At 44.0% G+C, this 288,358-nt stretch overlaps 1 protein-coding gene and 1 long non-coding RNA gene across 10 annotated transcripts; both read left to right on the top strand.

The window, feature by feature from the left end:
* The first annotated feature begins 79,890 nt into the window (after positions 1-79,890).
* Positions 79,891-258,667, top strand: ELAVL2 (ELAV like RNA binding protein 2). 9 transcript variants are annotated; one of them, XM_040417192.1, is made up of 7 exons: positions 79,891-79,962; positions 104,292-104,529; positions 161,158-161,261; positions 214,014-214,167; positions 228,961-229,186; positions 255,704-255,745; positions 258,340-258,667. In XM_040417192.1, the coding sequence occupies exons 1-7, from the start codon at positions 79,891-79,893 to the stop codon at positions 258,665-258,667; spliced, it is 1,164 nt and encodes a 387-aa protein (XP_040273126.1). The 9 variants fall into 9 exon arrangements, with proteins under 9 accessions (XP_040273126.1, XP_040273125.1, XP_040273124.1 ...); XM_040417191.1 differs by having other exon boundaries at positions 258,337-258,667; XM_040417190.1 differs by having other exon boundaries at positions 104,289-104,529.
* Positions 121,737-142,555, top strand: LOC120989229. The gene is made up of 3 exons (XR_005776243.1): positions 121,737-121,747; positions 125,301-125,308; positions 142,372-142,555. It is a non-coding gene; the product is annotated as an uncharacterized LOC120989229 (long non-coding RNA).
* Positions 258,668-288,358: the final 29,691 nt, after the last annotated feature.

The following is a 288,358-nucleotide window of genomic DNA, read 5'->3' as shown; positions in this document are numbered from 1 at the left end:
ATATTTGGTGGGGCCCAATGCCGTTCTAAGGATGGTAAGGCCTGAGCAGGTACAGGCATTAGTCAATTGGGTGGCCGACAGTGCATCCAGCACGTTCACATTATCTCCCACCCAGTCTTCTGCAGAAAGCGCACAGATGGCGCATGAAAACCAAGCCCATCAGTCTGTCACATCACCCCCATGCATATCAGGGAAACTGTCTGAGCCTCAAGTTATGCAGCAGGCTCTTATGCTGTTTGAAGACCCTGCTGCCAGGGTTTCCCAAGGGCATCCACCTAGCCCTTCCCCAGGGGTGGAAGAGATAGAATGCACTAACGCACAACCACTTATGTTTCCTGATGATGAGGACATGGGAATACCACCTCAGCACGTCTCTGATGATGACGAAACACAGGTGCCAACTGCTGCGTCTTTCTGCAGTGTGCAGACTGAACAGGAGGTCAGGGGTCAAGACTGGGTGGAAGACGATGCAGGGGACGATGAGGTCCTAGACCCCACATGGAATGAAGGTCGTGCCACTGACTTTCAGAGTTCGGAGGAAGAGGCAGTGGTGAGACCGAGCCAACAGCGTAGCAAAAGAGGGAGCAGTGGGCAAAATGAGAACACCCGCCGCCAAGAGACTCTGCCTTCTACTGACCGCCACCATCTGGGACCGAGCACCCCAAAGGCAGCTTCAAGGAGTTCCCTGGCATGGCACTTCTTCAAACAATGTGCTGACGACAAGACCCGAGTGGTTTGCACGCTGTGCCATCAGAGCCTGAAGCGAGGCATTAACGTTCTGAACCTTAGCACAACCTGCATGACCAGGCACCTGCATGCAAAGCATGAACTGCAGTGGAGTAAACACCTTAAAAACAAGGAAGTCACTCAGGCTCCCCCTGCTGCCTCTTCTGCTGCTGCCGCCGCCTCGGCCTCTTCTGCTGCTGCTGCCGCCGCCTCGGCCTCTTCCTCTGGAGGAACGTTGGCACCTGCCGCCCAGCAAACATGGGATGTACCACCAACACCACCACCTGCGTCACCAAGCATCTCAACCATGTCACACGGCAGCGTTCAGCTCTCCATCTCACAAACATTTGAGAGAAAGCGTAAATTCCCACCTAGCCACCCTCGATCCCTGGCCCTCAATGCCAGCATTTCTAAACTACTGGCCTATGAAATGCTGTCATTTAGGCTGGTGGACACACACAGCTTCAAACAGCTCATGTCACTTGCTGTCCCACAGTATGTTGTTCCCAGCCGCCACTACTTCTCCAAGAGAGCCGTGCCTTCCCTGCACAAACAAGTGTCCGATAAAATCAAGTGTGCACTGCGCAACGCCATCTGTGGCAAGGTCCACCTAACCACAGATACGTGGACCAGTAAGCACGGCCAGGCACGCTATATCTCCCTAACTGCACACTGGGTAAATGTAGTGGCGGCTGGGCCCCAGGCGGAGAGCTGTTTGGCGCACGTCCTTCCGCCGCCAAGGATCGCAGGGCAACATTCTTTGCCTCCTGTCTCCTCCTCCTCCTACTCAGCTTCCTCCTCCTCTTCTTCCACCTGCTCATCCAGTCAGCCACACACCTTCACCACCAACTTCAGCACAGCACGGGGTAAACGTCAGCAGGCCATTCTGAAACTCATATGTTTGGGGGACAGGCCCCACACCGCACAGGAGTTGTGGCGGGGTATAGAACAACAGACCGACGAGTGGTTGCTGCCGGTGAGCCTCAAGCCCGGCCTGGTGGTGTGCGATAATGGGCGAAATCTCGTTGCAGCTCTGGGACTAGCCGGTTTGACGCACATCCCTTGCCTGGCGCATGTGCTGAATTTGGTGGTGCAGAAGTTCATTCGCAACTACCTCGACATGTCAGAGCTGCTGCATAAAGTGCGGGCCGTCTGTTAGCGCTTCCGGCGTTCACACCCTGCCGCTGCTCGCCTGTCTGCGCTACAGCATAACTTCGGCCTTCCCGCTCACCGCCTCATATGCGACGTACCCACCAGGTGGAACTCCACCTTGCATATGCTGGACAGACTGTGCGAGCAGCAGCAGGCCATAGTGGAGTTTCAGCTGCAGCAAGCACGGGTCAGTCGCACTGTGGATCAGACACACTTCACCACCAATGACTGGGCCTCCATGCGAGACCTGTGTGCCCTGTTGCGCTGTTTCAAGTACGCCACCAACATGGCCAGTGGCCATGATGCCGTTATCAGCGTTACAATACCACTTCTATGTCTCCTTGAGAAAACACTTAGGGCGATGATGGAAGAGGAGGTGGCCCAGGAGGAAGAGGGGTCATTTTTAGCACTTTCAGGCCAGTCTCTTCGAAGTGACTCAGAGGGAGGTTTTTTGCAACACCAGAGGCCAGGTACAAATGTGGCCAGACAGGGCCCACTACTGGAGGACGAGGATGAGGAGGAGGTGGAGGAGGATGAGGATGAAGCATGTTCACAGCGGGGTGGCACCCAAAGCAGCTCGGGCTCATCACTGGTGCGTGGCTGGGGGGAAACACAGGACGATGACGATAGGCCTCCCACAGAGGACAGCTTGTCCTTACCTCTGGGCAGCCTGGCACACATGAGCGACTACATGCTGCAGTGCCTGCGCAACGACAGCAGAGTTGCCCACATTTTAACGTGTGCGGACTACTGGGTTGCCACCCTGCTGGATCCCCGGTACAAAGACAATGTGCCCACCTTACTTCCTACACTGGCGCGTGATAGGAAGATGCGCGAGTACAAGCGCACGTTGGTAGACGCGCTACTGAGAGCATTCCCAAATGTCACAGGGGAACCAGTGGAAGCCCAAGGCGAAGGCAGAGGCGGAGCAAGAGGTCGCCAACGCAGCTGTGTCACGCCCAGCTCCTCTGAGGGCAGGGTTAGCATGGCAGAGATGTGGAAAAGTTTTGTCAACACGCCAACGCTAAGTGCACCACCACCTGATACGGAACGTGTTAGCAGGAGGCAACATTTCACTAACATGGTGGAACAGTACCTGTGCACACCCCTCCACGTACTGACTGATGGTTCGGCCCCATTCAACTTCTGGGTCTCCAAATTGTCGACGTGGCCAGAGCTAGCCTTTTATGCCTTGGAGGTGCTGGCCTGCCCGGCGGCCAGCGTTTTGTCTGAACGTGTATTCAGCACGGCAGGGGGCGTCATTATAGACAAACGCAGCCGCCTGTCTACAGCCAATGTGGACAAGCTGACGTTCATAAAAATGAACCAGGCATGGATCCCACAGGACCTGTCCATCCCTTGTGCAGATTAGATATTAACTACCTCCCCTTAACAATATATTATTCTACTCCAGGGCACTTCCTCATTCAATACTATTTTTTATTTCATTTTACCATTATATTGCGGGGCAACCCAAAGTTGAATAAACCTCTCCTCTGCCTGGGTGCCTGGGCCTAAATATGTGACAGTGGCCTGTTCCAGTGGTGGGTGACGTGATGCCTGATTCTCTGCTATGACATGAAGACAGATTCTGTGCTGACATAAGGCCAGATTCTCTGTTACAGGACCTCTCTCCTCTGTCTGGGTGCCGGGGCCTAAATGTGTGACAGTGGCCTGTTCCAGTGGTGGGTGACTTGAAGCCTGATTCTCTGCTATGACATGAAGACTGATTCTGCGCTGACATAAGGCCAGATTCTCTGTTACGGGACCTCTCTCCTCTGCCAGGGCCCAAATGTGTGACAGTGGCCTGTTCCAGTGGTGGGTGACGTGATGCCTGATTCTCTGCTATGACATGAAGACAGATTCTGTGCTGACATAAGGCCAGATTCTCTGTTACGGGACCTCTCTCCTCTGCCTGGGTGCCTGGGCCTAAATGTGTGACAGTGGCCTGTTCCAGTGGTGGGTGACGTGAAGCCTGATTCTCTGCTATGACATGAATACAGATTCTGCGCTGACATAAGGCCAGATTCTCTGTTACGGGACCTCTCTCCTCTGCCTGGGCCTAAATATGTGACAGTGGCCTGTTCCAGTGGTGGGTGACGTGAAGCCTGATTCTCTGCTATGACATGAAGACTGATTCTGTGCTGACATGAAGCCAGATTCTCTGCTATGGCATGAAGAGACTGATTCTGTGCTGACATGAAGCCAGATTCTTTGCTGTGGCATGACGAGACTGATTCTCTGCTGACGTGAAGCCAGATTCTCTGCTATGGGACCTCTGTCCAATTGATATTGGGTCATTTTTTTTTTTTTAATTCATTTCCCTATCCACATGTTTGCAGGGGATTTACCTACATGTTGCTGCCTTTTGCAGCCCTCTAGCTCTTTCCTGGGCTGTTTTACAGCTTTTTTAGTGCCCAAAAGTTCGGGTCCCCATTGACTTCAATGGGGTTCGGGTTCGGGACGAAGTTCGGTTCGGGTTCGGATCCCGAACATTTCCGAGAAGTTCGGCCGAACTTCTCGAACCCGAACATCCAGGTGTTCGATCAACTCTATTGAGAAGATCCTCATAATGTAGGATTTAAAATAGCCATAACTAAAGGGAAAACTCAAGGAAAACAGTGGTAAGTGAAGAAACTAAAGATTGCTTCATGCATAATACTGCTGCAGCAGTAACATATGCTAAAATAGATTTTTTGATGAAAATATGACAGTTATCCTTGTGAGATGTGTAGACATACAGTCATGAAAAAAACAAAGAACACCTTCATTGAATTCTATAGTTTCAAGTAACAGGATGTAAGACACTCTCCTGTTCCGCGATCCACTGGGACCCCCAGGGGTCCCCGTGGGGCTCGGCCTGCGGGGAACCCCGTTAGAATAGCGGGACAGGTCACGCATGTGCCTGGGGAATCTTCGGTTCCGACTCCTTTGTGGGCAGATGCGGTAGTGAATCCGCATGGCCGCCGGAGGGGAAGACCGCCGGGGTCTCGGAGGCAGATTGACCGGACTGGTGGCGGCACGCAGCGGCCGGTCCTGTCTCCAGAATCACCTGCGGGTTCCGTTCCGGCATCCGTGCCGACGCGATCGTGTATTCATGCTGGGCCGCTCGAGCGTCCACGTGCACGCTCGAGAGGAGGTTTGCAAAAGGATACGGGGCTGAACGTACGCACATCTTATTCGCTACGCTGGCCGCTGACGGGGAAAATACCTGTACAAAAATTCTAGTAGATTAGAGGGCAGGCATGGGTTAAAGGGAACCCGTCACCGGGATTTTGTGTATAGAGCTGAGGACATGGGTTGCTAGATGGCCGCTAGAACATCCGCAATACCCAGTCCCCTTAGCTCTATGTGGTTTAATTGTGTAAAATCCATATGATCCATATGCAAATTAACCTGAGATGAGTCCTGTCCCTGATTCATCTCACCTACAGGACTCATCTCAGGTTAATTTGGATATGTATCAGATCGGGTTTTTTACACAATAAAAGCCCAGAGAGCTATGGGGACTGGGTATTGCGGATGTGCTAGCGGCCATCTTGCAACCCATGTCCTCAGCTCTATACACAAAATCCCGGTGACAGGTTCCCTTTAAGTGACTAAGGACCATTATATGACCTATGAGGAATAGACACATGGCACTTTGTGATTGGCTAGTAGGTACGTAAAAGGTGATCTCCCTGGCTGGTCAGTGCCCACTGTTGTTTTGACAACCCGGGTGTATGTTGTGGTTCATATTCTCCCAGACTTAACAGTGCATGACCTCTGCCTTGCTCAATTTATCTCTAGAGACTGCCTCTGGATACCTAATCTTTGCTGAACAGTTTGTCTCGTGTATGACCTTGGATCGGACCCTGGAAATCCTGACGTCTCATCCCTAGGTATCACGTTACACGGATTAACCACCTCCGGACCGCCTAACGCAGGATCGCGTTCTGGAGGTGGCAGCCCTGCGCACAGTCACGCATATATGCGTCATCTCGCGAGACGCGAGATTTCCTGTGAACGCGCGCGCACACAGGCGCGCGCGCTTACAGGAACGGAAGGTAAGAGAGTGGATCTCCAGCCTGCCAGCGGCGATCGTTCGCTGGCAGGCTGGAGATGTGTTTTTTTAAACCCCTAACAGGTATATTAGACGCTGTTTTGATAACAGCGTCTAATATACCTGCTACCTGGTCCTCTGGTGGTCCCCTTTGTTTGGATCGACCACCAGAGGACACAGGTAGCTCAGTAAAGTCCCACCAAGCACCACTACACTACACTACACCCCCCCCCGTCACTTATTAACCCCTTATTAGCCCCTGATCACCCCATATAGACTCCCTGATCACCCCCTGTCATTGATTACCCCCCTGTCATTGATCAACCCCCTGTAAAGCTCCATTCAGACGTCCGCATGATTTTTACGGATCCACTGATAGATGGATCGGATCTGCAAAACGCATCCGGACGTCTGAATGAAGCCTTACAGGGGCATGATCAATGACTGTGGTTATCACCCCATATAGACTCCCTGATCACCCCCCTGTCATTGATCAACCCCCTGTAAAGCTCCATTCAGATGTCCGCATGATTTTTACGGATGCACTGATAGATGGATCGGATCCGCAAAACGCATCCGGACGTCTGAATGAAGCCTTACAGGGGCATGATCAATGACTGTGGTGATCACCCCATATAGACTCCCTGATCACCCCCCTGTCATTGATTACCCCCCTGTAAAGCTCCATTCAGATGTCCGCATGATTTTTACGGATGCACTGATAGATGGATCGGATCCGCAAAACGCATCCGGACGTCTGAATGAAACCTTACAGGGGCATGATCAATGACTGTGGTTATCACCCCATATAGACTCCCTGATCACCCCCCTGTCATTGATTACACCCCTGTCATTGATTACCCCCCTGTAAAGCTCCATTCAGACGTCCGCATGATTTTTACGGATCCACTGATAGATGGATCGGATCCGCAAAACGCATCCGGACGTCTGAATGAAGCCTTACAGGGGCATGATCAATGACTGTGGTTATCACCCCATATAGACTCCCTGATCACCCCCCTGTCATTGATTACCCCCCTGTAAAGCTCCATTCAGATGTCCGCATGATTTTTACGGATGCACTGATAGATGGATCGGATCCGCAAAACGCATCCGGACATCTGAATGAAGCCTTACAGGGGCATGATCAATGACTGTGGTTATCACCCCATATAGACTCCCTGATCACCCCCCTGTCATTGATTACACCCCTGTCATTGATCAACCCCCTGTAAAGCTCCATTCAGATGTCCGCATGATTTTTACGGATCCACTGATAGATGGATCGGATCCGCAAAACGCATCCGGACGTCTGAATGAAGCCTTACAGGGGCATGATCAATGACTGTGGTTATCACCCCATATAAACTCCCTGATCACCCCCCTGTCATTGATTACCCCCCTGTAAAGCTCCATTCAGATGTCCGCATGATTTTTACGGATGCACTGATAGATGGATCGGATCCGCAAAACGCATCCGGACGTCTGAATGAAGCCTTACAGGGGCATGATCAATGACTGTGGTTATCACCCCATATAGACTCCCTGATCACCCCCCTGTCATTGATTACCCCCCTGTAAAGCTCCATTCAGATGTCCGCATGATTTTTACGGATGCACTGATAGATGGATCGGATCCGCAAAACGCATACGGACGTCTGAATGAAGCCTTACAGGGGCGTGATCAATGACTGTGGTTATCACCCCATATAGACTCCCTGATCACCCCCCTGTCATTGATTACACCCCTGTCATTGATCAACCCCCTGTAAAGCTCCATTCAGATGTCCGCATGATTTTTACGGATCCACTGATAGATGGATCGGATCTGCAAAACACATACAGGCGTCTCCCTGGAGCCTTCCAGGGGGGGTGATCAATGACTGTGGTGATCACCCCATATAGACTCCCTGATCACCCCCCTGTCATTGATCACCCCCCCTGTCATTGATCACCCCCCCTGTCATTGATCACCCCCCCTGTCATTGATCACCCCTCTGTAAGGCTCCATACAGACATTTTTTTGGCCCAAGTTAGCGGAATTATATATTTTTTTCTTACAAAGTCTCATATTCCACTAACTTGTGTCAAAAAATTAAATCTCACATGAACTCACCATACCCCTCACGGAATCCAAATGCGTAAAATTTTTTAGACATTTATATTCCAGACTTCTTCTCACGCTTTAGGGCCCCTAGAATGCCAGGGTGAGTATAAATACCCCACATGTGACCCCATTTCGGAAAGAAGACACCCCCAGGTATTCCGTGAGGGGCATATTGAGTCCATGAAAGATTGAAATTTTTGTCCCAAGTTAGCGGAACGGGAGACTTTGTGAGAAAAAAATAAAAAATATCAATTTACGCTAACTTGTGCCAAAAAAAAAATATTTCTATGAACTCGCCATGCCCCTCATTGAATACCTTGGGGTGTCTTCTTTCCAAAATGGGGTCACATGTGGGGTATTTATACTGCCCTGGCATTCTAGGGGCCCCAAAGCGTGAGAAGAAGTCTGGTATCCAAATGTCTAAAAATGCCCTCCTAAAAGGACTTTGGGCACCTTTGCGCATCTAGGCTGCAAAAAAGTGTCACACATCTGGTATCGCCGTACTCAGGAGAAGTTGGGGAATGTGTTTTGGGGTGTCATTTTACATATACCCATGCTGGGTGAGAGAAATATCTTGGTCAAATGCCAACTTTGTATAAAAAAATGGGAAAAGTTGTCTTTTGCCAAGATATTTCTCTCACCCAGCAAGGGTATATGTAAAATGACACCCCAAAACACATTCCCCAACTTCTCCTGAATACGGCGATACCACATGTGTGACACTTTTTTGCAGCCTAGGTGGGCAAAGGGGCCCATATTCCAAAGAGCACCTTTAGGATTTCACAGGTCATTTACCTACTTACCACACATTAGGGCCCCTGGAAAATGCCAGGGCAGTATAACTACCCCACAAGTGACCCCATTTTGGAAAGAAGACACCCCAAGGTATTCCGTGAGGGGCATGGCGAGTTCCTAGAAATTTTTATTTTTTGTCACAAGTTAGTGGAAAATGCTGATTTTTTTTTTTTTTTTTTCATACAAAGTCTCATATTCCACTAACTTGTGACAAAAAATAAAAACTTCCATGAACTCACTATGCCCATCAGCGAATACCTTGGGGTCTCTTCTTTCCAAAATGGGGTCACTTGTGGGGTAGTTATACTGCCCTGGCATTCTAGGGGCCCAAATGTGTGGTAAGGAGTTTGAAATCAAATTCTGTAAAAAATGACCAGTGAAATCCGAAAGGTGCTCTTTGGAATATGGGCCCCTTTGCCCACCTAGGCTGCAAAAAAGTGTCACACATCTGGTATCTCCGTACTCAGGAGAAGTTGGGGAATGTGTTTTGGGGTGTCATTTTACATATACCCATGCTGGGTGAGAGAAATATCTTGGCAAAAGACAACTTTTCCCATTTTTTTATACAAAGTTGGCATTTGACCAAGATATTTATCTCACCCAGCATGGGTATATGTAAAAAGACACCCCAAAACACATTCCTCAACTTCTCCTGAATACAGAGATACCAGATGTGTGACACTTTTTTGCAGCCTAGGTGGGCAAAGGGGCCCATATTCCAAAGAGCACCTTTCGGATTTCACTGGTCATTTTATACAGAATTTGATTTCAAACTCCTTACCACACATTTGGGCCCCTAGAATGCCAGGGCAGTATAACTACCCCACAAGTGACCCCATTTTGGAAAGAAGAGACCCCAAGGTATTTCGTGATGGGCATAGTGAGTTCATAGAAGTTTTTATTTTTTGTCACAAGTTAGTGGAATATGAGACTTTGTAAGAAAAAAAAAAAAAGAAAAAAAAATCATCATTTTCCGCTAACTTGTGACAAAAAATAAAAAGTTCTATGAACTCACTATGCCCATCAGCGAATACCTTAGGGTGTGTACTTTCCGAAATGGGGTCATTTGTGGGGTGTTTGTACTGTCTGGGCATTGTAGAACCTCAGGAAACATGACAGGTGCTCAGAAAGTCAGAGCTGCTTCAAAAAGCGGAAATTCACATTTTTGTACCATAGTTTGTAAACGCTATAACTTTTACCCAAACCATTTTTTTTTTTTACCCAAACATTTTTTTTTTATCAAAGACATGTAGAACAATAAATTTAGAGCAAAATTTATATATGGATCTCGTTTTTTTTGCAAAATTTTACAACTGAAAGTGAAAAATGTCATTTTTTTGCAAAAAAATCGTTAAATTTCAATTAATAACAAAAAAAGTAAAAATGTCAGCAGCAATGAAATACCACCAAATGAAAGCTCTATTAGTGAGAAGAAAAGGAGGTAAAATTCATTTGGGTGGTAAGTTGCATGACCGAGCAATAAACGGTGAAAGTAGTGTAGGTCAGAAGTGTAAAAAGTGGCCTGGTCTTTCAGGGTGTTTAAGCACTGGGGGCTGAGGTGGTTAATACTGCGCATATGAACTTTGGCCTGGTCACTGGCTGTCCCCTTGGTGTTTCCCTGCACAGGTTATTATTCGGGTTGGTTACCTGTATATGCTTACTGGTTTGAACTGTACTGACGTTTATTTAATAAATCCACTTTTGTTTAACCTATGTCTGGTTGCTTGGGGTTCTGCACCATTACACAGGACATGAAAAAAAAAAATACAATTACAAATTACACAAGTGCTGCTAATCAAATACTATTGATTAACTGATCATCAGCAACTGTAACTACCTCTGTAAAAGCAAACATTTTGGCAGTGTGCTGATCTGAAGCATTCAGGCCTGTGTTAACACAATGCCAAGGAGTAAAGAAATCAGCAATGTTCTTAAAAAGCAATTGTTGCTGCCCATCATTCTACAGAGAGACAGATTATTCACAAGTGGAAAACATTGAAGACCGTTAATCTACCTAGGAGTGGACATCCCCACAAATTGACCCCAATGTCAGACTGCACAGTGCTAAAAGAAATTGCGAAAAACTCAAGAGCTAAATTTAAAGTGTAACTATCATATTTTTTTATTTGCTAGTTTATTAGAGCTAGGCATGTATACATGTAGGCCTTCGTGAACACAACCGTTGTTTTGGTCTGCATCCGAGCCGCAGTTTTTGCAGCTTGGATGCGGACCATTTACTTCAATGGGGCTGCAAAAGATGCGGACAGCACTCCGTGTGCTGTCTGCATCCGTTGCTCCGTTCTGTGGTCCGCAAAAAATATATAATCTGTCCTATTCTTGTCCGTTTTGCGGACAAGAATAGGCAGTTATATCAATAGCTGTCCGTGCCGTTCCGCAAATTGCGGAATGCACACGGACGCCATCCGTGTTTTGCGGATCCGCAATTTGCAGACCACAAAGTACACAACGGTCGTGTGCACGACTGCGAAAACATCTGTAATTACCTTATAATAACAGCTTTCATTAATCTTCCCTGTCTCTTTCCACTGGTTCCTTAACCACTTCCCGACCGCCCATTGACTATAAACGTCCTGGGCAGTCAGGTTTATCTCTGAATGGACGTTCTGTAATGTCCTTTCAGAGATGGCAGCTGCACACTAATCGTGCAGCTGCCGAGCGGGGGGTCCACTCTCGGTGACAGCAGGGCACCCCAGAGAGAAGGCAGGGACCGTTCTTGTGTGTCCCTGCTTTCTAGATCGCTGTATACAAGGCGCTCAACGAAATATTTAGTATAGTTGCATCCAGAATGACCGGATCTATAAAAATATCACATGAGCTACGGTACTCCAGTTTTTTGTGTGATTTCACCTCCCAAAAATTTGATAAAAAGCCAAATGTAAATAGAAAGAGATAGAAAGCCCAATGTACCCCAAAATGGTGCCAATAAAAACTACAGCTTGTCTTGCACAAAATAAGCCCTCACGCAGCTCATTAAACAAAAAATAAAAAAGTTATCGCTCTTAAAAATTATGACAGAAAATTCCATGTTAGAAAATACAGATGCCGCTCCTTCCCTTCTAAGCCCTGGCGTATCCCCAAATAACAGTTTACAATCACAATTGGGGTGTTACTGTATTCAGGAGAAAGTGCGTAGCAAATTGTGGGGGGGATATTCTCCTGTTATCTTTTGTGAAAAAAAAAGTTTGGGTCATTTACGGGTTGGTTCTATAATGTAAGCCCCACAAAGTGACTTCAGAACTGAACTGGTCCTTAAGGCTACTTTCACACTAGCGGTAGTCTGTTCCATACTGCCGCTAGGCCACCATGCAGCCGGCAAACATGCCAAGAGGCGGCCAGACAAAAACTACAACATGCTGCGGTTTTTGTCCGGCTGCCTCTCAAAAGTTGACTTTGTAAATTTTCTTAAAGATTTAAAAAATTGCTTCTAAAATTCTAAACATTCTAATGTCCTAAAAAAAAAAATTTGCATTACTAAAATGATGTTAACATAAAGTAGACATATGGTGAATGTTAATATTTTATGAGCATCACTATCTGTCTTATGATTTGTGGGCACCTGCGCACTGAGGGGTAGGGAGATCTGATGAAACATTTTGCGCTGCAAAATCTCTATACCCCTACGTGTGCACGCGCGCTGTACGAAGTACTTCTATCGCGGCGCTGCAATAATTCTTTGCTAAGCCGGTGGATGTGCGCTTGCGCAGCGCACACCCTCCTCCAGCTGATTCCTTGGCGATCTCGTCACTTCTGGTGCGGCCGCGTCACTTCCGGTATAGACTTTTGGCAAGGTATAGAGATTTGGCAGAACACCTGCATTAGGCTTCAAAGTGAGGAGGCGTGTCTCTTACTAATCTAATCTGATTGGCTGTCAGGAAGCTTCTGGCTAAAGCAAGTGTGTATGTCAAGTCAGGGAAGACAGTTTTGGCCTCATAAAATTGGCAGAGAAGCCATCTTGAGAAGGTCTCCATATTGTAGGGTTTAAAACAGCCGTAACTAAGGGAAAAGGTCAAAGAAATCAATAGTATGTTAAGAAACTAAAGACTGCACTTATGTATAATGCAGCAGCAGCAGCAGTAACATATGCTAAAATTGATTTTTTGATGAAAACATGACAATTACACTTTAAAACTCTACAGTCCCAAGTTAGTATGTTAAATGTTCAAGTTCATGACAGTACAATTAGAAAAAGACTGACGAATTATAGCTCGAATGGAAGGGCACAGAACAACAACAATATCAAACATCCCAGCAAATCTACAACCTAATGGCTGGGAAAAAAGAAGAATCAAGGTGTTGCAATGGCCCAGTCAAAGTCCAAAACTCAACCCAACTGAAATGCTATAGCAGGACCTTGAGGAAGCTGCAATGGATAGACGAATACCCACAAACCTCAATGTTTTCCAACATTCCACAAGAATGATGTGAGAGACTGATAAAGTCATGCAGAAAATAATTACTTCAAATTATTGCTTCTAAAGCTGGTTCTACAAGCTATTGATTCATGGGGTATACTTAGTTTTTTGCATATGGCTTTTCCATTTTTACTTGGTTACTTAATTTTTATATATTGCACTGTTTTAATATTCTGATCCTCTAAAATTGATAATTGACCTGAAGTTTGTTGCATTATGTAGGAATAGGAGAGGTATATTGGCACTATGCTGCTGGAGGTAGAACAGCGCTGACGTAGGCTGCAGACAGAGCACAGTGGAGTACTTAGCGCTCCAGCTAAGAGGTGAAGGACGATAGTGTCTTGTGCTACGGACAAGCCAAAGGCCTGGTTCTTTTCTCTGTAACAGCTATAACTGTGATACTGCTAGCTACGAGCGCTTAGTTTGTACAGCCAGATACCACGGACATCTATCATAACCAATGAAAACTCACAAGTTTCCACTCAGAAATCATATGTAAGTCAGTACCTACAGGAGAGGATCACTATTTATTTTCCTTACTCCTTGGCTTCTTTTTAGATTGCCTCCAATAAATACAGAAATAACACCATACACCAAATAGGAAATAAATAAAGACATCTTTATTAACCCCTTAGTGACAACAAATATGCCTTTTTATGGCAGTCACTAAGGGAGCTTCGGCTGGGCGGCTGCTGTTTTACAATAGCCCGGTCTAGGTGCTGCGCGAATCTCCTGTGCAGCCGAGTGTGGTGAATTGGCCCACGTAACCGCTTACATGCCGTGGGAATAGTACCTGCAGCATATAAGCCTTTACAGAGGTAATATGATTCACAAAGGCTCAGGACGGGCCGAAATGCATCCCTGTTATGACAATAAAAAAGAGAAGTAAGCGATGTTCTGCAAAAACAAGCCCTCATACGACTACACTGACAGAAAAATAAAGTTATAGCTGTTGGAAGCAACAACGAAAAGATGAAAAAAAAAATCACTTGGTCATTAAGGTCCAAAATAGGCTGGTCACTAAGGGGTTAATTAACAATTAAAATACAGAGTCATTTAAAATGTAGATAAATTCCACCCACTAGTGTTGAGCGAAGCAAGCTTTGGATCATAGCTTCATTCAAAACTTTGTTTGAATCTGTACAGAGATCCATCTCCTTACAGCAATTAAATGTATGGGCTCCGCGGAGGTGACATTCGTTATCGCTGAAGTCTCGCGACTTTGGTGAATCACTTCGGACTTCGATTTTTCAACTTAAAAACAATTTTAAAACTGGGATCCGAAGTCGTCTTCGGTACCTACTGGTACCTGGGTACTGAAGCTGACATCCGATCCCAATTTTAAAATTGCTATAAGTAGTACTAATAAGAAACTGCTGGAGGAGCAATTTGCTACTAAGTCACATGACTGGGTATAAGAAGGCATGTTAGAAGGGCAGAGTCTCTCGCAAGCAAAGATGAGCAGAGGTTCACCAATCTGTAAAAAAAATTTGTTTAAAAATTTTGGAACAATTTCTGAAAAATGTTCTTCAACATCAAATTACGAAGAATATCCCAATATCTACAGTAGATAATCCACAAAAGGTTCAGACAATCTGGAGAAATCCATGTGCACAAGAGACAAGGCCAACAGTCAATATTGGATACTCATGATGGGCCCTCAGGCTCCACTGCATTAAAACAGGTATGATTCTGTAGTGGAAATCACTGCATGGGCTGCAGAACACTTCCAGATATCGGTTCACCATGCAATCCATAAATGAAAGCTAAAGCTTTATCATGCAAAGAACAAGCTACATGTCAACACGATCCAGAAAAGCCACAGTCTTCTCTAGGAAAAAGATTATTTAAAATGGACTGGGGCAAAATAGAAACATGTTCTTCGGTCAGAGGAATCAAAATTTGAAATTCTTTTTGAAAACCACAGACACCGTGTCCTACGGACTCAACAGGAGAGGGACCATCCAAATTATTATCAGCACACAGTTCAAAACTGTGCATCTCTCATTGTATGAGGCAGCATTAGTGCCTATGTTATGGGCAGTTTACACATCTGGAAAGCCACTATCAATGCTGAACAGTATGTAGAGATTTTGGAACAACACATGCTTCCATCCAGATAATGTCTCTTTTAAGGAATGCTTTGCATGTTTCAGCAAGACAATACTAAACCACACACTGCACCTACTACAACCACATGGCTTCACCAAAGAAGAGTGCAGGCTCTGAACTGGCCTGCCTACAGTCCAGACCTTTCACAAACAGAAAACATTTGGCATCATGAAACAAAAAATGTGGCAAAGAAGACCCAGGACTGTTGGGCAGCTAGAAGTTTCCCAGAGGTTTACAGACTGTTGTTAAGAGAGGATGCTACAGAATGCTAGACATAGCCATATCCGAATTTATATATATTTTTTAGATGTGCTGCTGCCAAAGTTCTTAATTAGTTAATTCTCGTCATGAGATAGCAACATGTCTGTTTAAAAATCTGATATTTGTTCTATTGTAAATAAAATACACACATTGCAGTGTTTTTATATTTACATTTTACACAATGTCCCAAATTTTTTTTTGAATTGGGGTTGTACTTATAACTGTGTTCGAAGGGTATTTTACAAAATTAAGTACTGATTGATTCTGTCCCCTTGGATTATTATATCACCTTATATATACTTTGTAATTATATTCCTTGTAATGTAGTGAGTAAGGGACAGTTAAAATAGCATATACAACCCCCCTCCATTGTGCTGTGAAGGCCACATTCAGAGTGGGTAACTCATAGGACATGCATATTAACTTTTCACATCATTAGGAGGAGGGACTGAGAAGTATAAATGTTTGTGCACATAAATAAGGGAGCTCCGCTGAGAACATCATCCAGGTAGGATGTTGTAGGTCACTATCTTCCTCTCTCGTATCATCATGGAGTGTTGCCATTTGGTACGTGGGTGGCGTAGCAACAGGAGCCTCCCCTTCCCCCCTATTGTATTGTGCAGGCCAGGTGATTGATTATAATTTATTCTGTATGCGAATTGTCTGTTTTACCTTACGTTTAATCAAACTTAGTAAATGTTTTTTTATCACTTAGCCTATTAAAACCTATTTATTCTCAAATCGTCAAATTCACCTTAAAACAACAACAATAGCAAATGTACTGGTAAACTATATATTATTTAATACAGAGCCCCAAACTTAGGAATAACCCACTAAACCAAAGTATCAGAAATGAATATTGCAGAATAAAATATACCAAATACCGACCACATAGGCTCCCCTCTGTCCCAGTGCTGTTTCACAGTTGCTTCTTCTGGGGGTCCTTTTGGCTCAGCTCCAATAGGGCAGAGCTGTAATCTGACAACAGCTTAACTGTAGTGGCTGCAGGGAGTCTGAGGTGGTCTTTGATATATGCTCTGCCTTATCCTTACTTTAGGATGCTGCTCCCTCCCTCATCTGCAACCCTGCCTGTTTAGACTGGCTGCTGTGTGTCAGTACAAGCTTATCACAGTCAGTGTGCGGAGAGATGAAAACATTGTGATAATTAAGTAATTGCTGAGGGGAATGTGCCTTAGTAAGGGGAAGCCTGGAGGGTCGGTTTAATCATGTTATGATGGCAGCCCATGCCTGCCACTGCTCCGCTCTCCCTGGTGGGCATGGCAGTCACTCTGCTGGTCTGCTCCTGTGCTCTGGTGGCAAGGACCTGCTGGCCTTCATCTACTCCTAACGGAATAGCCTGACTGGTCCGTCAGGTAATGGCCTGCTTCTTGCCAAAAGTGCCTCTCACTGCCTGTAGGGTATGCGCGCATAAAAGGCCTTTGCACACGCACTCTAATTTTCCCCAGCCTATGGCCAGACACCCAGGGTTATGTAAAGCACCTTACCCTGTGGTGGACAGCCTGAGCAATAGATTCTAGTTTGCTAGTTCCTGCAAAAGTGTGATGATTATGTTTGTTTACCTGTAAATTGACTTCTCTCGGTTTCCTGGATTTTGACCTTTTGCTGCCTGATCTCCATACTGACCCTGCGCTGCCTGCCCTGTCCTCAGACTGTTTACTGGATTTCACCAACTCTGCCTCTCCAGACCTCGGACTGTCTATGATCGTGATTTTGCATTATGTCTTGGCGTTCCTCACCGGTGTCTCTTAATCCTCATTGGTTAGCAGGCATTTGAACAGAGACTGCTCCTAGAGGTAGCAGCCTGATGGTTCTCTGCAGCGAAGTACAGATTATTGTTTTCGGGTTCAAGAGTCAAAGTGTCCTTTGGAGAAGCCCCAAGACAAATCTGTTCTAGTTGGTCCACCCCCTCTGTGTCGGCAACCCCATTACAGACCTGGCCAATTCACATTTTTGCATTTTCATTTTTTCGTTTCCACCTTCCATGAGCCATAACTTTTGAATTTTCCATTCACATAGCTGCATGAGGGCTTGTTTTTTTGCAGGACAAATTGCATTGTTTAATGGCATCATTTAACTTACCATAGCTTCTATTGGAAAATGGAAAAAAAAATGTTTGTGGTGTGAAACAAAAACCCACAATTCCATCATGGTTTTTTATTTAACAATGTTTACTATGTTCTAAAAATGACATGACAACATTATTCTGTGGGTCGATACAATTACGGTGATACCAAATTTTTGTAGTTACTACTATTATGTTTTACTACTTTGCATCATCATATTCTCATACCCATAAACTTTTTATATTTTTGCCTACAGAGCTGTGTGAGGGCCAATTTTTTGCAGGGCAAGCTGTAGCTTGCATTGGTACCATTTCGGGGTACATATGTTTTTTTTATCACTTTGTAGTCCATTTTTGTGGAGGGGGGGGGGGGGGAAATGACCAAAAAAACAGCAAATTGGTCATTTTGATTTTTTCAGTTAAAGCACTCCACAAATATATATCTCTGTTACATCTGTCTATTCCCTTCCCCCTTCCCCATTAGTACTGTGGCTGAACAGCAGCTTATTCAGCTCTGCTACATCTGATTCTCTCTTCCACCAGCATTGATGCTGACCCTCCACAAATATATATCTCTGTTACATCTGTCTATTCCCTTCCCCATTAGTACTGTGGCTGAACAGCAGCTTATTCAGCTCTGCTACATCTGATTCTCTCTTCCACCAGCATTGATGCTGACCCTCCACAAATATATATCTCTGTTACATCTGTCTATTCCCTTCCCCATTAGAACTGTGGCTGAACAGCAGCATATTCAGCTCTGCTACATCTGATTCTCTCTTCCACCAGCATTGATTCTAAACCGCCACATATACATCTGTTACATCTGTCTATTCCTTTCCCCATTAGTACTGTGGCTGAACAGCAGCTTATTCAGCTCTGCTACATCTGATTCTCTCTTCCATTCGCATTGATTCTAAACTGCCACATATACATCTCTGTTACATCTGTCTATTCCCTTCCCCATTAGTACTGTGGCTGAACAGCAGCTTATTCAGCTCTGCTACATCTGATTCTCCCTTCCACCAGCATTGATGCTGACCCTCCACAAATATATATCTCTGTTACATCTGTCTATTCCCTTCCCCATTAGAACTGTGGCTGAACAGCAGCATATTCAGCTCTGCTACATCTGATTCTCTCTTCCACCAGCATTGATTCTAAACCGCCATATATACATCTCTGTTACATCTGTCTATTCCCTTCCCCATTAGTACTGTGGCTGAACAGCAGCTTATTCAGCTCTACTACATCTGATTCTCTCTTCCACCAGCATTGATGCTGACCCTCCACAAATATATATCTCTGTTACATCTGTCTATTCCCTTCCCCATTAGAACTGTGGTTGAACAGCAGCATATTCAGCTCTGCTACAACTGATTCTCTCTTCCACCAGCATTGATTCTAAACCGCCACATATACATCTCTGTTACATATGTCTATTCCCTTCCCCACTAGCACTCTGGTTCAGATACAGCTTCTTCACTGCTTATCAGTAAGTATTGGCGTCATGTATTTGACCCTGTTCACACATTCACCTGTTCACTCAGTCTTAGTGCATTTAGTGGTGTGCTGCTACTTTATTTGTTTGCTGTATTATTGCCGGGTAGCTTGCACCTGCGATTTGTCTCTGGAGGTGCTGTTCCGTTTTTTGGTTATATGTATATTATAGAGGACTAGGCATCCTCTTTGGAACTTAGCACTCCCCGCCCATCCCCCACCCCTTGGTGTTTTTAATCAGAGTAACAATGGAGCTGGACCCTCCGTGTTAGAGTAGGTCCCACCTGATAAGAAGCTACCTTGTCGTCTGGTAGGTGGGCCCGAGCTTCTTCACTGCTTATCAGTAAGTATAGGCGTCATGTATTTGACCCTGTTAACACATTCGCCTTTTCACTCAGTCTTAGTGCATTTAGTGGTGTGCTGCTACTTTATTTGTTTGAGATATATATATACACTCACCTAAAGAATTATTAGGAACACCATACTAATACGGTGTTGGACCCCCTTTTGCCTTCAGAACTGCCTTAATTCTACGTGGCATTGATTCAACAAGGTGCTGATAGCATTCTTTAGAAATGTTGGCCCATATTGATAGGATAGCATCTTGCAGTTGGAGATTTGAGGGATGCACATCCAGGGCACGAAGCTCCCGTTCCACCACATCCCAAAGATGCTCTATTGGGTTGAGATCTGGTGACTGTGGGGGCCATTTTAGTACAGTGAACTCATTGTCATGTTCAAGAAACCAATTTGAAATGATTCGAGCTTTGTGACATGGTGCATTATCCTGCTGGAAGTAGCCATCAGAGGATGGATACATGTTCTCATTCTGTTTACGCCAAATTCGGACTCTACCATTTGAATGTCTCAACAGAAATCGAGACTCATCAGACCAGGCAACATTTTTCCAGTCTTCAACAGTCCAATTTTGGTGAGCTCGTGCAAATTGTAGCCTCTTTTTCCTATTTGTAGTGGAGATGAGTGGTACCCAGTGGGGTCTTCTGCTGTTGTAGCCCATCCGCCTGAAGGTTGTGCGTGTTGTGGCTTCACAAATGATTTGCTGCATACCTCGGTTGTAACGAGTGGATATTTCAGTCAACGTTGCTCTTCTATCAGCTTGAATCAGTCGGCCCATTCTCCTCTGACCTCTAGCATCCACAAGGCATTTTCGCCCACAGGACTGCAGCATACTGGATGTTTTTCCCTTTTCACACCATTCTTTGTAAACCCTAGAAATGGTTGTGAGTGAAAATCCCAGTAACTGAGCAGATTGTGAAATACTCAGACCGGCCCGTCTGGCACCAACAACCATGCCACGCTCAAAATTGCTTAAATCACGTTTCTTTCCCATTCTGACATTCAGTTTGGAGTTCAGGAGATTGTCTTGACCAGGACCACCCCCCTAAATGCATTGAAGCAACTGCCATGTGATTGGTTGACTAGATAATTGCATTATTGAGAAATAGAACAGGTGTTCCTAATAATTCTTTAGGTGAGTGTATATATATATATATATATATATATATATATATATATATATATAGTATAGTTCCAGACAAAAAATACTTTCTTGTGCATGAGCCCTAAAGGTAGGTTCACAGAGGTTTTTTGAAGCAGGTTTTGAGGCAGATTTCCATTCAGATTTTTCAGCCAAAGCCAGCAGTGAATCCAGAAGGAAGGCGACGTTGATTCCTTCTTTTACATTTCCGATTCCTTTCGAACCCACTTCTGGTTTTGAATGAAAAAACTGCAGGAAAATTTGCCTCAAAACCTCCTCCAAAAATCTCTGTGTGAACCTACCCTTATTCATGTCCTTTTACGCAAATAACTGAAAAATAACGGTGCATATCTGTCAATTTTCTGGACAAAATGTTGTATTTATGAAGCGCTGCTCTGTACCATGCACCAGTGTTGATAAACCTGCGTTCACACTGCAGTCAGTGGACGCAGTTGGCGTATGTAGCTATAGGCCTGTATTCACCTGATGGAGGCCAAAAAAGCTTCCTCTTCGCTTCTATGGCAATTTACTCCCTTATAAAAGAGCGCGTCGGGCTGCCTATTCCTATACAGCAGGTCATAGCTTTTTTTAGTATTATTTAGTAGCCATAGCTTTTTTATTTTTTAACCGATTGTCTTAGGTAGGGGCTCATTTTTTGCAGGATGAGATGACGGTTTAATTGGTACTATTTTGGGGGCATACACCCTTTTGATCACTTGGTGTTGCACTTTTTGTGACAGCAGGTGACCCAAAAATGTATTTTTTGGCCGTGTTTTATTATTTTTTTTACGTTGTTCCCCTGAGAGGTTAGGTCATGTGATATTTTTATAGAGCTGGCGATGTGGCAATTGCAAACATGTTTAGGGTATTTTATTTTCTTTGTTTTTACTGAATTATAAAATTGCGTATATGGGAAAATGTTAGATTTTTTTTTTACTTTTTTTTACACTTTTTTGACTCAGACCCACTTGGTTCTTGAAGATCCATTGGGTCTGATGCCTCTATAATACACTGCAGTACACTGTATTGTGTACTGCAGTGTATTTTCTATTACACTTAGATATACCATGGCAAGCCGGATGCCTGTGAAGGCATCCGGTTGCCAAGGTAACCATCAGGGCTGACACAGCAGCGCCTGATGGGGGAGGGAGCTCCCCCTTCCATACAGCGGTCCCTACGGACCGCGGGATGGAAGGGGTTACTGGCCGACATCAGTGCAGGCATGGAGGCATGGGGTTCCGCTCGGCCATCCTGAAATTGAAGGAGGGGGGGGCCGGCACAGTTATACACAGCAGCGCAGCCCCGATCTCCTCACCATTCACTGAGGAGATCCGGGCTGCTGAACGCTGAAAGCCCGGACAGCTCCCCTCCTCCGCCGCTGATAGGACACCATTTTCCAGGGGTCAAGTCCTGGGAAAAAAGTGTGGGAACTCATCCAAGATCCACAGAAAATTCAGTGCAACATAAAACATAAACAAAAACTGGACTTTGAGCTATATGTCTGTCTTTCATATTATAAGCTCCCCTTAATTTACTTACAGTTCTGAAGACTCAGGGGTACTGACAGGCTTGGCCTCAGGGGTGCTGGCTGGCTTGGTCTCAGGGGTGCTGACAGGCTTGGTCTCAGGGGTGCTGGCTCGCTTGCCCTCAGGGGTGCTGGCTCGCTTGCCCTCAGGGGTGCTGGCTCGCTTGCCCTCAGGGGTGCTGGCTCGCTTGCCCTCAGGGGTGCTGGCTCGCTTGCCCTCAGGGGTGCTGGCTCGCTTGGCCTCAGGGGTGCTGGCTCGCTTGGCCTCAGGGGTGCTGGCTCGCTTGGCCTCAGGGGTGCTGGCTCGCTTGGCCTGGCAGAAGGAGTGTGGGAGACTGTGAGTAATTATTTCTCAAAGCTGCGGAAAAAAAAAAAAAATGTATTGCACCTCAGGTCAGACCACCAATCAGACCCCCAATGTTAATCAGACCTCAGCTAACAGCCGCAATAAGATCACCAATGTTAATAAGACCCCAATAAGACCTCAGATAACACCTCAGCTCAGACCCCAATATGAATGACCCCCCAATCAGACCTCAGATAAGAGTCCCATGCCTCATAGCAGCCCCCAGTAGCCTTATAGCAGCCCCCAGTGCCTTTCCATCAGCCCCCAGTGCGCCCTCCCCAGTATTAAAATGATTGGTGGGCAGTGCGCCCTGACCCTCCCCGGTATTAAAATCATTGGTGGGCAGTGGGCCCCCCCCCTCCCCGGTATTAAAATTATTGGTGGGCAGTGCGCTCTCCCCCCCCTCCCCGGTATTAAAATCATTGATGGGCAGTGCGCCCTCCCCGGTATTAAAATCATTGGTGGGCAGTGCGCCCTCCCCCCGCCCTTCCCAGTATTAAAAATCATTGGTGGGCAGTGTGCCCCTCGCCCCCCAACCCCCCGCCCTTCCCAGCATTAAAAATCATTGGTGGGCAGTGCGCCCCCCGCCCTTCCCAGTATTAAAAATCATTGGTGGGCAATGCACCCCTCGCCCCCCAACCCCCCCACCCTTCTTAGTATTAAAAATCATTGGTGGGCAGTGCACCCCTCGCCCCCCAACCCCCTGCCCTTCCCAGTATCAAAAATCATTGGTGGGCAGTGCGCCCCTCGCCCCCCAACCCCCCCCGCCCTTCCCAGTATTAAAAATCATTGGTGGGCAGTGTTCCCCTCGCCCCCCAATCCCCCCGCCCTTCCCAGTATTAAAAATCATTGGTGGGTAGTGTGCCCCTCGCCCCCCAACCCCCCCGCCCTTCCCAGTATTAAAAATCATTTGTGGGCAGTGCGCCCCCCGCCCTTCCCTGTATTAAAAATCATTGGTGGGTAGTGTGCCCCTCGCCCCTCAACCCCCCCGCCCTTCCCATTATTAAAAATCATTGGTGGGCAGTGCGCCCCTCGCCCCCCAACACCCCCGCCCTTCCCACCTTCCCAGTATTAAAAATCATTGGTGGGCAGTGCGCCCCCTCCGATCGGTTACCATGGCAGCCAGGACGCTACTGAAGTCCTGGCTGCCATGGTTAGTTAGTCAGCACTATACTTAAATGCTGGGTGGCCGGCCGGCGCTCCTTCTTGTAACTTACAGGTCTGTACGGCGCATTGCTATAAGCATAAGCAATGCGCCGCACAGACCTGTAAGTTACAAGAAGAAGGAGCGCCGGCCGGCCACCCAGCATGTAAGTATAATGCTGACTAACTAACCATGGCAGCCAGGACTTCAGTAGCGTCCTGGCTGCCATGGTAACCGATCGGAGCCCCAGCATTACACTGCCACCAATGATTGATGGGGGGGCAGGGGGTGCACTGCCCAGCAATGATTTTTAATACTGGGAAGGGCGGGGGGAGGGCGCACTGCCCACCAATGATTTCGCCACAAAAATTATTTTATTTATAAATCCGCGGCCATTGAAGGGGAGGGGGGGGCGGCACAGTTATGCACAGCAGCGCAGCCCCGATCTCCTCACCATTCACTGAGGAGATCTGGGCTGCGCTGCTGAACGCTGAAAGCACGGACAGCTCCCCTCCTCCGCTGATAGGAAACCATTCTCCCCCCATACGGCCTTCTCCTTCTGTTCGCGCGGCCGCCTGGCGACGTGCGCACTCACAGTGTGAGTGAGTGAGAGGCCGGCCACTAGATCGCCAGGGAAACCACTGCGCAAGCGTGGCCCATGGATGCGGCAGGCGAGCAGTGGCTGCATCCATGGGCAGCGCAGATAAACAATGGATTTCAATAATGCGATTTTACAGAGAATAGTAGTTTTTTTAATGCTTTATATTTGGAAAAACATTCACAGGGGGGCATATAAATTAATGAAATATCATCAAGAAGATGGGAATACCCCTTTAAGCAGGGACTAGCAAGCTAGATCAACCTATTTCTCAGGCAGACAATGAGACAAACAGCACGGCATATATAGCAGAAGTTGATTTAACACAATAGAAAAAGCCTAGCTGCAAACAGAGTCAAAGGAGGGTTTAAAGAGGACCTTTCACCTGGATATCCTTAATCTAATTATTATCCTATCTTATAGTGCGGCCCCCACTGATGTCTTGGCACTTTTTTTTCTTCTAAAGAACCCCCCGTTCGTCCGCTGTGGTCCCCGTATCCTTTGGTGCCCCATATGCTAATGAGGCAACTCGGTTATACTGGGCATGGACTAGTATTTCTCCTAGGCACGGTTATCTTCTCCCTGGCTGTGAGCGCATCCAATCAAAGCGCCCCGCTCTTAGCCAGGGAGAAGGAGCTCAAGTTCTCGCGAGATCCTTCTCCCTGACTAAGAGTGGGGCGCTCTGATTGGATGCGCTCACAGCCAGGGAGAAGATAACCGCACTCAGGAGAAATACAAGTCCACGCCTAGTATAACCGAGTTGCCTCATTAGCATATGAGGCGCCAAAAGATATGGGGACCACAGAAAAAAATAAAGTGCCAAGACATCAGTGGGGGCCACACTATAAGGTGGGATAATAATTAGATTAAAAGGATAACTGTCACATTTTTTGTTTTTTTCAATATTGGATTTTGGTGATTAATATCACCTTGTTTGCCATGTTTTAACTTTTGGCTCTTTAGTAAATAACTCCTAAAAACCACATTTATGTCCCCAGTATATACTATTCTTACCTAAGATTAAAATCAGGTTGCTATGACTCATCCATCTTCGAATTGTGCTCAGATGGAAGACGAAGGATGCACAAGGAGGCCGTCTTCCTGCGTGCGTGCATGTTGCTGGCCGGAACTGACAGCGATGCACAGCGAGTCTCCCCGAGTCCTGCCGAGTCTCACCGAGTCCCGCCCGAGATCCGATGGTATATTCTAACCCCCAGGCGTTCCCATGGTGACGGGGATGCTTTCCTGGGGGTTAGAATATACAGGGCCACGCCGCTCACAGGAGTACATTTATAAACTGTAATCCGTAACTTTAACTGTAATCATCGCTCATCTCTTTACGTGGATACCTTACTCTTAGCTCCGGTAACAGCAGGCAGTGCGGCCGGCGCTCACTCGCTGATGTCACGTGCCTGCTCCTCCTACTAGGCGGCGCAGGCGCGTGACGTCAGTGAGTGAGCGCCGCACGCACTGCCTGCTGTTACCGGAGCTAAGAGTAAGGTAATCAAGTAAAGAGATGAGCGATGATTACAGTTAAAGTTACGGATTACAGTTTATAAATGTACTTCTGTGAGCGTCGGGGAGGGGGATCTGTGGATGGCACTTTTTAGGGGACGGGGATCTGTGGATGGCACTGTATAGGGGAGGGGGATCTGTGGATGGCACTGTTTAGGGGAGGGGGATCTGTGAATGGCACTGTTTAGGGGGGGGGATCTGTGGATGGCACTTTTTAGGGGAGGAGAATCTGTGGATGGCACTGTTTAGGGGGGGGGATCTGTGGATGGCACTGTTTAGGGGAGGGGGATCTGTGGATGGCACTTTTTAGGGGACGGGGATCTGTGGATGGCACTGTTTAGGGGGGGGATCTGTGGATGGCACTGTTTAGGGGAGGGGGATCTGTGAATGGCACTGTTTAGGGGGGGGGTCTGTGGATGGCACTTTTTAGGGGAGGAGAATCTGTGGATGGCACTGTTTAGGGGAGGGGGATCTGTGGATGGCACTTTTTAGGGGGTAATCTGTGGGTGGCACTGTTTAGGGGGGGGGATCTGTGGATGGCACTGTTTAGGGGGGGGTCTGTGAATGGCACTGTTTAGGGGGGGTCTGTGGATGGCACTGTTTAGGGGGGGTCTGTGGATGGCACTGTTTAGGGGGGGTCTGTGGATGGCACTGTTTAGGGGGGGTCTGTGGATGGCACTGTTTAGGGGGGGTCTGTGGATGGCACTGTTTAGGGGGGGATTGGTGTATGACACTGTTTAAGGGGGGGATCTGTGAATGGCACTGTTTAGGGGAGGGGGGTCTGTGGATGGCACTGTTTAGGGGGATCTGTGGATGGCACTGTTTAGGGGGATCTGTGGATGGCACTGTTTAGGGGGATCTGTGGATGGCACTGTTTAGGGGGATCTGTGGATGGCACTGTTTAGGGGGATCTGTGGATGGCACTGTTTAGGGGGATCTGTGGATGGCACTGTTTAGGGGGGGATCTGTGGATGGCACTGTTTAGGGGGGATCTGTGGATGGCACTGTTTAGGGGGGATCTGTGGATGGCACTGTTTAGGGGGATCTGTGGATGGCACTGTTTAGGGGAGGGGGATCTGTGGATGGCACTTTTTAGGGGGGGGATCTGTGGATGGCACTGTTTAGGGGGGGATCTGTGGATGGCACTTTTTAGGGGAGGGGGATCTGTGAATGGCACTGTTTAGGGGGGGGATCTGTGGATGGCACTTTTTAGGGGAGGAGAATCTGTGGATGGCACTGTTTAGGGGAGGGGGATCTGTGGATGGCACTTTTTAGGGGGTAATCTGTGGGTGGCACTGTTTAGGGGGGGGATCTGTGGATGGCACTGTTTAGGGGGGGTCTGTGAATGGCACTGTTTAGGGGGGGTCTGTGGATGGCACTGTTTAGGGGGGGGTCTGTGGATGGCACTGTTTAGGGGGGGATCTGTGTATGGCACTGTTTAGGGGGGGATTGGTGTATGACACTGTTTAAGGGGGGGATCTGTGGATGGCACTGTTTAGGGGAGGGGGGTCTGTGGATGGCACTGTTTAGGGGGGATCTGTGGATGGCACTGTTTGGGGGGGATCTGTGGATGGCACTGTTTGGGGGGGATCTGTGGATGGCACTGTTTAGGGGAGGGAGATATGTGGATGACACTGTTTAGGGGGGGGAATCTGTGGATGGCACTATTTAGGGGTGGATGCCACTGTATGGGGGCTCATTTTTTGCGGCACAATCTGATATTTTCATTGGTACCATTCAGGGTTTTGTATGACTTTTTGATCACCTTTTATTTAATTTTTTATGAAGAAATGAAGTGTCCAGAAATGGCGAATGTCGTTTTTATGTTTACCGTATGGGGAATATTTTTTTATATTTTTATAGTACGGGTGTTTTCGCACATTGAGACACCCATGATGTTTTTTTTTCTTTCTAGCTTTGGAATATATAAGAAAATCGCATATTTCCTATGGAGCCTATTACAGTCTATGGCTCCATAAGAAATACTATGCAGCAGCCTGGGTTTCATTAATAGAGACCATTACCATTAGTTTTCTGTGTCCAAGCTAAATTGAGGCTCCACAATCCAGCCACTTCCTAAAGTGTATGTAATAGAAGGAGGAGGAGGGCGTGTTTAAGTGTGGAGCGCAATCATTGGTTGAGGTGCAGGAGCTAGTGCACGAGGAGCTCAATGCGTTGTGGGTAGTGAGGGCAGGCGGGATTAGCCTCAGGGCTGTGGGCGTTGGCAGCCATCTTAACAGAATAGTGAAATTGCAGTTTTATGCAGACTGGTTGCTAAGAGCTGAAGCTTCTGAAATATGGGGTAAGTAAGTCTAATAGTTAGTGATTCTGGAATATCATGGTAATAGTAACTACATATATGAAAATTGAAATTAGGGTCCAAATGTGACAGTTATCCTTTAAGGATATCCAGGTGAAAGCAGTGGTCATGAGTCGCCAACATAACATTTTTATTTGATTACTTTGGACACTTTCAGATGTCCATATTAATCATGTTGGTTTTGATTTTTTTCATATCTAGTTTTTGCTGTCGTTTTTAGTCCCTTTTAACGGACTTGATTATGTGATCTTCCAAACTGCTGACTAATCACAAGGCCCCATGCTGCCTTAGTAAATGATTAGCGTCCTATGAATTTGACATGGGGGCTCTGATTAGTGTACAGAGGTAGACCCATGCCATCTTCTAGGTGCTGTGGTTGCTACTGACTGCGGCATGAGGGGTTAAATGACCGGAATTGGAGCCGTCTCCTTTGTTTACCATGTGGACTATTTTCCAATGGTGTCATCCCTTACAGGGTGATGCCCTGGGCCTACCACCCCGGGTTCAGACTCATTACAGCGAGACCTGGTTAGAGACCTTTAGAAGAGTTCTATCTTGGAGATGTCAAACACTCATAAATTTAGCTGGAGTTGTTGCTGAAGGTATAGTATAGTGATTTTTCTTTTGTCCATAGGGACATATGTGGCTACTGTTGGAGGACATGGCCAAATGACTGTATCACAAATTGTACTAGTGTGAATTACAGTACCAACAATGGAAATCAACAAAACACTATATGACAGGCTTGGAACAACACAAGAGAAAATTCTATCAGTCAACTGAATCCATAGAATGAAGAAAATCACAGCAATTCAGAATCACATCTGTTTACTTGAACAAGTGCTATTAAATTCAGACTAAAACAAGAAACAGACATATAAAAAGATCCACATCTGCATATATCCAAAACATGCATCAATTTATGCCATCAGAAAAAAAAATTGTATGACAAACCACAAACAAGTAAAATACACAGGACATTTAAAAACATTTAGAATACTGCAGAAACCTGTCAGTGACAATAGATGCTGACCAGTAGGGTCAAGAATCCCCACATGAACTTAATCCTAATGGAACCCAACCGGTAATCCATCTCACAGTATCGCCATATAAATACACAAATATGTTAAAAGTAATAATCCAATAACATGTCAAGGGTTGACAAGTGCATATAATATACAAAGATGCCCTAAGTATAAAACATGTGAAAAATAATGTAGTATCAAGAAAGGAATAACAAAGGTATAGGAAACCTGAATCATTACAAATATAGTGGTGGTAAGTGGTGGCCCATGTAGGAGAGCAAACCCCATGTGTATCGCCACAATTCGGCTTCCTCAGTAGTCAGTTAAGTAATAAAAACAACAAATACATGTTTCTAATATTATAACTAGATAATTACAGTGAAAATAAACCCACAAGGAACTACTTTTTAGATGTTAGATAGACTGCCAGCAAATACAGTTGCAAGAAAAAGTATGTGAACCCTTTGGAATTATATGGATTTCTGCACAAATTGGTCATAAAATGTGATCTGATCTTCATCTAAGTCACAACAATAGACAATCACAGTCTGCTTAAACTAATAACACACAAAGAATTAAATGTTACCATGTTTTTATTGAACACACCATGTAAACATTCACAGTGCAGATGGAAAAAGTATGTGAACCCCTAGACTAATGACATCTCCAAGAGCTAATTGGAGTGAGGTGTCAGCCAACTGGAGTCCAATCAATGAGATGAGATTGGAGGTGTTGGTTACAGCTGCCCTGCTCTAAAAAACACACACCAGTTCTGGGTTTGCATTTCACAAGAAGCATTGCCTGATGTGAATGATGCCTCGCACAAAAGAGCTCTCAGAAGACCTACGATTAAGAATTGCTTACTTGCATAAAGCTGGAAAGGGTTATAAAAGTATCTCCAAAAGCCTTGCTGTTCATCAGTCCACGGTAAGACAAATTGTCTATAAATGGAGAAAGTTCAGCACTGCTGCTACTCTCCCTAGGAGTGGCCGTCCTGTAAAGATGACTGCAAGAGCACAGCGCAGACTGCTCAATGAGGTGAAGAAGAATCCTAGAGTGTCAGCTAAAGACTTAAAAAAGTCTCTGGCATATGGTAACATCCCTGTTAGCGAATCTACGATATGTAAAACACTAAACAAGAATGGATTTCATGGGAGGATACCACAGAATAAGCCACTGCTGTCCAAAAAAAACATTGCTGCACATTTACAGTTTGCACAAAAGCATCTGGATGTTCCACAGCAGTACTGGCAAAATATTCTGTGGACAGATAAAACCAAAATTGAAACACACAACACTGTGTGGAGAAAAAGAGGCACAGCACACCAACATCAAAACCTCATCCCAACTGTGAAGTATGGTGGTGGGGGCATCATGGTTTGGGGCTGCGTTGCTGCATCAGGGCCTGGACGGATTGCTATCATCAAAGGAAAAATGAATTCCCAAGTTTATCAAGACATTTTGCAGGAGAACTTAAGGCCATCTGTCCACCAGCTGAAGCTCAACAGAAGATGGGTGTTGCAACAGGACAACGACCCAAAGCATAGAAATAAATCAACAACAGAATGGCTTAAACAGAAGAAAATACGCCTTCTGGAGTGGCCCAGTCAGAGTCCTGACCTCAACCCGATTGAGATGCTGTGGCATGACCTCAAGAAAGCGATTCACACCAGACATCCCAAGAATATTGCTGAACTGAAACAGTTCTGTAAAGAGGAATGGTCAAGAATTACTCCTGATCGTTGTGCATGTCTGATCTGCAACTACAGGAAATGTTTGGTTAAAGTTATTGCTGCCAAAGGAGGTTCAACCAGTTATTAAATACAAGGGTTCACATACTTTTTCCACCTGCACTGTGAATGTTTACATGGTGTGTTCAATAAAAACATGGTAGCATTTAATTATCTGTGTGTTATTAGTTTAAGCCGACTGTGATTGTCTATTGTTGCGACTTAGATGAAGATCAGATCACATTTTATGACCAATTTGTGCAGAAATCCAGATCATTCCAAAGGGTTCACATACTTTTTCTTGCAACTGTATTTTAAAGGGAGTCTGTCACCAACTTCAGTCATGTCAAGCTGGTAATACCATGTTGTAGGTCACACACAGATAACATATGGTACCTTTTTTTGCCACTTTTGTAGCTGCAATGTTTCCATAATGAAGTTTACACCATATGCAAATAGGGTTTGCAAGTGCCCAGGGCTGGTGTTTGCTGCTCAGTGACCAGGCCCCCCAGCGTTACTCGGCGAAAACCCCTCACCCTTATCGCAGTTCGCCTGCCCAGTATCCATGTGATGTGCCTATCAGGAACACTATCGCCGGCCCGTGAATGCGCTGCAGGATACCCACTGTCGGCAGCGTTATGGTCTCCTGTTTGTACAATGGAGGCCAGTAAGTGGCGCATTTGCATTAGATTGAAGTATGCCGCTGCCCACAGTGGGGTGTCGTGCGGCGCATGCACTGACTGGCACTGGTGTTCGCAGGCACATACTGAAGATAGGCACATCACATGTATACTGGACAGGTGAACTGCGATAAGGGGGAGTTTTTTTTTGCTGAGTAACGCTGGGGGGCCTAGGCACTTTGAGCAGAAAACACCAGCCCTGGGCACTTGCAAACCCCATTTACAAATGTTGTAAACTTCATTTTGGAACATTGCAGCTACAGAAGTGGCAAAAAAAGGTACCATGTGTTATCTGGGTGTGTTTCCTACAACGTGGTATTAACAGCTAGACATGACTGACGTTGAACAGACTCCCTTTAATTAACCACATAGTGCCCACTTACCTAGAAGCAGATTTACTATACATGTTGGGTATTCCTAGCTGCAGACAGCACAGGATATGTCCGTTCTCAGAAGCATATTATCCCTTACAGTTTCATGGTGGCCCAAGTCACATAGTCATTAACCAACCTTAATAAATCAACACACAGACACTTTCTAAGTGGAAATACATGGCCGCGATGTTTATGAAGGATAACCTTAAAAATAAATAAAGACATTAGCATAATAAATTACCATAATTAATAATAATTTGCATAGTTCATGAAAATTCCTTCCAAATCAACCATTGAACTCCAGAAAAACCAGAACTACCAGTCCACCCAGCGTTAGCTGGGCGACAAACTCCTACTAATAAACACCGCGACAGACAAAAATGTAGAGAATCCAGGTCTTCTTTCTTCTCTACAGGCACGGACCCCAGCGGAGCACTCCAATGTAAAGGAGAATTTTCCCGCCGTTTACCTCTTGGACCAATCAAAATCACAGAATCTTCCCGCCTCAGAACTGGACAGGACCAGAAATTACCACTCGTGCCAAGAACAGTTGACCTCAAGATAACCAGGCGGGAAAGTACCACTGAAACACAAGAGGGGGCGAAACACACAAAAAGGGGGGAGACACAACACCAGCCATATAGACCGAACCATTATAATCTTAATTAAAATGACAGTGACTAGGCCACCATGTCCCCCCCCCCCCCCCCAAATAATTTGCAATTAGTACAAGTAGCTGTTAACTATGTTGCTTCAGTTTGCTCACATACATCCTTACTTACCCACTGCACCAGGCAATCACTGATATTTGTCTGTAAAGCGGGATGGAAGTAGTACAAAGATCTAAAGATGGGAAGGATCTGCCCTGCTTGTTCTACAATGTGGAGTATATTACCACCACTGGGCTTCAGTGAGATTACTACATGAATCATGGCGGTGGCATGTCTTTATACATGTGCCATGTGTGTCAGGGGGATAGTCTTCACACGTGTCCTGCTGAGGGGAGTGGGGAGCTGACAGCTCCAAGCAGCTGAGACCCTCTCCATGGTGCTGAAACTGTGCTCCAGGTAATGCACATTATCACGGGCTATGGGCAACTTCAGCGCAAGACCTCATGCACACCACCAGATCCGTATTGAGGTCTGCAAATCACGGATCCCGGCCGTGTGCATGCCACCATTTTAGAAATGTCCTATCCTTGTCCACAAAACTGAAAAGATTAGAACATGTTCCATTTTTGTTGTGGGGTTGTGTACCGGACATACAGATGTGGACAGCACGTGGCCCCATTGAAATGAATGGGTCCGCATCCGATCTGCATAACCTTGGATATGTTAGGCCACTTTCACACAATTACTGCTCTTTCAGTGTTTGGTCAGTGATTTCCATCAGTGATTGTGAGCCAAAGCCAGGATTGGATCCTCCACAGACATAAGGTATAAGGGAAAGATCTGCACCTGTTCTATGTGAAGAGCCGCCCCTGGTTTTGGCTCAACATCACTGATGGAAATCACTGACCAAACACTGTCTGCATTAAAGAGGCCTCAGTGTTTGTTTTCCCTTATGTCTCTGTAGCCTCCACTCCCGCTTTTGGCTCACAATCACTGATGGAATTCACTGATCAAACACGGAGGGCATTTTAATGCAGACAGTGTTTGGTCAATGTTTGATCAGTGATTTTGAGTCAAAACCAGGTGCGGCTCTACACATAGAACAGGTGCAGATCTTTCCCTTATACCTTATCTCTGCGGAGGCTCCAATCCTGGTTTTGGCTCCCAATCACTGATGGAAATCACTGACTAAACACTGACAGAGCAGGGACTATGTGACAGCGGCCTAACATACTGTATCCCAGGTTATGAGATAAGAACCAGGCTTTAAAGGGACACTGACAGGCCAAATCAGCATATATAGTTAGATATATGACATTACAGGTCTTATAGAGTCTTTTAAAAGCATATAAGTATCCCCCCTGTCCACCTTATAAAGAGCGAAATATACAGTTTTATAACCTGCTTGTCCGGTCAGCAATCTGCCCAAGGGGCGGCGTTTCATGTGAAAATGCGCCCAGCCAGCCTTCCCAACTGCCGTTCTTAAGCCCCGCCCAGCTCATCATTATTCACTTCGCTGGGCGGCGGCTAGAACTCTCCCCAGTCCCGATCCTGCAAATGGCCAATTCAATCCTCTGGGCATCGTTCATGCCCAATCTTCTGCGCCTGCGCCCCGCCGTGGTTAGATCGCGCATGCGCACACACACAGCCTGCCTGCGTCTTGGAGGCAGCTGCAGCCTCAGCCTCAGCCATGCACTGTTCAGAGCAGCGCTTCAGAGCGCTGCTCACTCACATCGTCAAAGGGGTTATAGACAATTGAATTGCCCATGCGCAGGATCGGGACTGGGGAGAGTTCTAGCTGCCGCCCAGCGAAGTGAATAATGATGAGCTGGGCGGGGCTTAAGAACGGCAGTTGGGAGCGGCTAGCTGGGCGCATTTTCACATGAAACGCCGCCCCTTGAGCAGATTGCTGACCGGACAAGCAGGTTATAAAACTTTATATTTCGCTCTTTATAAGGTGGACAGGGGGGATACTTATATGCTTTTAAAAGACTCTATAAGACCTGTAATGTCATATATCTAACTATATATGCTGATTTGGCCTGTCAGTGTCCCTTTAACTTGTGGAATCCTCAGGAAGCTACAGATGTCTAAGGGTACTTTCACACTAGTGTTATTCTTTTCCGGCATAGAGTTCTGTCCTAGGAGCTCAATGCCGGAAAATAACTGATCAGTTTTATCCTAATGCATTCTGAATGGAGAGCAATCCGTTCAGGATGCATCAGTTCAGTCCCTCTTACGTTTTTCGGACGGAGATAATACCGCAGCATGCTGCAGTTTTCTCTCCGGCCAAAAATCCTGAACACTTGACGGAATGCCAGATCTGGCATTCATTTCCATTGAAATGCATTAATGCCGGATCCGGCCCCAAGTGTTCCGGCAAAACGGATACATTCTTTCCGTCCACGCATGCGCAGAAAAAAATAAATACCGGATCCGTTTTTCCGGATGACAATGGTTAAGACGGATCCGGTATTGCAATGCATTTGTGAGACGGATCCACATCCGGATCCATCTCACTAATGAATCCGTTTGCGTCCAGATTGCAGGATCCGGCAGGCAGTTGCCGGAATCCTCTGCCACAAGTGTGAAAGTACCCTGAGTCTGTCAATGGAACAGAGCTGAGTTTATCATTATCATGTGCCAATGCACAAAAGAATCAGTGAAATGACAAATTCAGCTCTGCAGCATCGCCAGCTTTCTGGATAAACCAAAAGAGCTCAAGCCTTCTGCCAGTAATAGAAAAGTGGGAATTGGCAGGAAGCTTCTGGGTACTAGGGGTGGACATGTGTGCCTCTGCCAGCCTTCCTGCTACATGTGGGCACTTCGGACGGACCAGTGATCTTGCCCAGATCACTCATCATCCCCTCGATGCCATAGAAGGGCACTACACTACCTAGGATGGCGCTATGGGCTTGAAGGAGGCGGCTGGCATGGTCTGGTCGCAGGCAGCGGCTCGTGCTGCGGGAGGACCGCGACCTTGTGAAGTCCTTGGCGGCTCCACTACATAACGCATAGGTAATTAGCGGCTCGCACATAGGATGCGCTGGCCCCGCCCCCGGGGTGGGCGTGCCCAGCAGAGCAGGCGGCTGAGCAGAGCGCCAGTGTCCCGGGCAGGTGTAGTAGAGGCGGCTGCACGGGCTCTTCATCCCCACCACACCGCTACCACCTCACTCCCCGTATTACTTTACATCTGCCACCTCGATTCTTTTTTTTTTTTTTGGTCTCCTTCCCCCGTCCCCATTTTTTCCGGGACCTGGAGGATGCAGCAGATCTCTCCAATTCATAGAGCAGGGAGATCGCAGGCATAAGAGAAAGTCCTGAGGAAAAGCGGGTGGCACGCCTTTCTTTGTCTGCCTCCTTACATCAGCTGCTTTCTCCCACTACTGAAGGGGCATTTTTTATTTTTTAGCAGATTTTTTTGTTATAGTCCTGCTTTGTAGGATCTTAGAGGGCACTGCATGGCTTTAATGTAGAGCAGCCTGTTCAGTGCATCCAGACAAGAGAGCTGCTGCATCCCACCCATCTGGGCACAGCATCCTTCCAGGCTGACAGCTAGAGGTAAGTTGTGTGGATGTGATAGCCAGCCTCTGGTAACACTGAAGTTATGTGATTGATGGAGCCTGTATGTAACCGGGGTAGTCTACTCACCGATCGGGCAGCGTTCACACCACGCTGTCCACAAACGCCGCCCGGGCCCTATTGTAATACTGCCTATTCTTCTCTGCACAAAGGTACAAGGATAGGACACGTTCTATAACGTGCGGACAGCACACGGGTGACGTTCATGGGCTCGCTGTGTTTTTTGCAGCCCAATAGAAATGACTGGGTCTGCGGATAGGGCATGGACCAAAACTACGGTCATGTAAAGGCTCCCCTTAGGGGGATGACACACGTTTAGGTTTTTTGATGCAAAATCAGGTGTGGATCAGAACAGGAGAGAAAGTATTAGGTCAAATGCGACTTCTCACCTCTTTTAATCCAATCCTAGTTTTGGCATCAAAAAACCTGAACGTGTGTCAACAACCTTAGGGGTAGGTTCACACTAAGGTTTTTTGGAAGAGGTTTTGAGGCAGTTACCTTCAGGTTTTTCAGACAAAACCAGATATGGATCCAGCAGGAAGAAGTACAAGTCCTTCCTTTATATTTCTGGTTACTTTCTAATCCATTTCTGACTAAAGACTGAAAAAAAAAAACTGCTCCAAAAAACTCCACCTAAAGCTCCCCCTACCCTTTTCTATTCTAGTATACTTTCAGGCAGTACTGAAATGCTGAGTTCACACACACTCGCGTTTGGTGCGGATCCATCATGGACAGATCCGTTCAGATAATACAACCGTCTGCCTCCGTTCAGAACGGATCTGTTTGTATTATCTTTAACATAGCCAAGACGGATCCATCTTGAACACCATTGAAAGTCAATGGAGGACGGATCCGTTTTCTATTGTGTCAGTGAAAACGGATCCGTTTTCTATTGTGTCAGTGAAAACGGATCCGTCCACATTGACTTACATTGTGTGCCAGGATTGATAGGTTTGTCTCAGTTTCATCAGACTGACACCAAAACGTTGTTGGGATTCCGTCAGGCAGTATGCAAACGGATACCATTTGTAGACGGATCCGGATCTGTCTCACAAATGCATTGCAATACCGGATCCGTCTCTTCGGTTGTCATCCGGAAAAATGGATCCAGTATTTATCTTTTTCACATTTTTAAAGGTCTTGGGGCCAGATACGGCATTAATGCATTTCAAAGGAAAATAATGCTGGATACAGCATTCCGGCAAGTGTTCCGGAATTTTAGACTGAGAAAATACCACAGCATGCTGCGGTATTTTCTCAGTCCAAAAACCATACAGTGACTGAACTGAAGACATCCTGATACATACTGAACGGATTGCTCTCCATTCAGAATGCATGGGGATAAAACTGATCAGTTCTTTTCCGGTATTGAGCCCTTAGGACGGAACTCAATACCGGAAAAGTTTAACGCAAGTGTGAAAGTACCCTTAGCCAAAACTAGGTGCGGGTCAAAAACACAGAAGAGGTGCAGATCTTTCTAACTAAAGTGTGAACTCCGCCTTAGGGCTCATGCACACAAACTTATTTTTTTTTCAGTTATGTTTTTTTTTTGCGGACCGTATGTGGGACCATTCATTTCAATGGGGCTGTAGGAAATACAGAAATTACTCAGTGTGCATTCTGTTTCAGTTTGTCCGCATGGCCGTTCCGCAAAAAAGTAGTGCACGTCCTATTGTCTGCAAATCACGGTCCGAGGCCCCATTCAATTCAATGGTTCCGTGAAAAATACAGGACGCACATGGAACACATCCGTATTTCATCCGTGTTTTGCGGATCCATACTGTAGAAATACTATGCCCAGCCCATATTGCTCATGCGTTTGGTGATTAATCAGTTACTGTTTCTGTATACGATCCGAAAAAAACGGATCAAATATGGAAGCTATACGGATATGTTTTGTGCAAAAACGGAACGGAAGAGGACTTAAATCAGAGAAAAAAAACTAAACTCAGATACGGAAAAACAGACCGCAAAACAACAACCGTCATGTGCATGAGCCCTGAATATCTCCAGCCAAGGTGCTAGCGTGCTGTGGGGCCAGTCAGTGTTTGTGAGCCAAAACCAGGTGCGGCTCAAATGTGCAGAAGAGGTGGAAATCTTTCCCTTATCTCTGTGTAGGGGCTGCTCCTGGATTTGGCTCCCAATCTCCTGTGGAAATGACTGGGGGAAAGCGGCCTAAATCCCATTTCCCTTTACAAAGAGCTGTAGTGGGGTCGCTCTGAGAAGTGACTATTCTGGAAGGGCAGACCTGTCACTGCAGATGGCAGGCACTTCTCCTCCATGGACCGGCTTGTGTATGGTAAAAAGTAATACTGCCTGTCCTGTTCACACTATAGTGCGGCAGTAGTGCCTGATACCACAGCAGCGGGTGGAATTGCTCTCTAGGCTATTCCATAGTGTGCACCTGTGAGGAGAAAACCCCTCATTAACCCCATGTTAACCGGAGGGCGGGCACGTGAGCTTACGAGAACCCGCATGTGGTGCGCTAGTCAGTGTCAGTCACAGCTGTGTCTGGAGAAAGCCATTCCACTCAGCTTTGTAGCTGGCGCGCAATCCGATCCACCTGCTTCCAGGGTTAGCGTTCCACTCGCCCCGCCTCCGTGACGTCACGGCTGGAAGCTATATCTTGCCCTCGCGGGCGGCGGCTGCTCTCTAGTAGCTTAGCGGTGCTGCGCGGGGTGCGCACGGAGCGGCTGTCCTCGGTCTCGCGGCTTCTGCACGAGGGAAGTAGTTTCTCGTCTGGTGTGCGCTTCCAAGACGCCCCCGGATGCTGAGGCGGTGCGGTCTTTCTGAACGACCTAGACATGTGAGTGTGGTGGGCTGGTGCGCCCCTTCTTTATAAGCTATGTCCGCGGGGTTAGCTTTTTCTTCAGGCGCTGCTATTTGCCGCCTTTTATTTGCATCTGTACGCGAAGGAGGCGCAGATGGGGGGGTGTCGTTACCTCAGACTTGGCGCCGACGTCTCCGCCCTAAATGTACCTGACCCCCTGTAATGGGAAGAAGTTAAGAGGGCTGTAGTTGGCGCCATGTGACATTAGGAATAGCGGGGGTCGTCTCTATCCCAGGAGAGGCCTGCAATACATGTGTATAATATATGCACTAGTGCAGGGTGTGCCGTCTTCTCCATGGCACATACCTGGTGGAGGGTATAGCGAATTACGCCATTGCTAGCTGTCCCGGCTATTGCTTGACCTGTGTAGTCAGTTTAGCACCTGAGGTATGTTCACATGACTTCTCTATTGAATGAAATGGGGAACCCCCAATACAGTGTGCTGTTTTTTCCCCTGCAGTAAATGTGCCTTCTACTTGACCAGCTGTGAGGGTTGAGGCAGATGAGGATGGATGCCTTCTGAAGCATGTTGGTCACCACGCAGTGTGGATGCCACTTGTTCAGATCCACTATGGACTCCACAGCAGGGTCTTTGAACGAGCTCCAGCCTTTCCATTGTGTGTGAGCGTAGTCTCTCATGTTGCCTTTTTGAAAAAAGCTTCATCCTCTAGAGTAGGTGTGTGTGTAGGGGGTCCTGATTGGTGTCCCCTCCCCCTATGATGTACATATGCTGTAATGGGGCACATGGATGGAGGTTGGTTGTATAGACGTATTTAGCCAGTTTGCACCACACTAATCCAGTGTTTCAGACACACTTGTAACCTTTTTACCCTTTCCCTGACAAGTAAGCATGGCTTATCAAAAGGAAGTAAAATGGGGGCAGCTTCTCAGAAAGGGAGCATTGGTTAGTGTTAAAGGACAATGCTTATGCAACCCCTTTAATCACCCCCCATGTCCGCGCCTCTCGTATAAATTATATTTACCTGCTCCACGGCACCCGCGTCACTCTGGATCCCTGCACGGCTGGTGCATCTCCCTGCTAGGGAGGCTCGTCCTTGTCGCGGCCTGATGTTGGCTGTGTCCCCCCCCCCCCCCCCCCCCCCCGTCGCTGGATGTTTTGATCCGAGCGACTGGGAGATGCAGCAGTGGCCATGCAGGGATCCAGAGCTTTGCCCGTGCTGTGAGCAGGAAAGTATAATGTATACAGGGGCCCAGGCATTGGGCACAGTTTTGCAGTAAAACTAAGGCAAATTATATGTAGTGTAACGTGACAGTCTAAAGATGGCACAGATTTATCCTCCTAGCGCATTTTAAAGAGGACCTTTCACCTATTCTTACTCTATGAACTAACTATACAGCCATGTGGAGCGGCGCCCGGGGATCTCACTGCACTTACTATTATCCCCGGGCGCCGCTCCGTTCTCCTGCTATGCCCTCCGGTATCTCCGTTCCCTAAGTTATGGTAGGCGGAGTCTGCCCTAGCGCTGGCCAATCGCATTGCAGAGCTCACAGCCTGGGAGAAAATAACCTCACAGGCTGTGAGCTCTGCGCTGCGATTGGCCAGCGCTAGGGCAGACTCCGCCTACCATAACTTAGGGACTGGTATCTCCGCCTACTATAACTTAGGGAACGGAGATACCGGAGGGCATAGCGGCAGAACGGAGCGGCGCCTGGGGATAATAGTAAGTGCAGTGAGATCCCCGGGCGCCGCTCCACATGGCTGTATACTTAGTTCATAGGGTAAGAATAGGTGAAAGGTCCTCTTTAAGACTGTCTTGTGTAAGTTTACACTTTTTTACAGTATTAAAGGGGTGATACGGGAATTTATATTGATGCGCCATAAATCATAGATATCAGATTGGCAGGGGGCCGACACAGACTCTGTGAGCACCGCGGCCTCTTCCTAGGCAATGTGACGTCACGGTACATTGGTCACATGGTCTAATCGCAGCTCATGCCCATTCAAGTCAATGGGGCTAAGCTGTAGTACCATGCACTGCCATGTAAGCTGACGGGAGCTAGCTACACTCACCAGAGTTTCTGTGAGCATGGCGGCTCCCTGAAACAGCTGATCGTCGGGGGGTGCTGGGACTCAGACCTCCGTAGATGTGGTAATGAGCTATCCAGAGGTCACCATTAGGGTTGAATGAACTTAGTTTTGAAGTTCGGGTATGCTTAGACCGAAAAAAATGTGAAAAAAATAAATGCTGGATCCATTTTTTCCAGGTGACACCGGAAAGATTGATCCGGCATTTCAATGCATTTGTAAGATGGATCAGGATCCTGATCAGTCTTACAAATGCCATCAGTTGGCATACGTTTTGAAGGATCCGGCAGGCAGTTCAGACGACGGAACTGCTTGCCAGATCACAATGCCGCACGTGTGAAAGTAGCCTAAGGTGAGTTCATACCACTGCTATTTCCATTGTTCTGTTCCAACAGAAATGCCGGATTTGGCACATAACTTACCTGAGACTACACTGGAGTGCGTTCAGACCTGGGAAGCCCCAGACCATTCTGTCGTCCAAATCATTTACAGTACCTGAAGCAGATTCATGTGGTTTAGAACCTCCACTTGATGGTACCATATGGCTTAAATTGTGGTGAAATATTTCACTGTCCATTACTGGTAGTGAACGCCTCAAATTTGGCAGATGCACATTTCCTGGCATGTTTACAGTGTGAGCCTTAGGCTACATGCACAGGAACGTTGTATGTTTCCGTGTCCGTTCCGTTCTTTTTGCGGATAGGATGCAAACCTATTAATTTCAATGGGTCCTACACCGTGTGCTGTCTGCATCGGTATGTCCGTTCCGTAGCCCCGCAAAAAAAATAGAACATGTCCTATTCTTGTCTGTTTTAGGCATTGTTACAATGGATCAACCAAAAAAAACGGATGGCATTCGGATGTCATCCGTGTTTTTTTTTTTTTTGCGGACCGCAAAACACATACGGTCGTGTGTATGTAGCCTTAGGCTGTAGATGCAACGCCATGCTGACTGCCCGCTGTCTCCTCAGTTAGTGGCAAAATACAGCAGGGGCAGACTCCTGGCCTGGGTTTGCCGTTAAGATCCGAGTCTAATATTTAGGCCTCATGCACGTGACAGTGTCTGCAAACAGTCTGCGGTCTCTGTGTCCTTCCCCCTTTTTTTTTTTTTTGGAACCATTGATTTTATTGGGTCCGTGGTCTGTATTTTGGGGACATATTCTATCTTTTTGCGGAATGGACTTAAGTATGCGGAAAACACACGGGTGAACTGCGTGCTCACCACATCCGTATATCCTTTCTGCAGAAAGAACGTGTTCTATACTTGGCTGCAAGTCAGTGGGTCTGCAAAAATGCAGATGCAACATGGATGGTATTTGTAGTTTGTGGATCTGCAATTTGTGGACTGTGAAACGCATATGGTCGTGTGCATAAGGCCTAAGACTGGGATTCATGTTCTTAGACCGTGCAAAGTCTGACGGTATTAGTAATCTTGCCCACTCTAACATAGTAAAGCAATGTATTTGCAAATCACCTAACCCTATGTAGACTTGAACTTCGCCATTAAAGGGATTATGTCACCTGGATTTTAGTGACAGCTTTTAACATAATCACATCACTCTGCTCGTTTTGTATTAAAATATACTAGTATTACTACCCTAAGTGTTGTCCTTTGTCCTAGAAAATCACTTTTATTAATATGGTAATTACCTGAGTAAGGTGCCTAAGGGGCTGTCCCCTCCGGCCGTTGGACCCCAGACGCGCCCCTTCTCCTGGAGCCCAGCACCGCTCCACTGCTAATTTATTCACTCCTCATTGCCGGCTGGCGCATGTGCAGTCCGTCCTGTGAGGCCGATTCCAGGTGCTGACATGTGTATCCACAGCGCATGCGCAAGCTTATGGCTCAGCGATTGCATTCCGTGGATACACATGTCAGCGCCTGGAATCGGCCTCACAGGACGGACTGCACATGCGCCAGCTGGCAATGAGGAGTGAATAAATTAGCAGTGGGGCGGTGCTGGGCCCCAGGAGAAGGGGCGCGTCTGGGGTCCAACGGCTGGAGGGACAGCCCCTTGGGCACCTTACTCACGTAATTACCATATTAATAAAGGCGATTTTCTAGACAAAGGACAACACTTAAAGTAGTAATACTAGTATATTTTAAAGGGTTTCTATCACTTTGTTTCACCTATTTAGCTTTCAGACACTAGCGATCCGCTAGTGTCTGCTTTATCTAACCATCCTAAAATAAGAGCTTATTGTCCTGCCGTTTAGCTAAAAAAATAACTTATATAGATATGCAAATGAGCCTCTAGGTGCTATGGGGGCGTGATTAGCACCTAGAGGCTCCGTCTACCTTAACAAACTGCCGCCGCCCAGCGCGTCCCTCCAGCCCGCCCATCTCCAGCTGAAGCGATCCTCTCCGTGCGCGTCTCTGTTCTGCGCATGCGCAGTGAATGTCTGATTGCTTCCCTGCTCAGACATCTCCACTGCGCCTGTTCCTCGGAGCACTATGACGTCATCGGCGCAGGCGCAGTGGAGATGTCTGAGCAGGGAAGCGATCAGACATTCACTGCGCATGCGCCGAATACGAGGAGCATGGCATTCCGGAGGAGATGGGCGGGCTGGAGGGACGCGCTGGGCGGCGGCAGTTTGTTAAGGTAGACGGAGCCTCTAGGTGCTAATCACGCCCCCATAGCACCTAGAGGCTCATTTGCATATCTATATAAGTTATTTTTTTAGCTAAACGGCAGGACAATAAGCTCTTATATTAGGATGGTTAGATAAAGCAGACACTAGCGGATCGCTAGTGTCTGAAAGCTAAATAGGTGAAACAAAGTGATAGAAACCCTTTAATACAAAACGAGCAGAGTGATGTGATGATGATGATAAAAGCTCTGTCACTAAAATACAGGTGACAGAATCCCTTTTATAGTGAAGTTATGTTTAAGGCTACTTTCACACTTGCGCTTGATCCGATCCGTTCTGAACGGATCCGATCATATTAATGCAGACGGAGGCTCCGTTCAGTACGGATCCGTCTGCATTAATAACTTAGAAAAATTTCTAAGTGCGAAAGTAGCCTGAGCGGATCCGTTCAGACTTTCAATGTAAAGTCAATGGGGGACGGATCCGCTTGAAGATTGAGCCATATGGTGTCATCTTCAAGCGGATCCGTTCCCATTGACTTACATTGTAAGTCTGGACGGATCCGCACGGCCAGGCGGACACCCGAACGCTGCAAGCAGCGTTCAGCTGTCCGCCTGGCCGTGCGGAGGCGAGCGGAGCGGAGGCTGAACGCCGCCAGACTGATGCAGTCTGAGCGGATCCGCATCCATTCAGACTGCATCAGGGCTGGACGGAAGCGTTCTGCTCCGCTCGTGAGCCCCTTCAAACGGAGCTCACGAGCGGACAGCAGAACGCTAGTGTGAAAGTAGCCTAACCACTTTACTTCTGGCCTGTCTGCACATATCTCGGCACAGATTTTTTAAAACATCCGCACAGAGACCGCAGTTTGCTAATCGGGCAGCTACAGGGATCCAGCTGTCAGTGAGAGCAGGACTCCCCATAGAAAAAGTAGAGGGTGGGTTTTCACCTCCCTTGCCTTCCCCATCGCTCTATAGACTGTGCTGAACGAGTCCTGATGGGCGGCAGTTTGCGTGAGCTGCAGAGTCTCAGTGGACCCCAATCAGCTCTGCAGTGAGGCTGTACAGGTCTGTTTAGCCTTTCTGGGCCCTGTATTACCTCTATAAAACCTCATGCACAAGACCGTATTTTTGGTCCATGTCCAATTACTTTTTTTTGCAGTTCATATGCAAACTCATTTCTATGGGGCCGCAAAAAAAAGCAGACTTCATACCAACATCCTTATGGGGGGGGGACAAAGTGTAAAATACACAAAAAATAAATACAAAGTAATAAAAAAATCAGCCGCATGCCACACCGCAGCATCTAGCCCCAGTGATATAACCCATACATCCCATGTATCAAAATGACCATTATGGAAAGGGGATATATAATAAAAAATGTTACACGTTGTGCTATTAACAATAATAAAAAAATGTAGAAAGCAGACTATTTTCTTCTTTAATTTTGTTACATTTTTCTTTTCTTTTTAAAAGTAATAAAAGCAAAAAAAAAAAAAACTTGCATAAAAGGTGCAAAAATGTATATAACCAAATAGGTGAAAGTTATTGCTTTTAAAGATGCATTTACTAAAAAAAAAAAAATTCACCTGGTAAAGTTAAAGGGCTGGTCAGAGTTGTAGTTTTTTAGGGGCAAACTGCAGGGAGGCAGTTAAAATACTAACCTCTGCCAGGCTGCAGCAGTGATGCAATGTTTTGGCTGTAAGTGACGTCCCATGGACTTTCCACACCAGCCAGCTTCCTGTTCCTCCTCTTTGCGCCTTCATATTTGTCTGTGCGCACTTTGTCCCACAGTTGAAAAAGTATGTTGGCAGCCTCTATTTGTGCCATGTAATTCTCTTCAGTCAGACAGTAGCTGCATCTACTCTTGTTCCTTCACACAACCCATCCTAGAGCTATCGGTAACAGATGGGCCCCTGCAGTAAACTCTGGCATTAGTGACCACTATGATGCTGGCGAATTAACCCCTTAGATGCCAAGGTCAGTGCTGACCGCCCCATCTAAGAGGTTTACAGTTGGAGGGATTTCCCTCTGTCGACCCATTGGCTCTTGTGATCGCAGGACACCAATGGCTGCAAAGTCAGCCTGAGACCTTACAGCTACGAGACCCAGGCGGAGTCTCATGGGTAACTGTCTGTAAGGCTACATTCACACGACCGTATGAATGAGTCTGCATCCGTTCCGCAATTTTGCGGAACGGGTGCGGACCCATTCATTTCTATTGGGTTACAAAAGATGCAGACAGCACACCGTGTGTACGCATCTGTTGCTCCGTGCCGCGGCCCCGCAAAGAAAATAGAACATTTTCTATTGTCCGGCATGTACGGTCTGCAAATTGCGGAACGCACATGGGCTGGTGTCTGTGTTTTGCAGATCTGCAAAGCACCACGTTCGTGTGAATGTAGCCTAACACTGACAGTTCCAATGCATTACAATGCAAAAAAAAACAGACCATCGAAATTTGAAGTCCCCTATTAGGACAAAAATAGAGTAAAAAAAAGTGTTTTTTTTAAAAATAAGTTTCAAGTAAAAAAAAAAAAACTTTTCCCCCCAGAAATTGTGGTGTAAAACTGAATTTTTTTTTTTAATGTTGCTACGACTGGCTCTATGAAACTAGCACATGACCGTATTTTTCGCCCTAGAAGACGCATTCCCCCAGCAAAAATGGGGGGAAAATGTCAGTGCATCTTATGGAGCGAATACTAATGAGCGCTTCCATAATGGATGTGCTCATTAGTAGAGGAGGACCAGGAAGCGGTGAATGTAGTGCTCCCTGTGCGGGATCTGTACTCGCGCTTATGGTTCTTCTTTGGCTGCTCGCTGTGCTGTGTCCTGCGCACAGCGTGAGGATGTCGGCGCACTCTGCGGCATCAGGTCACAGCACACTGCAGGAAGAGCGCTGGGTCTCAGGAGCGGTGGAGGCATCCAGAGCAGGAGAGGTAAGTTGACTTTTATTTTCCCTTTCATCCTCCATGATGGCATACCATGAGAGATGACCCGCCTCCAACCAGGTAGGGACAGGAAGTATAAATTAGACCCTCCTTCAGCTCTTCCTCAGTGTCTTCCTGTCCCTCCAGGTAGGAGAAGGATCATCCTCATGGCACATGCTATGAGCCCGTTCTGTTTCAGGCAGGCAGAGCGGTAAGAAGAAAGACATGCCTTATCTGCACATGAGGGAGCGACAGCACCCGTGCCCTAGTTGGGTATTGAGGTGCTGTGAAGATGGCCGAGATTGCTGCTCCTTACATCCCGCTGTGCGCGTCGGGCGCGGAAGTCCATGTGCGACCGGACACTCCGGTCTGTTGGAAAGCTCCTCATCGCGATCCGATAGTTTCGGCTCTCGCGATAACGCCATCGGAAGTCGTATGCGGCTCACGTGCGTTCCAAACGGAACTTCTGCTCTATGGAACGTACGCAGAGGGGGCGGAGCTACAAATCGGCTCGCTGATCTGAGGTCTGCAGGTGAGAGTATTTAAGAGGGGTTTGTAGAGGGGATGGTGCAAACATGTCTGAGCAAGCCGGTCAGATGGAAACCTCTCAGTGACCCTCTATGGTAAGTTAAGGTCCTGGGGAGGGGGGAATGCTGGTTACATTACCCTTTGCTAACCCCAGTATATATATATATATCTATATCTATATATATCTATCTCAGAAAAAAGCTAGTCCAAAAAAATGTGGGATGTGCTCAGCTAGATTGCCCGACACATATAACAAAAAGCATTGCAAGAAATGTACCTCTAATATGGTGAAGGACTTAGTCCCGTCAATTACAGAGGAGCTGCGAGATGTAATAAGGGAAGAAATGAGATCTACCATGGCAGAAAGTCCTGTAGTTACCCCTGGGACATCCAGCTCTAAACACAGAGATACTAAAATGAGCATCTCCGGGTTGTCATCCTCTGACTCAGAACTGGAGTCTGATTCGGAGGATGAGGATTCCGAGATCTCTTCCGGGTCTGACTCAGAATATAAAATCTTCCTTTTTTCCTCTGAGGACACAAAGGATTTAGTAAAAGCCATTAGGGCTACTATGGGGCTTTCAGATGAAAAAGTGCAAAGGTCCGTCCAGGTCCAAATGTATAGTGGTCTAGAACAAAGAAAAGAGGGTTTTTCCGGTCCATAAAAACATGATGGACTACATTCATAGGAAACACCCAGAGAAATTCCATAGGATATGGGGGGATTGGTGCTCGTCCTCTATGTCTTTGCAGCCCACTCACATGTATTCTGTGTCGGGAGAGCCCGGCTTTGTGGTCCCTGGACCTCTTTGAGATTCTGCCTTGCCAATAGAAGTGAATCTGTTTCATTATGATAAAATGTGATGCCTTGTGTGCTCCCTAACCCTTTACTGCATAATATGTCACATGTTGCCTCCCCTGCGAGGGATGGACTGATTCTGAATATGGAAGTGTCGTGCCTTTTTTGTTACTTTTCAATAAAACGAGTTTAAAAAAAAAAACATGATGGACCTAATTAAGAGTGGAAATCCCCAGATAAAAAACGGTTTATTCCAAAAACGATGAAACGTCGCCTCCCCTTCTGTGAAGAAGAGACCCTATTAACAACTTGCCCCAAAGTTGATGTATCTCTATCTAAACTACTTAAAGGGGCTAATGCTCTCCCATTTGAAGATATGGGGACTTTAAAAGACCCCATGGACAAAAAAGCTGATCAGGGTTCTTAAAAAGGTCTGGGATGCTAGCACAGCTTTATTTAAGCTAAATCTGGCGGCCACATCCGTATCGAGGTCTTTAAAAAGGTTGCTGTTACAGTTAGAGGTTCTCCTGAAAGAAGGAGCCTCTTATGATACTCTAAAAGACTCCTTTCCCCTACTAGTGAAAGCCGTCGATTTCCTGTCAGACTCCACGGCAGAGTCAGTCAGAATGGCTGCTAAGACCTCTGGCCTAGCAGTTGTAGCTAGGAGAGCTCTCTGGTTAAAATCCTGGTCTGGCAATACCAGTTCATAAAAAAGACTTTGTAGTTTACCCTTTCATGGGAACCTACTGTTTGGCCAAGACCTTGAATCCATTTTAGAGAAGGCCTCGGACTCAAAAAAGTCATTCCCTAAAGATACAAACAAAAGGAAATTTCCTTTTCGCAGGATTAAAGGGAGTTCATTCCAGGCCAAGAAAACATCTAGGGACACTCCATCGTCAAAAGGGAAAAATCAAAAAAGTGGTAACAGAGGTTTCCTATTTACCCCAAGAAATACAGACTCTACTAAACAATGACGCCAGGGAGGTAGGAGGTAGACTGAAGCTTTTCTTAAAAGAATGGAAAGATATCACAGTAAATCCCGGAGTGTTGAACATCATTTCAAAAGGTTACAATATTACCTTTTCGCCTTCCTCCTCCCCCAAATGTATTCAGAATAACCCCCATCCAAAGATCGGCTGTTCTACAGAAAAAATTGGAAGAGAGGATTCGGGATTTGTTGGCCCAAAAGGCCATTATACCGGTTCCTCTCTCTAAACAGAGGAAAGGTTATTATTCGACCATTTTTCTGGTTAAAAAAAGACGGAAAGTCTCGACTAATAATAAACTTAAAAAGATTTAACAAATTCATAAAATACGTCCGGTTCAAAATGGAAACAATAAGATCTATAATAAATCTGTTAAGGGGGAAATTTTTTAGCATCAATAGACCTAAAAGATGCTTATTTCCATATCCCGGTTTGCGAAGAATCTCAAGTTTCTCCGCATAGCGGTTTTCTTAGGAAAAGAACTGTCATTTCCAATTTCAGGTACTCCCATTTGGAATTACCTTAGCCCCAAGGGTATTTACCAAGGTAATGCTGGAGGTAGTGGCCCACTTAAGAAGACTAAACATCCTGATATTCCCCTACTTAGACGACCTGTTGATTGTAGGCAATTCAGAGACAGACCGCTCTCGAAAACAACCTGTTTCTGACTTGCCAAACACTGTACCAAACAGGGTGGCTGATAAATTGGAAAAAGTCAAATCCTTGCCCATCTCAGAATTTAACCTTCCTGGGGGTTCGTCTAGATAAGATTCACCAGGAGACAGTTCTTATAACCCAGAAGGTAATGGGGATAAGCGAAAAAGTAACAGATTTTCAAAATTAATCCGTATGTACGATCAGAGAAGCGATGAAACTACTGGGCTCCCTGACCTCATGCATCCCGGCTGTAAGATGGGCTCAGTTCCCCACCCAGATCCTGCAACAATGGATTTTAGAGTGTTGGAACAGAAGCCCAGATTCTCTAGAGATAATAATGCAAATCCTTGGACCAGTGTTTCAGTCCCTGCAGTGGTGGAAACAGTCAGAACATGTCAAAGGGAGTTCCTTGGAACCCCGAACACCTGGTTGTTATCACGACGGACGCAAGCCTTTAGGGATGGGGAGCACATTGTTCCCATCTCTATTCCCAAGGAGAGTGGTCCGTCACTCAAAAATCTGTTGTCAAATCGAAGAGAATTGACGGCAGTCTGGGAAGCATTAAAGGTGTTTTCTCATCTGATACAAAACAAATGTTCAGGTAAGAACTGACAATACAACAGTAGTTGCTTACCTAAACCATCAAGGTGGGACAAGAAGTTTAACTCTGAGCAAACTAACAGAAAAAATATTCTCCTGGGCGGAGGTTCACTTAAGATCCCTATCATCGATTCATCTAAAAGGATTCCTAAACATAGAAGCAGACTTTTTAAGCAGAACTTCCTTAAAAACAACAGAATGGAGCCTAGAAAGACACGTCTTTCTCCAAATCACGGAATTGTGGGGAACTCCAGAAGTAGATCTTTTCGCTTCAGCCACAAACACAAAACTAAAGTTTTTTTCTCTGAATCCGTTCGACGGAAACACAGGGGTAGACGCGCTGTCCCAAAAAATGGGATTTTCAACTAACCTATGCCTTTGCCTTTTTTTAATTCCCAGAGTCCTAAAAAGGATTCGGTTAGACAGGGCTCATGTGATACTAATAGCCCCTCTATGGCCCAAAAAAACATGGTTTCTGTTACTGAAGACTTTCAGTCCAGAGCCCATGAATCCTTCCTTGGCAACAGATTTACTGTCCCTGGGCCCGATCTACCATCCCCAAATAGAAAGGTTACACCTAACGGCCTGGAACCTGAAAGGATGATTTTGAGATCAAAGGGCCTATCAGAAGTCATTATTAACACTGTCAGCCAGCAGAAGATGTAACTTCAAAAATTTATCATAAGGTGTGGAGTAAATTTTGCTGTTAGTGTATCCAGGAAAAAACTTCTCAGAAGTTCTCAGTCCAAGCAGTTCTAGGTTTCCTGCAGTCTGGCTTCGAAAAAGGATTACGCCCAAACTCTTTAAGAGTGCACATATCAGCCTTAAGCGCGGTGTTTGGAGAAAAAATAGCGGAACATCCATGGGTTATCCGTTTTTTAAGAGGGGCAGATAGGTTAAGACCGTTCCTAAAGCCTACAGTTTCCCCTTGGGATCTCAATTTGTTGCTATTAGGTTTGACAAATGCCCCGTTTGAACCTTTGTCAGAAACCTTGTTGAGATATTTATCACTAAAGACTTTATTCCTGGTATCAATCACCTCAGCGCGTAGAGTGAGTGAAATCCAAGCTCTAAAAATAGTGGAACCCTTTTGCATCGTATTTCCGGACAGAATTGTATTCAGATTGGACAATTCTTTTCTTCCTAATGTGGTATCAAACTTCCTCAGAGAGGAGGTGATTATTGTCCCATCATTTTGCTCAAACCCAAAAACAGAAGGGGAAATTAATTTCCACAAGTTAGATGTACGTAGGGCTGTATTACTCTATTTAGAGGTTACAAAAACGTTCAGGAAAACAGACTATCTATTTGTCCAATTCAGTGGAATACATAAAGAGCAGAAAGCCACAAAAAACTCCTTTATTCAGATGGATAAAAATGGCAATTTCGGAGTCATATAAAGTGTCAGACATTCCTCCACCAAAGTCCTTTACAGCACATTCCACAAGATCTGTGGCTGCATCCTGGGCAGAGAGGGCAAGTGCCTCATTAGAACAGATATGCAAAGCAGCGACATGGTCAAGTCCTCATACATTTATTAAACATTATAGAGTGGATACTACAGCTAGTCAGGAGCTCGCTTTCGGCAGGAAGGTGCTTCAGGCCAGTCCCCCCCCCACCCCTTCCCCTAATAAGAGTATAATTCTGTTATCTCATGGTATGCTGTCATGGAGGATGAAAGGGAAAAACCAAATTACTTACCGGTAATTCCCTTTTCATGAATCCTCCATGACGGCACGGATTTCCCACCCTAAAGGACATGTATGAATAAATATATGTAAGAATATGTACATACAGGCCCACATATAGGCCAATAATTAGGTGAAGGAGTGTGTGGGTGTGAATGCAAAAAAATAAAAATATAATATTTGTAGATATATAATAATCCTTTATATGTGAGGATAAGACTCTCTAGGCTGTCGGTCCAGAAAGACACTGAGGAAGAGCTGAAGGAGGGTCTAATTTATACTTCCTGTCCCTACCTGGTTGGAGGCAGGTCATCTCTCATGGTATGCCGTCATGGAGGATTCATGAAAAGGGAATTACCGGTAAGTAATTTGGTTTTTCTGATCTGAGGTCTGCTTCACATGGGGGACTTAATAGCATGGAGGTCAGATTGGTGGGGGTCTTATAAAAATTGGGCATCTGGTCTAAGATCTGAATAGGTGCCTTATTAACATTGGGGGTCTGATGAAAAATGTTGTTTATTTTCTTCCTGTAAAACCGAGGTGCGTCTTATAGGGCGTAAAATATGGTAAGAAAACTATGCCTGAACAGCCATTTTCCCCGGCGCTTCCACAACGGCACTTACAGAAACAACGCAAAAGCACAAGATTTAAAAGGCCTCCTCCCCTTACCTATTCAGTCGTTTCCTGTCCTCGGGTATGCGCGGAAGCCTCTCCTGGAGTGCCAGGAACATCATCTTATTGCCCAGCCTTATTCCTCAGAGCCACTATGAATATAGCGGCGGTGCATTATTCCCCACTACGTGGGAGGGCTGGAGCAGTGAACGAGTACCCCGGGGACGCATGGCCTCCCTTACTTGTTCCTTGGAATAAGCCCTGCATGCAGGCCTCCCCAGGCGCGTGCTCGAAGATTCCCAGGTAAGGGAAACTCGCGCAGGATCTGACACTGTGACGTCACCAGGCGGGATTCTCCTTGGGCAAGAGAATCTTGCGATCATGCGATACTTCCGGTGGTGCGGTGTTCAAGTTAAATGTGAGTGAGGAGATTATCTGTCCTTGCTCTTTGCTTGTAGCCACGCTTGCCCCGGGAGACGCGGATGCCGTTAAGAAGCCTGGGGATCACACTGCCACGGCCCTCAGCCCGGTAAGCCTCTTCCCCAAAGGGGAGCCTGTCTCCTACTGATTATTTGTATTTAGATTTTATTGGTTTTAAGGTATGGCCTCTATTCCAGAGTCTATCACGTGGTGTTGGTAATACTTGCCATCTGAATCCACCCCTGGTGTAGGTGTCGGTCTTCTTTCTCTGCTCGGCCCTATAAAAGTTTTAACTTTGATTTTTCAAGGGCAGAGACACCTTGATGCCTAAGCCAGCAAGTGGAGACTCAGGGCGCAAAAAATGCGCTATATGCTGAAAGTCATTTTCATCAAAATCTGAAAAACCTTTGTGCCCTAAATGCACTGAAAAGGCAGTTAGAGTAATCGCCTTCCTTCATTGAGACCATAAGAGCCATGATTATGGAAGAAGTTAATGCTGCGGTGGACTAAGATTATGCCACAATCCCCCGGCCCATCCATGTCTCATAGATCTCTTGCTTCTGATATAGCATTTGATCTAGATGAAGGGGAAATGCTGTCTGATCCAGACTCCTTCCTCTGATGACTGTTCTGGAAAACCTTTGTTTCTTTCGGAAGAAACCGACGGACTTCTAAAAACCATAAGGATCACTATGAATATAGAAGAAGTTAAGGAAACCTATTCCATCCAGGACCAATTGTTTCAGGGGCTGGGTGAAAGAAAATATCCTTTCCCATCCATAACCATATTAAAACCATAATATCCAGGGAATGGAGAGATCCGGAAAAAAGGTCGGCCGTAACAAATACCTTTAAACGAAAATCCCTCTTTTTAGAGTCTGACTAATCCGTGGGATAAAACACCAAAAGTAGATGCTCCAGTTGCTTGGATTTCTAAATAAACCTCCCTCCCGTTTGAAGACATGGGTCTCCTGGGAGACCCCATGGACAAATTTTTTTAAAACTTACTAAAGAAATCATGGGAAACCAATACAGCCATGTTGCGTCCCAGCATTGCATCTACCTGCACTGCCAGAACGTTATCAGTCTGGCTAAATCAATTAGTAGAACACCTGGCAGCAGGTACCCCATGGAAGGTAATCTTAGCCTCCTTGCCTACTCTAAAGAAAGCATCCAACTTTCTAGCAGTTGCGTCTGCTGATTTAGTCAGATTCTCGACTAGGTCTGCCTCCTTGACTATTGCAACCAGAAGAGCTATCGGGCTTCGTAGATGGTCTGTGGATGCAAGTTCTAAAAACCGCCTATGCTCTATCCCATGTGAAGGAGACAGATTATTTGTCTCAACCTTGGATGATATTCTTGATAAAGCTTTCGATCAGAAAAAAGGTTTTCAGCTTGAAAACCGTTACTTTCAGAGACGTTCCTTTCAAAACCAGAAAAGATCGCGATCGGACCAGTAGAAAAAAGGGATCAAGGAAGTGGCAGCTGTCCAGAAAACCCTGAAAATTCCTCCCGTTCCAGACAATGATGCCATACACCAGGTGGGGGGCAGACTAAAACCTTTTGCTCCTATCTCCTATCTGGAAAAGCGTAGGAGCCTCCCCATGGGTTGTAATGACCTTTTTAAAAGAAGGCCTAATTATTCCATATTTGGACGACTTCCTGATTGCTTCTCCATCGGAAGAGATCCTACGGTCCCATCTTTCTCAAGTCCAAAGATGTTTCACCACCTTGGGATGGGTGATTTAAAAAAAATCAAACCTGGTTCCAGATCAGAGAAAGCTCTTCCTAGGAGTGCTTTTAGATTCTCATCTAATTTATTTTCTTCCTCTAGATAAACAGAATGGTCTTCAAAAAAAATGTCTCAGTTCTGCAGCCAGAAAGTCTCCTCCATAAGCAATATCATGACCATTCTAGGTCTCCTGACAGCCACAATCCCGTCGGTTAGATGGGTCCAGAGCCACACGAGGATCCTTCAGGCTTTCCTTCTATCCTCCTGGGACGGTACCAGCTCCATGCTAGAAAAGAGAGTTCTCATTCCCAGATCAGTAAAGAAGTCTTTGATGTGGTGGAGGATACAAAAAAAATCTGCAGACAGGGATCTATTGGCGCCAAGAAAGACAGATGATTGTGACCACAGAAGCCAGCAGTTCAGGTTGGGGTCACTCAGACAGGAGAATAATTCAGGGTACATGTGGAAAATATATGAAAGATTCCTCCAACCTAAAAGAACTTACTGCCATCTACAACGTCATTGTCTCCCTTCATACACCCTAATCTCCAAAAAATATAAAAGTATTCTCGGACAATACCACGGCAGTCGCCTACTTAAACAAGCAAGGGGGAACCAGAAGCTGATCCTTGGGAGCAGTGGCAAGAGACATTTTTCTTTGGGCAGAGAAAAATCTTACATCACTGACAGCAGTACATGTCAGGGGAGAAAACATTGCAATAGCCGACTTCCTCATTCGCCAAACAATACAGGAAGGAGAATGATCTCTGAATCTTCAGATATTTCATCAAATCTGCAAAAAATGGGGGGGGGGGTCCAGATTTAGACCTGTTTACCATGAAAAACAGGCAGACCATAAAGTTTTGCTCCCTCTCCCGACAGGATCAGCCATTATGGGTGGATGCACTTATCCCAACCATGGCCCAAATCTCTTCTTTATGCCTTTCCTCCCTTCAGTTTAATCTCAAAAGCGCTTATAAAGGTAGAGGAAGAAGGAGCCCAGGTAATATTAATTGCTCCCTTCTGGCCAAGAAGATCTTGATTCCCCCTCCTCATGCTGTCTGCAGGAATATTCTGGACTCTCCCGTCAACACCGGACCTCCTCCACCAGGGCCCAGTACATCATCCTAAGATAAGCTAACTCAATTTGACGGCCTGGAGCCTGAACGCCTCACCTTCAGAAGGGCTTATCAGATGCTATGATCTCTACATTAATGTCCCCATAACATCTAAGATCTACCTGAGAACCTGGAACGCTTTTTTAAAAAAAATCCTTTTCAGGTAATGCGTTTTCCCCAGATATTCCACAATTTTTTAAATTTTTGCAAACAGGGCTGGATAAAGGCCTTCGACCTGCACTTAACATAAAAGTATCAGCCTTAAGTGCATTTTTGGAAATTAAGCTAGCAGATTCTGCCCTAATTAAGTTTTCTGAAAGGGGCTATGAGAAGTATACCCACCGCCCATTCCATTGTTCCACTCTGGGATCTCAACCTGGTTCTTTCAGTCCTAATGGAACCTCAGTTTGAACCAATCGAAGAAATTTCTCTTAAACTTCTCACCTTCAAAACTGTTTTTCTCATAGCAATTACAACCGCTAGGAGAGTTGGTGAAATACAGGCTTTCTCCTGCAAACCTCCGTACCTTATAATTCTAGACGACCGCATAGTCCTAAGACATTGCCCTTCCTTTCTTCCAAAGGTGGTTTGCAGATTCCATTGCGAACAAGAGGTTTCATTACCTTCCTTCTGTTCATCTCCATCCTCGGAAAAGAAAAGGAAGTACCATAATCTGGATGTGAGGAGAAGTGTTTTTATCCTACCTTCACACTACCAGTAGCTTCAGGCGATCTGATCCACTATTCCTCCAATACCAGGGTCCTAACAAGGGACAAGCGGCCAGCAAATCCTCCATAGCAAGAAGGATAAGAAACATGATTAGCTTGGCCTATGTTCAGAAAAATCTTAATCCTCCAGCTGGTATAAGAGCTCACTCTACTAGAGCAATGTCTTCCTCCTGGGCGGAGTCTGCATCCGTCTCATTGGACCAAATTTGCAGAGCAGCTACATGGGCCAGCCCTATGGCCTTCTTCAATCACTACAAATTAGACATCCATAAAAACCAGGACTTGTCTTTTGGTCGCAGAATTCTTTCAGCTGCGGTCCCCCTCTAGAGTTGATTACTCTGTTAATCCTCCTTAAGTGCCGTTGTGGAGGCGCCGGGGAAAATAAAAATTACTCTTACCGGTAATTGGTTTATCCAATAAAAACTGCATGAAAACGGTCATGGGGAAAAGTGCAGAATTCTGAAGCAGATTCCACATCCATTTTCTTTTCATCCTACAAAAAACTGAACGTACCCAAAAGAACCAAGAAACCACTGCCAGAGAAAAGTATAATTTTTTTTTTTTTTTCCGCAACTCACTTGTGTTCTGCAAGTGAAATTCTCAAGATTTCTTCTGTGGAATTGCTGTGGAAAATTTCCAAAGCAATTCAGCAACATGTGCTGGTACCCTAAATGGGGGAGAGGTGCCAATCAGCGGCTGGAAGGTGGGCATAACCGCATATAATTAAGGGCTAATGCACACAGCTGTAGTTTCGGTCCTCTTCCGATCTGCAATTTTTGAGGATTGGATGCAGACCTATTCATTTCAATGGGACCGCAAAAGATGCGGACAGATTCAGGTCTCCTGAAGAGAAAAATTTGATGTAAAAGGCAAATTTATCGAATCCCTAGTTTCATCCCTTCATTCATTTCTGTGGTTTCTTTCATTACTGTTCAGCATGTGCAGAGAAGTGAATGCATCCAGAGAGCCCATAAATAAATCACATGACTGCTGCCATCTTGTATCTTATAGATGTGGAGGGGTAGGGTTGCATCGGGTATCGTACTTTCGATGCCTAGTCAATACTTTTTCACCTGAATCGATACGATACTGGGATTTGCTTTTTTCTGCGCAGTAGTGGTCTAGTATCGTTTCTCATTAGAGAACATGGTGCTCACTGCGTTTAGTGTGTGCCATGTTCTCAGCAGAACAGTGGAGAAGGAACGTGGCCTCCGCTGACACTAAAACATTAAGTGGAGGCTGCTCTGAAGCTGCCACTGCGCCGCCATTGAAAATACTGAGGAAGGGGGGCCCTGTAGCAACTGGCCACTGCGCCACAAATAAAAATACTGAGGGGGGGGGGGGGGGGTCCTGTAGCCACCAATGAAAATAATGAACCCCTTAATGCAAATGTATAGAGCTGGCTGTTGTGGTGACCTCGCTCCATACGCAGCGGGTGCTAGCTGTATCATACAGCCTGCACCCGGCTGCAGTGGCGGTGATCAGCGATCCTTTAGAACCCTGTCCCCACTGCTGTCATTTAACCCCTTAGGTGCCGCGATCAACGTGAGGGGTTAAACGGCGGTGTTCGGCGGGATCACCCGTTTCCTCATCATTGCAGACCGCAGCAGCCTGCTTCATGCATTTGCATTTAGGGGTTAATTATTTTCATTGGCTGCAGGCCCCCCCCCCCCAGTATTTCATTGGTCCAGTGGCAGCTTCCAATTGGAGCCCTTGCAGTAAGATCCCGGTGCTCAGATCGGTAACCATATGGCTCAATCTTCAAGCGCATCCGTCCCCCATTGACTTTCAATGTAAAGTCTGAACGGATCCGTTCAGGCTACTTTCACACTTAGAAATTTTTCAAAGTTATAATGCAGACGGATCCGTTCTGAACGGATGCAAACGTCTGCATTATAGGAGCGGATCAGTCTGATGAAACATCAGACGGATCCGCTCTGAACGCTAGTGTGAAAGTAGCCTAACATCACAAAGTCAAACTCACCCCAAAATAGTGCCAATAAAACAGTCATCTCCTCCCGCAAAAATCATACCCTACCCAAGGCCAGGCTAGTTCACGACCACATATGGGGTGTTTCTGTAAACTACAGAATCAGGGCCATAAATATTGAGTTTTGTTTGGCTCTTAATCCTTGCTTTGTTACTGGAAAAAATGGATTAAAATGGAAAATTTGCCCAAAAATTTAAATTCTGAAATTTCATCTCCATTTGCCAATAACTCTTGTGGAACACCTAAAGGGTTAACGATGTTTGTAAAATCAGTTTTGAATACCTTGAGGGGTGTAGTTTCTAGAATGGGGTTTCTAGCATAAAACACCTGTGACTGTTCCCCACTGGCCAGGATCGTGTGTAGAATCTCAGTGAATGATGGCAGCGAGGCAGTGTGCTTCTGATCAAATTACCTTTGATCTGCTAAAGGCAGAAGTCTAATCAGACTTTGTAAAGTGAAAATACAGTACACTACACTATAGTGTACTATACTGTATTATACAGACATCAGACCCACTGGATCTTCAAGAACCAAGTGGGTCTGGGTCAAAAAAATGAAAAACAAAATGAAAAACAAAGTGAAAAAAAAGTAAAAATCAAAAAACACTTATCACTGATTAAAAATGAAAAAAATAAAATTCCCTGCACATGTTTGATATCACCGCGTCCGTAACGACCTGATCTATAAAACGGTCATGTTACTTTACCCGCACGGTGAACGTCATAGAAAAATAAAATAAATGACTATGATGAAATTGAAATTTTGCCCACCTTACTTCCCCAAAAAAGTAATAAAAGTGATCAAAAGTCATATGTACGCCAAAATAGTACCAATCAAACCGTCGCCTCATCCCTCAAAAAAAGAGACCCTACCTAAGATAATCGCTCAAAAACGGAAAAAACTATGGCTCTCAGAATATGGAGACACTAAAACATGATTTTTTTTTTTTTGTTTCAAAAATGAAATAATTGTGTAAAACTTACATAAAAAAAAAGTATACATATTGGGTATCACTGCGTCCGTAATAACCTGCTCTATAAAAATATCACATGACCTAACCGCTCAGGTGAATACCGTAAACTAACTAAAAAAAGCAATTTTTTGTCACCTTACATCACAAAAAGTGTAATCGCAAGAGATCAAAAAGTCTACTTTCACGGTTTATTGCTCGGTCATACAACTTACCACCCAAATGAATTTTACCTCCTTTTCTTCTCACTAATAGAGCTTTCATTTGGTGGTATTTCATTGCTGCTGACATTTTTTCTTTTTTCATTATTAATCGAAATTTACAGAAATTTTTGCAAAAGAATGAAATTTTTCACTTTCAGTTGTAATTATATATATTTTTTAAATACATTTCTATATAAATTTTTCTCAAAATGTATTGTTCTACATGTCTTTGATTAAAAAAAATGCAATAAGTGTATATTTTTTGGTTTGGGTAAAAGTTATAGCGTTTACAAACATGTGAATTTCTGCATTTTGAAACAGCTCTGACTTTCTGAGCACCTGTCATGTTTCCTGAGGTTCTACAATGCCCAGACAGTAGAAACACCCCACAAATGACCCCATTTCGGAAAGTAGACACCCTAAGGTATTTGCTGATGGGCATAGTGAGTTCATAGAACTTTTTATTTTTTTGTCACAAGTTAGTGGAAAATTATTATTTATTTTTCTTACAAAGTCTCATATTCCACTAACTTGTGACAAAAAATAAAAACTTCCATGAACTCACTATGCCCATCACGAAATACCTTGGGGTGTCTTCTTTCCAAAATGGGGTCACTTGTGGGGTAGTTATACTGCCTTGGCATTTTAGGGGACCTAAAGCAGGCATCCTCAAACTGCGGCCCTCCAGCTGTTGTAAAACTACAACTCCCACAATGCCCTGCTGTAGACTGATACCTGTAGGCTGTTCGGGCATGCTGGGAGTTGTAGTTTTGCAACAGCTGGAGGGCCGCAGTTTGAGGATGCCTGCCCTAAAGCGTGAGAAGAAGTCTGGAATATAAATTTCTAAAAAATTTTACGCATTTGGATCCCGTGAGGCGTATGGTGAGTTCATGTGAGATTTTATTTTTTGTCACAAGTTAGTGGAATATGAGACATTTGTAAGAAAAAACAAAAAAAACATAAGTCAATTTCCGCTAACTTTTGACAAAAAAAATTAATAAATCTTCTATGAACTTGCCATGCCCCTCTAAAGTGAACTTTTTATAGCGCCACTGTGATTTTACGGTGTTTTTGTAGTGATCAGAAAAAAAAAAAATTCTGCCACTGCGGTGGGGCGGACTGAACGCAAGTGTGCGCACAAGATCGTGCGAACACTGCGTTTTTTGTAGAGCCTATAGAACATCTCCTATTCTTGTCCGCAATTGCGGACAAGAAAAGGCATTTTCTATATAGTTCTGGCAATGTGCGGATCCGCAAAAATGCGGAAAGTACATTGCCGGTGTCCGTGTTTTGCGGATCCGCGGTGTCCGTGTTTTGTGGATCCGCAAAACACATACGGACATCTGAATGGAGCCTTACAGGGGGGTGATCAGGGAGTCTATATGGGGTGATCACCCCCCTGTAAGGCTCCATTCAGACATCCGTATGTGTTTTGCGGATCCATGGATCCGCGGATCCGCAAAACAAATACGGACGTCTGAATGGAGCCTTACAGGGGGGTGATCAATGACAGGGGGTGATCAGGGAGTCTATATGGGGTGATCAGGGGTTAATAAGGGATTAATAAGTGACAAGGGGGGGGGGGGGTGTAGTGTGGTGGTGGTTGGTGCTACTTTACAGAGCTGCCTGTGTCCTTTGGTGGTCGATCCAAGCAAAAGGGACCACCAGGTAGCAGGTATATTAGACGCTGTTGTCAAAACAGCATCTAATATACCCTTCAGGGGTTAAAAAAATCGCATCTACAGCCTGACATGCGAATGATCGCCGCTGGCAGGCTTCAGATCCACTCGTTTACCTTCGGTTCCTGTGTGTGCGTGTTCACAGGAAATCTCGCCTCTCGCGAGAGGACGCGCTGGCGCGTCCAGGAGGAATAACAGGGCCTCCGCCAGGATGCAATCCTGTGTACGGCGGTCCTGTAGTGGTTAAGGAGTTAAGGACCTGGCCATTTTTTGCAAATCTGACATGTCACTTTATGTGGTGATAACTTTAAAACGCTTTTACTTATCCAAGCCATTCTGAGATTGTTTTCTCGTCACACATTGTACTTCATGACACTGGTAAATTTGAGTCAAAATATTTCATTTTTATTTATAAAAAAAAATACCAAATTTACCAAAAATTTGGAAAACTTTGTAATTTTCAAAATTTCTATATCTCTGCTTTTAAATCCGATAGTAATACCTCCTAAAATAGTTTACTTTACATTTCCCATATGTCTACTTCATGTTTGGATCATTTTGTAAATGACATTCACTGGTCACGCAGCTCCCCAAACATAGCACTAAGGAAGGGCTATGCATGTGTGAGGAGTACTGAAGGGGTTAATTCTGCAGCTGAGGAGGAAGGGCAGGCTAAGGCTACTTTCACACCTGCGTTCGGGTTTCCGCTTGTGCGCTCCGTTTGAAGGGGCTCACAAGCGGCCCCGAACGCAGCCGTCCAGCCCTAATGCATTCTCAGTGGACGCGGATCCGCTGAGAATGCATCAGTCTGCCAGCGTTCAGCCTCCGCTCAGCGAGCGGACACCTGAACGCTGCTTGCAGCGTTCGGGTGTCCGCCTGGCCGTGCGGAGGCAAGCGGATCCGTCCAGACTTACAATGTAAGTCAATGGGGACGGATCCGCTTGAAGATGGCAATATATGGCTCAATCTTCAAACGGATCCGTCCCCCATTGACTTTCAATGTAAAGTCTGGACGGATCCGTTCAGGCTACTTTCAGACTTAGTTTTTTTTTTTCAAACTATAATGCAGACGGATCCGTTCTGAACGGATACAAACGTCTGCATTATAGGAGCGGATCCGTCTGAGCAGACACCAGACGGATCCTCTCTGAACGCAAGTGTGAAAGTAGCCTAAGCCACAGCTTTGATCTCCTCAGCACTAGAAAAGGAAAATTACAAGTAGCTCAGTTCTTATTAACTGTGTGTTTACTCACAGTGACAGTTTAACTGCAGGACGAAATTGTTTGTCCTAGTGCGTTAAGTACCTGCAAGTTAGGACGAGCATTCTCGTCCAAGGTCCTGAACGTGTTAATAGGGTTGATCATGCTGACAGAGGCTCTTTAAAATGGTCATAAATCCAATACCTTAATTGTACTACTGGATTAACTTTCATTGATTAAACAGACTTATACATTTCTTAACTTTGGCTGAAGATAGTGCCTACTGGTTCTACGCACTCTACAATTAAGGCTACTTTCACACTAGCGTTCGGGTGTCCGCTCGTGCGCACCGTTTGAAGGGGCTCACGAGCGGCCCCGAACGCATCCGTCTGGCCCCAATGCATTCTCAGTGGAGGCGGATCCACTGAGAATGCATCCGCCTGCCAGCGTTCAGCCTCCGCTCCGCTCAGCGAGCGGACACCTGAACGCTGCTTGCAGCGTTCGGGTGTCCGCCTGGCCGTGTGGAGGCGAGCGGATCCGTCCAGACTTACAATGTAAGTCAATGGGGACGGATCCGCTTGAAGATGACACCATATGGCTCAATCTTCAAGCGGATCCGTTCCCCATTGACTTTCAATGTAAAGTCTGAACGGATCCGCTCAGGCTACTTTCAGACTTAGAAAATTTTCTAAGTTTTAATGCAGACGGATCCGTTCTGAACGGATGCGAACGTCTGCATTATCGGAGCGGATCCGTCTGATGAAACATCAGACGGATCCGCTCCGAACGCTAGTGTGAAAGTAGCCTAAGAGAGGCTCTTCCCAGTAATTTTCCTTATCCGACTTGGGAAGGTGAAATGACATTAGAAATGCTCTTTGATTTCAAATGGAATCATATGGCGTATCTGACCTCTCTTTGCCAGTCAGGGGTGCAGTACCTGCGGCCTATGCCATGCTTTGCAGTGCCCAATCTGTAGAACACAAAAATGTCTTTCTGGGTATGGCTGCTTGCATGTAGTTTCCATGTTAGAGAGGAGTAGGGACAAGCTAATAGTGCTAATGATGCGTTGTGTACCTAATCTGGAGAATGGAGTCTTTTGACCCGTTTTGCACTCCAGGAAGGATTATATGAGAAACAAGCGCCTAGGCATGTGGTTTTCCATTGTAGTTAATAGGAGTTGTAATTAGTGTTGAGCAAATTTGTCTTTTCAAGTTCGGCATACAAGGTTTGGGTTATCTAAGAATTCCGCTACCACAGACCATAACTTGTGGTCCGTGGTAGCGGAATCCATAACGGAATTCTTAGATAACCCAAACCTTGTATGCTGAACATGAAAACACAAGTTGGCTCATCCCTAGTTGTAGTAATTAGGCTTGAGCGAATCGAGCTTCGGATCATAGATCCGAAATTGATTGGTTCAAAACCTTTGTTTATAATTCTGTTTCTGTACAGCATTAAAATACATGGGCTCCGTGTAGGCAAAGTATACTGATGAGAAGTGTCTTCAGCAGGAGAGGGAGAGGACATTCAAGAGCAAAAGGTTAAGCTGGGGTTGGATATGAGAGAAGGACTTGGGCACTTTGAGTACTTTTTAGTGTTACTAATTGGGTGACTGGTTAGAAAAGCAAAAATCCATAGTGAAAAAATGAATTTGTGCTGTCAGTCAGTTAGTCATACAATATCTACCACGTAGGAAAACTACAACTAGTCTTGCAAAAAAAATCCTCACAAAGCTCCATGGATGGAAGATGAGTCATGACTCTTGGAATTTGCTATTTTTTTTTATTGAATGGAAGTGGTAGAGCATGATTTCATGGAAAACTAGTGGTGTTTTTGGCCCTAAAAAGCTGCATCCTAAGGTGTTAACCCCTTTACAGCCACACCATGTAAATTAATAGGCCTTACCCCTGTATCTCCAGCCTGTTAAATAACATGATGAGTTTCATGATGCAAATACAAAAAAAATACCACGGCACTCTCGTGTCTTCATCATTCCAACGTTTAATCACCAAATCACAGCGACGTTTCGACCGGTGTGGTCTTTTTCAAGCTTGAAAAGACCACACCGGTCGAAATGTCTCTGTGATTTGGTGATTAAACGTTGGAATGATGAAGACACGAGAGTGTCGTGGTATTTTTTTTGTATTTGCTGTGACAGGATGCTATGGACTGGCACCTGACACCGCGGGCACCACCACTGACAGATCCAACTGTGGTGCTGCTACATCTCCCTTTCGAGATTCATGATGCACCGCTGCCGTGCTCCATCACTGGAAGGTGCCTCCTTCTTCCAAATGACTACTTAGATGCTATAAACGCTATTGGCCACAGAAACTGAGTGGTCAATTGTCTGTGACTGGAGTTGTCCCTCATCACAAACTCGGCCAGCAAATGTCTGCTGTGTAAAACGGCAGGCAACTGCCAGCTACTGTGTCTGCTCATCTCCTAAGCAGGCTCCTTGTTTAAAACTAAAATCCTCTATTTTCTTTAAAAAAATTCATAGGATACTGCTGAGTTCACGCTTCAGTTATTTGGTCAGTTATTTCCATTAGTTATGGCCCATTCACATGTCCACAAATTGCAGATCTGCAAAAAACGGACACGGCCATGTGCGTTCCGCATTTTGCGGATCGCACATGGCCAGCACTATAATAGAAATGCCTATTCTTGTCCGTGGCTGCGGACAAGAATAGGACATGTTCTAATTTTTTGCGGAACGGAAGTGCGGATGCGGACAGCACACTGTGTGCTGTTTGCAGCCCCATTGAAAATGAATGGGTTCGCACATGTTCCGCTAATTTGTGGATCAGATGCGGGCCCATTTTGCAGACGTGTGAATGGACCCTTATTGTGAGCCAAAACCAAGGGCAGATCAAAAACACAGAAGATGTGCAGATCTTTCCATTATACCTCATCTCTGAGTTGACTTCACTAACCGTTTTGGCTCGCAATAACTGACGGAAATAACTGATCAAATAACTGAAGTGTGACTGCATCAGGCATCCCTCAGCAGTGTACTGCAGCAGGTATACAGGCCATCACCGATACAGGCACATTACTGCTGCTGTTTGTAGATAAACAGCGTCATCAGAACTGGAACAGTGCTGCTTTGAGTGACACTGGAGAAAGGGCAGAGTATAAAGTCATTTTAGGCCTTGTCTGAGTTTTTGAATCATATTGGACAACCCCTCTAAGGACGCACTCTAGTTTGGTAATCAAAATGGTCGCTGTAATTTTAGATAACGTTTCATAAATCAATAGTACAGGTGAATATAAGAACTTTTGTAATATCTTATCAGAGAAACATGTTTGCGTTATCAGCTGTTTCTTTTCCTCCCCACACTTTTCTAAACTTACCTTCTCTTGCAAATTTGAGAAGATGGGCTGCCTGCACATTAAAGGATCAGATCACATCATCCCATTGAAGTCTGTGGAATGGGCAGAGGGGAGGCGGGAGGTGTACAGAGACCAGGCAACACGATGATTCAGCAGCTAATGACTCTCTGACCCCAACTGCTGTAATTTATCTTTATTTTGCTCAGTATGTCTCTATAATGACTTTAATAGGGCTTCTGACTGAGTTGTGGAGCCACATCTGCTGTCTACATGTGTTTAGTCCCCTTAAAGGACTTGAACCAGTGACTTTTTTTTTTTTTATCACTTGTATTTGTCCTGGACAGGTACAGGAGGAAATAGTGGGTACATGTGAGGACTGAGGGTGCTCAGAAAGGCCCCTGGCTACACAACTACTACTCTGTAACCCACAATTGCGACCATTGTGTGCTGATGAGAGGAATCTCTGTTCCTCTGCCCTCTCAGATGCCAAGATATCTGAAGGTTTAAACTGCTGGGGTTGGAGTAATCGCCTGTCCCAGCAGTGAGAGCATGTGATGGCACAGGCTCATCTCCTGAGCCTGCACCATCACAGTGATGTACTGTTATGGCACTGAGCACCTCCGCTGATTAGCTGTTTCAGGGAACCACTGCGCTTACCGGAGCTCTGGTGAGTGATCCAGGCTCCCGGCAGCTTTCCAAGGACAGCGCTGTACATGGTATCGTGGCAGTGCTTGGGATTGCGGCTCAGCCCTGAGCTGCAGCTTGGCCATGTGACTGATGTACAGTGATGTCACACTGGCCTAGGAAGAGGCTGCAGCGCTCAAGGCCTCTACTAACATCTGATCGGCAGTCCTGGGTGTCGCACCCCTGCAGATTTGATAAGTCATAAATATCTTTTCCTGGATAACGCCTTTAACCATCTCCACTTTTCTTGACATTTGCAAAGGTGACAAATGGAGAAGAATATCAAACAATATGAAAAACATGTCTTAAATGGCGGGCAGATATGAAGTGTGCAATAATTTGTGCTTTATTTATGCCCCAAACTGGCACAAATGACTTAATAAATTCCACTCTTAATCTTAAGTGATGAGAGATGACCCCATGCTTCAGCTTTATCAGATCACATGCTGTAAATTGATTTGGCAGTGTCCTCACGCCTTTCTTGTGCTGCTTTTTCTTTTTACTGAATACTTTTTTTCCTAGGTGAAATAACCCAGAGGGCCCAGTGACCAGTAGAATAGTTTTAAAGTCCTGACTTTTTTTTTTTAATTTTACACTTGAAGGTTTATTTAAAGGCTACATTATTAAATAGGTCTTTGCTTGCAAATCGGTGAGTAACTTCTAGCCTTCTGTATATCCAAAAGATGCCTTTGCAGTAGAGGATTTTAAAATTGTTTAGATTTCCCATTCTGCTGCAAATGGGCCAGAGTTGGGAGGCGACTCCAACAGAATAGGGACAGATAAGCCATAAGTGACGATAAAAAATAATTAGAAGAAACAACAAGTGTGGTGAGGCTTCCTTCACACATATCTAGATACAGTATCCCACAAAAGTGAGTACAAACCTTAAATTTTTGTAAATTGTATTCCATCTTCTTATGGGACAACACTAAAGATATGCTATGTAGATATAATGTAAAGTAGTCAGTGTACAGCTTGTGTAAATTTGCAAATAAAAATTTTGGTGTTTGGTTTCTAAAATGGGATAATCTATGGATGGTTTCTATTATGTAAGCTCCACAAACTCTCCTTATAACTGAATTGGTCGATAAAAAGTCAGTTTTGGAATCAGCGCAGCGGAGGCGGCAGCATTGGGGGAGTGAGGTATTGTATAAAAGAGCTTCCCTCCACAGGTTAGCACCGTAGGCTGATAACTTATTTGTGAGGTATCACTTAAAAGCAGAGAAATTAAAATATAGAAAATTGCAGATTTTTTTTTCAAATTTTCTATAAATTTTGCATTTTTTTTTATAAATAAAGGTAAAACCTATCGACTCAAAATTACCACTAACATGAAAAAAGTCCCAGAATCTGTTGGATAAATAAAAACATTCCAAAGTGATTATTACACTTTGTCAGAAAGGTGAAAAATGGCCGTCTTGGAAGGGGTTAACATATACTATACCTTTTTATAACTTTACGGTGTAAATTGTGAAGAACATGGTGATACATTTTTTTTTTTTTTCTATTTCCCCCCACTTTTACAAAGTCATGGTACTTTTTCCTAATTGCCACTGCCCTGTCAATCAAATCAACACAACAGGGGCTGGTGACAATTGTGACTCCCTCATTGTACCAAGGGACTAGTTGGCATATTAAGAAAAAATATAACTTGGAAATGGAGCCTCAGATCAACAAAATAAAGTGTTTTAATTGGGTGAACCAAAGCTATGTACCTATGCAAACAGTCTGATTGGCGGTTGCAGAGATTAGCCATGGGCCTCTGCTGTTTGAAACAGCAGAGACACCGCCGGCTATGGTGCTCATGCATATTTAAAACATGTACTTCTGCCATACATGTACGATTTCAGTACTCAAGGGGTTAATTATACCACTGCATTATAGCCCATCACTGTAGCTGAGACATTCAGTCTATTATGCTGAGCCTGTGGCACAGTCTATTAGACATATAATCCTGGCAGCCTTTTGCAACACATCCGTACCCTGGGATTGTGTGATTATGGGGAGGGGGGCGGGGGCGATGGTGACATGGATACTATTGACCATGACATCTAGGGAGTTACACATCTCGAATCAGGGATAACTTCAATCTGGCTCTGTTACAGCGGAATATAACTGCACCAGAGAACACGGTCAGAAATGGTGTAAAAAAAAGTACCGTAATCTTTATTATTCACCACTGATTAAAACATCATATTAAAAAGAATATGCAAAAGATGGAAGTGGTATCAAAGGGGTGGACAAGACATGATCATACGATCCATAATTTATAGAAGACAAATTGCCAATATACGCACATGGACAAAATTGTTGGTACCCTTCTGTTAAAGAAAGAAAAATCCACAATGGTTTATATTGATTTATAATGCTGTGTGTCTCTGCCGGACTTTGTATCTACTGAATTATACTGACCACATTATATCAGTATAATTTTGTAGATGCACAGTCTGGCTGAGACACACAGCATTATAAATCAGTATAATGCTGCGCTTTCCTGTGGAACGTGCAGTGTACGTAACGGGAAATCACGCTCACACATGGAGTGTGATTTCTATGCAGGACATGCTCATCTGAAACATGTCTTAGAGAGTAAAAAGTAGTCACTGTGCTGTTTGGACACTGAACATGGAGCAAAGAAAGCTGAGAGAGTTGTCTCAGAAGATTAGAAGGAAAATTATAGCCAAATATGTTAAAGGGGTTCTGCACTTTGTTTTAACTGATGAGCTATCCTCTGGATAGATCATCAGCTTCTGATCGGCGGGGGTCCGTCACCCGGGACCCCCGCAGATCAGCTGTTTGAGAAGGCAGTGGCGCTCCAGCAGCGCCGCGGCCTTCTCACTGTTTACCGCTAGCCCAGTGACATCACGACTAGTATCACTGGCCTGGACGGGGCTAAGCTCCATTCAAGTGAACAGAGCTTAGCCCCGCCCGCGCTAGTTGATACTAGTTGTGACGTCAGTGGGCCGGCGGTAAATAGTGAGAAGGCTGCAGCTCTGCTGGAGCGCCGCTGCCTTCTCAAACAGCTGATCGGCAGGGGTCCCGGGTGTCGGACCCCCTGCTGATCAGAAGCTGATCTATCCAGAGGATAGATCCGTTAAAACAAAGTGCAGAACCCCTTGAAAGCGAACCTTTCACCTGGATTTCACTTAATAAACTATCAAAAGTACCTTATAGATCATCCTCCTTGTGTTAGCACACGGTCTTGTCCCGCTTTTCTGGCATGTATATGCATGGAAAAAATCGCTTTATAAAGTACTCTTCTCCAGCTCCACAAGTCACGGTAGAAGTCAAGGGGGTAGCCCTTCCCTCACTCCAGGCTGTAACTCCCCTGCCCTAACCCAGCCTCTATGCAGTCTAATTGACACCCGGCTCAGTCGCCGGGACCGCACTTGTACAGGCGGCGCATGCGCCGTCCCCGATGCCTGCCTGTCTTCTCTTTCTCACGCGCGATTCGGTTACAGGATCGCGCTCGAGTCCGACAGCGCATGCGCCACCTGTACAAGCACGGTTTTGGCGACTGAGCCTGGTGTCAATTAGACTGCATAGAGGCGGGGTTAGGGCAGGGGAGTTACAGCCTGGAGTGAGGGAAGGGCTACCCTCTTGACTTCTACCGTGACTTGTGGAGCTGGAGAAGAGTACTTTATAAAGCGATTTTTTTTCTATGCATATACATGCCAGAAAAGCGGGACAAGACCGTGTGCTAACACAATGAGGATGATCTATAAGGTACTTTTGATAGTTTATTAAGTGAAATCCAGGTGAAAGGTTCGCTTTAAAGTAAAGGCTATAAGACCCTCCCCAAACTGCTTGATGTTCTTGTTACTACAGTTGCACATATTCTTTTGTCTGTTTATTTTTGGTTTATTTGTATATGTAAAATTGGGAAAGGGGCTGATTTGCATTTTTATCTCTTGACCTTCATACTGCGGGGCAGGAGAGTGTTGTCTCCCTGCCACAATGATAGACTACAGGCACTAGGTCTGAAGCTTATCAGATGCCGGCGCAGGTGGCATAATGAAATCATTGCAACGCCTGCACTGGACTGCATACTGCTCAGGATGGAAGCCATAAGTGGTCTGTCCTGCTCCACATGGCTGACCGATAAGTATTTTTTAGTTTTCTACAGCTGCATGCTTTTAGGCCACCTTAGGGAGGAGCACTATGGGAACATTGGTTCTACTGGGGCACTATAAGGGGGCATTTTTTGTGCTGGCATGCATTATAAGGGGGTATCTTTCTACTGGCACACATAAAGGATCATTAGTACTACAGGGGGCATTTTCTACTGTCATACATTATAAGGGGGCATTATTACTATTGGGGACATTTTGGTGGGCTTTATTACTATTGGGGGGCCATGGGGAACATTACTACTTCTGGGGCACAATGGGGGACATTATTACTATTAGGTGGACTGAAGGGGAGCTATTACCACTAAGGGCACTCCCAGAGATCATTATTACTGTTGGCACTTTTAAGACCACTATTGATGGGCGCACTTTGGCACAATATCAGCTTAGCACAATAACTTTTGGGGGACACTGCAGCACTGTTACTGTCAGGGCACAATTTGTGCCCAGCACTTTTTGTTGGGCATGGTGTGTCAGTACTGTATGTGTGGTACTAACAGAGGGCACAGTATGGGGTGGCAGGGTGGGGTGTTGAGGAGGTGGGAAGGGTGATGGAAAAGCAGGAACCTAAGATGTCGGTGTGATAAGCTCTGCAGAGACTAAACATGATTGAAAGAAGTCCTTGTAACGGATCTCCTGGCACCCCGACCGGGTACCTCCGTTGATAAATGCTCCCAGTGCCTCCCGAGGACTCCAAGCACTCCGCTCGACACCGATACCACCACAGGAACCAGGAACAGCTCTTACAAGAGCTAGGAGTAATAGCCAGGGGAGTATACACGTATAGCAATCCCCACACACATGAGACGAGGCTCTATGTTGAGTGTAAAACAGGAACTCTTTATTGAGGGCTACCCGCCCGTATTTATGCAGGTCCCCATCTGGTGGACACTCCCCTAGGGGACCAGATGGAAGACTGACACAGGACAGATATGCAGCAATTCTGGATACACAGACACAATACATCCCCACAATGCATCATGGTTTCCTCCTCTCTGCCCTGGAGACACCCGAGGAGTAATTCAATTATCTCTCAGGACAAAGGGAAATCGCCAATACACGTGTGGGGACAACCGGACAGAAATCACCATTTAAACATGCAATGTCACAACCCTTACAGTAAACACAGACATTTAACATATCCCCAGATAGCTCAAGTCTGAGTGCATATTATTAGGTGAATGGCACTCAGACTACATGAATACAATAAAATTAGCTATCTGGGTACCCTCACATAACATACAATACAATTCCACAGACAGATGGTTCTGTCACACACCTCAAAACCCCACATATCCCCATAATGTATACATCCATGGATAGCTGTGATCTGGGTGAGCAACATATCCAAAAATCACCCAGATCCGAGCAGGGGTTCCCGAATTCCATGGAAGTCACATTTGGCCGACCGCAAGCATGACTTTCCTGCCCAAAACAGTTCCACAGATTTAAGTTGTGCGACCGGTCTGTCTTCTCCTTTTAAAGTTAGTATGGGCCATTATCCTGAGGCAGGAGGCTGGTAAGCAGGCCCCTCCAAAACCCAGTGGCGAGGTTATTTTCGCCACAGTCCTTATGGTGGTCTGGTCTAAATGGAGAAGACGAGGAAGGAGAACTTAAACATCAGAGGAGGCATCACTGGATGTAAAAGGTACAGTGGGGAAAAATAAGTATTTGATGCACTGGTTTCCTACCTACAAAGAATGGAGAGGTCTGTAATTTTTATCGTAGGTACCAGAGGTCTCAATAACGCCTGTACAAGCTTCAGGCCATTTTACTCCCTGAAAAAAGTCTAAGGCGTACCAATATGCCTTAGACTTTTCCCTGCTTTTCATCGGCATAGGACGCGCAGTGAATAGCACAGGTAGCACATCAATGCTGCCTGTGCCTGCAATAACCAATAGCAAAGCATTGGACAGCAAGGAGCTTTGCTATTGGTTAGTTTGGGCAGGCGCTGAAGTGATACAGCTCCCTCAAGCAGCGGAAGCTGGAAGGAGGAGGGGCCGGTTCCTGGGGGTGGCTGAATCAAGGAGTGCCGGGCGCGCCGCGCAAGGACCCCGAGAAGCATGGCGGCGGAGGTGCTGAAGCCTACACCCCAGACATCAAATCACACACTGCATTACATACATCACACACTGTACTACATACACACATGTATACATCACAAGCTGTGCCATATACATCACACCTATGTATGTGGCGCAGTGTGTGATGTATGTGGCTCAGTGTGTAGTGAGTGCAGGCAGGCTATTATAGCCAAGTGGTAAAGTTCAGGGAAGATCCACTATATTGGACTGGACTTTATCACTTGGCTATAATTGCCTGATGTTAGACCAGTAATGGTCCCCCTGCATACCCACCTCTTAGGCCCCGTTTACACCAGCGCTATTTATTTCTGTTCTGCTCATATAATGGACCAGAACAATGAAAATAACAGAAGTGGGTTTTTGTCATACGTTCAACACACAACAGACGCCATACTGTGGCATCCAGCACCATAGAGATCCATTGAAAAAACACTTTTTTTAATTTTTTTGCGCAATGTAACTATGGTGACGGATGCCACAGTATGGCGTCTGGTAACATATACGTTTTTTGTTTGTATATTAAATGTATGAGAAAAAAGTGATGTGAACCTTGCCTAGTTGACGGGGAAGAAGCTGAACAGACTCCACCGACTATGATGGAGTCCATTCAGTTTCTATTCATGAGCCTGTCTTTTTACCAGACAAAAAAAGTCCTTTATATAAGGCAACAGATGTTGGCGCAATTATTAGAAAATGGAAAAAACACAAAATGACACTCAGTCTTCCTCGGTCTGGGGCTCCATGCAAGATGTCGAATCGTGGGACTAGGATGATTCTGAGAAGAGAGCTGTGACTACAATCTTAAAGATTACTATTAGTAACGCTACGCCGTCATGGATTAAAATCCTGCATGGCATGCAAGGTCCCCCTGCTCACGCCAGCACATGTCCAGGCCCGTTTAAAGTTTGCCAAAGACCGTCTGGATGATCTAAAGGAGGTATGGGAGAAGGTAATGTGGTCAGATTGAGACCAAAATAGAACTTTTTGGTATCAACCAAACTTGCCATGTTTGGAGGAATGAAATACACAAAGGGGGGGGGGGGGGGGGAGAAGGTCAATTGAACGGAGTTCAAATGACCAAGGGGGGGTGGGGAAACGTACAAAAAGCGCCAAACCAAGCTATGAGTGGGTAAAGAATGTAGTAACCTGGTGGTATAGTACCAACATATTATAAAAACAAATAAAATAAAGGTACAAGGTATATTTAAAAAGTACAAAGTCGATTACAACTGATAGACAGATGAAGTTCAATTCCTGCTGGCGGTATCAGCAGGAGATTAAAAACAAAGGGTTAGAAACAAGGAATACAAGATAAAATGGATGGGAAACATCCAGTGAGGCACTTACTTCACTGGGGGGTCGTCAGCAGGATAAGCATAAAACACCTGTGACTTCCCCCCTGGCCAGGATCGTGTGTAGAATCTCAGTGAATAATGGCAGCGAGGCAGTGTGCTTCTGATCAAATCACCTTTGATCTGCTAAAGGCAGAAGTCTAATCAGACTTTGTAAAGTGAAAATACAGTACAGTACACTATATAGTGTACTGTATTATACAGACATCAGACCCACTGGATCTTCAAGAACCAAGTCGGTCTGGGTCAAAAAAAAGTGAAAAAAAAAAAAGTAAAAATCAAAAAACTTATCACTGATTAAAAATGAAGAAAAAAATAAAAATAAATTCCCTACACATGTTTGACATCACCGCGTTCGTAACGACCTGATCTATAAAACTGTCATGTTACTTTACCCGCACGGTGAACGCCATAAAAAAATAAAATAAAAAACTATGATGAAATTGAAATTTTGCCCACCTTACTTCCCCAAAAAGATAATAAGTGATCAAAAAAGTTGTATGTACGCCAAAATAGTACCAATCAAACCGTCGCCTCATCCCAAAAAAAATGAGACCCTACCTTAGATAATCGCCCAAAAACTGAAAATACTATGGCTCTCAGAATATGGAGACACTAAAACATGATTTTTTTTTTGTTTCAAAAATGAAATAATTGTGTAAAACTTACATAAATAAAAAAAAGTATACATATTAGGTATCGCCGCGTCCGTGACAACCTGATCTATAAAAATATTACATGATCTAACCTGTCAGATGAATGTTGTAAATAACAAAAAATAAAAACTGTGCCAAAACAGCTATTTCTTGTTACCTTGCCTCACAAAAAGTGTAATATAGAGCAACCAAAAATCATATGTACCCTAAACTAGTACCAACAATACTGCCCTCCTATCCCGTAGTTTCTAAAATGGGGTCATTTTTTTGGAGTTTCTACTCTAGGGGTGCATCAGGGGGGTTTCAAATCGGACATGGTGTCAAAAAACCGGTCCAGCAAAATCTGCCTTCCAAAACCGTATGGCATTTCTTTCCTTCTGCACCCTGCCTTGTGCCCGTACAGCGGTTTACGACCACATATGGAGTGTTTCTGTAAACTATAGAATCAGAGGCATAAATATTGAGTTTGGTTTGGCTGTTAACCCTTGCTTTGTAACTGGAAAAAAATTCTTAAGGGCTCTTTCACACTTGCGTTCTTTTCTTCCGGCATAGAGTTCCGTCGTCGGGGCTCTATGCCGGAAGAATCCTGATCAGTTTTATCCTAATGCATTCTGAATGGAGAGAAATCTGTTCAGGATGCATCAGGATGTCTTCAGTTCCAGACCGGAACGTTTTTTGGCCGGAGAAAATACCACAGCATGCTGCGCTTTTTGCTCCGGCCAAAAATCCTGAACACTTGCAGCAAGGCCGGATCCGGAATTAATGCCCATTGAAAGGCATTAATCCGGATCCGGCCTTAAGCTAAACGTCGTTTCGGCGCATTGCCGGATCCGACGTTTAGCTTTTTCTGAATGGTTACCATGGCTACCAGGACGCTAAAGTCCTGGCAGCCATGGTAAAGTGTAGTGGGGAGCAGTATACTTACCGTCCGTGCGGCTCCCCGGGGCGCTTCAGAGTGACGTCAGGGCGCCCCACGCTCATGGATGACGTGTCTCATGGATCACGTCATCCATGCGCATGGGTAGCTCTGACGTCATTCTGGAGCGCCCCGGGAGCCGCACGGACTGTAAGTATACTGCCCCCCACTACTACTATGGCAGCCAGGACTTTAATAGCGTCCTGGGTGCCATAGTAACACTGAACGCATTTTGAAGACGGATCCATCTTCAAATGCTTTCAGTTCACTTGCGTTTTTCCGGATCCGGCATGTAATTCCGGCAAATGGAGTACACGCCGGATCCGGACAACGCAAGTGTGAAAGAGCCCTAAAAAGGAAAATCTGCCTTGCTTTGTATCTCTATTTTCCATTAAATCTTGTGGAACACCAAAAGGGGTTAACGAAGTTTGTAAAATCAGTTTTGAATACCTTGAGGGGTGTAGTTTATAGAATGGGGTCATTTTTGGGTGGTTTCTATTATGTAAGCCTCGCAAAGTGACTTCAGACCTGAACTGGTCCCTAAAATTTGGGTTTTTGAGTATTTCTGAAAAATTTCAAGATTTGCTTTTAAACTTCTAAGGCTACTTTCACACTTGCGGCAGGACGGATCCGACATGCTGTTCACCATGTTGGATCCGTCCTGCGGCTATTTCACCGTGCCGCCGGACCGCTTCTCCTTCCCCATTGACTATAATGGGGACGGGGGCGGAGCTCCGGCGGTGCACGGCGAAAGCCGCCGGACTAAAAAGCCTGACATGCAGTAATTTTAGTCCTGCGGCCTTTCGCCGTGCTGCGAAGGTGCCGGATCTAGCAGAGGGACGGGAGGATTGCGGGGCTGAGGTGAGGAAGGCGGCGCTGGGCACCAGACGGCGAGGGGTATGGGTGGGCACCCTGGGTTAACGCAAAACCCCTTGGGCACCTTAGGTAGGTGAGTGACAGCTTATAGAAAACTGTTTTTTGGGCTAATAGAGCCACAAGCAGGTTTAATAAGGGCAGTTTAGGATTCATGTTATTAGTACGGACCTGGCCATATGTTTAGCTTATAGGGCTCAAATCTCATGACAGAATCCCTTTAAGGTGAAATAGGGCTGAGTCCTTGAAGGGGTTAAAAATGCGGAATGCACGTGGCTTTTTTGGTTTATTTTTTTCACGTGGTATCGAGTATCGCAATACTATTTTATGGTATCGAAATCGAATAAAAAAAATTTGGTATTGCAACAACTCTAATTAAATGACCAGGTTTGGAATCAGTCGATTCCAGTCACATTTTAGGGCTCTTTCACACCTGCGTTATTGTCTTCCGGCATAGAGTTCCGTCGTCGGGGCTCTATGCCGGAAGAATCCTGATCAGGATTATCCTAATGCATTCTGAATGGAGAGAAATCCGTTCAGGATGCATCAGGATGTCTTCAGTTCCGGTACGGAACGTTTGTTGGCCGGAGAAAATACCGCAGCATGCTGCGCTTTTTGCTCCGGCCAAAAATCCGGAACACTTGCCGCAAGGCCGGATCCGGAATTAATGCCCATTGGAAGGCATTGATCCGGATCCGGCCTTAAGCTAAACGTCGTTTCGGCGCATTGCCGGAGCCGACATTTAGCTTTTTCAGAGTGGTTACCATGGCTGCCGGGACGCTAAAGTCCTGACAGCCATGGTAAGTGTAGTGGGGAGCGGGGGAGCAGTGTACTCACCGTCCGTGCGGCTCCCCGGGCGCTCCAGAGTGACGTCAGGGCGCCCCAAGCGCATGGATCACGTGATCCATGTGATCACGTCATCCATGCGCATGGGGCGCTCTGACGTCATTCTGGAGCGCCCCGAGAGCCGCACGGACTGTAAGTATACCGCTCCCCCGATCCCCGCTCCTACTATGGCAACCAGGACTTTAATAGCGTCCTGGGTGCCATAGTAACACTGAAAGCATTTGGAAGACGGTTCAGTCTTCAAATGCTTTCAGTACACTTGCGTTTTTCCGGATCCGGCAGGCACCTCCGGCAACGGAAGTGCATGCCGGATCCCAACAACGCAAGTGTGAAAGAGGCCTTAGTGGAGCTGAATTTTTTTGTAACCTTCTCCAGATCTGTGCCTCCACAGAATCCTGTATCTGAGCTCTACAAGACAGTTATTTCCTCATCATGGCTTGGTTTTTGCTCTGATATGCATTGTCAGCTGTGATGCCTTTATATAGACGGGGATGTGTCTTTCCAAATCATGTCCAGTCAACTGAATTTACAACAGGTCGACCCCAATCAAGTGGTAAAACATCTCAAAGATGATGAAAAGACATGGGAAGCTCCCAGAGCTAAATTTCAAGTGTCATCATTGAAGAATTTTATTTTACTTTTTTGTAGTAGTTAGTGCAGAATGATATGGGTGGGGGGCGGATTTTTATTTTTTAGCACAAGGTAGAAATGTAATAAGCAAAAAAGTGAAAGGGTTTGAAGACTTTCCAAACTCATTGTACATATGTAGACCTAAATATATATAAAATCTCTTGTGTGAGAACTGCATGCTCCTTGATTAGACACTTGTTTTTTGTGATTTACTGCACATGGTGGTTTTACAGTTTTGCGATGTACGGTGCTCCGAATGAAATCTCAGCACCAAGCGCTGTACATGAATGGTGCTTGACTGTAAGGGTCCATTCACATGTCCGTTGTTTCTTTCCTGATCTGTTCCGTTTTTTGCTGAACAGATCTGGACCAGATCTGGACCCATTCATTTTCAATGGGTCCTGAAAAAAAATCAGACATTGAGCTGTCTGTTTTTTTTCAGGACCCATTGAAAATGAATGGGTCCAGATCTGTTCAGCAAAAAACGGAACAGATCAGGAAAGAAACAACGGACGTGTGAATAAGGCCTAATGCTTATCTGCAGGCTATCTCCATTGTTGCAGCGGTCATTCTTTGGACTGGGACGAACAGTTATGACACTGCTCGGCTACAATGTAGTTGGTGTGCAGGTAAACACCAGAGGGGATGCAGTATCAGGGCCAGACCACTGCTCATCTGACCTCTGAGACTGGTTCCTATCTTCGGAACGGAGCACCTAAAGTGAAGAGTGCCCACACATGCACCATGTCCTCTCCATTCACTTTTATGCGAGTTATGAAAATAGCTGAGGAAGCTCTTTTGGTTATTTTTGGAAGACCAATAGAAGTCAATGGACAGCGCACCTGGCATGCATGACCACCTCTCCATTCACCATTATGGGACTGCCAGAAATTGCTGAATCAGCAAAATTCCATAACACTTGCCGGAATGCCGGATTCAGCAAAACGAATGCAAACTGATGGCATTTGTCAGACGGATCAGGATCCTGATCCGTATGACAAATGCATTGAAATGCCGGATCAGTCTCTCTGGTGTCAAACGGAAAAAATGGATCCGGCAGACTGCAATGCCGGAACACTCGGGCCGGCATTAATGCATTTCAATGGGAAAAAATGCTGAATCCGGAATTTTTGACGGAGATAAAACCGTAGCATGCTGCGGTATTATTTTCGTCCTGAAAAGGCAAAAAGACTGAACTGAAGACATCCTGATGCATCCTGAATGGATTACTCTCCATTCAGAATGCATGGGGATGAAACTGATCGGTTATTTTCCGTAGTGAGTCCCTAGGATGAAACTTAATACCGTAAAAGAATAACTCTAGTGTGAAAGTACCCCTATACAAGCTGTACACTGACTACTTTGTATCAACATGTCATATCTTCAGTGTTGTCTCATGAAAAGATGGAATAAAATATTTACAAAATGTGAGGGGTGTACTCACTTTTGTGAGACACTGTATTTTCTTTGTTTTGCTGTTAGAGAATAGGGATCACTAATGTACCACACTTTTTAGAGAGTTTTTGTGTGATCACTTATTTTGTTTTCCTCTGAGTTTTCCTCAAATGTGAACATTCATTTACTAGTGCAGGAGAAAAGGTGGCATGTAGGCTGTTAAATGTGTGTATGACCTGACAATATTGCAAGCTTTAGCTTGGATTACATTAAGGGCTGTACACAGGACTGATCCTGTCTGGGGAAAGGAGAGGAAACCTTTCCTGTGCTTCCCCCAGACTGGGTCGCTCTCATTTGGATGCGACATGTACAGCTCTCATAGGAATCTGCTGCTCTGACAATACTCCTGTGTTGCTAATGTTGATTCTTCTAGGACAGGATGATTGTAATGCTGTATTTGCATTTTATTGCTTATCTAACATGCGGTACTTTTTGTGTCCATATTGCAGACGGCAACTCCAAACTAACATGGCAGTCAGACTGTGTGATGTGGCTTCTCTGCTTAGAAGTGGTTCGTGGGCAGCAGAGCCTTGGACTGGGGTCTGTGGGATTTTCCTTAAATTTCTGTAGGCTTTTAATAGTGAAATGAGGCCATACCAAAACTATACAATCTTTTTTTTTTCATCCATTTTTTTTTTTTTATTCAGCTTAACATTACTGCTAAATTTCTATTTGTTGTAGTTTATACAAATTAAATTTTTTGAACAGCATGTATTGACTTAGTTTGGAAAGTCTTCAGAATGAAGCGGATAAAGGTCCGAATTTAACTTGGATATGTTTTGGTATGGTCTCAGACCATTTTATGAGCAGTCACCGCTTTATACTTCCGTGTAAATTTCTCACAGATTAATTGATGCCTCATTCAGTTTAGAGATTTCATGTTGGCTATATAGTGAGAACAGTTTTGTTGATCCTATCAACACAATATTAATTACTTTGTGAAACTTTCAACACGAGTATCATTTTATTCAGAACAGATGGTCCTATAGCTGAGCAATGCTATTATTTCAGCACACCCGGCCTAGTGCAGCTGTTCACTTGAAAATAAATTTGCAATTCGGCAAAAATTATATTTTACCATTTGCAGAATACGGTCAAGACAGGGCAGTTTTCCCCATTCTAATAATTTTATACTCTAGACTAGACAGCTTAAAGATGCACCAGATTATTACAGCAGCTCATGCTCATGAATTTGGTGCATGTTTTTTTTATCTAACTTGATACCTACCGCCTCCTGGTTGGTTTACTTTGTGCCAACATTTTAGTACCATTTTGGTGCATGTTGGCACATCTTAAAGGGGTATTACAGGATAGGAGATAATTATCAGATCAGTGGGGGTCCTACCACCGGGACCCCCCCCCCCCCCCCCACGATCACTGAGAACGGGGGTCCCCTTACCCACTACAGCTCCCCTGAAAAGAACGGTGCGGCCAGTCGTACATGCACACAGCTGCTCCATTCATTTCTATCAGAGTTCTGGAAAAAGCCAAGTACAGTGATTGCCTAACTTCCATAGGAATGAATGGAGTGGCCACACCCATGGCCGACCGGCAGCTTTGTTGTTTTCAGGGGAACTGCGGTGGGTATGGATTCCCCTTTCTCCTGATCAGTGGTAGGACCTCCAACGATCTGATTCTTTGGATAGGGGATAACTTTAACCAATTGGAATATCCCTTTAAGCTATGTCCTCTTCTTTCTAAGACATGCCCCCTTGTTGAGCCAGGCACAAAAATTGTCTGAAACGCCTAATGAAGGCCATTTTTATGCTGCAAATGAAGATGCTCACAGCTTAGTAAATCTTCCCCGATATCTGAATCGGCCGCATTTTGTAAAATATATTTAGCCCCCTTCTGCATTACATGTACAACGAATGTTGAGATTTTTTTTTATTTTTTTTTTTTTTTTTTTTTTTTTTAGATGTCTCCCAAGCAAGAGCTGAGCGGGGGCCAGTTGGTTGCTCTTATACATAGGAGACATCCACTGGCAGTGTCTGAGATCAGAGAAAGACTCAGACTCAGATCATGGACATATAACCCCTTAAATGCAATGATGAATTTAAGCTGTGGCATCGGAGGGGTGATTTATGCGGAACAGGCTGCTCCTGGTGACTGAAGGCCCCCCCCCCCCCAAAATGTGTTTGCTGTGGCAGCAGGGGGCCTTATGAAGGCTCCAGGCCTGCCGCAGTAAAGTTCCTGTTAAGCGATTTTACCATAGACTGCAGCGGTAGACCGTTTATCCCATACAGTTATCATTGTTACAGGAAAAAGAATCAAAATGCCCTAATGTTTTTTTTACTTAGTTTCCAAAAGGCATACATACCATAAAATGTCATCAATAAGAACTACAGATCACCCTGCAAAATGGGAGCCTTTACATAGCTCTGTAAACAGAAATTAAAATAAAGTTGTGGGTGAAAACAAATTAATTTGCATCATCCTATTCTGACAAAAAAAAAATGACAACTCGGTTGTCAAAAGCCTCTGTGTGAACAGGCCTATGAATGAAAACCATAGAACTGTGCTAGTGCATTTTTCCAATTCCTTCCCATAATTTTTTCAGTTTCCCCCTATATTACACTGATGCCAGTACAACTTCTCCTGCAAGACAAACCCTCTTATGGCTACAAACAGAACGGCAAGGAGTTAAAAAAAAAAAAAAAAAAAAAAAAAAAGATTGAGAGCTATATATTTTATATGTATAGCATGTGAGATTACCAGTTTGGCTGTGTCCTTTTCCACTTGACTGGTACATTATTTTTCACTTGCAGTGGAGATGAGGAGTTGATTTCTGCTGCTGATATGCTGTACACAGTTTCATGGCATTGCAGCTCCTTACTGGGGTACTACCACACCAGCGGGTTTCTTGATGCAGTTTTGAAAGCCAAAACCAGGAGTGAATTCAGAAAATAATTGGTATCGGTCCTTAAAGAGGACCTTTCACCGATTATTACCCTATGAACTAACTATACAGACATGTGGAGCGGCGCCCGGGGATCTCACTGCACTTACTATTATCCCTGGGCGCTCCGTTCTCCTGCTATGCCCTCCGGTATCTCCGCTCACTAAGTTATAGTAGGCGGAGATTCCAGTCCCTAAGTTATGGTAGGCGGAGTCTGCCCTTGTTCTGCTCTAGCGCTGGCCAATCGCAGCGCAGAGCTCACAGCCTGGGAGGTTATTTTCTCCCAGGCTGTGAGCTCTGCATTGCGATTGGCCAGCGCTACAGAAGAACAAGGGCAGACTCCGCCTACCATAACTTAGGGAACGGAGATACCGGAGGGCATAGCAGGAGAACGGAGCGGCGCCCGGGGATAATGGTAAGTGCAGTGAGATCCCCGGGCGCCGCTCTCCATGGCTGTATAGTTAGTTCATAGGGTAATAATCGTTGAAAGGTCCTCTTTAACGTTCTTTCCTTTTACGATCCACTCCTGACTTAGGCTTCAAAAACTGCACCAAGAAACCTGAATGTGTAGCCGTACCTTTTAGGATTTGCTTTGTAAAATTGGGATTAAGCGGTGCATTATCAGTTCATCCAGATTATACAATTGGTCATTTGCTCTGTTGGGCATTTTCAGGGGAAGTCTGCTTAGGCCCCCTCTTTTATAGGGCATCCTTTGAAAGAAATAAATGCAGGAAAACAGTGCGACACCTAGCTTTACTTTGGAGAACCAGCTGCATGAAAAAGCCCTGTGCGAGCCCAACAGTTTTGTAAAACATGATAGTTTTTAATGGAAATATATGTCTAAATCTCTGAAGAAAAATCAGATCTTAATTAAAAAAAATTAATAAAAATCTTAAACAATTTGGTACAAAATCATGCTCTGTGAACATTATCGTTGATTGCTTCAGAATTTGCTATCACCAAGGAGGCTTTAGGGTATGTTCACACTGGCCAGATGTGCTTTGTGGATTTCCATGTCAGCATACTTAGTTTAGATTTTTTATTGTAATGAAAAGTCCTCTTTAAGGTGCACTAGCTCATAAATTTGGTGCAGACACACAAAGCAAAGCTAGAGGACCTTTCACCGATTCTTACCCTATGAACTAACTATACAGATATGTAGAGCGGCGCCCGGGGATCTCACTGCACTTACTATTATTCCCGGGCGCCGCTCCGTTCTCCTGCTATGCCCTCCGGTATCTCCGCTCACTAAGTTATAGTAGGCGGAGATACCAGTCCCTAAGTTATGGTAGGCGGAGTCTGCCCTAGCGCTGGCCAATCGCAGCGCAGAGCTCACAGCCTGGGAGGTTATTTTCTCCCAGGCTGTGAGCTCTGCAATGCGATTGGCCAGCGCTAGGGCAGACTCTGCCTACCATAACTTAGGGAACGGAGATACCGGAGGGCATAGCAGGAGAACGGAGCGGCGCCCGGGGATAATAGTAAGTGCAGAGAGATCCCCGGGCGCCGCTCTACATGTCTGTATAGTTAGTTCATAGGGTAAGAATCGGTGAAAGGTCCTCTTTAAGCCTGATGCAAAAAAAGATTGCATATGATGACCCACAAACAGTTTAAGATTGTACACTTATTATGTATTATGCCTTCTAATGAGTACTTGTTGGTTCTCCTGAAATGTGTTTAATACTTGCATTCCCTCTAAGTTCACAATTCTTAACCATTAGGATACCGGAGGTTTATTCGTTTGAGTTTTCATCTTTCTTCCACATCTTCCTTGAGCCATAACTTTTATTTTTCGTTCACATAGCTGTATGGGGGCCTATTTTTTGCGGGACACGTTGTACTTTCTAATGCCACCATTTAATATGGCATACAATAAAGTAGGGGGAAAAAATCCAAATGGGGTGGAATTTGAAAAAAAAAAACACTCATATCTTCCACTGGTTTATGGGTTTTGTTCCCACGGCGTTCCGTTTTCAGCAAAACTGACCTGTGGCCCTTCGTTTTCTGGGTCAGTACGATTACAACAATACCACATGTATAGGTTTTTTATGTCTAGTGTAAAAATACCATATCCTGACCCCCATAACTTTTTTTATAGTTGTCTACTGACCTGTGTGGGGGCTCATTTTTTGCGGGACAATGTGTAGTTTTTATTGATACCATTTTGGAGTGTGTCTGACTTTTTAATCGCATTTTATTATATTTTTTGGGGGGGTAAGAGAAGCAATGAAAAAAATGGCAAATTGGTAATTTTGACCTTTTTTCCATTACGCCATTTGCCGTATTGGAAACACTTTTATATATTAATAGTACGGGCATTCTCTGTCTCGGTGATACCCGTGATGTTTACATGGTTAATACGGTTGAAAAAAGACACAAGTCCATCAAGTTCAACCAAGGGATAGGTGGGGATGCGAATCCCAGAAGGAATTGAGACTCAGATTTCTACACGTTTTCATAAGCATTTATGTTGATTACTTTTAAGAATTCATCTAAACCCTTTTTAAAACTGTCCACTGTTCCTGCTGTGACCACGTCCTGAGGAAGTCTATTCCACAGATTTACAGTTCTTACAGTAAAGAAGCTTTGACACTTCTGGAGACTGAACTTCTTCCTCTCCAATCGGAGGCAGTGCCCCTTGTCTTTTGAGAACATTTTACATGTAACAGTTTTTCACTGTATTTTTTGTAGTGCCCATTTATATATTTGTATAGGTTAATAATGTCCCCCCTTAGACATCTCTTCTCAAGACTAAATAAATTCAATTCTTTTAATCTTTCTTCTTAACTAAGATCCTCCATGCCCCTTATCATTTTAGTTGCTCTCCTCTACCTTTTTCCAGCTGTAGTGCGTCCTTTCTATGTACTGGTGCCCAGAACTGAACTGCAAATTCCAGATGAGACTGCACCAATGCTTTGCCCATGCCTCGTTTAATGCATGACAATATCCTGGTGGCCTTAGAAGCAGCTGATTGACATTTGTATGCTGTAATTTAATCTACCATCCACAAGGACACCCAAATCCTTCTCTATAAGTGACTCTCCTAGTGTTACATCACCTAGGACAGTGATGGGCAAACTGCGGCTCTCCAGCTGTTGTAAAACTACAAATCCCATCATGCCCTGCTGTTGGCTGATAGCTGTAGGCAGACTGGGCATACTGGGAGTTGTAGTTTTACAACGGCTGGAGAGCCGTTTGCCCATCTCTGACGTAGGACATATGAAACACGCAGATTATTACTACCAAGATGCATAACTTTACATTTATCCACATTGAACCTCATTTGCCAAGTTGATGCCCAATCACTCAGTGTGTTCGTCAGCTTGTAGTTTATGGACATCTTCCATAGATTGTACGGTTCTACATAGTTTAGTATCATCTGCAAAAAATAGAAATGGTGCTATTAATCTCGTCCTTGATATCATTAATAAATAAATTACATAATAGAGGACCCAGCACTGAACCTTCGGGTTACACCATTTATAACCGGGGACCATTCTGACTAGGAATCATTGATCACAACTCTCTGGACACGGTCCTTCAGCCAGTTTTCAATCCAATTACAAACTATACTTTTCAAGCCTATAGACCTTACTTTACTTATTAAACGTCTGAGGGACAGTATCAAAAGCCTTTGCAAAATCCAGAAACGCTACATCCACAGCCGCCCCTCTGTCCAGGCTACTCCTCACCTCCTCATAAAAACAAATCGGGTTAGTCTGACAACTTCTGTCCTTGGTAAACCCATGCTGGTTATCACTTATGATATTATTTACAGTCACATACTCCTGTATATAGTCCCTTAAGTGTCCTTCAAACATTTTTCCCACAACAGAACTTGAACTAACTGGTTTATAATTACCTGTGAAGGACCTTGATCCTTTTTTGAATATGGGCACCACGCCATTCACTTGGCACTGTACCAGTATTTAGAGAATCTTTAAAAATTATAAACGCAGCAGTGACAGAACTGAGCTCTTGGGTGTAATCCATCTGGACCTGGAGTTTCGTTCACATTTACCCTATTTAACTTCTCTTGGACCATATCTACAGTTAGTACATCCAGTGATATACTCACTTGGCTAACAGCCCCGGCACCACAGATATCTGCTCCTTTCTGTTCTTTTGTATATACAGAGCTAAAAAACAGATTTAGTAACTGCCTTTTCCTCATCTTCAGTGATTACCCCCCTTTACCATTATTTCGGGCACCTACCTGCTTGGACCTTGGTTTTTTAGCATTTATATATTTAAAGAATTTTTGGGGATTTGTTTTGTTCTCTTTTGCTACCTGCTGTGTTTTTGTATTTTTGCTAATTTTATCTCTTTTTTTTTTACAGATTTTATTAAGCCCTTTGTAATCTTCAAACGCTACAGCTGAGCCCTCAGATTTGTTTTTAAATGCCCTTTTTTTTGTCTTTTATTGCCCTTTTTACAGTAGCTGTAAGCCATGGGGGGGGGGGGGGGGGGGTTTAATTTTAGCAGTCTATACTTGTTACCTAAGGGAATACATTTTTTAGTGCAATTACTTAATGTGATTTTAAAGCTCTCCCATTTATCCTCAGTATTATGTGACAGGAGCTGCACCCAGTCTATCCCCTGAAATGCTGCCCTCAACCCAGGGAAATTAGCCTTTTTGTAATTTAGTGTTTTTGCTCTGCCTGACAGAGTTTGCTTCTTATAGTTTAGGGGGAATATAATTATATTGTGGTCACTATTACCTAGTGAACAGTAACATTTCCAACAAGCTCTGCAGCATTAGAAATTACCAGATCCGACAGAGCATCGCCCCTAGTGGGAGCTTCTACAAACTGGCCCATAAAGTGGTCCTGCAGCAAGTTGAGGAATGTTCTCCCCTTTGTGGTTGAGGCAGAACCATGACCCCAGTCAATGTCTGGGAAGTTAAAATCTCTATTTGGTTATGCAGTTGCGTTTCTCTCTTCTGTGGTAGATTACACAAATAATTTTTTTCAGTTTTTTTTATCCCTTTGAACTTCCACCCATGAGGTTTCCACATCCTCACCATCCGCACCCACAATTTCCTCTTTCACACTTGTTTTCAGATCACTCCTCACGTACAGGCACACACCACCTCCTTTTCTATTGATCCTATCTTTCCTAAATAGTGTAAAACCCTTAATATTTACAGCCCAGTCATGCAAAGAATCCAACCATGTCTCAGCCACACCAACTATGTGTTCTTCTAGTACCACAGCCTTCAGCTCCCCCATTTTGCTAGCTAGACTTCTGGCATTTGTGAAAATACATTTTAAATTACTATTACCTGTAAAGTGAATATCTGGGATTTTTGGTTACCTTGGTTGATGTTTGTATGTAACAGGTTCTTGTTACCAGCAGTTCTATTTTTCATAAGTGTATTGTTATGCCCAGTCTTCTCCTTACTTTCCTCGCTAACCCCAGCCCCTACTAAATCCCCACTGTCCCCTTCTATATCCCACTCTCTATCTACACTATCTACCCCTTATTAGTTTGACTTGCCACCCTCCCCCCCAGATCCTAGTTTAAAAGGTTCTCCAGCCGTCTAACAAGTTTGTCCCCCAGGGCAGTTGCACCCTCCGCATTAAGGTGCAGCCCATCCCTACTATAGAGCCTGTAACCGACAGAAGTCAGCCCAGTTCTCCATGAACCCAAACTCTTCCTTCCTGAACCAGCTTCTGAGCCACTTATTTAGCTCCCATTGTCCCTCTGGTGATGCTCGTGGCACTGGTAGTATTTCTGAAAACACTACCTTGGAGGTCCTGGACTTGAGCTTTTCTTCTAGTTCCCTATAATCATTTGTAAGGACCTTACATCTCCCCCTGACTTAGTCATTGGTGCCAATGTGTATCATGACCGCCGGGTCTTCCCCAGCCCCACCCAGCAATCTGTCAATCCGATCCGCAATATGCCGAACCCAATCACCCAGCAGACAACACACTGTTCGGCATTCACGCTCTCGGCGACAGATGACTGTTTATGTATTTATTTTTTTATCATACGGTAAGGCTATTTTCACACTTGCGGCAATGTGATCCGGCGGGCAGTTCCGTCGTCAGAACTGCCCGCCGGATCCGCCGATCTGGATGTGACTGAAAGCATTTGTGAGACGCATCCGGATGCGGATCCGTCTCACCGCTTGTCATGTGGATAGACGGATCCGTCTTGTATCTTTTTTTCACATTTTTACCGGTCTGCATTCCGGTATTTTGTTTGCCGAATCTGGCACTAATACATTCCTATGGGGAGAAATGCCGCATCCGGCATTCAGGCAAGTCTTCAGGTTTTTTTTCGCCGGAGATAAAACCGTAGCATGCTGTGGTTTTATCTTTTGCCTGATCAGTCAAAATGACTGAACTGAAGACATCCTGTTGCATCCTGAACACATTACTCTCCATTCAGAATGCATGGGGATATGCCTGATCAGTTCTTTTCCGGTATAGAGCCCCTATGACTGAACTCTATGCCGGAAAAGGAAACCGCTGGTGTGAAAGTACCCTGAGTGGCAATTTAAACTTTTATATTTTTTACATTTTTGTACATTTTATTTTAAGTTTTTACTTTTTGTTATGATTTAAAGCTCGAATTTGAGAGTACAAAATCCAATTTTTTTAACTTTTTTTTTTTGAACAATCATGGATTTTTAAAATAAGAATTGCAGCTTTAAATGCCCTGAGTATCTTCAGCGAGACCCAGCATATTTATATCAATTATCGGCATCCTCACTGGCCACAGAGGATGCCGGTAAGAAGCGAGGTTTTTCATCCTTTTAGATGCCGTGATCTCACTTGATCACAGCATCTGAAGGCTTTAATTACTTTGATCGGCATTATTCCCGGTTGCTGTAATTAGCCGCAGGTCTCTGCTGTTTAAAACAGCGGAGATTCGCCGGCCATGGAGCCCGCTGCAGGTGTGAGCGGGTGCCATGTTTGCCCATTGCTCCAGCGCCATACATGTACGGCACTGGTAGCGAAAGGGTTAGTGGTTGTTAACCCTTGATGAGTTTCTCTTCAGACACCCGCAGCCTGGTTGGACCCATTGTGGTAATCATACTTGCCTGATCTCCACTGCTGGGTTTTTACATCTCTAAGTAGAGACTGGGGAGATCAGGACAAACATACCTTGTGTGGTGCTTTTATCAGCAGTGGTGTGAGCATGATTTTTTTTATATTCTGAAAGGCTTTGCCCTTGCTGAGGAGGCGGTGGTGATTGCACGTAGATGTTTCACAGCCACTCCTGTCTGTATGCTATATAGCTGTCACTCAGAGGGGAGGGTCTATCAAGCAGCTAAAATCACTAGATGAACAGGTCATTTTGGTGGTTGTTTTAGTGGAGTTTACAAGTGTTTTAGAGGAGTTTGAGATTTTACTGCTTTCACATTGACTTCTATGAAAATCCACAATCACTTCTTTATTTTTTAACCCCTGCTACCCCAGGGCAGTTTTCACCCTCCTGCCCAGGCCATTTTTTGCAAATCTGACATGTCCCTCTATGTGGTAATAACTCTTGAACACTTTTACTTATCCAAGCCATTCTGAGATTTTCTCGTGACACATTGTATTTCATGACCATGGTAAATTTGAGTCAATATATTTCACTTTTATTTATGAAAAAATCCAAATTTACCAAAAACTTGGAAAAATTCTCAATTTTCAAAATTTCAATTTCTTTGCTTTTAAAACAAAGTGATACCTCATAAAATATTTTTATTACTTAACATTCCCAATATGTCTACTTTATGTTGGCATAGTTTTGTAAATGTTATTTTATTTTTAGGACGTTAGAAGGCTTAGAATTTTAGAAGCAACACCCACTTTTTAAGGACCAGTTCAGTTATGAAGTCACTTTGTGGGAATTACATAGTAGAAACTACCCGTAAATGATGCCATTTGAGAAACTGCACACCTCAAGTTTTTGTTGGATGAGGTGACTGCTTGATTGGTACTATTTTGGGGGGCATACACCTTTTTTGATCGCTTGGTGTTGCCCTTTTTGTGATGTAAGGTGACAAAAAAAGCATTTATTTTTTTTGGCACCGTTATTAATTTATTTACAGTGTTCACCTGAGGGGTTAGGTCATGTGATATTTTTTTTTGAGCTGGCTGTTACGGACGTGGCAATACCGTATACTAGGGTTGCATCGGGTATCGAATTATCGATACCCAATGTATACTTTTGTACCGGTATCTCTTCAATACCAGAATTTGCCATTTACCGATACTAGGCTGCGCAGAACATGGAGTGCTCATCGCGTGCCATGTTCCCTCAGCAGCACAGGGGAGAAGGAGTCGCACTCTTCCTTCTCCCTGTGCTCCTGCTGCCGCTGCCACCAATAAGGAGAGGGGGGCAGAGGAGAGGAGGGGCTGTAGCCACTGTGCCACCAATGAAGATAAGTAACCTATTAATGCAAATACAGGAGGCGGGTGCCGGCGGCAGAAACACATAGCCGGCACCCGCCTCCTGTATTTGTACTAATGGTTTAAATACATTGGTGGCGCATTGCGCCTCCCAACCCCCTGGTATTAAATCATTGGTGGCAGTGGCCACAGGGTCCCCCCCCCCCCTCATTGGTGGTACAGTGGCAGTCTTGATCGGAGCCCCAGCAGTCTTGATCGGAGCCCCAGCAGTGTAATCCTGGGGCTCCGATCGGTTACCATGGCAGCCAGGACGCTACTGAAGCCCTGGCGGCCATGGTAATCTCCCTGCTGCTGTGTGCACAGGGCAGCAGGGAGAATGTGAAGTCCTATTCACCCTAATAAAGCTCTATTAGGGTGAATAGGGCAAGGGATCAAAATATCCCAGGTTCTAGCCCCTAAGGGGGCTAATAGTTATTAAATAAAGTGGAAAAAAAAAAAAACTCCAATATTAACTATAAATCACCCCCATTCCCAATTTTACATATAAAATATATAAACAATAAATAAACATTACATATCTCCACATCCGAAAAGTCCAATCTATTAAAATAATCAAAAATATCTCCTATGCGGTGAACGCCCTAACAGAAAAAATTAAAACTGCATTTCGCAATTTTTTTGTAATTTTGTCCCCCCAAAAAATAGGATAGGACTGTTCTATTATGGGCCGGACGTGCCATAAAATGCGTAATGCACACAGCTTTTTTGGTTTATTTTTTTCGCGTGGTATAGAGTAGGGATCGACCGATATTGATTTTTAGGGCCGATACCGATAATCTGAACTTTCAGGCCGATAGCCGATAATTTATACCAATATTCTGCTAATTTTCATTAATAAAAATCCTACACAAATCTGCTGAAAATGAATGGTTAACGTGTATTAATAATAATAAAAATATTTATTTTTTTTGTAAATCTTTTTTTCATTTAGAATTAATATTTTATTAACCATTAGCCCCCTTAGGGATTAGAACCCTTGTCCTATTTACCCTGATAGAGCTCTATCAGGGTGAATAGGACCTCACACTGTCCCTGCTGCTCTGTGCTTTGTGCACACAGCAGCAAGGGAGCTGACTATGGCAGCCAGGGCTTCAATAGCGTCCTGGCTGCCATGGTAACCGATCGGAGCCCCAGGATTACACTGCTGGGGCTCCGATCAGAAGCTGCCACTGAGGAGGGGAGAGGGGACCCTGTGGCCACTGCCACCAATGATTAATACTAGGGGGCTTGGGTGGGGGGGCGCACTGCGCCACCAATGAAAATAACTCTCTAATTCATATACAGGAGGCGGGAGCTGGCTGCAGAATCACATAGCCGGCTCCCGACCTCTATGAGCGGTAGCTGCGATCCACGGCACCTGAGGGGTTAACTACCGCAGATCGCAGCTACCGCTCATAGTCTGGAGCTGGCTATGTGATTCTGCAGCCAGCTCCCGCCTCCTGTATATGAAATAATGAGAGACTTATCTTCATTGGTGGCGCAGTGGCCACAGCCCTTCCCCTCCTCTCATTGGTGGCAGCGCAGCAGCAGCACAGGGGGGAGGGAGGGACTGCTTCCTTCTCACCTGTGCTGCTGAGGGAACACGGCGAGCGCTGTCAGCAGCTCGATCTGTGTTCCCCATACGTTATCGGCAAAATAGATGCCGATACGATAACATTCAAAATCCATAATATCGGTAAAACCGATAATAGGTCGATCCCTAGTATAGAGTATCGCAATACTTTTTTGTGGTAGCAAAATCGAATCAAAATTTGGGTATCGTGACAAACCTAATGTATACTTTTTAAAATTTATTTACAGTTTAACCCCTTAAGGACACAACCTTATTTCACCTTAAGGACCAGGCCATTTTTTGAAAATCTGACCAGTGTCACTTTAAGTGGTGATAACTTTAAAACGCTTTGACTTATCCAGGCCATTCTGAGATTTTTTTATCGTCACATATTGTACTTCATGACACTGGTAAAATGAAGTCCAAAAATATTTTTTTTTTGCATAAAAAAAATACCTAATTTACTAAAAATTTGCAAATTTCAAAGTTTCAGTTTCTCTACTTCTGTAATACATAGTAATACCTCCAAAAATTGTGATGACTTTACATTCCCCATATGTCTACTTCATGTTTGAATTATTTTGGTAATGATATTTTATTTTTTGGGGATGTTACAAGGCTTAGAAGTTTAGAAGCAAATCTTGAAATTTTTCTGAAATTTACAAAAACCCAATTTTTAGGGACCACTACAGCTCTGAAGTCACTTTGCGAGGCTTACATAATAGAAACCACCCAAAAATGACCCCATTCTATAAACTACACCCCTCAAGGTATTCAAAACTGATTTTACAAACTTCGTTAACCCTTTAGGTGTTGCACAAGAGTTATTGGCAAATGGGGATGAAATTTGAGAATTTCATTTTTTTGCCTAATTTTCCATTTTAACCCACTAACAAAGCAAGGGTTAACAGCCAAACAAGACTATCTTTATTGCCCCGACTCTTCCATTTACAGAAACACCCCATATGTGGCCGTAAACAACTGTACGGCCACACAGCGGGGCGTAGAGTGAAAGGTGCGCCGTTTGGTTTTTGGAAGGCAGATTTTGCTGGACTGGTTTATTTACACCATGTCCCATTTGAAGCCCCCCTGATGCACCCCTAGAGTAGAAACTCCATAAAAGTGACCCCATCTAAGAAACTACACCCCTCAAGGTATTCAAAACTGATTTTACAAACTTTGTTAACCCTTTAGGCGTAGCACAAGATTTAATGGAAAATAGAGATACAATTTCAGAATTTCACTTTTTTGGCAGATTTTCCATTTTAATATTTTTTTTCCAGTTACAAAGCAAGGGTTAACAGCCAAACAAGACTCATTATTTATGGCCCTGATTCTGTAGTTTACAGAAACACCCCATATGTGGTCGTAAACTGCTGTATTGGCAGACGGCATTGCGCAGAAGGAAAGGAATGCCATATGGTTTTTGTGGGCCAGATGTTGCTGGACTGTTTTTTTGACCCCATGTCCCATTTGAAGCACCCCTAGAGTAGAAACTCCAAAAAAGTGACCCCATTTTGGAAACTACGGGATTAGGTGGCAGTTTTGTTGGTACTAGTTTAGGGTACATATTATTTTTGGTTGCTCTATATTACACTTTTTGTGCGTCAAGGTAACAAGAAATAGCTTTTTTGGCACCGTTTTTTTATTTTATTTTATTTATTTGTTATTTACAACATTCATCTGACAGGTTAGATCATGTGGTAACTTTATAGAGCAGGTTGTCACGGACACGGCGATACCTAATATGTATCCAATTTTTTTTATTTATGTAGGTTTTACACAATGATTTCATTTTTAAAACAAAAAAAAAGTTTGTGTCTGCATAGTCTGAGAGCCATAGTTTTTTTCAGTTTTTGGGCGATTATCTTAACCGCCTCCGGACCGCCTAACGCAGGATCGCGTTCCAGAGGCGGCAGCCCTGCGCACAGTCACGCATATATGCGTCATCTCGCGAGATTTCCTGTGAACGCGCGTTTTGATAACAGCGTCTAATATACCTGGTCCTCTGGTGGTCCCTTTTGTTTGGATCGACCACCAGAGGACACAGGTAGCCCAGTAATATGTAGCATAAAACACCACTACACTACCCCCCCCGTCACTTATTAGCCCCTTATTAACCACCGCCGAGCGCAGCGAAGCGTCCTGGAGGTGATTGATTGATTCCTCCTGGACGCGCCGGCGTTTGGATCGACCACCAGAGGACACGGGTAGCTTATTAACCCCTTATTCACCCCAGATCACCCCATATAGACTCCCTGATCACCCCCCTGTCATTGATCACCCCCCTGTCATTGATCACCCCCCTGTCATTGATCACCCCCCTGTCATTGATCACCCCCCTGTCATTGATCACCCCCTGTAAGGCTCCATTCAGACATCCGTATGATTTTTACGGATCCACTGATAGATGGATCGGATCCGCAAAACACATACGGACGTCTGAATGGAGCCTTACAGGGGAGTGATCAATGACGGAGGTGATCACCCCATATAGACTCCCTGATCACCCCCCTGTCATTGATCACCCCCCTGTCATTGATCACCCCCCTGTAAGGCTCCATTCAGACATTGTTTTTGGCCCAAGTTAGCAGATTTTATTTTTTTCTTACAAAGTCTCATATTTCACTAACTTGTGTCAAAAAATAAAATCTCACATGAAGTCACCATACCCCTCACGGAATCCAAATGCGTAAAATTTTTTAGACATTTATATTCCAGACTTCTTCTCACACTTTAGGGCCCCTAGAATGCCAGGGCAGTATAAATACCCCACATGTGACCCCATTTCGGAAAGAAGACACCCCAAGGTATTCCGTGAGTGGCATATTGAGTCCATGAAAGATTGAAATTTTTGTCCCAAGTTAGCGGAAAGGGAGACTTTGTGAGAAAAAATAAAAAATTCTGCTAACTTGTGCCAAAAAAAACAGATTTTTATGAACTCGCAATGCCCCTCATTGAATACCTTGGGGTGTCTTCTTTCCAAAATGGGGTCACATGTGGGGTATTAATACTGCCCTGGCATTTTAGGGGCCCTAAAGCGTGAGTAGAAGTCTGGGATCCAAATGTCTAAAAATGCCCTCATAAAAGGAATGTGGGCCCCTTTGCGCATCTAGGCTGCAAAAAAGTGTCACACATCTGGTATCGCCGTACTCAGGAGAAGTTGGGCAATGTGTTTTGGGGTGTCATTTTACATATACCCATGCTGGGTGAGATAAATATCTTGGTCAAATGCCAACTTTGTATAAAAAATGGGAAAAGTTGTCTTTTGCCGAGATATTTCTCTCACCCAGCATGAGTATATGTAAAAAGACACCCTAAAACACATTGCCCAACTTCTCCTGAATACGGCGATACCACATGTGTGACACTTTTTTGCAGCCTAGGTGGGCAAAGGGGCCCATATTCCAAAAAGCACCTTTAGGATTTCACAGGTCATTTACCTACTTAGCACACCTTAGGGCCCCTAGAATGCCAGAACAGTATAACTACCCCACAAGTGACCCCATTTTGGAAAGAAGACACCCCAAGGTATTCCGTGAGGGGCATGGAGAGTTCCTAGAATTTTTTATTTTTTGTCAAAAGTTAGCGGAAAATTATGATTTTTATTTTATTTTTTTTCTTACAAAGTCTAATATTCCACTAACTTGTGACAAAAAATAAAAACTTCCATGAACTCACTATGCCCATCACGAAATACCTTAAGGTGTCTTCTTTCCAAAATGGGGTCACTTGTGGGGTAGTTATACTGCCCTGGCATTTTAGGGGCCCGAATGCGTGAGAAGTAGTTTGAAATCAAAATCTGTAAAAAATGACCGGTGAAATCCGAAAGTGGCTCTTTGGAATGTGGGCCCCTTTGCTCACCTAGGCTGCAAAAAAGTGTCACACATCTGGTATCACCGTACTCAGGAGAAGTTGGGCAATGTGTTTTGGGGTGTCATTTTACATATACCCATGCTGGGTGAGAGAAATATCTTGGCAAAAGACAACTTTTCCCATTTTTTTATACAAAGTTGGCATTTGACCGAGATATTTATCTCACCCAGCGTGGGTATATGTAAAATGACACCTCAAAACACATTGCCCAACTTTTCCTGAGTACGGCAATACCAGATGTGTGACACTTTTTTGCAGCCTAGGTGGGCAAAGGGGCCCACATTCCAAAGAGCCACTTTCGGATTTCACCGGTCATTTTTTACAGATTTTGATTTCAAACTACTTCTCACGCATTCGGGCCCCTAAAATGCCAGGGCAGTATAACAACCCCACAAGTGACCCCATTTTAGAAAGAAGACACCCCAAGGTATTTCGTGATGGGCATAGTGAGTTCATGGAAGTTTTTATTTTTTGTCACAAGTTTAGTGGAATATGAGACTTTGTAAGAAAAAAATAAAATTAAAAAAAAATCATAATTTTCCGCTAACTTGTGACAAAAAATAAAAAATTCTAGGAACTCGCCATGCCCCTCACGGAATACCTTAGTGTGTCTACTTTCCGAAATGGGGTCATTTGTGGGGTGTTTGTACTGTCTGGCCATTGTAGAACCTCAGGAAACATGACAGGTGCTCAGAAAGTCAGAGCTGCTTCAAAAAGCGGAAATTCGCATTTTTGTACCATAGATTGTAAACGCTATAACTTTTACCCAAACCATTTTTTTTTTACCCAAACATTTTTTTTTTTATCAAAGACATGTAGAACAATAAATTTAGAGAAAAAATTATATATGGATGTCGTTTTTTTTGCAAAATTTTACAACAGAAAGTGAAAAATGTCATTTTTTTGCAAAAAAAAATCGTAAAATTTCGATTAATAACAAAAAAATAAAAATGTCAGCAGCAATGAAATACCACCAAATGAAAGCTCTATTAGTGAGAAGAAAAGGAGGTAAAATTAATTTGGGTGGTAAGTTGCATGACCGAGCAATAAACGGTGAAAGTAGTGTAGGTCAGAAGTGTAAAAAGTGGCCGGGTCATTAAGGGTGTTTAAGCTAAGGGGGCTGAGGTGGTTAACCCCTGATCACCCCATATAGACTCCCTGATCACCCCGTCATTGATCACCCCCCTGTCATTGATCACCCCCTTGTAAGGCTCCATTCAGATGTCCGTATGATTTTTACTGATCCACTGATACATGGATCGGATCCGCAAAACGCATACGGACGTCTGAATGGAGCCTTACAGGGGGGTGATCGATGACGGGGGTGATCACCCCATATAGACTCCCTGATCACCCCCCTGTCATTGATCACCCCCCTGTAAGGCTGCATTCAGATGTCCGTATGTTTTTTACGGATCCACGTATACATGGATCAGATCCGCAAAACACATACGGACATCTGAATGGAGCCTTATAGGGGGGTGATCACCCCATATAGACTCCCTGATCACCCCCCTGTAAGGCTCCATTCAGACATTTTTTTTTGCCCAAGTTAGCCGAAATTATTTCTATTTTTTTCTCACAAAGTCTCATATTCCACTAACTTGTGTCAAAAAATAAAATCTCACATGAACTCACCATACCCCTCACGGAATCCAAATGCGTAAAATTTTTTAGACATTTATATTCCAGACTTCTTTCTCACGCTTTAGGGCAGCTAGAATGCCAGGGCAGTATAAATACCCCACATGTGACCCCATTTCGGAAAGAAGACTTCCCAAGGTATTCCGTGAGGGGCATATTGAGTCCATGAAAGATTGAAATTTTTGTCCCAAGTTAGCGGAAAGGGAGACTTTGTGAGAAAAAAAAAAATCGATTTCCGCTAACTTGTGCCAAAAAACAAACAGATTTCTATGAACTCGCCATGCCCCTCATTGAATACCTTGGGGTGTCTTCTTTCCAAAATGGGGTCACATGTGGGGTATTTATACTGCCCTGGAATTTTAGGGGCCCTAAAGCGTGAGAAGAATTCTGGGATCCAAATGTCTAAAAATGCCCTCATAAAAGGAATGTGGGCCCCTTTGCGCATCTACGTTGCATTAAAGTGTCACACATCTGGTATCGCCGTACTCAGGAGAAGTTGGGCAATGTGTTTTGGGGTGTCATTTTACATATACCCATGCTGGGTGAGATAAATATCTTGCCAACTTTGTATAAAAAATGGGAAAAGTTGTCTTTAACTACCCCACAAGTGACCCCGTTTTGAAAAGAAGACACCCCAAGGTATTTCGTGATGGGCATAGTGAGTTCATGGAAGTTTTTATTTTTTGTCACAAGTTAGTGGAATATGAGACTTTGTAAGAAAAAAAAATAATCATCTTTTTCCGCTAACTTGTGACAAAAAATAAAAAGTTCTATGAACTCACTATGCCCATCAGCTCACTAATACCATAGGGTGTGTACTTTCCGAAATGGGGTCATTTGTGGGGTGTTTGTACTGTCTGGGCATTGTAGAACCTCAGGAAACATGACAGGTGCTCAGAAAGTCAGAGCTGCTTCATAAAGCGGAAATTCACATTTTTGTACCATAGTTTGTAAACGCTATAACTTTTACCCAAACCATTTTTTTTTTTTTTACCCAAACCATTTTTTTTTTACCCAAACATTTTTTTTTTTTATCAAAGACATGTAGAACAATAAATTTTGAGAAAAATGTATTTATGGATGTCGTTTTTTTTTGCAAAATTTTACAACTGAAAGTGAAAAATGTCATTTTTTTTGCAAATTTCGATTAATAACAAAAAAAGTAAAAATGTCAGCAGCAATAAAATACCACCAAATGAAAGCTCTATTAGTGAGAAGAAAAGGAGGTAAAATTTATTTGGGTGGTAAGTTGCATGAGCTATAAACGGTGAATGTAGTGTAGGTCAGAAGTGTAAAAAGTGGCCTGGTCATTAAGGGTGTTTAAGCTATGGGGGCTGAGGTGGTTAAGTAGGGTCTCATTTTTTGCGGGATGAGATAACTGTTTGGCACTATTTTGGGGTGCATATGACTTTTTGATCGCTTGCTATTACACTTTGTGTGATTTAAGATCGGTTTTATTTTTATTTTTTTACGGTGGTCACCTGAGGGGTTAAATCATGTCATATTTTTTATAGAGCCGGTCGATACGGACTCGGCGATACCTAATATGTATACTTTTTTTTTTTATATATGTAAGTTTCACATGATTTCATTTTTGAAACAAAAAAAATCATGTTTTAGTGTTTCTGTAGTCTAAGAGCCAGTTTTTTCAGTTTTTGGGCGATTATCTTGGGTAGGGTATGATTTTTGCAGGATGAGATGACTGATAGTTACAATTTTGGCGTACATGAGACTTTTTTGATCACTTTTATTACCTTTTTTGGAAAGTAAGGTGGGCAAAATTTCAATTTAATCAAATTTTTTTTATTTTTATGGCGTTCCCTGTTTGGGTAAAGTAACATGACCGTTTTCATAGATCAGGTCGTTACGGACGCGGCGATACCAAACGTGTAGGGAATTTTATTTTTTTCATTTATCAGTGATAAATGTGTTTTTTGTGATTTTTATTTTTTTTTACTTTTTTTTTTGACCCAGACCCACTTGGTTCTTGAAGATCCAGTGGGTCTGATGTCTGTATAATACAGTACAGTACAATATATAGTATACTGTACTGTATTTTACTTACACTTTTTCTGAACAGATCTATGCCTTTAGCACAGATCTGTTCAGCACCATGGACAGCAGGATGCCTGAGAAGGCGTCCTCTTGCCATGGGAACCTTCCCCGTCTGCTCAGTAGTGGCCAGAACTGCGCAGACGGGGAAGGGTAAGGAGGAGGGCTGTCTGGGGTCTCTCTCCCTCTCCATCGGGGGGCTGCAAAGACACAGCAGCCCCCCGATGGGAGAGGGAGGGAGCTCCCTGAGCTGTTAAGCTTTTCCATACAGCGGTCCGTACGGACCGCGGTATGGAACGGGTTCAAAGGCTGACATCGCATCAGATGTCAGCCGTTTATACCAGGGTGTCAGCACATTGCTGACACCCTGGTATACCCACTAGCCACCAATGATTATTCAAGGGGAGGCAACGCCCGCCCGCAACAGGGGGTGAAATATATATATTTTAGGAATACTTTAGGGACTGCGGGGATCAGAACCTGCAGAAAGCGCAGCAAACCGCAGGTCTGAATTGACCTGCGGTTTGTTGCGATCGCCGACATGGGGGTGCCTGCTCAATGATCACAGCCGGCCGGGCGGCAGTGATCGGAAAGACACATGACGTACCGGTACGTCATGTGTCCTTAAGGACTCGGGAAACATGCCGTACCGATACGTCATGTGTCCTTAAGGGGTTAAACAATGAAAGCATTTTTTAAACAAAAAAAAGTGCTTGTGTCTCCATATTCTGAGAGCCTTAATTTTATTTTTTGCCCGATTTTGTTTTATGTGGTGGCTCATTTTTTGTGGGATGAGGCGACTGGTACTATTTTGGGGGGCATACAACTTTTTGATCGCTTGGTGCTTTTTGTGATGTAAGGTGACAAAAATTGCTTTTTTGGCAGTTTTAAAAAAAAAAATTTGATTATCCGACAGGGTAGATTTTGTGATATATTTATAGAGCCGGTCGTTATGCATGCAGCGATACCTAATGTGTGTTTTTTTCTTCTTTCTATTATAAAATCAGGGAAATGTTTTTTTTTTTTTTTTTTTTAGTTTATTCCTTTAGTTCTGTCCTACTCTGGGACTTTAACTTTTGGGGGTGTGATTCAATCTGCAATGCATTACAATACATCTGTATTGTAATCCATTGCCTGTTAGTGTTAAGGCATCGGGCTACCTTCTCACCCATCAGGTCCCCGTCACCGCAGCTCTGGGACCGGATGGGATCCCTCAAACGCTATCTATGCCGCGTTCAGCGCTGACCACGGCATAGAAGGTTGAAATCCGCTGGCATTGGCTTTTAAAGCGATGCTGGCAGATACAACAGGGGCAGTGCTCCAGACTAAAAAAAATATCAAGGAGCCTTTGGCTCCTAACCTGAAAAATTTAGGATCCAAATTTAAAAAACATAGAATTACGGTATAATAAAAAAAAAACAGGTGTCTTACCTAGGGTTGTCACGATACCAAAATTCTAGCTATATACCATAAAAAAGTATTGCAATACTTGATACCACGTGAAAAAAAATAAACGCCAAAAAAGCTGCGTGCATTCCAGATTTTATGGAACGTCTGGACCATAATTGAACAGTCCTAACCTAATTTTTGTCGGGACAAGGTGACAAAAAAACGGCACGTTTTTTTTTGTTACGGCGTTCACTGCATAGGAGATATTTTTTAATAGTTTGCACTTTTTCGGGCGTGGCGATATGTACATTTTTTTATTTATTTATTTTATATGTAAAATTGGGCAAGGGGGTGATTTAATATTATTTTTTTTACTTTTTTTTTTTATTTAATAACTATTTCCCCCCTTAGGGGCTAGAACCTGGGATCTTTCATCCCTTGTCCTATTCACCCTGATAGAGCTCTATCAGGGTGAATAGGACCTCACACTCTCCCTGCTGCTCTGTACTTTGTGCACACAGCAGCAGGGAGCAGACTATGGCAGCCAGGGCTTCAGTAGCGTCCTGGCTGCCATGGTAACTGATCAGACCCCCAGGCTTACACTGCTGGGGTTCCGATCGGAACTGCCACCAATGATTATAATACTTTGGGGGGGGGGGGGAGGTTTGGTGCACTGTGCCACCAATGAATATAGTTTATGCTTAATACAAACGCAGGCTGCGGGTGCCGGCCATATCCCATACGCGGCACCCAGCCTCTATGACTGCGCGCTGCGATTCGCCGCTATTTACCCCTCGGGTGAAAGTTAGGTAGACGGGGGGGGGAGGAGAGATACTGGGCAGCGGCAGCCATTAGCAAGTTGAGGTGATCATCAGTATGTAAAGGGTTAATAGGAGCCCCTCGCTGGTCAAGACCCTAAATAGCCAGTGAACCATATATCTCTTTGAAATGTCCGTGCTTAGTAGGAGGGGAGGTTATCTCTTCCTACTAAGCACAGACTATTGAAAGCGATATGGTTCACTGGCTTTTTAGTGTCTTGATCAGCGCGGGGCTCCCATTAACCCTTTTCTTCCCTTAAGAAGAAAGCGCCCCCCCCTGAGTATTATCAGGGTCGTAAAGACATAAGGATTAGCCTTTAGCAGCGGCAGCGCAGGGGTGACTGTTTGTAGAATGTTTTGTATGCGCTGAAAAACTTCTCAAGCTAACCTGTTCTGTGGAGCAGTCGGCATGGAGCAGCTCCCTGTTTTCATGACTGAAGAGCAAGCTGCTACTGTGTTCAGCGCGGGAGAATAGGGGTATGAGAGGAGCAGCCGATGGCAGGGCAGCGCTCGGATACTATAACCAATTAGCAGTCTACTCACTAATAACAGAGCTCTGTACTGTGCGGAGCTCTGTTATTGGATTGCCATCTGTCTGCTGTATGAAATCCCGTTCTTCTTAAAGCGGCAGAGCAGCAGAGGGTCTAGGCGCAAATGGCGACAAGACTACAAAGTCTTGTCGCCATTTTGCAGTTCTAAGTTGCATTGGCGACCATTTTGGTCACCATCTGGAGCCCTGAGGGGCCCAGCTATCAGTGACTGCCGGGCCCCCGCACTGATTGGACGGACACCAGAGCGGTGCCCGCCTGATCAGCATGACTTAATAGTACGTCAAATTTCATCAAGTCACCTGCCTCAATGACCTACTCAAGCAATTTTCAAGTTTGGCACTGAAAAAGTCCACTATGAGAACAAGGTTTGCAAATAGTCGAGTTTCTTACATTGAAGTCAATGGGAAGCTGTTGAGGAAGTTTTGAAAGTGGATTACGCAGCCAAAAACACCCTTTTTAAGCTGCAGAATCGGTGAGAGATTTTGCCCATGTGAACATAGCCTTAACTCTGCATTGTACTGTTCCTCTTACTCCTCCAGGGAATGTAGCCACACAGTCTGATAGCCTTACCCAAATCTGTTGACTAGAGGAATAGTGATGCTGAGTTGTCAGTTTATTCAGATGTTTCCACAGGGAACGGCACAATGTGGAATTCTAAGGAGTTCCAGCATAGTTTTAATTTTATGTATGAGCCAGTTACACCCCCCCTCCCCACCTTCCTAGTCAGACACAACACTCTGTAAATGGAAATGATCAGAGTGCCAATTTGGTACGATCTTTATAGAGCTATGTTAGGAGTCAAATACTTGGTTTCTAAAGAGCATATGTCAGCATGATGAACCCTATTAAACCAGGCATACAGCTTGGTAGGGTTGATCACGCTGAGAACGATACCCTGATTATGACAGTAAAACTGGATTTTTATTTATATACAAATAAGCTTGTTGGAGCACCAAGGGGCCAGACAGTCCTGGAGCACCAGATTTGCACTCCATGAGCTTGTCTCCCCTTCACCTGGATTGACAGGGCTAGACCACTCCAAGCAGTGCAGATTCCCTTTTAGCAAGTGCTGACATCTGTCATCTTGTGCCTGTGTTGTCTCCCAGTCTCAGTACTGCTTGAAGAGTAGCAGAAGGCTCAGTGCAGGTGAGATTTGACAGGTTGCAGGGCTTGCTAAATGGGAATCAGCACTTCTTTGAGAAGAGCAGATAATGCACTGTGCAAGTGCCGAGACTGGGACAAAACGCAACCGTAAGAAGACTGGGCTAGACCAAAAGTCTGGTCCTTTTAATCCAAGGGAAGGGGGAGGGACTGAAGCCCAAGGGGTGTAGCAATCTGGTACTCTGAGGTCCCTGGCTGGCCCCTTGGTGCTCTGATAAACTTGTGCATGATTTAAAGTTTTTTTTGTTGTTAATCAGTTGGGCAATGTATTGTCATAATCAGTGTATCACTTTTATCAGCATGATCAACTCTACCAGGTGTATGCCTGGATTAATAGGGTTGATCATGCTGACAAATGCTCTTTAAGTTTTTTCTATTCAGCTGCGTTATTGCTTTTTGACTTTTGGCCTATTTATCTAAGTGTTGGGTGTTTGTTTGCACATGACTAATTGTAGAGGTTGAAGATTCTGACAGCTTCTTTCTCCCCTCTCCCCCTGTATTGTGTCTCTCTAGCAGGTAATTGCTGCCATGGAAACACAGCTGTCCAATGGTCCCAGCTGCAATAACACAGGCAACTGTCAAAACAGCATAAACAACTGCACGTCACCAGTGGACTCCAGCAATACAGAGGACAGCAAGACCAACCTAATAGTCAACTACCTGCCTCAGAATATGACCCAAGAGGAGCTGAAGAGCTTATTTGGGAGCATTGGAGAAATAGAATCCTGCAAACTAGTCAGGGACAAGATTACAGGTACGCTACAAACATTTCATGGAACTGGATATCTCCCTGTCCAGTCGGCAAAATCACCAGTGCGTGTTAGAGAAATGGCGAGCAGGTTCTCAATAATGGTGCAAAAGGAAAATGTTACAGGAGTGCAGCGTGGAAATAAAGCTGTTCTGTTTGAGTTGTTTAGCCCCTTAAAGGGAGTCTGTCACCACAATTTGCCCTTATAGACCACTTACATAGCACTGTAGCATAACTATAGATCAGTCAAACGGTACCTTTGTCTTTTTGTTTGGATGTTCACCAGGGGCAAAAACTGAGTTTTATTCATATGTAAATGAGGGCTCGCAAGTGCCCAGGGGCGTATAGTTATGCTAAAGTGCTATGTAAGTGGTCTATAAGGGCATACTGTGGTGAAAGACTCCCTTTAAGGGTGCAGCCTGCAGGGTATGGATGTCTGATCTATGGGCTTCTGATAATTAGGAAACACGGGCCTGTGTTCTCCTGTTTGGACTGGCAAACAAGTACGGTATGCATGTCTGCTGCTCCATTCAACGGGGGGAACACAGGCCCTGTTCTAGTGATCGATGGGAGCCCCAGTTGTCAGATCTCTGCTAATCAGAAAATTCTGCGGATAGGGGACAAATTGTTTTAAAAGGACAACTCCTTTAATATCTTAGCTCCAGGTTTCCAATGTGACAAGACACTTTGTGGTATTCTTTTTGGTATGCTTTTACTTATATACAGGATCCTTGGGTTGTTTATTTTCCTTACGCCCAAGACAGCACCCTTGAGAGATCGCCTCCATCCAGGACAGGAAACAGGAACTTACATGGAGAGCTCTTAAGGAGGGGCTCTGCCCCTATAGCACCAGTTCCTGTTTTGCTGTCCTGTAGATAGGTCTTCATAGTGGAGAGCTATGGTTAGGCTGAAAGGGCCCCTGGTGTGCATTTATTATGGGGGTTACCTGGTCCGGCTTAAGACTCCACTAAAAACCACCTGCTAAGTCTGGGGCAATCTTTCTGGGTCCTGGACTTTTCTGTTGGGCTGGTGTTCCTGTGCAGTCCCAGCGTGACCGGGAGGTGATGCTGGCAAGGTGGTGTTTAGGAGGTTCGTGCCTTCTTTCGGTCTTCCTCCTATAGTAACTTACAGAGGCAGGCAGGGGGCGGGCTTAGAATCTTGTGAGCGCGATCTGTGCGTGAACCGGAGGTTGCGGGTGAACTTCCGGTATTTGGAACGCTTGTGGTTCCGGATGAGGACCGTTATGGAAGTGATCAGGGAAACATGCTCTTCTGCATGGGAACACCAGCAGGGACCCGACCTAGGGTATATATTAATCCTTCAGCCTGCGGTCAGAAGGATCCCAGCCAGCCTGCAAGCATCTGTGGATGTACCTATGGAAAACTGTATCCTTGTCTGGAAGCATGGAGGAAGAGAGCAGTCAGCGCGCTGATGTCCAGGAGGGTCATGTCAGACTGTATTCCTGGTGGGGTAAGGGGGGGGGGGGGGGGGCAACCCTCACCTTTAATTTCTTCCTTCAGATCCTAATGGGGCTTATTCTCAGTTTATTTTAGAATACCAAAGAGGGCCCTAGGAAAGCTATTGCTAAATCTAAAAAAAAAACTCGCTCCTTCCTGGTCTAAGTTATGTCAGCATTGCGTTAACAAGGTGGTAGAGGAGGAATCCCCGTCACTACTTCAGAGTATCAAAGATAGTCATATCTGAAGTTTCCGATTCAATCAAAATGTTTAAAAAGTGCCTCCCTTCCTCAGGTTCGGGCAAGCAGGGTCACTCTAATATAATATGATTCCGATTCTGACGAGAACGAGCAAGGAGAAATCCTAGATGATTCAAGCTTTGCCTTATACAAAGAAACCGCGGGTAGACCTTTATTTTCCTAAGGATATGTATTCTCTGCTCAAGGCTATTAGAGCCACTATGAAAGTGGATGAATCTAGGGAACAGAAATTCATTCAAGATACAATGTTTGGTGACAAAAGATCTAGAGTTTTTCCGTTAGACGAAAATATAAAATATTTAATTAAAAAAGAATGGAAGAAGCCTAATAAGAAGCTCTTTATCCCTAGAAATGTTAAAAGAAAATATCCTTTTGATGAAGGCGAGTCATCCTGTTGGGATAGGCCTCCTAAATTGGTTCCCCATTTTGCAAAAATTTCTAAAAGGTCTTCACGTTTTGAAGACCTCGGCACAGATCTGATGGATAGACGGGCAGAAGTGTACCTTAAAAAATAAGTATGGGAGTCCTCTTGCTCAGGCCTTTAAACCTAATATAGCCACTACCTCTACTGCCAGGTCCTTAACGTTATGGCTACAAGAGTTAGAATCCCATATCTAGAATAAAACCTCCAGAGACCAGCTGCTAGGGGTGTTTTCAACCATCTTTAAAGCTGTGGACTTTATTTTGGAAGCGTCTGCTGATACGTTTAGATTAAATGTCAGGTCAGTGGCTTTATTTAATTCTGCTAGGAGGGCCATTTGGCTTAACTCCTTAAATGCCTCAGCTCCCCTAGCTTAAACCCCCTTAATGACCAGACCACTTTTTACAATTCTGCACTACACTACTTTCACGGTTTATTGCTCGCTCATACAACTTACCACCCAAATGAATTTTACCTCCTTTTCTTCTCACTAATAGAGATTTCATTTGGTGGTATTTCATTGCTGCTGCCATTTTTACTTTTTTTTTGTTATTAATCGAAATTTACCGAAATTTTTGCAAAAAAATGAAATTTTTCACTTTCAGTTGTAAAATGTAAAAAAAAAAAAAAAAAAATTTCTATATAAATTTTTCTCTAAATATATTGTTCTACATGTCTTTGATAAAAAAAAAATGTTTGGGTAAAAAAAAAATGGTTTGGGTAAAAGTTATAGCGTTTACAAACTATGGTACAAAAATGTGAATTTCCGCATTTTGAAGCAGCTCTGACTTTCTGAGCACCTGTCATGTTTCCTGAGGTTCTACAATGCCCAGACAGTAGAAACACCCCACAAATGACCCCATTTCGGAAAGTAGACACCCTAAGGTATTCGCTCATGGGCATAGTGAGTTCATAGAACTTTTTTTTTTTTTTTTTTACAAGTTAGTGGAAAATTATTTTTTTTATTTATTTATATTTTTTTTCTTACAAAGTCTCATATTCCACTAACTTGTGACAAAAAATAAAAACTTCCATGAACTCACTATGCCCATCACGAAATACCTTGGGGTGTCTTTCCAAAATGGGGTCACTTGTGGGGTAGTTATACTGCCCTGGCATTTTAGGGGCCCTAATGCATGAGAAGTAGTTTGAAATTCAAATGTGTAAAAAATGTCCTGTGAAATCCTAAAGGTGCTCTTTAGAATGTGGGCCCCTTTGCCCACCTAGGCTGCAAAAAAGTGTCACACGTGGTATCGCCATACTCAGGAGAAGTAGGGCAATGTGTTTTGGGGTGTATTTTTTTTACATATACCCATGCTGGGTGAGAGAAATATCTCTGTAAAAGTCAACTTTTCCCATTTTTTTTTTTTTATACAAAGTTGTCATTTTAGAGAGAGATTTCTCTCACCCAGCATGGGTATATGTAAAATGACACCCCAAAACGCATTGCCCTACTTCTCCTGAGTACGGCGATACCACATGTGTGACACTTTTTTGCAGCCTAGGTGCGCAAAGAAGCCCAAATTCCTTTTAGGAGGGCATTTTTAGACATTTGGATTCCAGACTTCTTCTCACGCTTTAGGGCCCCTAAAATGCCAGGGCAGTGTAAATACCCAACATGTGACCCCATTTTGGAAAGAAGACACCCCAAGGTATTCCGTGAGGGGCATGGCGAGTTCATAGAAGTTTTTTTTTTGCACAAGTTAGCGGAAATTGATTATTTATTTTTTTCCTCCGTCTCCCTTTCCGCTAACTTGTGACAAAAAGTTCAATCTTTCATGGACTCAATATGCCCCTCAGCGAATACCTTGGGGTGTCTTCTTTCCAAAATGGGGTCACTTGTGGGGTATTTATACTGCCCTGGCATTTTAGGGGCCCTAAAGCATGAGAAGAAGTCTGGAATATAAATGTCTAAAAAATTTTACGTATTTGGATTCCGTGAGGGGTATGGGGAGTTCATGTGGGATTTTATTTTTTGTCACAAGTTAGTGGAATATGAGACTTTGTAAGAAAAAACAAAAAAACAAAAAAATAAACCTATTTCCGCTAACTTGTGACAAAAAATAAATAAAATCTTCTATGAACTCGCCATGCCCCTCAAAAGTGATCTTTTTATAGCGCCGCAGCGATTTTACAGTGTTTTTGCAGTGATCAGAAAAAAAATATTCTGTCACTGCGGTGGGACGGACTGAACGCAAGTGTGCGCACAAGATCGGGCGAACACTGCGTTTTTTGTAGAGCCTGTAGAACATGTCCTATTCTTGTCCGCAATTGCGGACAAGAAAAGGCATTTTCTATAGTTCTCGCAATGTGCGGATCCGCAAAATGCGGAAAGCATATTGCCCGTGTCCGTGTTTTGCGGATCCGCGGTGCCTGTGTTTTGTGGATCCGCAAAACACATACGGACGTCTGAATGGAGCCTTTCAGGGGGATGATCAATGACAGGGGGGTGATCAGGGAGTCTAGGGCTCCATTTAGACGTCAGTATGTGTTTTGCGGATCCGTAAAACTCATACTGACGTCTGAATGGAGCCTTACAGGGGGGTGATCAGGGAGTCTATATGGGGTGATCACCCCCCTGTAAGGCTCCATTCAGACGTCCGTATGTGTTTTGCGGATCCGTGGGTCCGCGGATCCGCAAAACACATACTGATGTCTGAATGGAGCCTTACAGGGGGGTGATCAGGGAGTCTATATGGGGTGATCACCCCCCTGTAAGGCTCCATTCAGACGTCCGTATGTGTTTTGCAGATCCGTGGGTCCGCGAATCCGCAAAACACATACGGACGTCTGAATGGAGCCTTACAGGGGGGTGATCAATGACTGGGTGATCAGGGAGTCTATATGGGTTGATCAGGTGTTAATAAGGGGTTAATAAGTGACCGGGGGGGGGGGGGGGGGGGGGGGGTGGTAGTGTAGTGGTGTTTGGCGCTACTTTACAGAGCTGCCTGTGTCCTCTGGTGGTCAATCCAAGCAAAAGGGACCACCAGAGGACCAGGTAGCAGGTATATTAGACACTGTTATCAAAACAGCGTCTAATATACCTTTAAGGGGTTAAAGAAATCGGATCTACAGCCTGCCAGCGAATGATCGCCGCTGGCAGGCTGCAGATCCACTAGATTACCTGCAGTTCCTGTGCACACAGGCGCGCGCGTTTACAGGAAATCTCGCCTCTCGTGAGATGACGTGTAGATGCGCGACTGTGCCTGAGTGAGCCGCCTCCGGAACGCGATCCTGCGTTAGGCGGTCTAGAGGCGGTTAAGGACCGGGCTCATTTTCACCTTAAGGACCAGGCCATTTTTTTGCAAATCTGACCAGTGTCACTTTATGTGGTGATAACTTTAAACCGCTTTGACTTATCCAGGCCGTTCTGAGATTATTTATTTCGTCACATATTGTACTTCATGACACTGGTAAAATGGAGTAAAAAAAAATTTATAGGAAAAATACCAAATTTGATAATTTCCAAGTTTCAATTTATCTACTTCTATAATACATGGTAATACCTACAAAAATAGTTATTACTTTACATTCCCCATATGTCTACTTCATTTTGGGAATGACATTTTATTTTTTGGGGATGTTACAAGGCTTAAAAGTTTAGAAGCAAATCTTGACATTCTTCAGAAATTTTCAAAAATCACTTTTCAAGGACCAGTTAACATCTGAAGTCACTTTGTAAGGCTTACATAATAGAAACTACACCCCTCAAGGTATTCAAAACTGATTTTACAAAAGACATTTGTCCATCCAGTTCGGCTTGTTATCCTGCAAGTTGATCCAGAGGAAGGGGAAAAAAAAAAACTGAGGTAGAAGCCAATTTTCCCCACTTATTGTACCTACAGTAGTCCATTTTATTCTGATTATTTGAGTGATTACTGCTTCATGGTATGACCACTAGTCTATGTATATTAGGTATGCATTTTTACATCTTAGGTTGTGTATATGCTACTATTTTATTGATTGTTATTGATTGATTTATATATTTTTTTTATATATTGCGCCTTTGAACTATATTTCAATATGTTAACACTAAAGTGGATAGCTCTACAGGCTGGAACTGGTGCTCTAGTCTAAAACTGATCACCCAATCAGTAATGGGAAAATTGGAAACAAAAGATATAAGACTGGCACTCAATTATGTGGGTCATATAGAACGTGGCAATTAGAACAATTAATTTAAAATCAGCGATTTGATAAAAAAGACATAAAAGAATAAACAATAAAATACAATCTCACATACTATTTGAAAGTAAATGAAATGAAGCTGCAGGATAAATGCACACTGGTGGTGCCGTATCAAAGGTGCACAGATGGTATCCCTCAGTCATATAGGGATATATATATATATATCAAGGGATTTCATCATATATAATCCGCAGGGGGAGAATCCTTCAAGGTTTAGCGATATTATGAAACGGTCACTTCCTTGGTTATGACCGTATTCTCCCAAAAGTATTCCCTTTGATGGGGGCAATCGTTCATCCAGATGTAAGTATAATGAATAAGTCCGAGAGACAGGACCTGTTGTTCCGGCTGATGATATTACAGTCGTGGCCAAAAGTTTTGAGAATGACACAAATATTAGTTTTCACAAAGTTTGCTGCTAAACTGTTTTTAGATCTGTGTTTCAGTTGTTTCTGTGATGTAGTGAAATATAATTACACGCACTTCATACGTTTCAAAGGCTTTTATCGACAATTACATGACATTTATGCAAAGTCAGTATTTGCAGTGTTGGCCCTTCTTTTTCAGGACCTCTGCAATTCGACTGGGCATGCTCTCAATCAACTTCTGGGCCAATTCCTGACTGATAGCAACCCATTCTTTCATAATCACTTCTTGGAGTTTGTCAGAATTAGTGGGTTTTTGTTTGTCCACCCGCCTCTTGAGGATTGACCACAAGTTCTCAATGGGATTAAGATCTGGGGAGTTTCCAGGCCATGGACCCAAAATGTCAACGTTTTGGTCTCTGAGCCACTTAGTTATCACTTTTGCCTTATGGCACGGTGCTCCATCGTGCTGGAAAATGCATTGTTCTTCACCAAACTGTTGGATTGTTGGAAGAAGTTGCTGTTGGAGGGTGTTTTGGTACCATTCTTTATTCATGGCTGTGTTTTTGGGCAAAATTGTGAGTGAGCCCACTCCCTTGGATGAGAAGCAACCCCACACATAAATGGTCTCAGGATGCTTTACTGTTGGCATGACACAGGACTGATGGTAGCGCTCATCTTTTCTTCTCCGGACAAGACTTTTTTTCCAGATGCCCCAAACAATCGGAAAGAGGCTTCATCAGAGAATATGACTTTGCCCCAGTCCTCAGCATTCCATTCACCAAACTTTCTGCAGAAGATCAATCTGTCCCTGATGTGTTTTTTGGAGAGAAGTGGCTTCTTTGCTGCCCTTCTTGACACCAGGCCATCTTCCAAAAGTCTTTGCCTCACTGTGTGTGCAAATGCGCTCACACCTGCCTGCTGCCATTCCTGAGCAAGCTCTGCACTGGTGGCACTCCGATCCAGCAGCTGAATCCTCTTTAGGAGACAATCCTGGCACTTGCTGGACTTTCTTGGACGCCCTGAAGCATTCTTAACAAGAATTGAACCTCTTTCCTTGAAGTTCTTGATGATCCTATAAATTGTTGATTGAGGTGCAATCTTAGTAGCCACAATATCCTTGCCTGTGAAGCCATTTTTATGCAACGCAATGATGGCTGCACGCGTTTCTTTGCAGGTCACCATGGTTAACAATGGAAGAACAATGATTTCAAGCATCACCCTCCTTTTAACATGTCAAGTCTGCCATTTTAACCCAATCAGCCTGACATAATGATCTCCAGCCTTGTGCTCGTCAACATTCTCACCTGAGTTAACAAGACGATTACTGAAATGTTCTCAGCAGGTCCTTTAATGACAGCAATGAAATGCAGTGGAAAGGTTTTTTTTGCGATTAAGTTAATTTTCATGGTAAAGAAGGACTATGCAATTCATCTGATCACGCTTCATAACATTCTGGAGTATATGCAAATTGCTATTATAAAAACTTAAGCAGCAACTTTTCCAATTTCCAATATTTATGTAATTCTCAAAACTTTTGGCCACGACTGTAGTATATACAGGTGGTAAGTAAGGTGTAAATAGGTGTCTTACCCGTATGGGATCGGGAACAGTAGTTAGAGATTATATCTCTCAAGTCTCCACTCACACGATATTCGGACTATTGGAGCGCTCCATAAACTTTTGATTCAGAGATATTCGGAAGAAATACAGGACCAAAGAGGCAATTCCCACGAGACAACCACCACGTGATACGGAAGTCTCGGACGCCAAACGGCAGAGGTAGAAGCCGGTACAGCGTGGTGAGTGGAGACTTGAGAGATATAATCTCTAACTACTGTTCCCGATCCCATACGGGTAAGACACCTATTTACACCTTACTCACCACCTGTATATACTACTAATATCAGCCGGAACAACAGGTCCTGTCTCTCGGACTTATTCATTATACTTGTATCCGGATGAACGATTGCCCCCATCAAAGGGAATACTTTTGGGAGAATACGTTCATAACCAAGGAAGTGACTGTGTTTCATAATATCGCTAAACCTTGAAGGATTCTCCCCCTGCGGATTATATATGATGAAATCCCTTGATATATATATATATCCCTATATGACTGAGGGATACCATCTGTGCACCTTTGATACGGCACCACCAGTGTGCATTTACCCTGCGGCTTCATTTAATTTTCTTTTAATTAGTATGTGAGATTGTATTTTATTGTTTATTCTTTTAGGTTCAGGTGTCCGCTCACTGAGCGGAGGCTGAGCGCTGGCAGGCGGATGCATTCTCAGTGGATCTGCCTCCACTGAGAATGCATTAGGGCCAGACGGATGCGTTCTGGGCCGCTCGTGAGCCCCTTCAAACGGAGCGCACGAGCGGACACCCGAACGCTCATGTGAAAGTAGCCTAATAGTACTTCTTTATTTGATAAAAAGTCTATAAAACAACGCGTCTTGGGTCCCCTTCATCAGGTTTAAAATGTACAGCTATATGTCACAGTAATGTGGAGACTTAAATGTTTAATAAAAAACTGCCAAAAAACGCACCCCTGGGCGGGAACCAGAATATGCGCCCGCCACCAGGGGTGGGTAGATGCGATTTTACCTATGTACATATTAAAATGCAGATCCATAGAATAAACCAAAGGGCACAGTGAAGAGGGGCCTCGGTGGTGGGGATCTTTATTAAGAATGTTAAAATGTGCTGATTCACAGTTGTTAGGATTGTAGAGATCGGGCAGAAAACCCGACAAGAGCTGGTGTGCGGCAGGAGGGAGGGTCACGTGATCAGGAGGCCGACGTTCACGTTTCCATGGATGCTGGGGACGCTGCGGGAGAGGCGGCCAATAGAGGATGGTATTTCGGAGGGCACGTGACGGACTCCGGTCACGTGTTCCCTAAAGGGGCAGGGGGAGAGAGGTCTTGTGGCTGGTGGAGGCGAGTGGTTGAGTTGATTAACACCACGTGGAGGAGCGTCACTGGGAGAGGAGGGGGATAGTGGCAGGGGGCAGGCAGCAGCATGGGGATACATGGGTTGGAATGTCCATGTGAACTGCTGTATGTTGGAAGAACTATACAAACACTAAGGAATAGACTAAATAAACATAGATCCAACATAAAAAAGAAATATATGAAAGTGTTTCCAGACACGCCGCTGAATACCACGACGGGAGTCTGGTCGGCTTTAAAATTACTCCCATTGAACAGATACCAGCACATCAAAGAGACAATATACAGTACATAAGGAGAGAAATGTACTGGATTTACAAAGTCAACACTCTGAATCCGTGCAGATTAAACGAGGCATTTTAAATTAATCTATAAACCACCACCATTCAGTGTACACTCCATGCCACCATTCCTACCCCCCCCCCCCCCTCATCCTATCCCACATCCTCCACCTATCACCCTATCCCAGGTATTTCTTATTAGTCTCTTCTCCCACTCATCATCCATACCCCCCCCCCCTTTATATAATTTATATTTTTCAGATATTTTATACATATTTTATACATTACCACCAACCTTCATATGCCCATCAGTGAGCACACTTGCACATCCCCTATTCCAACTGGCCCCACTCATGTCAAGCAAGTGTGTATACGTATAGGTATACATGAGTCCCTTTTATATCCCCTCTATCATCCCTTTTATTCCCATTTATATATAATATATATATATATATATATATATATATATATATATAAATTTATTTATTTTATACATTTATAACCACCCTTAGTTCAGACATCCCCTCATTGATCCTGCTATGGTTTTTATCAGCGTTCTTACAACATTTACCCATCTATTGCCATTCCACACTTTTCACTCAATTTTTATATACAAAGTTTTTATTCTCCACATATCTATTTTTATACAGTTGCAAGAAAAAGTATGTGAACCCTTTGGAATGATATGGATTTCTGCACAAATTAGTCATAAAATGTGATCTGATCTTCATCTAAGTCACAACAATAGACAATCACAGTCTGCTTAAACTAATAACACACAAAGAATTAAATGTTACCATGTTTTTATTAAACACACCATGTAAACATTCACAGTGCAGGTGGAAAAAGTATGTGAACCCTTGGATTTAATAACTGGTTGAACCTCCTTTGGGAGCAATAACTTCCAAACGTTTCCTGTAGTTGCAGATCAGACGTGCACAACGGTCAGGAGTAATTCTGGACCATTGCTCTTTACAGAACTGTTTCAGTTCAGCAATATTCTTGGGATGTCTGGTGTGAATCGCTGTCTTGAAGTCATGCCACAGCATCTTAAATCGGGTTGAGGTTAGGACTCTGACTGGGCCACTCCAGAAGGCGTATTTTCCTCTGTTTAAGCCATTCTGTTGATTTACTTCTATGCTTTGGGTTGTTGTCCTGTTGCAACACCCATCTTCTGTTGAGCTTCAGCTGGTGGACAGATGGCCTTAAGTTCTCCTGCAAAATGTCTTGATAAACTTGGGAATTCATTTTTCTTTTGATAGCATTCCGTCCAGGCCCTGACGCAGCAAAGCAGCCCCGAACCATGATTCCCCCACCACCATACTTCACAGTTGGGATGAGGTTTTGATGTTGGTGTGCTGTGCCTCTTTTTCTCCACACATAATGTTGTGTGTTTCTTCCAAACAACTCAACTTGGTTTTATCGGTCCACAGAATATTTTGCCAGTACTGCTGTGGAACATCCAGGTGCCTATTGTGCAAACTGTAAACGTGCAGCAATGTTTTTTTTGGACAGCAGTGGTTTCCTCTGTGGTATCCTCCCATGAAATCCATTCTTGTTTACTGTTTTACGTATCATAGATTCGCTAACAGGGATGTTAGCATATGCCAGAGACTTTTGTAAGTCTTTAGCTGACACTCTAGGATTCTTCTTCACCTCATTGAGCAGTCTGCGCTGTGCTCTTGCAGTCATCTTTACAGGATGGCCACTCCTAGGGAGAGTAGCAGCAGTGCTGAACTTTCTCCATTTATAGACCATTTGTCTTACCGTGGACTGATGTACAGCAAGGCTTTTGGAGATACTGTTATAACCCTTTCCAGCTTTATGCAAGTCAACAATTCTTAATTCTTAATCGTAGGTCTTCTGAGAGCTCTTTTGTGCGAGGCATCATTCACATCAGGCAATGCTTCTTGTGAAAAGCAAACCCAGAACTGGTGTGTGTTTTTTATAGAGCAGGGCAGCTGTAACAAACACCTCCAATCTCATCTCATTGATTGGACTCCAGTTGGCTGACACCTCACTCCAATTAGCTCTTGGAGATGTCATTAATCTAGGGGTTCACATACTTTTTCCACCTGCACTGTGAATGTTTACATGGTGCGTTCAATAAAAACATGGTAACATTTAATTCTTTGTGTGTTATTAGTTTAAGCAGACTGTGATTGTCTATTGTTGTGATCACCGTTTATGACCAATTTGTGCAGAAATCCATATCATTCCAAAGGGTTCACATACTTTTTCTTGCAACTGTATATAGTTTCCCATTGGCCCCTTAGCTTCTTAGTACGTCTCCTCCACTTGCCAGCCTCCTTCCCCCTCCAATGGGCTTCCGGTTTATTTCCAGCATCACCTCACCATGACAACTGGACCACGTGACTGCCTTCACCCATGTATCCCTGTGCTGCTGCCTGCCCCCTGCCACTATCCCCCTCCTCTCCCAGTGACGCTTCTCCACTTGGTGCCAATCACCTCAACCACTCAAACACCTTGACCCTAAATCAACACACAGTTGGAATGGAGTCGGAGGAAAGTGTCTGTCTCTGCACCATAGCCATGTGTATGAGGACTTCCTCAGATTATTTTTCATTTTCACAGTGGTTAATTGAGAGAAAAAGCTCTCCAAACTGTTACACAATTTCTCCCAAGTTTGTCAGTACCCGATTTGTGGTCATAAACAGCTGTTTGGGGACACAAGCTGTTTTTTTGTGAGCGGAGCTGTAGTTTTTCTTAGTACTGTTTTAGGAGCACATACGGCTTCATTTTTTGGGAAGTGGTCCAAAATAAAATCTAATTTTTGGTTATTTTTATTTTCTGTTTACTGCATGGTATATATAACAATTTTATTGTATTCTTTTCATAGGGATATTCATTGTGCAGGACTTTTTATTTTTTTATTTTTTACTCTGCTTATTATGGACATGGCAATACTGTGTAGTATATATATATATTTTTTTTATTAAAATACTGGATAGGAGTTAAAGAAAAACTATTAAAACTTTATTCTTTTTCAAAATGTGTCATGACTAGGGACTTGAACTTACAATATTCTAGTTGCTAGTAAAATACATTGTAGTATATATTGTGCAGTATTTTACCTGTCCGTATTATGCTGTCGCCGATTAGACCCTGCCTCACGTGATTGCCAATGGGGGTCCGTGGGGGCCACCTCCAGCTGTAAATCTGGTGTGTGTATCCTCTGGATAGGTCATCAATATCTGATCTGTGAGGGTCACACACCAAGGACCCCTGCAGATCAGCTGACTGAGAAGGCACCTGCACTCCTGTGCACCACAGTCCTCTCACAGCTTCTCCTAGGCCAGTGACGGCATTTTCAACAGTCACGTGGCCTAAGTGCAGTTCACCCCCATTGAAGTGAATGGGGCTGAACGCGATACCAAGCACAACTCAGTACAATGTACGGTGCTGTGCTTAATGAGCATGGAGAAAGTTGTGGTGCTCACATCTAGTACCTTCTCAAACAGCTGGTCGGTGGGGGCCCTGGGGGTCCGTTCCTGGATAGGTCAACTTTATAAAATTTTTGGAAACCTTTTTAAAGATGTGCAGTAAATATTGCTGTGCATATTATTGGAAATGTCCCATTGAATTAAGAAAGCCTTGAGAGTTTAGATATATATTCTATTAATGATTCTCCAAAGCACACTGTTTTATCTGTTCTTATAATTGCCCCTTGCCACTACCAGTCTAACAGACAGACTTCTCCTTAAAAAATGCTGGCCTAAACCGCTCAGGGTGCTGTGGGAACACAAACTCACTGATCCTCTACCGCTACTCTACTGATGCTGCCTGTCCTCTGCAGTTGTCTTGGTCCTGCACAAGGTCTTGTGACCATTGCAGCCTATGACTGGCTATATCAGGTCACCACTGCAGCCGGTGATTGGCTGCAGTTATCTGTCTGCTTCTGTGTCGGACTGTTGTGGGTTGACTAGGAAGCAAGGGAGAGGACTGGATCAGTGAGGGGAATACCACCATGGTATTATTTTTCATGCCCTTCTATTGGAAATGCCAGACCAAGTTCCTTTTCTTTTAAATTTTCCTTGCATTGTCATTAGTTCTGTTTTATAAAGGACTTATCCCATGAATGAAAAAAGATATAGATAATATACGGTCTGCAACTAATGACTAGTGTAATATGTATGCAGTGTATTATACATAGAATTCACCTACATAAAGTATAGTGTTCAGTAATGACTTGATCTCTTCTTCAAAGTAGTCTCGCCTCATTTTCACCAGATGTAGCGGAGCTAAAATTGACTCTTACACATCAGTGTTTTGGTTATTTCATGACAAAATCCATTGCAATTCATTGAAAAGTTAGTTATCTTTTTCTTGCCATTCTTTACTTAATGCGTTAACCATCAAGTTTAGCTCTACTGGATCTGTACATAACTAACACCATTGCTCCACAGAAGATTGCACAGCCCATACTTACCTGTGTACTTATTCTGCTGATGAATGACTCCCAAGTGCCCAGCCGGACGGGCTTTGCTATGGGTGCCTTAGGGAGCTGTTTTTCATCAGAATAGGTTTTCTTCTGGACATGGAATAAGGACACAAAGTACACACATTTGGTGAAAATGACCCTCTTTTAAAGGCATTTTCCAATCTCGAGATATTAATGACCTATTCTTAGTATAGGTAGTAAATATGAGATTGATGGGTGTCCAGTCTGATTGGAAGCTGTGCATCAGTATGCCACTACACATTGGACAGAGATTTCTGCTTCCAGCTCTACCCACCATTCAGTTTCATTGGTGGTATCGGACTCCCTGTGATATTTTGACCTAGCCATATTACTTCTCTACTTGGGTCATGTATCATTGTACATGCCATTCTTCCTCTCCTTTCTACAGTCTGTCAGTGCATCCAACACTGGTGGCTGAAGTGGGGTTTGATTTTAACCTGGTCTGTCTCAGGCTAAATGGCAGCTGTAGATACGAGCTAGGTTTTGTTTTAAAGTTGAGAATCTGTGATGCAGCTGAAGACAGCACATGTAGAAACTGGATTGGGAGTAAGCTGCGGATGTGTAGCTTACCCTGCCGAATCTCTGGCTTTTAAGTCTTAACCTTATTTTAAAGGCTCGATAATCAGCCTTTAAACAGGGCCTGGCTCATCTGCTATACAGCTTGAGATGGACAATGATTAGTAGCAACAATGTATCCCTGACGTCCTTGGCTGCTGAAGTACCGACCCCCCCCCCCCCCCCCTCCCCGGATCCATGAGATGTGTTGGCAGTAAAAGGCTAGAAAGGGTTTCCAGCACCTAAAGTAGTCATCAGTTGTATGAAAATCCCCAAATAAAAATTCAAATACATTTTCCCCAGTTATGATTTCATTGCCTGATGCATGTAGTGTCTGCTGTAAGCCATGACTGACTGACTCAGGCTCTGGTGTTAAGGAGCTTCTTCCCCCTTCTCCTTGCATTTGCTAAGGGTGGGTTCGCACTAGCATTATGCCATTCCGTTATAGGTTCCGTTTATAACCGAATATAACGGAATGGCCAGAAGGAATGCAAAATGGAAGCCTTTAAGAAGCATTCCGTTTTACTCCGTCCAATAGAAGTCTGTGGGCTAGCATAAAGGATCAGTCTGGTAAAAAGTCCTGTCTACAGGAATGGCATAACACTAGTGCGAACCCACCCTAACATGTATGACAGGGCTGGCTAATGAACTGAGCCAGACAGCCAACCCCTTTGTGAATGTCACAACCAAAGGGAAGGGGGAAGAAGCTACCTGAGTGTGTCTGGCTGGCTTACAGCATGCGCTCCACTTTAGAGCCAAGCATCAGGACTAAAATCGCACAACAGATTTTTTTTTTGAGGAAGTTGGAGGACTCCTTTAAGCTTTTGTTATTATTACAACCGTCATGTTCTCATAAAAAATGTTACTCTAAGTACTGTTGAGTCCAGTGTACTAGACTGCCTCATTTGCATGAGTAACTAGCTTCATGACAATGATTTCTATTACACCAATTGAACTACATTAATTGAAAAGTTTTCTGCATTGTTAAAAAAAACCATGTCTAGTTTAGTAACTACTTGCAATCCCTGTGTAATAACAATTCTAGGGCATCCTATTCTTATGACGCTGCGGTGCTGGTCCTCTAACTCCTACAAGAAGTTTAAATGACGCTTGAACCCTCTTTAAAGGCTATGTACACCTTTCGAAAGCAATTTTTGTTTGATGCATTTTATTCATTTTTGGCTAAAAATCATATTTAACAGTTTTTCTAACTCTGTGACTGGTACTTTCACTTTGTGCCCGTCATCTAATAACACTTATTTCTTAAATTCTTATTTAACCCTTTCAGGACCGGGCCAATTTTTACCTTTCTGCCCAGGCCATTTTGAGCAAATCTGACGTGTCACTTTGTGGTAATAACTTTAAACCGCTTTTACTTATCCAAGCCATTCTGAGATTGTTTTCTAGTCACATATTTTACTTAATGACAGTGGTAAAATTGAGTAAAAAACATTTCATTTTTATTGATAAAAAAGTACCAAATTTACAAAAAATTCAATTTTTCGACTTTTATAATAATAACTCCAATTATAATTATTACTTTCCCCATATGTCCACTTCATGTTTGGATCATTTTGAAAATTACATTTTATTTTTTTGGGACGTTAAAAGGCTTAGGCTACTTTCACACTTGCGTTAGGAGCGGATCCGTACAGACGGATCCGCTCCTATAATGCAAACGCTTGCATCCATTCAGAACGGATCCGTTTGCATAACTGTTTTTTTCAGATCTGATTTTTCACTTCGTGAAAACTCAGATCCGACAGTATATTCTAACAGAGGCTTTCCCATGGTGATGGGGGCGCTTCAAGTTAGAATATACTAAAAGAACTGTGTACATGACTGCCCCCTGCTGCCTGGCAGGTGCTGCCAGGCAGCAGGGGGCAGACCCCCCCCCCCCCCCCCTCCCCTGTATTTAACTCATTGGCCAGTGCGGCCCCCCTGCCCTGTTTTTAACTCATTGGTGGCCAGTGCGGCCGCCCCCCCTAATTAAAATGACCGATCCTCCATCATTGGTGGCAGCGGAGAGTTCCGATCGGAGTCCCAGTTTAATCGCTGGGACTCCGATCGGTAACCATGGCAACCAGGACGCTACTCCAGTCCTGGTTGGCATGGTTACTTAGCAATTTTAGAAGCATTATACTTACCTGCGATGTCTGTGACCGGCCGGGCGCTCCTCTTACTGGTAAGTGAAAATTCTGTGCTTTAAGCAATGCGCCGCACAGACCTTTCACTTACCAGTAGGAGGAGCGCCAGGCCGGTCACAGACATCGCAGGTAAGTATAATGCTTGTAAAATTGCTAAGTAACCATGGCAGCCAGGAATGCAGTAGCGTCCTGGTTGCCATGGTTACCGATCGGAGTCCCAGCGATTAAACTGGGACTCCGATCTGAACTCTCCGCTGCCACCAATGATGGGGGATCGGTCATGTTAATTAGGGGGGGGGGGGCGGCCACACTGGCCACCAATGAGTTAAAAATGGGGGGGGGGGGGGGCGCACTGGCCACCAATGAGTTAAAAATGGGGGGGGGGGGGGTCTGTTGCCTGGCAGCAGGGGGCAGTCATGTACACAGTTCTTTTAGTATATTCTAACTTGAGTTTTCTCCAATCCGATGGTATATTTTAACTTGAAGCGTCCCCATCACCATGGGAACGCCTCTGTGTTAGAATATACTGTCGGATCTGAGTTTCACGATCTAACTCAAATCCGATGGTATATTCTAACATAGAGGCGTTCCCATGGTGATGGGGACGCTTCAAGTTAAAATATACCATCGGATTGGAGAAAACTCCGATCTGATGGTATATTAATATGGACTTTACATTGAAAGTCAATGGGGGACGGATCCGTTTGCAATTGCACCATATTGTCAACGTCAAACGGATCCGTCCCCATTGACTTGCATTGTAAGTCTGGACGGATCCGTTTGGCTCCGCACGGCCAGGCGGACACAAAAACGCTGCAAGCTGCGTTCGGGTGTCCGCCTGCTGAGCGGAACGGAGGCCAAGCGGAGCCAAACTGATGCATTCTGAGCGGATCCGCATCACTCAGGATGTATTGGGGCAGTACGGATCCGTTCGGGGCCGCTTGTGAGAGCCTTCAAACGGAACTCACAAGCGGAACCCCGAACGCAAGTGTGAAAGTAGCCTTCGAAGTTTAGAAGCAAATCTTAAAATTTTTAATAACATTTCCAAACCCCAATTTTTTCAGGACCAGTTTAGTTATGAAGTCACGTTCTGAGGCTTACATAGTGGAAACCACCCATAAATCACCCCACTTTAGAAACTTCACCCCTCACTCTATTCAAAACGGGTTTTACAAACTTTGTTAACCCTTTAGGTGCCCCACGAGAATTAAATGAAAATGGGAATGAAATTTCAAAATTTCACTTTTTTTTGCAGATTTTAAATTTTTATATATTTTTTCTGCAACACATCAAGGGTTTACAGCCCAAAAAAACTCCAATCTATTACCCTGAATCTGGAGTTTACAGAAACACCCCATGTGTGCTTAAAAACTGATGTATGGGCGCACAGCAGGCGTCAGAGTGGAAGGAGCACCATATGATTTTTGGAGAGCAGATTTAGCTGGAATGGTAATTGGGAGCTTATGTTTCATATGAAGATACCCTGAGGTGGCCCTACGGTGGAAACCCCCCAAAAGTGACTACACCCGTCAAGGAATATTTCAAAGTGTGTAGTGAGCACTTTGACCCATCAGGCGTTTCATAGAATTGGGAAAAGATTAGCTGTGAAAATTAAAATTTAAAATTTTTTCCTGAAAAAGTTGCTTTGCACCCACATTTTTCACTTTCTCAAGGGGAAACAGGACAAAATGCACCCCACATTTTGTTCCCCATTTCCCCCCGAATACACCAAAACTGAAAAAATTATGTATGGATGTTTGGCAGGGTTCACAAGGGAAGTAGCGCCATAGGGCTTTTGGAGGACAGATTTTGCAGGATTTGCTTTTGGGAGCTATGTCTCATATTAAGACAGCCTGAGGTACCCCTAGACTGGAAACCCCAAAAAAGTTACCCCATTCTGGAAACTACACCTCTCAAGGAATATTTCAAGATGTATAGTGAGAACTTAGTCCTCAACAGTGATTCATGGAATTGGCTGTGAAAATGAAAAATAAAACATAAAAATTCCAGAAAAATGGACTTTAGACCCAAATTTGTCACTTTCACAAGGGGGAACTGGAGAAAATGCACCCCCTAATTTATTGCGCATTTTCTCTGGATTACAGCAATACCCCATATATGCTTGTATACTGGGCATACAACAGGGGTCAGAAGGAAAGGAGCACCACATGGCTTCTCGAAGGCAGATTTCACCGGAATAATTGACAGGCGCCATCTTGCAATTGAACACACCCTGAGGTACCCCTAGAGTGGGAACCCCAAAAAAGTGACCCCATTCCGGAAACTACACCCCTCAAGGAATATTTCAAGGTGTGTAGTGAGCACTCGCCCATCGGGCGATTCACAGAATTAGGAACGCTTGGCTGTGAAAATGAAAAATTAAAAATTTTTCCCCAGAAAAAGTTGCTTTACACCCACATTTTTCACTTTCACAAGGAATAACAGGACAAAATGCACCCCACATTTTGTTCCCCATTTCCCCCCCGAATACGCCAACACCCCATATGTGCTAAAAAAATGATGTATGAGCGCATGGCAGGGCTCTAGAGTCAAACAGCTAAATATGAATTTTGCTGACCTGAATTGGCAGACATGTAATTTAGGTGCCATGTTGCATTAAATAAATTCCTGAGGTCCCCAGAAATGAAAAACCCCAAGTGAAGTGACCCCATTTTGGAAAGAGCACTCCCGTATGAACATTTTAAGTGGTGGAAAGGGTACTTTTTAGCAAACAGGTGTCTCACAGAAGGCAGAAATACTAGAGAGGATTTCAAAGCACACATTTGTAAAAATGAAAATTTACTAGCAGACCCCAATTTGTCCCTTTCACAAGGGGTTAAAGGAGAAAATGCACCCCAGTATATGTTCCCCATTTTCTCCCCTTTTTGCAAACACTCCATATGTGCTTGTAGCCTGCTGTATGAGTGCACAGCATGGCTCTAGAGGCAAAGTGCAAAAAATGTTTTTTGCAGGCCTGAATAAACAGACATGGATTTTAGGTGCCATGTCGCATTTAAAAAATTCCTGAGGTTCCCTGAAATAAAAAAAAGTGACCCCTTTTTGGAAAGTGCACCCCCGTACGAACATTTTAACCGCTTTACGTCCGCCCATAGGATATAAACGTCCTATGGGTAGACGTCTATTTCTGAAAGCACGTTCTAAAACGTCCTTTCAGAAATAGCAGCTGCACGCTAATCGTGCAGCTGCTGATCGGGTTGCCCGCTGTCAGTGACAGCAGGGCAACCCTAAGACAAGGCAGGGACAGTGCCCAGGTGTCCCTGCCTTCTAGATCGCTGCAGACACAGCGCTCACCGAGTGCTGTGTCTGCAGAGAAGGAAGCGCTGTGCGCTTCCTGTTCCGGCCCGGCGGTCATGTGACCGCCGTGACCGGAGTGTGCAGGAGCTGTGTGAGGTCTCTGAGACCTCGATCAGCCCTGCTGTGAGGCTGTACAGCGCAGGATTGCTGCTGTACAGCCTCTATAGGGGTGCATTTGTCCTGTAACTGGGGCTACTATGTCAGCCCCAGTTACAGGAGAAATCAACTGTGAAAAAAAATAAAAAAGTGAAGTAAATGTCCCCCAGAGGTCTTGTATGACCTTATGGGGGACGAAAAGTGTAAAATAAAAAAAATAAAAATAAAAGGTTGAAAATAAAAAAATAAAAAAAGTTTCACATGTAAAAAAAAAAAGTCCCCAAGTAAGGAATGAAAAAAAAAAAAAAAGAAAAATAGAAAAAATAAAAAAAAGTATACATATTGGGTATTGCCACGTCCGTAAAAACCAGCTCTATAAAAATATCACATGACCTAACCCCTCGGATGAACACGTAAAAAAAAAAAAAAAAACGGTGTCAAAACAAGCAATTTTTGTCACCTTGCATCACAAAAGGTGCAACACCAAGTGATCAAAAGCGCGTATGTCCCTCAAAATAGTACCAATAAAACCGTCACCTCATCCCGCAAAAAATGAGCCCCTACATAAGAAAATCTCTCAAAAAATAAAAAAACTATAGCTCTCAGAACATGGACACATTAAAAAAAAATTTTTTTGTTTTAAAAATGCTATTCTTGTGTAAAACTTTAATAAATGAGAAAAAGTATACATATTAGGTATCGCCACGTCCGTAACGATCTGCTCTATAAAAATGTCACTTGACTGAACCCCTCAGGTGAACGCTGTAAAATTAAATAAATAGAAACTGTGCTAAAACAACCAATTTTTTGGTCACCTTGCCCCATAAAGTGTTATAATGAATGATCAAAAAATCATATGTACCCAAAAATAGTACTAATAAAACTGGCACCTTATCCCCTAGTTTCCAAAATGGGGTCACTTCTTGGGAGTTTCTACTGTAAGGGTGCATCAGGGGGCTTCAAATGGGACATGGCATCTAAAAACCATGTGGAGTTCCTTTTCTTCTGCGCCCTGCTGTGTGCCCATACAGCAGTTTATGACCACATGTGGGGTGTTTCTGTAAACCGCAGAATCTGGGTAATAAATATTGAGTTTTGTTTGGCTGTTAACCATCGATGTGTTAAAGAAAAAAATTGATTAAAATGGAAAATCTGCCAAAAAAGTGAAATTTAAAAATTTGATCTCCATTTTCCTTTAATTCTTGTGGAACGCCTAAAGGGTTAACAAAGTTTGTAAAATCGGTTTTGAATACCTTGAGGGGTGTAGTTTCTACAATGGGGTCATTTATGGGGGTATCTACTATGTAGGCCCCCAAAGTGACTTCAGACCTGAACTGGTCCTTATAAAGTGGGTTTTGGCAATTTTCTTATAAATTTGAAGAATTGCTTCTAAACTTCTAAGCCTTCTAACGTCCTAAAAAAATAAAATGACATTTCCAAAATGATGCCAACATAAAGTAGACATTTGGGGAATGTTAAATAATAAATATTTTATGAGGTATCACTTTCTGTTTTAAAAGCAGAGAAATTGAAATTTAGAAAATTGCGAATTTTTCAAATTTTTGGGTAAATTTGGGATTTTTTCATAAATAAAGGTGAAATATTTTGACTCAAATTTATGATTATCATGAAGTACAATGTGTCACGAGAAAACAATCTCTGAATGACTTGGATAAATAAAGACGTTCCAAAGTTATTACCACATAAAGTGAGATATGTCAGTTTTGCAAAATTTGGCCTGGTCAGGAAGGGGGCAAATAGCCCAGATGGCAAGTGGTTAAGGGGTAGAAAGGGCACGGTTCTTTCACAGAAAAAAATATGTAGTGGTTGTTGGAAAGTGGATATGAAAGCGAGGTGGACTAAATCAGAGATATAAAGTGGAAATATTACAGCGAGCATAAAGGATTAAATAAATATTTCATGGATGTGGTAGATTCTGAAACAATCCTGCATACACAGGCCAGGTTTTTCAGGGCAGGTTTCACAGTGGTTAATGGTGTCTTTCCTTATCCCCCTTTTGGAACACACCCTGCATCTTTTTGGAGTCTTTCCCTTCCTTGCTGTCTTGGGGACTTGACCTGGAAAATATTGCCTTGGTACAACACAGGCACCGTAACATAATGAAGTACTGGGACCCTCCCCAGCCTGGGTTTGAAAAATAAGGGCCTTGATTACCACCCCTTGAAACTGAAGGAAAGTTCCTCTGTTGCCTGCAGAATGAAATAGCACAGCATTTTGCACCACACTTTTGTTTTTTGTGTGGCACTGTAGGGCTTCATAAGTTGATCTGCAAGATCCACCCCTCCTATGTGCCTGTTGTAGTCCAGGATGCAAACTGGTTTGGAGGTAGTGGTTGTGGTACCACATACAGGGCCAGGGGAGCTGGCGTTGGTGTGAATTTGGGTCAGTACAAGGACGTCCCTCTTGTCCTTATACTTAACCACCAGTATGTTATTATGGAGGAGAGCCCTACTTTCACCCATTCTCAGTGTTTGCCCTACCAGGGATCTAGGGAAGCCTCTCTCTGATATTTGCGCATTGTGCTGCAAGCCACAGGACCTCTGGCAGTTAGGGACCTGAATATCCAGCAGTGGGTGCAGTAATTCCCACACAATCTTTCTACTAACTCCTAGGATGGGGGGGCATTCTGGGGGTTCTATCCGGGAATCTCTCCCTTCATAAACGCGGAATTTGCGTGTGTACCTAGAGCTACTCACAAAGTTTGTACATTTTTATGCCATACCTTGCCCGTTTGCTAGGCAGGTACTTGCGGAATCTAATCCTCCTTTTGAACAGTAATAGGGACTCGTCTACACTGACATTTTTATCAGGGTTGTACACCTCAGCAAACTTGGTGCTGAAGTGGCCTAGCTTTGAACAGACGGTCAAACGTTGGGTCGTTTTGGGGTGGGCACTGTGCATCGTCATTGTAGTGTAGGAATTTCCGAATTGAATCAAATCGATTCCGGGTCATGATCTGACTGTAAATTGGAGTCTGGTAGAAAATGTCTGAACTCCAATATTGCCTAATGTTTTTTTTTTTTTTTTTTACAACGCCCATATGCAGCAGGAGTCCCCAAAATGTCATCATCTCTGCTGCCCTTAATGGGGTCCAACCTAGGGGTTTAGCATATGGCGAAGTAGGGTTCTGGGAAATAAATTGCTGGGCATATAAATTTGTTTGGGTCACCATCAAATTTATAAAATCTTCTGAGAAAGATTTTGAAAAAAATCTATTTCTATGAAGCCTGTGCAATAAATTGGGATTCCAGAGTTTCCCATAAACTCTGGAATTTGGGGCTGATGATCATCAGGGGGTGGGGTCTGTAAGGATTCACTCTGGGTGACTGCCTCCTCTGCTACCCTGGGGCACCTTCTAGAGGAGCCAACCCGGAGGGAGGCCATTTTGGATTTGGTATTCACAAACGGGGATTCGGTATATGATGTCATTGTAGGCGAAACCTTGGGATCTAGTGATCACCAGTCAGTGTGGTTTAATATAAGAACTGTGAAAGAGTCCCACCACACAAAAACAAAAGTTTTAGATTTTAGAAAAACAGACTTTTCAAAAATGAAATTAGTCATAAATGAGTCCTTATCAGACTGGAACGGATTACATGGAGTCCAGGAGAAATGGGACTACTTAAAAGGTGCATTATTGAAGGCAACAGAAAATTGCATTAGACTCGTCAGTAAAAGCAAAAAAAGGAGGAGACCAATGTGGTACTCAGCAGAAGTGGCCCAAATCATTAAAAATAAAAAGCTAGCATTTTGTAATTATAAAAAAACCCAGAGCAATGAAGATAAGGAAATCTACAAGATTAGGCAGAGAGAGGCCAAGCAAGTTATAAGAACTTCTAAAGCGCAGGCAGAAGAAAAACTAGCTCAGTCTATGAAAAAAGGGGATAAGACATTCTTCAGATATATAAATGAAAAAAGGAAATTAAAACAAGGAATAACTAAATTAAAAACAAAGGACGGAAGGTATGTAGAAGAGAATAAAGGGCTAGCCGACTGCCTTAATGAATACTTCTGTTCAGTTTTTACAAAAGAAAAAGGAGAAGGACCTCCACTAGAAAGAATGACTATTAAATCGTTTGATGCATGTATCTTTACAGAGGAAGATGTTCTAAGTTTGCTGTCTAAGGTGAAGACAGAAAAGTCACAGGGGCCTGATGAGATACACCCAAAATTATTAAAAGAGCTTAGTGGTGAGCTGGCAAAACCATTAACAGATTTATTTAACCAATCATTAGTAACAGGAGTCGTCCCGGAAGATTGGAAATTGGCAAATGTCGTGCCCATTCACAAGAAAGGTAGTAGGGAGGAATCGAGCAACTATAGACCAGTGAGTCTGACATCAATAGTAGGCAAATTAATGGAAACCCTATTAAAGGATAGGATTGTGGAACATCTAAAATCCCATGGATTGCAAGATGAAAAACAACATGGGTTTACTTCAGGGAGATCATGTCAAACAAATCTTATAGATTTTTTTGACTGGGTGAATAAAATAATAGACGGTGGAGGTGCAGTAGACATCGCATATCTAGATTTTAGTAAGGCTTTTGACACTGTCCCACATAGAAGACTTATCAATAAACTGCAGTCATTGAGCATGGACTCCCATATTGTTGAGTGGATTAGGCAGTGGCTGAGTGACAGACAGCAGAGGGTTGTAGTCAATGGAGAACATTCAAAACAAGGTAATGTTACCAGTGGGGTTCCACAGGGATCTGTACTGGGACCGATTTTGTTTAATATCTTCATAAGTGATATTGCAAAAGGCCTCGCTGGTAAGGTTTGTCTTTTTGCTGATGACACAAAGATATGTAACAGGGTTGATGTTCCTGGAGGGAAACGCCAAATGGAAAAGGATTTAGGAAAACTAGAAGAATGGTCAGAACTCTGGAAACTGAAATTTAATGTGGATAAGTGCAAGATAATGCACCTGGGGCGTAAAAACCCAAGGGCAGAATATAGAATATTTGACACAGTCCTGACCTCAGTATCTGAGGAAAGGGATTTAGGAGTAATTATTTCAGAAGACTTAAAGGTGGGAAGACAATGTAATAGAGCAGCACGAAATGCCAGCAGAATGCTTGGATGTATAGGGAGAGGTATAAGCAGTAGAAAGAGTGAAGTGCTTATGCCGCTGTACAGAACACTGGTGAGACCTCACTTGGAGTATTGTGCGCAGTACTGGAGGCCATATCTCCAGAAGGATATAGATACTCTAGAGAGAGTTCAGAGAAGAGCTACTAAACTAGTACATGGATTGCAGGATAAAACTTACCAGGAAAGGTTAAAGGACCTTAATATGTATAGCTTGGAAGAAAGAAGAGACAGAGGGGATATGATAGAAACTTTTAAATACATAAAGGGAATCAACTCGGTAAAGGAAGAGAGCATATTTAAAAGAAGAAAAACTACCACAAGAGGACACAGTTTTAAATTAGAGGGGCAAAGGTTTAAAAGTAATATAAGGAAGTATTACTTTACTGAGAGAGTAGTGGATGCATGGAATAGCCTTCCTGCAGAAGTGGTAGCTGCAAATACAGTGAAGGAGTTTAAGCATGCATGGGATAGGCACAAGGCCATCCTTCATATAAGATAGGGCCAGGGGCTATTCATAGTATTCAGTATATTGGGCAGACTAGATGGGCCAAATGGTTCTTATCTGCCGACACATTCTATGTTTATGTTTCTATGATGAGGGGATAGAGGAAAGTGGCATCCTCTTCTCCCTCACTGGCAGACTCAGTATTGGAGGTAAGCATGGCGTATGCCTCTTCAGCTGAGTATACACGTTGGGATGGACGAGCCATTTTTATTTTATTGGGGTGTGATGTGTGAAACGTTTAAACCTTTATTTAGTGTGGGGTGTGTATGTAGTGTTTTCACACGTGAAAGGGCTTGTAACAAATTTGAAATATATATTCTAACTACCACTAACTGCAGGTCTTTTTTCACACCAAAAAATAAATAAAAAATTAAATGTGCAAATGCTACTGAGCACACTACTGATCGGTGCACTGCAGCACACACGCACAGATCGTGCGTGCAAAAACTGTAGTATAAAAATTGATTTGGTCAGTGATTTCCATCAGTGATTGTGAGCCAAATCTGTCAGGATGGCAGCAACACTTTCTAATAGGGAAGATCTTGAGCACGGGGACACCCAAGGCATAGAAATGTAATGGTGTCTGCAGCAGCACAGTGTGCAGTGTTAACAGGACCTGACAGGTGGCAGATTTTCAATTATTCCGAAATGACTGTTATATAACAGATTACGAATTCTATCTGTGAGGGGAAAACAAATTCACATTAATTGTCAGCCATTCCTTGTTTTTTTTCTCTTCCTGTGAGATTCCAGATAACCTTAAACATTTGTTTAAGGCCTCTTTCACACGACCGTATGGCTTTTTCAGTGTTTTGCTGTCCGTTTTAAACGGATCCGTTCCGTTTTTTGTTTTCGTTCCGTTTTTCCGTTCAGTTTTTCCGTATGGCATATACAGTAATTTCATAGAAAAAATTGGGCTGGGCATAGCATTTTCAATAGATGGTTCCGCAAAAAACGGAACGGATACGGAAGACATACGGATGCATTTCCTTATGCATTCCGTTTTTTTGCGGACCCATAGACTTTAATGGAGCCACGGAACGTGATTTGCGGCCAAATATAGGACATGTTCTATGTTTCAACGGAACGGAAATACGAAAACGGAATGCATACAGAGTACATTCCGTTTTTTTGCAGAACCATTGAAATGAATGGTTCCGTATACGGACCGTATACAGAACGCAAAAAACGGCCCGCAAAACGGAGAGGGCCTAAGACCCTTTGAATATCTGCCCTTAGAATCCAGATTAACCCCTTCTGGACGAGACCATTCCCCCCCCCTCCTCTTTTTTTCTTTTCTTTGTTTTTTACTCTTTGCCTTCCCAGAGTCATAACTTTATTTTTCCGTTCACATAGCCATATGAGGGTTTGCTTTTTTGCCGGACAAGATGTACTTTCAAATGCCACCATTTTGATATTTTAATAGTACGGGCGTTTTTCACATGCAGCGATGTCCATGGTGATTTTTTTTTTTTTTTTTATTCATTTCAATTTTGGGGAAAGGGAGGTGATTTTGAATTTTTATAGTTTTAAATATTTTTATATAATTTTCATTTACACTTAATAGTTCCCTCTAGGGAACTTAAACAATTATTAGATTGCTTCTCTCATAGACCTGAGTGCATTAGCGTTGGTGACTATGAGCGTTTCCAATGGAGCCCTGCCACAGACGGGGTCTCTATAGGAACCTACCTGTGGCAACCTTTTATCATTCAGGATGACTGGGGCTGCTGCACACACTTTCCGGCTCCTGATCCCCACTGAAGTGAGGTGTTGCACACCCAGGAGCATGTGATCCTGGATTTTTGAGCTCCTAGATGCGGTGGTCACATTTGGAGTTAAATGTGTGAGATTGACGTAATCTTTGATCGTAAACATTAGCCCCAGTGTCTGCTGTTAGGAACACAAGGCACCTATGAATGGGCACCATATTTAAATACCTGACTCCCAGTGTAAATTGGTGGTTGAGAAGGGGTTAAATGAATTTTATTGTAGCTTTGAGTATTATACAGTGCAGACTGCTTATGGAGGTCTGAATTCCTGTCTAAGGGCTCTTTCACACTTGCGTTCTTGTCTTCCGGCATAGAGTTCCGTCGTCGGGGCTATATGCCGGAAGAATCCTGATCAGGATTATCCTAATGCATTCTGAATGGAGAGAAATCCGTTCAGGATGCATCAGGATGTCTTCAGTTCCGGAACGGAACGTTTTTTGGCCGGAGAAAATACCGCAGCATGCTGCGCTTTTTGCTCCGGCCAAAAATCCGGAACACTTGCCGCAAGGCCGGATCCGGAATTAATGCCCATTGAAAGGCATTGATCCGGATCCGGCCTTAAGCTAAACGTCGTTTCGGCGCATTGCCGGAGCCGACATTTAGCTTTTTCAGAGTGGTTACCATGGCTGCCGGGACGCTAAAGTCCTGGCAGCCATGGTAAAGTGTAGTGGAGAGCAGGGGAGCAGCATACTTACCGTCCGTGCGGCTCCCCGGGCGCTCCAGAGTGACGTCAGGGCGCCCCAAGCGCATGGATCATGTGATCACATGGATCACGTCATCCATGCGCATGGGGCGCTCTAACGTCACTCTGGAGCGCCCCGGGAGCCGCACGGACTGTAAGTATACTGCTCCCCCGATCCCCGCTCCTACTATGGCAACCAGGACTTTAATAGCGTCCTGGGTGCCATAGTAACACTGAACGCATTTGGAAGACGGTTCAGTCTTCAAATGCTTTCAGTACACTTGCGTTTTTCCGGATCCGGCGTGTAATTCCGGCAAGTGGAGTACACGCCGGATCTGGACAACGCAAGTGTGAAAGAGGCCTAAGGAGCCCTCCAGTTTGTCTTTCCAGTGCTAGTGCCTCTTAAATAATAGTTTGGTACAAGGAGAGTGGTTTGTTCCGGTTTCTTCTACTTGTACTATGTTTGTGACTAGGTAAGTGAAGCGCACCTTTACATGGCAGTGGTCATTTCTCCTTGCTTGCCCGATCATTCAGATACAGCAATCATCCCTCCTGTATGGGGATGAAGGACTGCTACTGTGCATCTGCAATCATTGTGAGCAGCGGGTCCTGTTTACTGCTGACAGGCCTAAACTATGCCTCCTTAGGTAACCCTTGTCCCATCTGTCTTCGATAAGTCCTAGAGTCAGACTAACAACATGAAGTAGAAGGGGGGCTTTTGTTTTGGATGTCTCACTATTGCCATCTGGTTTTAGTTCATGTTTGTGGGTTTTTATATTACAATCTCTGATCTGCCATTGACCTTTTATGCTGTGTGGTCAGTAGTCAGTCATTCTTACCCAGATTAAGGGCTCATGCATATGAGCGTGTGTCTCGTGCCTGTATTGTCGACTACAAATGGCGGTCCGCAATGCACGGGCACCATCCTTGTGCACGCCTTTTGACTTGAATAGGTCCGTGATCTGCAAAAGATGGTCCGCGCCACAAAATAATAGGACATGTTCTATTTTTTTTTGCGGTGTGGAGGCACGGATCAAAATCCCACAGAAGCACTTCCGATCTGTGCCTCTGCACCGCTCTGTATCTTGAGGATACTTTTAAGTCAGTGGGTTATAAGGAGTGCACATGGCTGGTGTCTGTATATTGCGAACCTGATGTTAGTGGTCCGCAATACGGGCAGGGTGCACACACGCCCTAAGTAGAATGTGTTATGGCGCATGTTTCTGACCTTATTACAGCTCTGTCCAAGCTCCAGGCTGTAATCTGCATCAATTTGTAAGGTCCCATTCTATCGGACTCTTTTTATGCCAAAGCATTATTATTTTTTTATCAGACCTATATGAAAAATAAGTGGTATGCTCCCCCAGTAGTTTCAGCTGAGTGAATGGTGGGTGTGTTTGTTTGCCTGTCTTACAGGCAAGTGCCCAGGTGTGTTTGGGCTGATACTTGGCTGTAATGGAGGTGTATGAATACACGTGTTACTCATCTGAAACTGGCACCAGTCTAGAAGACCTCCGTAGTGTTGTGCTGGAGGCCTAATGCAGTCAGAAAAAACTGCCTAAAAGCTTAGGAGCATCATCAAGCCTTCCATATGTGTGACAGCCGGTGTCCTCAGGACATTGACAGGGAAAGTGACACCTGTGGCTAGCTTGAAAAATATCTGCTGAGCTTGCAAATACTTAATATTTTTAAACTTGCCCTCTTCTGCTTTGAGTTTATTTCCTAACAAGCGGCTTTACATATTTACCAAGTGATCTATTATGCGTCACTTAAGAAAACCTTTTTTTTTTTCTTTTATACTTGCTGATGAATTTTTATAGTTTCTCCAAATGTAATCTGATTTCACACATGCATTAAATTGCACGCCGCTTTCTTTAAATTGTGTTTTTTGTTTTTTTGTCCCTTCCTGCTGATTCACCTGCATTTTCTTTTCTGCCATGCTTTGCGGATTTACAAACTGGCATTTCCTAAAATAGAAGGTATGTGGACATTACTTTTATGTATATATTACTGTACTTTTCTTTTGAACCCCTTGTGCACTTGTGTGTTTTTGACTTGACAACCCCTTAATATTATTGACTCGTATTGGCATGAATTAACCTTTTGTAGTTCAGAGGGCCATCATATTTTCTGCAATTATGATAATCTCTGACCCTTTATAACTTTAGAAGACAGCAATGTTAGTTATGCAGAAAAGGCTACATTTGTCTGCATTGTACTACTCGTATGAGCGCTACTTTCACACCATGACGAATCCGCACGAAACGAGAGTGTGAAATTAGCCTAATTTATATGCCTGTATGCTGCAAACCTATTTCATTTGTTCATAGTCTGTCATGGAAAGTAAAGTTATGGGTATGTTAGTTTTTGTAGCGGTCAAAACCAGTGTGTTTTTAAAAAAAAAAAAGGAGAAATTGCCTTTTTAACCACCTCAGCCCCCAGTGCTTAAACACCCTGAAAGACCAGGCCACTTTTTACACTTCTGACCTACACTACTTTCACCGTTTATTGCTCGGTCATGCAACTTACCACCCAAATGAATTTTACCTCCTTTTCTTCTCACTAATAGAGCTTTCATTTGGTGGTATTTCATTGCTGCTGACATTTTTACTTTTTTTGTTATTAATCGAAATTTAACGATTTTTTTGCAAAAAAATGACATTTTTCACTTTCAGTTGTAAAATTTTGCAAAAAAAACGACATCCATATAGAAATGTTGCTCTAATTTTATAGTTCTACATGTCTTTGATAAAAAAAAAATGTTTGGGTAAAAAAAAAATGGTTTGGGTAAAAGTTATAGCGTTTACAAACTATGGTACAAAAATATGAATTTCCGCTTTTTGAAGCAGCTCTGACTTTCTGAGCACCTGTCATGTTTCCTGAGGTTCTACAATGGCCAGACAGTACAAACACCCCACAAATGACCCCATTTCTGAAAGTACACACCCTAAGGTATTCGCTGATGGGCATAGTGAGTTCATAGAACTTTTTATTTTTTGTCACAAGTTAGCGGAAAATGATGATTTTTTTTTTTTTTTTTTTTTTATTACAAAGTCTCATATTCCACTAACTTGTGACAAAAAATAAAAAGTTCTATGAACTCACTATGCCCATCAGCGAATACCTTGGGGTCTCTTCTTTCCAAAATGGGGTCACTTGTGGGGTAGTTATACTGCCCTGGCATTCTAGGGGCCCAAATGTGTGGTAAGGAGTTTGAAATCAAATTCTGTAAAAAATGACGAGTGAAATCCGAAAGGTGCTCTTTGGAATATGGGCCCCTTTGCCCACCTAGGCTGCAAAAAAGTGTCACACATGTGGTATTGCCGTACTCAGGAGAAGTTGAGGAATGTGTTTTGGGGTGTCTTTTTACATATACCCATGCTGGGTGAGATAAATATCTTGGTCAAATGACAACTTTGTATAAAAAAATGGGAAAAGTTGTCTTTTGCCAAGATATTTCTCTCACCCAGCATGGGTATATATAAAATGACACCCCAAAACACATTCCCCACCTTCTCCTGAGTACGGAGATACCAGATGTGTGACACTTTTTTGCAGCCTAGGTGGGCAAAGGGGCCCATATTCCAAAGAGCACCTTTCGGATTTCACAGGTCATTTTTTACTGAATTTGATTTCAAACTCCTTACCACACATTTGGGCCCCTAGAATGCCAGGGCAGTATAACTACCCCACAAGTGACCCCATTTTGGAAAGAAGAGACCCCAAGGTATTCGCTGATGGGCATAGTGAGTTCATGGAAATTTTTTTTTTTTTTGTCACAAGTTAGTGGAATAGGAGACTTTGTATGAAAAAAAATAAAAAATAAAAAAATCATCATTTTCCACTAACTTGTGACAAAAAATAAAAAATTCTAGGAACTTGCCATGCCCCTCACGGAATACCTTGGGGTGTCTTCTTTCCAAAATGGGGTCACTTGTGGGGCAGTTATACTGCCCTGGCATTTTCCAGGGGCCCTAATGTCTGGTAAGTAGGTAAATGACCTGTGAAATCTGAAAGGTGCTCTTTGGAATGTGGGCCCCTTTGCCCAGCTAGGCTGCAAAAAAGTGTCACACATCTGGTATCTCCGTACTCAGGAGAAGGTAAGGAATGTGTTTTGGGGTGTCATTTTACATATACCCATGCTGGGTGAGAGAAATATCTTGGCAAAAGACAACTTTTCCCATTTTTTTAATACAAAGTTGGCATTTGACCAAGATATTTATCTCACCCAGCATGGGTATATGTAAAATGACACCCCAAAACATATTCCCCAACTTCTGCTGAATACGGAGATACCACATGTGTGACACTTTTTTGCAGCCTAGGTGGGCAAAGGGGCCCAAATTCCTTTTAGGAGGGCATTTTTAGACATTTGGATACCAGACTTCTTCTCACGCTTTGGGGCCCCTAAAATGCCAGGGCAGTATAAATACCCCACATGTGACCCCATTTTGGAAAGAAGACACCCCAAGGTATTCAATGAGGGGCATGGCGAGTTCATTGAAAAAAAAAAAAAATTTGGCACAAGTTAGCGGAAATAGATTTTTTGGATTTTGTTCTCACAAAGTCTCCCTTTCCGCTAACTTGGGACAAAAGTTTCAATCTTTCATGGACTCAATATGCCCCTCAGCGAATACCTTGGGGTGTCTTCTTTCCAAAATGGTGTTATTTGTGGGGTGTTTGTACTGCCCTGGCATTTGAGGGTCTCCGCAATCATTACATGTATGCCCAGCATTAGGAGTTTCTGCTATTCTCCTTATATTGAGCATACGGGTAATGAGATTTTTTTTTTCCGTTCAGCCTCTGGGCTGAAAGAAAAAAATGAACGGCACAGATTTCTTAATTCGCATCGATCAATGTGGATGAAAAAATCTCTGCCAAAAAAAGAAAAAGGAGGGGAAAGGCGTCTGCCAGGACATAGGAGCTCCGCCCAACATCCATACCCACTTCAGCTCGTATGCCCTGGCAAACCAGATTTCTCCATTCACATCAATCGATGTGGATGAATAAATCATTGCCGGAATTTTTTTTTTTATATATACAAAGTGTTTGCCAAAGTATATGAACACCGCCACCTCCTCAGCTCATATGCCTCGCAAACATATCTTTTACTGCAGAGGAGAAATCTCGTCTTGCAGCGCCGCATACACCGACTTGCGTGTAATCTGACAGCAGCACAATGCTTCTGTCCGAATGCACATCAGTGCTGCAGCTGGTCAATCGGTTGGTCCACCTGGAAGGTAAAAAAAACAAAACAAAAAAGAAAAAACCAGGCCGCAAAGCAATAACTTTATTAACTTTAGAGCAGAACATATTAACTTTTTTAAACTTTTTTACTTACCGGTAATTTTTTTTTTGTTTAGTTTTTTTTACCTTTATAGAACAAACCTCTCCTTCCCCATGGGACAATGTGCAAAGCGCAAATCGCCCAAAGATGTGGCGAAGTACGTTATGCACTTTATCCCAGGTGAAAGGAGAGGTTTGCAGCAGCTGAGAGTAAAAGGGCCCTAATAGCCCTGTGTGCCTGTCCTGTGAGATGCAATCCCTATGCTAGGTGTACCTGTGTGTGGTACTTCCGGAAACACTCTCCATAGCATAGGGCAGGGTGGTCAGCACAGTCAGGACAGAAATAGCGGGTGTCACGCCTTATTCCACTCCTGCTACAGACACGACATCTTTTTCGGGGTGACGGTTGGGTTGAGGTACCAGGAACGACACTGGGGAAATGTCGCTCGTGTAGACGGCTAACTACACTGGGGGATGGGGCCACGGAACCTCCTGGGTAAAGGAGGTTCTCGATGATCTCTTCCTGGAATTTGAGGAAAGATCGTGTTCTCCCAGCCTTACTGTAGAGAACAAAACTATTGTACAGCGCCAATTGAATTAAATATACAGACACCTTCTTATACCAGCGTCTGGTTCTGCGGGAAACTAAATACGGAGACAACATCTGGTCATTGAAGTCCACCCCTCCCATGAGCGCATTATAGTCGTGGACACAGAGGGGCTTTTCAATGACACGGGTTGCTCGCTCAATTTGGATTGTAGTGTCTGCGTGAATGGAGGAGAGCATGTAAACGTCACGCTTGTCTCTCCATTTCACCGCGAGCAGTTCTTCGTTACACAAGGCAGCTCTCTCCCCCCTTGCAAGACGGGTGGTTACAAGCCGTTGGGGGAAGCCCACGCAACTAGTTCGCGCGGTGCCACAGGCGCAAATCCGTTCTAGAAACAAATGCCTAAAGAGGGCCACACTTGTGTAAAAATTGTCCACATAAAGATGGTACCCCTTGCCGAATAAGGGTGACACCAAGTCCCAGACTGTCTTCCCACTGCTCCCCAGGTAGTCAGGGCAACCGACCGGCTCCAGGGTCTGATCTTTTCCCTCATAGACACGAAATTTGTGGGTATAGCCTGTGGCCCTTTCACAGAGCTTATACAATTTGACCCCATACCGGGCACGCTTGCTTGGGATGTACTGTTTGAAGCCAAGGCGCCCGGTAAAATGTATTAGGGACTCGTCTACGCAGATGTTTTGCTCGGGGGTATACAAATCTGCAAATTTCTGGTTGAAATGGTCTATGAGGGGCCGAATTTTGTGGAGCCGGTCAAAAGCTGGGTGGCCTCTGGGACGGGAGGTGGTGTTGTCGCTAAAATGCAGGAAACGGAGGATGGCCTCAAATCGTGCCCTGGACATAGCAGCAGAGAACATGGGCATGTGATGAATCGGGTGCGTTGACCAATATGACCGCAATTCATGCTTTTTTGTCAGGCCCATGTTGAGGAGAAGGCCCAAAAAAATTTTAATTTCGGAAACTTGGACTGGTTTCCACCGGAAAGGCTGGGCATAAAAGCTTCCCGGGTTGGCGGATATAAATTGTGTGGCATACTGGTTGGTCTCTGCCACGACTAAGTCCAAGAGCTCCGCAGTCAAGAACAGCTCAAAAAATCCCAGGGCCGAACCGATTTGAGCCGTCTCAACCCGAACTCCAGACTGGGCGGTGAAAGGGGGAACTACAGGTGCGGCTGAAGTTGGTGACTGCCAATCAGGGTTTGCCAGCACCTCAGGGATTCTAGGGGCTCTACGAGCCTGTCTGTGCGGTGGCTGCGACGGGGTAACTAGTGCACGTGCCACCGTACCAGCTTCAACTGCCCTTCTGGTGCTCGCCACGTCACCATGTTGTACGGCAGTGCTGGTACTAGGTCCAGGGAGGGCTGCGCTGCTGGTGTATGCCTCACCACGTGATCCGGCAGCGACAGCCCCACTCTGCTGCTCTTGAAGCGGATCCTGCATAACCTGTGGTCTAGCGACATGGGGCCGGGTACGCCTGGTGCTGCCAGGGACCTCCACCTCCTCGTCCGAACTTTGGGTCAGAGAGCCACTGCTTTCCACAGGTTCATATTCTGACCCGCTAGATTCATCAGATGAGGGTTCCCACTCCTCATCCGACTGGGTCAGAATCCTGTAGGCCTCTTCAGAAGAATACCCCCTGTTTGACATTTTGGACTACTAAATTTAGGGGTATTCCCTGAGACTACCCAAGAAAAAAAGCAAACCTGTCTTACAAAGGGGAGGCTAGCGAAGTACCGGAGGCCGCTGCGGTTGATAAAAAATATCAAAACTGATTTTTTTATCGCCGCAGTGCGTGTAAAATGAATGTGCAGTGATCAAAAAATATATATTTTTTGTCACTGCGGTGGGGCGGGCGTGGGTGAACGCACGTGTGGGCGACCGATCAGGCCTGATCGGGCAAACAGTGCGTTTTGGGTGGAGGGCGAACTAAAGTGACACTAATACTATTATAGATCTGACCGTGATCAGTTTTGATCACTTACAGATACTATAAAAGTACAAATGCTGATTAGCGATACGCTATTCAGCGAATAAAAGTGACTGCGGTGCGGTGGGGTGGGCGCTAACTGACGCTAACTACCTAACCAAGGGGCCTAAACTATCCCTAAAACCTAACAGCCAATACTAGTGAAAAAAAAAAAGTGACAGTTTACACTGATCACTTTTTTTCCTTTCACTGGTGATTGACAGGGGCGATCAAAGGGGTGATCAAAGGGTTAATTGGGGTGCAGGGGGGTGATCTGGGGCTAAGGTGTAGTGTTGGTGCTACTCACAGTTCAGTCTGCTCCTGTGCTGGATCCAACCGACGAAAAGGACCAGCACAGGAGCAGACAAGCCATATAACAGATCATATTTACTAATATGATCTGTTATATGGCTTGTGATTGGATTTTTTAAAAATCGCCAGCCTGCCAGCCAATGATCGTTGCTGGCAGGCTGGTGACGAACTTGTTGTTTAACTTTTGCCGGCCCGCGATGCGCATGCGCGGGCCGGCTTGGAGCGAAATCTCGCGTCTCGCGAGATGACGCGTATATGCGTGACTGTGCGCAGCGCTGCCACCTCCGGAACGCGAATCTGCGTTAGGCGGTCCGGAGGTGGTTAACAATAAAAAGTTTGCTATCCCTTATCCTGTTAAGGCCTGGTTCACAGGAACTGCACTATACTTCAGCAAAAAGACTGTTTTTTTTTGTTGTTTTTTTCCCTCTCCTTTCACACGGTCAGCCATGCATGTTGTCACTCGGTAAAAATGCCAATGTGTATATAGTCAAAGGCTGCCCAACAGGAATAGGATCACAGCTGTCCTTATGTGCAGTCGTGTGTTACATATGTGTTCATCAGTTTGAGCCAATGACATTTCAACTTTGCCAGACTAAGTTCATAAAAACCTATAGTAGATGTAAAGAATTTCACATTTTGGTAACCATACAACATTTTGTATCCTAGTTTTCTACACAAACCCCTTTTAGCACGTTTCTATTCATCAAATGGACTATGAATGCGTGTTTTTTATTTTTATTTTTAGAATTGCTAATAAGTTGCCCAATACACAGGCTTGATGTGCAATTGTCATTCTTTTTTTCTTTAAAGGGACACTGACAGGCCCAATTAGCATATTTAGGCATATATATGTCAGTACAGGTCTTATAAAGTCTATTAAAATCATCTAAGTATCCCCCCTGTCCCCCTTATAAATACCGAAATATTAAGTTTTATAACCTGCTTGTCCGGTCACAAATCTGCCCAAGGGGCGGCGTTTCATCTGAAAATGCGCCCAGCCAGCCGCTCCCAACTGCCGTCTGAAGCCCCGCCCAGCTCATCAATATTCACTTCGCTGGGCGGCGGCTACAACTCTCCCGACTCAAGTGCCCAGCGCATGCGCATAAAGCAGGGGCTGCAGCGCTCTGTACGCAGGCGCGATGTGACCCCGGCCGGGCGCATGTGCTGAAGATTGGACGGAGGACGTGCCAGGAGGATCGAATGGGCTGTGCGCAGAATCTTGAGTCGGGAGAGTTGTAGCCGCCGCCCAACGAAGTGAATATTGATGAGCTGGGCGGGGCTGCAGACGGCAGTTGGGAGCGGCTGGCTGGGCGCATTTTCAGATGAAACGCCGCCCCTTGGGCAGATTGGTGACCGGACAAGCAGGTTATAAAACTTAATATTTCGGTATTTATAAGGTGGACAGGGGGGATACTTAGATGATTTTAATAGACTTTATAAGACCTGTACTGACATATGCCTAAATATGCTAATTGGGCCTGTCAGTGTCCCTTTATGGTCTCATGCACACGAATGTTTGGGTTTGCATCGGATGCAAACCCATTCTCTTCAGTAGGGCTGCAAAAGATGGCCCCCACAAAAAAAATAGAACATGTCCTATTCTTCGTTTTGCAGACAGCCGGTTCCGTTCCTCAAATTGTGTAGTGCACACGGGCAGCGTCAGTGTTTTGTGGATCTGCAGTTTGCCCTAATGTGTAGGGGCAGTGATACTGACCATTTTTGTATTATGCTTTAATTACTGAAATCATACATTTCTATTAGAAAAATAGCCCTGAAATGGACCATTTTGTGCTTTAGCAATGCCCCCTGCCTTCTGTTTAACTAAAGGGGTTGTCCACTTAATTTTTATTGGTGACCTAACCTCAGGATAGGTCATCAATTTCAGATCAGCTATTTGAAGAGAAAGCAGCGCTCATACGAGAGCTGCCTTTTCTTCTTTGTTTACCAGCTCGCCGTCGCAACTGCAGAGGTGAGCAGGTGTAATTACATCTCAGCCATCCTATTCACATCAATGGGACGGCTCCTTCCTGTTCAAGTGTATAGGAAGGAGCCATCTCAAAGAAGTGAGTGGGACGGCTGAGATGTAATTACACCATCTCACCGCTGCAGTTGTGACTGTGAGCTGGTTTACATAGAAGAGAAGACGGCGCTTGTAAAACAGAGTAGAAATGTATGATTTCAGTAATTAGAATATATTACAAAAATGGTCAGCATCACTGCCCATACTCATTCCAAAAAAATTAGAATAAAAGTTAAAGGTTTTCTAACTTTTTTTTTGTACTGAAAAACTATCCTCCTGAACCCTGGCGATCAGCTATTGTGAGAAGGTACTAGAGTTCCTGTGAGCACCGGTGTCTTCTCACAGCTTACCAAGCACAGCACCGTACATTGTATAGCGGCTGTGCCTGGTATTGCAGCTCAGCAGCATTCTCTTCTATTGGGCTGAGCTGCTCCTAGGCCACGTGATCGATGAATATGTCGTCACTGGCCTAGGAAAAGCCGAGGTGTGACTGTGCCTTCTCAAAAGTTGAGTGGTGGGGGTCCCGGATGTCAGACCCCACCAAACAGATACTGATGACCTATTGTCAGTCCTTTTATGGGTGTGCCCCTCCAAGTAATACTTGCTGGATCTGTGTGTCTAGGATGCTGCTGCTGTCTTTATCCTACAAACTGCCTTGAGTCCCTCCCTCCTTATTTAAAGAAAATAAAGATCAGATGTCCATTGTCTTGCTCTTGCACTGTGCATGTTGTATATGAGGACCTTTCCACATTTTCTATTTTTTTTAAAATTATTTTTGCATGGTCTAGCCCTTCCACCTGATCATTGCGCGGAAACTGATGACCTATCCTGAGCATAGGTTATCGGTAAGAAAATAATCTCGGAAAACACCTTTAACTGCTTACTGAAGTCTAGTTATAAAATTACTTAATTTTGCATTTTGGAAGCATATGATTAAAAAAAGGTCAGATGTCCATGGTCTAGCTCTTGCGCTGTGCACGTTTAATAGGCGGCTGGTAAAAGCTGAGGTGTAAATGTCACTCCCAGTCTAAACACTCCTAAGGAATAGGCTGTGTGTCTGAGAAGCAAGTACTGTATATTGACATCAAGCACTATCGTTATCCTAGTTTGTACTCTATTTTAATATGACAACCCCTGTCCCCTATTACCGCTCTGTTAACCAGAATGGAGAGCTGATCTTTGAGTTTGGCTATCCATGCAAAAATTAGACCTAAGATAGTGGTCATATAACTTGAAAACTATGGGGGTTGTTTATTATTAGTATATATATATATATATATATATATATATATATACACACCAATTTTTGGCATATCTGTTAGGGATTTGGTTGCTGCGGGGATTTGCGGCCGAGCATTTGACTTTTCCCCACTCGCGCCAGGTCTAAAAATGGGGCAGGCTGGCAAGCCCCATCTCATTTATCATTTTCTATGCCTGTTTTAGGAGTAGAAAATGATCTACATTTTAGGGATCGACCGATATTGATTTTTTAGGGCCGATACCGATACTTTGTGAATTTTCAGGCCGATAGCCGATAATTTATACCGATATTCTGGGAATTTTCATTTTTGAGAAAAAAAAAAATTCCTACACAAATCTGCTGAAAATTAATATGTTTATTGTTAGGCCTCCTGCACACGACAGTATTTTTTCACGGTCCGCAAAACGGGGTTCCGTTGGTCCGCAAAACGGGGTTCCGTTGGTCCGTGATCCGTGACCGTTTTTCGTCCGTGGGTCTTCCTTGATTTTTGGAGGATCCACGGACATGAAAAAAAAAAATCTAAGTCAAGTTTGCCATTGAAATGATAGGAAAAAACGGACATGGATCACGGACGCGGATGACAATCTTGTGTGCATCCGTGATTTTTCACGGGCCCATTGACTTGAATGGGTCCGCGAACCGTTGGCCGTGAAAAAAAATAGGACAGGTCATATTTTTTTCACGGCCAGGAAACACGGATCACGGATGCGGCTGCCAAACGGTGCATTTTCCGATTTTTCCACGAACCCATTGAAAGACGCGGATGCACACAACGGTCGTGTGCAGGAGGACTTAACGTGTATTATTATTTTTTTTTTGTAAATCTTTTTCATTTATACTTAATATTTTTGTGTTTTTTTTTTTTTGTTTTGTTTTACTAACTTTTAGCCCCCTTAGGGACTAGAACCCTTGTCCTATTCACCCTGATAGATCTCTATCAGGGTGAATAGGATCTCACACTCTCCCTGCTGCTCTGTGCTCTGTGCACACAGCAGCATGGAGCTGAACATGGCAGCCAGGGCTTCAGTAGCATCCTGGCTGCCATGGTAACCGATCGGAGCCCCAGGGATCCTGTGGCCACTGCCACCAATGAGTAAAACTGGGGGGGGTGGCGCACCAATGTTTTTAGTATTGGGATGGGGGGCGCACTGCGCCACCAATGATTAATACTGGGGGGGGGGGGGCGCCACCAATGAAGATAAGTCTCTCATTCATATACAGGAGGCGTGAAGCTGGCTGCAGAATCACATAGCCGGCTCCCGACCTCTCTGAGCGTTAGCTGCGATCCGCGGCACCTAAGGGGGTTAACTACCGCGGACCGCAGCTACCGTTCATAGGGGTCGGGAGCCGGCTATGTGATTCTGCAGCCAGCTCCCGCCTCCTGTATATGAATTAATGAAAGACTCATCTTCATTGGTGGCGCAGCGGCCACAGCCCCTCCCCTCCTCTTGTCTTCTCTCCTGTCATTGGCGGCAGCAGCAGCACAGGGGGAGGGAGACACTGCTTCCTTCTCCCCTGTGCTGCTGAGGGAACACAGAGCGCTGAGAGCAGCGCGTTCTGTGTTCCCAATACGTTATCGGTATATCGGCAAAATAGATGCCGATACCGATAACGTTCAAAAGCCTGAATATCGGCCGATAATATCGGTAAAACCGATAATCTGTCGATCCCTACTACATTTACACCAGCAAGGGAGGATGTGTAGATTTAGACAGGCGCTTGATGCGCTTAAGTTATGTAGAGACTGACACATCTACATACATTTAGTGCATCCACCACCAGTGCAAGGAGTATTAAGACCATCATCTAAAATGCATTAATAAATGACCCCATGTGTTTGCCAAAAATGTCTCAAGTACCCGATATTGTTTATATATTGAGACAACTAAGTGTGTAGTTCTACATTAGTCTCTAAATAATAGCAAAGTATGAGAGGAGTAAATAATGCATTTGGAAAGTCTTCAGGCCCTTTCACTTTTTCCCATCACAGCCTAAAAATAAATAAATTTGGTTTTCCCCCATTAGTCTGCCCTCAATACACCATAATGAGAGTGAAAACGGAGGGGGAGACTTATCAAAACTTTTGTAAAGAAAAACTGGCTTCGTTGCCTATTGCAACCAATCAGATTGCACCTTTCATTTTCCAAATGAGCTCTGAAAAATGAAAGGTGAAATCGGTTTGCTATTTTTCCTTTACACTAGCTTTGATAAATCTTCCCCAGAATCTTAGAAATGTTTGCAAATTTATTAAACAAGAAAAGAGCTAAAATTTTGCATGGACATAAGCCATACCAGTTACTATAAAACTTTAAGGGCTCTTTCACACCTGCGTTGTTGTCTTCCGGCATAGAGTTCCGTCGTCGGGGCTCTATGCTGGAAGAATCCTGATCAGGATTATCCTAATGCATTCTGAATGGAGAGAAATCCGTTCAGGATGCATCAGGATGTCTTCAGTTCCGGAACGGAATGTTTTTTGGCCGGAGAAAATACCGCAGCATGCTGCGCTTTTTGCTCCGGCCAAAAATCCGGAACACTTGCCGCAAGGCCGGATCCGGAATTAATGCCCATTGAAAGGCATTGATCCGGCCTTAAGCTAAACGTCGTTTCGGCGCATTGCCGCATCCGACATTTAGCTTTTTCAGAGTGGTTACCATGGCTGCCGGGACGCTAAAGTCCTGGCAGCCATGGTAAAGTGTAGTGGGGAGCGGGGAGCAGTGTACTTACCGTCCGTGCGGCTCCCCGGGCGCTCCAGAGTGACGTCAGGGCGCCCCAAGCGCATGGATCATGTGATCACATGGATCACGTCATCCATGCGCATGGGGCGCTCTGACGTCATTCTGGAGCGCCCGGGGAGCCGCACGGACTGTAAGTATACCGCTCCCCCGCTCCCCACTACTACTATGGCAACCAGGACTTTAATAGCGTCCTGGGTGCCATAGTAACACTGAACGCATTTGGAAGACGGTTCCGTCTTCAAATGCTTTCAGTACACTTGCGTTTTTCCGGATCCGGAGTGTAATTCCGGCAAGTGGAGTACACGCCGGATCCGGACAACGCAAGTGTGAAAGAGGCCTAAGTCTGGGCGGCTCCCATTTCTCTGGATCATCTTTGAGATGTTTCTTTACCTTGATTGGATATTATTTGGAAAGACGCTCCTTGTGTATATAAGGTTTCACAGCTGAGAATAGGTCAGCCATCACTACAGCACACAAAGAAGCCTCCCCTTAGTAAAAGACACATGAAAGCCTACCTGGAGTTTGCAAAAAAAAATAAAAAAATCTATAGGACAGACTGTGAGAATCAAGATTTTTTGGTTTGATGAACTTTATGGCCTCTGTTGTAAGTGTTATGTCCGGAGGAAACTCTTCTGCCCAACACCATCTCTGCAGTGAAGCATGGTGGTGGCAGCATGATGCTGTTGGGGGTGTTTTTCAGCCACTGGGACAGGGAGACTGGTCAGACTTTAGGGAAACCTGATCCAGAGATCCACCTCTCAACAAGACATTGATATCACTGTGGGGGCTCCAATCGTGAGGCAGAGGGAGCTTCATCCCTCTGCCTTTACTCACAAGTGCCGCGATCAGTGTTGATTGCGGCACCTGAGGGGTAAATGACGGGCAGCGTGATCGCCACTCCCTGTCAGTGCAAGTGGGTGCTGGCTGTATGATACAGACAGTACTCACCACGTATGGAGCCGGCCCGCTCCATACACCCCCTCACACATTATCACATACATTTACATGATATTGTGTGAAGGGATTAATTGCTCAGTCCGTCTGAAGACTTTCCTAATACATTGTATACACAAGTTATCTATTTGTACTATATAAAAATATACCTTCAGTGCAGCAGTATTTTTCTATAAATATTGTAATTTTTCAAATCCAAGGGAAAGCCACAACATCACAACACCCCAAATGACATTTTCTACACTTGTACCTACTATAAATGGAAAAATAGAAACTCTCTGCGCACATTTTAAGTACCCATCTGCGGAAGCCACCTTGACGCCTGGTAGACGGGCCCGACACACATTTGATCAAAAATGTGCGCAAAGAGCTTCTATTTTTCCATTTATAGTAGGTATAATACCACTTTAAATTTAGCATGATCCGCATTTCTCAGCTCTATTGTTTGTATGTGAAATATTGTGCAGCCATTTTTTTTTATCAACCATGTTTGCTTGATGGGTATGCACCTGTGACTATGTACAGTGGGGGAAATAATTATTTGACCCCTCACTGATTTTGTAAGTTTGTCGAATGACAAAGAAATGAAAAGTCTCAGAACAGTATCATTTCAATGGTAGGTTTATTGTAACAGTGGCAGATAGCACATCAAAAGGAAAATCGAAAAAATAACTTTAAATAAAAGATAGCAACTGATTTGCATTTCATTGAGTGAAATAAGTATTTGAACCCTCTAACAAAAAAAGACTTAATACTTGGTGGAAAAACCCTTGTTTGCAAGCACAGAGGTCAAACGTTTCTTGTAATTGATGACCAAGTTTGCGCACATTTTAGGAGGAATGTTGGTCCACTCCTCTTTGCAGATCATCTCTAAATCCCTAAGGTTTCGAGGCTGTCTCTGTGCAACTCTGAGCTTGAGCTCCCTCCATAGGTTTTCGATTAGATTAAGGTCCGGAGACTGACTAGGCCACTCCATGACCTTAATGTGCTTCTTCTTGAGCCACTCCTTTGTTGCCTTTGCTGTATGTTTTGGGTCATTGTCGTGCTGGAACACCCATCCACGACCCATTTTTAGTTTCCTGGCAGAGGGAAGGAGGTTGTCGCTCAGGATTTCACGATACATGGCTCCGTCCATTTTCCCGTTTATGCGAATAAGTTGTCCTGTGCCCTTAGCAGAAAAACACCCCCAAAGCAAAATGTTTCCACCCCCATGCTTGACGGTGGGGACGGTGTTTTGGGGGTCATAGGCAGCATTTTTCTTCCTCCAAACACAGCGAGTTGAGTTAATGCCAAAGAGCTCTATTTTGGTCTCATCAGACCACAGCACCTTCTCCCAGTCACTCTCTGAATCATTCAGGTGTTCATTGGCAAACTTCAGACGGGCCTGCACATGTGCCTTCCTGAGCAGGGGGACCTTGCGAGCCCTGCAGGATTTTAATCCATTGCGGTGTAATGTGTTTCCAATGGTTTTCTTGGTGACTGTGGTCCCTGCTAATTTGAGGTCATTAACTAACTCCTCCCGTGTAGTTCTAGGATGCTTTTTCACCTTTCTCAGAACCATTGACACCCCACGAGGTGAGATCTTGCGTGGAGCCCCAGAGCGAGGTCGATTGATGGTCATTTTGTGCTCCTTCCATTTTCGAACAATCGCACCAACAGTTGTCACCTTCTCTCCCAGCTTCTTGCTAATGGTTTTGTAGCCCATTCCAGCCTTGTGCAGGTCTACAATTTTGTCTCTGACATCCTTGGACAGCTCTTTGGTCTTTCCCATGTTGGAGAGTTTGGAGTCTGCTTGATTGATTGATTCTGTGGACAGGTGTCTTTTATACAGGTGACTAGTTAAGACAGGTGTCCTTAATGAGGGTGACTAATTGAGTAGAAGTGTCTAACCACTCTGTGGGAGCCAGAACTCTTAATGGTTGGTAGGGGTTCAAATACTTATTTCACTCAATGAAATGCAAATCAGTTGCTATCTTTTATTTAAAGTTATTTTTTCGATTTTCCTTATGATGTGCTATCTGCCACTGTTACAATAAACCTACCATTGAAATGATACTGTTCTGAGACTTTTCATTTCTTTGTCATTGGACAAACTTACAAAATCAGTGAGGGGTCAAATAATTATTTCCCCCACTGTATATGAATTTGCTAGTCAAAATCTTCTTGTAATATACATTAGAGTGCAAGAAAATGGAGCATCTCGTCAGTCCTAGTTTAGTGTAAAGTTGGGTAAAACTGCAAGACATTTAAAGTTTCTGCAGGTTGAGTGTCTCAGAATGACAGGGGTGGGTATAGTACAATAGGTGTAATCATCCTGGCTGGATGGTGTCCTTGCCACTATGCTATTTTTATCAAGCTGTTCTCTCTCTCAACACAATGCTTCCAAATAGCCTGTCTTAACAATAGAGCCCAAGGAAAGAGCAGTTATCCCTGTGTCTACTTCACTCTGCCTCGGGTGTCAATGTTCAGAAAATGCTTGCAGAGGTATATTGCTATTAAAAATAAACACCATTCTTTGTGCCTAGTCTTCATGTGAAAGTTAAGTTAAACCTTTCAAACGAATAGAATACATTCCCTTCATACCGTTCATCCATAAGGTCACTCTCTACAGTGTACATTATTTCTGGTACTGACTCACGTTAGGCCATGCTAGTTTCCAGTGTTTTATGTATTAAAACATGCATCTATAGCAGTTTACAGAACTCTACATTTGCATGTTTCCTTTTTTGTTCTTCAGTTGGTATTTATTTTTCAGCTAGTAGTTTCAGTGCAAGTGAATAGTTTTACAGAATCTCATTCTCATGTGGCAGAAGACAACTTAACATGAATTTTTGGAAATGCTGCAGGTTTTCAAATTAACGACGTGCTATATTCTTTTTGCTGTTTGAACATGGCCTATGTAGTCAAGAGCTAGTCAGATATATTGATATTCATCTTGGTTTCTGACCAACCAGTCTACAGACTGCATTTCTATTTGCAATTTTGAAATTTTTTACTTTTATGCAGAAGGATTACTCACTGTATTAACTGAAGTTATCATTTTGTAATATACTGCTTTTCAGTTTCTCAGTTTTCAAAAGCTTTGTTTGCAGTCGGTGAAGCTGAATATGAATTACATTAAGAGGCTAAAAACCTGAACGATGTAGTCCTGCTCAGTGTAGACAAGTGTATCCAGTCCCACCAGCTCTTTAAGGCTGGGGTCACATAGCGTTTTCCCCATTCCTTTTAACATATACAAAAACCGTATCTGTTAGAGAAACTTTCATGGGATTATGTGTTAGAAACTGGTATGCTTACCAGATAGTGCGGCCCCTACAGGTGCAAGCACTTTTTTTCCCCAAAAATACCCCTCCGTTCGTACGCTGTGTCCCCCACTGTTTTTGGCGCCTGATATGTTAAGGCTACTTTCACACTCGCGTTTGGTGCGGATCCGTCATGGACTGATCCATTCAGATAATACAACCATCTGCCTCCGTTCAGAACGGATCAGTTTGTATTCTCTTTAACATAACCAAAACAGATCCGTCTTGAACACCGTTGAAAGTCAGTGGGGGACAGATCCGTTTTCTATTGTGCCAGATTGTGTCAGTTAAAACTGATCCGTTTGGCTCAGTTTCGTCAGACGGACACCAAAACGCCTCAAGCAAAGCGACAGTGTGAAAGTAGCCTAATTTAGACCATAGGTACAGGGAGGAGACAACATTTTGTTTTCTCATTGGGCGTCTCCTCCCTGGCTGTAGCGCGATCCAATCGCAGTGGACCGCACCACAGCCAAGGAGAAAAAAAACAGCTCACCTTCTCCCTGGCTGTGACGCGGTCTACAAATTGTGAATTCACAAAACAGTTACCAGCCGTGTGCTTTCCTCATTTTGTGGAACGGAACAGCCAGCCCCTAATAGAACCATGCTATCCTTGTCCATAATGTGGACAATAAAAGGACATGTTCTTTTTTTTTTTTTTTTTGCAGAACAGACATACGGACATGTAATGCACACTGAGACATTCAGTTTTTTTTGCGGCCCCAGAATGGTTCTGCATACGGAATGCACACTGACAAAAAAATGTTTGTGTGCACGAGCGCCAAAGGCGTGCCACTGTGATAAGAAAAATACACTATATTGACCAAAGTATTGGGACACATACAGATTACAGGAGCTTTTGTGGCATTCCATTTTAAATCCATAGACATTAATCTGGAGTTGGTTACCCCTTTTTAACTGACACAGCTCCCACTCTTCTGGGAAGGTTTTCTACAAGATTTTGGAAAAATTACTGGGATTTTTGCCATATCATCCAAAAGAGCATTTGAGGTCAGACACTGTTGGATGAAAGAGCCTAGTTTGCAATCTTTATTCCAGTTCATCCCAAAGGTGTTGGATGGGGGTTAAGTTCGGGGTTCTGTGCAGGCCAGTCATATGTAAAGCCACCTTAACCACCTCAGCCCCCATAGCTTAAACACCCTGAAAGACCAGGCCACTTTTTACACTTCTGACCTACACTACTTTCACCGTTTATTGCTCGGTCATGCAATTTACCACCCAAATGAATTTTACCTCCTTTTCTTCTCACTAATAGAGCTTTCATTTGGTGGTATTTCATTGCTGCTGACATTTTTACTTTTTTTTGTTATTAATCGAAATTTAACGATTTTTTTTGCAAAAAAAATGAAATTTTTCACTTTCAGCTGTAAAATTTTGCAAAAAAAACGAGATCCATATATAAATTTTGCTCTAAATTTATTGTTCTACATGTCTTTGATAAAAAAAAAAAAATGTTTGGGTAAAAGTTATAGCGTTTACAAACTATGGTACAAAAATGTGAATTTCCGCTTTTTGAAGCAGCTCTGACTTTCTGAGCACCTGTCATGTTTCCTGAGGTTCTACAATGCCCAGACAGTACAAACACCCTACAAATGAACCCCATTTCGGAAAGTAGACACCCTAAGGTATTCGCTGATGGGCATAGTGAGTTCATAGAACTTTTTATTTTTTGTCACAAGTTAGCGGAAAATTATGATTTTTTTTTTTTGATTTTTTTTTTTTCTTACAAAGTCTCATATTCCACTAACTTGTGACAAAAAATAAAAACTTCCATGAACTCACTATGCCCATCAGCGAATACCTTGGGATGTCTTCTTTCCAAAATGGGGTCACTTGTGGGGTAGTTATACTGCCCTGGCATTCTAGGGGCCCAAATGTGTGGTAAGGAGTTTGAAATCAAATTCTGTAAAAAATGGCTGGTGAAATCTGAAAGGTGCTCTTTGGAATGTGGTCCCCTTTGCCCACCTAGGCTGCAAAAAAGTGTCACACGTGGTATCTCCGTATTCAGGAGAAGTTGGGGAATGTGTTTTGGGGTGTCATTTTACATATACCCATGCTGGGTGAGAGAAATATCTTGGCAAAAGACAACTTTGTATAAAAAAAATGGTAAAAGTTGTCTTTTGCCAAGATATTTCTCTCACCCAGCATGGGTATATGTAAAATGACACCCTAAAACTCATTCCCCAACTTCTCCTGAATACGGAGATACCAGATGTGTGACACTTTTTTGCAGCCTAGGTGGGCAAAGGGGCCCATATTCCTAAGAGCACCTTTCGGATTTCACTGGTCATTTTTTACAGAATTTGATTTCAAACTCCTTACCACACATTTGGGCCCCTAGAATGCCAGGGCAGTATAACTACCCCACAAGTGACCCCATTTTGGAAAGAAGACACCCCAAGGTATTCGCTGATGGGCATAGTGAGTTCATGGAAGTTTTTATTTTTTGTCACAAGTTAGTGGAATATGAGACTTTGTAATAAAAAAAAAAAAAAAAAAAAAAAAAAACATTATTTCCCACTAACTTGTGTCAAAAAATAAAAAATTCTAGGAACTCGCCATGCCCCTCACGGAATACCTTGGGGTGTCTTCTTTCCGAAATGGGGTCACATGTGGGGTATTTATACTGCTCTGGCATTCTAGGGGCCCTGAAGCGTGAGAAGAAGTCTGGAATATAAATGTCTAAAAAATTTTACGCATTTGGATTCCGTGAGGGGTATGGTGAGTTCATGTGAGATTTTATTTTTTGACACAAGTTAGTGGAATATGAGACTTTGTAAGAAAAAAATATATAATTTCCGCTAACTTGGGCCAAAAAAATGTCTGAATGGAGCCTGACAGGGGGGTGATCAATGACAGGGGGGTGATCAGGGAGTCTATATGGGGTGATCACCCCCCTGTCATTGATCACCCCCCTATAAGGCTCCATTCAGATGTCCGTGTTTTGCGGATCCGATCCATGTATCAGTGGATCCGTAAAAATCATACGAACATCTGAATGCAGCCTGACAGGGGGGTGATCAATGACAGGGGGGTGATCAGGGAGTCTATATGGGGTGATCACCCCCCTGTAAGGCTCCATTCAGATGTCCGTATGTGTTTTGTGGATCCGATCCATGTATCAGTGGATCCGTAAAATTCATACGGACGTCTGAATGCAGCCTTACAGGGGGGTGATCAATGACGGGGGTGATCAATGACAGGGGGGTGATCAGGGAGTTTATATGGGGTGATCACCTCAGTCATTGATCACTCCCCTGTAAGGCTCCATTCAGACGTCCGTATGTGTTTTGCGGATCCGATCCATCTATCAGTGGATCCGTAAAATTCATACGGACCTCTGAATGGAGCCTGACAGGGGGGTGATCAATGACGGGGGTGATTAGGGAGTCTATATGAGGTGAATAAGGGTTTAATAAGTGACGGGGGGGGGGGGGTTTAATATACCTGTTAGGGGTTAAAAAAAAAACACATCTCTAGCCTGCCAGCGAACGATCGCCGCTGGCAGGCTGGAGATCCACTCTCTTACCTTCCGTTCCTGTGAGCGCGCGTTCACAGGAAATCTCGCGTCTCGCGAGATGACGCACGGATGCATCCAGGAGGAATGAATCAACCACCTTCCGGACGCATCCGTGCGTTAGGTGGTCGGGAGGTGGTTAAAGGGCTTCTGTCACCCCACTAAACTTTTTTTTATTTTTTTTATTTTTTTTTTTGTACTTATAATCCCTATACTGCGATATTGCTATACATTATTAATAATTTTCGTTCAGTAGATTTGGCAAAAAACTTACTTTTATGATATGCTAATTACCTGTCTACCAGCAAGTAGCGCGTCTACTTGCTGGTAGCAGCCGCAGAAAACCGCCCCCTCCTCCTGTTGATTGACAGGGCCAGCAGCGATCTCCGCCGGCCGGCCGGCCCTGTCAGCATTTCAATAATCGCGCGCCTGTGTTGATTCGGCGCAGGCGCTCTGAGATAAGGAGGCTCGCCTCCTCAGCACTCCCTCAGTGTGCCTGTGCCGATGACGTCACTGGAAACTCCCTAGGTTTTAATCCCATTGAGAATCTGTGGTCAATCTTCAAAAGCTGGAGGACAACACAACACAGAAATTGCGATAAACTCCAAGCACTGATTGTGGAACAGTGGGTTGCCATCAGTCAGGATTTGGCCCAGAGGCTGATATCCTGCATTCCAGGAAAACTTGCAGAAGTCTTAGGCTGGGTTCAGACCTGAGCGTATTTGATATGCGCGTTTAACGCGCGTTTTTGTCGCGCGTTTTTATGCACGTTTTTTGCAATAGTAAACGCGCGTTTGACGCGCGTTTGTGTGATTGACTGCAGTGTCCTATGGCCACAAACGCGCGTCAAAACGCCCCAAAGAAGCTCAAGAACTTGTTTGAGCGTAGGGCGTTTTTCAGCGCGTTCAAACGCGCTGTAAAACGCTCAAGTGAGAACCAAGGCCATAGGGAAGCATTGGTTTTCATGTGTTGAGCGTTTTACATCGCGTTTAAACGCGCTGTAAAACGCTCAAGTGTGAACCCAGCCTAAACCCCTTAAGGACTCAGCCCTATTTCACCTTCAGGACTTGGCCATTTTTTGCAAATCTGACCAGTATCACTTTAAGTGCTGATAACTTTAAAACGCTTTGACTTACCCAGGCCGTTCTGAGTTTTTTCATCACATATTGTACTTCATGAGACTGCTAAAATTGGGTCAAAAAAATTCATTTTTATTTATAAAAAAATACCAAATTTACCAAAAATTTGTAAAAAATTGCAAATTTCCAAGTTTCAATTTCTCTACTTCTAAAATACATAGTAATACCTCCAAAAATAGTTATTACTTTACATTCCCCATATGTCTACTTTATGTTTGGATCATTTTGGGAATGATATTTTATTTTTTGGGGGTGTTACAAGGCTTAGATGTTTAGAAGCAAATCTTGAAATTTTTCAGAAATTTTCAAAAACCCAATTTTTAGTTACCAGTTCAGGTCTGAAGTCACTTTGCGAGGCTTGCATAATAGAAACCACACAAAAATGACCCCATTCTAGAAACTACACACCTCAAGGTATTAAAAACTGATTTTTACAAACTTTGTTAACCCTTTAGGTGTTCCACAAGAATTAATGGAAAATAGATACAATTTCAAAATTTTACTTTTTTGGCAGATTTTCCATTTTAATCATTTTTTTTCCAGTTACAAAGCAAGGGTTAACAGCCAAACCAAACTCAATATTTATGGCCCTGATTCTGTAGTTTACAGAAACACCCCATATGTGGTCGTAAACAGCTGTACGGGCACACGGCAGGGCGCAGAAGGAAAGGAATGCCATACGGTTTTTGAAAGGCAGATTTTGCTGGACTGTTTTTTTTTTTACACCATGTGCCATTTGAAGCCCCCCTGATGCACCCCTAGAGTAGAAACTCCAAAAAAGTGGCCTTATTTTAGAAACTACGAGATAGGGTGGGACAGTATTGTTGGTACTAGTTTAGGGTACATATGATTTTTGGTTGCTCTATATTACACTTTTTGTGAGGCAAGATAACAAGAAATAGCTGTTTTGGCACAGTTTAAATTTTTTTCTATTTACAATATTCATTTGACAGGTTAGATCATGTGATATTTTTATAGAGCAGGTTGTCACGGATGCGGCGATACCCAACATGTATACTTTTTTTTTATTTATGTAAGTTTTACACAATGATTTCTTTTTTTAAACAAAAAAAAATGTTTTAGTGTTTCCATAGTCTGAGAGCCATAATTTTTTCAGTTTTTGGGCGATTACCTTGGGTAGGGTATGATTTTTGCGGGATGAGATGACTGTTTTATTGGCACTATTTTGGGGTGCGTGTGACTTTTTGATCGCTTGCTATTACACTTTTTGTGATGTAAGGTGACAAAAAATGGTTGATTTAGCACAGTTTTTATTTTTTATGGTGTTCATCTGAGGTTAGGTCATGTGATATTTTTATAGAGCCAGTCGATACGGAAGCGGCGATACATAAAAAAAAAAAAAGTATTCATATTAGGTAAGTTTTACACAATGATTTCATTTTTGAAGCAAAAAAAAAATATCACGTTTTAGTGTTTCCATAGTCTGAGAGCCATAGTTTTTTCAGTTTTTGGGCGATTATCCTAGGTAGGGTCTCATTTTTTGCGGGATGAGACGGTTTGAATGGTACTATTTTGGCGTACACGCGACTTTTTTGATCACTTTTATTACCTTTTTTTGGAACTAAGGTGAGCAAAATTTCAATTTCATCATAGTTTTATTTTTTATGGCGTTCACCGTGTGGGAAATGTAACATGACCGTTTTATAGATCGGGTCGTTACGGATGCGGTGATATATAACATGTGTAGGGAATTTTATTTTTTTAATTTTTAATCAGGGATAAATGTTTATTTTTTCACTTTAACATTTTTTTTGACCCAGACCCACTTGGTTCTTTAAGATCCAGTGGGTCTGATGTCTGAATAATACAGTACAGTACACTATATAGTGTATTGTACTGTATTTTACTTACACTTTGAACAGATCTATGCCTTTAGCACAGATCTGTTCAGCACCATGGACAGCAGGATGCCTGAGAAGGCGTCCTGCTGTTCAGCACCATGGACAGCAGGATGCCTGAGAAGGCGTCCTGTTGCCATGGGAACCTTCCCCGTCTGCTCAGTTGTAACCACAACTGAGCAGACGGAGAAGGGCTCCCTCCCTCTGTCACCCCATCCTGTCCGGGGGCTGCAAAGGCACAGCAGCCCCCTGATTGGAGAGGGAGGGTGCTCCCTCCCTCTTCACCGCTTCCATACAGCGGTCTGTACGGACGGCGGCATGGAAGGGGTTAAAACTGTGGACATCTGCACAGATGTCTGCCATTTGAATCGGAGTGTCAGCAATGAGCTGACACTCCGATTCAACCGCTCGGCCATCCTGAAAATAAACGGGGGGCGGGCGGAAGATCGCGCACCCGCCCTCCTCACTGCCGCACCCCTCCCCTTCCCCCCCGTGCTGCGCCCTCAGGCACAAAAACACAGAGGGCTGGGGGGGGGGGGGGGGGGGTTAACCTTCATAAATACCGGCACTTTGAGGTTTCTGATCCCTGCTGTCACTGACCGCAGGGATTATAAGCTTGCATAAGCGCTAAAAAACGCAGGTCTGAATTGACCTGCGGTTTGTAGCGTTCGGCAATGCGGGGGGGTCACAGGAACCCCCTAGGCATTGTCACAGGGTGCCCGCTGAATGATTTCAACAGACACCATGCGGGAAACAGGGCGTAAGGCTACTTTCACACTAGCGTTCGGGGTTCCGCTTGTGAGCTCCGTTTGAAGGCTATCACAAGCGGCCCCGAACTGATCCGTAGAGCCCCAATGCATTCTGAGTGGATGCGGATCCGCTCAGAATGCATCAGGATTGGCCTCCGTTCCGCTCAGCAAGCGGACCTCCAAACGCAGCTTTCTGCGTTCGGGTGTCCGCCTGGCCGTGTGGAGCCAAACGGATCCGTCCAGACGTACAATGTAAGTCAATGGGGACGGATCCGTTTGAAGTTGACACAATATGGTGCAATTTCAAACGGATCCGTCCCCTATTGACTTTCAATGTAAAGTCTGGACGGATCCGTCTGACTAACTTTCACACTTAGAATTTTTTCTGAACTATAATGCAGACTGATCCCAACGTTTGCATTATAGGAGCGGATCCGTCTGTGCAGACACCAGACGGATCCGCTCTGAACGCAAGTGTGAAAGTAGCTTAAGTCCTTAAGGGGTTAAAAAAGAAGTGTCAACACTGGACATATTTAATCTTTGCATAAACTTGATGTATTTGTCAATCAAAGTTAAGGGGTTTTCCAGGTTCAGAGCTTAACCCGGACATAACCCTTTCTTCGCCCACTCAGCATAAGAGCATTTCATGCTCCGATGCTCTCCTTTGGCCTGTGCTGGTAGGCGGAGGCCTCCGTCTAGCAGTGTTAGCGTTAATGTCACTGGGCTCGCTGCTAGACGGGAGCGTCCGCCTAGCATTGACCCAGTATGTCACTGGATCTAATGAAAAAGCCCTTGCCCTGTGCGATACCATGCAAGGCAAGGGAGGGCATTGCAGCATGAAATGCTCCGATGCTTATATGAGAAAGGGCTGCCTGGGTGAAGAAGGGGATAAGTCCGGGTTCAGCTCTGAACCTGGACAACCCCTTTAAAAACAAAATTATGAAATGCTTATAATTGTAATTTTTTTTTGTCTCAAAGCTTTTACCAGTAGCTGAAATCTTGCCTAAAAGCCCTTTTGGAGTATTTAGGTACATGACAATAGTCCAGGACTATTGAGAGAGATGCACATCTGTGAATTAAAATTTAAGGATTTGAATCTCAAAATATAATATAGTAAAGCCTTAAGACATTTTTATTATTTCTGAATTGAGCATTACATGCATGCAGCTAGAACCTTCTTCAAACCAAATGACCCCGTCTGTGTCCTATGGCCAGACGCTTTAATGTGGCATATTGTACAAAACAAATACACCATGAGGTCTAAGAAGCTGTATTTGTTACTGATACATTATTATTATTTGCTTAGCTGGGGCGCTAGAATAAAAATCTTATCAAGGGTGATCTTTGGTTACCCTGTACTATGAGGGCTCCGTTACACGGAATTATCAAACAGACACTCCTATTCACCGATGTAGAAGTGCTGCCCGTAACATGACAAACTAGCAAAATGCTCTGAAGGAGGGTTGAATGACAAAGTTTACCATTAGCCTGAGATTTGTGGCTCACAAATGGATGACTTAGAATTTCATTTTCTGGCTACTTTTGGCTGAGGATAAAAAGTTAGGAAAAATCTCATGAATAGAATTTTGCCTCTGGAAACTTGCAATGGCCTATTCCAGGGCATGTGTAATATACGCAAAACACACTTGGTGAAATTTCACCAAACCTCCCTTTTTATAGTGGTTTCATGGTGCTGCGCTCTTCATCACTATTAGATACTGATGGTCTTAATTTCTACTGTGTAGCACTAGCAAGCATACAAATTCCTTCTTATTTCCCAGTGGAAAAGGCAGCAAACCCCATAATGAGTGCCATTGTTAGGGCCCCTTCACATATATCTGTCAATCTACTCATTTCCCCTCTTATTCTTATTTCACTGAAGCCATAACTGATCCCATAGGTTTCTGTGGAATCATTCCCAAACATCTGGTGATGCCGAAGGTCAAGCAGTGCCATAGAGAAAAAAGCTGCATGCTCAATATTTGACTGGCACTATCTGTGTATAATCTGTGCCCTGACATGCGTATATCAGTTGTGTCCCGCCTTAAATAATTCTTATAATTCAGGATATACACCAGTTGATTTACAGTACGTTGGCACACTATTGTCATGTATTGAGTTCGTAATGTTAATTATTGAAATTCTTGTAAGCCTTTCAAGACCTTTTTAGATCCCTTTAGATGTTTGTGGTAATGTTCTTCTTCATAATGTTTGTTTTTATCTGAATGCAGCATTTTGTATGCCACAATTCTTTTTTAAATATTTTAATAAGGCAAAGTAATAGGTGCACAATATTCCAGTGACTTTTTTGGTTTGTGTCCTAAACCATGGCTTTATTTTTTGTTTGATCAGGACAAAGCTTGGGTTATGGTTTTGTGAACTACATTGACCCCAAGGATGCTGAGAAGGCCATCAATACCCTGAATGGACTAAGACTTCAAACCAAAACCATTAAAGTAGGTCCAGATTTTTATGTTTCCATATATAATGTTGCCTTTCTTCAGTATTTTTGCTACTAACATATTTGGCGCTTGAGTTGCCGTGAACCATAATCTTCTCACTTTTTTATACTGTGGGTTTAGAAAGATGTGCACATTTATAGACTTTCGAAAATGACACTATTGGAATCTGCTGACCAAAGTTGCTTGTTAATAGTCTTCTCGCAGCAGCATTAGGCGGTTAGCCTAGTATGTCTGTATTGAAATGTCTAAGATCTCAAGATGATCCTAAATGTAACAATCATTTGCCTGCATCCAGAATATCGGACTCCTGCCACTGGCAGCCAGCTCCCTCCAGTGCCACATTATAGGTTTAGTAAATACTTATGCCCTGTTACTGTTGAGTGCCTTTTCTTATTACCGTGTTGAATCATTCTCCTGTTTTTCCTTCAGGAAATGTAAGCATGAATTGACAACTGGGTCCTAGGATTCTTGACAGGTGGAATACTAAGACCCAGTTAATGTTTCCAGGAGGAAAGGCTAATAATTAAAAGGTGCTCTCAAATAGTTTTTATAGAAGTATCTAAAGGGCATCTGTCAGATTTGTACCTGTGAAACTAGCTGACCTGTTACATGTGCTCTTGGGTGCTCTCCCTGCAGCTGCTGTGCCCCCTGCACTTTAATTGGCAAGACAGGGGTGATCAAATTTACACTGCCTGGCCCTGTAAATCAAAGTGGAGAGCTGAGCCTCTAGGAGTAATGGCAACGCCCCCATTGCTCCTAGAGGCTCATTTGCATATACACTGCGTGCAGAATTATTAGGCAAATGAGTATTTTGACCACATCATCCTCTTTATGCATGTTGTCTTACTCCAAGCTGTATAGGCTCGAAAGCCTACTACCAATTAAGCATATTAGGTGATGTGCATCTCTGTAATGAGAAGGGGTGTGGTCTAATGACATCAACACCCTATATTAGGTGTGCATAATTATTAGGCAACTTCCTTTCCTTTAGCAAAATGGGTCAAAAGAAGAACTTGACAGGCTCAGAAAAGTCAAAAATAGTGAGATATCTTGCAGAGGGATGCAGCACTCTTAAAATTGCAAAGCTTTTGAAGCGTGATCATCGAACAATCAAGCGTTTCATTCAAAATAGTCAACAGGGTCGCAAGAAGCGTGTGGAAAAACCAAGGCGTAAAATAACTGCCCATGAACTGAGAAAAGTCAAGCGTGCAGCTGCCAAGATGCCACTTGCCACCAGTTTGGCCATATTTCAGAGCTGCAACATCACTGGAGTGCCCAAAAGCACAAGGTGTGCAATACTCAGAGACATGGCCAAGGTAAGAAAGACTGAAAGACGACCACCACAAGACACACAAGCTGAAACGTCAAGACTGGGCCAAGAAATATCTCAAGACTGATTTTTCTAAGGTTTTATGGACTGATGAAATGAGAGTGAGTCTTGATGGGCCAGATGGATGGGCCCGTGGCTGGATTAGTAAAGGGCAGAGAGCTCCAGTCCGACTCAGACGCCAGCAAGGTGGAGGTGGAGTACTGGTTTGGGCTGTTATCATCAAAGATGAGCTTGTGGGGCCTTTTCGGGTTGAGGATGGAGTCAAGCTCAACTCCCAGTCCTACTGCCAGTTTCTGGAAGACACCTTCTTCAAGCAGTGGTACAGGAAGAAGTCTGCATCCTTCAAGAAAAACATGATTTTCATGCAGGACAATGCTCCATCACACGCGTCCAAGTACTCCACAGCATGGCTGGCAAGAAAGGGTATAAAAGAAGAAAATCTAATGACATGGCCTCCTTGTTCACCTGATCTGAACCCCATTGAGAACCTGTGGTCCATCATCAAATGTGAGATTTTCAAGGAGGGAAAACAGTACACCTCTCTGAACAGTGTCTGGGAGGCTGTGGTTGCTGCTGCACGCAATGTTGATGGTTAACAGATCAAAACACTGACAGAATCCATGGATGGCAGGCTTTTGAGTGTCCTTGCAAAGAAAGGTGGCTATATTGGTCACTGATTTGTTTTTGTTTTGTTTTTGAATGTCAGAAATGTATATTTGTGAATGTTGAGATGTTATATTGGTTTCACTGGTAAAAATAAACAATTGAAATGGGTATATATTTGTTTTTTGTTAAGTTGCCTAATAATTATGCACAGTAATAGTCATTCTGCACACTTAGATATCCCTCTAAAATAGCTAAAACTAAAAACAAACTAAACACTACTTCCAAAAATATTCAGCTTTGATATTAATGAGTTTTTTGGGTTCATTGAGAACATGGTTGTTGTTCAATAATAAAATTAATCCTCAAAAATACAACTTGCCTAATAATTTTGCACTCCCTGTAAGAAAACATCATTTTTCTCAGCAATGCAGGCACATATGAACATGTGACCAACACAGATGTCTTCAGCTGCCACATGCACATGGAACAGGTCAGCCAGTTTCAGAGGTACAAATCTGCCGACATATGCCTTTTAATTATAAGGATGTCCTATGTATTCTTGGACATATCCCCCATTAGAAATTGATGGTTGTGGTTAGGGATGAGTGAATCAACTTCGGATCAAACATCCGAAGTCGATTCGCATAGAACTTTGTTAGAATACTGTACGGAGCGGGAGATCTGTACAGTATTAGAATGTATTGGCGCTGACGTTATGTTGCAAAGTCTTGAGACTTTGGGTAATAATTTCAAAAATGAATTTCCACTGTAAAAACTTTTACCGAACTCTGGTTCAGTTCCAAGTGGTACCTCCCGCTCCGTACAGTATTCTAAAGATGTTTTTTATGCAAATCGACTTTGGATGTTTGATCCAAAGTCAATTCGCTCATCCCTAGTTATGGTGTATGAGCTGATCTTTATGCTTTTTTTAAGGTTACATAGTAGTTTTGGTACCTTTTTTACTTTAGATTGGCTCATACTCCAGCACTATTAGTTTCTGTCGTTCGCACAATTAAGCCATTTCTGCACACACTGGAAGGGACTAATCTTTTGAAAAGTGCATTTTTTTTGTTTTGCTTCTCCGTAATTTTCATTTGGGGCCAGGAGACTGCATACCTAGTTGCAGTGCTGCAGAAAGACTGTTGCGCTAGTTTCACACTGCCGGGAACCTGTTCTGGCCTAGAACACTGGGAATTGGCCACACACCGCTGCATGCAGCGGTATTTGTCTGCTCGATTTTCTGCATATTTGCCGGATCAGCGCTGGACCCCGTGATAGTTAATGAGGTCAGATGCCATTCCAGCTGGATCCGGCAGGCTGCTCCCGGCCGAAACAGCCTGCCAGATTGGCAAGCGCAAATATGAAACAAGTCTTTGCAGTGAATAGGCATAGTTGACTGACCTCAATTTAAAATACCGGTATATTAATTTACTAGATCTATAGCCCATGGTTAAGTGACATCACCAGTCGCAGTAGCTTGCAGTTGAATCAAATGGACTAACTAAATTGACAGTTCTCTTGGACCCTCTGTGACCAAATGAAGCAGAACTATCTTGAATATCTCCTGTATGGCCCTGAGGTCAAGTGGCGGGATTTGCACATACCTCTTTAATGAGTTAAAGGGCATCTGTCAGCAGACTTGTATGTAACTGGCTGACCTGTGGCATTATCCGCTTGGCAGTGGAAGTCATGTTTGTCCCATGTTCATATGTGCCTGCATTGCTGAGAAAAATGTAGTTTTAATATATGCAAATGAGCCTCTAGGAGCAACAGGGGTGGTGCTGTTACACCTAGAGGATCAGCTTTCTCACATATGAAAATGGGACCAACACAGATGTCTTAGGTACAAATGTGCTGATAAATGCCCTGTAACCATCCTTTATAGCTCTGCTACATCTGTACAGAGGATGTGGGACTTATAGTTTCTATCAGAAAAATTGAATTACCCTTTTTTGATCCTTTCATGACCAGAGACAAAACTGGACATTTTGAAGTGGTACATACGGTCCACAATATACGGGCACCAGCTTGTGTGCACCATATCACAGATTCACTCGAATGGGTCTGCAATCCGAAAGGTTGGGTGTGGAACTGAGGCACGGATCGGAAGCACTGCAAAGTTCTTCCATGGCTTTTCTTTCGTGCCTGCATACCGCAAAAAAGTAGTGCATGTACTACTTTTTCGCAGTGCTGACTGTCTGATTTGGATGGCGGACCCCATTTAAGTGAATGGGTCTTTGTACGCAGACGGCAGGCACATGGTCAGTGCTCGTGCATTGCAGTCAGCAGCACGGGCATGGCCAGCACATGGTCGTGTGCATGAGCCCCAAAGTTCTTATTTTATTTTTTTCCCTGCAATCCACCTCAAAATGTTTCATAATTTTTTTTTAACACATGGGGCTCTCTAATATAAAATTAGTAGATAAGACTATTTTATAGGTCTTAGTCAGGGGAAAAATAATCAAATATGAAACAATGCAGTTTTTCCATGTTATATTTTAAGATAGTATGTTCAATAAATGTTCAGCCCAATAATCCTCTAATTCTTCCGTGTAAAATTTATGTCTAGGGATGAGCGAACTTGTGCTTTCAAAGAATTCCGTTATGGGTTCCGCTACTACGGACCATACTGTGTCAACCACCCGCCAATCCCATCGTACTACTATGCCACAGTTGCCATACAGGTCTTGTCCACTAGAGACTTCTGGAGGAGAATCAACTGTGAGCACAGTAAACGTTTAAGATTGGTTGGTGTGCCCATACATGATACAATCGCGATTGTATGTACAATTGGTAAAATGATCGATTTCGCGCAGGAAACCAACTTAATTTGCTGCCACCACTTTTTGTATTGAATTGGGGCGAAGAGACGCCGGCTAGCAATTCCTAAAGGGAAGAAACTGTTATTTGTAATCTAGCTAACAAATCAACAATTTATAAAAATACGCCAATGCGGTAGTATGTCTCTTCTGAGGACAGAGTTCTAAGTGTAGACCAGATAATCAAGTAACAAGGGCAAAACTGTAACGATTAAATAGTTTTATTATAAAAACTACACACAGAAATATACATTAAAACTGACAGATAAATATACCTGCCAGTCGAACAGATTGGTTGGATAGAAATAAGAGATGTAAAGTTCTGAATTACCGTGGTAGAGTCCAGTAAACGATAAAGTCTTTGCAAGGAATAATCAAAGATGGCGGGGTGCCCGTGTCCAGCGGGTGGTCGTGATGTTATTCGACTTCAGATGGTAGATGAAGGACCAGGACCCACTCTGGAGCTGGGAGTGGCTGTGACATGTACAAGCCCAGCCTCGGGTAATTGGAACAGGGGCAGTTCTTGCCCCAGAGAGAGAAAATCTGGCAGAATCGTTGCTTTGCCAGTTTCTCAGTACCCATAGGTCAAATTAAGAAATAAAATTCATATTTATAATCAGTAGAACTTTACGAATCATCTGATACCAAATATGACTGGAAGACAAATACCGTGTGCCTGAGCACCTTTATATCTCGAAGTGGGAATCTCCGATTTGCTTGTGGATTTCCTGGAAGGTGTGTTAGAATGACCTCAACTATTTCGGAAGAGATAGTTTATTCCGTATTTTCCTAACCTATGAAATATAAGAAAATATGGGGAAAATATGCAATATATGGATTGGAGGTGACTTTAGGGTCATCTCCCTTCTTGTACCAACCAGCTGCGTGATAAGGATCGTTCATTCCTTCTTGAAGTTTCTGACCAGGTTTAAGGGTGTTGGGACCCCTGCTGTGCTGGGGCCGCTCAGACTATAGTGAGGGCACTTCTATGGGGTTTTGTCAAGACAATATCAGATTGATGGATGTATAACCCAGCATAGGGTCGGGAAGAATCTTTGGCAAGGATTTGCTAATTTACCTTTGCTCTGTGAGCTGTAACTGAAAGTTTTAACTCTTTGTGTGAATAAGAGGGCTCTTGTGATTTTTGTAATTTTAAATCAGGATGCATTTGCGATTTATTCGTATTGCCGAGATCGCGAAGCATCACACATACGTTATGGTCCGTGGTAGCAGAAAGCATAACAGAATTTTTAGATAACCTGAACCTTGTATGCTGAACTTGAAATCACAAGTTCGCTCATCCCTAGTGATGTCAAATGAGTACACTGTACAACATATGAGATGACCATAGCACCAGGAACCCCATTTAAGGCTACTTTCCGTTGTTGAGGTCCGTCATAGGGTCTCCATACTGGAAAAAAAATGCTTCCTTTTTGTCCCCATTGACAATGAATGGAGACAAAACGGAAGCATTTTTTCCCCCGTAACTAAACAGAACGGAATGCTCCAAAAAGCATTCCGTTCTCATACCGGAGAGCAAACCGCAGCATGACCCACAATGCAAATCGATGGGGACGGATCCGTTTAACTCTGACACAATAGAAAACTGATCCGTCCCCCATTGACTTTCAATGGAGTACATGACTGATCTGTCATTGCTATGTTAAAGATAATACAACTGGATCCGTTCATAACGGATGCAGATGGTTGTATTATCAGTAACGGAAGAGTTTTTGCTGAACCCTGCCGGATCCAGCAAAAACGCAAGTGTGAAAGTAGTCTTAGCTACTATCCTCAGGATAGGTCATCAATATCTGATCAGCTCTGTAGTAGGGATCGACTGATATTGAATTTTTAGAGCCGATACCGATAATCTGTGAACTTTCAGGCCGATAGCCGATAATTTATAGCGATATTCTCTGAATTTTCATTAAAAAAAAAAAAAATCCTACACTTTTTTTTTTTTTTTGTAAATCTTTTTTTCATTTATACTTTATATTTTGGTGGTGTGTTTTTTATTTATTTATTTTTTTTTTTTTTTTAGAACCCTTGTCCTATTCACCCTGATAGAGCTCTATCAGGGTGAATAGGACCTCACACTGTCCCTGCTGCTCTGTGCTTTGTGCACACAGCAGCAGGGAGCTGACTATGGCAGCCAGGGCTTCAATAGCGTCCTGCCTGCCATGGTAACCGATCGGAGCCCCAGGCTTACACTGCTGGGGCTCCGATCAGAAGCTTCCACTGAGGAGGAGGGGAGAGGGGACCCTGTGGCCACTGCCACCAATGATTAATACTGGGGGGCTTGGGTGGGGGGCGCACTGCACCACCAATGAAGATAACTCTATCATTAATTCATATACGGGAGGCAGGAGCTGGCTGCAGAATCACATAGCCGGCTCCCGACCTCTATGAGCGGTAGCTGCGATCCGCGGCACCTGAGGGGTTAACTACCGCAGATCACAGCTACCGCTCATAGAGGTCGGGAGCCGGCTATGTGATTCTGCAGCCAGCTCCTGCCTCCTGTATATGAATTAATGAGAGAGTTATCTTCATTGGTGGCGCAGTGGCCACAGCCCCTCCCCTCCTCTTGTCCTCCCTTATCTCATTGGTGGCAGCGGCACAGGGTGGAGACTGCTTCCTTCTCCCCTGTGCTGCTGAGGGAACACGGATCGCGCTGACAGCAGCGCGATCAGTGTTCCCGATTCGTTATGCCGATACCGCTAACTTTCAAAATCCTGAATATCGCCCGATAATATCAGTAAAACCGATAATCGGTAGATCCCTACTCTGTAGTATTCACTTGAACAGACAGAGCCGCCCTATAGAAGTAAATGGGGACGCCATACTTGTAATTTCACCTGCTCACCACTGCAATTGCAAATTGTTAATTTTGAACCGCCATGCGCCTCATATTAAGCGACACCATCTCATTAACCCAATGTTGCCCATTATGAGGTACATGATTGGTTCACGGTTACAATTAATGTGAGGCACATGGATGTACTACAGTAAAGTAATAAGACCATGTGCCTCACATTAATACATCATGAAGCACATACCGTACCTGTAAAAAAAGAAACTTCTCCTGCAGAAAGATCCTTCTGGATGTTTAAGGATAAAGTACCTGTGATATCACCATTTGACCAATAACAAGTGGATGTTACTGGTCACATGGCAATGGCATCATCAAAGGTTCTTTAACCTATGAGTATCCAGCGCCATGATGACCACGGGGAGTTTCTCTCCCCTTCCTTCCCATTTCCTTCCTTTCTCCCTGACTCTCCCCATCAGGCCACTCCGTTATTTCATGGTGGCAGTGGCCAGCTGCATTGCACTAAGGAGAGAAGGATGCTTTCCTCCTTCTCCACTGTGCAGCTGCTTATGAGAGCATGGCATGTGCTGTACTTTCCGCATGCAATGTTCTCTGATAGGGACTGATACTGAACTGCACTAACGAAAAATGCTAATCCCAGTATTGAATCGAACTGGGTAAAGTATCAATAATTTTATACCCGATGCAGCCCTACTTTACCTGATTTAATATTTCATACAATGCGATGGGAAGCTGGAAAAAAGTCCATATGGGGTGGGATTGGGAAGAAATGCAATTATGCCATAGTTTTATGCGTCTTGTTTTTACAGCATTCAATATGTGATAAAATTGACTTGCGTCCTTCATTTCAACGATACCATATTTATATAGTTTTTTCCTGTGTTTACTGAGTCAAATAAAAATTTTGGTAAATATCTTTTTTCTTTTCATTGCCATATTCTAACCCCCATGATTTTTAGTTACATCTACAGAGCTGTGTGAGGGCTTATTTTTTTTGCGGGACAATCTGTGGTTTTTATTGATCCAGTTTGGCACATTTTTGACTTTTTGATCACTGGACTCAGCAATGCTTAATTTTGGGGAAAAGAAGGTAATTTGAATGTCTTTATTTTTATTAAACTTTTTTTAGAATCCCAAGGGGACCTTAATTTGCAATAATTAGATTGCCATTTGTATTAAGTAATCAAATTTCATCCATTACAGAATAAAATAATCAAATATTCCAATGCAGTCCTACATTGGAATATACCAGTAATAGGCCTAGAAGTCTTGTACAGGCTCTGGCCTATTAGTACTATGGAACACCATTCCCGATCTCTTACGTTTTTTTTACCTTTCAAATGCTGTGGTCACATTTGACCACTGCATCAGAGGACTAAAATATCCATGATCGATGTTATCGATTACAGCATTAGCATGTCTGCTGTGTGAAGTGTCTGCTGGAAAGGAGGTTAAAGTAGCAAAACTACTACTATATACATTTGATATTGCTGTGATCATACTGCACTGCAGGGCAATAAATTACAAAAAAAGGCATTAAAAAAATACAAATCTGAGGTGTCGGCTGTAGCCTTTGACGTTTACAAGGAGCTTAATAAAATGTGTAAATAGGAGAGAAAATCAGCAAAAATACAAAACTAAAAGCAGGTGGCAAAGATAAATCCCCAAAAATTATTTAAACATATGCTAAAAAACCAAGGTCTGAGCAGGTAAGTCCCTTAAATAACGATAAAGTTAGTCACTGAAGATAAGGAAAAGGCAGAGTTAGGGTACTTTCACACTAGCATTATTCTTTTCCGGTATTGAAATCCAGTAAAGGGTCTCAATACCCGAAAAAACGCATCCGTTTTGTCCTAATGCATTCTGAATGGAAAGCAGTCTGAAAGCAATCGGAATGGACCGCATGCTGCTGTATTTTTTCCAGCCAAAATCTCGGAACAATACCACACTTGCAGGATCCGGCATTAATTTCCATAGAGATGTATTAATGGTTTTTCGGTCTGCACATGCGCGGGGCTTTTGGTCTTTGAAAAAATTTAAATACAGGATCCATTATTCCGGATGAGACTGATCCGGTATATCACCGAATCCGTCTAACGGATCTAGAAAAAAAAAAAAAAAAACTGTCAGTTTGTACACGGCCTGCCGGATTCGAACAACGCTAGTGTGAAAGTACCCTTATTAAATGTTTTTTTTTTAGCTCTGTATATACAAAAGAAAAAGGATCTGATATTGGTGGTGTCAGGGCTGTTAGTACATCCAGTAATATACTCAACTGGTAACTGTAGGTATGGTCCAAGCAAAGTTAAAGGGGTTCTCCAGGAATTAAGAAAATGAAAATACTTAAATATTACTTTATTATAAATATATTCCCAAATACCTTTCATTAGTTATAATGGCTCGTTTTCTCTGGGGAGCAATCATTAGGAGAAATAAATTGGCCGCCATCCTATTAGTACACAAAAAACCTGTGCTAATCGCACAGGAAGACAATTTACTTCACAACACTGAGGTAAAGAGCTGCCTCATCCTCCTCTCTGCTCTGCTTGGAGGGATTAGGGTCCTGAATACAGTTTAATATGATCTTCAGCCGAATCTCTGTAGGAATGGAGTTCATGAAGAGACATGAAGTACAGAGAGGAGGTGGGTATGTGGCTGTATCCTGCTGTGGAATTAGGAGAGGTTTTGTGTATACGAATAGGACAGTGGCCATTTTAATTTTCCTAATGATTGCTCACCAGACAAAAGTTCAGTCATTGCTGTGCCCCTTTTTAATCTCTTAAGGACACAGGGCGTACCTGTACGTCCTGTATATTTCCGATCACCGCGGTGATCGGAACAAGGTGCCTGCTCAAATCATTGAGCAGGCACCCTTGGACAATGTGCGGGGGGTATCGGTGATCGTGGTCGGCGGTGCCATCGGGTCCCCATGCTGCTGTAATGGTGACCCGATGGCATGGAAGACAGCACTATGCCTTCCGGTGAAGAGCCTGTAAGATCCAGCCCCCTGGATCTCACAGGCAGGAAGCTGTATGAGTAATACACACTGTATTACTCATACAGCCAATGCATTCCAATTCAGAAGTATTGGAATGTATGCACTGTAAAGGGGATCAGACCCACAAAAGTTGAAGTCCCAAAGTGGGACAAAAAATAAAGTGAAAAAAAAAGTTGAAAAAATTGTTTTCCCCTAAAAAAAAAAAAAAAAAAAAAAAAGTTTCAAGTAAAAAAAAAAATCATTTCCCCCAAATAAAGTTAAAAAAACATTGGTAAAAAATATAGAAAAAAAATAGACATTAAATATCGCCGCGTCCATATTGACTGGCTCTATAAACATATCACATGACCTAACCCCTCAGATGAACACCTTAAAAAAAATAAAAACTGCTAAATAAACCATTTTTTTTGTCACCTTACATCACTAAAAGTACAACAAGCAAGCGATCAAAAAAGGCGTATGCCCACCAAAATAGTACCAATCTAACAAAAAATGTGCCCCCTACCTAAGACAATCGCCCAAAAAATAAAAAAAACTATGGCTCAGAATATGGAGACATTAAAACATCATTTTTTTTTTGTTTTAACCCCTTAAGGACACAGCCTTTTTACACCTTAGGACCAGGCCATTTTTTGAAAATCTGACCAGAGTCCCTTTAAGTGCTGATAACTTTAAAACGGTTTGACTTATCCAGGCCGTTCTGAGATTGTTTTTTCGTCACATATTGTACTTCATGACACTGGTAAAATGGAGTCAAAAAAAAAATTTTTTTTGCACCAAAAAATACCTAATTTAACAAAAATTTGAAAAAAATTAGCAAATTTCAAAGTTTCAGTTTCTCTACTTCTGTAATACATAGTAATACCCCCAAAAATTGTGATGACTTTACATTCCCCATATGTCTACTTCATGTTTGAATTGTTTTGGGAATGATATTTTATTTTTTGGGGATGTTATAAGGCTTAGAAGTTTAGAAGCAAATCTTGAAATTTTTCCGAAATTTACAAAAACTCAATTTCTAGGGACCAGTTCAGGTCTCAAGTCACTTTGCGAGGCTTACATTATAGAAACCACCCAAAAATGACCCCATCTAAGAAACTACACCCCTCAAGGTATTCAAAACTGATTTTGCATACGTTGTTAACCCTTTAGGTGTTGCACAAGAGTTATTGGCAAATAGGGAGGAAATTTGAGAATTTCATTTTTTTGTCTAATTTTTCATTTTAACCCATTTTTTCCACTAACAAACCAAGGGTTAACAGCCAAACAAGACTGTATCTTTATTGCCCTGACTCTGCCATTTACAGAAACACCCAATATGTGGCCGTAAACTACTGTACGGCCACACAGCGGGGCGTAGAGTGAAAGGTGCGCCGTTTGGTTTTTGGAAGGCTGATTTTTATGGACTGGTTTATTTACACCATGTCCCATTTGAAGCCCCCTGATGCACCCCTAGAGGAGAAACTCCCTAAAAGTGACCCCATCTAAGAAACTACACCCCTCAAGGTATTCAAAACTGATTTTACATACGTCGTTAACCCTTTAGGTGTTGCACAAGAGTTATTGGCAAATGGCGATGAAATTTGAGAATTTCATTTTTTTGCCTAATTTTCCATTTTAACCCATTTTTTCCACTAACAAAGCAAGGGTTAACAGCCAAACAAGACTGTATCTTTATTGCCCTGACTCTGCTGTTTACAGAAACACCCCATATGTGGCCGTAAACTACTGTACGGGCACACAGCGGGGCGTAGAGTGAAAGGTGCGCCGTTTGGTTTTTGGAGGGCTGATTTTGCTGGACTGTTTTTTTGGCACCATGTCCCATTTGAAGCCCCCCTGATGCACCCCTAGATTATAAACTCCATAAAAGTGACCCCATCTAAGAAACTACACCCCTCAAGGTATTCAAAACTGATTTTACAAACTTTGTTAACCCTTTAGGTGTTGCACAAGATTTAATGGAAAATAGAGATACAATTTCAAAATTTCACTTTTTTGGCAGATTTTCCATTTTAATATTTTTTTTCCAGTTACAAAGCAAGGGTTAACAGCCAAACAAAACTCATTATTTATGGCCCTAATTCTGTAGTTTACAGAAACACCCCATATGTGGTCGTAAACAGCTGTACGGGCACATGGCAGGGCGCAGAAGGAAAGGAACACCATATGGTTTTTGGAAGGCATATTTTGCTGGACTGGTTTTTTTGACACCATGTCCCATTTGAAGCCCCCCTGATGCACCCCTAGAGTAGAAACTCCAAAAAAGTGACCCCATTTTAGAAACTACGGGATAGGGTGGCAGTTTTGTTGGTACTAGTTTAGGGTACATATGATTTTTGGTTGCTCTATATTACACTTTTTGTGCGGCAAGGTAACAAGAAATAGCTTTTTTGGCACCGTTTTTTTTTTGTTATTTACAACATTCATCTGACAGGTTAGATCATGTGTTATTTTTATAGAGCAGGTTGTCACGGACGCGGAGATACCTAATATGTATACAATTTTTTTTATTTATGTACGTTTTACACAATGATTTCATTTTTAAAACCAAAAAAATGTTTTAGTGTCTCCATAGTCTAAGAGCCATAGTTTTTTCAGTTTTTGGGCGATTATCTTAAGTAGGGTCTCATTTTTTGCGGGATGAGATGACGGTTTGATTGGCATCTATTTTGGGGTGCATATGACTTTTTGATTGCTTGCTATTACACTTTTTGTGACGTAAGATGACAAAAAATGGCTTTTTTTACACCGTTTTTATTTTTATTTTTTTACGGTGGTCATCTGAGGGGTTAGATCATGTGATATTTTTATAGAGCCGGGCGATACGGACGCGGCGATACCTAATATGTATACTTTTTTTTTATTTATGTAAGTTTTACACAATGATTTCATTTTTGAAACAAAAAAAATCATGTTTTAGTGTTTCCATAGTCTAAGAGCCATAGTTTTTTCAGTTTTTGGGCGATTATCTTGGGTAGGGTATGATTTTTGCGGGATGAGATGACGGTTTGATTGTTACAATTTTGGCGTACATGCGACTTTTTTGATCACTTTTATTACCTTTTTTGGGAAGTAAGGTGGGCAAAATTTCAATTTCATCATAGTTTTTTATTTTTTATTTTTATGGTGTTCACCGTTCGGGTAAAGTAACATGACCGTTTTATAGATCAGGTCGTTACGGACGCGGCGATACCAAACATGTGTAGGGAATTTTATTTTTTTCATTTTTTATCAGTGATAAATGTGTTTTTTGATTTTTACTTTTTTTTCACTTTTATTCACTTTTTTTTGACCCAGACCCACTTGGTTCTTGAAGATCCAGTGGGTCTGATGTCTGAATAATACAGTACAGTACAATATATATTGTTCTGCACTGTATTTTACTTACACTGAACAGATCTATGCCATTCAGCACAGATCTGTTCAGCACCATGGACAGCAGGACGCCTGAGAGGCGTCCTGTTGCCATGGGAACCTTCCCCGTCTGCTCAGTACTGCTCAGAACTTCGCAGACGGGGAAGGGTAAGGAGGGGATCTCTCGGGGGGCTCTCTGGGGGCTCTCTCCCTCCCCATCGGGGGGCTGCAAAGGCACAGCAGCCCCCCGATGGGAGAGGGAGGGAGCTCCCTGCGCTGTTAACCTTTTCCATACAGCGGTCCGTACGGACCGCTGTATGGAAAGGGTTAAACGGCTGACATCGCATCGCAGATGTCAGCCGTTTATACCAGGGTGCCAGCAATGTGCTGGCACCCTGGTATCCCCACTAGACACCAACGATTATACAAGGGGAGGCGGGCGGGGGATCGCGATCCCGCCTGCCGCACCGCCCGACTCCCGCACCGCCCACACCGCCCGCAACCCTCCCCCTGCACCTCCCGCCACCATAAAAATCATTCGGGGGTGCAGGGGGGGGTAAATAAAACTTTTTTTATGGCATATAAAGTTTCTGATCCCTGCGGTCAGGGACTGCGGGGACCAGAAACTTCAGAAATCGCAGCAAACCGCAGGTCTGAATTGACCTGCGGTTTGCCGCGATCGCCGACATGGGGGGGTCACGGGACCCCCCCGCGCATTTAGCCTAGGTGCCTGCTCGATGATTTGAGCAGGCACCGGGTTCCGATCACTGCCAGCCGCACGGCAGTGATCGAAAATACACAGGGCGTACATGTACGCCCTGTGTCCTTAAGTACCAGGGCACAAGGGCGTACCTGTACGCCCTATGTCCTTAAGAGGTTAAAAAGCTGTTGTGTAAAACTTAAGTAAATTAAAAAGAAAGTATACATATTAGGTATCGCCGCGTCCGTAATAACATGCTCTATGAAAATATCACATGACCTAAGGTGAATATCGTATAAAATAAAAAAATAAAAAAAAGTGTAAAGCCATTTTTTGTCACCTTACATCACAAAAAGTGTAATAGCAAGCGATCAAAAAGTCATACGCACCGCAAAATAGTGCCAATCAAACCGTCATGTCATCCCGAAAGAAAATGAGCCCCTACACAAGACAGTTGCCCAAAAAATAAATAAAACTATGGCTTTCAGAATGTGGAGACCCTAAAGAATAGTCATATTTGGTATTGTCGCGTCCGGGACAACCTGCTCTATAAAAATACCACATGATCTAATCTGTCAGATGAATTTTGTAAATAATAAAAAAGTAAAAACTGTGCCAAAACAGCTATTTCTTGTTACCTTGCTTCAAAATCATATGTACACTAAAATAGTACCAACAAAACTGCCACCCTATCCCGAAGTTTCTAAAATGGGGTGACTTTTTTTTTTAGTTTCTACTCTAGGGGTGCATCAGGGGGGCTTCAAATGGGACATGGTGTCAAAAAACCAGTCCAGCAAAATCTGCCTTCCAAAAACCATATGGCATTCCATTCGTTCTGTGCCCTGCCGTGTGCCCGTACAGCAGTTTACAACCACATATGGGGTGTTTCTGTAAACTACAGAATCAGGGCCATAAATATTGTTAACCCTTGCTTTGTAACTGGAAAAAAATTATTAAAATGGAAAATCTGCCAAAAATTTTATCTCTATTTTCCATTATTTTTGTGGAACACCTAAAGGGTTAACAAAGTTTGTAAAACCAGTTTTGAATACCTTGAGGGGTGTAGTTTCTAGAATGGGGTCATTTTTGGGTGGTTTCTATTATGTAAGCCTTAAAAAGTGGGTTTTTGAAAATTTCAAGATTTGCTTCTAAACTTCTAAGGCTTGTAACATCCCCAAAAAATAAAATTTTTGGTAAATGTGGTATTTTTTTATAAATAAAAATGTATTTTTTGACTCCATTTTACCAGTGTCATGAAGTACAATATGTGACAAAAAACTATCTCAGAATGGCCTGGATAAGTAAAAGCGTTTTAAAGTTATTCACACATAAAGTGACACTGGTCAGATTTGCAAAAAATGTCCTGGTCCTTAAAGGGACTCTGTCACCACTTTCTAACCCCCCCTTTTAAAAGTATTGTTATCTCCATGGCGCCCCTGTGATTACAAAGGTGTTGTTAGAAGATAAATTCGCCGTCTCCTTTTGATAAAAAGAGCTTTTATCTAACCTGTCAATCTTCTTGATAAGGTGCCCAGGGCGTTTCTGTTGGTCTCAAGCTGCCGCCCGCCGCCGCCGCTGTTGGTGCCCAGCTCCTCCCCTGATGCTTTCAGCGCCGCCTGAATGTAATGAAATACGCCTCCGGCTCTCGCTCAGTGCCCCCTCCTCCTTTTCAAAGATCCCGCGCGTGCGCACAGGCCTGTGCCTGATGCGCCCGTGCGGACATTTACAATCAGCCTCATTGAGCGAAGTGCGCATGCGCGCACTTCGCTCAACCTCCTCATCAGACGAGCACTGCAGCCGGCCGGCTGCAGTGCTCGTCTGATGAGGAGGTTGAGCGAAGTGCGCGCATGCGCACTTCGCTCAATGAGGCTGATTGTAAATGTCCGCACGGGCGCATCAGGCACAGGCCTGTGCGCACGCGCGGGATCTTTGAAAAGGAGGAGGGGGCACTGAGCGAGAGCCGGAGGCGTATTTCATTACATTCAGGCGGCGCTGAAAGCATCAGGGGAGGAGCTGGGCACCAACAGCGGCGGCGGCGGGCGGCAGCTTGAGACCAACAGAAACGCCCTGGGCACCTTATCAAGAAGATTGACAGGTTAGATAAAAGCTCTTTTTATCAAAAGGAGACGGCGAATTTATCTTCTAACAACACCTTTGTAATCACAGGGGCGCCATGGAGATAACAATACTTTTAAAAGGGGGGGTTAGAAAGTGGTGACAGAGTCCCTTTAAGGTGAAAATTAGCCCGGTCCTTAAGGGGTTAACCCCTTCCCGACCGCAATCTGTATATATACGTGATGGCTGCACATACCCCGTGCAGCTACCACGTATATAAAAGTTCTGGCATCTTTTTAATCCAAGCGCTGCAAAACGCTTGGATTAAAGCTTCTGCCCCTGCCCTGTATGCTGTAACGGACAGCATACAGTGCAGTAATGCCGGCAAGGGACCAATCAGAGTGGCCCCTTGCCGGCAATCGATCCGATTGGTTAGTCTGTGCAGACTAACCAATCGGATCGCGGCAGTGTTAAAATGCCGGTTTCAGGCTCTGATCCTGAAAGCCGATAGTGTTAATCATGCCGACCCCCCCCCCCCCGATCTGTGCCACTCTAAGCACATGGTGCCCCTCTGTGCCCCCCCCCCCCCTCCCCCGATCTGTGCCCTCATCTCCTTCCTGGCATGCGATCCGCCCCCTGCATTAATTTTCTAGCCGCCCCTCCTGCCCCATTGTAGTCTGTACCCCCCCCCGACCCCCCCTTCCCTTCCAGCGCTGCCCCCGATTCCCCATTCTGTGTGTGATGGCGGCGGCTCCATTCCTGAGCCGCCGCCATCAGCAGAGAGTGTCAGCTCTATGCTGACACTCTCCTGTAACCCCATAGATGCTCCGGTTGCGGCATCCATGGGGTTAACAGAGGGAGGGAGCTCCCTCTCTCCATCGGGGCTGCAGCGCTGTGATTGCAGCACCCGATGGTTGCCATGGCAACCGGACGCTTTGCAAAAGCGTCCGGTTGCCATGGCAAAGGCGTCCAGTGCTGCTACCTACAGGCAATCTGGAAGTATTATACTTTGCAATGCAAGAGCATTGCAAAGTATAGTACAACTATCAGCCCCACTGGATCTTCAAGATCCAAGAGGGAACTGATAAAAAAGTGAAAATAATAAAAGTAAAAATAAATCAAATAAATAAAAATGTAAATAAAAAAAGACATTGCCTTTTCCTATAAAAAAAAAAATACACATATTAGATGTCACCACGTCCGTAACGACCGTCTCTATAAATATATCACATGATGGACCCCGTCCAATAAACACCATAAAAATAAAATAAAAAAAACTGTGCCAAAAAAGCTATTTTTGTCACCTTACATCACAAAAAGTGCAACAGCAAGCGATCAAAAAGGCTTATGACCCCCAAAATAGTACCAATCAAACAGTCACCTCGTCCCGCCAAAAATGATACCCTATTTAAGACAATCGCCCAAAAAATAAAAAAGCTATGGCTCTCAGACTATAGAGCACTAAAACATCATTTTTTGGGTTTCAGAAATGCTATTATTGTGTAAAACTTAAATAAAGAAAAAGTATACATATTAGGTATTGCCACATCCGTAACGATCTTCTCTATAAAACTATCACATGACCTAACTCTTCAGATGAACGCTGTAAAAATAAATAAATGAAAACTGTTCCAAAACAGCCAATTTTTGGGTCACCTTGCCCCATAAAGTGTAATAATGAATGATCAAAAAATCCTATGTACCCAAAAATGGTACCAATAAAAACCTCAACACTTTCTGCAAAAAACGAGCCCCTGCACAAGACGATCGGCAGAAAAATAAAAAACATATGGCGTTCAGAAAACCAATCCAGCACAATCTACCTTCCAAAAACCGTACGGCATTCCTTTCCTTCTGCGCCCTGCCGTGTGCCCGTACAGCAGTTTACGAAAACTAGGAAACTTAGGAAAACTAGAAGAATGGTCAGAACTCTGGCAACTGAAATTTAATGTGGATAAGTGCAAGATAATGCACCTGGGGCGTAAAAACCCAAGGGCAGAATATAGAATATTTGACACAGTCCTGACCTCAGTATCTGAGGAAAGGGATTTAGGAGTAATTATTTCAGAAGACTTAAAGGTGGGAAGACAATGTAATGGAGCAGTACGAAATGCCAGCAGAATGCTTGGATGTATAGGGAGAGGTATAAGCAGTAGAAAGAGTGAAGTGCTTATGCCGCTGTACAGAACACTGGTAAGACCTCACTTGGAGTATTGTGCGCAGTACTGGAGGCCATATCTCCAGAAGGATATAGATACTCTAGAGAGAGTTCAGAGAAGAGCTACTAAACTAGTACATGGATTGCAGGATAAAACTTACCAGGAAAGGTTAAAGGACCTTAATATGTATAGCTTGGAAAAAAGAAGAGACAGAGGGGATATGATAGAAACTTTTAAATACATAAAGGGAATCAACTCGGTAAAGGAGGAGAGCATATTTAAAAGAAGAAAAACTACCACAAGAGGACGCAGTTTTAAATTAGAGGGGAAAAGGTTTAAAAGTAATATCAGGAAGTATTACTTTACTGAGAGAGTAGTGGATGCATGGAATAGCCTTCCTGCAGAAGTGGTAGCTGCAAATACAGTGAAGGGGTTTAAGCATGCATGGGATAGGCATAAGGCTATCCTTCATATAAGATAGGGCCAGGGACTATTCATAGGATTCAGATATATTGGGCAGACTAGATGGGCCAAATGGTTCTTATCTGCTGACACATTCTATGTTTACGACCACCTGTGGGGTGTTTCTGTAAACCGCGGAATCAGGGTAATAAATATTGAGTTTTGTTTGGCTGTTAACCCTCAATGTGTTAAAGAAAAAAAATATATAAAATGGAAAATCTGCCAAAAAAGTGAAATTTTTTAATTTCATCTCCATTTTCCTTTAATTCTTGTGGAACGCCTAAAGGGTTAACAAAGTTAGTAAAATCAGTTTTGAGTAACTTGAGGGGTGTAGTTTCTATAATGGGGTCATTTATGGGGGTTTCCACTATGTAAGCCCCACAAAGGGACTTCAGACCTGAACTGGTCCTTAAAAAGTGGGTTTTGGAAATTTTCTTAAAAATTGTAAGAATTGCTTCTAAACTTCTAAGCCTTCTAACGTCCTAAAAAAATAAAATGACATTTCCAAACTGATGCCAACATAAAGTAGACATATGGGGAATGTTAACTAATAAATATTTTATTAGGTATTACTTACTTTTAGAAGCAGAGAAATTGAAATTTGGGATTTTTTCATAAAGGTGAAATATATTGACTCAAATATATGACTATCATGAAGTACAATGTGTCACGAGAAAACAATCTCAGAATGGCGTGGATAAGTAAGTCTTCCAAAGCTATTACCACATAAAGTGACACATGTCAGATTTGTTAATTTTGACCTGGACACTGGGGCATCAATGACCCTTGGTCATGAAAGGGTTAAAAAAGGATCTAGGTCCTCCACCAGTATTTATAGACCAGTTAGTTTAAAGAGGACCTTTCACCTGTATAAACTATGGTAACTAAGTATGCTGCCATGTAGAGCGGCGCCCGGGGATCTCACTGCACTTACTATTATCCCCGGGCGCCGCTCCGTTCTCCAGTTATAGGCTCCGGTACCTTTGCTTCTTAAGTTATAGTAGGCGGTGTCTTCCCTTGTCCTGTGGGCGTCTCCTTCTCCTAGGCTGCAGCGCTGGCCAATCGCAGCGCACAGCTCACAGCCTGGGAGAAAAAAACCTCCCAGGCTGTGAGCTGTGCGCTGCGATTGGCCAGCGCTGCAGCCTAGGAGAAGGAGACGCCCACAGGACAAGGGAAGACCCGCCTACTATAACTTAAGAAGCAAAGGTACCGGAGCCTATAACGGGAGAACGGAGCGGCGCCCGGGGATAATAGTAAGTGCAGTGAGATCCCCGGGCGCCGCTCTACATGTCAGCATACTCAGTTACCATAGTTTATACAGGTGAAAGGTCCTCTTTAACTTCTGTTTTGGGAAGATCTTGGTAATAGTAATCTCCGTTCATAGTATGTCCTAGGCCTAGGGGATGTAACAATGGGTGAGTCACTTGTAGAGAAGGATTTGGATGTACTTGTAGATCATAGATTAAATAACAGCATGCAATGTCAATCCGCTTTTTCTAAGGCTACCAGGATATTGTCATACATTAAACGAGGCATGGACTCGCGGGGCAGGGATGTAATATTACCACTTTACAAAGCGCTGGTGCAGCCTCATCTGTAATATGCAGTTCAGTTCTGGGAATCTGTCCATAGAAAGGATGCCTTGGAGCTGGGAAAAGTACAAAGGAAAGCGATTAAACTGGTAAAGGGGCATTAGTTCTTATTTCTGAGGAATGATTAAAAGAATTAAATGTATTTCAGTCTTGAGAAGAAACATCTAAGGGGAGACATGATTAACCTATACAAATATATAAATGGGACATACAAAAAATGCGGCGAAAAACTGTTCCATGTAAAACACCCTCAAAAGACAAGGGGGCACTGCCTCCGACTGGGGAAGAAAAGTTCAATCTCCAGAAGCGTCAAAGCTTCTTTACTGTAAGAACTGTAAATTTGTGGAATAGACTTCCTCAGGACGTGGTCACAGCAGGAACAGTGGACAGGTTTAAAAAGGGTTTAGATTAATTCTTGAAAGTAATTGACATAAATACTTATGAAAATATGTAAGGTTCTTAAAGCTTTGTCGCACACTGCTTGATGTTTGCTGTGTATAGGGTTCCCATCCCAGTTACAGATAACATCACAGCAGTTTATCTTGAACCAAAGATGCTTTTAATGCTGAGTACATAGGAATCATGCGGCAGTACGTGTGTTAACGTTTTCGGCACGCAAGCCTTCATCAGACACTAAAAGTGCAATGAAACAATTACAATCATACAACAAACAAAAAAAAATGACAATACAATGACTGACATAACACAAAAGAAGGCTGTGAATACCAAAAAAGTCTATGCTCCTAATTACCACAAGTGTTATGCTGAATACAATTGTCCTAATAGTATCATAATGGTTACCAGTACAAGTGTTATGCTGAATACAAATTGTCTTGGTAGTGACCACTGGAAAGTTATGGTAATACTGTAACAAAAGGTCCTGGACACTGGTTACATTTCCTGGTGCATCTGATAAAGAATTAAGGTAAAATTACTGACAAAATTACATGGTCAAAGGTGAATCTGGATATAATAGTGTCCTGGTTCATGAGGATAAAGGTACAAGGGTATCATAGGTGAACTGTGAAGGGGAAAACAGAAAAATAAGAGAAAGCAAAAAAGGATATAGGGGACACTAAAAGGGGAGAAAGGAGGACAAAAGATGTGGCAGATCAACATAACAGGATACCCTTGTGCGGCACGTCGTTCCAAAAGGAGTTCAGGGGGGCCTAGAATAAAGAGATATGTCTGTAATGTACAAATCACAACAGTCCAAACCATAAAGATTGTAAAACAAAGCCAATAAATGTAATATAGGACCGCTAGCCCTAACCAATGTATGTATCAAAATATATATCAGAACATTTACAAATTGGCAATTAAAGAAGATTTTGTACCTCATACTCTTAGGGGTAAGGGTTTGTAATGTATGTATCCAATACACCTACCTAAGTTTGAGTGTTTTAATTCTGTTACCTCCCCTTCTTAGAGGTGGAACTTGTGCAATGATCTGGAATTTCACTTGGGCTATGGCTTCATAAAAATGAGAAGGGATTGGCAAGAGTAGGTTTGGTGGATTTAGGTTGACAGATTCGGTCTTTCACCTTTTTGGGAGGTTTCCTTCACATATGCTAACACAACATAATCTAAGGTGAAAAATCCACGGATATGAATCAATTTCCCAGTGTGTGGGTAAGTTATAACATAACCTTTTTGTATGTTGTAGCATTGGAGACACGGAAATGTGCCTCTCCTCTGGTTCTGTAGGAAGAGTTGTTTAGGTAAGCGGGTGCCAGGTTATTTGGCCTGCGGTTGCAGGTAAATTCCTTTATTTTTGGATAGGCTTTTTTTTAGTAGTGGCCAATGACTATGGATAATATTGAGAACTTTCACCATGCTAGGATGAAAAATATGGACAAAGGGAATATGTTTAGAGACGTTCGTATGTTTTTGTTTGTTTTGCACTGGGATTGTCAAGGTGTGTGGGTAACAACGGTCATTGAACCGTTGTCTGATTTCCTCAATCCGTTGCCCTCGGGTTAAAGGGTCTTCAACTATGGTCTGTATCCTTTTAAAGGATAACTGTCGTATATTTTTTTTTGGAGTATTGGATTGTGGTGATATCACCTTGGAGGCCTATTTCAACTTTTCACTGTGTATTCAATTACCCCTTCCACATTTTTGTTCCCTGTACTGCCTATTTTTACTTGTGCTTAAAATAGGGTTGCTAGGCATGGTCCATCTATCTGTTGATAGACTGAGCACGCAGCGTGCAGGGTCACATTACTGACAGCCAGGGACTGTAAGGGTCCATTCACACGTCCGTTGTTTCTTTCCTGATCTGTTCCGTTTTTTTGCGGAACAGATCTGGACCCATTCATTTTCAATGGGTCCTGAAAAAAAATCAGACATTGAGCTGTCCGATTTTTTTTCAGGACCCATTGAAAATGAATGGGTCCAGATCTGTTCCGCAAAAAACTGAACAGATCAGGAAAGAAACAACGGACGTGTGAATGGACCCTAAGTAAATGATTAAAGCCAGGTCCTCCCCAGCAGCTGATAACCGTGCCTGGGCTGTGTGCACTTGCCCCTGTCCCTGCGCTTGGCAGACGCTCCCTCACTCAGCAGACTTGGAGAATGCAGAGTTGGAGCAGCACACAACAGGGAAGGGAGATCTGCCATATGCTCAGTCTATAAATGAAAGCAAAATTTGTTAAGAGGACCCCTTTGTGCTGCAGGAGATTAACCCTTTGGGGGGGGGGGGGCGGCTCTGGTTACTGACACTTTTGGCGGGCTATTGTTACTGGCTAGTGCATGTGAGGAGCTCAATGCATTGTGGGTAGTGAGGGCAGGCGGGATTAGCCTCAGGGTGAGGGCAGTGGTGGCCATCTTAACTAAATAGGGAAATTGCAGTTTTTTGCAGACTGGTTGCTAAGGGCTGAATCTTATTAAATATGGGGTAAGTCAGTCTAATAGTAACTGATTCTGGAATATCATGTTATTAGTGTGGCGAAACCAACCTCGCCACTGTGTTTCGGAGGGGCCTGGCTACCAGCCTCTTGCCTCAGGATTATGGCCCATACTAACTTTAAAGGAGAAGACAGACCGGCCGCACAGCTTAAATCTGTCTTTGGAATTGTATTTTATGTTATGTGAGGGTACCCAGATAGCTAATTTTATTGTATTCGAGTGCCATTCACCTAATATGCACTCAGACTTGAGCTATCTGGGGATATGTTAAATGTCTGTGTTTACTGTAAGGGTTGTGACATGGTATGTTTAAATGGTGATTTCTGTCCTGTTGTCCCCACATGTGTATTGGCGATTTCCCTTTGTCCTGAGAGATAATTGAATTACTCCTCGGGTGTCTCCAGGGCAGAGAGGAGGAAACCATGATGCATTGTGGGGATGTATTGTGTCTGTGTATCCTGAATTGCTGCATATCTGCCCTGTGTCACAGTCTTCCATCTGGTCCCCTAGGGGAGTGTCCACCAGATGGGGACCTGCATAAATACGGGCGGGTAGCCCTCAAAGAGTCTCTTATTTATTCTTAATCATGTTGAGGCTGGTGTTTGGGTAACTGATCGACACTGGGGGATTGCTATACGCTGAAGATTTGCTATACTTCCCTGGCTATAACTACTAGCTCTTGTAAGAGCTGTTCCTGCTCTCTGGATTTAGGAGAGGTTCACCCACTGGAGCCTTGTCGTAGTTCCAGGGTGGGTAGGAGTCGGTGAGACCTCAACCAAGCTTCGGCGGTTCGCGGGGGTCTGCAGCGCTTACGGTGTCAAGTGGAGTGCTTGGAGTCCTCGGGAAGCACTAGGAGCAGCTATCGACGGAGGTACCCGGTCGGGGTGTTAGGAGATCCGTTACAATTAGTAACTACATATATGAAAATTTAAATTGGTGTCTAAATATTTAACATAGTATATCTATTTACCGTTTTGTGTAACCTATTTGTAATAGTTATTAAATAAAAAGTGTAAAAAAACAAAACGCCAAATTATGTATAAATCACCCCTTTACCAATTTTACATATAAACAATATAAACAATATCGCCACGTCCGAAAAGTCCAAACTATTAAAATATTAAAATCTTCTATGCAGTGAACGCTGAAACAGAAAAAAATCTATTTTTTTTTTTATGCGGAATGCACGCGGCTTTTTTGGTTTTATTTTTTTCGCGTGATAGAGTATTGCAATACTTTTTTTATGGTATCGAAATCGAATCAAAATTTTGGTATCACAACAACCCTATTGCAAGTGAGTATGAAGATAAAAATTACATAACCAGATGCAACGTCACTTACACTATACACCACGTAGTCTAGTTGGGGGGGAGGGGGGATGTTTTGGAGCTGCCAGATTCCCTATTTTAGCAGGAGGCCACAACATAACATGGAAAAAGTGAAAGGGTCTGAAGACTTTCTGAATGCACGGTAATTTAGTTAAACCCTCATTTCTACAGATGTACATTATGCAATATGTCATTTTTTGTAAATGCTTGTCACAGCTGAAATTTAAGATTTCAAATAATGCCAGGATCAGCATTTCTAGATGCTCTATAATATTCGAGGTGCAGGACTTTGTCTGAACTGCATGAACCATTTTATTTCTTGCCTGTGTGTGTCTAAGAGGGAAGCTGCAAGTGACATCAGAAAGAAAAAACACAGCCGCGTACTGTCATCTCTTCCGATGTGCAGCCTTCAGTGACGTCTGGATAAGCCTGTATTTACACGACCCTATGTATTTTTGCGGTCTGCAAAATGCAGATCCACAAAAAAAATATGGATGACGCTTGTGGGACATCCGTGTTGCATCAGTTTTTCTTTTTTTTGCTGATCCTTTGTAACAATGCCTATTGTCAAAACAGACAGAATAGGACATGTTCTCTCTTTTCTTGAAGTGAATGGATCTGCATCCAATCCACAAAAAAAAAAGCGCATCGCAGTGCTCCAGACTAAAAAAAATACCTAGTAGCCATTGGCTCCTGAACTGAAAAATTTAGGAGCCAAATCAAATTTTTAGTCACCAAGTTGAAACCGAATCAAAATTTTGGTATCGTGACAACGCTACGCCGATCAGATCGGCGTAGGGTTGTTTTGATACCAAAATTTTGATTCGCTTTTGTCACCATAAAAAAGTATTGCGATACTCAATACCGCGCAAAAAAGAAAAACACCAAAAAAAGCTGCGTGCATTTTGCATTTTATGAAACATTCGGCCCATAATAGAACAGTCCTATCCTATTTTTTGGGGTGACAAGGTGACTAAAAAATGGCGAATGCTCACCGCATAGGCGATATTTTTTAATAATTTAATAGTTTGGACAGCGCTATGTAATATGTTTATTTATTGTTTATATATTTTATATGTAAAATTGGGAAAGGGAGGATTTAGGGCTCTTTCACACTTGCGTTGTTCTGTTCCGGCATAGAGTTCCGTCGTCGGGGCTCTATGCCGGAAGAATCCTGATCAGGAATATCCCCATGCATTCTGAATGGAGAGAAATCCGTTCAGGATGTCTTCAGTTCCGGACCGGAACGTTTTTTTGGCCGGAGAAAATACCGCAGCATGCGGTATTAATCCGGATCCGGCCTTAAGCTACACGTCGTTTCAGCGCATTACCGGATCCGACGTTAAGCTTTTTCTGAATGGTTACCATGGCTGCCAGGACGCTAAAGTCTTGTTTGCCATGGTAAAGTGTAGTGGGGAGCGGGGGAGCAGTATACTTACCGTCCGTGCTGCTCCCGGGGCGCTTCAGAGTGATGTCAGGGCGCCCCACGCGCATGGATGACGTGACGACATGGATCACGTCATCCATGCGCATGGGGCGCTCTGACGTCATTCTGGAGCGCCCCGGGAGCCGTACGGACGGTAAGTATACTGCTCCCCCGCTCCCCACTACTACTATGGCAACCAGGACTTTAATAGCGTCCTGGCTGCCATAGTAACACTGAATGCATTTTGAAGACGGATCAGTCTTCAAATGCTTTCAGTTCACTTGCGGTGTTACGGATCCGGCGGGCACTTCCGGCAAATGGAGTACACAACGGATCCGGACAACGCAAGTGTGAAAGAGGCCTTAAACTTAATATTTTAGGGTACTTTCACACTAGCGTTTTTCTTTTCCGGCATAGAGTAACGTCACAGGGGCTCTATACCAGAAAATAACTGATCAGTCATATCCCCATGCATTCTGAATGGAGAGCAATCCGTTCAGGATGCATCAGGATGTCTTCAGTTCAGTCACTTTGACTGATCAGGCAAAAGATAAAACCGCAGCATGCTACGGTTTTATCTCCGGCGAAAAAAACAGAAGATTTGCCTGAATGCCGGATCCAGCATTTTTCCCCATAGGAATGTATTAGTGCCAGATCTGGCATTCAAAATACCGGAATGCACCCACACTAAATCCGGACCCATTCACTTCTATGGGGCTGTGCACATGAGCAGTGATTTTCACGCATCACTTGTGCGTTGCGTGAAAATCGCAGCATGCTCTATGTTGTGCGTTTTTCACGCAACGCAGGCCCCATAGAAGTTAATGGGGCTGCGTGAAAGAGGCCTTAAACTTAATATTTTAGGGTACTTTCACACTAGCGTTTTTCTTTTCCGGCATAGAGGCGGTGCGATTTTCACGCATGGTTGCTAGGATGAAAGTCTATTCACTGTATTATTTTCCCTTATAACATGGTTATAAGGGAAAATAATAGCACTCTTTAATACAGAATGCTTAGTAGAAGGTCAATATAATAAACATTGGTGGCGCAGTGCGCCCCCCCAACACCCCAGTATAATAAACATTGGTGGCGCAGTGCGCCCCCCAATATAATAAACATTGGTGGCGCAGTGCGCCCCCCCAGTATAATAAACATTGGTGGCGCAGTGCGCCCCCTTCCATATAATAAACATTGGTGGCGCAGTGCGCCCCCCTCAATATAATAAACATTGGTGGCGCAGTGGGCAGTGCCAATGAGGGTTAAAAAATAAAAAAATAATTAACATGGACCATGTGCTGAGCTCAGTGACGTCACCACAGGTCCTGAAGAAAGAACAGGAGACCGGCAGCTATGCGATCAACTGGAGGAGGTGAGTTAATTTTTTTAAATTATTTTTTAACCCTCATTGGCACTTCCCACTGAGCCACCAATGTTTCTTATATTGGGGGGGGCGCACTGTGCCACCAATGTTTCTTATACTGGGGTGTTGGGAGGGGGGGGCGCACTGTGCCACCAATGTTTCTTATACAAATACAGGAGGTGGGTGCTGGAATCAAATAGCCGGCACCCGACCTTTGTGACAGGGAGCTGCGATCAGCGGCAGTTAACCCCTTAGGTACCGCACCTGAAGGGTTAACTCAACTGCCGCTGATCGCAGCTCACTGTCACAAAGGTCGGGTGTTGGCTATTTGATTCCGGCACCCGCCTCCTGTATTTGTATTACAGGTCAGTTTTCTTCATTGGTGGCGCAGTGGCCACAGCCCCTCCCCTCCTCCTCCCGTCTCTCTTCTTACTGGCAGCGGCAGCACAGGGGGGAGGGAGAGACTCCTCCTCCTCTGCGCTGCTGAGAAGCACATCGGCGGCGGGGCAGAGAACGATAATCTCCTGTGCCCGCCGCTGTGTTCAACGGCAGAGCTGCGGCGGCAGGTCTAGTCGCAAATGGCGACAAGACTAAAAAGTCTTGTCGCCATTTGTAAATTCTAAGTCGCATTGGCGACCATTTTGGTCGCCATCTGGAGCCCTGCATCGGACAGGGAACAAAAATACGGTTCTGTGAATGGGGCCTTATGGTGGTTTTTGGACCGGATGAATGCGAAAATGTTCATGCCAAAAATGGCCTGTATGAACGCTGCACATCTAGTCCTTTTTTATTTTTGGTGTTCTCAGTTCTGTAGTGGATCCTGTGACTGCCTTCACAGTGCACTGCTCTCACAGTAAGGAAGTCAGCATTTGGACCTTAACTTTGGATATGACTAAAGTAAGGCTATGTTGTCTGTGTACTATGATGATGATGTCTGTGTGTACAAATCCTGGCAGAAGCCTCTAGTATTTCAATGGTAATGTGTATGTTTGGGGTATATTATGCCCTGTTCACATTATCTGCAAAAATCTGTGCTGAGCATTGAATTTAATGCAGATTTCCTTTGCAGAACCTTGCATTTTCTCAATTAAATTACAACTGAGCCAGTCTACTTGCAGAGACATTTGCCAGTTTATGGCGAAATCAGAATTTCCAAATCCATGGAGGACTTGTCTAGTGAAAATCCCTTATAAACATAGATAAAGCATTTAAAAAGTTGCTCAGTTTGAAATTTTGTACAATTACTGTTCATATGAATTTTTATTTTTGACACTCTGCACAAGCATGTTTGCTGCATGAAGTTAAATTGAAAAATAAATTTAAAGGGGTTGTCCGGGATTGGGGACATTGCTGTAAGAACACCAAGCACATAAATATTACATACAGTCCTGTCGTACCTTTGCAAGACTTTTCTGATGCCCCGTTTTCTTGTCCTAAATTCTCTGCCGGAAGTGCCACTTTTCAAAGATTCTGTGACGTACCGGGTCCCTTTCTCCAGAGCGAAGCCTCTGCTTCCGCTTTGCAGGGAGCCCGGTGACGTCACAGCCAGCCTAAGTGATTATGCAAAGCGCACTGAGGGACGGAAGTCCCGCCCCTCTGGTCCGGTGACTTGACCGGGCAGGGCGTATTCTTAGCAAGGATGGAGGGACTGAGCCAGGAGGCGCTTAGGGGCGTGACTAAGAGGGAGGAATAGTTGCGGCAGGAGGCGGCATATGAATTAGGGGGACAGCTGCACGAAGGAAACAACGCGATGCTGTGCTGGAAGTTACTGCACACAGAAACATAAAGGTAAACAATCAGTGGGGGACTGTAGGAGCCCAGCTGAGGTGTAAAATACCTAAAAACATCTGGGGGGACCTTGAATCCACTATGTGATTTAACGGTTTTTAAAAAAAACAATCTTGATACCGGACAACCCCTTTAAGTGGCTCACCACCCAAATTCTTTTGGATAAGGTGCTCTATCTGTATAACTCACCCCGTCAAAAAGTAGGAAAATAGGAAATTGATTATTATAGATCGGCACTCTTCATTAGGAATCATCCAGAAGCATAAACGTCTGTTAAAATAATACGTTCCTAAACAAAATATACTTCTAACTTAAAATAAAAAAAAATCTCATAGAAACATCATATGAACAACCAATGAAGCAACCAATGAAGTCAATAGGTTTCTTGCTATATCAACATTCTGTATGGCTGTATATACAGTCAGGTCCATAAATATTGGGACATCAACACAATTCTAAAATTTTTGGCTCTATATACCACCACAATGGATTTGAAATGAAACGAACAAGATGTGCTTTAACTGCAGACTGTCAGCTTTAATTTGAGGGTATTTACATCCAAATCAGGTGAACGGTGTAGGAATTACAACAGTTTGCTTATGTGCCTCCACTTGTTAAGGGACCAAAAGTAATGGGACAGAATAATAATCATAAATCAAACTTTCCTTTTTTAATACTTTGTTGCAAATCCTTTGCAGTCAATTACAGCCTAAAGTATGGAACGCATAGACATCACCAGACAGACATTGTTTTTCATCCCTGGTGATGCTCAGCCAGGCCTTTACTAAAACTGTCTTCAGTTCCTGCTTTTTCGTGGGCATTTTCCCTTCACTTTTGTCTTATTCACGGCAAAAATTGTAAAATGTCAACCAAAGAATGTAACCGAAAAAATTTGTGAAATTTATTAACCTGTCTACTAGGTAGACCAGGAGTCTATCACAGCCAAAAATTAGTGAATTTCACCCAAAATTTAAGACAAATTACATAAAATAATGCGTACAAATAAAAATAATAATTTGATTTATGAGGTGGAGGTCCATATGGAGTAGGAGTTTGAGGAGGCGGTGGACGTAGCGATGTAGGTGGAAGCAGCGGTGAAGGAGGATGAGGTAGCCAACGCTGGTTTTTGGTTTATTATTATTTTTTTTATTCGGGTACACTCCAAAAGAGTGTTGAATATCCAAAATACAAGAATGAGCAATTGCGCTGTAGTATAACCATGGCTGGTTAAGGCCGGTATAGATGTCTATTCTGCACAAGGTACGGACAAGTCTTGTGGGAACCATGCCTGATTCATTTTAGTGAATGTGAGCTTGTCCACATTGGCTGTGGACAGACGGCTACGCTTGTCTGTGATAACGCCCCCTGCCGTGCGAAACACACGTTCAGATGATACACTGGCTGCAGGGCAGGCCAGCACCTCCAAGGCGTAAAGGGCAAGCTCAGGCCATGTGCCCAATTTGGAGACCCAGAAGTTGAAGGGGGCAGACCCGTCATTCAGTACGTGTAGGCGTGTGCACACATACTGCTCCACCATCTTGCTGAAATGCTGCCTCCTGCTAAGACTTTCCATATCAGCTGGTGGTGCTGGTTGTTGTGGCGTGCTGACAAAGCTTTTCCACATTTCGCCCATGCTAACCCTGCCTTCTGAGGTGCTAGTGTTCCTCAGCTGCGTTGGCGACCTCTTCCTCTGCCTTTCGCCTTGTGCTTCCACTGTGTCCCCGATGTCAGGTGGGAATGCGACCAGCAGAGAGTCTACCAACGTGCGCTTGTACTCGCGCATTTTATGATCACGCTCCAGTGAGGGACTTAAGGACGGTACGTTGCCCTTGTAACAGGGATCCAGCAGCGTGGCCACCCAGTAATCAGCACAAGTTAGAATTTGGGCAAATCGGCGGTTGTTGCGGAGACACTGCAGCATGTAATCGCTCATGTGTGCCAGGCTGCCCAGAGGCAACGAAAAGCTGTCCTCTGTGGGAGTTGTATTGTCTGTGTCCTCTGTATCCCCCCAGTGATGGCCATGAGCTAGTCTGGGTGCCACCCTGCTGTGAACATGGTTCCTCCTCCTCATCCTCCACCTCTTCATCCTCCAGAACTGTGCCCTGGCCGGACAATTGTGTACCTGGCGTTTGTGGGTTCAGGAACCCACCCTCAGAGCCACTTGTAAATGACTGGCCGGAAACCCTATGAAATGATCCCTCTTCCTCCTCCTCCCCCTCCTATGCCACATCCTCTTCCATCATCGCCAGCAGCGTTTTTTCAAGGAGGCATAGAAGTGGGATAGTAACGCGAGAACGGCATTATCGGCACTGGCCATGTTGGTGGAGTACTCAAAACAGCGCAACAAGGAACACAGGTTTCGCATGGAGGCCCAGTCATTGGTGAAGTAGTTCTGTTCCGGTGAGCGGGAAGGCAGAAGTTACGCTGCAGCGCTGAACGGCGAGCAGCAGCAGGGTGAGAACGCCGAAAGCGCGCACAGACGGCCCGCACTTTATGCAGCAGCTCTGACATATCGGGATAATTTTTAAGGAATCTCTGCACCACCAAATTCAGCACATGCGCCAGATAAGGGATGTGCATCAAACCAGCTAGTCCTAGAGCTGCTACGAGATTTTGCCAATTATCGCACACCACCAGGATTGAGGCTCATTTGCACCAACCACTCATCTGTCTGTTCAAGACCCGTCCACAGCTCCTGCGTGGTGTGGGGTTTGTCCCCCAAACAGATACGTTTTAAAACTGCCTGCGCTGAAGTTGGTGGTGAAGGTGTTACGCTGACCGGATGAGGAAGCGGAGTAGGAGGAGGAAGCAACAGGAGGCAAACTTAAGCGCCCTGCAATCCTCGGTGGTGGAAGGACATGCGCCAAACTGTTATCCGCCTCAGGCCCAGCTGCCACTGCATTTACCCAGTTTGCTGTTATGTATATATAACGTCCCTGACCGTGCTTACTGGTCCACGTATCCGTAGTGAGGTGCACCTTGCCACAGATGGCGTTGCTCAGTGCACACCTGATTTTGTCCCCCACTTGGTTGTGCAGGGAAGGGATGGCATGCCTGGAAATGTAGTGACGGCTGGGCACAACATACTGTGGGACAGCCACCGCCATAAGGCTTTTAAAACTCTCCACCAGACGGAATGACAGCATTTCAAAGGCCAGTAATTTTGAAATGCTGGCATTCAGGGCCAGGGATCGCGGGTGGGTAGGGGGGGGGGGGGTACATCCTCTTCCGCTCCAGTGTTTGGGAGATGGAGAGCTGAACGCTTCCGTGAGACATTGTGGAGATGCTTAGTGACCCAGATGGTGGTGGTGTTGCTGGCAGATCCTCTGTTTGCAGGGTGGCACTGTCACTCCAGAGGTGGAGGAAGCAGGAGGAGCCAAAGACCTTTCTTCGTTTTTGAGGTGTCTACTCCACTGCAGCTCGTGCTTTTCACATAGTGCTGCCCATAATTATCCATACCCCTGGCAAATTTTTACTTAGTTACTTTTATTCAACCAGCAAGTAACTTTTTGACTGGAAATGACATAGGTGTCTCCCAAAAGATAATAAGACTATGTACAAGAGGCATTATTGTGGAACAAAAAAACATTTCTAAGCTTTTATTTACATTTGAGCAAAAAATACAAGATGTACCGCACTGTGGAAAATCTGAGGACGTGGTCGGAAGCCAAAAGTGACACCTGTGCTGGCCAGGAGGATAGTTAAGTGAAAAAGAATCCAAGGATCACCACCAAGACCATCCTGGTTAATCTTGGCTCTGCTGGTGGCAATGTCTCAAGTGCATTTAATATCTTCCACTTTTCAGGCAGGGCTAGGTGGATGGCCCTGGGAAGCCCTGCTAATGGTTATCAAAAAAAAGAAGTGACTGCTTGGCTGATTTACAAGGGGGTGAGGTGAAAGACTGATAAACATTGGCTGCAAGTGCCAACTCTGATCTTTCAGCAGGAGACTGGGTGGGAGACAATGTGAAGGAACTGGAGGCACTGTCAGCAAACCAATCTACTATTGCTTGTACTTGTTCTTTCCTCACCATTCGTAAAGCTGCATTAGGCCCAAGCAAATACCGCTGAAGGTTTTGTCGCCTTCTCGCACCTGAGGAAGGTGTTTCACTTGTGCGTGTAGCTGGCACAGATCGACCACATCCTCTCCCTGCAACAGGAGCTCCACCAACACCACGACCAGGGCCATGTCCCTTATTTGATGCTCTCCTCATTTTCCTCAAATTCAGGATCTTGCCCAAAGTGGGTGTTTTTTTATAAATAACCGAATAGAACAACAGTATCTAAAGCGTGTTTCTCACCCAAAATGTGTTTTTCTAATACCAGAATATGACAGCAGTATATATAACTCTTGAATTTCACACGTACAGATGCAGACGAGGCCGGAAATTAAAGGGAGTTTTTCACGCCGATTGACCCTATTAACCTATTAACAGACTTATGTCCACGGCATCCCCCCCTATTAAAACTGTTCTTACCGTTAGTTCCCTGCTAGCATCGTTCGTCCGAAAAACACTTTTATTCCGAATGCAAATTAGGCTGTGAAGGTGCCCAGGGGCGGCCTTACAACGGCCGGTGCCCAGGCCCCTGGGTCATTTTTTTATACCAATCCACTCCCCCTCCGCCGCTTCTGCCCGCCCATCTGCCGCGTCTGCCCACCCTTGGTCTCTTCTTTATCCTTCCTCCTACTGTAATCCTGCGCATGCGCCGATGACCGATATCGGTGCGCATTGAATGATCACAGTTTACCGTGCGCATGCGCCAGCCCCGGCCTAACTTATGTTCTTGCCGTGATCACAGCGCATCACAGCAAGAACGTAAGTTAGGCCCGGGCCGGCGCATGCGCACAGTAAACTGTGATGCCCCGGCCAGACTGTGGTCATTCAATGCGCACGCGCTGATATCTCGGTCATCGGCGCATGCGCGGGATTACGGACAGTAGAAGGAAGGATAGAGAAGAGACCAAGGGCGGGCAGACGCAGTGTTTTTTTTAAAACCAGAATAGCACAGCAGTATCTAAAGCGTGTATCTCAGAATGACAGATGCAGACAAGGCCGCAAATTAAGTATTTTGCCCGAAATGGGTGTTTTTTGAATAACCGAATATGACAGCAGTATATAACGCTTGAATTTCACACGTACAGATGCAGCAAGGGCTGTAAAGTTGAGTATTTTGCCCAAAAAGGGTGTATTTTAAAACTCAGAAAATTATATTTGTATTTCTAGCTTAAATTGTACACTGACTAATGCTGCAAAGGCACCAGATGTAGGATATTGCCAAAAATGGGTGTTTTTTTAAACCCAGATTTTTGTATTTCAAGCTTGGATTTCAATGTCACAAAAGCACATATGCAGTGCTGGTGCACTGAGCTTGCATAAAATGGCCGCCGCCGCCCACGTAACTAACAGATTGATATGTTATTTTTCTCTCACTGGGCTCAGGGCAGGGTAAAAAGATGGTGCACTGCACCCACACAACAAAATCTATGTAGATCGCAGAGTACAATTGCAGTTCTGAGTAAAGTTTTTTTCCTATTCTCTCCCTCACAGCAGCAGCATCCTATCCCTACACTAGTAAGAGCAGAGTGACGTGCAGCGCTACGTGACTCCAGCTTATATAGAGGCTCGGTCACATGCTGCACTGGCCAATCACAGCCATGCCATTAGTAGGCATGGCTGTGATGGCTTCTAAGGGCACAGAGTTAAACGCTTGTTGATTGGCTGCTCTGCAGCCTTTCAAAAAGCGCCAATAAATCACTGAATCCGAACTTTTCCTGAAATGTCCGGGGTCCAAAAATCCTAAAGTTCGGTACGAGCCCAAACTTTACAGTTTGGGTTCGCTGAACCCTAACACAAACCTCTTAAATGTATGTATACTAATGCCAGAAGCCTGACTAATAAAACTGGGGATCTGGAATTTAGTGATATGTGAGGACGACTATGACATAGTGGGAATAACTGAGACATGGTTGGATGATAGATATGACTGGGCGGTTAATGTTCAGGGTTACAGTCTGTTAAGGCCTCTTTCACACTTGCGTTGTCTGGATCCGTCGTGTACTCCATTTGCCGGAGGTGCCCGTCGGATCCGTAACAACGCAAGTGAACTGAAAGCTTTTGAAGACTGATCCGTCTTCAAAATGCGTTCAGTGTTACTATGGCAGCCAGGACGCTATTAAAGTCCTGGTTGCCATAGTAGTCGTGGGGAGCGGGGGAGCAGTATACTTACAGTCCGTGTGGCTCCCGGGGCGCTCCAGAATGACGTCAGAGCGTGGGGCGCCCTGACGTCACTCTGAAGCGCCCCGGGAGCCGCACGGACGGTAAGTATACTGCTCCCCCGCTCCCCACTACACTTTACCATGGCAAACAGGACTTTAGTGTCCTGGCAGCCATGGTAACCATTCAGAAAAAGCTAAACGTCGGATCCGGTAATGCGCCAAAACGACGTTTAGCTTAAGGCCGGATCCGGATTAATGCCTTTTAATGGGCATTAATTCCGGATCCGGCCTTGCGGCAAGTGTTCAGGATTTTTGGCCGGAGCAAAAATCGCAGCATGCTGCGGTATTTTCTCCGGCCAAAAAACGTTCCGGTCCGGAACTGAAGGCATCCTGATGCATCCTGAACGGATTTCTCTCCATTCAGAATGCATGGGGATAATCCTGATCAGGATTCTTCCGGCATAGAGCCCCGACGACGGAACTCTATGCCGGAACAGAACAACGCATGTGTGAAAGAGCCCTAAGAAAGGATCGCCAATGAGAATGCTCGGACTGGGAGAAAACGTCTGTATGTGGGTAAGTAACTGGCTCAATGATAGAAAACAGAGGGTGGTTATTAACGGTACACACTCAGATTGGGTCACTGTCACTAGTTGGGTACCTCAGGGGTCAGTATTGGGCCCTATTCTCCAATATATTTATTAATTATCTTGTAGAAGGCTTGCATAGTAAAGTATAAATTTTTGCAGATGACACTAAACTGTGTAAAGTAATTAACACTGAAGAGGACAGTATACTACTACAGAGGGATCTGGATAGATTGCAGGCTTGGGCAGAGAAGTGGCAGATGAGGTTTAACACTGACAAATGTAAGGTTATGCAAATGGGAAGGAATAATGCAAGTCACCCGTACATACTAAATGGTAAAACACTCGGTAACACTGACATGGAAAAGGATCTAGGAATTTTTGTGAACAGCAAACTAAGCTATAAAAACCAGTGTCAGGCAGCTGTTGCCAAGGCCAATAAGATGCCCGTGATAAGAACATAGTCCTACCACTTTACAAATCACTAGTCAGACCACACATGGAGTACTGTGTACATTTCCATTACGCCCCATGACAGCACCTGTGAGAGATCCTCCTCCTTCCGGACAGGAAACAGGAACTTCCCAGATCTTTAAATTGGTCCCGTGCCTTCCACCTTCAGTTCTTTCCTGTCCAGGGACAGGAGGATTTCTTTCCAGGTCTTTTTTCGGCTGCAGGATCTCTAGGGTTAAAGCGAAACCTAGTGGAGGTACCTGTCGGCGTAAGTCTCCACTAGGAGCCGCTGAGAAGCCCGGCGTCTGCTGTTTTTTCCTTCTTCGGTGCCATGGGGGGAATCCTGTAGCTGCCTTGTGACCCTGCCTGCCGGCGAAGTTGCGGCGTGAGGGGGGAGGTACGTCTTCTCCTCTCATTGAGGCTGGGTGTGCGCGTCACACCGGAAGTGACGCGTGCGTTCCGCCGGAAGGGGAGGAGCTTAAACATGGCGGGCGCTGCGCGGCCCATTTGAAAAAGGGAACGCCGGCCAGCCAGCGTGGAGCGAGCAGCAGCAGGCAGATACTGACCGGACGCCAGGCGGCACCTGCAGCCCTCCATTGGCCCCCCTTGAGGCAGCATTATCATGCAAGAAGAGGGGGAAGTACAACAGCGCACCGACAGACAGGAGCAGCTTTCGGAACCAAGCATGGTACTCCTGGGGGTAAGAGGGGTTAACCCCCACCATCTCCCTTCGGGGAGTTATTATTATGGTCAGGTTAGACTGATTGGGCTGTTTTATTAAATGCAGGTTAAAGAAGCCCCAAAGAAAGCTTCCCACAAAAGAGCTAAAGAGTGTGGAATTTGCAGGCGGAAGTTGGATTTGTCTTACCCAAAAACATGTCAACCATGTCTGGATAAGTTAGTGGCAGAGGAGTCGCCATCTTTATTGCAAAGTATCCAAGATTTAGTTAAAAATGAAGTACGTTCTTCTGTGGAGGAGTTTAAAAAATCCCTGCCTAGCTCATCCAGGCATAAGAGGGCCCAAAAGGCGATAGTGGAGGATTCTATGGACTCTGGGTCTGAGGACGCTATAGCAGACTCAGATTCCTCCTCTGAGGATTTGACAGGGAAGCCGTTATTTAGAGCGGAAAATACAGATCTACTATTGAAGGCAGTTAGATCCACGATGGAGCTTGAGGAAGAAAAGGAGTCCAGGTCTAGACCAGAGCTAATGTTTGAGAGCCTAAAGCCTAAAAAGTCCAGGGTGTTCCCCATTCAGGACTGTATCAAGGACCTGATTAAACGTGAATGGGAGAAGCCTGATAAAAAATTCTTTATCCCTAGAGCGGTCAGGAGAAAGTACCCCTTTGACGATCAAGAAGGATCAGCTTGGCAGGAGGTACCGAAGGTAGACGCTTCCGTAGCTAAGATAAATAAGAAGTCAGCTCTCCCGTTTGAGGATTTAGGGTCCCTTACAGATCCCATGGACAAAAGGGCTGATGCGTACTTAAGGAAGAATTGGGAAGCTTTCAATTCTGCCTTTAAACCAAATATAGCGACTACCTCAGTGGCAAGATCATTAAAGCTCTGGTTGGAGGAATTAGAGTCTCATATAGAGAACAAGACTCCTAGGGATCAGCTGCTGGAGGCTATACCAACTATGTCCAGTGCAGTGGATTTAATCTCTGATGCCTCTGCTGACGCATTGAGGCTTTCCGCTAGGGCGGCTGCATTGTCCAATTCAGCCAGAAGGTCGTTATGGTTGAAAGGGTGGAAGGGCGATGTAGCTTCAAAATCTAAGCTCTGTGCCCTCCCTTGCCAAGGAGATTTATGTTTGGGTCAGCCTTAGATGATATTTTAGATAAGGCATCTGATAAGAAAAAAGGATTTCCAGCACCGTCCTTTCCTAAACAGGGGAAGCCATTTCGGATCAATGAAAGAAGGAAAGGTTTTGGGGATCAAAAGATAAGGAGGGAGTGGAGTTCTGATAAATCCAAAGGTGTGCTGTTTAAATCCAGACCTCAAACATCAAGTTCCACTCAACAATGACGCCAGACCCCAAGTAGGCGGTCGTCTTTCCTTATTTTTTCCGGCCTGGCGAAATAGCGCCTGGATAAAGGATGTTATAAGGGAAGGCTATCGCCTAGACTTCAAGAGACTACCACCCAGGACATTTAAAATTACTACATTAAACCAAAGTTCTCCAAAACAGGTGGCACCTTCAGGGGAAATAAACAACCTCCTGGAGAAGGTAGTCCTTGTTCCAGTCCCAAAGGACGAACAAGGAGAGGGTTTTTATTCAACCCTATTTCTGGTCCCCAAGCCCAACAGGCTGATGATAAATCTGAAGGGCCTAGTCTATGCTTTCCCTCCCATCACCCTATTGCCCAGAGTGATCCAGAAGATCAGGAGGGAACGGGCTACAGTGATACTAATAGCACCATTCTGGCCAAAAAGAGTTTAGTTTGCTTGGTTGAGGAGACTATCAATAGCCGATCCCTGGGTGCTTCCAGAAAGACAGGACCTATTATATCGGGGCCCTCTACGTCATCTGGAAGTCAAGAACCTCCACCTGACAGCTTGGATTTTGAGAGGACATTCTTCAGGTCTAGAGGCCTATCAGAACAAGTCATTGGGACTCTCCTGGCTAGTAGGAAAAAAGTCACCTCCGAAATCTGAGAGTATGGAAAACCTTCCTTCGGTTTGCAGGTCCAGGCTTAGACTTGAGCTCACCCAACATCCTGTTAATTTTAAACTTTTTACAGGAAGGCCTTAGCAAAAAGCTTAAACCCAGCACTCTCAAGGTACAGGTCTCGGCACTGAGTGTCCTGTTTGATTTTCGATTGGCTACTCATCCTTGGGTCAAAAGGTTCATTAAGGGATCCTCTAGACTATGTCCTATAGTTAAATCTAAGTCAGCCCCATGGGACCTTAACCTGGTTCTTTCTGCTCTAACCAAGGCTCTGTTCGAACCTCTGGGGGACATCCCCTTAAAGATGCTGTCCTATTAGACCGTATTTTTAGTGGCCATTACATTTGCCAGACGAGTAGGAGAACTATCCGCTTTGTCCTCTTCCCCACCATATACTCAGATTCTGGAGGATAGAATTGTTTTCAAACCGGATCCTGCATTCCTGCCCAAAGTAGTGTCGGTATTCCATAAGTCTCAGGAAATAGTTCTCCCTTCCTTTTGTCAGGACCCAAAGAATGAAGGAGAAAGATCCTTTCATACTTTAGATGTTAGAAGGTGTGTCTGTGCATATTTAGAGTCTACGCAGGGCTTTAGAAAAACCCTGCAACTCTTTGTTCAGTTTCAGTGTCAGAACAGGGGCTCGAAAGTTATAAGCCGTACCTTAGCCAGATGCATCAAGAGAGCGATAGGTCTGGCATATTCAATATCAGATTGTCAGGTTCCTTCAGATTTTTCAGCCCATTCCACCAGGGCAGTAGCCTCTTCCTGGGCAGAAAAAGGGTGCGCTACCATCGAACAGATCTGTAGGGCTGCAACGTGGAGTTCTCCCTCTACGTTTTACAAGCACTATAGGTTGGACCTTTCATCTGTGCAGGATATGTCTTTTCGGAGAAAGGTGCTGTAGGCTGTAGTCCCTCCCTAATAGTTGTCTAGTCTCTCACAGGTGCTGTCATGGAGCGTAATGGAAATACTTCAATTACTCTTACCGGTAATTTGTTTTTCATGAGCCCATGACAGCACCTACATAATTCCCTCCCTTTTATAAAAATTTTTTTATTTAGTTATACATAATGATGAAAAAAGAGAAATCTACTCTTTGGTATGGTGCCAAAGAGGAGATATGCCTGGCATATATTTGGCGCAGAGTTTTTTTCTATTATGTTTTTCTCGCCTATGTTTTTAGTTTTCACTATATATAGGTGTGTTGCTGGTCCCAGGAATCTTGTCAAATACTGAAGGTGGAAGGCACGGGACCAATTTAAAGATCTGGGAAGTTCCTGTTTCCTGTCCGGAAGGAGGAGGATCTCTCACAGGTGCTGTCATGGGCTCATGGAAAACAAATTACCGGTAAGAGTAATTGAAGTATTTCTGGACTACTGTGAACAAGGCAGAGCTGGAGAGGGTACAGAGGAGGGCAACTAAAATAATAACTGGAATGGGGCAACTACAGTACCTTGAAAGATTATCAACATTAGGGTTATTCACTTTAGAAAAAAGACTGAGGGGAGATCTAAATATTACGTATAAATACATCAGGGGTCAGTACAGAGATCTCTCCCATCATCTATTTATCCCCAGAACTGTGACAAGGGGACATCCTTTGCGTTTTAAAGAAAAGGTTTGTACAAAAACATAGAATAGGATTCTTTAGGCGAAGAGCATTGAGACTATGGAATTCTCTGCCTGAGGAGGTTGTGATGGTGAGTTCACTAAAAGAGTTCGAGGGGCCTGGATGTATTTCTGGAGTGTAATAATATTACAGGCTATAGCTACTAGAGAGGGGTCGTTGATTCAGGGAGTTATTCTGATTGCCTAATTGGTGTCGGGAAGGAATTTCTTCCCCCTTAAGTGGGGAAAATTGGCTTCTACATCAGTTTTTGTTTTTTTTTCCTTCCTCTGGATCAACTTGCAGGATAACAGGTCGAAGTCGATGGACAAATGTCTTTTTTCGGCCTTATATACTATGTATATGACATCACTTGTACTGCATGTTAAAAAAGTTTCATATGGAACTGACTTTGCTTGTCTTCTTTGGAAATGTAGTACTTTTACAGTTGCTAAATTTTTCGCATTTATAGAAGCCTTTTAGATTTAGCCAATTTTGTATAGAGTGTTCCCCTTTTTCATTTCTTGATGGAGCTGTTTTCAAAACTAAATTTGGGGCCTACGTATAGGATATCGGCGGGGTAGTAGTTATCCAAGGGCCAATAATATCTTTCAGAATATAGTGCCAATGACGTCTTATACTCTGTTCTATGTTCTATTTTTTTATACTGTATGTTGAAAGGTAAAATGATCCATATAACATCATTTTCTCCCTCTCCCATATCAGTAGTGTCTACTTCAAAAAAAAGTTTGTCCATATTTCTCTCTAGAGAGGGATGTCAATGACATCATATGGATACTCCTTATTATAAATTGTTCATTCATTAATTTTTACTTTACAGTTGCTATTTATATACAACGGAACTGCCCCATCTGTATATTTAAAAGCCACCTACCGTATTTTTCGCCCTATAAGATGTACCTAGGTTTTTGAGGAGGAAAATAAGGGGGGAAAAAATATTTGAACCAAAAGGTGTGTTTTGAATGGTGGTCTGTGGATTACACTATTATGGGGCATCTGTGGATGACGCACTGTTACACTGTTATGGGGAGGGTCCTGTGGATGACACTGCTATGGGGGGGATCTGTGGATGACACATATATAGCATCTTGTGCTATAGATGTGTCATCCACAGATCCCCCCCCCCCCCCCCATAAGTGTCCCTGTGTAAATGGTGACCCCCAATACAGGGTGTGGAGGCCGGCAACTGTTGATTAAATCGACGGGGCCCTGTGCAGTCACTGTACCCTATTACACCGGGCCCCGCACACAGCAGTATTCATATGTAAAGTGTAGGCAATCCATATGTAAAGTATAACCATCCTCTGCGGTAGCGCAGTCCATGTAGTGCTCACTATGAAACTCCCGTGCTAGCAGGCAGGCTGGCCGGTCACTCACTTTGTCACGCACATGCTCCTCCCACTTTATTAATGAAACAGGCAGAGCATGCGCTTTACGAAGTGAGTGACCGGCCAGCCTGCCTGCTAATACGGGAGTTTCATAGTGAGTACTACGTGGATTGCGCTACCGCAGAGGATTGCTATACTTTACATATGGATTGCCTACACTTTACATATGAATACTGCTGTGTGCGAGGCCCGGTGTAATAGAGTACAGTGATTGCACCAAGCCCCGCCGCGATTGCAACAGCAGTTGCCGGCCTCCAGCCCCTCCTCCCTTCCCGCTGATACATCGCAGGCCATGCTGTGCAGCATTGCGGCCCGCAGTGCATCAGAGTAAAAATGGCACCTTTTTTCTGGGGGAAAAGTGTGTCTCATGGGGTGAAAAATACGGTACATAGATGGTAACTTGAATACAGAATATAACTGGTTTTAGTTACTAGTTTATGGCAAGTACTACAGGTTAATTTAAGATTCTGTACAGTAATCAGTAAATCCATAAATTCAATCTGATGTTTATTTACTTTTGCAGAGAAACAAATTATTTTGATTGTTCTATTTTTATTTTTGCCACCTAAAAATTTCATCAGTATATCTCCACCAGAGTACCAGGTTTGTCCCCAGATTAGGCACAATATGTTCTTGTTCCCACTATGCCATAAATAAATTAGTGTAGCTGGGGGCAAACCTGATACCCATGGCGGTTCCCTTTGAAAAAAATATATTGTATTAAAATAAAAATTGTGTTAAAGGGAACCTGTCACCAGGATTTTGTGCATAGAGCTGGGGACATGGGATACTAGATGGCCGCTAGCACATCTGTAATACCCAGTCCCCATAGCTCTCTGCGCTTTTATTGTGTTAAAAAACCATTTTGATCCATATGCAAATGAACCTGATATTAGTCCTGTGTCCGGAGATGAGTCCAGCGGAAAGGAGCCCAGCACTGCCCCGCGTCCTCCGAATCTCCTCCTTGCTGGCTGACGTCACAGAGCTGGAGCGCCGAAATCTCGCAATGCGCGAGCTAGCGCATGCGTAGTTCGTTCCCTGTCCTGATGCAGCACAGGGAATGAACATGATGCCGACACTGCACATGCGCTAGCTCGCGCATCGCGAGATTTCGGCGCTCCAGCTCAGTGACATCAGCCAGCAAGGAGGAGATTGGGAGGACGCGGGGCGGTGCTGGGCTCCTTTCTGCTGGGCTCATCTCTGGACACAGGACTCATATCAGGTTCATTTGCATATGGATCCAAATGGTTTTTTAACACAATAAAAGCACACAGAGCTATGGGGAGGGACTGGGTATTGCAGATGTGCTAGCGGCCATCTAGCAGCCCATGTCCCCAGCTCTATGCACAAAATCCTGGTGACAGGTTCCCTTTAATATATACTGTCACATAATCAATATGTTTAACACAGAGCCGACCAATCATCTCTAGCTGTGTTTTCATAGCTGTAATCCCTAGGAACACAACAGAGATTGCCTGTATTTTATCCAAAAAATACATAGATTTGCAAGAGCCGCTGAGCAGACAGATCATCTCAGGCATAGTATCGTTGACTTCCAATTTATCACAGTATATAGACAGAATCTTACAACCCATAGTGGAAAAATACTATTACTACTATGCATATATAAAAGATACGACACAGATTATAACGATTATAGAAAATGTAAATTATGAACCACATTGGATTATGGGCACATAGGACGTTAACTCATTATACACTATAATTGACCACTGTCAAGGAATTACAGCTATGAAAACACAGCTAGAGATAAATGGTCGGCTCTGTGCTAAACAGATTATGTGGGGTACAGTATATAAACAATTCTTTTTATTTTGATACAGAATATTTTTTACAAAGGGAACCGCCATGGGTACCAGGTTTGCCCTAAGCTACGCTCATCTATTTATAGCACAGTGGGAACAAGAACATATTGCGCCTAAGCTGGGCACGGACCTGGTACTTTAGCAGAGATATATTGATGACATTATTTTTATATGGCAAAAATCAGAAATAGAACTTCAGTCCTTTTTTGAAGAAATAAACAATAATCCAAATTTGTTTCTGTGCAAATGTAAATAAACATCAGATTGAAATTTTGCATTTACTGATTACTGTACAGAATCTTAAATTAACCTGTAGTACTTGCTATAAACCAGTAACTAAAAAGTTATATTCTGTACTCAAGTTGCCATCTACCTAGATGGCTTTTAAATATACCAATGGGGCAGTACAGATAGTCAAAAATTCGAGGAGGAGACAGAACTGAGGGAACAATTTATAATAAGAGTATCCATCTAATGTCATTGACACATCCCTCTCTAAAGTGAGAAATATGGACAAACTTTTTTTGAAGTATACACTGCTGATATGGTAGAGGGAGAAAAAAATGTTAAACAGATCATTTTACCTTTCAACATACAGTATAAAAAAATAGAGTATAAGACGTCATTTGCACTATATTCTGAAAGATACAATTATTGGCCCTTGGATAACTACTACCCCACAGATAACTTATACAAAGGCCCCAAATTTAGGTTTGAAAATAGCTCCATCCATTAAGGCTACTTTCACACTAGCGGCAGGTTGGATCTGATGGGCTGTTCACCCTGTCGGATCCGTCCTGCCGCTATTTCGCCGTGCCGCCGGACAGCAGCTCCGTCCCTATTGACTATAATGGGGACGGGGGCAGTGCACTAAAAGTATTGCATGTCCGGCTTTTTAGTCCGGCGGCCTCACTGCGAACTGCTGTGCTGCGCCGGAGCTCCGTCCCCATTATAGTCAATGGGGACGGAGCGGCGGCACGGCGAAATAGAGCCAGGACGGATCCGACAGGGTGAACAGCCTGTCGGATCTGTCCTGCCGCTAGTGTGAAAGTACCCTTAGACAAATAAAGGGGAACACTCTCTACAAAATTGGCTCAATCTAAAAGGCTTCTATAAATGAGAAAAATGTGGCAACTGTAAAAATACTACATTTCCAAAGAAGACAAGCAAGGTCAGTTCTACACAAAACTTTATTATGAAATAAATGAATTTTTAACATGCAGTACAAGTGATGTCATATACATTATCGAATGCCCTTGTAAAAAGCAGTATGTAGGGAAGACAAAAAGGCTTTTAAAAAAAGAATATCTGAACATATAACAAGTATAAAAATGGTTATCAAAAACACTCCCTATCAAAACATTTTAAACAGTTTCATAATCAAGATCCAACATACCTAAAATTTGCAGCCTTCGAGAAGGTCGCAAAACATTGGTGAGGGGGAAGTTACATTGCCAGGATGTCATGGCAGGAATCGAGAAGAATATTTGATTTTGACACGTCCGTATGTGTTTTGTGGATCCGCAAAATACGGACACCGGCAATGTGCGTTCGGCATTTTGCGGACCGCACATCACTGGCACACTCATAGAAAATGCCTTTTCTTGTCCGCAATTGCAGACAAGAATAGGACATGCTGGTTACGAATAGTCGGGCGGCACTGCGTGAAGGTATTGGTGCGCGGTTAGCGGATGTCACTCCGGATGCTTAAATGAAGGAAGAGACCGGCACTCCTTGGTACTGCAATTATATCGGGTTTATTCGCCACTCATAGAAGAGGTGACGTGAGTTTCGACACATGCTGCTCACATTGCTGTGATAAAGGCACTTGGATGTGTCGAAACGCGCGTCACCTCTTCAATGAGTGGCGAATAAACCCAATATAATTGCAGTACCAAGGAGTGCCGATCTCTTCATTTAAGGATAGGACATGTTCTATATTTTTGCAGAACGGAAGTGCAGCTCCGCGGATGCAGACAGCACATTCTGACCCCATTGAAAATGAATATGTCCGCACTTGTTATGCAAAATTGCGGAACAGATGCAGACCCATTTTGCGGAGGTGTGAATGGACCCTTAACTGGGGGGGACTTAATGCAGAATTAGAACTCTTCGGTTTTCTGTAAAATTGGGATGGGTGCCCTTCGCTGATCTCCCCTTGGCGGGAGGCCCCCACCCCACACGTCTAGATATTTAAAGCTGTAAGAATATATAAAAGGATTATGGAAATATAGAGTGAGGGAAATGAAGAAAATGGCGCACAAGAAAATGATTTGGGATGAATTATGGGATGTGTATAGAAGTCAGATGATAAATCATCAATATCTAAACAGTTTGATATTTGGGTCTCCACTTTATTCTTATTTTCATTTATATTTGCATTTTTATTTATTTTGAATCCGTTTTATATGATTATTATATGTTACACACCTTACATCAGGAAAGTAACTATATACTCCCATCAATTGAGATGGGAAGCAATCATGCCCGAAGAAACGCATTAAAACCGCAATGTGTTTTTTTTTTTGGAAGATATAAGGCAATAGATGAGAAGAAAAACAGATTGTGAGAATATGAAGCTATGGAGAAATTATATATATATATATATATATATATATACTCACCTAAAGAATTATTAGGAACACCTGTTCTATTTCTCATTAATGCAATTATCTAGTCATCCAATCACATGGCAGTTGCTTCAATGCATTTAGGGGGGTGCTCCTGGTCAAGACAATCTCCTGAACTCCAAACTAAATGTCAGAATGGGAAAGAAAGGTGATTTAAGCAATTTTGAGCGTGGCATGGTTGTTTGTGTCAGACGGGCCGGTCTGAGTATTTCACAATCTGCTCAGTTACTGGGATTTTCACGCACAACCATTTCTAGGGTTTACAAAGAATGGTGTGAAAAGGGAAAAACATCCAGTATGCGGCAGTCCTGTGGGCAAAAATGCCTTGTGGATGCTAGAGGTCAGAGGAGAATGGGCCGACTGATTCAAGCTGATAGAAGAGCAACGTTGACTGAAATAACCACTCGTTACAACCGAGGTATGCAGCAAAGCATTTGTGAAGCCACGACACGCACAACCTTGAGGCGGATGGGCTACAACAGCAGAAGACCCCACCGGGTACCACTCATCTCCACTACAAATAGGAAAAAGAGGCTACAATTTGCACGAGCTCACCAAAATTGGACTGTTGAAGACTGGAAAAATGTTGCCTGGTCTGATGAGTCTCGATTTCTGTTGAGACATTCAAATGGTAGAGTCCGAATTTGGCGTAAACAAAATGAGAACATGTATCCATCCTCTGATGGCTAATTCCAGCAGGATAATGCACAATGTCACAAAGCTCAAATCATTTCAAATTGGTTTCTTGAACATGACAATGAGTTCACTGTACTAAAATGGCCCCCACAGTCACTAGATCTCAACCCAATAGAGCATCTTTGGGATGTGGTGGAACGGGAGCTTTGTGCCCTGGATGTGCATCCCTTAAATCTCCATCAACTGCAAGATGCTATCCTATCAATATGGGCCAACATTTCTAAAGAATGCTATCAGCACCTTGTTGAATCAATGCCACGTAGAATTAAGGCAGTTCTGAAGGCAAAAGGGGGTCCAACACCGTATTAGTATGGTGTTCCTAATAATTCTTTAGGTGTGTGTGTGTGTGTGTGTATATATATATATATATATATATATATATATATATATATATATATATATTTTTTTTTTTTTTTTTTTGAAAAAATGAGGATGCAGCACACTGTATAGTACGGGTGCAGTTCAGGCCAATATGGACCGGCACCTGGTCCAATGTAGTAGAAAAGAAAAAATGCCAGCAGCACACCAGAAGTTTCAAAAGAAGAGTGTGGTTTATTCACCCAGAGTCGACAGCGACTTTTCAACAGCTTGTTGCGGTCTTTTTCAAGCTATGAGCACATGTGTTGCAAGCATACAATATAAAGGTGCAGCAATCAAACATATATTGAAATCAATTAGTACATACAGTGGTCCATATTGGTAAAAAAAACTCGTGTGGTACCGCAATGAAGTGTCGATTACAGTACATATAGATCATATCATATAGTAATAGAATGGTGTTCGTAGTATAAAAAGTATTGTGATCATTATTAATAAGTGCAGGTGTGTCCCCTAATTATCGTGACAATAAAACTCACGGTCAGCTGAGGAAGCTGTGTGGAGCCGGCATCACGGTCACAGCGGCGTTCCCATGTCCTGTCTGCGCATGCGCGAGAGGATCGAGTATCGCGATTTTTCAAGCGCCCAGAGACTAACTAGTAACCACATCAGAGATGGCCGAACCTGTCAAACAGCCAGAATGCGCATGTCCACGCTGGGATAGCGGTCTCCCATCAGTCATCACGTGATCACTGTCACGTGAATAGAAATCTGCAAATGCAGGAAGTAGGTTTTGAAAGGATCTTATATTATTATATGGGTCTGGATCGCTGCAAATATGGGTTCTCCAGAGGCAGCGTCCTGTCAACCCTAAATACTGGCCGAATCAGAACATCATAGTGTGCACATAGAAAGGAGGATAAGTGTCCCACAGCAGTGCTGTATCACGTCAGTGGTTACATCAATGTCGGGTTAAGAAGGTTGTGACGTCGCAAGGGGCCTCCCAGCGAACCGCCGCCCACCTCTAATAGACAACTTCACACTCCCACCCGTGCACAATGTATCCCAACCAGAATTACGTATAACTATTGCGGGTAACCAAAACTCATTGGAACAAGGAATAAATAAAATATAAAAAAAGAAACTGCATGGGTGGGCCCCTAAGATAGCCTGGATCAAACTCCGCATCTGCGCTGAAACAGCAATCGAGCCATCCTGTATGTGGATAAAGTACAAAAAATTGGGTAGCCAGCCGGATTAGTGATGAACTTCACGCCACACTGCGTCTGTCATGACCATGATTAAATGAAGAATCTAAAAGCAAAGAAAAGAGTATTAGGAAAACTTTTCATGCAAGAATAGTTTACTTGATGTACTAATTGATTTCAATATATGTTTGATTGCTGCACCTTTATATTGTATGCTTGTAACACATGTGCTCATAGCTTGAAAAAGACAGCAACAAGCTGTTGAAACGTCGCTGTTGACTCTGGGTGAATAAACCACACGCTTCTTTTGAAACTTCTGGTGTGCTGCTGGCATTTTTATATATATATATATATATATATATATATATATATATATATATATATACACATACACATACACATACACACACACATACATACACACACACACACACTGTATGGCCACAAAGATTAAAAGAGTACTATATGGAGTAATCGTGGAAATGGAAAGTCCATTTGGGTTTTAAATGAGACCTGAACTATGGGTATATAAGTGGGTTGGATCTCCTGGGCTAATATGGCCACTGAAGGAGTTCGATTAAGGGTACTTTCACACTAGTGTTTTTGGAATCCGGGAGGCAGTTCCGGCAAGCCATGGAGAAACGGATAGCTTTTTTTTTTCGTGATGTACAGGATGTCTCATTCGGAATAACGGATCCGGTATTTAAATTATTTCAAAGATCAAAAGCCCGGTGCATGCGCGGACGGGAAAACCGGATCCGGCGATTTAGCAATTTCCGGAACACTTGGTACCGAATGACTCATTAATACATCTCTATAGAAATTAATGCTGGATCCGGCAAGTTCAGTATTGTTCCGGGACTTTGGCAGGAAAACATACCGCAGCATGCTGTGGTATTTTGTCCGGTCTAATACCGTACAAGGGACGGAACGGAAGACATCCTGATGCATACTGAACGGATTGCTTTCCATTCAGAATGCATTAGGATAAAACTGATGCGTTTTTTCCAGTATTGAGACCCTTTACCAGATTTCAATACCGGAAAAGAATAATGCTAGTGTGAAATTACCCTTACTCCTAATTGCGTTTGGTTTTAATCAGGATCTCTTTTAAAATTCAGGACCCACTCAAAAAGATTGATTGCTTATGCTGGAAAAATAAGGATATATGTGGAGCTCTCCACGGTCAATACTGGTAGAACCTTACGAGCCTTGTGAATACTCCAGTAAGTGCAACCTGCTGCAGCATATGGGACGCCGAGCTAGAACGGCGATCCCGTGAGCCATCGCGATTCAGTCAATGCTACTACAATACAGACAGCGCCCGTACACAGCCGAGGGAAACGGAGGTAAAGGGTAAGCGGCACCTTTTACCACGTGGGACGCCACGGTCAGTGTACAACTATCCACCGACAGGGAGTATATGAACCCCATCACCACTGAGGATAGATTATTAAAGAGGAAACAATAACTCTAGGATATAAAAGTATTATAAGGGGAACTGTGGACATAGGTGTTATAAATATCAATCATTTCTGAATAATGTACAAATATTAATTATCGAATATATATGCACCAGCACATCTATGAATGTGGACTATATGAATTGAAACAACATCAATACGTTTGAGCATAAAACGAAGGTTTTTTGGGCTGCGATATACACTGCTATATATACACTACACTATACCCATATAAGGGTACTTTCACAATTGCGGCAGAGGATTCCGGCAGGCAGTTCCGTCACAACTTATGCAAACTGATGGCATTTGTCAGATGGATCAGGATCCTGATCCGTAAGACAAATGCATTGAAATGCCGGATCTGTTTTGCTGGAACACTCTGGGCCAGATCCGGCATTAATGCGTGTCAATGGGAAAAAAAATCCCGGATCCAGCATTCCGGCAAGTGTTCTGGAATTTTGGACGGCGATAAAACTGCAGCATTCTGCGGTATTATCTCAGTCCTGAAAAGTCAAAAAGACTGAACTGAAGACATCCTGATGCATCCTGAACGGATTGCTCTCCATTCAGAATGCATGGGGATATAACTGATCAGTTCTTTTCCGGTAGTGAGTTCCTAGGACGGAACTCAATGCCGGAAAAGAATAACGCTAGTGTGATGGTACCCTAAGTGACAGTTATATATTACCAACAGTCGCACCATAACTGACAACTACATATTAGCAGACATATATACAGGAACGCATTCAATATTTTAACACGTTTATGCTTCTGGATGATTCCTAATGAAGAGTGCGGATCTATAATAATCAATTTCCTATGAAGTTAAATTGCAAACACCAGGAGACCTCTGTATATAACGCTTGAGGTTAACTTAGTAGACCCTAAAAAACTCTTTATACAGTGCATGAAATATTGCACTTGACTACGCTGACTGGACATGAGTCTGGGATCAATGTTTGGCTCCCTGGACCCTTTTAAATAGACACTTCCATCCAGATTTTCCTGCAGGGTAATTATTCTACTCTTGGCTTTTTTTGAGGAGTGTGTTAGCCAAGGAGTAGTATGAAATTCATAGTACGGTAATTCATATAAATACATTGACATAGATAACATTAAGAGGTTGTTGTTCAGCTAAACCAGTAAAAAAAAATATATTTATCAACAGAGCTGTGAGAGTACTCGTTTTATACGGGGTGAGCTGTAGTTTTTATTTTTTGAGGGGTACATATGGGGGGGGGGGGTGACCACAAACAGTAAATCCAAGCAATTTTTTTTTTTCTGGTTCAGCATTTAGCGCTGTTTCACAAGGTTAACTTTGGATTGTGGAACAATAATGTAAAACACCAGACCACTTAGTGAAGCAAGCAACTCTTACTAAGATTTAGCACCGTAGACAGCTTGCCCCTCATCAGCATGGGGTGGGATTCTGGCTGGCTGATGACATGGATATTTGGTGATTTTTACTCTTAACTTAATTTTTCCTCCTTTTAGAGGACTTGAACATGTGATAGTTATATAGTCATATCATAGACGCAGTGGTGACTCAGCAGGAATCTTAATATGGCAGATCTGGGAGCCTTCAGCATAGCAACCAAACTGCTCCTGTGATCTCATTTCAGTGGCGCTGTTTGATGGAGCACCCTTCCTCCAAATGGCTGCTCAGATGTCGTAATCCAAATTTACCACAGCAACTGAAGGGTTAAGTGACCATTACTTCAGCGCCCGAGTGAGTGGCATATTTAAAGCCCCCAGGGTTCATCATACACGTATTGTCAACATGGGGTTAATTTAGGTGGTTCGATTTAAAAATCTTTTTTTTTTTTTCCTTGTACCATCGTGCAGATAGGTATTTTAGTTTCAGAAAAAACAGGCATTTTTAATTATTTCTTATACGGTATGAACACATTCAGTCTGAAACCTTTCACTGTTTTGTTTTTAAGGTTTCCTATGCTCGTCCCAGTTCAGCATCTATTAGGGATGCAAACCTCTATGTAAGCGGACTTCCAAAAACTATGACCCAGAAAGAGCTGGAACAACTGTTCTCTCAGTACGGTCGCATTATTACATCTCGTATTCTTGTTGATCAAGTCACTGGTAAGTAGACAATAATGCCATGCGACACCTTTTTCCTTTATCAAGCTATAGAAAATTCTTCTGAAAAACAGCAGTCTTGCCTCCAGAACATAGCAAATGTGGTGATATGTGGGCCTGAAAATTCAATCTTCTGCTGGAGTTCTTCATAAATATGCATGTACAAAAATAGATAGTTGAATGCAGTGAGCCAGTCTGAGTCATTTCCACCCTGAAGGTGCAGGTTTGGAATCATTTCCATGACTTGTAATAAATTTGCAGCCGCTATAATCTTCATTTCCAAGCTGCTGTGTAGAAATGGTCCCTCTGCTCCTTCTAAGAAGTGAACAGTCTTATTTTTAAAGAAATTCTTTGCTGAAATACACAGCTGATTCTTCAAGGCAAATGTTAGACACCAAGCCCTGGCTAATACTTGGCCATAAGATATTGAGGTGGTTCTATTTTGATGGGTGTTGGTTAATTTGGCATGCCTTCTAATCTGGATAGGTTGTCAGTATCAGATCTGCATGGGTGTGACACTCGGGACCCCTGCCGATCAGCTGTTAGTAGAGGCCTTGAGCGCCACAGCCTTTTCCTAGGTCAGCGATATCACTGTACATCAGCTGCAGCTCTGTGCCGTTCAAGTCAATGGGACTGAGCTGCAGTACCAAGCACTGACACTATACCATGTACATGTCCTTGGAAAGCTGCCAGGAGCCTGTATTGCATCACCAGAGCTCCGGTGAGAGCAGCGGCTCCCTGAAACAGCTTAAGGAGACATTATACTGTATGGGAGCCCCAAGGAGACATTATACTGTATGGAGGGCACAAGGAGAAATTTTTTTCATGTTTTACTTTTGCATAATTTTTGTTAAAAATCTGTTGTATTTTACATTGCCATAAACTATTTTTCTGATAATGTAGATGTCTGAGAGCTTGTCTTGTGCAGGACAAACTGCACTTTTTACGACGTTCACCTAATGGAGTAGATCATGTGATATTGTTATAGAGCTGGTTGTTAAGGATAGTGATGAGTGAAGCGATCTTCAGATGCTAAATCCGAAGTAGCTTCACAAAAAAAAAAAAATTTGTTTTAATGTTGTACGGAGATCCATCTCCATACAGCATTAACATGTACGAGCTCCGATGAGCCGAAGACGTACGAGACTTCAATGCATAACTTTGGTAGTTGATTTTTAAAGTGGAAAGCCACTTTAAAACTTGGAACCGAACTTTGTTTCAGTTCCGAGGTACCAGTCAGAACCGAAGCAGAGTTTGGTTCCAAGTTTTAATACAGATGTATCTAAGCTAAACTTAAAGGGGTTATCCAACCCCTAAAATGCCTCCCCATATGCCCGGGCCCCTCACATGGATAGTACTTACCTTGCCAATAGCTGGCTCGGAACAAGCCTCCCTAACATCCCGGGTGAGGCTAGGGAGGTTCGTTCTGCAGCAGCGGGCGTCAAAAGTGACGCGGGTGCCAGAGAGTGTGGTAAATACTATCCGTGCAAGGGGCCAGGTGTCACTCACGGATGTAGTGAGGGTAGGAAACTCCACACCGAGCACAGGAGGAAAGGGGATAGGAACTAGGCCTGGAAACTAGGGTAAAGGAGAAGGTCACCTCCTAGAACAACCCTAATCCAAGTCCTGACTGTCAGTATGAACTGACCTCGATGGTAGGAAAGTTCATACACAGGAACCTAGAGCCCCAACACACCCTGTAGGGCCCTGGTATAGTGACAGGACTTGAGACAACCTATTCCTCCACCAGAAGGATGAACAGGAGTCTCCCTCAGGCCTAGATACAAAAGACAGGGAAATATAACAAACAAAATACGAAAGACGACACTTAACTTCACATTGAGCAAAGGCAGCGTCAGGAGCTCAACCGAGATCCAACAACCAGCTAGTCCAGAAACTGAAGCTATAAACCGCACCCCCAAAAGGGGTAAGCAGTAATAAATAGGGGAAGTTAAATGACCAAACCAACAACACCTGCCAGAGGTGTGGTCATTACCAAAACAACACAGACACAAATGATCCACAAGGAACCATTCAGATTAACCCATGTGTTGCCAGTCTGTCTGATCTCCTGGCACCTGTCATGGGAGTGTCCGTGACACCAGACTTATGGGGAGGCATTTTAGGGGCCTATAACCCCTTTAACGCATTAAGTAAAGAATGGCAAGAAAAATAGTCTAGACCAGTGCTTCTCAAATAGAGGGGCGCGCCCCCCAGGGGGGGCGCCAGGCTCCGTAAAGGGGGGCTCGTTCAGGGCCGGCCTTTGGGGTGTGCGGGCTGTGCGGCCGCACAGGGTGCCATAGCAACAGGGGCGCCGGGCGGCCGACAGCTCGCAGTGTAATATGCAGCAGGGAGATGTGGAAGCGCTCATCTCCCGTCTGATCAGAGGCAGGCGCTGGACGCGATGTACGGAGCGGGGGCCGGGGGAGGGACTGGAGGAGGAGCTGGGGGCCGGCAATAGCGGTGGGGCGGTGCGATCACTGTACTATAGCCCCACCCCACCGCTCCCTTCGGGATACTAATATAAAATGTATTATTGAATTAAGTTATTAAACATGCCCCCCTCACTCCTAATAGTCCCGTATATCCGAATTTCTTCTGTATAATGCAGGCGGGCCGGGGGGCTGGCGCGTCCCTCAGTGATGTCACGTGCCTGCGCCGCCTGCTTTATGAATGAAGCAGGCGGCGCAGACAAGTGACGTCACTGAGGGACGCGCCGGCCGCCCGGCTCGCCTGCCGGCATTATACAGAAGAAATTCGGATATACGGTACTATTAGGAGTGAGGGGGGCATGTTTAATAACTTTAAGCGGCGGCGGGCACACGGAATCTGTGGATGGCACAGTTAAGGGGTGGGGGTCTGTGGATGGCACTGTTATGGGCTGGGGGGGCACTGTGGATGGCACTGTTATGGGGTGGGGGGGGGTCTGTGGATGGCACATATATAACAGTGCCAGCCACAGATCCCCCTGTAACAGTGCCAGCCACAGATCCCCCCCATAAGTGTCCGTCATCCACAGATCCCCCCCATAAGTGTCCGTCATCCACGTGTCCGTCATCCACAGATCCCCCCCCATAAGTGTCCGTCATCCACAGATCCCCCCCATAAGTGTCCGTCATCCACAGATCCCCCCCATAAGTGTCCATCATCCACAGATCCCCCCATAAGTGTCCGTCATCCACAGATCCCCCCATAAGTGTGTGTCCGATCCACATTTCTTACTTTTTTTATTCTCTTATATGTTAATAAGGATACAGTGTTATGCAGAGGTGTACTTATAACAATTTTATAGACAAATGATACTATTTACAGTCGCGCAATGTTTTCTTCTTCCTAGGGGGGGCATGACAGAAAATAATTGAGAAGCACTGGTCTAGACTAACTTTTCAATGGATTTCAATGGCTTTCAATGGCTTTTGTCACAAGATAACCAAGATAAGACTGTAACATGTTATCAGAGACGTAAATCCTGACCAAGGATATTTATAGTCTATGGGTGATCGGGAACTGGATATTGTGGTCTGATTTAATATTTTTTACATTTTCCTCTTCTAAAACCTAGGTGGGTCTTATAGGACGAACAATTCAGTATTTCCTATCTTGTACATAATAAAGAAGTGTGTGATCAATGGGGGTCTGACCACTTAGGACTCCGCCAATCTGACTCTTTTACTGTAATAGTCTGGGTGCTTGTTTCCACTGTTGAGCATCTATCACAGCCTCTGTTTAAGACGTTGGGAGTTTTTCTCAATGGGGTGGGTGAGGAGGTCAAACCCTCATTGGTCGCAAGCTGATAGGCTATCCTAATAGTAGGATAGGACACTGATATGTAAACAACAACAAAACATTTGTAAAGCGCTTTTCTCCCGTAGGACTCAAAGGGCATAAGCTTGTCTCAGATCGGTACACAGTGATGTAAAGCAGAAAAAAATTTTTTTTAACCTCCTAAATTGGAAAAACCTCTCAAAAAATTCCCATTTTTAAAAAAATTGTAAATCTTGTTGGTGCACAACTCATTACATTTTTTTTTTTTTTTTGCCTTAAAGGGAACCTGTCATCAACTTTATGATGCCCATACGGCAGCATAACGTAGAGACAGGTGAGTTGATTTCAGTGGTCTGTCATTTAAAAGTTAAATGTAAGTGGTTGCAGAGAACCAACATCACAATCATTGCAGACTGGGCCTGGAAAAGAGTCCCGGCCACCTGAGAAGAGTCCTGGTTATTCATGAATTCCTGCTCTCCTCACCCATCTGCTGATGACCGACAGTCTTATACCTAGTTTTTTTTCCCTTTCTCTTTAGGAGGGAACTACTAATCATCAGCAGGTGGGTGAGAGTGCAGGAAATTATGAATAACCATGACTCTTCAGTAGATTTGACTCTTTTCAAGACCTGGGCTGCAATGATTATGACGCTGGTTCTTGGCAACCACTAACTTATAGCTCATGAGTGACACACCGCTGAAAACAGCATTTCTGTCACTTTTTTATGCTGCCCTCAGTGATGTCGGCATAAAGTTGATGACAGGTTACCTTTAAAGACCAATAACATTTTCCAGAAGTTATTTTTTTGTATATATAGCAGAGGTGGGGAACCTCCGGCCCGCGGTGCACATACGGTCCGCGGGATCATCTCATGTGGCCCCCTGCCAAGACACATAATGAAAATACTAATGCCCGCTTCCATTATCCCATTAGTATGCGGGAGGCACAGGAAGATCACAGCACCGCAGTGGCTGTCCTCACCTTCCCTGGTCTAATTCCGGCCCGCCGTGTGTCCTGTTATACAGTGTCAGGACGTAGTGCACGTAGACGCACACTATGACCTGACGCTGTGCTCTGTAAGGCCATAGTACAGCGCGACGTGAAGACCAGGGAGGATAAGTGAATCTGTCGAGTGGCAGCGCCGTCCGGAGCTGGAGAGGTAGGTTTAGTTTATTTATTTTTTTAAACCTCTGATCGGAGGCTGGTCCGAGGGTCTGATCGGAGGCTGGTCCGAGGGTCTGATCGGAGGCTGGTCCGAGGGTCTGATCGGAGGCTGGTCCGAGGGTCTGATCGGAGGCTGGTCCGAGGGTCTGATCGGAGGCTGGTCCGCGGGTCTGATCGGAGGCTGGTCCGAGGGTCTGATCGGAGGCTGGGAAATGGACAAACGAAGGGGCAGGGAGAGGGCAAACTGGGTGAACCCTCTCTGGACGCACCTGGGATTAGCTTGGCTGCAGTCTCTAAGGGGCCTTGGGCTTCAGTCCAAGCTAGCGCTATAAAAAAAAGCGCAGGAGCTCTCTGCCCACAGCTACCGGAGGTAGCTGTGGGCTCAGGGCAGTCATGAGAGACCGTGATGAGCTGTAAACTCATGTAAGAGAGGAGGGAGAAAGTCTCCAGTGGCAGGATCGGGTTCCCCAGCTTCTCCATAAAGGAAAGCTGGGTTCCGATCTTCACCCCATCCCCCAGTCCCTTAATATAGATGACGGCGGCAGCCCAGCGCATGCACACACTATATGGCAGCCGTGACCGTTTATCCGTCTGTTACTGGCAGTCAAAGGCCATCTGTTACTGTCCATCTGTTAGTCGATCAGTGGGCATCTATTAGGGTCCGTCCATAATTGTCGGTCAGTGGACGCACCGCTACTGATGCTACCGAACATGGACTTTTAATTTTTTAGGGTGGGATATATATAAATATTATTTTTTCTTTCTGGGCTTTAATATACAAAAAATGTCTCAATGATTATACAGTACGGTGCAGGCATATGAATTTCCATATTCTGACAACTCTAAATCAGACACCACTTCAGAGGTAGAAATATTTTCAGATAGCGGGGACTCTAGCTCCGCTTCCATCCCCAGACCGCATAGTCCCAAGTACCCCAATTTTTATCTACTCCCCAAATTAATGTGGACGTCACCAATTTTACCCTTTTATGATTTTTATAAAGTCCTGGAATTAATTGTGCAGCAGATTAATCTGTACGCCACACAGTTTGCTGTACAAAGCCCTCATCTATTTATAGAAGACAGTGGACCCCACAAGTGTCCCCGAAATTAAAAAACTTTTGTGGGGTTTACCCTGGGCAATTCCCAAGTGTCCCACCAGAACTGACCCAGTTTACGACCGGCTAAATAAATTGAGACCCCTTATTTCCTTCTTTAGGGATTCATTCAAAATTATATACCCCTGATAAAAATCTGTCGATGAATCCCTTTAGTTTTATAGGCTGCCTTTCCTTCTGTCAGTTTATTCCCTCCAAGCGTGACATATATGGGGTAAAATTATATAAGGTGTGCTAGAGTACAACCGGCTACACCTGCGGTCTGTCTGTTAATAAAGGCAGAGACTTCCAACTTAACCCCCTAGGACTGCCCCGAAATTATTGGAACACCAATAAAAATTGGCGCCATTCCTACACAGAGTACCACGTGTACATTGATAATTTTTATACCAGTATTCCCCTTTTTAAATCCATCCATGCTGCAAACACAGGGGCTTGTGGGACAATCCGTAAAAATAGTGGGATACCCACAACCGCTGGTGTCCAAGTGTTTGGAGAAAGGAACATCCTTCGCCCTTGCAAGTGACCAACTACTTGCAGTGAAGTGGAAGGATGTATTTATGCTCGCCACAGTGGCAGATAGGGAGAGGGGGACTACTGCTGACTAACACAAACCTTGATTTTTACACCCATGTGAATTTGTACATATTGGATACGTACACGAATGTAGGGTTTTAATAGGGCTCAGTCAGGCTTTAGGTACGGGGACAGGGGGCCTCTACCATCAGGGGGCTTCCTTGGGCAGAGACTAGAATTTAGGGCGAATAAAAGGGATAGAAATTCTACACGAGTGCTCAACCTTGCCACCCCACTTTCACCTTTTGGTTCCTGCACAAAACCAGTTACTAATTTGTTTTGGCGAGAGCCTTTTTTTCTTTTTGTCTATCACTAGGGTATTCGCCCTGTTACCCCTAAGTCTAATTAAAGGTAATTTTAGAAGCACTTTGACTCTCCTCATGAATTTTCCTAATTAATACGTGTTGTACATCCATTATATCTATTATAAGTAATTGTCAGCGTCTAGCATGCAGGCCACGCTGATGTAAATGATTTCGAGTGGTCTGAGGTGACACATGGATGCCTATGGCCTGGAGTTGTGTGGCATTCATCATCCGGTTCCACAGGGCATTCATTGTTCATAATGAAGCAGTTATCAGTGTGGGATATGGCCAAAGGGCGTCCACTTCTATGTCTTTCCATGACTCTTCCAGTTTCTCTTTGTTGCAATCTGCTGATGACACTGACACTCTAAGCTCAGTGGCCACTTCTGAGAACATCCTGCTTGAAGCCTCGCAATGGCGAGGTACTGTTGATCAATTGTTAGGCGTCGTCTTGGTCTCATGATTTCAAAATTTGAACAACATGTTGAGGACTGTTTAAATACCAATTCTAATTGAACCAGGAAATGTATTCGACCATCATTCATGGTTCATGCACCTGTTGTGAATTTTGCAGTTAAGCTCCTTGTTAGAGAACAGCAAGTTGTGCAAAAAGTACTGAAACATTGAACAGTTGGACATGTGCATTTAAAAGTTTGGAGGTCACATTCAGCTGTAAAGGTTAGAATGCATTTTAGGTTCATCCTGAAATTCAATCCACAAGCCAAATATCCCTAACTTTTTGTGAGTAGTATATGTGTGGAGGTATTTTTGTGTTTCAATACTGAAAAAATATGCACATTCTAACTATAATATATATATATATATATATATATATATATATATATATATATATATATATATATATATATATAGTTAGGTCTACTGAGCATTGTGGGGACCCTTTTCTGCGAGCTCTAGTTATTGATACAGTTTTGGAGTGTTTGTTACTTTTCGATCATATTCAGTTTTATTTTTGTAAGCAGAACAATGAAAAAGTTGTGAATCGGCCATTTCGATTCCCCCCCCCCCCCCCCCTCCCGTTGCACTATTTTCCGTATAGGATAAATATATTTACATTTTAAAAGTACAGACGTTTTCTGACATGACGATGCCAATGATGTTTATGGTTAAATTTATCCTTTTTTTTCTTATAATTTTTTTAACATTTGTTTCTTTATTTTTTTAGCCCCTCTAGGAGTCTACAATATTCACTAGATTAGATTTTTTTTTAACTTGGGCCTCATGCACACGGCCATTGCCCTTGTGGGTAGGCGGGGCTTAGGGGGGCGCTAGTCGGCGCTGACTGATTCACGCGCATAACAAAACACAAGGTGCATATTAAAATATATAACACTATAACAACTATATAAACTGACTAGGGTCTCTGCTGCACTGTACCGTATTTTTCGCCCTTTAAGACGCACCTAGAATTTAGAGTAGAACAATAAGAAAAAATATTTTTCATTACACCTCAGGTCAGACCAGCAATCAAACCCCCAATGTTAATCAGACCTCAGATCAGACCCCCAATGCCTCAGATCAACCCCCTAACCTTTAGCCATCTATCAGCCCCCTATGCCGGCCCCCAGCTGTGTATCGCGGCACACAGTGTGAGGTCACAGAGCGACCTCACGCTGTGCACAGCCGATAGCCGAGCCGAGGACCAGGAAGCGGTGAGTACAGATCCTTCACCGCTTTCTGGTCCTCCTGTACTAAGGAAGCTCTTACATAATGGAAGCGCTATATTAGTACCGCTTTAAAGACTGCCCTGATTGCCGCAGACCGGCAAACAATCTTCCAGGTCCTGGGCCGCGGCCTGGTGGTTGGGGACCGCTTATTTAACTGAATTCCTATAGGTATATATGCTGCTGGTATGTTATAATGAAATGCAACACTATTCTAGGTTGCCACTTAATATTTTTTTAGCTTTTTGTCTTTTTATAATCCCAGTTAGGGTTTACGGTAACATAGTAACATAGTAGTAACATAGTACATAAGGCCGAAAAAAGACATTTGTCCATCCAGTTCGGCCTGTCATCCTGCAAGTTGATCCAGAGGAAGGCAAAAAACCCTGTGAGGTAGAAGCCAATTTTCTCCACTTTAGGGGAATAAAAAATTCCTTCCCGACTCCAATCAGGCAATCAGAATATCTCCCTGGATCAACGACCCCTCTCTAGTAGCTATAGCCTGTAATATTATTACACTCCAGAAATACATCCAGGCCCCTCTTGAATTCCTTTATTGTACTCACCATCACCACCTCCTCAGGCAGAGAGTTCCATAGTCTCGCTGCTCTTACCGTAAAGAATCCTCTTCTATGTTTGTGTACAAACCTTCTTTCCTCCAGACGCAGAGGATGTCCCCTCGTCACAGTCACAGTCCTGGGGATAAATAGCTGATGGGATAGATCTCTGTACTGACCCCTGATATATTTATACATAGTAATTAGATCTCCCCTCAGTCGTCTTTTTTCTCAAGTGAATAACCCTAATTTTGATAATCTTTCAGGGTACTGTAGTTGCCCCATTCCAGTTATTACTTTAGTTGCCCTCCTCTGAACCCTCTCTAGCTCTGCTATGTCTACCTTGTTTACAGGAGCCCAGAACTGTACACAGTACTCCACGGTCTTAAAAAATTATTTTATGTCTGTAGTGTATTAGCATTTTCCTGTATGCTATTACATTATGTTCAGTTTCTCTCACATGCTTTAGGTAGGGCAATACTGGTGTGCCTTAACAGCAGGATTACTGAACTTACATTCCTTAGTTCCTTTTTAGTTCCTCTGGGCGGACTACATAGGGCTTACCCCACCTCTGATCAGATCACTGGGCCCAATCAGAGGGGGAAGTCTTCTTTTACCATGCTGTGGTCCAACACTTTGTAAAAGGGTTAACAGTGGAGATTGGAGCCATCTCTTATCCAGTAGGTAGAGTAAAAAGCTGCTCTAAAAATGGAGCGGTTAACCGTTCATTTGTAGAACAGTAGTATTCACAGAAGCACTTAGTTCCCTCTAAAACCTCAACCACAATGGGTGGTCCTTAAGGTGTTAATGGCTTAAGGTCTGCATTAGGGGTGGTCTAGCACAAAATCTGACCACACCATTTGTGCACGAGGTGTATAAATATACTGCTGGGGCTGTCTATGTTGGTGAAATAGGGCAGAGGTGTAGAACGAGAGTGAATTTGCATGGTCACACAATAAGAAATAAAACCTGGGTCAGTATTTTCATAGCCCTGCTCACTGAGCACCACAGTCATCTGGCACCTGTATCGCAAATGTAAGTATACATGTCATTGCTCTCCTCTGTAGGTGGTGCTGGACTTTAGAGAGCACATCCTGCAGGAGAAAAAGAATGGCCTAATTCTGGGAACTGCTGCAGCAGCAAGCAGATTCTAGCTCCGGTGCTTGTGGCATGAGACGGAAAGGGCTTTGCTGCCTGATTCCAGTGACCTTCATCATGTCTGAAGGACTGTACAAGAAGTTCCTGGCCCAGGACGAGCCCCCCCCCCAATATGGAAAGTCTTCCTTTAACTCACAAAACAGGAATGAATATATTGCACAAATTTGTCATTTTGCATCACTGGCGTTTTCCACAGTCTAGTTATCATCTCTCATATATTCCAATATGTGGTGATCTCTCACTGTCGAATATAATGTCTATAATGTATGGCTACTATTGCCCACTCCATGTCATTGGGCTCTCTCCTACTTCCTCTGACATGTTCATTCCTCCAGTCTACCACGCTATTCTGTTTGGCAGAAATGCTGGAAAGGAACAGAAAACAGGTCAAACGGAGTCCAAAGATGAATCCGTTGGACTCTGTTTAACACATTAAAGTCAATAAATTTGTCGCAATATATGTATTAATACAGTTTGCGTACCCCCAGCAGAAAGTTTAAAGGGATTCTGTCACCAGGTTTCACCCCTGTCAGCTAAACATATGCTGATGTTCAGGGCCTCATCAGGATTCCTAATGTGAGCTTCTAAATGTGATCCGTAGCCTTATTTTGCTAAAAAACAGGTTTTACTAACCTGTCATTCAAAGAAATAAGGTGCCCAAGGGATGCAAGGTGCCGGCCGCACCCACCGCCGTTCGTGCCCAGCGCCGCCTTTCCAGACTTTTGCACCGCCTCCTAATCCTCTGTGCCGCCTCTTGCTCTCCCTCCATCCCCCCTCCTCCTGCTGTAAGATCTCGCGCGTGCGCACAGGGCTCTGCCTGATGCGCCCGTGCGGACTTCTCGATTTGGCTTCTTAAAGCGAAGTGCGCATGCGCCAGCACTTCGCTCAACCCAGGTATGACCTGCACTCTGGCGCCAGCCTCTCAGAGCCCTGTGCGCACGCGCGATATCTTACAGCAGGGGGAGGAAGAGCGAGAGGCGGCACAGAGGATTAGGAGGCGGTGCAGAAGTGTGGAAAGGCGGCGGTGGGTGCGGCCGGCACCTTGCATCCCTTGACATCCCCTTGGGCACCTTATTTCTTTGACAGGTTAGTAAAACCTGTTTTTTAGCAAAATAAGGGTCCATTCACACGTCCGTAATTTGGGTCCGCATTCGTTCCGCAATTTGCGGACCCATTCACTTTCAATGGGGCTGGAACGGATGCAAATCCACATTTCCTGGATCCGCATCCATTTTTTCAGGATCCGTTTTTTCGGGATCCGCAATATCGTTCCTGGAAAAAATAGAACATGTCCTATTCTTGTCCGCAATTGCGGACCAGAAAAGGCATTTTCTATTATAGTGTCTGTGATGTGCGGATCCGCAAATTGCGGATTGCACATTGCAGGTGTCCGTGTTTTGCGGATCCGCAAAACACTTACGGACGTGTGAATGAACCCTAAGGCTACGGATCACATTTAGAAGCCCACATTAGGAATCCTGATGAGGCCCTGAACATCAGCATATGTTTAGCTGACAGGGGTGAAACCTGGTGACAGAATCCCTTTTAAGTAGTCTTGAAAGCCTGCTATTGAATCTGCTTCATTACCTCAACGTTTACCCCCTTCCTTACCAGGCCAATTTTTCTGTTTTAGCAATGGGCCCTATCTAACTGCAAATAACTGATTTTTGAGCCAATCTATATGTATTTGATACTATTTTTAATGGGACATCTTAGACCTTTCTTTTGTGCCATTAGATATATTTAAAAATATATTTAAGGAAAAAGTGAATTATGAAAAAGTTATTTTTCAATTTCTTTGTAGCAGTTCTAAGATATCAAAATAAGACATTTCTAAATGTTTAAGTTTTTTGAGAAAGCAAAATGGAAAAAATGTGTGTAGATTTGTATGTTTTACACACAAGATCCAGCATACTAATCGAAGTAAAACTAATGGATATATATTTTTTTTTATCAATGAAAGTGTGTTTGTGGGGGGGGGGGGGGGGGGAAATGTGTGTATGTAGTCTGCTATACTGTTACTAGTTATTGCTAAAACTAGTAACTATAGCTATAACGGTTTAATTTTTTCTTTCAATTTTATTTTTTTAAGTGAATTAACCCCTTCCTGCCAGAGTCTGGGCAGGAAGGGATTAATCCAGAAACTGCATGCTCACAGTTAATTTTACTGCCAGCAGGTGGCGGTCTTCCATGAAGAGTGCTCCCCTGCTGGCCTTTTTGGTTTAGCGTGCCATGGATCCCTGTACACCGTGGTGCCACACAGAGAGACCACTTTTCCTGGTCTCAGCGATTATTAAAGTGTAACTGTCATTTTTTTTATATTTTATTTATTTTTTGTGTAGGGGCAGTGATACTAACCCTTTTTGGAATATACTTTAATTACTAAAATTGTACATTTCTATTAAAAAATGGCTTTAAAGTGGCCCATTTTGAGCCTTAGCAACGCTCCTCTGTCTGACCGTGTTATGTAAACAGAAGACAGAGGAGCATTGCTAAGGCTCAAAATGGGCCACTTTAGAGCTATTTTTCTAATAGAAATGTATGATTTTAGTAATTAAAGTGTATTACAAAAATGGTCAGTATCACTGCCCCTACACATTACAAAAAAAAAAAGAATGACCATTACACTTTAACTGTGACCCAGCTGTCTAATGACAGCACAGTAACAGCTATCTGCAGTGCCATGGGACAGCAGCAGATTGCACTGGAACTCAACGCTTTTATATGTCTGGTTACAGTCAAGAGCTTATCGCCATGACGGGGGTTGTGCCACCATTATGAAAAGTAGTTACTTTGGTAATTTATACGGTTACCAAAATGTTTTATTTGTGAGCGATTCTTTTCATTATAATGTTGCCACCTGAGCTGTGATGGGGAGAGAGCTGCAGCTAAAAAGGGCACTGTCCCCTTGAGTTGCCAGCCTAAAGCGAAAATACATGAGCAATACATGAGGCGATCTCTGGGTCCATGTGAGGTACAGGGCTGGTTCTAGCTTTGTTATAAAAAGACTGTCATGTACTATATGATGTCTGCTTTTCATTATTTATATCAATCATGACATAACCCCTTTGTAGGTACAAGATTTCAGACGGCACACCAATTTGTAGTATTCGTAAGTGTTCTTTATTCATTCATTTCAGCTGAACATTCAGGTGCATAATAGTGACATTTCGGGCTTAAGGACATGAGTAGCCCTGAGTCTCGCTTCCTTCTGGGATTCGCGTCCCCACCTATCCCTTGGTTGAACTTGATAGACTAATTTAGTTGAAAAAAGACATAAAAGGGAACCTGTCACCGGGATTTTGTGTATAGAGCTGAGGACATGGGTTGCTAGATGGCCACTAGCACATCCGCAATACCCAGTCCCCATAGCTCTGTGTGCTTTTATTGTGTAAAAAAACCGATTTGATACATATGCAAATTACCCTGAGATGAGTCCTGTATGTGAGATGAGTCAGGGACAGGACTCATCTCAGGTTAATTTGCATATGTATCAAATTGTTTTTTCTACACAATAAAAGCACACAGAGCTATGGGGACTGTGTTTTGCAGTTGTGCTAGCGGCCATCTAGCAACCCATGTCCTCAGCTCTATACACAAAATCCCGGTGACAGGTTCCCTTTAACTATGTAACTATGGATCACATGCCGTCTGTACACTACAAAATACTTACCCTAAGGCCTCATGCACACTACCGTTGTTTTATTCCGTGTCCGTTGCGCCGTATTTTCGTGATTTTCTGCGGACCCATTGATTTTCAATGGGTCCGTTGAAAACTCGGCTAATGCACCGTTTGCCATCCACATCTGTGATCCGTGGTTCCAGTCCGTCAAAAAAAATATAACCTGTCCTATTATTTTTGCGGAAAACGGTTTGCGGACCCATTCAAGTCAATGGGACCGCTAAAAAACGCGGATGCACACAAGATTGTCGTCCGCGTCCGATTTTTTTCCTATCATTTGCATGGCAAACCTGTCTTAGACTTTTTTTTACATTCCTTTATTCCTGGTGGTCCTCCAAAAATAAAGGAAGACCCACAAAAACGAATCACGGAACAACGGAACCCCATTTTGCGGAACGGAACACAACATTGGTCGTGTGCATGAGGCCTAAGGTGGAGACGGGTCTATAGAGGGATGTGCACCCGACAAAAGCCTGATACAAATCGAGATATGCGCTGTAGCTACCATTGAAAGAACAATGGCATAACCCCTTTAATCATCTTTTCTTTCAGAAGATAGCAGTTGAGAGCCCTCTTTTCTATATACTGGTTAATAGTACAAATATATTTTTTCCCTAGGAATATAAGCTAGCCATAGTTGACTAACAAAGCAAAAAGTGTAACCTGAATGTATTGTTTTGGCATAGTTTTCTCTGTGACTGGTCTTATTGCGGCTGATGTAATCTTTGCTGCATGCTGTTGCCCCGTATTTCAGTTTTATAACATGCAGTTATATTTCCACAATAGGTGTATCCAGGGGAGTTGGATTTATTCGCTTTGACAAAAGGATTGAGGCTGAGGAAGCTATTAAAGGCCTAAATGGTCAGAAACCACCTGGAGCAACAGAACCCATAACTGTTAAATTTGCGAACAACCCAAGCCAAAAAGTAAACCACACTATTCTGTCCCAGTTATACCAATCCCCAAACCGGAGGTACCCAGGACCACTTGCTCAACAAGCTCAGCGATTTAGGTTGGTTTGTATGTTCACTGTTTTTCTAAATGCTTACTGTATTTTTTTTTTTTTTTCAGTGCATTATTATATTTTTTACTGTGTGAAGCACAACATACAAGTGCAGTTTCTAGAAACTAATGCTAGAGGTGTTTGGGCCTTAATGGCCTTTTTTTTTGTTTTAACCACCTCAGCCCCCAGTGCTTAAACACCCTGAAAGACCAGGCCACTTTTTACACTTCTGACCTACACTACTTTCACCGTTTATTGCTCGGTCATGCAACTTACCACCCAAATGAATTTTACCTCCTTTTCTTCTCACTAATAGAGCTTTCATTTGGTGGTATTTCATTGCTGCTGACATTTTTACTTTTTTTGTTATTAATCGAAATTTAACGATTTTTTTGCAAAAAAATGACATTTTTCACTTTCAGTTGTAAAATTTTGCAAAAAAAACGACATCCATATATAAATTTTGCTCTAAATTTATTGTTCTACATGTCTTTGATAAAAAAAAAATGTTTGGGTAAAAAAAAAATGGTTTGGGTAAAAGTTATACTGTTTACAAACTATGGTACAAAAATGTGAATTTCCGCTTTTTGAAGCAGCTCTGACTTTCTGAGCACCTGTCATGTTTCCTGAGGTTCTACAATGGCCAGACAGTACAAACACCCCACAAATGACCCCATTTCGGAAAGTACACACCCTAAGGTATTCGCTGATGGGCATAGTGAGTTCATCGAACTTTTTATTTTTTGTCACAAGTTAGCGGAAAATGATGATTTTTTTATTATTTTTTTTTTTTTTCTTACAAAGTCTCATATTCCACTAACTTGTGACAAAAAATAAAAAGTTCTATGAACTCACTATGCCCATCAGCGAATACCTTGGGGTCTCTTCTTTCCAAAATGGGGTCACTTGTGGGGTAGTTATACTGCCCTGGCATTCTAGGGGCCCAAATGTGTGGTAAGGAGTTTGAAATCAAATTCTGTAAAAAATGACGAGTGAAATCCGAAAGGTGCTCTTTGGAATATGGGCCCCTTTGCCCACCTAGGCTGCAAAAAAGTGTCACACATCTGGTATCTCCGTACTCGGGAGAAGTTGGGGAATGTGTTTTGAGGTGTCATTTTACATATACCCATGCTGGGTGAGATAAATATCTTGGTCAAATGCCAACTTTGTATAAAAAAATGTGAAAAGTTGTCTTTTGCCAAGATATTTCTCTCACCCAGCATGGGTATATGTAAAATGACACCCCAAAACACATTCCCCAACTTCTACTGAATACGGAGATACCAGATGTGTGTCACTTTTTTGCAGCCTAGGTGGGCAAAGGGGCCCATATTCCAAAGAGCACCTTTCGGATTTCACTCGTCATTTTTTACAGAATTTGATTTCAAACTCCTTACCACACATTTGGGCCCCTAGAATGCCAGGGCAGTATAACTACCCCATAAGTGACCCCATTTTGGAAAGAAGAGACCCCAAGGTATTCGCTGATGGGCATAGTGAGTTCATGGAAGTTTTTATTTTTTGTCACAAGTTAGTGGAATATGAGACTTTGTATGAAAAAAAAAAAATCATCATTTTCCACTAACTTGTGACAAAAAATAAAAAATTCTAGGAACTCGCCATGCCCCTCACGGAATACCTTGGGGTGTCTTCTTTCCAAAATGGGGTCACTTGTGGGGTAGTTATACTGCCCTGGCATTTTCCAGGGGCCCTAATGTGTGGTAAGTAGGTAAATGACCTGTGAAATCCTAAAGGTGCTCTTTGGAATGTGGGCCCCTTTGCCCACCTAGGCTGCAAAAAAGTGTCACACATCTGGTATCGCCGTATTCAGGAGACGTTGGGGAATGTGTTTTGGGGTGTCATTTTACATATACCCATGCTGGGTGAGAGAAATATCTTTGCAAAAGACAACTTTTCCCATTTTTTATACAAAGTTGGCATTTGACCTAGATATTTATCTCACCCAGCATGGGTATATGTAAAATGACACCCCAAAACACATTCCCCACCTTCTCCTGAGTACGGCGATACCAGATGTGTGACACTTTTTTGCAGCCTAGATGCGCAAAGGGGCCCAAATTCCTTTTAGGAGGGCATTTTTAGACATTTGGATACCAGACTTCTTCTCACGCTTTGGGGCCCCTAGAATGCCAGGGCAGTATAAATACCCCACATGTGACCCCTTTTTGGAAAGAAGACACCCCAAGGTATTCAATGAGGGGCATGGCGAGTTCATAGAATTTTTTTTTTTTTGGCACAAGTTAGCGGAAATTGATATTTTTAATTTTTTTCTCACAAAGTCTCCCGTTCCGCTAACTTGGGACAAAAATTTCAATCTTTCATGGACTCAATATGCCCCTCACGGAATACCTGGGGGTGTCTTCTTTCCGAAATGGGGTCACATGTGGGGTATTTATACTGCCCTGGCATTCTAGGGGCCCTAAAGCGTGAGAAGAAGTCTGGAATATAAATGTCTAAAAAATTTTACGCATTTGGTTTCCGTGAGGGGTATGGGGAGTTCATGTGAGATTTTATTTTTTGACACAAGTTAGTGGAATATGAGACTTTGTAAGAAAAAAAAATAAAAAATTCCGCTAACTTGGGCCAAAAAAATGTCTGAATGGAGCCTTACAGAGGGGTGATCAATGACAGGGGGGTGATCAATGACAGGGGGGGGGTGATCAATGACAGGGGGGGGTGATCAATGACAGGGGGGTGATCAGGGAGTTTATATGGGGTGATAACCACAGTCATTGATCACGCCCGTGTAAGGCTTCATTCAGACGTCCGTATGCGTTTTGCGGATCCGATCCATCTATCAGTGCATCCGTAAAAATCATGCGGACATCTGAATGGAGCTTTACAGGGGGGTAATCAATGACAGGGGTGTAATCAATGACAGGGGGGTGATCAGGGAGTCTATATGGGGTGATAACCACAGTCATTGATCATGCCCCTGTAAGGCTTCATTCAGACGTCCGGATGCGTTTTGCGGATCCGATCCATCTATCAGTGCATCCGTAAAAATCATGCGGACATCTGAATGGAGCTTTACAGGGGGGTAATCAATGACAGGGGTGTAATCAATGACAGGGGGGTGATCAGGGAGTCTATATGGGGTGATAACCACAGTCATTGATCACGCCCCTGTAAGGCTTCATTCAGACGTCCGGATGCGTTTTGCGGATCCGATCCATCTATCAGTGCATCCGTAAAAATCATGCGGACATCTGAATGGAGCTTTACAGGGGGTTGATCAATGACAGGGGGGTGATCAGGGAGTCTATATGGGGTGATAACCACAGTCATTGATCATGCCCCTGTAAGGCTTCATTCAGACGTCCGTATGCGTTTTGCGGATCCGATCCATCTATCAGTGCATCCGTAAAAATCATGCGGACATCTGAATGGAGCTTTACAGGGGGGTAATCAATGACAGGGGTGTAATCAATGACAGGGGGGTGATCAGGGAGTCTATATGGGGTGATAACCACAGTCATTGATCACGCCCCTGTAAGGCTCCATTCAGACGTCCGTATGCGTTTTGCGGATCCGATCCATCTATCAGTGCATCCGTAAAAATCATGCGGACATCTGAATGGAGCTTTACAGGGGGTTGATCAATGACAGGGGTGTAATCAATGACAGGGGGGTGATCAGGGAGTCTATATGGGGTGATCAGGGGCTAATAAGGGGTTAATAAGTGACGGGGGGGGTGTAGTGTAGTGTAGTGGTGCTTGGTGGGACTTTACTGAGCTACCTGTGTCCTCTGGTGGTCGATCCAAACAAAGGGGACCACCAGAGGACCAGGTAGCAGGTATATTAGACGCTGTTATCAAAACAGCGTCTAATATACCTGTTAGGGGTTAAAAAAAACACATCTCCAGCCTGCCAGCGAACGATCGCCGCTGGCAGGCTGGAGATCAACTCTCTTACCTTCCGTTCCTGTGAGCGCGCGCGCCTGTGTGCGCGCGTTCACAGGAAATCCCGGCTCACGCGAGATGACGCGTATATGCGTCGCTGAGCGCAGGGCTGCCACCTCTGGAACGCGAATCTGCGTACAGCGGTCCGGAGGTGGTTAAATTAACGATTATTAGCAGCGGCACCTTTATTCTTAGGCATAGCCTTTCAGATACCATTTTGAGAGAGAGAAAATTTGGAGCAGGCAGCCCAATATCAAAGATAACTGCACCAAATCCAGAAGCCCAATATACACAGCCTTGCATCACTGGTCTCCATCTGGGTACAGCAGGGCTTGACAAATTTCCTTGGAATCTAGGAGCCAGCTAAAAATGTTAGGAGCCAGGCGGAGCCGCGTCATAAAGCCCCTAGTAGGTGCCCCCCCCCACTTCTCCATAGAGCCCCCCCAATAATGCTGTATACCATGTTACATATACCGCCGCTCCGTCCCCAGACCCTATTGACTATAATGGGGGCAAAGCTCCGGCGCAGCACGGCAGTTCGCGGTGAGAGGCCGCCGGACTAAAAAGTTGGACATGCAGTACTTCTAGTCCGGCGGCCTTTCACCACGCACTGCCGTGCTGCGCCAGAGCTCTGCCCCCATTATAGTCAATGGGGACAGAGCTGCAGTCCGGCGAAACAGTGGAAGGACGGATCCGACAGGGTGAACAGCCTGCCGGATCCATCCTGCCGCAAGTGTGAAAGTACCCTTAGTTCTATAGCTACTGAATGAGACAGAAGAAGGGATGCCTTTAACATATAGATCTCCTTGAGAAGCCAATTTGATCCTAAAGGGTTAATTCAAACTGTAATCTAAACTGTGTCATCTGTCACTTCTCTTATCTCTCTGCTCCTGTCCCTTAATCTTATCACTGCTGCAAAAGCATCAGCCACAGCCTCAGTGTAAACTGTTCTAGAGTCTGACTGACTGTTCTTTTAACTCAAAGAATCAAATGAGTCACTAACTAATCGGATCTTTAGAACCTGTGACTCATTCGATTCTTTCTTTCTAGACTCCCTCCTGTACTTGTGTCAGTGACCCAGAGCTGCTAGAGCTTGTATCGCCTCAGCTCTGATTGGTTGGTGGACGGGGAGGGGAGGGGCTGGCAGAAGCAGCTTCCACTCTAGGATCAGATTACACTCCTCCCAAGTCCCTCCCCTCCCTGCTGCCAGCGTCTCTGCTATTGTGTGCTGTGACGGAGCTGTTTCACACGGTGCTGCCTCCGGACAGAACGGCAGCTCCGCACCCATCGCACGGGCACCTTTGAAAACGGGCTGACAAATATCCAAGCGCCAGAACTAAATTCCTGGTCGCCATGGCGACCTGGCGCCTGGGATTTGTCGAGCCCTGGGGTACAGTATCCTCATCTGGAGTATACAGTTCACTTTACTGCACCATTTCATAGAAAAGATGTCCTGGAGTTAGAAAAGGTACAGAGCAGAGCAACTAAACTGATTAGGGGCATTAAAAGTAGTATATTTAGCCTTGAGAAGGGAGTTCAGTCGGATATGGTTAATCTGTAAGTGTAAGTAAATAGATGGACCAGCACTTCCATTCTCTGGCAACAACAGCGATATATTATTGTATCAGGACAGTCCAACAAACAGGATATATTACATTTATATGCAAGATAAAGAAAAAGATCTTTGAGAAAAAAAGTCTCTAAAAATGGTTCTTTGTTTGGCCTACGTTAGCATTGTGCGCACATATCAGTAACAATTGCAGGGCCCATGCAGTCAAAGTTGCTTCCTAATCAGGAATATATAGATGTCCACCATGTAATGTTTCAGCTGAATACATAATTGCCATTAGTGGCAAGTTGGTAACGTACAGTATATCTTCAATAGTTCCTTCACCTCGTATACGTCTGGTAATATATAGAAAGAATTAATCTTGGCGTTTCTGGCTAAAATCCACGTACGAGTTCAAACCGCATGCGGTATCTGTTTATGGAGTATATATGTAGTTTACAGCAGATAAACAGGAGAGCGCTATGCGCTCCTCACCACCTCCTGGAGACAGGTGCAGCCAAACTGTAAGTAGGACGCACAATGCTATTTTCTCCTCCACTGGTATTCTGCACATGCAGTGCTCTTTAATACATTCTCCGCGTTTGGTATATTTGGTCCCGTATATTGGTGACCTATCTTCAGGATAGGTCAGCACTATCAGATTGGTGGGGCCTGACTGCCGGCACCCCAACTGATCAGCTGTATGAAGAGAACCCAGCGTTCATAGGTGCCCTGTGTTCTCCTTACTGTTTACCTGACGACATTGCAGCTCCTCCTTCCCATTGACTTCAATGGGATGGCTCCATCCTATTCGCTTTTTTTTTGCGGACCCATTGAAGTGAATGGTTCCGCATACAGAACAGACACGGAAAGAATACATTTGTGTGTAAGAGGCCAAACAGTGAGGAGAACACAGCACACGTATGAACGCTGAGTTCTCTTCATACAGCTGATCGGCTGGGGTGCTTGAGCCTCTTTCGATCTGATATTGATTACTTATACAGAAGATAAGTTATCAATACAGGAAAAACAGAGAACCCATTTAATTTCTTAAACCACTGGATCAGTCTAACAGCTCAGCATTGATTAGCCCATGACTAGATTGTTTTCCAATTTAAGGAAGTGGCTGTTTTATTTGTGGGTAGGAAAAGCTAGAGGGAATAAGAGAAGTGCCTCTTTGTGTGCATTGGAGAGTCCGTATTGCAGTGTCGATCAGCTGCCACTAAGGCCAACAGTATACCATTGTGTAATAAGAGAGCGTAGCCTTATCTGAAATATGCAGTTTCTCGTTAATTGCCTGCTCGGTTGACCCATGTGAAGTGGTCTTGTGCAAGAATGGGAAGCGAGAGGGGGGGGGGGTGCTGGGGTGGCAACCCTTTCCCCTTGAACAGACACTTGGCCGGACCAATAAAGGAAAACTTACTTACCTGCTTTCTGGCTCCTTGCCAGCGATGCTCTGCTGGGCTCCTTCGCTAAAAACATCTGGTTTGACATTACCTGCTGCCAATCACTGGCCACAGCAGTGACTAGATCCCCTTGCGTCATATGCCTATTTTGATGACAGAAGGGGATGTCACCACCTGGGTCAGGAATTGGCTGCCGGCAATGTCAAATTGGATGTTTTCAGTGAGGGAGCACAGTAGAGCATCACAGGTAAGGGGAGCCAGCAAGCAAGTAAGCTTTCCTTCAGCTACTGGTATCTATAGAAGTCATGGTAAGAATACTGTAGTGATGTACCAGGTTTGAAATGGTAGCACTATGGATGGGTCATACTTGGTTCATCTGTTCAATGCCAACCAAATATGAATGTCTATATTCAAAAGTATGAAGGAAAAATAACTTGGGCTACTTTCACACTAGCGTTTAAGTTTTCCGGTATTGAGGTCCGTCATAGGTGCTCAATACCGGAAAAAAAAGCTTATGTTTTGTCCCCATTCATTGTCAATGGGGACAAAACGTAACTGAACAGAACGGAATGCTCCAAAATGCATTCCGTTTAGTTGCGTTCCCATATCAGAGAGCAAACCGCAACATGTTCTAGTTTGCTTTCCGTCCTGGGATGCGGCGCAAGACGGATCGGGCATGACCCCCAATGCAAGTCAATGGGGACGGATTAGTTTTCTCTGACACAATAGAAAACTGATCTGTCCCCCATTGACTTTCAATGGAGTTAATGACGGATCCGTCTTGGCAGTGATATAATACAACCGGATCCGTTCATAACAGATGCAGACGGTTGTATTATCAGTAACAGAAGCGTTTTTGCTGAACCCTGCCGGATCAACAAAAACACAAGTGTAAATGGGGTATTCCCTTCTCTGACATCTTATATAATATGATAGGCATTGTAATAATATTGATTTCAGCAAATACATTTTCTCGCCCATATTCCTTGGGGGACACAGGAAACCATGGGTATAGCTCTGCTCCCTAGGAGGCGTGGCACTAAGTGAAAGCTGTAAGCCCCTCCTCCATCAGCTATACCCTTCAGCCTGGAGAGAGAGACTGCCAGTTTTTGCTTAGTGTCCAAGGAGGCAAGACACTCCCTGCTTAGGCAGGGTTGCTTTCCTAAATTTTTTTTATTTTTTGCGTTATTTGTTGTTTTTAATTCGTTTTTTTTTTCTACTTGCAGGGACAACAGAGGCGCACTAGACCCCTCTGTTTCTCCCGGGGTTGAGTTGCGCCAGTGCCGGTAATGCCGCACTGCCGCCTCCCCCACAGAAGACAAGGTGGACCAGGGCAGCCTCGCTCCCCTGCGTCCCGCCAGCTCAAGGGTCGCCCGCACGCCAAGTCCCTCCCCTGGCTTCCTGCCACTGCGGTGCCAGTAGCTGAAGGGGCGACCCTGCTGGATGGATTGAGGGTGAAGACAGCGGATGGTGAGAGTGGCTGCTCCAGCCTCCCCTTCCCTCCCTCCCACCGCTGCTACGTCTACGCTTGAAGGCAAGCGTTTTTCCATCATCGACCCCCCCCTCCTCCCCCCCCCCCACATGGGCATACTGGACCGGCAACTTTACCGGGCATCATTTGGGGGGGACTTCGGTCTTCTCTAGCGGCAGGGCATCAGGGGGACGACTGTGGGCAGGAGGCCGTCTGCCACATCCAGGCGCGGCGGGGGCCGCTTACTTGGCGCGAACGGCGCCATTTTATCTTGGCCGGCACTTCATCTTCCTCGGGGGTTAAATCATTTTGCCGCGCGCGCGGCTCTGCCTTCTCCTTCAGCGCGGCAGGGGGGGCAGAGCTTCCTACATGCGCTCCGCTACTTCCTGTTTCGTCGGGCTCCACATCTCTAGTGCTGCGTGGAATCCTCTCTGCCGTCCGATCCTGAAGCTCTTCATCTCCGTGCCTGCTGCCACTCCTCCACAGCCTCCTTCAGTCTGCTGCCCTTGCTGCTGCCGCTTGCACTGTCCGCGGGTCTGGTAGGACTGTTAACCCCCTCCGTGCCACCAGTACTGCTGCTTGGGTGTAATCCCCGTTCCGTTTTTTCCCTGGGGTCTCCCACTTTAAGTGCAACATTTTTTCCACCATGTCAGACCCTTCTGCAGCCGCCAAGTTTTGGTACCATGCCTGTACCGCTTGTAGGGAACCCTTTCCCCGGGGGCAGTCTGATCCACACTGTCCTGCATGCCGAGCTCCACCGCAGCCTCAGTCGCCCGCTGTGTCGCTCCCTGTTTCCCCTGACCCGCCTGACTGGGCTAGATCCCTGTCCCAGGCCGTGGAAAGCCTCACCCATGTCGTGGGCCGCCTAATAGACAGGCCGCCTACCCCGCAGGACGCCACTCTTACTGTCGCGCCCTCCGGGTCCACCACTTCCGCCGCTGCGGCGGGTTCACCCTCTCTTAGTGACCCTTCCCGAGCTAGGCACTCCCAGAAGCGTTTTAGAGTAGAGCGAGCCTCCTCCTCGGAGGCCTCCCTCTCCCCGCCACGCGTGCGCACTCAGACGGGCCTCTCCTCTCCAAAGGATTCGCCCTCTGAAGGTGAATTGGCGGCTTCGGATTTGGAAATGGACTCGGCCCTGCCGTCCAAGCTAGCCTCAGCGATGGGTCAACTCATCTCTGATATTCGTGACACCTTTAAGGTGCAAGATGACCCCCCTAGCTCTGACGCAGCTAGCGTCTCCTTTATCAGACCCAGGCAGGCCTCAAAAGTCTTTCCAATCCACTCTGATTTCTCCTCCGTGGTGTCTAAGGCTTGGGCTCGCCCGGACGCCCGTTTTGTCAACCCCAAGAAGCTGGATATTTGCTATCCTTTTCCAGCCGATGTCGTGGCCACCTGGTCGTCCCCACCCAAGGTGGACCCCCCTGTGGCCCGTCTGTCAAAGAACACGGCCATCCCTGTTCCCGACGGGTCCTCTCTTCAGTCAGCGGAGGACCGTCGCATGGAGACCCTTTCCAAGGGCATTTTTGCTGCCTCCGGTTCTGCCCTCAGACCGGTTTTTGCCTCTGCCTGGGCAGGTAAAGCAATCTCTGCTTGGGGTGTGCAGCTGGAACAGGAGTTGGACTCGGACGTCCCCATCCAGGACCTACGTTCCTTGGCCCAGCTTATTATTCGGGCCGGGAATTTTGTTTGTGAGGCCTCCCTTGATGCGGGAGCCCTTATAGCACGCTCCTCCGCCCTGGCAGTTTCCGTCAGGAGGGAACTCTGGCTGAAGGTTTGGAAAGCGGACGCTGCCTCCAAACGTTCCTTGGCGGGGCTACCTTTTGCGGGTTCCCGCCTTTTCGGGGTCCGCCTAGACGAGCTTATTTCGGAGGCCACGGGTGGTAAAAGCACCCATCTTCCTCAACCCCAAGCCAGGGGCGCCCCCCGCGGACGCCCTGGTGCGTCTCGTTTTCGGTCCTCCCGCAGGACCTCTGGGGCTCCCCCCGCAGCTGCCGCTTCGGCCCCTCCCCAGGATAAGCGTAGGAAGCCGTTTTTTCGGGCGCAGCCCTCCTGGCGCAGGCCGCAGGCTGCCCGCACACCCGCAGCAAAGCAGTCCTCTGCCTGAAGGTGCGCCCCCACCCACCCGGGTGGGGGGCCGGCTCCTCCTTTTCAGGGACGTCTGGATGGCTCACGTCTCCGACGCCTGGGCTCTCGAAATTGTGTCTTCCGGATACAAAATCGAATTCGCGTCCTTCCCTCCAGATCGGTTCTTTCGCTCCCGCCCGCCGCGGGACCCGAAAAGCGCGGCTGCGTTCTCCGCGGCTGTTCAAGCCTTACTGGACAGGGGGGTGATTACCCCCGTTCCTCTGGAAGAAAGGTTCCAAGGGTTCTATTCGAACCTCTTTGTAGTTCCCAAGAAGGGAGGTTCGGTGCGGCCCATTTTGGACCTCAAAAGGCTCAACCGTTTTCTCCTCCTTCGACGGTTTCGGATGGAGTCCCTCCGTTCCGCGGTGGCTTCCCTGGAGCGGGGAGATTTCATGTCTTCCATCGATATACAGGATGCCTACCTCCCATGTTCCGGTAGCCCGGTGTCACCATCGCTTCCTCCGATTCGCCGTGGGGGACCTTCACTTCCAATTTGTCGCCCTTCCCTTTGGGCTGGCAACAGCCCCCCGGGTGTTCACCAAGGTCCTGGCCCCGGTTTTGGCCTTACTCCGCTCCAGGGGTGTTTTTCTGCTACCGTACTTGGACGATATCCTCATCAAAGCTCCGTCCCTTTCTCAAGCGGTTGCCAGCGTGGATCTCACTCTAGAGACCCTGGCGAGGTTCGGTTGGGTCATCAACTTCCAAAGTTGCTATCGCCCGTTTTTTCAAGATGGCTGTTACTGAGGCTTATCTCGCCAAGGGCAAGGTTCCGCCCCTTGGTGTTACCGCTCACTCCACTAGAGCGGTCGGGGCTTCCTGGGCTCAGAGGAATCGGGCTTCTACGGAGAAGATTTGCAAGGCGGCCACTTGGTCCTCCTTGCACACCTTCACCAAGTTCTACAGGGTGCATACTCATGCGTCGGCTGACGCTGCTTTAGGCCGTCTGGTGTTGCAGGCGGCAGTTGATTGATGCCTCTGGTGTTGGTCTAGTTTGTTCTGGTCCCTCCCTTCTGGGACTGCTCTGGAACATCCCATGGTTTCCTGTGTCCCCCAAGGAATATGGGCGAGAAAAGGAGACTTTTGTATTACTTACCAGTAAAGTCTCTTTCTCGCTCTTCCTTGGGGGACACAGCACCCGCCCTTCATTTGGGTTTACAGTTGTGGTTCCGGCTTGGTTGCCCCGTTGGGGCTTGACAGTTCTTTTTTCCGGTTGGTGGTTATCTTTCACTACTTGGACACGCAACTGGCAGTCTCTCTCTCCAGGCTGAAGGGTATAGCTGATGGAGGAGGGGCTTACAGCTTTCACTTAGTGTCACGCCTCCTAGGGAGCAGCGCTATACCCATGGTTTCCTGTGTCCCCCAAGGAAGAGCGAGAAAGAGACTTTACTGGTAAGTAATACAAAAGTCTCCTTTTTCAAAAATGTACCGTCTTTTAGAAATCCTGTCCTTTCCACTCAGGATTCCCCTTCTTGTTCATCCACATTTGCCCGTGGTTACGGTCACTGCTGCACTTCAGCAGGGGTGGCTGCGCTTTCTCTGCTAAGACATTTCACACGGAGGATCCGGGTTCTCATTTGCATAAAGCTGGAGCATGCGCAGTAGCTCACAGCCCGGTCACACCTCTGCATCTCCTAAGAGCTGAATAGGATGGCACTAGCGCACGCTCAGTAGCATCTGATCGTCCTATTCTGCTCTAATGTATTAGCGTCGATGATTCCCAGCTGTCTTGCTTGCTTTAACCCCTTAAGGACACAGCCTTTTTACACCTTAGGACCAGGCCATTTTTTGAAAATCTGACCAGAGTCCCTTTAAGTGCTGATAACTTTAAAACGCTTTGACTTATCCAGGCCGTTCTGAGATTGTTTTTTCGTCACATATTGTACTTCATGACACTGGTAAAATGGAGTCAAAAAAATATTTTTTTTTGCACCAAAAAATACAAAATTTAACAAAAATTTGGAAAAATTTGCGAATTTCAAAGTTTCAGTTTCTCTACTTCTGTAATACATAGTAATACCCCCAAAAATTGTGATGACTTTACATTCCCCATATGTCTACTTCATGTTTGAATTGTTTTGGGAATGATATTTTATTTTTTGGGGATGTTATAAGGCTTAGAAGTTTAGAAGCAAATCTTGAAATTTTTCAGAAATTTGCAAAAACTCAATTTTTAGGGACCAGTTCAGGTCTCAAGTCACTTTGCGAGGCTTACATTATAGAAACCACCCAAAAATGACCCCATCTAAGAAACTACACCCCTCAAGGTATTCAAAACTGATTTTGCATACGTTGTTAACCCTTTAGGTGTTGCACAAGAGTTATTGGCAAATGGGGAGGAAATTTGAGAATTTCATTTTTTTGTCTAATTTTTTATTTTAACCCATTTTTTCCACTAACAAACCAAGGGTTAACAGCCAAACAAGACTGTATCTTTATTGCCCTGACTCTGCCGTTTACAGAAACACCCAATATGTGGCCGTAAACTACTGTACGGCCACACAGCGGGGCGTAGAGGGAAAGGTGCGCCGTATGGTTTTTGGAAGGCTGATTTTTATGGACTGGTTTATTTACACCATGTCCCATTTGAAGCCCCCTGATGCACCCCTAGAGGAGAAACTCCCTAAAAGTGACCCCATCTAAGAAACTACACCCCTCAAGGTATTCAAAACTGATTTTACATACGTCGTTAACCCTTTAGGTGTTGCACAAGAGTTATTGGCAAATGGCGATGAAATTTGAGAATTTCATTTTTTTGCCTAATTTTCCATTTTAACCCATTTTTTCCACTAACAAAGCAAGGGTTAACAGCCAAACAAGACTGTATCTTTATTGCCCTGACTCTGCTGTTTACAGAAACACCCCATATGTGGCCGTAAACTACTGTACGGCCACACAGCAGGGCGTAGAGTGAAAGGTGCGCCGTTTGGTTTTTGGAGGGCTGATTTTGCTGGACTGTTTTTTTTTGACACCATGTCCCATTTGAAGCCCCCCTGATGCACCCCTAGATTATAAACTCCATAAAAGTGACCCCATCTAAGAAACTACACCCCTCAAGGTATTCAAAACTGATTTTACAAACTTTGTTAACCCTTTAGGTGTTGCACAAGATTTAATGGAAAATAGAGATACAATTTCAAAATTTCACTTTTTTGGCAGATTTTCCATTTTAATATTTTTTTTCCAGTTACAAAGCAAGGGTTAACAGCCAAACAAAACTCATTATTTATGGCCCTAATTCTGTAGTTTACAGAAACACCCCATATGTGGTCGTAAACAGCTGTATGGGCACACGGCAGGGCGCAGAAGGAAAGGAACACCATATGGTTTTTGGAAGGCAGGTTTTGCTGGACTGTTTTTTTTTACACCATGTCCCATTTGAAGCCCCCCTGATGCACCCCTAGAGTAGAAACTCCAAAAAAGTGACCCCATTTTAGAAACTACGGGATAGGGTGGCAGTTTGTTGGTACTAGTTTAGGGTACATATGATTTTTGGTTGCTCTATATTACACTTTTTGTGCGGCAAGGTAACAAGAAATAGCTTTTTTGGCACCGTTTTTTTTTTTGTTTTTTACAACATTCATCTGACAGGTTAGATCATGTGGTAATTTTATAGAGCAGGTTGTCACGGACGCGGCGATACCTAATATGTATACAATTTTTTTTATTTATGTAAGTTTTACACAATGATTTCATTTTTAAAACCCAAAAAATGTTTGTGTCTCCATAGTCTAAGAGCCATAGTTTTTTCAGTTTTTGGGCGATTATCTTAAGTAGGGTCTCATTTTTTGCGGGATGAGATGACGGTTTGATTGGCATCTATTTTGGGGTGCATATGACTTTTTGATTGCTTGCTATTACACTTTTTGTGACGTAAGATGACAAAAAATGGCTTTTTTTACACAGTTTTTATTTTTATTTTTTTACGGTGGTCCTCTGAGGGGTTAGATCATGTGATATTTTTATAGAGCCGGGCGATACGGACGCGGCGATACCTAATATGTATACTTTTTTTTTATTTATGTAAGTTTTACACAATGATTTCATTTTTGAAACAAAAAAAATCATGTTTTAGTGTCTCCATAGTCTAAGAGCCATAGTTTTTTCAGTTTTTGGGCGATTATCTTGGGTAGGGTATGATTTTTGCGGGATGAGATGACGGTTTGATTGTTACAATTTTGGCGTACATGCGACTTTTTGGATCACTTTTATTACCTTTTTTGGGAAGTAAGGTGGGCAAAATTTCAATTTCATCATAGTTTTTTATTTTTTATTTTTATGGTGTTCACCGTTCGGGTAAAGTAACATGACCGTTTTATAGATCAGGTCGTTACGGACGCGGCGATACCAAACATGTGTAGGGAATTTTATTTTTTTTTCATTTTTTATCAGTGATAAATGTGTTTTTTGATTTTTACTTTTTTTTCACTTTTATTCACTTTTTTTTGACCCAGACCCACTTGTTTCTTGAAGATCCAGTGGGTCTGATGTCTGTATAATACAGTACAGAACAATATATATTGTACTGCACTGTATTTTACTTACACTGAACAGATCTATGCCTTTCAGCACAGATCTGTTCAGCACCATGGACAGCAGGACGCCTGAGAGGCGTCCTGTTGCCATGGGAGCCTTCCCCGTCTGCTCAGAACTTCGCAGACGGGGAAGGGTAAGGAGGGGATCTCTCGGGGGGCTGTCTGGGGGCTCTCTCCCTCTCCATCGGGGGGCTGCAAAGGCACAGCAGCCCCCCGATGGGAGAGGGAGGGAGCTCCCTGCGCTGTTAACCTTTTCCATACAGCGGTCCGTACGGACCGCTGTATGGAAAGGGTTAAACGGCTGACATCGCATCGCAGATGTCAGCCGTTTATACCAGGGTGCCAGCAATGTGCTGGCACCCTGGTATACCCACTGAACACCAATCAATTTTCAAGGGGAGGCGGGCGGGGGATCGCGATCCCGCCTGCCGCACCGCCCGCCTCCCGCACCGCCCACACCGCCCGCAACCCTCCCCCTGCACCTCCCGCCACCATAAAAATCATTCGGGGGTGCAGGGGGGGGGGTGAATAAAACTTTTTTTAGGCATATAAAGTTTCTGATCCCTGACCGCGGGGACCAGAAACTGCAGAAATCGCAGCAAACCGCAGGTCTGAATTGACCTGCGGTTTGCCGCGATCGCCGACATGGGGGGGTCACGGGACCCCCCCGCGCATTTAGCCTAGGTGCCTGCTCAATGATTTGAGCAGGCACCGGGTTCCGATCACTGCCAGCCGCACGGCAGTGATCGAAAATACACAGGGCGTACATGTACGTCCTGTGTCCTTAAGTACCAGGGCACAAGGGCGTACCTGTACGCCCTATGTCCTTAAGAGGTTAATCTTGTATCTTTATTTTCCAAAAAATGGTCCTCAAATGGACACGTTTTGGCACATATAGCCTTCCTCAGCCAGGCTATGTGCCGAAACGCATCCATTTGAGGACCATTTTTTGGAAAATAAAGATACAAGATGAAAGCAAGCAAGGCAGCTGAGAATTATTGATTTTGATTTTGTGGTGGGCGTTCCTCCCCTTTCCCGTGCAGCCAAGACAGGACCGTGAGCTGTTGATTTTGATTACTAATGTATTAGCAGACACGAGCTACCAGCGCACATATCAGGGCTGTCATGGAGCACTGTTATCTTTGTGATCTGTGTTCTTTGGAGCATGGAAGGCCTGGAGTAAGGGGGACGGGAGCCTAATACACAGTGCAATGTTTGGTTCCTCACACAGCGGCTAGGGCATGGAGGAGGAGAGCACACTGCCACAAGAGGTGTGTGGAGAGAGTTATGGGTGAATTAGTGTACAGATGTGAGCCCTGCAATTACTGCTACACATTATGGTGAAGCTGCCCCTGCTTTGTGGTAACACTTTCTATTCCCAATGAGTCTGAAACAGTGTTCTAAAGGAGCACTCACAAGAATACATGAGGGGTTTCCATAGTGTGATATGTACCTGCAGCTGTGCTGCCTCATGTACATGACCAGAAGCAAGCAGTGTACATACTACACTAAGTGAATGTGCCCTGTCATCACGGTGTCTGAAACTCCAAATGCTGCATACATTACTGTATGAAAGCACTGACAGTGCGCACACAGCCAGGCCAATAGTCACAACGGTCATGTGACTCATTAGCATGATCCCGCCCACAAAGCAAGTACAGCAGTGGAGCTAAAAGTGAAACAGTTATGCTAGTTAGTGATGAAGGTGGAAGATGGGAATAGCCCTTTTAATTTTAGTGAATTCAAATCTGTCTGCTGGAACAGACTACCGGATCATGTAACGTTATAGAAAAATAGATACAAGGACCAGGACAATGCGAAAGTTATGTAGAATGATGGAAGGAGCAAAGGAGATGTTCTTGGCATATAGAACTGTACTAGTGCTTTCTCACTGTTCACTATATATACTGAGCCAAGCATGTGTGAATCAGCAGTCTGGGAGATGGTCATTTCATGTGTATGGCTACTTTCATACTAGGAAATATATTAAAGAATTACATATATTATAAGTGTCCGTATACGTGAGTTTTTAACCGGGAGTGGACCCTTTTTAAAATTCGCTTTTATTCGTTTTATTTAAAAAAGCATAAGTATAGACACCCTATGATAACTGGATATCCAAAACAAATAATAGGACAAGATGTTGCCCAGCTACCACCGTGAATTGGTGAAACAAAGAAGATAAATAGACAGATGTGCAAAGAATTTCCGTGGCATTAGTGACCTTTTAGGCTTGGGGTCGGGTAGAGAGTAGGGCACATTGGTGTGGGTATTCGGGATGATTCTTTCCCTGTACCCGCCCTAAGATAATCCTCTGCCCAGGGATGAACCCTGATGGTGGGATCACCCTGTCCCCGTGCCTACCCTGTCTAACCCTGTACAGCCCTGTACAGTGGGAATTTATTACAAATGATGTCCGATAATTTTTATATATATTTTTTTACCCCGACGCGTTTCCCCACTTCTGATTCGTCAGGGGGTCGGTTATAGCAGTGTTTCCCAACCAGTGTGCCTCCAGCTGTTGCAAAACTACAACTCCCAGCATACCCGCACAGCCAAATGCTGTCTGGGCATGCTGGGAGTTGTAGTTTTGCAACAGCTGGAGGCACACTGGTTGGGAAACACTGGGTTATAGGATAAGAATTATAATGATTAACATCATGCAGGATGAAATACAATAGATAGTTAGATATAATTATAATTACTGTGTCCTGATCGATGCCATGATAAGGCAGTCCGTTATGGAGGAACTGTGGATTCCCCAGACGAGGAAAAGTCACCTAGGGAAAAATATTATACAAGAGCCTGCTGTCAATATTATGGCTGCATAAAAATATTCATATGGACTTCCAATTAGCGGTGACTTACATATAGATGTCCCCCTGTTGTTTTGACTGCCGCCTGCTGTGTCCCATGGGGCAGTGAGGCATCCTTGTGTTGGTGCTGTATATAGGGGACTGATTAGAAGGCGCCTTTTTCTGTCAGGAGCCGCATGTCCGGTGAGTGGAACGCACGCTCCACTACTTCCGGTGTCTTGGAACGCACGCTCCACTACTTCCAGTGTCTTGGAACGCAGGCATCGCTTCCTGTCTGCTGAGGCGCAGACGTCATTTCCGGAATAGCGATGCCAGCGGAATAGCGATGCTCCTATGTGATACATATATGGTTTAAGATGAATCCGACTATGGCACCTAATTGTTCCCCAGTGATTATTTTGATTATACACTACTGGGCATCTTAGAGGGGCTGAGGTATATATGATTATTTATTGGGGTACGATTCCTCTGCTAACTTTTACTCTAGAGCGAGATTTCGCTCTAAGCCGGCCCGCGCATCGCGGGCCGGCAAAATTCAAAGAAGAAGTTCGTCACCAGCCTGCCAGCAACGATCATTGGCTGGCAGGCTGGCGATTTTTAAAAAATCCAATCCAAAGTCATATAACAGATCATATTAGTAAATATGATCTGTTATATGGCTTCTCTGCTCCTCTGCTGGTCCTTTTCGTCGGTTGGATCCAGCAGAGAAGCAGACTGAACTGTAAGTACACCAAACACTTCACTGTAGCCCCTGATCACCCCCCTGCACCCCAATTAACCCTTTGATCACCCCTTTGATCGCCCCTGTCAATCACCAGTGAAAGGAAAAAAAGTGATCAGTGTAAACTGTCACTTTTTTTTTTTCACTAGTATTGGCTGTTAGGTTTTAGGGATAGTTTAGGCCCCTTGGTTAGGTAGTTAGCGTGAGTTAGCGCCCACCGCACCGCAGTCACTTTTATTCGCTGAATAGCGTATCGCTAATCGGCATTTGTACTTTTATAGTATCTGTAAGTGATCAAAACTGATCACGGTCAGATCTATAATAGTATTAGTGTCACTTTAGTTCGCCCTCCACCCAAAACGCAGTGTTTGCCCGATCAGGCCTGATCGGTCGCCCACACGTGCGTTCACCCACGCCCGCCCCACCACAGTGACAAAAAATATATATTTTTTGATCACTGCACATTCATTTTACACGCACTGCGGCGATAAAAATTTTTATAAAGTTTTGATATTTTTTATCAACCGCAGCGGCCTCCGGTACTTCGCTAGCCTCCCCTTTGTAAGACAGGCTTGCTTTTTTTCTTGGGTAGTCTCAGGGAATACCCCTAAATTTAGTAGTCCAAAATGTCAAACAGGGGGTATTCTTCTGAAGAGGCCTACAGGATTCTGACCCAGTCGGATGAGGAGTGGGAACCCTCATCTGATGAATCTAGCGGGTCAGAATATGAACCTGTGGAAAGCAGTGGCTCTCTGACCCAAAGTTCGGACGAGGAGGTGGAGGTCCCTGGCAGCACCAGGCGTACCCGGCCCCGTGTCGCTAGACCACAGGTTATGCAGGATCCGCTTCAAGAGCAGCAGAGTGGGGCTGTCGCTGCCGGATCACGTGGTGAGGCATACACCAGCAGCGCAGCCCTCCCTGGACCTAGTACCAGCACTGCCGTACAACATGGTGACGTGGCGAGCACCAGAAGGGCAGTTGAAGCTGGTACGGTGGCACGTGCACTAGTTACCCCGTCGCAGCCACCGCACAGACAGGCTCGTAGAGCCCCTAGAATCCCTGAGGTGCTGGCAAACCCTGATTGGCAGTCACCAACTTCAGCCGCACCTGTAGTTCCCCCTTTCACCGCCCAGTCTGGAGTTCGGGTTGAGACGGCTCAAATCGGTTCGGCCCTGGGATTTTTTGAGCTGTTCTTGACTGCGGAGCTCTTGGACTTAGTCGTGGCAGAGACCAACCAGTATGCCACACAATTTATATCCGCCAACCCGGGAAGCTTTTATGCCCAGCCTTTCCGGTGGAAACCAGTCCAAGTTTCCGAACTTAAATTTTTTTTGGGCCTTCTCCTCAACATGGGCCTGACAAAAAAGCATGAATTGCGGTCATATTGGTCAACGCACCCGATTCATCACTTGCCCATGTTCTCTGCTGCTATGTCCAGGGCACGATTTGAGGCCATCCTCCGTTTCCTGCATTTTAGCGACAACACCACCTCCCGTCCCAGAGGCCACCCAGCTTTTGACCGGCTCCACAAAATTCGGCCCCTCATAGACCATTTCAACCAGAAATTTGCAGATTTGTATACCCCCGAGCAAAACATCTGCGTAGACGAGTCCCTAATACATTTTACCGGGCGCCTTGGCTTCAAACAGTACATCCCAAGCAAGCGTGCCCGGTATGGGGTCAAATTGTATAAGCTCTGTGAAAGGGCCACAGGCTATACCCACAAATTTCGGATCTATGAGGGAAAAGATCATACCCTGGAGCCGGTCGGTTGCCCTGACTACCTGGGGAGCAGTGGGAAGACAGTCTGGGACTTGGTGTCACCCTTATTCGGCAAGGGGTACCATCTTTATGTGGACAATTTTTACACAAGTGTGGCCCTCTTTAGGCATTTGTTTCTAGAACGGATTTGCGCCTGTGGCACCGCTCGAACTAGTCGCGTGGGCTTCCCCCAACGGCTTGTAACCACCCGTCTTGCAAGGGGGGAGAGGGCTGCCTTGTGTAACGAAGAACTGCTCGCGGTGAAATGGAGAGACAAGCGTGACGTTTACATGCTCTCCTCCATTCACGCAGACACGACAATCCAAATTGAGCGAGCAACCCGTGTCATTGAAAAGCCCCTCTGTATCCACGACTATAATGCGCTCATGGGAGGGGTGGACTTCAATGACCAGATGTTGTCTCCGTATTTAGTTTCCCGCAGAACCAGACGCTGGTATAAGAAGGTGTCTGTATATTTAATTCAATTGGCGCTGTACAATAGTTTTGTTCTCTACAGTAAGGCTGGGAGAACACGATCTTTCCTCAAATTCCAGGAAGAGATCATCGAGAACCTCCTTTACCCAGGAGGTTCCGTGGCCCCATCCACCAGTGTAGTTAGCCGTCTACACGAGCGACATTTCCCCAGTGTCGTTCCTGGTACCTCAACCCAACCGTCACCCCGAAAAAGATGTCGTGTCTGTAGCAGGAGTGGAATAAGGCGTGACACCCGCTATTTCTGTCCTGACTGTCCTGACCACCCTGCCCTATGCTTTGGTGAGCGTTTACGGAAGTACCACACACAGGTACACCTAGCATAGGGATTGCATCTCACAGGACAGGCACACAGGGCTATTAGGGCCCTTTTACTCTCAGCTGCTGCAAACCTCTCCTTTCACCTGGGATAAAGTGCATAACGTACTTCGCCACATCTTTGGGCGATTTGCGCTTTGCACATTGTCCCATGGGGAAGGAGAGGTTTGTTCTATAAAGGTAAAAAAAACTAAACAAAAAAAAAATTACCGGTAAGTAAAAAAGTTAAAAAAAGTTAATATGTTCTGTTCTAAAGTTAATAAAGTTATTGCTTTGCGGCCTGGTTTTTTCTTTTTTGTTTTGTTTTTTTTACCTTTCAGGTGGACCAACCGATCGACTAGCTGCAGCACTGATGTGCATTCGGACAGAAGCATTGCGCTGCTGTCAGATTACACGCAAGTCGGTGTATGCGGCGCTGCAAGACGAGATTTCTCCTCTGCAGTAAAAGATATGTTTGCGAGGCATATGAGCTGAGGAGGTGGCGGTGTTCATATACTTTGGCAAACACTTTGTATATATAAAAAAAAAAATCCCGGCAATGATTTATTCATCCACATCGATTGATGTGAATGGAGAAATCTGGTTTGCCAGGGCATACGAGCTAAGTGGGTATGGATGTTGGGCGGAGCTCCTATGTCCTGGCAGACGCCTTTCCCCTCCTTTTTCTTTTTTTGGCAGAGATTTTTTCATCCACATTGATCGATGCGAATGAAGAAATCTGTGCCGTTCATTTTTTTCTTTCAGCCCAGAGGCTGAACGGAAAAAAAAAATCTCATTACCCGTATGCTCAATATAAAAAGAATAGCAGAAACTCCTAATGCTGGGCATACATGTAATGATTGCGGAGACCCTCAAATGCCAGGGCAGTACAAACACCCCACAAATAACACCATTTTGGAAAGAAGACACCCCAAGGTATTCGCTGAGGGGCATATTGAGTCCATGAAAGATTGAAATTTTTGTCCCAAGTTAGCGGAAAGGGAGACTTTGTGAGAACAAAATCAAAAAAATCAATTTCCGCTAACTTGTGCCAAAATGAACTCGCCATGCCCCTCATTGAATACCTTGGGGTGTCTTCTTTCCAAAATGGGGTCACATGTGGGGTATTTATACTGCCCTGGCATTTTAGGGGCCCCAAAGCGTGAGAAGAAGTCTGGTATCCAAATGTCTAAAAATGCCCTCCTAAAAGGAATTTGGGCCCCTTTGCCCACCTAGGCTGCAAAAAAGTGTCACACATCTGGTATCTCTGTATTCAGGAGAAGTTGGGGAATGTGTTTTGGGGTGTCTTTTTACATATACCCATGCTGGGTGAGATAAATATCTTGGTCAAATGCCAACTTTGTATAAAAAAAATGGGAAAAGTTGTCTTTTGCCAAGATATTTCTCTCACCCAGCATGGGTATATATAAAATGACACCACAAAACACATTCCCCACCTTCTCCTGAGTACGGAGATACCAGATGTGTGACACTTTTTTGCAGCCTAGGTGGGCAAAGGGGCCCATATTCCAAAGAGCACCTTTTGGATTTCACAGGTCATTTTTTACAGAATTTGATTTCAAACTCCTTACCACACATTTGGGCCCCTAGAATGCCAGGGCAGTATAACTACCCCACAAGTGACCCCATTTTGGAAAGAAGAGACCCCAAGGTATTAGCTGATGGGCATAGTGAGTTCATAGAACTTTTTATTTTTTGTCACAAGTTAGTGGAATATGAGACTTTGTAAGAAAAAAAAAAAAAAAAAAATCATCATTTTCCGCTAACTTGTGACAAAAAATAAAAAGTTCTATGAACTCACTATGCCCATCAGCGAATACCTTAGGGTGTGTACTTTCCGAAATGGGGTCATTTGTGGGGTGTTTGTACTGTCTGGGCATTGTAGAACCTCAGGAAACATGACAGGTGCTCAGAAAGTCAGAGCTGCTTCAAAAAGCGGAAATTCAAATTTTTGTACCATAGTTTGTAAACGCTATAACTTTTACCCAAACCATTTTTTTTTACCCAAACATATTTTTTTTTTATCAGACATGTAGAACAATAAATTTAGAGCAAAATTTATATATGGATCTCGTTTTTTTTGCAAAATTTTACAACTGAAAGTGAAAAATGTCATTTTTTTGCAAAAAAATCGTTAAATTTCGATTAATAACAAAAAAAGTAAAAATGTCAGCAGCAATGAAATACCACCAAATGAAAGCTCTATTAGTGAGAAGAAAAGGAGGTAAAATTCATTTGGGTGGTAAGTTGCATGACCGAGCAATAAACGGTGAAAGTAGTGTAGGTCAGAAGTGTAAAAAGTGGCCTGGTCTTTCAGGGTGTTTAAGCACTGGGGGCTGAGGTGGTTAAATAAAACTAATAAAAGCGAATTTTAAAAAGGGTCCACTCCAGGTTAAAAACTACTTTTATACTAGCGGCAGCCTTCTCCAGCAGGTGAACAGCCTGCCGGATCCGTGCTGCCGCTAGTGCACGCGTGCCTCTGGAGGTCTGCTCTGGCCCCATTGACTATAACGGGGCGGGCCGGGGTTCCGGCGGCAGCACGGTAAACATGCCGAGAGGCGGCCGGAATAAAACTACTACATGTCATAGTTTTATTCCGGCCGCCTCTCGGCATGTTTTTTCGTGCTGCCGTCGGAACTCCAGCTCGCCCCCTTTACAGTCAATGGGGCAGGAGCGCAGCTCCGGCAGCACGCGTGCACTAGCGGCAGCACGGATCCGGCCTGCTGTAACAGACTGCTGGAGAAGACTGCCACTAGTGTGAAACTAGCGTTCGTTTAATACTCAGGCTGATGGATGAGAATGCCAAAAAGAGGACCTGGCGCCACAAAATTCATTGCAATCTGCAAGCAGCATGTTATAGAGCAGGAGAATCTGAGCAGATTGATAAATAGATTTGTTGGAAAAGATTCAGTAAAACACAAAATGTATTTATTTATATCTTTGCTTTTTCCACTTCCTGTGAACGGCTATCGGTCCAGGAGGGCGGAGTCATCAGTGACTTATAGCATTGTGTGTATAAGTGCATAGATAGAGAGCTGTCAGTCACTGATAACTCCTCCCTCCTGTAACAATAGTTGTTCACAGGAAGTGGAAAAAGCAAAGATATAATTGTGTAAATTAGAGGTTTTACTGAATTTTTTCCCACAAAAATATATCTAAATCTCCTCAGCTTCCCATGCTCTATAACATGGTGCTTTCAGATTGCACTGCATTTTGTGGTGACAGGTCCTCTTTAGTATGGCTATTTAGGCCAAATTTATCTACGATCTGTGATGCCTTCTGTGTCAAAAGTGAGAGGTATTTGAAAAGACCTTGGCTCAGAGGGCAAGGTTAAAGGGGTTCTCCGGAAATTATTTAAAATGGCTGCCAGCAACCAGTCCTAGAATGAGAGCAGGAATGGTTACTTTCACTTGTAGAGCTGCCTGGGGGGTAATGGGGGGTGGGTCCTCACTACACACTATTCTTTCTCTACAATAGATGGTAATGATGTGATCTTACCTAAGATATACCATTATGGCTGAGCAGCCTGACAGAAGCGCTCACCAATGTGTAGTATAAGCACGTGTGAGAGCTTAGTGATTCCTCATTCCCTCTCTCTCCCAGGCAGCTCTGCAAGTCGAGGCAACCAGTCCCGCTCACATTCTGGGACAGGTGTCTGGCAGCCATTTTAAATCCTTAACAGAGAAACCTTTTAATGAATCTGCCCACAAACCCACTTGGTTAGGAAGGGGGGGGGGGGGTAACTCTTAAGTGTAAAGTTCATGATCGTTTCTGGTGAAACCATTGGTCCCTAGAGGTTTTAAACCGTTTAAGGGTGGAAATTGCTTTAACTATCTAAACTATATTAAAGGGGGCAGAGAGTCTGCACTAAGATCGGCACATTGGAGGCAAATGCAAAGAATGGAAGTGATGCCTGTTTTGGGCTCTTAAAGGTGCTGAAAAAACACTGTATAATGGACTGTACTAGGTTTGCAGTTGCTTAGCGATCTGTCTGGGATTGTCTAATTGTCTTCTTGATGAAAGAAAAACTATTTGGATTTTGAGGCGAGTTGATTAAAGAGCATTTATCAGCAGATGCTCTAGTTAACCAGGGTTGATTCTGCTGATCAGAAGCATACCTTTGTGAAAATCTGCTGTGCCGTTGTATGGAAAATGGTCTTAGGATTCTTATGCAAATAGGGGTGCATTCACATACTGTGGATTTTGTTGCAGACATTTCTGCAACAAAATAAAAGAGTTCATCACCTGAATGCATTCAGAAGTCCATGTGCTTGCCACCCAATTCAAATGAATGGAACTGATTTTCATTTATGGGATTTTATACAACATATTTCACAGTGTGTGAATGCACCCTAATTGCTTCAGTTCACCGAGAAGCACTCCCCTTGATTGTCATCAGCATCCTCTCACCTGGCCCTGTAAATCTGCGCTTGTGCTCTTCAACCATCAGCGCAGGTGTATTGTGCAACTGGTTGAATGTACAGTGCAGGATTACAGGGCTAGGCGAGAAAATGCTGGTTTATCCTGTTATTGCAAATTAGATTTATGGCTGACCCTGTCGATCTTGTGGCAGGTGGACAGCCCCTACAGGTGAAGAAGCCCTGCTGTGAGAAGAATCAATGTGCTCATCTCTGTTGTAAATGTTCAAAGGGATTTTCACCCTCCAGATATTGATGAGCTATTCAAAGGATAGGTCATCAGTGTCTAATGGTTGGAGGTCTAACAGACTAATGTCTAGCACTGGTGGCAGCCATACAGCAAACAGTGGAAAAAGACAGAATCAGAATGTCACTGCTGAAGCCAGTCATTGGCTGCAGCGGAGCATGTGACCATGCCCTTGTTGCACCAGATGTCAGCACTGCGGGGACTGGAATGGAGGAGGTAAGTATGAGTCTTCTGTTTTGAGAGGCAGACTGTGGGTTTATTCCCAGAGAACCCCTTTTAAGGGTAGATAAAATACAGTGGGGGGGAAAGTCCACTGTAGATTTTGCTGCTAGTCCACAACATCGCATGAATTACATGTGGTTTTTTGCTGTGGAAACTTCTGTCTGCAGTGCAGTTGGCAACATAAACTGAGATGTTGAAGATTTAATCGGCACCATTGGCCAATTGTTGCTGCAGATTTTTTTATGCAGCGTGTGGATGAGATTTTTAAAAATCTTACAGCTACAGATTTGCTGCACGAAAATCCACAACTGTTTTTACGTGTGACTGTATCCTAACTACACAGCTACTTTACAGAACTATTACACAAAGCGCTCTCTGGGTACGAGTAATATTCAAAAGATAGTGCTCTATTGGCACTCGCATGGGGAAACCAAAGACGCTCATTTGTTGATCAGGGAATTCTCCACTCAATTTTCAAGTGGCAATTTGTGCCAAGACTGAACAGTCTGCTGAATGTGTTTTGCAGGTTGGACAATTTGCTCAATATGGCTTATGGAGGCATAAAGAGGTAAACCGCCTGCAGATCTTTTCTAGTTGTGGCTTTGTTCTTTTGCGTTTTGTTTTTAGTTTGTGTCTTCACATCCATAACTGAAAGCAGTCTTTGATACATAGTCTATCAAATTTTGGATGTAACTTTGTGTTGATTTCCACATCCATGTTGGCATTTTTTAAATTCCATTCTTTGTATCATCCGGTTTCCATCTCATACGAATGAACACAACGTACAGGTGAAATCATAGGGGGAATTTCTCGAACCCTTTACTCCAGAAGTCTGTCTTCAAATAGGGCTTTAATGACTTTGGGCTTATGTGCACAATAAGCATTTTACTCCACTCGCTTTTATTAGCCTATCGAGCTTATCTCAATCTCACTTCTGTAAAGGAGTAATGTAGAAAGCGTCTAAAGACATAAGTGCAAGGTTTAAACACACACCAAATTAATTGAACATCTTGCAATATTTGATAAATGTTCTGTGAATTATAGTAGCTCAGACTCCTGCAAAACTGGCTTTAAAAATTCCCCTTATGATAAATCTTCCCCTATTGTGTTGTCCATATTCTTAACAAATTGACTGTATTGATCATACTAGATGTCACCTCTTTTGCTGAAGAAATACTTAAAGGGGTTGTCTTGTATCAGCAAATGGCTTTTATCATGTAGACAAAGTTAATACAAGGCACTTACTAATATATTGTGATTGTCCATATTGTCTTCTTGGCTGGCTAGATTCATTTTTCCATTGCATTATATTCTCGTTTCCATGGATATGACCACCCTGCAATCCAGCAGTGGTGGCTATGCTTGCACATTATAGGAAAAAGTACTGACCTATGTGAGCTCTCACGGTCCTGGCCACAAGAGAGGCCGGCGCTTTTTCCTATCATGTGCAAGCACGACCACTGCTGCTGGATTGCAGGGTGGTCATAACTATTGAAAAGAGAAGAGTATAATGCAGTGGAAAAATAAAGCCAGCAAAGGAAGCAATATGGACAATCACAATACATAAGGGGCCTCCATCAAAAAAGCTATGCCTAGCAGAAACCTCATTATAGTCAATGGGTCCTTTGGGTGCCATTTTGTTTTAGTCATTAGACGGAAATGGTGCTTCGGTTACTTTTGTCGTTCTGTTCAAATAATGGGGCAGAACAACAGAGATGATGTGAATACAGGATTGTTGGTGCCCATTGTAAAAGCAATCTTATTTATAAGGTCATTGCTGTTTCCTTCTAGAGCTGCATCTGCCTTTATTTTCCACATAAATATCCACACCATTATTCCAGCTCTGTATACTTCTGTGTTTTCCATATCAAAATAATGGGCATGCCTCTTGCGAAGACTTTCTTTCCTCTAACAGAAAGATTATGGAAGTGAAAAAACTGCATGTGACTGATTAAGGCCTTGTTCACACATCAGTGTTTGGTCAGTGATTGTGAGACAAAACCAGGATTGGAGCCCCCACAGACATGAGGTATAAGGAAAAGATCTGTACCTGGTTTTGGTTCAAAATAACTGATGGAAATCACTGACGTGTGAATGATTCCTAACTTGGAAAAGCTAATAAGTTCTGCAACCATTTAAAGAGGACCTTTCATCAGTTTAGCCCTAGTCTAATTATGGTCTTACCTTTTATAGGGCAGTCCCCACTGATGCCATGGCACTCCCCCCGCCCCCCCCCCCCCCCCCTCCCCAAAGATTCCCCCGTTTGTCCGCTCTTGGCCCTGTTGATTTTGGCGCCTTATATTCTAATGAGCCGACTCGATTATACTAGGCGAGACTCACAGTTTCGCTGGGGGCGGTTCTCTTCTCCCTGGCTGTGAGCGCATCCAATCAGAGCAAACCGCTCTTAGCCAGGGAGAAGCTCATTCTCCCTGGCTAAGAGCAGTGCGCTCTGATTGGATGTGCTCACAGCCAGGGAGAAGAGAACCGCCCCCAGTGAAACTGCGAGTCTCGCCTAGTATAATCGAGAGTCTGCTCATTATAATATAAGGCGCTGACGAACGGGGGGTTCTTTGGAAAAAAAATGTGCCATGTCATCAGTAGGGGCTGCCCTGTAAGGTAAGGCCATAATTGGACTAGGGCTAAACTAATGAAAGGTCCTCTAAGTTATGCGCATTGTATTCAGTGAAGAACATTACAGCATGTTAAGCTACAAGTCTGGTTTCTTGTGACTGCGGTGGTCATTCTTTAGATGGACCAGAATTGCTTCCATAAGTATACTTACTATTCCACATGTACTACGTGAAAAGAAAACACAGGCAGTTTAAGCGAAGTGAACATGTGTAATGGCCATCTGCCCGAATGTAGAATAATTGGTAAGGGGTCTCATAGCAGAGAATTTGGATTTTCTATTAAGTTTTTTCTCACTTCCATGTTTCCATTTTGCATACAACTATTATTTAGACTTTTCTTTGTACTTTCACAAAGAGTTTGCGCTTTCTGTAGACGATATATTGTAATGTTTTGCATGCACGGCTATGATTTTCGTTTTGGGTGTGTTTTGGCATGTTGTGATCATTTTTTTTTTTCTTTTTCTTATGCAGGTTACTAACATGTATGGCTAACAGATTACCTTTTGCTTTGTTTTTTTGTTTTTTTTAGTAGATTCTCACCAGTGACCATTGACGGTATGACCAGTTTAGCTGGTATAAACTTCCCTGGACATGCTGGCACTGGATGGTGCATATTTGTATACAACTTGGCACCCGACGCAGATGAAAGCATCTTGTGGCAGATGTTTGGTCCTTTTGGAGCTGTCACCAACGTTAAAGTCATCCGTGACTTCAACACAAACAAATGCAAGGGCTTTGGTTTTGTGACTATGACAAACTACGATGAGGCAGCAATGGCTATCGCCAGTCTAAACGGGTACCGCCTTGGTGACAGAGTTTTGCAGGTGTCTTTCAAAACGAGCAAAACACACAAAGCTTAACAAGTTAACCTCACTCCTCTTAACACACACGCATCAAAGGCAAGTTGAGAAACTTTCTACTTTGATAGTTGTTACACACAGTGTGTGGAGGTGAGGTAGGCAAAGTTAAATATGGTTTATCAACCTTAGTATTTGTGAGATTTTGTTATTACCGGTCTTTGAATTTCTTATCTTTTATGTTTGAATATGGACGTTAGGTAACAGGGTTTTTACCTGTCCCATTGCATTCTAATGCCTTCAGTTGGTGGGGCCTTTTACGGTTTCTGCAATGGGAAGAACGTTATTTTGTTTTTACATTATTGCCTTCGATCCTGTGTGTTTGAAAGGATAAAAAATAGCTTTTGCGTTTTGTTTTTTTGTTTTTTCTTTTTATTTGTTCAATGCACTTCTTAGTGTTGTGTTCTGGAAAAGTTATTTTATATATATATATATATATATATATATATATATATATATATATATATATATATATTCTTTTTGTTAAGTGTAAAGCTTTATGTTACAGCTATTATTTAGGTTTAGGGGCTAGGGTGGCCTCAATTCTAATAAAGCCTATTGTAAGATTACTGCGGACTTTTCATAAAGTAGTACCTTGCCAAAGAGAGAACCTCTTTGATGTGGGTTTCAAATGAGAAAAAGCATCTATTTTTATAAAAAAGTAAAATAAAAAAATTTGAACAAACTTTTTACTGGTCCTGGAACAAACTATTTTGACTTGAATACTTTGCAAAATCTACTTCATATGACAACCTTGTGAGCTTTTAAAACTTGCCAGGATATTTGTGTGTTATCAGTATTTTTGGAGACAAGGATCCTGTCCTACTTCTCATTGGGAATCGAAGTGACATAAGGGTGAATTTTTATTTATTTTTTCTTTACAACATTTTTGTTTAAGGAATCAAAAATTGCTATTTGATTCTAGTATTGTATTTTCCTGTTGGTCATCCTGGTTATTCTGTAATTGCTCACATCAGTTTGTAGTTTTCGAACAAATGGAAAAAAAAAAATCAAGTATAAAAGAGTTGGCAAATACAGTTAAATTGCCAAAAGATTTTTGGGGGAAAATAAAAATCTGTTCTTCCTAAATCATTCCCTTCAGAAAGGAGCTCATGGTGTTTAGTGATGTACTTGCAGTCTTGTTTGAATATTTAATTTGGTTTTATTTATACAATTTACAGATTTGTGTAAGAAGAGTTGGCATTGCCAGCCTACAAAAGAGGCACAATTTTGTCCTTTAAGAAATGTGATTTTGTTTAAAGCTAGCACCTGAGCTTTTATGTATTGTACATATTATCCTATAATCATTTAAGAGTAGAGAAAAAAGAAACCTAGCCATGATGTCTGCAGCTTCCTGGAGGATCGCTGGTAGATTGTACACATCTTTTTGCTGCTGGGTGTCAACTTTAAGTTCACTCAACTTTTGGTTATTTTGTTAGGCAAAGAAAGAAAGACATTTCTATATCTGTATTTTTTTTCCCGTTGTGTATGTATTGTAACTATATTGTTACTTAAGCACCATATTTTTCGGTTGGTCCTGAGAACTTGAAATATGCATCAATTTGTTACAACTTTTTTTTATTTATATCCTATTCAGTCGATACCATTAGCTTGCACATTTGTGATAATTTATTTAGATTGTATAAAAGTAACTGGGTTTATTTTGTGTATGCTTTGGAAAATCCAATTCACTATATTCATAAACCCAATCGGGAAAGATTGTGGTGGTTATTAAATATGAAAGCAATTGAAAGTGGGGTTTGCAAATTGAGGGTTATGTGCCTTTTACAGGTATGAAGGGAAGCATTTTTCTTTTTTTTTTTTTGCACAAATTTAAAGGCTTCCTCTAAGGACACGCAGCGTTTGCTATGCATTACATACATGTATATGACTTGCATCTGCAATTTTTTTATTTTATATTTTTTGTTTTATGTTATGTTTTTTTTTTTTTTTTATGGTAGTTCAGTACATGTACTGTGAAGGTGTGTGACAAAGTGTTAAGTTTTCATGCTCTTTTTTAGGCTTCTATCTTTGCTTCTATTACCTTTTAATAGTTCTCTTAAAACTGTGGAATAGCTATCCTTTGAGAAATATTTATGCTATATTTATATACAAATCTGTAAATGTTCTGTATTGGAATACAGATTTACAGTCCCATTTTTCAATGATAGATCTAGAATTGGTAAAAGAGCATGAAAATGATTCCTCACTTTGCAATGTTTCTCAGAGCACTTGGTAAAATGTGAGACTGGTGTTTGCTTTGAACTTGTACTGTATGACTTAACACATCTGTTAAATATAATATATATTTTGTTGAGTATTTCACAGGCTGTATGTGTTTTTATTTTGTGTTTTGAATCCTTTGTATTTTTTCCATGTTTAGTACATCAATAAACAAAGTTGAAGGGAAAATGTCCTTGCAAGTTTCATTTTTTCTTTTTTTTTTCTTTTTGCGTTTTTTGTTTTTTTTAATACTGATTATAGTGGATCAGACTATACTGGTCCTCTCTAAAACTCAAACTTGCCAACTGTTCCAATCTTGGCGGGACAGTCTCACAAAAGAGGCCAAGCTTATGCAAAACACCCAAAAATCATGGGGACAGTGATTTTAAATTTTAAAGAGGATCTTTCATGGAATTTTATTTTAACCTACTACCTTATGAAGTAGTTCACCTGCTGCACATGCTTAATTTTTATTTTTCAGATGAAAACCCCTCTGTTGCGTCGCTATGCCCCCATTGGTGCCACATATGCTAATTAGGACCATTGGTAAAGGGAGGAGGAGACTTCAGCTTTCCTCAGTAGGAGTCTCCTTCTCCCTGCTGTGACGCTGTCCATTTGCAGCTGACCACTTCACAGCCAGGGAGAAGTAGAGTTGTTCTTGCGAGGTTTGGTAAATCATGTTGAACACGCTATGTAAGCTATTGGTTGAGCATCTGCAGCAGGCAGACTACTTCAAAAGGTAGTAGGTTAAAAAAAAAAAAAACACAAAAGGTCCTCGTTAAATGTTGGTAAATATGAAAACAGCACAAAAATATATTGTGCCATTGGTTAGTAGAAGTGATCAAAAAAAATACTGCATTGGTGGTTGATGTATGGATATTGTGTATCTGTATGCACAGCAACCCTTTATTCAATGTGAGGCACACAGGAGAGGAGTGCTCTCCTCATGAATGCACAGAATTCTTAAAAAGTTTCCCTGTGTATTCTTTGATCACGATCACTCCTATTATCCTTAGGGCAGCATAGTCTTATCAAAGAAATTCTCTACAAAGTACAGTACATTAATTCTCAAATAACCATACAAAATACTTCATTTTGTAATGATGCACATATTGTATACATAGTTTTGGCAGCAATTACTACTTTAATCTGTGTGACTAGGCCTCCATATGCTGGGTAAAATCAGCATGTCAATACAAAGGATCCATGGCTGCAATGATAATGCGTAATGGCTGTAAACAGTTAAATGATGCTTTTAAATACATAAAGGGAATCAACAAGGTAAGAGGAGAGAATATTTAAAAGAAGAAAAACTGCTACAAGAGGACATAGTTTTAAATTAGAAGGGCAAAGGTTTAAAAGTAATATCAGGAAGTATTACTTTACTGAGAGAGTAGTGGATGCATGGAATAGCCTTCCTGCAGAAGTGGTAGCTGCAAATACAGTGAAGGAGTTTAAGCATGCATGGGATAGGCATAAGGCCATCCTTCATATAAGATAGGGCCAGGGGCTATCCATAGTATTCAGTATATTGGGCAGACTAGATGGGCCAAATGGTTCTTATCTGCCGACACATTCTATGTTTTTATGTAATTTTTCCTTTCTGATGTCTGTATTCAGCCCTTAGCAACCCTATTTCTCTGTGCCTCTATTTCAGCATCTTCCTAAGATGGCCTCTGCTGCACCTCCTGTGATGATCTTTGCCATGTTCTTGAGACCATCCTGTATTTCCCTCACTTCCCATAACCCCTTGCCCTCCTTACATGAACTAGTAGGACCAATTAGAATGCAGATAACTCTCCCAACTACCCCAGAGCAGCGTGTATCCTCACATACAGCTAACCAGAGACGAGCCCTGCAATTACATGAAATCAGTAAGCAAGCATTTGTTTTAGCCTCTTAAAAGCCACATTAAAAGTTTTTTTTTAGGAACCATTTTGGGGTATATATAGTGTACTAAATAACTTTTATTATTTAATTTTTAGAGGGAAAAATAAAAAATCCATTTTGTGGAATTTTTGTTTAGGCGTTCACTGTGTGGTAGAAATAACGTAATTGTCAGCTCTGCAGCTGCTCCCTTATTCTCCTCCACACTGACGGGGGGGGGGGGGCTGCTCATATCTCTGGTTTGGTACCAACTGGAGATATGGGCTTTGTATTGTTTGAAAGCTGACATTCTAAGCTTTCAGACAATACCAGAATGACAGCAATATCTTGCAGCTGAAAGTAAAAGCACGTTTTTACCCGTAATTATTCCGACTCGATTTCTAACAGTGAATTCTCCTCTGTTGCTCTTTAGCTGTCATTATGGTCTGGAATTTCAGCTTTCAAACAAGACCAGTTGCATGTTTTTAGCTGCTACCATTCAGGAAATATCACCATCTAAAGCAGCCCTCCACTTTCTGCCCGAGCACAGGCGTTCAGGTCTGTGCTCCTCCTCCCAGTGCTCTCCCGTCTCTTGTTTGTCAGAGAGGAGACGGCCTGCACATGACAACGTTTTGAGAAGTGACCTGCTCAATGTGAAAGTGACACACATTTCTGGGTGTTATTATGAGGTGAAACTGAAAAAGATAAAATTTACAAAGCACAAAAGCATTCATACAGCAGGGTGTACAATACCATTAGGGTATAAAATGAAACGGTAGTTACACTTATTACACATATTAAACAGTCTGATCTGTGATTGGCATGTTGAGAGCAAGATACACTGAACAGATTGTTATTTTGTGGGAAAAGATTCCAGATAAAGATCCATGCACACAACTGTAAGCATTTTGTGGTCCCCAAAATTTGGAAGTGGTCTGTGTGCGGTCTGCTTTTTTTTTTTGTAGACCCATTGACTTCAAAGGGTCCACAGTCTGCATTTTGCTGACAAGTATAGGACATGTTCTATCTTTCGTGAAACAAAAATGTGGATGCCTTCCATGTGCTTTCCGCATTCATATGTCTGTCCTGCAAAGGATAGAACATGTCCTATACTTGTCAGCAAAATGCAGCTCACTGACCCATTGAGGTCAATGGGTCCTTAAAAAATGCGGAATGCTTACGTTTCTGTACACGAGTCTTTTTTTTTCTTTTTTTTATTCCTTCTCAATCAGGCATTTTAGGAGGCCAATAGATGGTTCTACTCACCAACAGCTATCTAGATGTATTCTTAAATCCCTAATGAGACTGCTCACTGGACTCCTAAGGTTCCTTTCACACGAGAGAGTTTTCCGCGTGGGTGCAATGCGTGACGTGAACGCCTGGCACCCGCACTGAATTCTGACCCATTCATTTTAATGGGTCTGTGTACATGAGCTTTTTTTTTTTCCTCCATGCACCAGTTCTGCGTTGTGTGAAAAACGCAGCATGTTCTATATTCTGCGTTTTTCACGCAGCCCTGGCCCCATAGAAGTGAATGGGTCTTCAGTGAAAAACGCATTGCATCCGTAAGCAAGTGCAGATGCATTGCGTTTGGCGTTTTTCACTGATTGCTAGGAGCTGTTTGTTAACCTTCAGTTTTTTATCACACGCGTGTAAACGCATCAAAATGCATTGCACTCGCATGGAGAAAACTGAACGCAATTGCAGACAAAACTGACTGAACTTGCTAGCAAAATGGTGCGAGTTCACTGAACGCATCCTGAAACATCCGGACCTAATCCGCATTGTTCGTGTGAAAGAGGCCTAAGTCTAGAGTGAGCAGGAATCTAAATGAATGAACCTAAGTTCACAAGACCGTATTTTTTGCTCCACATCCGATTCACGTTTTCACGTTTTTTCCGGATTGCATTCAGACACATTGATTTCAATGTCCATTCAACAGCCCCACAAGAAAGATAGAACATGTCCTATTCTTGTCCGTTTTGCAGCCAAAAATTGGCATTGTTACAATGGGTCCTCCAAAAAAATAAAATAAAAGATGCAACATGGACGTCATCCATAGTTTTTGGGGAGTTGCGTAAATGCACCTTTACACTGAATCTTTACCCACAAAGTTGCATCAGTCTGCTCAGCTGCCTCCGCTCTGTAACTGGCTGCCAACAGATCAAGCCCTTCATTATATGTAATCAGGACCAGCTTACTAAAAATAGCCTCCAGATATTCTGCATTGTTTTCTTTAATGGCCCATTTCCCATCTAAGGGTACTTTCACACTTGCGTTTTTCTTTTCCGGCGCTGAGTTCCGTCAAAAGGGCTCAATGCCGGAAAAGAACTGATCAGTTATATCCCCATGCATTCTGAATAGAGAGCAATCAGGATGCATCAGGATGTCTTCAGTTCAGTCTTTTTGACTGATAGGGCAGAAGCTAAAACCGCAGCATGCTACGGTTTTATCTCCGGCCAAATAAACTGAAGACTTGCCTGAATGCCGGATCCGAATTTTTTTTTTTCCATAGGAATGTATTAGTGCCGGATTCGGCATTCCAAATTTCGGAATGCCGGATCCGTCCTTCCGGTCTGCGCATGCGCAGAACAAAAAAAAGGTGAAAGAAATAAATGCCGGATGACACCGGAAAGACGGATCTGGCATTTCAATGCATTTTTCTGAATGATCAGGCATTTTTAAGACTGATCAGGATTCTGATCAGTCTTACAAATGCCATCAGTTGGCATACGTTCTGGCGACGGAACTGCTTGCCGGATCACTCTGCCGCAAGTGTGAAAGTAGCCTAAGTCCTCTCTCCTGACAGCGTTGCTGCTCCTGTCCTGCAAATGGCAGCTGATAGAGGGGCACATGATCTTGTCCATTAGTCCCTCCCACTGAAATCAACCATCTGTGCCAGTTTACTTCCTGGACATAGGTCCTGAACGAGAAAGGAAACTGGCGCAGGTGTAATCTGTTTCAGTGGGAGGCAGGCAGGGGCGAACTGGGAACTTAAAGTGGCCCTGGAAAAATACTAAAACTACTTTTGTAGTCTGGTCCAAACGGATGGAAGGCAGAGCCAGCAATACCATATTGTGGCACATTATGCCACCCCAACAGACCCAAATACCACAGTCCATCAGAAAATACTGCCACTGGGAATTTTCCCTGTCAGGTCAATCGGCCCCTGGAGGCAGTGGTGGACTGGGTTACGTGTCCTGCCATTTGCAGAATGGGAGCGACAGGGCTGGTAGGATCGACTTGGATGGGAGAAATACCATTAAAAAAAAAAACACAGCAGAATATCTGAAGACTTCACTTTAGTAAGTTATTTTCGGTAATATTCCCCATTACCCCTATCCTCTATGAATGCCAACATGTTTAACCCTTTAAGTATTATTTTTGAATGTCCATAAATCATCTGGTAGTGATTTTCACTGATATTAGCCTTTCCCTGATTGTTTTCACAACATACATTAATTGTACATGCTCTTGTTATAAAAAAGTTTTTTCTAGATATGTATGTTTTCCTACAAATTGCCCAATTACCGATACTTTGATTTTAAATCGGGGCATGCACTTTTCTGGTCTGTGTTTAATGGAACATTGACTTGAAGACACATGTCTTAGATGGTTGCCAGGTCAGTGTCCTACTCAGACATGTAGACCTACTGCCACCTTAATAATCATGTGTTTGACGCAACACAGAATTTTTAATGCATTTCAGTAAATAAGACATTGGTCCACTTTTCCAAACAACATGACATAATTGTGCAGGTGCTAATATACTCGTTATCTTTGAGTGCATTGGAGGTGAGTCTTCTGTTGTACATGTACACTCACCTAAAGAATTATTAGGAACACCATACTAATACGGTGTTGGACCCCCTTTTGCCTTCAGAACTGCCTTAATTCTACGTGGCATTGATTCCACAAGGTGCTGATGGCATTCTTTAGAAATGTTGGCCCATATTGATAGGATAGCATCTTGCAGTTGATGGAGATTTGAGGGATGCACATCCAGGGCACGAAGCTCCCGTTCCACCACATCCCAAAGATGCTCTATTGGGTTGAGATCTGGTGACTGTGGGGGCCATTTTAGTACAGTGAACTCATTGTCATGTTCAAGAAACCAATTTGAAATGATTCGAGCTTTGTGACATGGTGCATTATCCTGCTGGAAGTAGCCATCAGAGGATGGATACATGTTCTCATTCTGTTTACGCCAAATTCGGACTCTACCATTTGGATGTCTCAACAGAAATAGAGACTCATCAGACCAGGCAACATTTTTCCAGTCTTCAACAGTGCAATTTTGGTAAGCTCGTGCAAATTGTAACCTCTTTTTCCTATTTGTAGTGGAGATGAGTGGTACCCGGTGGGGTCTTCTGCTGTTGTAGCCCATCCGCCTCAAGGTTGTGCGTGTTGTGGCTTCACAAATGCTTTGCTGCATACCTCGGTTGTAACGAGTGGTTATTTCAGTCAACGTTGCTCTTCTATCAGCTTGAATGAGTCGGCCCATTCTCCTCTGACCTCTAGCATCCACAAGGCATTTTTGCCCACAGGACTGCCGCATACTGGATGTTTTTCCCTTTTCACACCATTCTTTGTAAACCCTAGAAATGGTTGTGCGTGAAAATCCCAGTAACTGAGCAGATTGTGAAATACTCAGACCGGCCCGTCTGGCACCAACAACCATGCCACGCTCAAAATTGCTTAAATCACCTTTCTTTCCCATTCTGACATTCAGTTTGGAGTTCAGGAGATTGTCTTGACCAGGACCACCCCCCTAAATGCATTGAAGCAACTGCCATGTGATTGGTTGACTAGATAATTGCATTAATGAGAAATAGAACAGGTGTTCCTAATAATTCTTTAGGTGAGTGTATAATGTTAGTGTATGGGCCTATTTCAGAGTTGGTTTAACGTTGCAAGTAGGCCCACACAATTTGTTCAAAGGAACCTGTGGTAAATAAGACACTAAAGCAGTGATTAAGGGAATTAGTAGTGATGGACACTGTCACTTTTTTTTTTTTTTTGTGTGGTTGTTTGCTTAAAGCCACACTTTATTAGGTGCAGTACAAGCTGACCCAGGAGTCCTCTCAATCATCTGTGCACATAGTGGACTATGTAATAGTCATGAGCTGCCACCTCTCTCCAGCTCACTAAGCACTGTAAAGTTTGATTTTATACACAGGTTTTACACAGAATCCATTGTTGAGGTAGCAAAATGTAAGAATGAACCCCATTTTGGAAACTACAACCCTCAAGGAACTCATCTAGGTGTGTAGTGAGCATTTTTGACCCCACAGTTTTCATAGAATTTATTAGAGTTGTGAACTATTTGAATTAAGGTTTCCAAAAATATGTAATTTTTAGCTATTTTCCCAAGGGATAATGGAAGAAAAAGCACCCCATTTGTTACACAATTTCTCTAGAGTATATCCCATAAGTGGTCATAAACTACTGTTTAGGCAAAAGGCAGCGTTTACAAGGAAAAGAGCGCTATTTGAAATTTGAAGCTCAGATTTTGCTGTAGTGGGATATCATGTTACATTTACAATGCCTCTGAGGTACCACTACAGTGGAATCTCCCAAGAATTTACCCCACTTTGAAAAGTGTATTCCAAAAGGAGGATACAAAAGATAACCATTTATCACTGTAAAACCTGGCCTCTGCCAGGATTCGTTCAAAGTGCACCACTCATCCATGGATTAATGATGTTATCCTTTTATGTACCTGTAATTTCACCATTTTGTCACACTCGGCACAGCTTAAATATTCACTTTCACCACCCACTACATTCTTTTCTGGAAAACATCTATGGGGTCAAATGCTGACTACACCCTTTGATAAATTCCTTGAAGGGCACAATTTCCCAAATGACATCACATCTTGGGGGGCTCAACCAATGTAAATCACCAAATTAGGTGTCAAATGTGGATGGTGCATTTTCGCTTCTGAGCCCTGTTTTATATACAGACGACAGTTTAGGTCTACATGTAGGGTGTTTCCACAATCAGGAAAAACCGTATACATGTAATACAGAGCTGACTTTTCACAATGGCACAAGTTGGACACAACATAGTGAGCATTGAAATGATTTGTGGAAAAATGCAATTTTCATTTTTCACTATCCACTATACATTAATTTCTCCCCTCGATAGCCAATGGCTAGACAGAGGTTGCTACTGACAGCAGCACCTAAGGGCTTAAATTGCCAGGATCTGAGATAGCTCCTATCCCTGCAGTTGTACTATAGATTACAGTAAATCACTTTAAATCGAAGCATACAGATAAATCATTTGGCAGGAAGGGGTTAAAATATTTGAAAGTTCCTTAACCCCTAGAGGACTCTGCGCTTTTTCCATTTTTGCGTTTTTGTTTTTCACTCCCCGCCTTCCCATAGTCCTAACTTTTTTTATAGCCTTACAAGGGCTTGATTTTTGCAGGACAAGTTGTACTTTCTAATGGCGCCATTTACAGTTGCATACAATGTAGTGGGAAGCGAAAAAAAAATCCAAATGGGGTAGAATAGGGAAACAACGCTTTTTTTTTTTTACAATGTACACTGTCCGCAAAAATTTACCTGTTATCTTCACTCTCCAGGTCAGTTCGGTTACAACGATACCACACTTGTATAATTTTTCTTGCGTTTTAATACAGATTTAATATTTTTTTTAAACCTTTGAGAAAAAAACAAACAAAACAATTATCACATTCTGGCCCTCTGTAACTTTGTTGTAGGTATGTGTGTGGCGAATTCGCAGTTTTTAATTTTTTCCCCCATAACGCCATTTGCCGCATGCCTTTAATATTGTTATATTTTAATTGTATGGGCATTTTCGCATGCTGCGTTGCCCATGATGTTTTTTTTTTTTTTATTATTGGTTGAGTATTTTTATTTTAAGAGGTGATTTGAACTTTAAAAAAAATATTTTTTATATTTGTAGTTTGTAGTAACCTTTTTACTTTGTCACCCTGGGTGACAGTAACTGGCAATCATTAGATTGCCCATTGTAATCATTGATGGCTATATAGCCATCATTAAACACTTAATTTTCAATATAACAATACAGTGCTGCCACCTAGTGGCCTTTATTGGTATATTCCTCTAATTGATTCCGAAGACTGCTTTAGGCTTCGGTCTATTAGAGTTCTGTGACAGGTTCCCCGATCTCAGCCGGGGAACGCTGTTGCCAGAGCGGAAGTGCACAGCTTCCACTTCCAGACTGCAGTGATGCCGTGGTCACATTTGACCACGACATCTAAAAGGGAAAATGTATGTGATCAACCTTATGGCTGATCGCATACACGTACTGCGGGTGTCATTTTAAATAGCGGATATGGCGCCCGCTCGCACGTGCAGTGGGTGCCATGTTTAAAGACTGGACTTCCGACGTACATGTAGGGGGTTAAATGAGTTATTTCACTTCCGCAAATAGCATTTATTATGCAGAGAAATTTAAATAAAGGCACTTACTAATGTATTGGGATTGTCCGTATCAGTTTCTTTAGTGGCTGAATCTATTTTTCTATCACATTATACACTGCTCGTTTCCATGGCTATGATCACCCTGCAATCCATCAGTGGTGGCCGTGCTTGCACACAATAGGAAAAAGCACCAGCCTATGTGAGGTCCCAGCCACCGGAGAGAGGCCAGCACTTCTTCCTATAGTGTGCAAGCACAGGCACCACTGATAGGTTGCATGGTGGTCGTAACCTTGTATTAACGTTCTCTACATGATCAATGCCACTTGCTGAAGGGACACAATCCCTTTAATAACATTTCTCTAATACAGTAGGTTATTGGATGTTAATAGAACTTTAAGCTGCTTCATGCATTCAGATACTTTTCAGTTTTACAATTTGTCTGTGTGTGCAGCAATCATACACAGTGTTCTATAACATCCCTTCACGTAGCAAAGGGCTCAATACCAGCCACATATTTTCCATATCTCAGGCTTAGTGAGATGTACTGTACTTAGCGGTTACAATTTCCAGATTAGTTCTTAAAACATTCAGGTAACCATGGGGGAAGCATCATCAGACTGTGGTGGGTTCTGCTCCCACTTCTACCAGGAGTTCTCCATCTCTTCTCCCATCCACTGTGTGTCTTCCCTCTGTTTTACTGGACCCAGCTCCACTTTGCTGCAGGTCAGATACAGCGGCATTAGGACAGTCGGCCACTTCAGCCAACATCCTGTCATAAACTGCATTGGTGGGAAAAACACTTTCCTAGCTAAATTAGCTCCAGTCCACATTGGCAACACCATACCCTTGCCTTTCAGCGTTGCCACGCTTGTTACTGGAGACAGCCTTACTCCTTCCCCTGCTCAATGATGTCATACCGGGACTTTTAATGAAATTTCCCTGGCTTTACTTTGTAGCAGCAATAGCAGGTCCTAACCCACATAGACAAACTGAACTTCACAAATCTTTCTGGATGTTCAGAACACCATACCCCTCCTGTAGCCCATGTTCATGTGCCTTTAAATGGGTTGTCTCACTTCAGCAAATGGCATTGATCATCTAGACAAACTTAATACAAGGCTTTTACTAATGTATTGTTCATATTGGTTCCTTTGCTTGCTAGATTAATTGTTCCATTGCATTATACACTGCTCGTCTCCATGGTTACGACCACCCTACAATCCAGCATCGGTGGTAATGCTTGCACACTATAGACAAAAGTGCTGGACTATGCACGCTCCTGAGGTCCCAGCCACCAGAGAAGCCAGTGCTTTTTCCTGTATTGTGCAAGCTGACCACTGCTGCTGGATTACAGGGTGCTCATAGCCATGGAAACTAGAAGTGTATAATGTGATGGAAAAAATTAGCTATATGGACAATCTCATAATGCATTAGTAAGTGCCTTGTATTCCGCATAGATGTTTTTAAGACTTTTTAAAGTGGTTGCCCACCATAGTACCTTGGGCACCATATCATCAGTGACTCAGTCTTCAGATAAGTAACTATGCAGACATGGCAACATATAAAATAATGGTAAGAAAACCCTAGTCCCAGCAGTAAATTAAGGTGATTAACCTTCCCCCTCCCATAAAAAAATGCAATGTACATGTGTATAGATGTGTATGGACAAAGTACTGAGACACACTTCTTAAAAGGGTGTTCTAGTTGTGACACATTATTTCCAACCCACAGGATAGGAGATACCTATTAGATCAGTCAGGGATCTACATCTGGGACCTCTATCGATCACAATAATGGAGACCATATACCCTTTGGCACCTCTCTCCCTAACCCCCAGTGCAGTGGCTGGGTTTGGACCAAACGCTATGCTGGATCCCCCGGACACTGTCAAGGTGTCACCACATGTTGCTGCTCTCTTGAAGGGTGGGTAAGGTGTGGTGCATCCCAATGGGAAATAAGTCCAGAGAGTCAGGGTCTACAGTAAACCAGGGTGCTTCTTTACTGGAGGGATTCAGGTGCAAAACAATACATGCGAGGCATGGGGCTGGCTTCTCCATTCTCCTCCCTGGTAGAAGAAGGGTTTGATGCTGAGAAAAGGCCTGATATAGCTGTCTCTCTCTCAGAGGACTAGAACCCTGGCCAAAGGCTGGAGGCCCACGGTCTGTAGCTCAGTAGTCCGGGTGGCTCCTTGGTCACAGGGCTGGTGACCCATGGTCTGTGGCTCAGCGTCCCTGTATATCACAACATGCATATAAAATGCAGTTGCATCGTATTAAACAATACAAGTCAATGCAAGTTAACCCTTTAAAGTGAAATAAAGCAAAGAGTTGATGAATTTGCATAGGAGAAATAGGCAAGTGTCCATGAATATCCAGACTTTAAAGTACCCCTGCTCCAGGGCACTGCACCAGTATGAACAGCGGAAGTTTGAGCAAGCGCGCTGCCACTCCATCCCTACAGGAGTTCTAGAGACGGTGCTCTGCTTTTTCTGGAACTCTCATAGAGATTAATAGAGCAGCAGTGTGCATGCTTGACCTGCCACTTCATTTGTTTCTGGGGGCCCGAGTCTCCATTCTTGTGAACATAGTCTCGGTAATAGGTCCCCCACCAATCTAATAAATATCTACTATCCTATTGATTGGGAAAAACTTGTCACAACCAGAATACCCCTTTTAATTATTATTGAATTCAGGTGTTTCAATGCTGATTGTGAGCCAAAACCAGGAGTGTAGGCTACACAGACATAACATATAAGGCCGAATGCACACGGCCGTGTGCATGAGGCCTAAGGTAAAGAGCTGCACCTGGTTTTGGCTCACAATCACTGACCAAAACACGGACGTGTGAATGAGGCATAACAAGCCAGTTTATGAAATTTTATCCCTCCTAGATATTAGACTCATTAGGTCATTTATTTATTGAGGAAAATGATCCAGTATCACGTCTGTGAGTAGCAAAAGTATGTGAACCTTTGCTTTCAGTATCTTGTGTGACCCCTTGTGCAGCAATAACTGCAACTAAACGTTTCTGGTAATTGTGGATTAGTCATGCACCTCAGCTTGAAGGATTTTAGCCCATTCCTCCATGCAAAAGGACTTTAGTGGCTTATACAGTCCTGATCAAAAGTTTAAGACCACTTGAAAAATGGCAAAAAATCATATTTAGCATGGCTGGATCTTAACAAGGTTCCAAGTAGAGCTTCAACATGCAACAAGAAGATATGGGAATGAGACAAAACATTTTTTGAGCATTCAATTTAATGAAAACAACGAATAAACTGAAACAGGCTGTTTTTCAGTTGATCAAAAGTTTAGGACCACACCTCCAAAAAAAAACTAAACCTCTCCAAAACAGAAATCCAACTTCCAACATGAACTCAGTAATGAGTTTCGGCATGCTTGATGCAAGCGTTTCCATGAGGTGAGTGGGAACATTTCTCCAAGTGGTGAAGACGGCCACACGAAGGCCATCTACTGCCTGGAACTGTTGTCAATTTTTGTAAACTTACCTTGCCATCCATCCCCAAAGGTTCTCAATTGGATTTAGATCAGGGGAACACGCAGGATGGGCCAAAAGAGTGATGTTATTGTCCTGGAAGAAGTCCTGCGGGCATTGTGTACTGTAGCGTTGTCCTGTTGAAAAACCCAGTCGTTTCCACACAGACGAGGGCCCTCAGTCATGAGGAATGCTCTCTGCAACATCTGGACATAGCCAGCGGCCGTTTGACGCCCCTGCACTTCCTGAAGCTCCATTGTTCCACTGAAGGAAAAAGCACTCCAGACCATTATGACGCCCCCTCCACTGTGGCGCGTAGAAAACATCTCGGGTGGGATTTGCTTGTCATGCCAGTAACGTTGGAAACCATCAGGACCATCAAGGTTACATTTTTTCTCATCAGAGAATAAAACTTTCTTCCACCTTTGAATGTCCCATGTTTGGTGCTCTCTTGCAAAGTTCAAACGAGCAGTTCTGTGGCGTTCAAGGAGACGAGATTGAATGGGTCTGGATCTGTCCCGGCCGCTGCACGGCTGTAGCCCGTGCATTGGGGACCACAAATTGTGGTCCCCAATGCACGGAATGGCCGCACAACGGCCATGTGCATGAGCCCTTATGGTTTTATGATTGTAGAAAAGCCCTTAGGGGGTCATTTATCAAACTGATGTAAACTAGAACTGGCGGAGTTGCCCGTAGCGGCCAATCAGATTCCACCTTTCATTTTTCACCGCTCCTTTGGAAAATGAAAGGTGGAATCTGATTGGTTGCTATTGGCAACTCAGCCAGTTCTAGTTTACACCAGTTTGATAAACCCCCTTAGTTCTTAGTAAATCCTTTACAGTAATTCTGGTGTCTAAGGGTCTGTTCACAGGTGGCAGATTTATTGGAGACATTTCTGTGACTGTCCCATTCAACTGAAGGCAGGTGACAGATTACCTTTAAGGACCAGTTCAGATCTGACATTTCTGTGACTGTCCCATTCAACTGAAGGCAGTAAACTATCACCTTCGTCTTGTCACCATTTGCGCATAGACCGTCCGCTGCTCTGCCTCTTTAAGAAAAAAAGACTTTCATCCAGCAGAGACACGCTGCAGATGTCTGCTGGGTGAAGATCCGCCCCTCACTGTGGCCAGTGATTGTCTTGATGCCACTGCTGCCAAACGTTTTCGTGGAGAAACCCAAGACAAGCACAGGAGGCCTGGAAGCGAATGAGTCAAGGCCCAGCACCTAGGGATTACCAACGCGAATCTGGCTAGTCTGACCGGTCATGGAAATGAGTGCACAACCCCTTTAACTGCGTAGGCTGTAGCTTAGAAAACCCCATGCTCCTAAGCATCCCAGCTATATTATATGTATTTTAAATTTGGCGACTAAAAATGTCTTTAACTGGGGTACAATAGAGAAATCATCATAATTATGTGTTTTTTTCCTCTCCCCCTTATTTGTATATTTGACAGGTGTCCCTGCAAAGAGTATCAAAGTGTACCAAACAAATCTTAGTGTTCTGATAAATAAGTCACATGTTCGTTAGATAAGAACACTTGTACTTGCATGCCCAGTGTTTATAATGAGCTCGGTCTCCTAGGATAATATAGCGATAATTAATTCCATCAATGAAGGGGCCGAGACGGGCCTGGCATCCGCTGTAAGGTCGCGTTGTTCGGATCAGCAGAAAAGGGGGGAAGCCATAATAGGCTTGGCGTCTGTGGTGGTGTCCATACGTGGTCGTGAACTGCTGTAAGGGCACATGGCAGGGAGCAGAAGGAAAGGTTTTTGGAAGGCAGATTTTGGTGGACTGGTTTTAAGACACCATGTACCATTTGAAGCCCCCCGATGCACCCTACGGTATAAACTACGAAAAAGTGGCCCCATTTCGGAAATTACAGGTTAAGGTGATAGTTTTATTAATACTATTTTGGAGAATATATGATTTTTGATCGCTCTATCACTTTTTGTGAGACAAGGTAACCAAACAATGGCTGTTCTGGGACAGTTTTTTTTTTTGTTTGTTTTTTACAATGTTCTGACAGGTTTAGATCATGTGCTATGTTTATAGAGCAACACGGACGTGACTATCAAATATGTCTACTTTTTTGTTTCAGTTTTACATAGTAAAGCATTTTTGAAAAAATAATGTTTGTCTCCATTTTCTGAAAGCCATATGTTTGTTTTTTTTGGGCATTTGTCTTATGTAGGGGCTAATTTTTTGCAGGATGAGGTGACTGGTACGATTTTGGGTTACATATGATTTTTTGATCGATTTGGTATTACTCTTTGTGATGTAAGGTAAAAAAAATGTTTTTTTTTTTTTCTTGAAAACTTTGAACTTTTGGGGGTCTGTTCCCCTCTGCAATGCATTCCAATGCATCTGTATTGTAATGCATTGCATGTTAGTGTATTACAGTGAGTAATACACTAACAGGTTGCCTAGGAGACCCAGTCTGGGGCTGGATCTCCTCGGCTTTGGTAGAAGGCAGGTCCCGGTGCCTTTGCAAGGCATAGGGCTGCCTTCTCACCCATCGAGTCTGTCACTGCAGTGTCTGCAAACACTTTCTATGCCAAGTAATAGTTGACCGCGGCATAGAAGGGGTTAATCTGCCGGCTTTTACAGAGATGCTGGTAGATACAGCTTGGGCCCAGCTGTCAGTGACTGCGGAGGCCCTGCACTGATCGAGCGTGCATCGTTTCAGTAACCGCCCGATCAGCATGACATACTAGTACGTCAAATTGCGGGAAGTCACTTCCCTCTATGATGTACTACAGGGATCAGCAACCTTCGGTACTCAAGGTGTTCTGAAACTACAACTCCCATAATCCTCCTTTCACTTCTGTGGGAGTTACAAGAACAACTAAGTAAGTTTGCATACTGGGAATTGTAGTTTTACAGCACCTGGAGTGCTGAAGGTTGCTGATCCCTGACGTACTATTAAAGGGAACCTGTCACGAGGATTTTGTATATAGAGCTGAGGACATGGGTTGCTAGATGGCCGCTAGCACATCCGCAATACCCAGTCCCCATAGCTCTGTGTGCTTCTATTGTGTAAAAAAACGATTTTACTACATATGCAAATTAACCTGAGATGAGCCCTGTCCCTGAGATGAGTCAGGGACAGGACTCATCTCAGGTTAATTTGCATATGTATAAAATCGTTTTTTTTACACAATAAAAGCACACAGAGCTATGGGTACTGGGTATGTGCTAGCGGCGATATAGCAACCCATGTCCTCAGCTCTATACACAAAATCCCGGTGACAGGTTCCCTTTAAGTTATATGTCGGGAAGGGGTAAAAAAATGGTATAATCCTGCAATTTTCACACTGGCCACTAGTCCTAAAACATGTTAACCACCTCAGCCCCCAGTGCTTAAACATCCTGAAAGACCAGGCCACTTTTTACACTTCTGACCTACACTACTTTCACCGTTTATTGCTCGGTCATGCAACTTACCACCCAAATGAATTTTACCTCCTTTTCTTCTCACTAATAGAGCTTTCATTTGGTGGTATTTCATTGCTGCTGACATTTTTACTTTTTTTGTTATTAATCGAAATTTAACGATTTTTTTGCAAAAAAATGACATTTTTCACTTTCAGTTGTAAAATTTTGCAAAAAAAACTAGATATATATATAAATTTTGCTCTAAATTTATTGTTCTACATGTCTTTGATAAAAAAAAAATGTTTGGGTAAAAAAAAAATGGTTTGGGTAAAAGTTATAGCGTTTACAAACTATGGTACAAAAATGTGAATTTCCGCTTTTTGAAGCAGCTCTGACTTTCTGAGCACCTGTCATGTTTCCTGAGGTTCTACAATGGCCAGACAGTACAAACACCCCACAAATGACCCCATTTCGGAAAGTAGACACCCTAAGGTATTCACTCATGGGCATAGTGAGTTCATAGAACTCACTATGCCCATCAGCGAATACCTTGGGGTGTCTTCTTTCCAAAATGGGGTCACTTGTGGGGTAGTCATACTGCCCTGGCATTCTAGGGGCCCAAATGTGTGGTAAGGAGTTTGAAATCAAATTCTGTAAAAAATGGCTGGTGAAATCCGAAAGGTGCTCTTTGGAATGTGGGCCCCTTTGCCCACCTAGGCTGCAAAAAAGTGTCACACATGTGGTATCTCCGTATTCAGAAGAAGTTGGGGAATGTGTTTTGGGGTGTCATTTTACATATACCCATGCTGGGTGAGAGAAATATCTTGGTCAAATGCCAACTTTGTATAAAAAAATGGGAAAAGTTGTCTTTTGCCAAGATATATCTCTCACCCAGCATGGGTATATGTAAAATGACACCCCAAAACGCATTCCCCAACTTCTCCTGAATACGGAGATACCACATGTGTGACACTTTTTTGCAGCCTAGGTGGGCAAAGGGGCCCACATTCCAAAGAGCACCTTTTGGATTTCACCAGTCATTTTTTACAGAATTTGATTTCAAACTCCTTACCACACATTTGGGCCCCTAGAATGCCAGGGCAGTATAACTACCCCACAAGTGACCCCATTTTGGAAAGAAGACACTCCAAGGTATTCCGTGAGGGGCATGGGGAGTTCCTAGAATTTTTTTTTTTTTGTCACAAGTTAGTGGAAAATGATGATTTTTTTTTTTTTTTTTTTTTTTCTTACAAAGTCTCATATTCCACTAACTTGTGACAAAAAATAAAAACTTCCATGAACTCACTATGCCCATCAGCGAATACCTTGGAGTGTCTTCTTTCCAAAATGGGGTTATTTGTGGGGTGTTTGTACTGCCCTGGCATTTGAGGGTCTCCGCAATCATTACATGTATGCCCAGCATTAGGAGTTTCTGCTATTCTCCTTATATTGAGCATACGGGTAATGAGATTTTTTTTTTCCATTCAGCCTCTGGGCTGAAAGAAAAAAATGAACGGCACAGATTTCTTCATTCGCATCGATCAATGTGGATGAAAAAATCTCTGCCAAAAAAAGAAAAAGGAGGGGAAAGGCGTCTGCCAGGACATAGGAGCTCTGCCCAACATCCATACCCACTTAGCTCGTATGCCCTGGCAAACCAGATTTCTCCATTCACATCAATCGATCTGGATGAATAAATCATTGCCGGGATTTTTTTTTTTTATATATACAAAGTGTTTGCCAAAGTATATGAACACCGCCACCTCCTCAGCTCATATGCCTCGGCAAACGTATCTTTTACTGCAGAGGAGAAATCTCGTCTTGCAGCGCCGCATACACTGACTTGCGTGTAATCTGACAGCAGCGCAATGCTTCTGTCAGAATGCACATCAGTGCTGCAGCTAGTCGATCGGTTGGTCCACCTGGAAGGTAATAAAAAAAAAATAAAAAAAAAAAAACAGGCCGCAACACAATAATTTTATTAACTTTGGAAGAGAACATCTAAACTTTAACTTTTTGAACTGGACATTAACCTTTTTGCTTACTGGTGTTTTTTGTTGTTGTTGTTGTTGTTTTTTACCTTTATAGAACAAACCTCTCCTTCCCCATGGGACAATGTGCAAAGCGCAAATCGCCCAAAGATGTGGCGAAGTGCATTATGCACTTTATCCCAGGTGAAAGGAGAGGTTTGCAGCAGCTGTGAGTGAATGGGCCCTAATAGCCCTGTGTGCCTGTCCTGGTGAGATGTGATCCCTATGCTAGGTGTACCTGTGTGTGGTACTTCTGGAAACACTCTCCATAGCATAGGGCAGGGTGGTCAGGACAGTCAGGACAGAAATAGCGGGTGTCACGCCTTATTCTACTCCTGCTACAGACACGACATTTTTTTCGGGGTGGCGGTTGGGTTGAGGTACCAGCAACGATACTGGGGAAATGTCGCTCGTGTAGACGGCTAACTACACTGGTGGATGGGGCCACGGAACCTCCTGGATAAAGGAAGTTCTCGATGATCTCTTCCTGGAATTTGAGGAAGGATCCTGTTCTCCCAGCCTTACTGTAGAGAACAAAACTATTATAGGCAGCCAATTGAATTAAATATACAGACACCTTCTTATACCAGCGTCTGGTTCTGCGGGAAACTAAATAGGGAGCCAACATCTGGTCATTGAAGTCCACCCCTCCCATGAGCGCATTATAGTCGTGGACTGAGAGGGGCTTTTCAATGACACGGGTTGCCCTTTCAATTTGGATTGTCGTGTCTGCGTGAATGGAGGAGAGCATGTAAACGTCACGCTTGTCTCTCCATTTCACCGCGAGCAGTTCTTCGTTACACAAGGCAACCCTCTCCCCCCTTGCAAGACGGGTGGTTACAAGCCGTTGGTGGAAGCCCACGCGACTAGTTCGCGCGGTGCCACAGGCGCAAATCCGTTCTAGAAACAAATCCCTAAAGAGGGCCACACTTGTGTAAAAATTGTCCACATAAAGATGGTACCCCTTGCCGAATAAGGGTGACACCAAGTCCCAGACTGTCTTCCCACTGCTTCCCAGGTAGTCAGGGCAACCGACCGGCTCCAGGGTCTGATCTTTTCCCTCATAGATCCAAAATTTGTGGGTATAGCCTGTGGCCCTTTCACAGAGCTTATACAATTTGACCCCATACCGGGCACGCTTGCTTGGGATGTATTGTTTGAAGCCAAGGCGCCCGGTAAAATGTATTAGGGACTCGTCTACGCATATGTTTTGCTCGGGGGTATACAAATCTGCAAATTTCTGTTTGAAATGGTCTATGAGGGGCCGAATTTTGTGGAGCCGGTCAAAAGCTGGGTGGCCTCTGGGACGGGAGGTGGTGTTGTCGCTAAAGTGCAGGAAACGCAGGATGGTCTCAAATCGTGTCCTGGACATAGCAGCAGAGAACATGGGCATGTGATGAATTGGGTTCGTGGACCAATATGACCGCAATTCATGCTTTTTAGTTAGACCCATGTTGAGGAGAAGGCCCAGAAAAATTTTAAGTTCGGAAACTTGGACTGGTTTCCACCGGAAAGACTGGGCATAAGAGCTTCCCGGGTTGGCGGATATAAATTGTGTGGCATACCGGTTTGTCTCTGCCACGACTAAGTCCAAGAGCTCCGCAGTCAAGAACAGCTCAAAAAATCCCAGGGCCAAACCGATTTGAGCCGTCTCAACCCGAACTGGGCGGTGAAAGGGGGAACTACAGGTGCGGCTGAAGTTGGTGACTGCCAATCAGGGTTTGCCAGCACCTCAGGGATTCTAGGGGCTCTACGGGCCTGTCTGCGCGGTGGCTGCGACGGGGTAACTACTGCACGTGCCACCGTACCAGCTTCAACTGCCCTTCTGGTGCTCGCCACGTCACCATGTTGTACGGCAGTGCTGGTACTAGGTCCAGGAAGGGCTGCGCTGCTGGTGTATGCCTCACCACGTGATCCGGCAGCGACAGCCCCACTCTGCTGCTCTTGAAACGGATCCTGCACAACCTGTGGTCTAGCGACACGGGGCCGGGTACGCCTGGTGCTTCCAGGGACCTCCTCGTCCGAACTTTGGGTCAGAGAGCCACTGCTTTCCACAGGTTCATATTCTGACCCGCTAGATTCGTCAGATGAGGGTTCCCATTCCTCATCCGACTGGGTCAGAATCCTGTAGGCCTCTTCAGAAGAATACCCCCTGTTTGACATTTGGACTACTAAATTTAGGGGTATTCCCTGAGACTACCCAAGAAAAAAAGCAAGCCTGTCTTACAAAGGGGAGGCTAGCGAAGTACCGGAGGCCGCTGCGGTTGATAAAAAATATCAAAACAGATTTTTTTATCGCCGCAGTGCGTGTAAAGTGAATGTGCAGTGATCAAAAAACAAATTTTTTTTTGTCACTGCGGTGGGGCGGGCGTGGGTGAACGCACGTGTGGGCGACCGATCAGGCCTGATCGGGCAAACACTGCGTTTTGGGTGGAGGGCGAACTAAAGTGACACTAATACTATTATAGATCTGACCGTGATCAGTTTTGATCACTTACAGATACTATAAAAGTACAAATGCTGATTAGCGATACGCTATTCAGCGAATAAAAGTGACTGCGGTGCGGTGGGCGCTAACTCACGCTAACTACCTAACCAAGGCGCCTAAACTATCCCTAAAACCTAACAGCCAATACTAGTGAGAAAAAAAAAAGTGACAGTTTACACTGATCACTTTTTGTTTTTCACTAATTGATTGACAGGGGGCGATCAAGGGGTTAATTAGGATGATGGGGGTGATGGAGGGTGATCTGGGGCTAAGGTGTAGTGTTGGTGGGTACTCACAGTGATCTCTGCTCCTCTGCTGGATCCAACCGACGAAAAGGACCAGCAGAGAAGCCATATAACAGATCATATTTACTAATATGATCTGTTATCTGGCTTCTGATTTGATTTTTTGAAAATCGCCAGCCTGCCAGCCAATGATCGTGGCTGGCAGGCTGGTGACGAAATACTTCTTTAACTTTTGCCGGCCCGCGATGCACGAAATCTCGCGTCTCGCGAGAGGACGCACCGGCGCGTCCACCCAGAACAACAGGACCGCCGCAAAGACGCAATCCTGCGTACGGCGGTCCTGAGGAGGTTAAAGGGCTTCTGTCACCCCCAAAACACATTTTTCATTTTTTGGGCTTGTTAAAATCCTTATTGAACGACTATTCCCTATATAGGCTCTTACCTTTGTCTGTGGCTTTGTTTCATTAAAAATCGATCTTTTAAAATATGCAAATGACTTCACTACCAGCAAGTAGGGCGTCTACCTTCTGGTAGCCGCCGCAAAAAACTGCCCCCTCCTCCTGTTGATTGACTGGGCCAGCGAGCGCTCTCCTCCTCCAGCTGGCCCTGTCAGCATTTCAAATCCCGCGCCTGTCTTCCTCAGCACTCCCTCAGTGCGCCTGCGCCGATGACGTCTTCTCTTTCGGTGACGTCATCGGCGCAGGCATACTGAGGGAGTGCTGAGGAGGCGAGCCTCCTTCTTTCAGAACGCCTGCGCCGAATGAAGACAGGCGCAGGATTTGAAATGCTGACAGGGCCAGCCGGAGGAGGAGAGCGCTCGCTGGCCCTGTCAATCAACAGGAGGAGGGGGCGGTTTTTTGCGGCGGCTACCAGCAAGTAGACGCCCTACTTGCTGGTAGTGAAGTCATTTGCATATTTTAAAAGATCGATTTTTAATTAAATGAAGCCACAGACAAAGGTAAGAGCCCTATATAGGGAATAGTCGTTCAATAAGGATTTTAACAAGCCCAAAAATGAAAAATGTGTTTTGGGGGTGACAGAAGCCCTTTAAGACGTCATGTTTTTTGAGAGCAACTACATGGTACATAGATTCGGCTGCTTCACCGAATTTCACAAAGAAACTCAAGGCAAATTACTTCGTCACGAAGCGCATTTCTATGTATGTAGCAGGAGCAATGATGGGGAACGGCAATCATTTTAAGGAAAATTGATTAGTTACCACGAAGGGTGAGGAAATTTGGCTTTGCGGTAAATCAAACTTTTCCTGAAATTCAGATTGAAGTCAATTTGACTTAAATTCGCTGAACACCATTAACAGCTACTGAAAAGTTAGCTGTGTACATTAGAACAGGAAATCATGACTTATTAGGCCTAGTGGCCAGTGTGAAAATTGCAGGATTATATACATTTTTTTAAATCTAGATAGTGACTTAAAGAAAAAATTCTAAGAAAATATGTTACATAACGTGATTTAAGCAACAGGTCATTTTCTGATGACACATTTCCTTTTATACAAAGGAAATTTTTAATTTCTTCAGGACCCTGCGATTTTCCATATTTGCTTTTCATGTTTCACTCCCTGCCTTCCCGGAGCCATAACTTTTATTTTTCGTTTCACATAGCCATATGAGGGCTTGTTGTTTTTTTGCAGGACAAGCTTTCTAATGGCAAAAAATGTAATGGGAAGCTTGAAAAAATTCCAAATTTTCATTTTTTTCTTTTCATCACCATATTCTGACCCACATAACTTTTTTATAGTTATTTCTACAGAGCTGTATGAGGTCTTACTTTTTGTTAGAAGATCTGTAGTTTTTATTGATACTAAGTTGGAGTGCGTATGACTTTTTGATCAGAGATCATAGACATTAGCCCTGTGTCTGTAAAACAGCAGAAACCCAGTGGTTATAGAGCCATCTATAAAGATCAGACTTTTGCGGTACGTGTGCGGCGTAGGTCTGGAAAGGGGTTAATAAGCCTAATAAATGTATTACTCGCTTAAGTTTTTAATTGAACATATAATGTGATACACTGGATGTTTCAAATGGCTTCCTGTCCAAACATAAGATGCTGTGTTAGGCTGAATTCACACGTCTGTGGAACACGGTCCTTGAGATACTGGACTGGCATCCTGCTTAGTGCAGGAGCGCACGGCGTCATTGGTTGCTATGACACCGTGCGCTTCGTGCCTCCGCTGCTGTACAGTAATAAACTCGTATAGATCATATGAGTGTATTACTGTACTGCGGCGGCACAAAGCGCACGGCGTCATAGCAATGTCACAGATAAGGTATAGGAGGAAACACCAAACTGACAACCAGGAGGGAAAGGGAAAGGCACTAGGCCTCAACACTAGGGACACATTGGCACCTTTTCTAGTCATGTCTTTTAAAGTTTTAACCACAGTTGAATAGTTCAAGATGAATTTACGGTAGTAGTTGGTGAACCCCAAAAAAAGCACAAGCGCTTTCAGATTTTCGGGTCGATCCCAGTCCAACATGGCACGGACTTTCTCAGGATCCATACAAAAACCTGAGGATGAAAGCAGGTAACCTAGGAATTGCACTTCCTGAACTGCAAATACACACTTTTCCATCTTCGCATGCAACTTATTCTCCCTTAGGATCTGTAATGCCTGTCTCATATGATCCTTATGAGTCCATGTCTGGAGAATAAATTAGTCTGTCATCCAGATATACAACAACAAACCTACCCACCGGATGATGAAAGATATCATTGGCAAAGTGTTGAAAAACTGCTGGAGCATTGGTTAACCCAGTGGTCGGCAAAGTGCGGCTCGCGAGCCACAAGCGGCTCTTTAGATCCTTCAATGCGGCTCTTTGGTGCGGGCTGGCGGGTGGATGGCCGCGCAGCCATATCGCGCCGCTCAAGCTGCTTGCAAAATATCCGTCATGCGCCTCCTGCCCCATCTGTCTACTCCTTCCACTTTATGAATGAAGCAGGCAGGCAGGGCAGGAGGCGCATGACGGAGATGTCACGCTGCGCACAGCAGCAGAAGGGCGGGCAGCGGCGCTCTAGTTCGGCTGCCCACTGCCGGCCATGTGACGAGTGGTGAAGAGGCCGCCACTCAGGAGGAGTGAAATGTTCTGCAGCAGAAAGGTAGGAGCTGCCCTCGGTGTGTGCACATCGCCGGGCACTGCACCGGCTCCGCCGCAAGTGTCCCTGCCTCCTCCCTTCCCCCCACTAATACATTACTTTACTTACTGGAAGGCACTTATGGGGGATATCTGTGGAGGGCACTTATGGGGGATATCTGTGGAGGGCACTTATGGGGGATATCTGGGGAGGGCACTTATGGGGGATATCTGGGGATGACACATATATAGCATCTTATGTCATCCACAGATGTCCCCCATAAGTGCGTCATTCACAGAGGTCCCCCATATGTGCGTCATCCACAGATGTTCCCCATAAGTGCGTCATCCACAGATGTCCCCCATAAGTGCGTCATCCACAGATGTCCCCCATAAGTGCGTCATCCACAGATATCCCCCATAAGTGCGTCATCCACAGATATCCCCCATAAGTGCGTCATCCACAGATATCCCCCATAAGTGCGTCATCCACAGATATCCCCCATAAGTGCGTCATCCACAGATATCCCCCATAAGTGCGTCATCCACAGATATCCCCCATAAGTGCGTCATCCACAGATATCCCCCATAAGTGCGTCATCCACATTACATCCACATCTGCAGACAAGTTTAATAAAAGTAAAAAATTCTAAAGATAAAATGAAATAATAATCAACATCCAAATAAAAGAAAGTACATATAAAAGTATGTAAAAACACATTCTGGGCTCATGCCCACGAATGTAAGGGCGCCGTGCCTGTGCTGCGGACCGCAAATAGCGGTCCACAATGCACGGACACAGACCATGGGGCAGCTGCATGAGGATCGCGGACCCATTCACTTGAATGGGGTTCGTGACCTGCATCCGACTGCCCGCAACGCAAAAAAGTAGCGCATGCTGAAGTGAATGGGTCCATGATGCGGGATATGAGTGCTACAGTGTGCTTCCGTGGTGCTTCTGGCTGTGCCTCCGCACCGCAAAAAAGTAGTGCATACGCTACTTTTTTGCGGTGCGGAGGCACAGCCAGAAGCACCACGGAAGCACTCTGTAGCACTCATATCCCGGATCCTGGACCCATTGAAGTGAATGGGTCCTTGATGCGAGCTGCACACAGCCAGTGCCCGTGTATTGCGGACCCGCCGTATGCGGCCTGCAATATGGCAACGTCGGGCACACGGTCGTGTGCATGAGCCCTAATAGTCCTCACTGGTACTGTTGACGCAATATTTTAGGTTTTAAAAATGTGGCTCTCGAAAGAAATTTCAATCGTGGTTTTGGCGAAATTTGGCTCAGTTGACAAAAAAGTTTGCCCACCACTGGGTTAACCCAAACGGCATGACCAGATTCTCAAAATGACCCTCAGGGGTATTAAAAGCAGTCTTCCATTCGTTCCCCTCCTTGACCCTTACCAAATTATATGCTCCCCTCAGATCCAATTTAGAGAACACCTTGGCACCGACAATCTGATTAAACAAATCCGAAATTAAAGGATGGGGTTAAGGATCACCGACAGTAATACGGTTGAGCTCACGGAAGTCCAGACATGGCCTAAGAGTACCATCCTTTTTTTTAACAAAGAAAAACCCAGCAGCTACTGGGGATTTGGATGGTCTGATATGTCCCTTCACCAAACTCTTGGTGATATACTCTCGCATGGCCTTTTTTCGGGTTCCGAAAGATTGCACCGCGCAACAATGATTTTGCTACTGAGAGAAAAACATGTGATTTATACTAAAATGAGTGTGCTGATTCCAAATATGAACTCAGAATTTGCCTGATTTGTCTAGATTTTAACCCCTTAAGGACCCTGGGATTTTCCATTTTTGCGTTTGCGTTTTTTCACTCCCTGCCTTCCCATAGTCCTAACTTTATTTTTCCATTCACATAGCCTTATGAGGGCTTATTTTTGCGGAAAAGTTGTACTTTCTAATGGCACCATTTACGGTTGCATAGCATGTAGTAGGAAGCGTGAAAAAAAATTCCAATTGGGGTATAATTGGGAAAAAAACGCAAGTCTGATAAAGGTTTTTATTTTCATTTTTTTACACTGCACACTATGCAGTAAAATTGACCTGTTATCTTCCTTCTCCAGGTCAATACGGTTACAACGATACCACACTTGTATAGTTTTTCTTGCGTTTTAATACTGACATTTATTTTTTTAACCTTTGAGGAAAAATATTTTTTTATAACCATATTCTGACTTTTTTGTAGTTATGTGTACGGGGTTGTGTGAGGGCAAATTTTTTGCGGGCCGATCTCTTCTTTTCAGTGAATCCAATTTTATGTGTGTGCGACTTTTTGATCACTTTTTATAAAAAAATTATTGGGTAGTTGAAGTTACAAAAAATGGCAAATTGGCTGTTTTTATTTTTTCTCCTGTTACGTCATTTGCCATATGCTATTAATATTGTTATATTTTAATAGTATGGGCATTTTCGCAGCGGCATTAGGGACCTGCCTTCTACGGGTGCCCAGGAGATGCAGTCTCAGGTTGGGTCTCCTATCCAGACCTGTTCGGACGCAATCAGGCTGATGTCAGCAGTAAGTATATAAAGCAAGCTGGGCAGATTTTGATAAAGTGATCTGTTACAGTGCTATCAGTTTTAAACTTAAGCTGGATGAACATGAATGTGTCAACGATCCAGGCAATTTCTGCTACATATGTGGCAAATACACTACTTATGATCAGCACAAGAATCTGACAAAGCGAGTGCATCTTGTAGCCCGGGATGCATTTGTGCTAGTAGTGCAGAACTTCCTTGGGAACAGACGAGCTGCAAACTATGCTGAATTAGTAGACAACATGCTTACAGCACAGCATATGTTGGCTACCGAATGTCATTGAAAGTGCATTTCTTACATTCCCATCTTGACTTTTTCCCACCCAATTTGGGACACGTAAGTGACGAACATGGAGAACGGTTCCATAAAGATATTTCTACAATGGAGAACCGGTATCAAGGCCGCTGGAATCCCAACATGATGGGGGACTACTGCTGGTTTTTGCAACGGGAAAATGACCGTTCACAAACGCAAAAGCAGATGGCTGAAGCACTTTTAACAGTACTGGGCCTTGCTCAAGTAAGACTTTTAAACTGAAAAATTAGACTTTTTCACATTTTGTTATTCCATTAAATTTTCATACGCTATTTACTACGCAAACTTTGATGTAGATCAGGTAATTGTTGGAGTAAAACGCGTTCTGTTCAAAATTATTCAATGCTTTCCAAGTGCTTAATTCATTTAGGCATACTTATGCATAGCAAAATTTTGTGACGTGTTACAACAATTCTGACTTCGGATTTGTAATCCGCACACTTGATTCAGTAAAGGACAAATGTTTTTTGCCCGGTAGCAGACGAAAAGTTTTTTTTTTGTTGCGTAGTGTTATATAACCGAGATTTGGGCAGTTTAGCTCCGGGAATAAGATTGACAGGACAATCATATTCCCGTC

This window comes from Bufo bufo, chromosome 2, assembly GCF_905171765.1.
Source record: "Bufo bufo chromosome 2, aBufBuf1.1, whole genome shotgun sequence".
NCBI classification, from domain to species: Eukaryota; Metazoa; Chordata; class Amphibia; order Anura; family Bufonidae; genus Bufo; species Bufo bufo.
Note: the sequence above shows the minus strand (reverse complement) of the source record. Positions and strands in the feature narration are given on the sequence as shown.

Bases quoted from the DNA above. Each gene is read 5' to 3' on its own strand.
- ELAVL2 (XM_040417189.1), top strand. From the start codon at position 79,891: ATGGCAGTCAGACTGTGTGATGTGGCTTCTCTGCTTAGAAGTGGTTCG. The intron at 79,963-104,288 runs GTCTGTGGGATT...GTGTCTCTCTAG, and splicing joins CAGCAGAGCCTTGGACTGGG to CAGGTAATTGCTGCCATGGA. The intron at 161,262-214,013 runs GTAGGTCCAGAT...TTTGTTTTTAAG, and splicing joins TTCAAACCAAAACCATTAAA to GTTTCCTATGCTCGTCCCAG.